Genomic DNA, 249,052 nt, shown 5'->3' on the forward strand with positions numbered 1-249,052 from the left:
ATTCAGAGACTGTGCACATCGCTGCCACGCTGCAAAATTAGAAACATTAACAATATAATGTTGGATGCTAAAAGAGAGAAAGGGAAGATAATGTTGATAAATGCAGAGTTATTACAATCATGACATGTTAGAACAAGAATAAAACATAGTTTTATTGTCCGCACGTGGTGGAAATGTGTGAGCTCACCAAGACAAAACAAAGCCCTGTTAAGACATAAAAGGCCGAGCAAACAGCATGAAGGATGATTAAGAGCCGTAAACTGAAATGGATAAGATCTACTAGAGATTTTAGAGCTTAGAATGCGAATTACACTTGGAATAAATGACTTTAAAAACATTCCTGGTTGCCAAGGACACCGTGTAACACCGCCCAGAGCGAAGGGTCTCAGACTGAGAGAATAAAGGATGGGAGGATTCTGTCAGAACACTCTGGGTTTGGGTCCTGGACCGTACAGTGTTGACACAGATCAGCATTGTTGTGGCTTCCTAATAATTCTGCTGGCCAAACTCATCGTCTTGCTATGGAGAAGGTGGAAACTAAAGGTCACAGTCACACATTCATATCCGACACAGAGGTCACTCATATTTAAAGTGTGTGTTGATGAATTGATTCACCTTTGTTCTCTGTGACTAAATAGAATTTTCGCTGAACAATGGATGTGAGTCATATGCAGGGTGGAAAAGGAAGGGAAAAAACAATGCTACTAATAAATGAATGAGTACATGATGTGTTTGCGTCTCTATTAGTGCGTTGAGACAGATGTGGATTTGTAAGGATCACTATGCAAACAAGTTGTTACCAACGCAAGATGAACAACAAACTGTCTGGTTGTGTTGTGGTCAATGTGGAGTTTGCATATCTCCAAATGTGCTCCATATGTCTGGCAGCTCCACTGACCCCTCTTACTAAAACATACCAGGGGTGGATGTGTTCCACGATCGGGCCAAAGTGCTGCGGTGTTGTTGTTTTACTTTACACGAGTATCATAGCAGTAAAATTCCACCCAAGCTTGACAAGGAGAGATAGACGCACTACTGTTGCACGTCTAAATTTGGAGCAGGAAGTTTGCAGCTGATTCTGATGTTATTGCCGGCAGAAGTACGTTTAAAAAGCCGGCAGAGTGATGTGAAAGAGAGCGTTATAACCGCATGTTATAGCTGTTTATTTGTGTCCGTTCAGCTCGATGGCAGCGTGTCACTTCTGTTTCCCAGAGCTGTCAGCGCACGAATGATTCATCTGGACAGGACCGCAGATTGAGCCGGCGATTACCCAAAATAGCCCGTCATTGTATGTGGATAAATGTTGGTTCACGTACGCATGTGTACATCGTATGTGTGTGTGTGTGTTCGTGTGTGCACATTCCTGCCTTCATGCACATATCGTCTGGGATCTGGCAACTTTCTTTCCACCCATGGTGGGCCTCTCTCAGCCAGATGGATGGTCTCAGCCAGTGTCAGAGAGGTGACAGCTGGCTGGCCCGGCCTCTCCTGGCCGAGGCTCTGGATCCTGTCCTCTGACAGCTCCTGACAGCTCCTGATGGGTGACACCTCTCCCACTCCCCCACCCACACCAGCTTGCATCATGGAAACTCCTGGTTTGCTTTAAAAAAAAAAATCAATCATCTCTCACAGCGAGCTTTAATGAAATGTAAATGATCTGAGCCACGCCCGCCTACATGACGCCCGTACGCTTAAGTGTTCTGAAGAGGAAGTAGCCACCCTGCTGACGATTGAATAATTAGGCCTCTTCAATTGCTACATATGTTTTACAAGGAGTAAAAACAGTTAAACCACTGCAGTCTGACTGCAGTGGAGATAATTGACATGCCACAAATAAAAAGAGTTGTGGAAGTTTTAAAAATAGTTTTGAAGCATAAAAGGACACTTATATCTCTATTTAGATTAAGGCAAAAATGCAGAGTTAGACGTTTACATGGATATGATTGATCAATATGACTAAAGCTTAATTCAGTACACCAGGGGAGCAAATGGCTGATTAGAATGCTGAGGCCTGCTGGGGAAAGTTGTATAATCTGATAATCCAGGGTCGATTTATGGTGATGGTGTTTACCTGACAGAGAAATAAGAGATTTTATTGCTTTAATAGGATTAAAACCTGAGTTGTGGTCTGCATGTAAATGTATTGAATGCCACAAACCCTCTTGATTCAGAGTGGGCTGGTGCCACTTCACCCACTTCACCCTCTTCACCTAACACCCCTCTCTTCCTCTGGCCTCCTTCCTCTAAGTGCCTCCCACATATCGGCGCTCTCATTAAAGGGCCCGGGCGGCAAACTCGGGGTGGGGGGGCGAGGCCCTTCAAACCGCCGGCCCGAGCAGCGGAGGCACCGTTTAATACAGAAGTCATTATTTTTCGGCGTCCGTGCAGCGGGACCGAGACGGAGACAGAGACGGGGCCCGCGCTAGAACCCGGGGCCCGCTGGGTTCTTCGTTAATGAGACGGCTCTGCGGGGACGAGGGAGAACACACACAGAGCAACTTTCGGGAGACGTCTGCTGGCCTCCCCATAGGTAATTCCCCTTAAATGAAAAGCAGACCGCATGCTAGTCATTGTTGCGTCAAGGGGGTGAGGATGAATGGTGACGGGGTTGTGTTTCAACACACCTCCCCACGCTCTTATTATAGAGCCGAGATGAATGGAGGCAGGGGCACCTTGTTCAGACGCTCCCCGCCGATGCTCTTTCTTACCCAATTATCCTTGACTAGCATGACTTGTGTAACACAGGCTGTGTCACGCGGCTTTAAAATGGAGCCTTTCGCCTATCAAGGCCTTTCACTTCTCCGGGATTTTCTCCTAACTTCCAACCAAGGACGCCCCAGATGACTGAAGGACTCGACATCTGGGAGACATTAGGACACATGGAAGAGGCTCATTTAAAGCCTTTGTTAGCTCACCTGTCTCTTTAAGTTGGACCGTTAATATTGAGCTACTTAATATGTGAATAACCCGCTTCGCGCATTTCTGTTGGATGAGAGAGAAACCGCAGATTTTCCCTCAGTGTCCTCGCCGCCGCGTCCTTTCTCTGTGCTATCACACCGGGCCCGAGCTGTGAATTGCGGCTAATCAGCTTTCCAGATGTTCTCCCTTTGTATTTCATTGAATCCAACACCTCCTCCGGCCACCGTCCAGCCATAAATCACAGCCGGCGTGCCGCGCGGGAAGAGTGCTGGGATGTGGCCCTAATGCACAAGTCACATGCTTGATTCATGAGCTCACCGCGCATATCTTCAGGACACAAGTGAAACAATTAGCTGTTACCGTAACCCCGAGGCCACAGAGTCTCTTAAAGGGGGTTTTGGAATCCCCTTTATAAGGTCTGAAGCCCTGACTCAAAGCCACGGGGACGGCGGGACTTTATAAGAACGCTTTGGGTTTATGTGGTATTCTTGGATGACAGTGGACTTGCAGTGTGAGAGGCAGTTCACGGCTTTATGTGATGCAGGCGGCGCTTTAATTCCATCTGTCTGAAATCAGTGGGGCTGAACCGCACGTCTGATAAAATGTTACGCTCTCGTCCTCCTGATCTGGACGCACCGTGAGACCGATGGTGTTTGTTAATTTCTCGGCAGCGTCTCCTCAGGCGCCTTTTTTTCCCCGAGGAACAAGTCCTGGGAAGAGTTACTGTGCGTCGGCGTCGTCATACATCACACGTGGGATACATGTTGACGTTTCAGGCTCTGGAAGACTCAAAGTAAACCAGCGTCTTAACCTTCATCTTTTGTTCTGTAGCGCCCAGAACAAATCACGCAAACCAACCGTTGTATCTCATCACGACTTCGCTTTCCAACTGTCTCTCCCTTCCTGAGGCCTCTGGGAAATCACGCCATTTTAAATCTTTCACCTTCCTAACGGGATGTCACCCCAATTCCGCTTCTGAGTTTTTATATACGGCCATTGGCGAGAGTGAAATCCTTTAATGTGCAATCCATCTGCTTCCTTGGCTTAAACAGAGGAAATGAGCAGATCCATAATCTATACCTGCGCTGGCACGAAACATCTGACACAAGTCTGTCGAGTCCAGGTTTATCTTTCCAGAAGTTTTATTGTTTGGTTTAGATGTGTCGGCGTGGCGACGGGGGTGAAATATACGCGTGAAGCCGTTTTCATTTTAGTACTTCGCCTCTCCAATAGTGTGAATCATCAACCGTCACGAAAGACGAAGAAGAAGGGAAAAATGCGAAACGTTTACGATCCGTTACTCGCACGCTGTCAGACATTTCCCCAATCGTTCTGCCCCCTTCCACATGTGACCGAGTGTGGATGTGAAGCCACGTGTGAGTATTTTGACGTCCGGGCTTCACCTTTTAAACGTTAAATGACCTTTGACGGCCATCTTTACTTCTTTTCCCGACTTTATCTTCTGTCTATTTCTGAACAAGGCTCATGCTAAAAAAGTGAGAAAACGGCAATAATTTTTCCGACCTTGGGACACGTTGATCCATTGGTCGGGTCGTTCTGTTCTGTTCCCGCCCGGAGACCCTGATGCTGGACGCTTGGCACTGTCGCCTCCAGAGACCTGGCTTCTCCTGAGCCAACAACAAAAGAGTCCAGAGCAGCTGCACCGACTGTCAGAAGATCATCCTGTTATTTATTCCGTACAAATTACTCGCACATGTTTGGCGCTGCCCGGGACCCTCAAGGTTACGGCACTGCCCCGCTCGCATCCATGCCTGAGGAAAGAGAGAGAGAGAGAGGGAGAGAGAGAGAGAGAGAGAGAGGGAGAGGGAGAGAGAGAGAGAGGGAGGACAGTCGGCGGAGTGATATATACATCTAATCTCAGTTGTGGTCGTGATAGAGGCGGATCTCATTTCCCAATCCGCGCCTCCTGCTCAGATTCATGCGTGCGGACAAATGAGTTCCAGAAGCACGTGTGTATGTGTGTGTGCGCGGCGCTCTATCGATTCTCGGGCCTGTTTGTGATCACACCTTTAGATTCATATTAAAGTCAAATCAGGAGTAACGCGAGGGAGCACCTTCACATGGCGAACAATTATAATCAATGTCATTTGTCCCAGGCGGAGGCGCCGGGCGCGGTGGGAAGCTGAGAAGGTGATGAATTGCGTTTCCATATCAAAGGTAGAGGCGGTTGGCAAAAGGTCTAACTGATAAATGAGGAAACTAATTAGAGGAAGTGGTCCTGCGGTGCTACAAGGCGGCTGGAGCTTGAGATGCGTTGACAGGCCGCGGAGCCTTGTCACCGTGGACGCGTACGGACGCTCTGCAGCGGGCGCAGACGGCAGACAGGCTGACATTTCGCCCCCGCGCGGCAGCCTGCATGTGAGATGATGAACCTGCAGCCGTCCACATTCATCACCGGCCTTGTAAATGTCATCACAGGAACCGCCGCAGACAGAAACGGCGAGTGAAGTTGAATCCAAACAAAAATAGGTCATAACCTGGACTCCATCACGCCGCCGCTGCCTGGGCTCCTGCGACCGGGAAACCAAAATGCTAGATTGCTCCCAACGCATTCTAACCTTTTAAGAGCAGATCAGCATAATTAGCCAGAGATGAATCGTAACCTTAACGCCGCTTTCACAAAGGCGCAAACCGATACAGTAACAAACTATTAAAAACACGCTTTTATATCACTTCCGAGTTCAGTCCCTGAGACGTTTTTATGGTTTTTCAGGTTGCTGGCTCCGTTTATTTACAACTTATTGGCCTTTTTTTTCACATTAAATAAAACACACTGATCTCAAACGGCCCTTTCCTGAGACGTTGGAAAAGCCATTTGAGCTCATTTCTGCGTTAAACTCTGGGACGTTCCTGGGGGGAATGTTATATCTACACGTTCCTCTCGCTGACATTCTGCTGTTTTAATGCGCTCGCAGAGGCTCATAAAGCCTCCGAGAGAGAGAGAGAGAGAGAGGGTGATGCAACTCCTTTAAAGCAGCCACTCAGGGGAGTTCCTCTGCTCCAAACGCAACACAAGACTGCTAGGAGATAAATGGTTCTAATAGATGCATAAATAAATCATAGCCTTTAGATCCTGGCCACATTTCAGCTATATGGTCGTCTATAATGGCGTAGATATGTTGGAATATAACAATTAAGAGAGACCTGGTGTCGTCTTGCTCTTGTTCTGCAATATGTATCTTATATAAATGGCTGTCTGTCACACAAACACATGTCTGTCCTCTCCAGACGTCCTCACAACGTCCCGAAGCTTAGACACAAACAATGGCGCGGCAATCACAAAAGGGGGAAACGGCAAATCCTCTGCACGTCACACGCTCACGCTCTCGCTCTCGCTATATCCTTCAGCATGAAAGAGCTGCTTTCAATCTACACATATCCCTGGATTTGATGGAATTATTCGAACCTCCACTGGGACGTAAATCCATCACATCCTAATCCTGTGGCGACTTGTAAACAAACAAGCCTACAGCTCCGATGACATTCTCTCCGTATACTCGCTCAGATATTGTTTCATCATCTTCCCTCGCTTCTCTCTCAGTACATAAGGCCTCTAAAATGGTCTTCCAAAGAAATCAGATGTAAAGTCAGTGAACTGGTTTTCCCTCTGCGCTGTCTCTGGCTCCGTCCCCTCATGAAAACACGTGTTCAGCGCTGCTTTCAGAGGTGATTGCACGCTGTGTGCTGTCCAGTCTCCTTGGCCCCGGCCTTGGGTTCACTCATTTGAATAAGAAAGAGCCTCTCTCGCTGGACGCTGCCTCGACTCACAGAAGGTGCTGGACTCAACTCTCCTCTCTGTTTCCTTGGAATTAAAAATCCCTCTGCGTCAAGGGACAAATATTCTTCCTTCCTTTTTTTTTGTGTTACTTATATAAGCTTGTGCAAGGATAAGTGGCTTTCTAGCAAGAGGTTAAGATGGCGGAGACGTTGATGATTCCATCTGAATCACATGTGGAGAGCATCTACAGTTATGAAGGCGTAGAGGAATTTTCTCTCTGCATACAATAGATCTTCCCTCTCTCACATGTTTACATACACACCACATACATGCTGAGTACAGATGACTCGCGTGTAAGCCAATTGAATGTTCACACGCTTGAACAAATTGTTGTTTAATCACGTAATCCAGGGTTTTTGTGTCAATTAATGCCAATAAATTGCAATTATGCCGTTTACATGACATTTGGAATGAGCTTTGATTAGGTTCCAGTTAACACGCATGTAACCTGTTTGTGAAGGTTCATCTGGGGAGCTGATGTCAGATATTAGGGAGAATTCTTCTTCTACCTCATGCGGGGGAAGAGGTAGCAGCCTTTATTCCCACGTGGCGTTCAGGCGGTGAAAACTCTTCCATCCATTCCTCATATTTCAATCCGTAACATGCGCTTTAACTTTGCAGGGATTCATATGAACACACAGAGTGACGATGAATTCATTTAGCAGTTGGCTCTGGTGAATTTCACACCCACCGCCTCGTTTTGTAAATGACGAAATCAAGATGTCACTTCAGGCTCGCTCGCTTCGCCATATTTAGTCCAAAGCTCAGATCAGCTGCGTCGTGAGCTTCTTTCCCCAATGTTACACAGGCGTCACAGCCGCGGCCCCTCTGCCCTCATAAACACATCCAGAAGGGAGTGATTATTTCTCAAGATGTGGAAATGGAGGACTTGCCAGTTCATGCCTCTTTATGAGTGTTTTGGCAAGGCGGCTGTTCTGCCTCACAATGCTTTTGTTCCTCTTGTTAGAGGAGATGCTTATCCCAACAGTGCAGCCGACCATGTGTCTTTGTCACCTTGAGCCCAGGCACCGGGCTGACAGAAACTCCACTGCGGCTTTCCAATGTTTGTATCTCCTCTAATGAAATACGCCATATCAAGTGTCCCCAAATTAGTAACAGTATTGCAGGTCGTAAAACACGGCATCTGCTTAATCCACACTGACACGGCCGTGCCCGCATTCGCTCATGTTGCAACATCGGGAATTCATTTTCATCTAATGTGGGGGCTTCTTAGCAATGTTCATGCATTTTTGAGGAGACCAATTTGTCCCCAGATTGTGAAATTTGAAGATGTAATAAATCAAGACGTTTTGCAGAGATATTATGGGGTGGTTGAAGTGTGGGATTTGGAAAAAAAGATAAAACCATGTGTCGGGTTAAAAGAAAAGATTTTTATTTTCCCTTTTCTTGGAAGGGTCCTCTGAAACGCTGCCAAGGGGCACGTTTGTTATTAAAAAGGCGAAGATAATCTCAATGAGCTCTGTCACTTCTTTCCCCTCACACATTCATAGAAAATCCCAAAAAATCTAAAAGCCCAACTGTGATTTTCTTTACTTGATCCAATTGTTTTGACAGCCTCTTTACATCTTCTTTTGGAGTTTCAGACATGGAATATCCCGCATTTACTTTCAAAGATGGCAGAAAACAATACACCACAAAGCTGTATATAAATAATTATAGACACGATTGTTCTTTAAAGGTCTGCAGTGACATATTTTGACGTGGAAAAGAAGGATTAGAGCACTTGCAGGAAGGCCCCGCTGCTACAGTACTCCTATAAGGGAAAAAGCAGCGTCGTGTAAAACTATCTATTGTGTTGCTTTGCTTTGCTCTGCGGGACTCAAAGGCGGCGTGCAAGGATACAAGTGTGTAACATTTTATGACACGCAGGTCAGGATTGGAAGATATCTGTTACACATCACGTTTATTTCCACATATGGAAGCGGCCCAATTCGGATCTGAGGCGATCCAATTCCTCTTTGCTTTGTTTCTGTTGTTCACAAACGCATAAACGATATGTGTGACCAGAAAAAAACCTCTGTCCTCATGTTCCCTACTAAAACAACTGAAACAGCTCTGTTTTTTTCCCTGATTTATTTCTGATTATTCTTCCAAACGTCTCTAAATCAAATTCTACCTGACTGTGGAATAACAAGAGGGAATACAACAACCTCTGTTCTGAAACTGAGAACAGCTTCCAGTCTCCATTCATGAAACAGAAGAAAAACATTAAAATGTACGAAATCCATCACCTGACATTATCTGGTGAGCAGCCCAGTGTTTAATTTGACTTTTTTTTTCTCTTTCCCTCTTCCATTTTTCTTCTTTTTTTCTGTCTTTAATTTCCTTTCTTTTTTTAAGAATCCGGCACTAGTGTATAATTGCAGTTGTTCCTCTGTGCTGTTGTAGCGTCCGTATCAAATACATAACCCTGGACTCCGCTCTGCAGTAAATGCTGAGCTTTGCACGCCATCGCCTTTGTGCTCTGTGGAGTCACCAGCGCCGGCAAAGTGCTTCCAGAAAGTGACTAATCAGAGGGAATTATAAAAGCAACACTAACACCAGAAGGGCAGCTCGTTCCTGATTACTGATCAATTTAATTACACTGTAGAAAAAAAAGCCAAAGCCTGGCATTTTCCCCAGAGCTACAGTAGGAATACACAGAACCAGTCTCACAAGATCAGGCTTGGCAAATGTTTATTTTCCCCAATGCTACACTGCAGCCTGTGGGTATTACGCTTCATTCCACTTTGTCACTTCAAAGCTTCTGCAGGGAATTGACTGACATGTTTGATTCAGGAACACGGCTCACACTTTTTTTCCTGAGAACACATCGCCCGGTGAAGTCGACACAATGGTTCAACCTTCTCACGAGTTCACAAACTGAGCTAATAATCCAAATAACACAACAAATTCTCTCTTTTTTCCATTTCTGCTGAGGGATCATTGGTAAAGGATTATCACTTCCCATCAGCACCAGGAAGGAATGTGTTGGCTCCACACCAGCACAGCTCATAAATTAAAGAATTGTCGACAAATTATCTGTGACGGTAAAAAGTTATACAACAGAAATGTGAGCTGAGTGTTTAACTGTGACTCCTTAGCTTTGTAACAGAGCTTTTTACTGCTGAGCTGCTTCTTCCCAGTCCTTCCCAAACAAACTCTTGCACTCTCTCTCTCTCTCTCTGTATTAAATCCTCAAATGAGAATGAGTTTGTGGAAAGAAAGGCGATATTCCCTAACACCATCCCGGACAATTTGCTCTGCCCCTAAAGACAAAGTGACTCCCTGCGCTTCAGATCCTGTGTGGATGGAGGTGAAGTTATTTTCAGTCGAGAGAATCTTACAACACTGTGATGGCTTTGCTTTACTGCTCAGTGGAGCAAATAAAATACTAATGGCATCCAGAATGACACAACGTACTCGATATTGCGTTGGGAATTTCTGACACTGAGGCATCTTCCTCTTATTGTCACAAGGTGTTTTCCATCAAAAACGCCACATGCTTTGTTTGCACTCGTCTTTGTTTCGTCTTTGTTTTGTTTCCTAATGATGATGGATGTTGTGCCTGTAACGGGACAAAGTCGCTATTTATACAGCCAGTGTTATTTACGGAATTATTTTGGGATGATGAACTTGTATTAGATGTCCTCATGAGTTTCTCAGTGAGGAGACCCTGCTGAACGTTACTCAGGGTCTTTGCATGCTTGTTAAAATTTTAATTATACTCGGATTAAGCCAATAAATTAGTTTTACAAATTACAGTTTGGCTTGCAGTATGTAAGCCTGAATGGAAATGGTACTGGGTAGTTAAAGGGTCTAAAACATGATGAAGGGGACTTCCAGGTTCCATGAAATAAAGACCCCAACCATGACTGTCCAGTGAGTGGCACTGTAGCCCCGGGCAACAGGAAGCGATAGGACGGCCAGAGATTCGACAACAAGAATGTGATTGGTCGCTCACGTGAGACTGACATGTTGGACTTCTGTCTCAGTTTTGTATGAATATGGAGTTATATAGTTCTAAGTTCAGGCTACATAACCCCATATCTGAACTCTGACCCCCAACCTTGACCCTTCACCTCCCCATTACAACCACTCTAAAATGGATAAACAGAAGTTTTGTTCACTCTCCGCCATGTTCTTAAATCTCAAGTGGGGGGGAAACAATCCGGTGTTGCTGTCCTTACACAGACAAAGTCCCTCCCCTGGGGCCTGGAAGCTGGAGGTCGCTTCCCAAAGCCTTTACAGAAGGAGCAAATAACGCTTCACCGCCCACATGGACAGAGCAGAAGAGTAAACACTGCTGGAGGTCCGCTCTAAACTGGACAAGGCTGCTAGAAACGACGGAATTTAGACAAGAAAATGTACGTCAACGAATAAACTGAGTGGTTGTGACAAGAGTTTATTGAATTTGAAGTTATGACGCATTTCGTTTAGCATTACTTTCAGTTTCCGTCTCAGTTTCTGCCTGATACGTCACTGCATAATCTTTGCTGTTAATATATAATACGCCATGAATGTATTATATGCGATGCTGACTGACAGATTGAGCTTCATCGAATGAGAAATATGCGATCGGTGTAAAAAGCAGCACTTTCCCCTCCAGGCTTAAGCAGTTATACGTCTCTCTGCTCCACTCACATCTCCTGAAGTACAGTGGAGATTTGTTACAAGCCCACAGACACCCGAGCGTCCACAACTACAACAACCTGGGCTTCAGCGGCCAGGCGGTGAGGTGATGTGATTGACAGATTTCAAGTGGGATTTGCTGCGATTGAAAGATCATGAGTGGATTAGGACTGAAGACACGGTGCCAAAGGCAACACCTGTAACACGAGTTGAATGTTTCAAATGACATGGCATTACAGTCACTTTCAATCTGGGCCGCGCAACAAGACGCAGCCGGCAAACTACGCCGTAACATGACTCCACTTATGCTTCCACATGCCTTGACACTGTCAATCATGTCTCAGGTGATGTTTTATTTACCAAAACAGTGTGGAGTAAGTGGAAATTCTCTCTTTTGATTCCATACGCAGGGATTCCGTGTCTTTGGAGGGTATTTGGCCTGCAGCGGAGGGGAGCCGGTGGAATGCGGAGAGAGAGAGGGAGAGCAGCTCTGAGAATGTACTTACTGTAATGAGAAGCAGACAGGAGGAACTCTGGGCTGCTATTGTTGTCCTGCAGGTTTGCTTTGGATTCTGGTCTCACCCCTGCGGGCTACAGAGGCATGAATATTTAAATAGGAGAGGGACTTCCTCAAAACATCAATCAAATCCCCATTTATTCAATTACTGCCTTCAGATCTGAAATGTACAAGCAACAGCAGCTTCTGATGAGTAGGAATACTGCTCGTGGCGATGCCCATGTATATTCCAACCATGTGGACAACGACTCAATTAAAAACAGCCCCTAAATGGCTGGCAGGCCTTGAACAGAGCAAAGCTGTGTCACTGGATACATATTCAGTGACACAGAGCTTGGAAGACATTCATGAGAAGTTTTTAGTCGATTGAAAGAGGATTAGAATTCAACGGCGTAATCAGAGTAGAGAAATATAATCTATTTTCTCCAGAGATGAAAAATACACCCAATATGAAAATGTAACTCAATTTAATGTTTTCTCATAAAGTACATCAAATAGGTTCACATTCAAAGACGCTCCGTCTCTCTGAACAGATTTCATCTCCGACATATGCCAGAGGCTTATGCTGTTTATCCTGCACGGAGAGAGAGAGAGAGGGAGGGAGAGAGAGAGGGAGAGAGAGGGAGAGAGGTAGAGAGAGAGAGAGAGAGAGCAAGGGAAAGAGCTAGGGAGAGAGTGAGCGAGAGAGCGAGAGAGAGAGAGAGAGAGAGAGAGAGAGAGAGAGAGAGAGAGAGAGAGAGAGAGAGAGAGAGAGAGAGAGAGAGAGAGAGAGAGAGAGAGAGAGAGAGGGGAGGAGGTCTATACTATGTTATATTTGGGGACATAGGGTGCGTTTGTGCGTGTGTGTGTGTGTGTGTGTGTGTGTGTGTGTGTGTGTGCGTGCGTGTGTGTGCGCGTTTGTGTGTGCGTGTGGCTAAATCATAAACAGAGCTACGAGAGGATTTACAAACAGTTGCGAAAAGCCGATGATGAGATTGGAGCGTCGAGGAAGAAAAACAAGAGCTTGACACCTGTTCAAAGGCTTTGAGTCTGGCCCGGGCGGTGAGAGAGGGGATGACGCACTCTGGCAGAGCATCAGTTGATTGGAGGTGTGTCATTTAGCAGAACAGACATGCCTGTCAGTGAGCAATCGCACACAAACAGGCCCGCCATCTTTTTCAAACCACAACAACACACACACAGAGACACGCACGCAATGCAACGCAAGCCGACACAAAGCCATCCTCTGCTAACAAGAGCCAGACACGTCGGCCCAAGTGCTATTCTTGGCAGCCGCTGGTGGTCTATGAGAGACAGATCATAGAGCAACAATAGAGGGACCACCATCAGGATTTTATAGCGACCACTAATACAAAGTTTACTTTTTCTATCATCCTCACATGAGACGCCACTGTTTCTGATTTGCCCACTAATTCAGTTAATTACAACGAATCCCAGAAGCAAATGCGTGTGTTAATGACATAACGCCACCGTAGAGGAATTAAGGGCACACGACGAGGGCGTGGGCGGGGAGTGACAGCGCTGAGTCATGACCGGCGATGAGTTTGACTCTCGCTGCTGATTTTGATGGCACTGAATTAGCGGTTCTCAAACAGTGTCACATCCGAGCAAACCGAAGCGTCCAAAGGCTTTCAACCCAGCCCGGGCCATTACTGCGATTTTACAAGCGCATGTCACATTGTGTGTGTGTGTGTGTGTGTGTGTGTATGTGTGTGAGTATCTCTGTGTCTGTCAGACTGTGTCAAGTCAGATTTAGTGGTGAGTTGTTGCGTGATTACACTGTGTGTGCCGGTTTGTAGATGTGGGCCAAAGGACTTGTGAGATTTCGTCAGATTGTTGCCGCAGGCGGTTGTGGGTCACCGTGTGTTACAGACGGGAATGGAGGAAAAGGACCAAAATGTTGGATTGACGACCAAAGATTTCACAACTGTAGTCGTTAACCTTCCTCTCTGACAGCCCGCCATCGCACAAACTGTAGAGCCCCGTGAGAAAAACACAACAAGATAAAGTTTGTAGCATGACGTGACTTATACTGGGAGTTACATAGTGTGCAGACAAGAGAAGTCTGACTATCTTCAACAACAACAAAGCCTTAATTCTTCATTAAAATTGAATAACAATTAAACTTTAAGAAAATGAATTGTCAAATTGTTTTGATTCTCAGCAGACATCCATCTATCGGTCCAGTCAGGCGCCATCACTGGTACACGAACCTCAGTTTGAAAACCACTGCAGTAGATGAGTCATATCAGCTCTGAGATCATTCAACAGCATCACTGTCTGTTCTGTATCATAGCATTACAGCTTCACATGTGAGCCATACAACAAGGATGTGTACAGAATTTAGCAAATTCTTTATCAATACTTCACATAAATCTCCCATAAAGTCTTCAAACTGGCCTGTGTGTGTGTGTGTGTGTGTGTGTGTCATTCGCAGTCAAAAACAAGTCTGACCTGATTTGAAACGCAGTGTAGTAACCTTGCTTTTAAGTATTATCAAGATTAATTGGAATGTCATGCAGAAAACCACTAAAATGATCACGGTAAAATATTGTTGTCAGAGCTGAAAAGAGTCTGCAACGCATTAAGCGGCTCGCTCGCTCGGAGGAGCACATGAAAGGCGTGCTGCCCTCGTGTTAGAGGAGCTGCTGGGGAGGTGAAGGATTCTCCTCAGGAGAAATCAGAAACACTCTTCCCACCGCCGCACTGACAGTAACTCACCGGGCTGTCAATCCATTTTAATCAGATTACCATGATATTTTCAAACGCTCTATTTTAAAGCTGAATGACACAAGACTGAGAGATCTCCAGTACCACATTAGCAAAGCTGTTTTCAATCAGGCCTGCACAAACCGCGCCGTATTTCATTGTCTTTGAGAGTATTGCTTTAAAGGACAGCGAATATGAGCTTTAGATGAGCGTGGAGATGAGATGAGCCGAGACAGACCTTCCAAAAAACATCACATCATCACAACAACAGATACTTATGAGCGTTGTAATAATATTGCGGCCCTAAAGAGAATGAAACGACCACAATAAACATATTGTTTACGTATCCTTTATCTGTAACTATGGATGCTGCGTCAAGACAATTTGACACCGGTCGTCTCATATTGCACATTAGCTGCATTTGGAGGCTCTATTTGTTATCGTGCTGCAATTCCCTCAATATCATTAAGGACCAGATTGCACCGATTGTTGTCTATCAGGACATTTTTCATTACTTTTATAGAGAGAGATTGAAGATTATTTTAGTAATTGCGCAATCTTAGGAAATCTGTCATTGTGTCCTGATACACACCAACAGTGTGTATCTGCTCTTTGCAGCCACATGCATCCAAATTGGTTCCTAACTTAACTCTGATAATAAAAACTTTTCTCCAGCTTTTCTACACTGATAAGGACCGGGACTGGGAATGTTTTGTAAATAGACTGCAAGTGTGTTATTCTGTATACAATTTGAACGTGCATTGCTGCTTTTCGAGGCTGACCATTGCTACGCCGTCATAAATCTGCAGCTGAGCCCTTTAAGTTGTTGATAATGTCATTTATTCCAAAGGTGGGACGTGTTTAACAGTCACTTATCATCAAAGCGTGGAAAAAGAGAGATGATTTCCCCTCTGGTTGTGCTGTGTTAACCCTCCTAACATATATCCCATATGTTTGGTTCCCCCTGTGTGTCATAAACGTGTTACAGGCTGCCCGGACACAGTGGCCCGTCCTGACGCTGGATCACAGAGCTCCCTCAGCTCGCCTAAATCTCGCCTGCACTCAACACCTCAACGCAAACGGAACTGTTTATGTTGCAAACAGGCTCCAGAAAGGCATACCTGCAACGCCGCATTAAAACAAAGGATTTATGTTCTGTGCTCTTCTCTCCCTGTTAGACTCGTATAGAAGGGTCGCTCAGTCCAACGCCGTCACACATATTCACGCACGTGTTGTGTTTTTCACCTGCGTCTGTTGCCGGGTTGGTTGATTTTAACAGGATCGCGCGAGAAGAACCAATTTTGATCTCTGAGTCTTGGTGGAAAGTTGGAGCCTGGCCCAGGGAGGAACCCATTAAATGTTGGTGCAGATCCAGATTCAATCTCTCACAGATTCGGGCCTATTTATCCCATGATACTGTTTCTTAAGACAAATAAATCAATGTACGCTGTTATTACAATCATTTTACGCCAGTATATTATGACTAGAACACGATTCATCTCGTCTCAGCTTGTTCAGCCCTTGGCACTCTTGGGTTTTTTGCCCGCGTTTGTAAGTTTGTTTTTGATCCAGGGAAGATTTTAATTCACTTTCTTCCTCACCGACAGGGCGTTTTCCGACATTTTGGCTCATTTCTCACAAGCAAGTGAAGAAATCTGGATTAAAAAACATTCCGTGCGTGCATTCCCCGAGGTGATCTTTCAGAAGCCTAACTGGTGGACTTAAATATGTTTTCAGACGGGGATCCCAAACATGAGAATCAGTGTGAAGCACCGAGTAGGAATAGAAAAATAGAAACAAGCTGCAATTTGGACCCGTCTTCAAAGGTTATGGATCGGGCACCAGAAGATTTTAACCATAATATGTGATTGATCTTCACACCGTTGGTCTAGAAAGTATTAATTTGTCAATCAGAGAGACTAAAGCCAGAATCTCCTCTAATATGGAGGCACTGTTTCTCCCTGGTAGCTTATCGACTCAATAACCTGTTAAATTTCATCATTGAGAGGTGGCACCAGAATTGGAAGATTTTGGCCGAAGCTTTAAGATCTCGTTCGTACCCTCTCAGTAATTTTGGGGTGAAGAGCTATCGACAAAAGCTTTGGTTGTGTGACTGTGAGTTATAGCGGTGCAGTCTGCTCTCCATCTGAGACAAACAACACCTCCAAACTCTGCCTCCAGGCACTGCTGAGGCACAGGAAATGCTGCTCTTCACCCCTACATCTCCCCCAGCAGTGATGTGATAAATTCAAATCCTGGAAGTTTCGGATGTTGCTTGTGCCGTGCAAGATTTCTCTAGTAGGGCTGACGTGTGTAAATCATACACGGGAGACAACCGGGGTGCTTGTGCAGATGTTGTCTTTTCAATAAGTTGCTGACCGAAGCCGGAGTCCACCAGGCCGACGCACGCAGCGGTCTGACGCAGAGACGCCGGCGACCAGTGAGAGCGGTTGACTTTCACCAGCCAGGCCCTCCGTTTGACATCGTGTTTTCTTAATGAGAGCCAGCTGCCCGCAACATCAGCATTCAGCCTCATACCAGCATAAAAAACATGAAAGTTAGTGCCTTAAACATGTCCAGATTCCTTTGTGCGCCACAGGCACAACCAGCCTGCTCGTCAGCATTACAATCAATGGTGCCTATGATCATGAGGGTGGAAATGAGCTCTTAGCCTTGGAGCACACACACACACACACACACACACACACACAAATACTACGTCTTCATTTGGTAAACATTGCGGTTTGCAGAGCCATGTGCTTTTGTTGCTCGTTACGTATTTTGATCCGGTGTCTTCACACAAGGCCATCTCCGCCGCCATGGCAACGACGGACATTTAAATTGCGCATCTATGTAATCAATTTCACGTTTGCCTATCAGCTCATGCGTCATTATGATTTTCTCGGGCCAACAAGCGAATTAAACTGCTGCATCTACTCTGATGGCATCTCACTGCATGTAAACAAATAAGTCAGTGTATTATTTGAGGGCATGAACCAGATGTTGATCCAGATATGCATATGGATTTGCCTTGTTGAAGGATACACTTTGTTAATCTGCAACAGTCACGATTGAGAGCAAACAGGCTCAAATGTATTTCTTTGTATACATTAATCTAACGGTTGGCTAACTGATACGAGCTAGACGCATTTTAATCTCTAATAAAAGCCTTTGACACACTTCTCTCCTGCTCATAATAGTTGGGAGCAGATGCATCAAAGCGTGTTTGACATGAAAACATGTTTGTCATAAGTCTCTCTTTTAATAGCCACCCTGGATGGCAGATGTGTCACCCTATTAACACCTTTGAATTAGTGTGTGCGCTTGATTTCTTTCTCGATTTGTGATTCTGTGCAGAGCCGCGTAAAACTAGCCTTCCAACGTGTCTCAGAGCCGGCGGAGTGAGAGCGGAGGAAAGCCCAACCTCCCTCCACAATATCTCTTTCAACATCCTCTGTGTGGATTCCATCTGAACTCGACCCCCCTGACCCCTTTCCTTGTCCCTGAGCCCAGGTCCCTGCCCTCGCACCGCCGCCACCGTCCGTCCTCTGGGTGCGTGGTGACCTGTGAACTCTGGCCCGCCTCTGAGGCTCGGCTACCGTCCAGCCTCCCCCCGCCCCCCCCTCCCCTGACCCTGCACGCTGACTTCACAGGAGAGAAGAACACAAGACGGAAAGTTGCTCCTTGTCACATCAGGTTGTGAAGATTGACACCAGCCAATAATGACAAAAAAAATTATCACGTCTGCTGCTGTATTGTGATTGATTACTTATCAAATTAAAGACCTTTCATAAGTTAACTTAGTCGTCTACTGTAACATTGGCCAAACCCCCCCTTGAACTGATGGTTGTGGACCTTCCTAACTTCATTAATTAGGACGAGGTCACTTGGGTCAACATTTGTTTTTTCTCAGGAAGGAGCATTAAAGGGATTAACAGTGATCAGAAGGGATTATATGAAGCCATTACACAGCTGGATGGTACTTGTGTGTGTGACCAATCTGCTGACTTTGTGCGCCTGTGGAGGAGGATGTTTGGTTAGGAAAGAGGGGATCTGGATAATGATTCCACTGGGGACCTCCTCTTTGTAAACACAAACACGCTGGACCCTTTGTTTACCTTTGACCCAACCCCAAAGAATGGACCCTTCCCTTTTAAGTGTTCCAGCTCTGCGTTAAGGGAAAATATGTGGAAGTAAATGATCATTTAGGTACATTGGGATTTTATATCAAAAACATTCTATCCATGGCTGCATTACATACAACCTGATATGGTTTATTTCTATTTATGCTCAAGCAAAGAGAGCTTTCCAGACACAGCCGCTTAGAGACCAGGCTCCCCATGGTGCTGCAGAGGCCAGAGGAATGGAAGCTAAATGAAAGACAGTCAATCAAAAAAAAAAGACATTATCTGTCCATGTACATGGGATGTTTCCACTTTTAACGCTGTCTCTTAAATCAGGACACACACGTGTGCTTATCGGCCTCTCCACCTTTGAAGCACAATAGATGAATGCTAACCTTGTCCACGGGCTTGTAGCTGTGGCGCTGGCGTAATGTGTGCCATGCATGTTCTCAGGTCTGTCCGCGTGTTCTGGTCTTCATTAGACTTCCACTGAACATCTTTTTGCGGCCTGACAGAGGGAGCCTTTCATGTGTCCCCTGCCTGGTCCCACTCACCAGAGCCTAACCAGAAACACGCCACAGCCCAGGGCAAGGTCACATTTCTCACCACAGCGCTGCATTAGAGCAACATTGCCGCTCCTAATGGAGGGGGGAACACCCTGCTTATTTCTCATCAATCTCACAGACAATATATTCCGTCTCATCAAATCGAAAGAGCAGCGCCGCAAATGGACTTCAGTTCCATCTGGTAATAATCTAACCAGAATGTTTGGCTCTCCTTGATGATCTCACTGACCCGAAACTCACATGAGAGTGAAATTTTGAGGCTTTCAAATTGTTCAGGTTACGATGTGTGTCAACTGCCCATGGAAACGAAAAGTAAAGTCCATCCATTTTATTTTCTGCTTCATACATCAAAGTCCAACTAGGATTGTCCCAATCATCAAAACTTAAAATTCCAACCCTCCTTAAAGGAGTAATGTTACAGTTATTCTTTCAACTATTGTCGGATGGCCGGCAAACGTGGCTCGCAAGATTTGATAAATTGTGATGTATGGCTCATTGCAATGTTAATCTGCAGAACGGGTGCTAGGAGGTCAGAGGAAATGTGTGGGAGAAACAGCCTTGTCCTTGTTGCTCTGCGCTGAAAGGACTCAGTGTGTTATTCTCTCCTAATAAAATAAGGCCTAATGTCAACCAGGAGACGGGTAAATATTTAACTGACTAGGATTATGCAGAGAGCCGAATGAATAATATTGTTTTCTGAAATATCTGTTTAAATTTGAAAGCAATATCCCCTGCCTGATTTCCACAATAGGGATGTGATGTCAGGCAAAGTGAATAAGCCCTCTCTGGGCTTGTACCATCACAGACAAAGCTTTTGTATCGGCGACTGGCCTATTATTTAGTTGTTGCATTTTTTTTCCCTTTCTTTTATGTCCTCGGAGACTTGGACGTCTTGCGACATGCCTCAAAGGAGGCTGGAGGCCCTTTGTTTTGAGGCTTTCACACTTGAGGGCCATGGTATTTGGTGTGTGTGGAGAGGCACTGTGACAGCGTGAAAGGGAGAGGGGCTGGGCTGGCGCGCACAGAAAGAAGCCTTGGCTAAACACTGGACGGGCTCCTAGAAAAGAGAGCGGGATTAGCGTGCACAGGCCGAGGGGAACTAATCTCCAGTGACATAATAGAACTGTACATAAACAACATCTCTGAGGAGCGAGCGGAGAAGCATTGACTGACTGGAGAGGCCGAGTGTGTGAACAACCAGGGCGCAGAATCATTTATCTCTCGCTGTGGAAAATGGAGCTGAGAGCAGATTTCACTCATTTAGAAATCATACACTACGCACACACACACACACACATACCTAACACACAATAAATGCCACAGCAACATGCAAACAGCTCCCCCAGCCACATACACTCGTACAGTACAGCACAGGATTTCTACACAGTAAATGAACGCACAAGTCTTCACCACAACAACAGGGACATAATATCTACAGACAAACTTACTGTCTCAACCCTAAGAAGATAGATACATAGATATGGAGGACTGAATTCAGAAAAATGCATTTAAAGTCAGCCAGCCTCTGTATGCCTGAGCGCATAGTTTGTCACTCCATCCATCCATCCATCCATTTCCCCCCTGTTTACTGAGCAGAGCAGCCCAGACGTCCCCTCTCTCTGTCCTCGTGCTCTGGGGGATCCCAAGATGTTCCCGGACAGATAGGTAATAATCCCTCCAGTGTATTCTGGGTCTGCTCTGTGGTCTCGACCCAGCTGGATGTGTGCCCAACGCCTCCCTTGGCAGGCAGCCAGGAGGCATTCAGATTAGAACCACCTCAGCTGATTCTTTTCAACGCAACAGTGCCACTCCAAACCCCCTCCCCTCCCCTCTCCATGTCCAAACTCCTGGTCCTGTCCTTAATGGTGAGACCTTGTGCACTGCTGAACAAAACAGCCATTTTCATCCTAACCTCATTGTTTTGGTCCCTCTCTGGAGCTCATACAGACTATAGGTGAGAACATTGCTTCAGGCTCTGCTCACTGTAGCACAGCAGTCCCATATGTAGCAGTGTGTGTGTATCACTGTAGATACCACTTGCAAAAAACGAAAACATCTCTAACAAGCAGGTAAATCATCTTGGGGCTTTAAATACACCAGTCAATGACTCTGTATATATTCTTAACTCTCCTGCTGTTACTCTCAGCACAGCAGCCATTATTTTCTTGTAAACATTTCCACATTTCCTTTTACGAGGCTGAGAGTCTGGGTGAACAGTGGAGGGATTTAAATGCAGAAGTGCTGTGAGAAACAGGGCATTATGTTGAGGGCTGCTCCAGCCTGAGCTCTGGTAGAGGCACTCTGGCTGTTGAGCTCTGTGACCTGTTTATTTGGTCTTGCAAAGAGCATGTCTCAGGCTCCCTGGACCCATCTGTGAATTTGCTGTACTTGCAGTCTGGCGTGATGGCGTTTTACGGCCAAAATAAGCAACGGCAACTGCCAAACAGTCCTATGCTGGCAGGAGAAGCATGTCTATTTACTGCTCACAGCGGAGTCAATTAAACAAACAGCAAAGGGAATAGGTTAAGGATTATTTTATTACTTAGCAGTTTGTACATATTCTACCATGGAAAAATAACATGTAACATAAGACTGTATTTACAATTCCATTTTTACAAAATGTCTTTACAAGATTTTTTGCTGGTTCGAAAAAAATCGGAGACTAAAACACACAAAACATACACATTCACACACATCCAAACCAAACTGTAATACACACATAAATAAATATAGACATTCACTGACTGTTCCACGACAAATATTTCTACAGCCAAAAACATATACATTTCATCATTTCCACGCAAGTTATAATTTCATTAATAAACATTACATATTACTCCCAATATAATTCTTTGTTAATCTGTTAATGAAATATTGCTAACATATTCAAAAGAGGGAACACAGACGTCATTTCATGCCGACAGAATGCGAATGGTTGTCATGCAAAACCATTACGGCTTTCAATTTGAAGCAAGTAATTCATTTACAGGCCAAAAATCAAATGGACTTTTACATGCAACATACTATGTGAAATATTCCGGGGGTTAGTCGACGATGAATCTTGTTACATTATCCGTCAGCACTGCAGCCAAAGCGCCTCTTCACTGGGTAACGCAAAATAAATAGATGAAGTTCTACTTTTCTGTCTTTTTTACAATTCCGTTCCAATGCCTTCCATTAAGTCGTCGAAGGGGGATTAAACTCATTCCTGAATCTAATCTCAGATCTCTCAGACGAGTTGATGCACTATATACTAACCAAACGCAGAGTGTGAGACATACAGTATAAATGTGACTGTACACAACGACGACGCCCATCCGCCTAAAATATCAGCCAGGAGAAGGGAAAGGAGGGAAAAGCCTGCGTGTTGAGGAGCACTGGAGGAGGAGAGGAAGAAGAGGAACACATATTTTGAGGGGGAGGAAGGAGGTCAGTTCATGGTCTGGCGCGCCGTGTTTCTGTTCGGTTTCCACGTGTTCCTTTCCCTGACAGACGGGAGCAGAGAGCATTCAGGACATCTCCCTGTTGGGTTCGCCTGGCGCGGCAGCTCAGTGTCTCTCTACCGACGGCTTCTGGTGGTTCGAGTGGAGTTGTCGGAGTCTGGGCCCTGCAGGAAATGTTACAAACCCTGCATGTTATCGCTGAACTCGTTAAAAAAAAAAAAGGTTAATCCGCGACCATTCGATAACAAAGTTGTACTCACGGTGTTGGATGACTGGTAAGATGTTGGGGGTGAGGAAGGTCTTCACGGTGGCAGGACCCTCCCCTGCGTTTGTTATAACCTGCACCTCCAGTCTGTAGTAGGTAGTCGGCTGCAGGTTGGACACTACGAGCAAGTTATGATCCTACAAACAAAACAGGAAGAGAACACGGAATCAGCCCGAGCGCAACAGAACTGAGAGGACTTGAAACGGAAAGAGATGGTGGGTAAACCTCGGGAGCATCAGCCTCACAGCTCTCTTTGCATAAGCCACAGACAAAAACAAAGACTGTGTCTGCTTTCTCTCTTTTTGTGTGCCCTGCCAGCTTGGATAAAGCGTGCGGTGGGTGGTTTTATTTATAGATAAGCTTGGCAAGGCTGGGGAGGTGCAGACAGGCGGAACGTGTTGTTGATGGAGCAGATTATGTAGAATCGCCGGGGTTTTCGGAGCTCTCACGGAGGATGAAAGAGGAAGGGAGGGAAGGTAGATGAAAAGGTAGAGAGAGAGGAGGAGATCTTGCACCGGTGGGCACAGCGCTTCCTCAGATCTGCTCCCGCTGTCTGTTATCTACACGCCGCCACTTATCACGAGATTCATGCAAAGCGGCCGCAGCGGCTTTAGCCTTAGAGCTCCATCAACACTGCCTGATTCCGAAACATGAAACGCTGAGGAGAGCATTTCTCTAGCTACAGGGCGGGGCGATATCATTAGTTACACTTCAGATGATACAGGCCGACTGTGCCGTTACTCTACCATGCTATAATTTCAAAACAGACTTACCGGAGGAAGGATCTGGGACTGTGAGATGATGCTGTTGGGGAGGCTGTTTTGCCGGCTCTCTGTGGTGACCTCGGCCCAGGTGACCTGGAAGCCTGTGATCCTCTGATGGGGAGCCACCCTGGACACACGCCACAGGAAGTTACCGGTGATATTTCCATCGTTGATCGAGAAGGAAGCAGTCAGGTTCTCGGGCTTGGCCAACACCTTCGGAAGCCCGGGAGCGGCTGTGGGGAAAATAGATATACCCAAACTCAGCATCAACACTAACTTTAAAATGCCTTTTATGTGTGAAGCGGCCGGATACTCACCTCCCTCTCCGGGGCAGGGGATGTGTTTGTGAGTCTTGCTGCGTATGGTGGCGCAGGATGGGGTGAGGAAGGTGGTGCTCTCGTCCTTGGAGCGTCTCTTGGACTTCAGCATGTGAACGGTGACTTTGTACTTGCATGAAAACAGCAGGCCCGGGAGGTTGATGTAGTTCTCCTGAGCCAAGAAACACATTATTCAGCCCTGATGACTTTGACATGTCACCCGGGTCAGGTCCCATGGAGCTTCAGAGATAATTAAATACACGGAGCCAAAGCAGGATCACATTCCCACTCAGGCCTAAGGAACATGCCCCATATTACAGGACGGCTTTGAACGCTCACATGTTAGGGGTTAAGCCTTTACAATCCCATTCAAACTGCAATATAAATGATTTCGCTTTTACAGCTTCCAAATGTAGCACAAACACGGGCCGGAGCGTAATGAAGATGCAGGGAAAACCAAAGTGGATTCATATGGAATTTTGACAAAGTATTGCCTGTAAAACCATCTTAATGAATTCTGTGCAACACTAACACTTAAAACTATTTTCGAGCTTTAATCGCGTATTGATCTTAACAAAGAAAAAAAAACGCCTCCCTCATCTCTTTTTACGAAGGAAACAAAAAAAAATTCCTGCTGACTAGTGGATTTAAATCTCGCATTGGTAATAAAGCGGCTGCACATTAATAGGCGCTCCCCAGAGAAAGGGTGTGTGTGTATATTCTCTCTGATATGAAACAGCTTTGATTAAATGTGAATGAGGCGCTGCGCTCACACACTGAACTAAAAAACACAGGCTGGAATCCTTCCCAGTGATCTATAGAAAAAGGATGTATATTTCCTAGCAACGAGGGAGCCGGTCCCCAAAGAATGTGTTGATTGCCAGGCCTCTGCCATCCTGTATCAGCCTGAGCCCAAACAGCCTACCCCCCTCCGAGCTCGCCCAACCCCCACCCAAGCTCCACTGCGCCCTACAAGAAGCCTCGCGCAAGAAACATGGCTGGGGCCGTCGGAGGTGAATGGTCCCCCCCCCTATTCCGGGAAACATTGTTTAAGTAAATGCGTTTTATAGGCCAACACGCCACATGCCTGACCACACGACTGACTCATAACATTCAAAACAACAGCCAGTTGATTTGCCCAGTGCAAATCCATCACAACAGGGCTTCGGACCGAGCTCGGCGGAGTTGTTTTCTTTAGACGAGCGGCCAGACAAAAGTGGAGGCACGTGCTTTGCATAGCACAGAGCTGCTGATGAAGCCGCGGCTCTGCGGACTGTTCGTGTCTCCCGGTAGCTGATGGAGACTGACCTGCGTGACAGATTTCTCTGGTCCTCTTGTCTCGTTGTGGCTGCAGTATTCTGGCATCCACTGAACATGGTAGCGGCTCACTGTGGGGTCTGGAGAGAGATGGAGAAGGAGAACAGAGCGTGTCAACCAAGAGCAACTACATCCTGTAACTTCCTACAAACACACTTAGTCAGATAGAACAGATCTGTATGGATGAAAAGATGAGTGGCTGAGATCTGATAATGTGATCGCTTTGATCCAGAGGAGTGATATATGATTAATGATCTGTCTTTTAACAAACTTAAAAGCACTTTCTTCTTATCCAGCATCAGCTATAAACCAATGACTTCCTCTTCCTCAAAGCTTTACCATGTGTTCACTGAAGACAAAAGTCCAAAGAATCACAACTCAGCACGTTTACATTCTGTCATGACCCGTTGCAAGTTAGACACACCAGGTGAGGAGGGAACAAATGCTGGGACCAGTTGGAAACAATGGATCGTCAAGTCACAAGTCGAGTCCTAAGATGACAGACAAGTCAAAATCTTGAATGTCAAGTCTCAGGTTTTTACACCAATTATACAATTGTGTATTCCAGATCAACTACAAGCATATAATTGGATTCAAATACAGATAAATATGACAATAAAAAGAACATTTACAGTAGCATGCTTTATCTTTGGGTTGGGAAGTTGTCATGTCTTTGAGTCCACGGGTTACTAAGTGCTTCAAGATAATGTCAAGTCTCAAGTCAGCACATTTGTGATTGAGTCCAGCTCTGCTTTATTCACAGCACAATAGTTCTAGTACCATGCATGTAGTGGAGTAGCAGCCATGCTCGTGGGCTCATCAGCAGAACGTATCCTCCCATCACCCTCGTCTTATTTTACCAGATTTATTATTCTTTCAGCTGTGTCGCTCAGATATGTGAAATACTTCTCCAATTAATAATTGAGTTATGCTACGCTCGCCCCTCGGCGGGGGCCAGGCTTGTTGTGGAGAGATAAAAGAGGCCCTTTGAAGACTTAGACACAGATCTGGCACCCGGAGCCCCTGAGCTCTTTGGAAGCAGAAGAGAGGAATTACAGGGAGCAGGAAATTGGGAAAAAATAAACAAGATATGCTTAGCTGAGTCTGACAGAGAGGGGAAGTGGTATGTAAAACAAGAAAGGGGACATGGAAATCAGGTAGAGAACAGAGCCTGGCCGGTGTTCGATAAATCACAACTGGAAGCAAAGCAAAGCGCCTCAGAAGCGCCGCCGCCACCGCCACCGGACCGGACTGCTGTCTGTTGTCTGGGTGTCGGGCAGACAGCGATATATTATCTGATTTGGTGTACAGTAAAGTTCTCTTTGGTCGGCTGGAGACAACGCAGAGACCAGGCTGCTTTGGATCACAGAGACAACGAGCGAGAGTTTAATCGTGGTTCAGTTAACCTGTCCCCTTTCCCCCGTCACACAAACCAGATGTCCAGAGACTCCATCTCTGCGGGCCATCTGTGTCTGTGTGTGCGTGTGTGTGTGAGTGTTTACAGTGCTGTAACGCAAGTTGTCAGAGTCCGAGCCGGGGTCATCCCTCATCCTAATGAGTGACAGTAGCCACGCTGCAGAGAGAAAAAGGGGAGCTGGACCAGGATTAAGTCCACTCCATAACGCAGAGATTCTGAAGTCATGCTTGATCCCCGTCAGCATCACTCAGCCAGCGTTGCTAACATCTCTCTCTCTCTCTCCATCCCTCCCTCCCTTTCTTTCTTTCCCTCACTCTGATTCAGCAGTTGGTCTCTCACCAAGCCTCTCCTTTCGCCAGCCTTTCGCATTCTTGACTAAGATGTGGAGTTTGGCCTGGGCGATGACATATATTAGTAACATAACATAGACCAGCCGATGGGACTTGACAGGTTACCCTGAGAGCGCCGCTTTCAAGGTTTCCATATTTCCACTCCGGTATTAACAGAAGGTTTAGGAGAACGGACGCCGCTGGGACGCTCGGCGTTCTTATACGCTTTAACCCCTCGCAGTGCTGCAACCCGCGACTGTTTGTGTTCCCTATGACATCAGGTCTTGTAAAACCAAATGGGCCGCCTGGACTCTAACACCAGGCCGAGGACCTATTAAATACAGCTGTCAATAAATCCCATCCCACGGCTCCAGCTCGGCTCGCCGTGTTTATTGTTCTTTACTAAACAGTGGCTCCACTTTGCCACTCAGTGTGCAGGTTACACCAACGGGCCACGCGCTCACATTACCAAGCTCCCACAAAGAGGCATTGTTTGATTGCTTTCATTTACACCAACTGACACAAAATGCAATATCCAACAGTTTGAGTAACCGAGAATCAATCGTAAAACTTTTATGACGCTGTAGATAAGTCAAAGTGATTGATGTGCTTAATGTGGGGTAATGAGAGTTTAATACAGCGATAAATTCACACGGTGGAGCCCATACCTCCTCGGTTCTTCCAGTAAACGCGGACCTGCAGTTGGCCATCCTGGTAAAAAGGCGTGCCGACCTCCAGAGGGCCAGAAGGGCGTTTGGCCAGGGTGGACCCGACGGGGGACATCTCCTCCTTCTTTGACTTCAGCACGGACTTGACTGGGAAGAGAAAGGAGGAACGTTTACTGGTGTGGCCAAGACACAGCAAGGACTGTGTTGTGGTTAAAGTCTCCATCATGGTAACAGAAACACACACAGTCATGTCTTTGTGCGCTCGCAGCAGTTACAACTCGTTCTTTATGCATCAGCGTGGCACTTTAGCTCAATGGGTACAGCGCAGCACTGACTGCCAAGGTTAGAGGTTCAATTCCCTCTGGAGCCACACGTGCATAAAATATACACATTCATAGGTCTAAAACTTGATTTGTGCTCTTTAAACATGCAGAAATTTCCAATGAATGCAGATGTGCTGTTTGTGTAACTTAGCATTCATGTTTTCTTAAGCGTCCGATTATCGTTTGCCTAAAAACTTTAAATTTTTTGCATTTACCTAAAACAAATGTAAGCAAATGCAGGTGGCCAAAGCTCAACAAGTTCATTTCTTGGTTCAGTACAAAGTCAGACTAAGTGTACACACATACAATAGTCGGACAATGCTAAGCTAAGCTGCTTCAACTAGCAAAGGCGGTCCAGGTTGATATTAGCCACGACATATAAACGCATATATCCCCCCGTTAATCGCAATTGGACATTTTACAACATTCTGTGGGACATCCTGATACAATGCGGTCGATAATGTCTGACATATGTATTTATCTTTGCCATTACATGGATATGTGTGTAAACTTCAACTTCAGTGTAAATCAACTTTTAGCTAGCTTGCGAGGAAGCAAGATCTTGGAAGAAATATATTGTGAAATATACTGCACAGATGGTCGCAAACGGCAAAAGAATACAGACGGAGGAATATGAGCATTGCAGGGGCTGACAGGCTACATGAGGAATGTTGCGATCTTACACCTAAACGAGACTATAAATGGACGACAACTGAACACAGCTCATGTAAACATCGTGGCTCACTTAGCGTCTTTCTGACTTTAGCCAGACTCTTGCGTGTGTGTAAGCGAAGCTGATGCCGGTTGCTTTATGGTGACATAGGTTTATACAGTGAAGGAACAAACATCATAGCACAAAGCGTCCCCTCTTCACCTGCATCATTATTCTGGCCGGTGCTGAACTGCATGGAGGCCTTGGAGCTCTTCAGACGTACTTGACCCCAGTACGTGACGGCCTGCAGCTCCACAGTGTAGCTGCAGTTTGCCTGTAGTCCGTCCAGATCCACCCAGGTCTGAGCCTGCAAAGACAGGAAACACTTTACTGAAAACGCTGCACGTCAGCCAGACCGCTGGGGTCGGCTGCAGCCATCATCCTGCACAGGCCTGAACGGGATGACACCACGTCGTCCCTGACAGCCTTCTCACAAAGCCCTGTCGCCCGTCGCAGCTTCAGGTCTGTGGGAAAGCCTTGTTATTGGGAGCACATGTGGCGCTGATGAAGGGATGCTGGTGAGGAGATAGCTGTCAGGGCACGGCGAGGGAGCCATGTTATCAGAGCCTCCCAGGGCTTCCTCGCCGTCGCTTGACTCACAGCATTCCACCGTCAGCGTGAGCTTGATGAGTTCATGTTATTGACTCGCGCATGTTTTGACATTCCTCTCCCAGCAGGCTTCATTCAAAGCCCCCGAGGTGCCAAAGTGGAAACCAGTAGTACATGTGTCAATAGGTGTCTGGTGTCTCCCACCTCTATCTCCTCCGTGCCACATATGCTACGCATTTCAACTCCGAATTCGGCAGAAGACTCTACAGAGCGCAGGTGGGCTGTCTAGACAAACCTTCTTTCTGCTGGAGCGTCTAATGAAATGTCCTTCTCAGATACGGAGCCATGGGGGGCTACGGGTTATCAGATCACATGTTACTGGATGTATTGTGTCTATGCTTCACTATACTGTTTATATTCATTTTACCAGACTTTATGAAGAAAGCCAAACGTATGAAGTCACTCTGTGATTTATGGGATCCAATCACAATATTTATCAGGGCAATTCAACTTTTCAAAGTGGATTTAGGCACAGCTGCTCCATTCACAAGTCATTACTCTGTCATAGTCCAATCAATATTTGGGAAATTTATTATCTAAAAGTTATTACCTAAAAGTGAACAGGAAAAAGGATTTTGATTTGTGAGAAATGGGTAACGGGTTGCCAGTTGCTGCAATATAATTAAGTAAATTAATTAAGTGAAGTTATCTCTCTGCCAGTGTGTGTGTGTGTGTGTGTGGGGGGGGGGGGGGGGGGGGGGGGGGGGTGACGTAATCTACAAGGTGCAATTAGGGAGCTCAAAAGTTCACCATTCACTTTAGAGAACAAAAATAAAAATGCCCTACTTCTTATAACGTCCAATACATGGGATGACGTACCGTTAACGCATCGTTCGACAAGTAAACAGCATTTGTGCCCCACATCACGCAGCCTGGACCGTGTCGACTTGGTAGACCCTCAACTTGCCTGTTTGTTTAAGCTTTTATAACCAAATGGTATTTTTCTTTTCTAGACGATTGCGAGCGAGGCTTGTTGCATGTGTGATATCCCAGGCAAGTTGCCACCAAATCTCTTTAGTTTCTGGCAGGAAGATATAGTTGAAAGTGTTCCAGCATGAATAGTGAAGCGTTCCAAGGCGTAACAAGGGCACGGACAATAATGATGCTGTTTTACCTTAAACATGATATTTCTCTCGTTAAAGGTGAATTCATCCAAAACAAGATCTTACAATCATTCATAACCATTGGAGTTCCTATCCTCCGTGTTCAGTGGACTGGTATCCATGTTCTATAATTACATAAATAAGCCACTTTGCCAATGGCTGAATTATACAATCAAAACCTGAGAGCAGGAAAGAATCCTTCCTCCGTACATGTTTAACATTTTGAGTGACGCAAAATCAACATATTTAAGAAAAATGAAGGCCTGGAATTCTGATTTATGACTGAATAAGAATATTTAGAAACGTCTTTTCTTCCAAAGGTTCAATGTGCGGTAAAGGATACCTCCATCTGTGTAACGTGTTAACACGATGACTGGGGCATTGTGTCAATCTGTGTGTGATTGATAGCCTTGCAAGTGAGCGTAATCAAATTCAACTGCCGCTCCGTGTTTATCCTTCCTTCCTCTGAGGGCCTGTGGGTGGATATTTACACAGTATATTGAGGCGGGAGGAGGAGATGAAATGATCTTGGACAAGACTCCATATAGCAGAACAGAAAGAACATTTCAGCATAAAAAGGAGAAGAAGAAGAAGAAGTTGAAGATTACCCCGTTGGTGGTCTTTCTCCTCTTCTTCTTAGAGGGCACCATGGACTTGGAGGGCACCGTCCAGCTCCAGAACACTTTGTAGTGATGGATGGGAATGTCTGGCTCCTCCAGCACGGTCCAGTTGAGGCGGACGGTCACCAGACCCTCGTCTGTCAGCGTGGTGTTGGTGACACGCAGGCTGGTTGGACTGGGCGGAGCGGCCGGATCTGAAATCGTAGCAATAACAAGAAAATAATCAGATGTGAAAATGTATGTACGGATGCAAAAGGCAGACCATTTGTGGAGACTGACTGGCCACACGTCACCGCCACAGTCAAGAATGGGACCAGTGTGACGGTGTGTAAAGTAATTAGTTCTCCATTGACGATCTGCGGTGAGATGTTATGACAGGTGTCACATCAGGGCTATGACAGCATTCAGCAGGACCGACAGTGAAGGTCAGGGGTTAACAAACACATGCTGCTCACTTTGGCTTCACACTCGCATTCCATCATCCTCTAGCACCCTAACTAGCCTGTGTGTGTGTGTGTGTGTGTCTGTCCAAATCACAGCCGGTTCTGAACCTATCAGTACGCGTGGCGACCCAGCCTGCTGCCAGCTGCTGCGTACAGTGCTGAAGTCAGCCTGGTGCGCGGTGGGAGAACGGAGGAGAGGAGAGACGAGGCTCCAGATGCCAAATGCAGCAGATGGGGAAAGTCCTGTCATGAGAGAATGATTCGTGCCACAGCCCAGTTGCCTCCCCCTCCTCCCCCCACCCGCCCTCTCCCACCTGAAACACATTTCACCCCGTCCAAGAAGCACAATCGGACGCGTCGGCTCACTGTACCATCTGATTCTGGGCCGTGCAAGACAAATAAGCGGTCGGCTCTTACAAATTGCTCTAACAAAGTACACTGGTGCAAAATTGCAATCAGATGATACAGCCGTGCTACGAAAATAACAATGGCATGACAGGAGGGCCGGCGGCTCGTCAAACCCGTGACAGCTCCCATCAATCTATCAACGATCTGCTGCTGATTGGCCTGATTGGGGATCAGTTTGCACGCCTGCAGCACAATCCTTCCCCCCCCCCCACCTGTGTGTGTGTGTCTGGCTCTGTCAGGCAGCCATCCCAAATGCTCTGAGGAGCAAATGTTGGATTGACAGTCCGGGTTGATACACACACAAGTTTTTGGCACAATGGGGTGAATTCTTTGCCAATATTCCACACGTAAACACTATGATTTATCTATATGAATAACAGAGATATTGTATGTTATGGTGAAGTATGTTGATGTTCACTTCGTATTGAATGGCTGGAAAAGTTACATACAACAAAAACAGACTGGATCTCTGCCATTTCATCTCATTATCGCTGCAGTGTCTGGCACAGGGCCTCTGCCTCTCTACACGTCAAACAACACATGCTATCTGATCTGGATCAGCAGGGAGCTGGACGCGATATTGCATTCGGCAACCTGCAATCCTCAGCGAGCCTCACAACAAATTGCCGTGGCTTTAAAAAGAAAAAACGCAGCACTATACGGCTATTTAGTGTCATTCACCAACTGAGAGGCAACACGGGACGCCTATCGCAGCTTGTTCGCTTATCTGTGGCAAAGATCTGAAGTGCGCCCAGGTGACCTCATCCCCCTCTGGAGGAAACACAGCACTTACAGTGATTGGAGGCCGACAATATGCACACTAATTCAGACACATTACATTTTAAATGACTGTAAAGAGGGGAAAGCCTTTCATTTGAAGACATAAACCAAGAGAAAAGGTCCTGCACACCTCCTGCTTTGTGTAGGGTTACACAGGATAATGGCACACATCTAAAGCCGTCTGAAGATCATTATTAATTCATGTGTATATTTAGATTTATGACTCCATTGAGCAAAGTATGTGCATGAGGGTAAATGAAACCGTTTAATTATTTAAAACATTTCTGTACAGTAAAATAGGTTTTTGATTAATGCACCGTGTGTAATCGTTTGTATACGTTTGGAAATAAGCAGTTCTGAGTTGAATCAGCTTTTGTTCAAACTCCACCTGTTCCAAAGGACTTAACCGTAACAAATGGAGGGCAGAGTAGGTGTCAAACAGGAACTTGCACACAATGTAAGGGCCACACACACACACACACACACACACACACACACACACACACAAACAGACCTCTGGAGGAGCGGAAGTGTTTGCTGGGAGCAGTGAAGCCGCGGGTCCCGTGCACGTTGACTGCAGCCACTCTGAACTGGTACCATCTGCTGGCTCTGATGTCGGCCAGTTGGATGCGCTCCTCTGCAGTCTGAGAGGACAGATGGGAGGGAGAGCAAACCGCAGGGGTCAGGGTTCACGCGGGGTCAAAGCCCCATGTGAGTTTCGCTGCCACATCAGTCATCTGCGTGTTTCTCTTTGCCAAACTTTCAAAGACACTGCGACTGTGAGGAATGTGCAACCGTGCGCACAAGTCTGTCAGCACGCCGCAGCACTTTCACAGCTGTAGCGAGCATGCTGCGACATGTGACGCTGAAGGTTCAAACAGTGCCTGCTACACAAACATTAAGTGATGTGAAATTCTATCAGATTGCCTGAGATCTTTGCATGTATGGAGTGTTAGATGAAGCCCCCCTACCTGTGCCACAGTCTGCCACTCGGTGGCATCGTCCTCGCTGGGATGGATGCCATAGTTCCAACGGCGCTGCACCACATAGAGGACGGGCTCCACGGAGATGTTGAACTTGGAGGACCAGCGGATCTCCAGCTGACCCGACGGCTGCTCCAAAAACACCAGATCTTTCCTGGGCTTCAGTGGGACTCCTGGAAGTGTGAGAGAGGAAGCTGTGGTCAAAAATGTGATATCACTACTGTGAGGAACATCGTAGGGGAACTTTGGGGAGGAATTGTGTATTTTCCTTGCAGCCTTTTGGTGAAATCCACTTGCAGACACCATCAGAGTGATAGAGTTACAGATATGACATCACATTTGATTTAAAATCATTCTGAGGGTGAACAGCATCAACTTTCTCCACTGACACATCATGAGGTTTTTGTGTTTCAGTAGCTGTGCCTCTTTGTCGTGAAATAGACTGTTGGAGTTCAGGAATGTGAGATGGTGCACATAATGTCTTTCCGTCTTCCTAACACAAACAACACACACACACGCATGTGCATCACTGCACCTCACGTTTCTGCTGGTGCAGACTGTCGATGTGGCCATGTGCAATAAATTAGAGATTTATTAAGTGCAGGACAGAACCAAATGTGCAGCCAAGACAGAGTGACTCTCTCTGGTGGATTTATTACCGTTGAGATGTAGTGAGTTGTTGATTGAGCAGCAGGCACGGCGATAATGAGATGGAGATTGGAAAAGCAAGTTTGGAAGTACAGGGAAGGCTGAATATGTCTCACGGCCCTCAATAAATCACAGAGCACTTCAGACCATTATGTTGGACCCCTGTCACCGTGGAGTGGCCCGCCGACGCTCCACGTTATAAACAACATCAACACACGCTCAAGGCTACCGCAAGGCTCCACGCTAAACAACATCATCAAGATTGTGTTTTGTGTGCAGCACATTTGATCTACTTATATCACCATTCACTCCTCATACAGCGGATGTTAACTTGATTGATTGGCGCACATAAAGCCCTGGAAAGATGGAGGAGGGGCGCTCAGCCGCATGCATATGGAGTCAGGACTTCGTTTTGTCCCACAGATAACAGCTTTCTGCACACCAACAGCTGTGGGTTATTGTGCTGTGGTTTCACAGCTCCACGCAATGCAGTGTGTGTGAGTGTGCGTGTGCGAGTGTGTGCGCATCACGTTTCCTGTGCAATAAGAAGTACCATCAGTACCACAGCATTCCTCTTTTCCCTCCCTCTTAGCTCATCTTCCCACAAAGTCTCACAAATACTCCTGCAAAGCACAAACCGTACCATATCGTACCCCCACATGAGCGCGCACGCACACACACACACACACACACACACATATCTTTCTCTTCCGCAATGTGTGGGAGGGTAACCAATACACTCTTGCACAGCTTGCTCTTTCCAAGGAAAACTATTGGGTCAGATTTGGTCCAAGAATCATACAGTATTCATTCTTCAATGGCCGCACTCTTACTCCATCAACTCCAAATCATGATGTAACGCCTGCTGAGGCACGACCCAAAGTACAGCGTCCATTCATGTCTGACTCGTGCCAACAATTACACAGTTAAAATTATAATTATCAATACTCACGCACATATTATCATAACAACTGCTCTAATTACAGGTGGGGGTGGTGGTGTGTGTGTGTGTGTGTGTGTGTGTGTGTGTGTGTGTGTGTGTGTGTGTGTGTGTGTGTGTGTGTGTGTGTGTGTGTGTGTGTGTGTGTGTGTGTGTGTGTAACCCACATACTTTCACATCAATGCGGCACAGAAACTTCCCGTAAACTGAGGTTACTTAATGATCTGATTAACTGGCTGACGTGTTAAGTGACGGTGCCGATAAAAACGTTTAAACTTTAATTCACTTTTAATTTCCTCCTGTCATTCGCACTTCTCACATACTTCTCATAATCCTCCTGCCACGCCCACGGCACTGGAGGTTTGATCTGTGCACAGGCAGTACAACCTAAGTAAGCTCCACATGCAGTACTGCAGTATAGCGTACAGAATATGGCATCTCTTCCATCTGGCTGTTGTCGTCTTTATACACCGAGCTTTGAGCCATTCTGTCATTTTCAGGTCATTTACATCTGAAAAAGGTCACTTCTGTTGTTTTTGTGCGAGTTGCAGCATTCTGGAGCTATTTGCCTTTCACTTAGCAGGTCAGACCTTTTAGGGAAAACACTCTCCGAAGCAACGTGGAGATATTTGCATCCAACTCGGCGTATACCTTCGAGTACAGGAGCTTTTAGAGGGTTCCTTAGCGTGTTTGAAAATGCCAGATTATCACTTTAATTTTGTGTTTTATGCTTCGGCGCTTGGCTCGGCTCCCCCAAGTGGAAATATTATTTAATCCCTGCAGCGTGTGTGTGGTCGACTGAGGCTGAATACTAAATGTCAGGTATGAAATGAAATAGTGGAGCCTGGTGAGCAGCATGTGCGGATCTGAGGGACACCTTGGCGAGTTTGTCTCCAGGAAGACGTTAGAGACCAGTAGAGGAAGTTTAATATCACTGGACTCCATTAATGTAAGAGAAGAGGAGCTTTGTAAGCCATAGAATAAAGAGACCCAGAGGGGGTCGGCCAAGATCACGGAGACCACTGGCACACACACACACACACAGGCGAACATACACATCTGAGAATGATCTCCGTGGGGGAAACGCTCCATTTCACCCTGCTTGTGTTTGCTAATGGCTTCCAGCATTGTGGATGATCATTGTAAAGACTACATAGACACTTGTGCACACACAGAAACAATTACACTCTTCAGACCAAGAGCAACTAATTAGACCTTTAACACTGCCGACCCAGACGGGAATTCCATCAGGGACTTCTTACCCGACTGGAATCTTACACTGAAATCAGGCAGGAGCTCTGATTCTGAAATGAGTCAAAGGTTTAGATGTTGGATTAAAGAGTTTCATCCTTTCTGTGTTTTCACTGAGTACATTTCCTCTCCTTCCAGCACTTTTAGGGCGAAAACACACAGATGGAATTAGGATTCTGTCATCCAGTAATGTATATACGATTGGTTGCTTGATCGTCTTATGAGGGGGAAACACGGCCGGGGAGGAAATCCACACGCAGAATCGAATGGAAACTCAATTGGATTGGCTCACGCGTCTGAGTAACTCCTTCCTCAGAGTGCAGCGGCCTCCATTCACGCCAATAACACCGGTGCGTACATGTCTTTAAAAGAAATCCTTTACTGTAGTAGAATCTTATCTTTGGACAATTACATACGTGGAGAATCGAGATCAAGATCGAGATCACGCATACGAACACGTGTACATACATAAACCGTGCTGCGGTGTGTGTGTGTGTGTGTGTGTGTGGAAGCGTACAGCTCTGTAACTGCATTGGCTCAAAGCTGGATATGGACTCATCTTACACTGAGCTCATTTCAACATCTCCTCAACTTTGTTATGGCCTCTGGCTGCCAACAGTTCAACGCTGATATATAGCATATATAACACAGTTGAAGCTCTTTCCTCCAAGTCTCTAAGTCTTCTGACACGACGGCTCGGCGCCCTGGGAGCTTTCGGCAAAGTTTCCTGAAACCCTGAGGATAAAATGTATAATGCCTAACTATAAAATGTATTTCACACAATCCACAGTCGGCACATTTGTTTTTATAGAATGTAACCAGATCAGCACGCTCGATTGGATTGGATGTTCTAACTGGAGATCAGCCGCTCTGATTGGCCGGTCTGGGGTCTACATGAAACCCAGAAGAAGAGGAGGCCTTGGGTGCGTAGGCGGCCCGTTGGCTTTCATTACCTTTGTAGAGGTTCTTGGGCAGCTGGCAGGTGTGGCCGCAGCCGTTGGAGCAGCACTTCTTGACGGCGGAACACTCCCCGTCCTCCTCGCAGCTCTCCACGCACGCCGCCGCAAAGCCGCTGGCCTTCTCTGGAGCCGGACAGTCGCCCTGCTTCACCCCCTCCACTGACTTCAGGAACTCGCAGCTGGTGAGACACTCGTAGTGCTTCTTGGGAAACAGCGGCTGTGGAGGGGTTTTTGGGGGGAGGGGGGGTGTAAGATGGAGGGGGGAGGGGGAGAGGAAAAATGTATGTCAGATTACTTTTAACAGGCACCTCTGTGGGCAGAAAGGGCTTGCTCTGTTTACACTTCAAATAATGACTCACTGGAGCTGTAAGTAAATCAAAGAAGCTTTGATTTAAGCTTGCAGCGCCGTTTAGAAAGAGTTACTTCACACTCCTCCCAAACTTTCCTCTTATTGAATTTTCCCCTCAAACACTCCGGTCTGACTCAGCCACGAGTATTTGCAGCGGTGACATACCTCACATAAATCCTGGCACTGGTTTTCCTTCAGGTCCCAGGATTCCTTGCAGGGCTCCAGGCACTGTGAAAAGGAGAAGGGTGTCAATTCTTCAAAGAGGACGCCACATCAAAGAGCCGCCGCTGCCGTGGAGATGCTGCTCCCCGCGTGCTAACACTGGCGGCCTGACACTCAACCACTTCCCCTGCGAACGCACAATAAGCAGTCACACCTTTTGTCACAGATGACCCGCATACCTTCAAAGGATATAAACAATCCCCTTACAAAAGCAGACGTGGGCTGAACGCGGCCTCGCCCCTCTCTCTAGAAATCTCCCAATGCTGGAATTTGGTCTTTGTATGAGCCCTGACAGATTCCTTCTTCACTATTTACCTCCCGCAATGTCTCCGCCTCGCTCGCTCGCTCGCTCACTTCCCGCCACTTCTCCTCCTCCCTCGGCTCGTGTCTAGACCTGATACACACTGGTACTGGCACCAAACTCCCCTCTCTCTACCACAATGAATCGGGAGTGCTTAATAAATGATACACTCGCTTTAATGTTCTTGGGATTCCCTTTTTAAAAAACACGTGGAACAGATTTGCTGGATGTTTGGCATCGGCACGAGATGAAAGAGAAGCTTCAGCGCGAGTGTAGCTCAAAGTCACTTTGCCCGACATAATGGGATGGTAAAAATTGAAAACGAAAAATTCACCAATCCGGTCAAATTCATCTCGCTGTAAATACAAGAACCCGCCCTCGACGGATCAGATTCAATAAGAGCGAATTCAATCTAACACAAAAAGGTTCATGCATGTCCAATAGAATCTGAAGGCCGCCTCGGGGGCAGGGCGCTCGCTCAGATGAGCTGCTGATGCTGCCGAGGGAGCCAACGTGAAAGGAGAGAGGAGCTCGCAGAGTCAAACCACCGCCGGGGCCCTGCTTCTGTGCAGCGCTGGGAGTTGCCCAAACCACACCGACCCGAGACCTGCCAAAGTCACTCATTCAACTCCATTCAATTGAGTCTCCTGCACCAGCTTACGGTCCTGCAGCGAGGCGAGGCACAGTGCAGTCTCAGCAACACTCACACTGCACATTTTTCATCCGGCAGAGTCCAACATGTCGGTCAGTGAGGTCAGAGAGGGGAAGTATCTATCATAGTAAATACTGAGAGCTGTGCGAGCGTGTAAGAGGTCACTTCTGGGCCAAAACCCAAAAACGTATCTTCTGAGGACGGATCACCGCAGCCACACTGAGCGATGTTACGGAGGATCTGTGTATTAGAGTTAACAGAGCGGTTAAACGAGGCCGCGTCCAGGATGCATTAAACGCAATGTTGATGTAAGAATATTCACATCTCGGCCTGCGAGCCAGATTTGTATTTATGAGTCTTTAATTCTCTCATTAGCCAGCTCTGTCGTTATTATGCCATTGCCTGTGAAACGTTTATTTGCTTTTAATGGCGTGCGGTGGACGGGCACACGATGAAACATAAACCTCGCTCCTGCAGGAATACGCTGCAATCAAGGGCCCGTACGCTCGCTCGCCTGCCAGCCCCCCGATTACACACCAAGCTGAGCCTCGTCTCCGCTCCTGGACAAACCCTGTCAGGACACACGGGCGTTAAACCCTTCAACGCTGTTAAACTTGGGCGGGGAGGGGGAGGAGGGGGAGTTTTCTTAATTACTTCATATAGGGATATATCTCTCTCTCTCCGGCGATACAAAGTGAAGTTCCAGAGTGAGCGTTGGAAGGCGCGCGGGGGAAAAAAAGGGAGACGGTTTGTGTTATGACAGCCGGGCGCTCCAAAACAAACTGCGGTTGCTTCAGGTAGGAAACCTGCTTCAATGCTTCAGAGAGGTTCAAGATGACATATGAGAACAGACGCCACGCCGTCCGCAGAGCCTCGGCATTTGTATATTACCACTATTAATAATCCGGTGACCTTAAGATGTCATTACTTCTGCTCTCGATTGCGTCCTCTGAGAGACGCGCCTGCTGCGTGGACGGCCAGTAGCAGCACGCTCAGCATCCCGGCGCCTCGTGAGCTCGGCGTTGGAACAATGAGGCGTCAGGGCAACGACTCGGGCTGCGATCATGCCAGGAGACGCACATGCTAAAGCCCCCAAATCCCTTCTACAAATCACAGAACACACAGGCATAAGCCGGGGGGATCCAGATCATTTTACTCAGTGAAAGATCTTGTGTACATGGCAAACGAACGCATTCCGACGGCTTTTCTTGAGGATGTGTCATTTTATGGTTCACCGCTTTCACAGCGACACGGAAAGTGAAAACAGAACCGCGGCTACCTCCGAGACGCGCAGGTTGGCGTGCCAAGCGAAAGAATGAATTAAGACGGCACATTGTGTACCAGATTGCAACACGGATCAGAATGTTGGCCGTGTGTGTTTAGGAGATGTGTAATGTGTAACCCCCCCACCCCCGTGTGTGTGTGTGTGTGTTTTTATTAACTCTTGAGCACAATGGATCCCTGCTGAATGCTAACAGGAAGGCGATATCTGAAGAATGTCTTTAGCGGGACAGTGGTTTCTGCCGAATGAGTGGATATGTCATAAGAGCCCACGATCAGAAAAGATAAGCGTTTGTGTCTCTGCAGGTGTGCTGAAAGCCGACACTCTGTCAGCGTTCCTCCCCCGGCCACACCCACAACCTGACATCCAAGCAGGGGAGGGGCGGGGCCGACGACAGATGTCTCGCCAAAGCAAATAGGACGGCTGTGTATGATTACAAAGGTGCTCTCATCAATCAAAGCGCCCCGTTCCTATTTACACAGTTTGCCGCCGAATCCCAAAACATATCAGCTGCTGCCAGTTCCTCAAGGAAACACACACACACGTCACAATATTGATGTTGTGGTGAGTTTGAGTCAAGACAACACTACTGCATGAATACAAATTCCTAGATTACTCTACGACTTAAACATGACGTAAATTCACATAAAAATGACAAAAATGTTGAAAAACGTCCAATGTCTCGTTATTAAGACCTGATTTTATCTTTTGATTACATTCTCATTATCTTGGATCTGTGCCTGGACCTAATGGTTTGCTCCTTGGATGGATTTTGTCAAAATTGCTTCGGAACGTTTTCAGTAATTCTGCTAACAAACTTTGCATTTAATGATGGTTTTTGTATAAATATGGATGTATAACTGCAGGTTCAGATGACATAATGCCTCCCTCCATGCCATGTAGTTCTAGGTTTCTTGTATGTTCTATGTTAGCTGGAACGCTGCACACCTGGAGCCCTAATGCCAACACACACATATACGTTACGGCTTCATTCTGCAATCATCTGTGGAAACGCAGCACAGAAACAGAAACATAGAACATAATTGAACCGGACACACTGCGACCGCTCGACTTGGGCGCTAACTTACCAGTCTCCCTTTCAAAGCTGGCAACAGGGCAACCATCTGTTCGACAGGATGAAGGACGTTGTTAACATATATCTGTGCAAATTTCCTCCCCAAAAAGATGTCAAATTGTTTGGCTCTCAGATGTAAACAAGAGCATGGGTTGTGTCTACGGACCGGAGTCTGAACAAAAAAAGCGTTTGGAGCGGCTGATTTCCCCTTTGTGCTCTTATCGTCCTACCCAACAGTGACACATTCTGCATGGCTAAGTAGGAACATCCATAGGGGTCTTTCACTCCCCATTTCACGCTGTAATAAAACGCAGCAGTTGTTACTCTGGGGGACCCTGAAAGGCATTCTGTGGGGCCGATGAGAGAGTCGGGGCTGAATGGCGGCCAATGCCACAGCCCGTCTTCACTTTGTCACGGCTAAAGGCGAAGCAGAGGGAAGGTGGGTGGGAGTGCGGAGGATGGTGGGGGAGGAGAGAGGAGAGAGAGAGAGAGAAGGCCAAGAACTCTTTCTCCATCCTCAGGGCTCTGTTATCTCCACCCATCGGATACAATCTTTTCTTCTTCTTTTTTTAAATATTGTTAAAAACATTACTCACTTCCCCAAGGGAGCAAACTGGAATCACTATTAAAACAGCGCATGTTTCAAATGTCACAGAAGTGTTTTGTTTTAGTTAATGAAGCGTGAACTCCTACAAGTCAGCAAGATCAGCCCCGGGCCATCACAATACACAGGCCTAGACAAAATAAAGAGATTTACCATAATTCATACGGATACAAATGACATTTCCAGATACAGCCTGAGCATATTTGTTCAATCATGCCGAGATGTGCGAGTGATTTGTCCGACATCCTGTTATTTTGTAAATGTTAAGAATTGGCACACACACACACAGAAGGAGCATGTGGGCAAAGCGTGCTTCCTTGCATCCACTCCGCCCCTCCACCCGGTAAGTTTTCCCCCTCCGTTCTCCTATCAGATCCGGGGGCAGCTGAGCGTATCGATCCCTGAAGTTCAGTGTCAGACTCTCGCGGTGCCTGGCGGATATTTACAAGGTGCCTTTGTGGGCCTCTGGGATGTAAGCCGCAGCACCCTGCTCGTCTGGAAGACTCTGATACAGGGAGGAATCTCTGCAGCCCATCGCCCCGGCACAGTAAATCTCACCTCCAATCTCACTGAGTTACGGCTATTTTCTGCTGCCCGGGCGCTTTTCACACGCCTGATGACCAGACTCAATTACTCCGGCGGCTACAGGGGCTTTCCGCTCGTATCTATCGAACGCAGCCAGGAGCGGAGTGGACCGGGCCGCGCTCCCTCTCCTCGATTGAAACAGGCACTTACTGCACGTTCTCGCTCACTTCTCACTCTATTTCAATTTTATTTGGCTGTCGTCTGCCCTCTACCTCCGCAGTCCCTTCCCAATTATTTCCTCTCTCCTCTCAGTTCTTCTTTTCCCGGCTCCCATGCTCTTTTTGCTCCCTGCTAATGTGGGTAAATGTGAAGAGTCATGTTTTTTCTGTTGCGACACACACACACACACACACACACACACACACACACACACACACACACACACACACACACACACACACACACACACACACACACACACACACACACACACACACACACACACACACACACACACACACACACACACACACACACACACACACACACACACACACACACACACACACACACACACACACCGGGAGCCTTCTCTAAAGTAGACCCATTTGAAAAGCATTAGATGTGTGAGTCAGAGGTGACCAGCTCCATCATTTCACTCAATCCCTCGTCTTCCTCAGTCCACTCACTTATTCGCTTTCTTCTCCTGACCCTTCAGAATAAAGTTCCTCTCAGCCTTGATGTTTTTCATGTCTTCTTCTTTATTCTCTTTCGTATCACAGGCCCTCAAGCTTCCTTCAAGAATTCAAAGTCGTGATTTATATCCGTACAAAACTCTAGTCTTTCATTTTCTGTTAATATCTTCTGGGAAAGTCTGAAGAAATCACACACACAACATGCCAGAAATTGATTAAAAGGAAAAAAAAGCTGCTTCTTCTTCTTCTTCTTCTTCGTTGTCTCCCAGCTGATGCCCGGTGGGACTATCACTATTAGCTGAACAGGCAGAATCGGGTTTCAAGAGCTGGAGCTGTGATCTAAACGTGTAAATCATACCCCATCAGTCCTTTCCAATATGTATCTGACTCGTCATTAAGTTTCATTGGCCTGTAAAAATGTAGCAAATAAATCAGGAAGCAGATACCCCCCCATCTCCAGCTGTTAGAACGTCTAGACACACACACACACACATTCCCCTCAGCCTTGCTTGACCTGATTGTGTTTAAAGTCCGAGAGATGGACGATATCATTTATCCTGCGCTGCTGTAAATCAGCACAGGTGTGTGTGGGGTGGATCAGGTAGATGAAAAAGATTAACGGTCTACCGTCTTGAGATGCGAGCCTGCAACTCTATAGCCAACATGCACACACACACACCGAGTATGAGATAAGGTCAACCAATGAGCAACAGCAGACTGAAAAGAATGAATGAATGTTATAACTGTAAAACGGAGTAACGTTTAAAAATGTGGTAAAAATGCATCTTTTCTGTATTCCATTCTATTCCTACTTCCACCTGTAGACCCACAAGGTCACCTGATGCTTCCACTGCTAGTCTGATCTCTGTTTACACTGTAGCTGCTATGGCATTCATACTTAATTATCATTTTCCTTCTTACTTTATTCATGGTGACTTTGCTTCCGCGGTGGTAATCATGACGACTACTATGCATGGCAGCAACTATGTCAGGAATTTCTCTTTTTGAGATAATACTGTTGTATCTCGTGTGAGATGCCATAACTGAGACAAAGAGAGGGAGGGGTCACAAGGTTTCCATTTGGTTGGCTCATTATTAAGCTTTATGTCTGAACTATTACCGTGATAAGACATCTTCCATTATACAAGCAGGAATTAAGCCTGCCAGAACAAGCCGTCACTTGTCTACACTGGTGACCAGACGAGTCCTCACCAGTGACTCGCCTGGTTGGTATGGATGATGTATCAGAGTGCTGAGAGCGCTGGGGCAGAAGGGATCGCATCAAAGATTCAGTGTGAAGTTGGTTCACATCTTCCCTTCCTAAATGTTTCAAAGTTTGCTATACGTCGAGTTACAAGCTGCAAATACATAAGGGATCAGGGAAGAATGTATGTTTAGTCTAGAGACAACCAACAAGAGAGCAATGTTCATGTTTTAACAGGACCTGGTAGTGTGGGATTGAAGTGAGTGAATAAATGCAAGAGGATGTTTCATATTCCAAGAAAAACAAACTTTAGTCTGACATTTCCGTGCCCTGAATGTTTCATTCCTGGTGAATCACCATTATGGGGTCACAGATGAAATGATACTGCAGAGAGACTTGTAGGGGTTCTTACCACAGAGCATAAGGGCCACTGTTGAAAGAGACTTATAAAAGAGTGAGATTTTGAGGATATCGTTGTAGAATTTCAAGAAAAAGTCACATTTTTGAAAATAAAGTTGTAATATTTTGAGAAAATACCTCAAAATGTTGGAAGAAACTTTTTGTTTTGTTTTAATGTGAGAGTCTAAGCAAACAGGAGAGAGCAATCTGCCTAATGAAGGATGTAGAGGCTCTGCTGCAGTTATGCTCTAGCAGGGGGCCTCGAATAAGGAAACACTTAACAGAAGATTAGTTTAAGTCCCTAAATCTCTCTTTTTTCCCCCAACAGGGGCCCTAAAACTCTCTGTTAGTCAGTTTCCTTCACTGCAATTACATAAGCATCTGCAAACTAGCAGCACGCCCACACGGTTCATCACCGCCGCCGTCTCAGCCTTGGAACTGGCTGCACCGGGGGTGAGGGATTAGATGAAAGTTACAGCATGTTAGTGCATCTGTGCTCCGTTCGCTCGCAGCGCTGCGTCGGGGTAATACCGAAATCGATCTTCGTCACTGTCGGGGCTCGTCTGAGGAGGGACAAGCTGTCAGCTGCCAGCGTGACATCATCAGCATATTGCAGCACCCGACCAAAAAGTTCAATCCCAAATTCATGTTCTATGTTCTATGTACTTTTGATTGAGTCAGCCGGCAATTAGTGTCAAAACTAAGATAACATGCTCTACTGCTGCTATTACTGCAACCAGCTGAACTGAACGCGCCAGGAACTAAACTAAGTACAAACTAAAACCAATGTAATGATATGACGGTCACAACTTCTATTTAATTTGAGACTCAGATTGAAACACGCATCCAATTTCCCCTGCTATAATTTCACATTTTCCCACATTTTAACGTGTTTTACAGCCCAGAGAGGGATGAGTGCAGTGGATGTTGCCAATATCATCACTCATCCGTGTTTACAACCGACTAAAACAGCCTCCTACCGCAACTCGAGATTGTTTGAGACTTTCTATTTTGCTTCTCCAATCAGTCTGGGAGACAACCTAAGTAACTGAGCAGGTGGCGTCGCAGACATTTTCTTTTGAGCATCGCTTTAATTATTTATTTCGACGCAACCGAGGGCGCAGACAGCAAAGAGATGAGGAGGAATAGCTCGGCAGAAAGTGAGAAGAGAAAAGGAGGAGGAGCGGGAGGGGCGAGGGGCATGAATTATACATGCACCCCCACAATCAGAGATGCCTGCCTTATTTATGAGCAAAAAGCCCACACAGCTTAGCCATAATTGAGCTTTGTCTGCTGTGGAATGCAATAGCAATTCACTTAATAGTTAATGGCTCTGAAGTTTCACCCAGACACACACACACACAGCATTGCCCCCTCCCCTGTGCGGGCTCCTTCTCTTACAGGTCTGCTGCCATCTCACGTGGTTCTGTTCCGCAGTGACAAGAGTCAAAATTACAGTGGCTGTAAGCAGAGCTGCAGTTATCACCTTCCATGGGGCTCGGTTTACATTTCGTGACAATTAGACTCAACAGGATACATCCATCACGTGGGGTCAGATTGGTGATAAAGAGGCCGTTCGCCGTCACGCAGCCTGGGAAAGCCAAAGCTTCTCCGCCGCTCCCTGACAACCGTGTCATTCAGCTCGACATGGCCTCTGATTTACTGTAGTCACTGCCATCGTCGGTCTCAACCTCAGTGATAACATGAACTGGGATAATGTGGTGATGACAGATCCGCAGACAGCGTGGATGACAATAGGATCGCACGATAACAAGCTTCCCGGGCCGTTTCTTTTAACTTTCTATCCATTGATTTGAAGCGCCGACGCTCGCATTTCCCGTACATAAACTTCGAAACGCACCGCTGTTATTGTATCGTTGTTTATGACGGATAGAGGAGATGATAAACAAGTAAAGTTGCAGCTCTGCTCACCACTCAAAGCGCCTCAATCCCTCTTTATCTCAAACGAAACGGGGCTGAGCTGAGACCTGGTGAGTCCGTCTCAATGTAGGCCAACAACACGTAGAACATGACTGGGCTGTGAGAGAAGGCAAGCCGCCCTAATCCTTCGCTCTGCAGACACATTCCACCACTATCTCCTCTTGTTTATTTGGGTCTCAGAAAGACTAAATCCACTGTAATCCCACTCACTTCTCACTAACAGCACAAGTGGTGCCTTCAATGTCTTTCAATAGTAACACCTCCATCTTGAGAGAGCTAAACACACATTCCCCTTTGCTTAAAAAACTAAAAAGAACAGAAAGATGATGGATCTCTCACAAGGGACAAAAGCCTTTAATTGACGTGGCCGTAAAATTAAAGACAAAAAAAAGGGATTTTTAAAAGCAGACGGCTGAAGGTTTTCTTCAACGCTGTCACATTTACAGCCATTTGGAACGCCGCACCGTAAATCACTTGGCTGAAATAGCGAGATGCGGGTCAAAGGTTGAGGAGAGCAGTTCGATCACTGGGACTGTTTGAGACACATTCCAGTGATCCGTCCTTTCCAAAACTGCCACACATAATCTGCTTGGATTTAACTGCAGGATACAGCAGCTTTGAGTGAAGCTGGAATAAATTGACAAAGCCACATCTACTAAGCGCAGCAGCTGTAAGACTCTTAACGTTCTAATCTTCCTCTTTCCCATGTAACCGTTGGCAAGATTGGTAATAACAAAGACCACAAATAAATCCTTTTATTTGTGGACATGGCAGTCTTCGCAAGCATTACGACGACTTCTTCGTCTTGCTTTAGCTCATGGAGAAATATTCCAATTTAATATGAGATCTTTGTAGGGAGAAGTCAGGAATATCACAGTATGGGGATGTTTTCAGCTCGTCTGGACAAGTCGTTTGCACAAAACACCTACAAGACTGCGAATAAAGAGGCGAGCGGCTTGCGGATTGTCTCTGTGTGACTGGTCATTATTGCCGAAACAAGAGGATTGCACGGCGGCTTCGATTACAGCAATCCTTCAAGAGAATTAAAGCCCATCTGACAGCGAGAACACGTGAAATCAGGCAGTCTCTGAGAGGTTGATTATCTTAGAAGACGAATAGCCGCTATTTCAAAAAAGGCAGCCGGGGCTCTGAGGGATCAATAAAAACATTGGTCCTTGTGAAATAAGTGAACATATTTCTGGAGACCTGGCCGCGCAGGTATTAAAGCGCCGCGCCGCAGCAGACAGCGGCTCCAGATGCTTCAGGCTTCCATAACTGATGAAGTCTAAACTGCACTTCCACACAGCGCTCTCTCGCCTTCCTCTCCTGTGGCCGCCGTCTTTGGGTTTTCTTGCTGTGGGGGGTTCTCATTCTCTGCCACCCACCATGTGAATAATGAGCTCCACAGATAGCAGCCAATGAAGCAACCCCCCCCCAACCCCCAACCCCACCACCACCCCCCCTTTAGCCAATGAAACTTAACAACCATGTCCAGATCAGGTCCTTCCTGCTGGGACTGACCAGCCTTGCTTCACACTCCTCCGCCACCCACAGACACACAGTCACACACACAGCCTCAAACTAGATAGAGCAGACAAAGACGGAATGTATAGGGATGTATCTGTGGTCGATCATGTGGAGAGAGAGTACAGCCGTCTCAGCAGGGGGAACTTGATGCTCCATAAATATGTGAAATAAGGATAATAAAGTCAAAATAAATGTTGTGCTTACGCCGTTGCACTGACAGGCAGTCCAGATTCTGGCTGCTGCTAATGATGGTGTGAGCAGCACAGCACCAAAGCAGGAAGGCGAGATAAACGTCTGGCCTCAGCAACACCAAAAGGTGTCTTTGAAGTCTGAGCACCTAACAGTCTGAGCCGTGGTTGACCATAAACCTTCCCGACCAACACCCACTCCATCACAGCTTTTTTCCGAGCGCCTTCGAAAATATACTACCTTTACCGCCAAAGAAAGGATGACCCCCCCACAAAAAAAAGTGCTAGTAAAACAGCGCGGACACACACTTTCAGCTTTAAGTGAAAGTGAGTGCACGCTGATGGTTTGGAGATCCAGTGGACACAAACGCCAAGGAAGCGCAGGGCAGAACATTGAGCAATTTATTTTTTAGCCGTGAGAAAACGTGGGGGTTGGGCGAGGTTGTGACAGTCGGCTTTGAAAGACACTTTTGAATGAGACGTAGCAGCATTCCAATGGTTGTTATTCAGGCAAACCGGCTCGGAAAGCGCAGGACGTAAAGGCAGAACGGAGGCGTGTGTGTGATCCAGAAGAGCGAACGTGAAGTGGAGCACCTGTGACATCTACCAAAGAGAGAAGTCGCCATCAACAAATAGCAACCAAACTATGGACTTTACCATACAAAGTGCTTTAGTGGGCCGAGTTGTTCGATTCCACCTAAGAGACTTGAGATAAAATTAGCAAATTGCTGCCGCTGGTGCAATATGTCTTCTGTCAATAAATGATTACATGAAAAGAGAAGTAAATATTCTACAAGCAACGACAACACGGCCTGTTTTTCTTCTGTACGATGATAAATGTATCACACCTTCTGTCTCCCAGCTGTCTAACTCATGGGCACATTCCAGCGATTCACCACAGGCCAGTGTATCCCAGCAGAATGCACGCCCTTTCTCCTTTTCCATCCCTGAGAGAAGTTTGAATAATGAAGTGCACCGCTTTGTTGCAGGGCCGACATTTAGCCGCCTCGGGTCAATCCTAGCATTTGATTTGGAGCCTGGATCACACCCTCGGGGGGAGAAAGCAGCGCTGGTAATATCAGCCATGCTCTGAGATGTGGAAAGCTTCTTGGCTGATTTCGGACACTCTCCCATGCACACACACACACACACACACGCTTTCCATTTTCGTTGCACCAGCGGGAAGAGAGAACACCCTTTGTTGGGTTTCTTTTTTTCCTGACTTTCAGGGATGCATCCAGACTTCGCAAGTGGGGTGCACTTAACAGTAGATGGGCAAAATGACAAAAGCGCACAGAAATGCCTGCTGTCCCCCTTGCTGAATGACTTTGTCTGCTGGGTGGCTGTGCTGCTGCTCCACAGCGTTATGGCATTATAATTACTCCCCAGCACTCCAAATGTCACCTCGCTGCTCCAGAGAGAGGCCAGGCAGGTTAATTACCATGACAATGGGGACGCCGAGAGCAGGGCAGAGGCTGGACGCTGCATCTGAGATGGCCGGGATGACTTTCTCCTCTCCAATAGGGGAAACGGGAGGCTTTGATTTCCTAAAAATACGGACGACAGATGGACGAGGTCACCGCATCTTTGTCTGAATTATGAGGCGGCCCTTCCTGGCATTATCTTCACAGTCGGGGAGCTCTCAATGGCCCTTTAACAGAGCTCGGGGTGGACAGGCCTTCTGCCCTACCGCACTCCCTGGGAGCCGCTGCCTTTGTCTCTCTGTTTGACTGTGTGCTGTTCATGAAGTGAAGAGGCTAATCAGCCGCTGTAGAGCTTTTCACTGGGAGCCACTGTACAGCATGGGCTCATTCGGTACCTTTGTTAAAGTGGCCACAATAGCGCCGTGTTTTGACACACACACACACAGGCTCAGAGTGTGTACTTAAGCCAGTGATGTGGATGTGAAGTGTGGCGATGTTTGCTCCTAAAACATTGACATCTGGCCCCAAACTAAACTTCAGCACCATGTCTCGGCCTACAAAGGAGCTTAAGTTTGCCGGCGGAACAAAAACTGACTTATTTACTTGGCAGCAATAAAATTCACAGGGGATTTTCTTCAAACTTACATACTTACAACGCTGCCATTCTATGTAAAGCATGGGAATAATAAATCCAAGCCTCGATTAAATTACATTGCCTCCAAGCGGAGTGAAAGAAGTGCGAGCTGAAAAGAGGACAGAGAAGTCAATTAGATAAATTGTGACTTGATTTTGAAGCGATTTCAGCTTGTTGCTTATGAAAACAGTGCGCCGTGCTCGGAGTCGCAGCCAGCAAAAAGCCTTTTCAAACATAAAACTCAGACGAATGATTGTGGAACGACAAGCCAAGAGCGAGTGTTGGCCTTCACGGTGGAAAGCAGAGGAACATGTCTCGCTACATTATCGAGGGAAACAAGGAGGGTTCGCTGACCTTAGAGATGAAGCCAAACTGAATGATAACAAAATGAGACACTGGAGTTCAATGATGCTGATTAATAACTGCAACTTTAGAATATAAAAGACCAAATCTGCTGATGTGATATAGAATAACACGGCAGTCTTTGCAAAGCAGGATGAAGGGAGATTACGTATACATTACTGCCCCAGTATGAGAAAGCACAGAACAAAGCTTCTATGTTATCCTGACATTTGCATTCAATTAATTGGACCACGGAACGTATTTGAAATTCACAAAATTTAGAAATCAGACGGCCAGAGTAATTTTTTGCGAGGCACTTGATACCAGACACTGATTGTGATTAATATATACGCCAAATGCAGCAGCGCCACGTTTTCCTGTATTTCAGTTAATCAGGGCTGTAACGCAGTGATTGGCCTAAATTCTCTGCATGGAATTCCGAAAGGTGCATGATCCCTGTTGGAGTTTCAATTAATTGTTTGTTGTTATAACGGCACTAAATCCATACTTGTAAGAAGGATCGGATTCAGCTTTTCATCACTGTGACTTGAACACACTTCCTGTATGTTGTTTATACAAGTTTTTATGATTTTGTGAGGGAGAGAAAAGGAAAAGCAAGCAGCATGAAAGGAAAATGTTCCTTATATGAAAAAATGATGTCAACGTAAATATGTCCTATGTTGAGTCATAATAGCTCAGGAATCAAACTATTTAACCTTTGGGCCATAAATGGATTAAATGAGGCTTCAATCAGTGTGTGTAGTTTGGATGGTGGATTATGAAGAACGGCTCCGTTAAGACATTTACTTTGGATGAATTTAAGCTGTGATCCGTTCCTGCTGCGAATGTAACAAGACGCAAGAGTTTGACAATCTCACCCAACATCCAAAAGGTCTTTTTGTTTACAATAGCAAGTACTGACTCACAGCTACAGCCACAGAATAACACTCCGTTCCTCTCATTTGCCTTATATGACAAGGAGAGTTTATGTTCTGTGCTTCGCTGCAACGAGACCCTGGAAGTGAATCCCGCACCATAATCAGCAGGTTTCTTCAGTCTTTCAGAAAGGGAAAATACATTTTAACCATCAACACATTTCTTTTAGAGTTGCTTTTTGGTTCATTAAATGGATGGTTGTTTTAATTACATGGCTCTGCTTTTCTTTAGTCGATCACAGCTTACTAAGGCTTCATTTCAGTGCAGTGTAGAGTCAGTGGAACACTTGAGAGGCTCACAGAAAAAGGAACATGTCCAATAGTACTGGTACACCACATCCATTTTCTCTTCTAATTGGACAACATGATCCCTTTGTGCATTTGTCTCACCTAGCGCACTTTCCCCTCCCATGCTGATTAAAGCTAAGATATTGTCGAGTTTGCTGAAAACATTAATACATCCCGATAGGTAATCCTCGATAGAGAGCTCTTTAAAAAACTAAATATGTCTCTGCAGCGCCCCCTAATGATGGAATCTGATTTGCAGGGGGGGAAATACCACTTTTCACCCTAAGGGGCGTTGTTGTCTCTATTATCAATCACATCTCGTGTTCTCTGGTGGGAGGAGTTACGAGGGCGGAATCACAGAGAAAATGTGATCAAACTTCAGGTTTTTTTCTGCGGTTCTGCCCACGTCCCACTTTAACAGGCTGCCGCTTTAATCGCATTAGGGCCAGAAATCGGAGCGTCTGTGTGTAAGAAGATGAGAGCCTCGCAGCTACAGAGGAGCATTGCTCACATTTCTTTGTGGTCCAGGAGCTCCGAGCTCTCCTAGCGCATCGTCCCTCCTTATTTCATCTCCACAGTGTTCTACGTCTACGGCGCAACTCCGGGGCACTTGTCAACAGCTCGGCGAGAGGCTGATAGAATATGTCAGTGCCATCTTTTCAGAGGAGCTTTCAACAGCAGCTTTGTATCAACCGTCTTTGGGACTGAGCACGAAACACAAACAAGCCCCGCGGGAGACACACCGCAAGGCATCCTATTGACACGCCAAACAAGGAAAGTAGAAGGGGGAGAAAGAAAACAATCACGGTTCCATGAATCAGCTGACATGTATCTTGTTTATGTTATACCGTATAATTATACCTCATTTATAAGAGCAAATGAGTATCAAGGAATGGAGGCGTGATTTGGAGAAAAGAGAGAAATATCAAAGTGTTCGCCTGTCAGCGGTTGGCCAAGCGATACTCGTAGACATGACACGACTCGTCCTGTCTCGACTCGTACGCTTTATGCCGTCTAATCCTCTGATAATGGGCCGTGTAGGAGAGATGGCTGCTGTGGGTGAAGGTTTTACCTTAGAGCACTGCTTGTGATTCTGGCACCACACCAAGGATCCGTTATTCTGTGGGGGGGGAAGAAAAGAAGGTTAGTCATTAGTCTGGAGTCATTGAGATGTTGTTGAAGAGATGTTAACAACACACCAGTATTGTAGATTTGACCTTTATACCTATTTGATAAACAAATGCCAGAATGCTGACAAGGAGCAGATTTTAAAGGCTGCATTTGTGTGCGTGTGTGCGTGTGTGTGTGTGTGTGTCGCATAAGCAGGGAAGTGGGGTCGTATCACCGGGGGCCGGGGGGCAAACCTCTGGTCAGTTTCAGCAGAGCGCGGTGACCTCAGCTTTTCAGAGGACCTCTTTTGATCTCTCAACACAAGTCCCTGAGGTCACTGCGGCGGGAGCTGATGTCAGCACTCCCGCGTACGCTGCAGATATCAGGCCAATTTCCTCTAATTGCCGCGGAAGTGCCACCTTCTGCGTTCCAAACCAGGCAAAACATTTGGTCCTAATTGTGTTGAGTATTCGCAACGGCTTTATGTGTAAATATGAAGGTTTTGGAGTGAAGGAGCGGTGGAGGTAAATGGCCTGCGCAAGTGGCTATTTCCTGGATTCCATCAGGGCAGAGAATTATACTGTCATTTTCTGCAAACATAATTGCGCTTGGAGAGGATTGTGCTGCAGAATAAATGAGAGGGAGAGATTAAAGCCCAGAATGTGCTTTGTCTCACTAAACAGGACCCTGAGATGCTGGATTCATGTCTCATGTCTCTTGCCCCTCACCCATTAATAACTAATAAAAGAGTTTCTCCATTTATTTGCAAGGAAATATCTTAATTCTTCTTAGTTTTCTTCTCTTCTTCCTTCGCTTCCACCTTGATTTTCCAAGATTGCGATTACCATTTCCAAGTCCCGTCCAAAATTTGGAGGATTTGTTTCCAAAACATTTCAAGGTCCGGAAAGGACAATTTCCATGAATCATGACTTTTCCCCGTTTTTCATGACCTTAGAAACCCTGTAACTATGTTTGAGTGTGGAGCGGTAAGTCATTTGAACAAAAGACCTGGAGCCCAGTTGTAAACTTGGATGTTCTTTGAGTTTCTATATTAAGACAACAAAGTTGTAGGAAGGAGCCAAACTTTAGGGGTCTGCAGGCAAAATGTCTGCTTAAGTTCAATGTCAAGTTCAAAGCCTTCTCCAACAATGTAATCCAGAAGAAATTTCCCATGAGACCTTAGGAGAGAACTTATCATTAAAGGGTTTAATTTGACATCCAGTACCAGTAAGTGCTGTGCTTTTAGTGTCAAGGATAATGGTCAGACGACTTCAAAGGAATTCATGATCGTCTACAGAGAGTCTCTTCCACAAAAATTACAGATAATGATGAAAAATATATCAAGTCTGAGGGCTAAAGATGTGAGAAGTAGTTGATTTATTTTGTTACCAAAGGAAGGACGGTAATGAGCACCAACTTGGCTGAGGAGTTTACTGTGCGTTAGCTGGTACATGAGGATATTCACTGTGATTGGCTGAAGGTTCATTATTGCTGGTGAGGATGTAATGAATGGATTTTGAAGTAAAAAATCTTGTGCTTACACGATTAAAATCCTTGTTGCGTGCACTAAAGCATGAGAAATGTTCAATCAGAGCCGAGCCAAATCTGTGTCGGTGGCACTCCGTAAATAAAGCCTTGACATTTACACCGGCGAACCATCCCTCAGTTTAATTTATACAGATTGTCACGCGCCTCAGCCTGTGTCCCAAATCATCAATCCTGTTTTTGACACCTTTCTTCACCCATCCATCAGCGGCGACAGGGCCAGATCCGCTGAGGAGCTAATTTTTGCTATGTGACAGCATCCGTGTAGCAGGGAAGCTCAGCAGGATGTTGCCCCAGCTGTCCAGGCCTGACCCCTCCATGTCAGGGACCAATGGGGAATAATTATAGGTCAGGACTTCATCCCTTTGACTCACCATGACATTCCTCAGCAGAGCATGAACATTATGCAGTCCTCGGCACTGTCAAGGACTCGTCGGTGAGTGAATGCTTTCCAGACAGGCTGCTATGCGGCCCGGTGTGGAAGCGGAGCGGGGCCCGGGACAGGATCGGTGTGTGTGTGTGTGTGTGTGGATGAGGTGAGCTCACAGCTTTTTGGAGCGTCACCCGTGAAGCCGTGTAAACAGGAGATATATCGCAGAGATATATCACGGCTGTTGTCAGCTGAGGAGTGGGAGCAGGTGGCCAGCAGGGGCGTGTTGTATTGTCTAGACAACTGAGGGGGAACATAGACTAAACCTCTTTTTATCTTTGACGGCAGCATCCTACCTTTTGAACGCAGAAACCTTTTGTCTGCCGACCGGCTCCGATGCGGATTAAACAGATCTCTGTTCACTTTGGTGACGTGTTTCTGATACGTTTTCCTTCTCAAAGCGCTCTGGACTGTGATGCCTTGTACGTTTACGGCTAAGTTGAGAGACAGGACTTCAAAGCACAGACAAGTGTCTCTGTGTGTCCTTTGTACAGCCCAGGGGTCCTCAGCCGGCACCAAAATAACCCATCCTTAAGGGCATGTACTGTATCTCACACTCAAATAAAACTCCTCAAGATTTAGGCCGAGTCGAATTGGTGTAAGGGCTGTGGTCACTCCATTCATCAATTATTCAATTTCTAAGAATGATTTGACAGGGGCCGTTAAAGTGAGTTAATACATCCGAGCACACATCCAACGCCAACATAAGAGGGTGTTTCAGAGATTTTCAAACAACGCGTGTGTAAAGTTGTCTCCGGCGTGGAATGCAGGCTGTTTGTCAGATGAGGTAGCTGAGGGTGTAGCAGCACTGGGGGCTGGAGATTTACAGACAGGACTGTCATGCTTTAAAAGCATTTACAGTGAGGTGAGGCCAAGCTACATAGACCCCTATTCATCCGCTGTCTTCACTAATGAAAAACTCCACACATGAGACGAGCGCTGGCCGCAGTTTGATTCCACTGCTGGTTATTTAATATCAAAAAGGCGGAAAAAAACAAGGGGGACGCTTAAAAAACTACTTTCCCCGCACTAAAAAACACAACATTTGTTAAGTGCGACGCTTCGACGCTTCATTGCTCCGCAGCTTAGAAATGAAGGAGTGAATTTAAAACCTTATATTTTTATTACTGAAATGCAATAACACAACCTAATGGACACACCTTGTTTTTGGCTTTCGCAGGTCCCAATATAAATAATCCACTATAAGGCCGATGCTTTCAGGATACATTATTGCACAGGGCTCCCAGCTGGCTCCTAATATTTTAAAGTGTCCCCAGCTAATATTTATGGCCGGGTGTTCCCCCTCTGTCTATTGTACCGGGGTGACAAGTTCCCCAAAAAGTGGAGCAAAACGCCAATACATCTCTATTTGGGAATACTAGCATGTGAATAAATCTAAAGTCACTATAAATCTTGACTGCTTGTGGGCTTTTCTAACTCTGAGGCTGTTTCCATTTCTTGCAAATTCATGCAACAATTAAAGCAAAAGTCTCAGATTCTTCCTCTGATTCAGCCACATTAAAAAAAAAAAGAGCAGACATGTGGATGTTTATTGTATCTGCAAGTGCAAAATCATTCCAGCATTCACAGAAAGCTTAAATGAAAAACAGACTCTTAAAGTCAAGCTGCTAAACGTGTCTGGAGAGCATATTGGCACTTGGTACCATAATAGTCCATATAGATTACTCCATATTAAGTCTACGCAGTTAAATATTAAAAAGGCCATCGGTAACAGTAAGCAAACAGCCCAGGCATTTCATTTCCATTAAAATGGAAAGTGTTGTATGTCTTGGTTCTCTTATTGAGTATTAAATGACCCCTCAAGGATGAATGCTGTCCAGGCTGAATTAAGAGCTCTGGCTTCTTGACCACTGGAGTGAAGCGCCGAGCTGCCTGATGGCCCGGCGCCGTAATAAGATCTGTCAGAGGAAGCAGATCCACCTGTAGTGCTGTGCTGACTGAGCATGCACCCGTGTTGTGGCAACAGTACGTTACAGCTTATCACGTTTAGCACCGCCGGGGGTCCTCTGTGTTTGAGCAGGAAAGGTGACCTCGGCGACGCAGCAGCCAGCAGCAGCAGCAGCATCGGCTCAGTCTGCAGCTCTTCCACATGGCTGAGAGGTGCGATGCTGGCATTTATTGGCAGGGCCGGCGGAGGGGGGGGAGGACGAAGGGGAGGAGGGAGGGAGGGAGGAGGGGCAGTGTGTTTTTGCAGCTGACCAGACCCCCCATTTTCACATGAAAGGCCAGTTAAGAACACAGTGAGTGAGACAGTCCTCACAGAGCATCAACAATTGCTTTTCTATTCTGGGACCGACAAGCTTGCTCAAGCAAACCCTGCTTATCACCAACCACAAAAATGCCCCCCCCCTCTTTAGACAAATACCGCCTCATTTTCTCCTGGGCGACTACACCTACTCGGCCCCAGACACAGAGGCTCTGCAGTCAATTATCTAGACTATTAACTCTTCATTAGAGGTGAGACTTCATCAATTACTCCTCAGTCTCCTTCCACTTCTCGGCGAGCCCGACGGCTGATTGTTGGCCTCGGCGTTTGCAACACACATCCAAGAGGAATTAATCTGTACTAAGTCAACTGCACAACACCGCTTTGCCAAGTTACATCGTTAGACTGAGGTTTTCGCTCAAGGTCCTTTAGGATGCAGAGGGCTGATAGTTTCCTGTTACATTCCATCTAAGGCAGTCCATGTTTAAGTCCAGGTGTATATCAATCATTGATTAAATAGCTGAAATTAACCCGAACAGGAGGAGGACTGTGGAACACTGCACCAATTCATTAGTGCCCCCAAAGTGAAGTTAATAGATGACAAAGGAGAGGGCACTCTGTAGATCCATTCATTGCCTAATTACAATTTTACCTTGCTGCACAATGTATCCTAACAATTAGGATTTCATTAAAGCACATTATGCCCACAATGAAAGGAGAAGCTTTGCAAATGCAAATGGGCCGAGCAGAGAGACAGAAGCCGATGGGTAGCCGGTGAAAAGGAGCAGATCAGTGACCAGTCCTTTCTTTAGAGTCCTGGGAGAGAACAGTGTGTCCAGTGGAGGGTGAAAAACAACTTCTGACACCACACACCACCAATTCGCCCACAGGACTCGGCTAATTTATAACAGTGAAGAAGGAGAAACAGCAGTGTGTGAGGAAAAGATACGAGCTGAAAATAGATATCAGACGCCTTCAAAACTAAAGAAAAGTTCAGTGATCAGCACTGCGAGTCATCACAGGAGTGAAGTCCATCACATTACAGCAACACGGATCATTCTGATTTCTTAGTCTATGAATGAAGGCAAGCTGGCTGCACTAATGGAATCTGAAAAAAAGGGAGAGAAAAAAAAGCTTCCATCTGTCTCAATAACCCTGAGATGTATTAAAGATATATTTAATCTTCCAGCTCTGCACATGGACGTGTGTTGCCAGTTATGTGTCAACTTTGATGGAAGTCACAGCACCTCACAGATGTGCAGATCTGGAGCTGTGTTACAGTCTGGAGGGATGATTCATTATCATAATAACGATGGCAGAGATCGATGCAAACTGATCAAGAATATCAGCACCATGAGAGACCTGCTGCTGTCTGCTCAACACGGGGCGCAGGAGAATCACACACACTCACTCACTGATGGAATCGAACGCAGAATTGATTGATTGATTGGTTGATTGATTGACTGATTGATTGATTGGTGGTTTTAAACAGATTCCATGGTGTCTGGCGGTGTTCCTACCTGCGAGTGCTTGAAGAAAGCAGAGATGCGAGTGATGTGCAGGCTGAGGCATCTCGAAGCGCATCTCGCTCGGTAAATACTGGCAGTGAAGAAAGAGTCGTCCTGCTTCCTCGCACACACACTTCCCGGCGCTGTTAGGGCTACAATCCACAGACACAGGCTCACACACGCGTTTGCGCTCCTGGGGAACATGGTCCGGCGTCTGTGCGTTTAATCCCCGTACGGATCGGACAGTGCTGCGTGCGGACTCCGCCGGAGAAACTAAAGAAACTTCAATTATACGCTGGGGGCGGAGTCAGAGGCTCCTGCGCGCTGTGATTGGACGGTGCCGGGCTGAGTGACAGGCGCGCGGGGCGTAAAGCAGGTAGACTACTGCAGAGTCCACAGCACGCGCCGGTCAGTCCGCAGCGGAACACGGGCAGAGACGCCAGATCAGTGTGTTTAAAGTACTTCAATAAGGAAATACGTCATCCATACATACATTGAAAACTAGACTTCCAGAATTACTATTGCATATTCTTACATGTCATCCCTATTACTTCCACTATTTATGTGATTTGTTTGTTTGTCTGTTTATTTGTTTGTTTGTTTGTTTGTTTGCCCAGATTGCTCAAAAAGTTCATCTTCACTGATTTTCACAGAACTTGGGGGAGGTATGAAACATGCACCAGGGGAGAAACCATTATGTTTTGATGTGAGATGAATGAACAGATTTAGTAATACAGGGATTTCTTGATATTTTTCAAATTTCAAAACTATCAATAGGCGCAAATTGATCTGGATCTGAATAAGAATCTGGTTTGGACTGACAAGCCCGGGCAGGTTAAGGGAATTGCTGTCCAGTTACAAATGGGGAAGACACATGATTCAATCACTAATGAGTAACTGAGATTATTCTAATTCATTAGCATGTAATAAAGTCAGTTTAACTCTCTCTGTTATTCATTCATCCAGTTTACTAAAGGAAAAAGGCTGAAGCATTGTAGTCAAACGTCCTGTACGTGCTGCTGTTGTGCTCCATTGTAAGCACAAGTGTTCGACCTGCTGCCATCTACTGATGACACAACTCATCAGAAAAGAGGGGTAGGCAGGTTGTTTGTATCAACCCTTCACATATGGCTGCATTGGAGCTTGCCAGCAGCCCAGGAAAGCCCTTCCCTTTGGCTAAAGCCAAACAGTTTAACAGTAGCTTGGAAAAATCTACGTGGAAAACAATTAAAACCATTGTAAGCAAATTCCTGAAGAAGGACTCCCAACTTCTGACATCAGTCCTTCGCCTAAGGTATGGAGAAAATATGACATGTAGGAAAAGCTTGAAATCCTTGCAATTTATTGGTGTTATAGAGTGAACACTTAATTAGAAAGTTCCCTCAAGGGTTTACAAGACTTGTATGTTTTTTTTGCTTCTCTCAGCTTATGGAGTATTTCCCTGAACACCAGGAGAGCAGAAGCATAATGAAGTTTTATAGGCATTGCCCTTAAACAGTATCAGAATGGAAGTGAAACACACTTACACACCATCATTAGATTTTGGCACAAGTCGGCATTTTGCCTTGGGCCTATTCCACACGGTTGCCAAATCTGCGGTTCAGCTCATTCCTCTCCTGCGAAACGCTAATATGGCCATATGGGCGCATCCTGGAAAACAAACAAAATGATGGGGATCACCTTCTCTGAACTTCCCGTCGGCCGCCAATTCCCATCTCCTGCTTGAATCTGGACGTTCCTGCACGGTAACAGGAGCACTCGCCTGTTGCAGTTTTGTGAAAATACGGCCATTAATCATGCAAATAGTGCTGTGGAGTGATGGAGCAGTGATAGGATGGATGGGTGTTCATTTCCCTGGTGGTCTCACACATACAGTATAAGTTGCGGTGAGAGATCCCTTGCCACTCTTAAAATATTTAAACACGGATGTCTGTGTACCTTAAAAACGGTGTAATGGCTTAATTTGTTGGCTTATTACAGCCATGTGTGGTGAGGGGTTTTATGGTGTGCGGTGAAGGAAACACTGCTTGTGTGCGGTCCCGGTGTCTCCTGCAGCCTGTGGGACACACATCCCTTCGACGCCATTCCTTCGCTGACTAAGAGGAGCTCCGGCCAACTATGAATTCAGGCTGTAGTGCGGTTTAGAGGGGATTTGTTTACCTGACCAGAGGAGGCAACAGATTTCAGTAAAACTGGGTATCGTCACCGTCTTAATCCACACCCACGCTTACAATGCGTTTCCACCAGCAACGTGTGTGTACCTAAGCAAATAAACAGACCCGTATATCCTGTACCATCCTTGGCACGCCATCCAGTAACATGTTTACATCCTGTATATAACGTTTGCTCAGGATAGAATACTCAGATTGTTCCAAGGGTTCTCTGCTGTTGCTAAGAAATGAACTTCCACCATCATCTACCAACATTCACCACCAGCGCCGGGTAATCTGCCCCACACATTCCCACCAAGATCACCCAAGATCCAAAGAGTTTCACTGATACTCAGGATACTGGTGGATTCTTTCAATAATTATATGTTTGTTCTTTGTTTAGGCGGAGAAGCTGTGTTGAGGAAGACAACAATGCAGCCTCTAAGCTTTCTCTTTCTGTGGTATTCTGAAAGACCACTGGATATGCTGGTGTGGCGTTGACCCGCCGCAGTCCGAGGGCCGCAAATATGTGGGTTTCTGTCACACGATCTGACAAACGGCAACCAGAAAGATAACAATCCCAGCATCGGTTTTCAGCCTGCATGCTCTGGAGAAAGAAGTTGCACCGGCCATCAAACGCTTTGGCATCTTTGATCCTTAGAGGCGCAGGTGCTCATTGTTCACACCTTTGATGAGAGGCTACGTCGATCTGACGAGACAGACGGCTTTTGTTGTGAAGACAAGCAAACAAAATACAAGAAAGAGACTGGTTCAGATGGGGGTAAAATTCCAACCTTGAAAGCTTTAGGTATTGAGAAGCAGCCAAGCAGTGGTAATGTTGTTGTTCATAGACATTTAGGCAACCTGTGACCTGTGGAGACTAGATATTCCATTTATAACATATTGAGAGGTAACTAGTAAGGTGACTGAGGTTTTATCATCAATGTGTCACTGTTGAATCTATGCAGCCTGGGATTTTATATCAATTATATTTCCACTAACCTCTGAGAAAATGACCTCAGGCAGATGAGCACTGATCAACATTTATATCTCGGAACAAACCAGAGCAATGACATCACACCAGATATCATCTATAGCACCATCAAACGTTAAAGGCGTAACACAGTAACACTTTGTCCTCACACGGTGACGTATTATAAACAATTCACCAGGCGTCTGTCACATTCTCGCCATCTGATCTGAGACAGCTGGAGCAAGTTTATCTAAACAGCAAAGTAAAATTATCGGGAATAAACGGCCAATAAACGGGAAGTAAAATTATCCAATCCCCTTTTTTGCAGTTTTCCTCTCAGTGTATACATTTCTTCCGTTGTTTTGTTTTTTTCAGCGAGTATTGACGTTTGTTTGCCACCAAGGGAGCCGATCTGTGAGGAATAAATATGCTGTGGATGCATTTCTTACAAATGAGAAATGCTGATATTGATCCACAGTGCACTTCATAATGTGGATCTGAACATCCAATCTATACTTTGTCTCTTTATTGTTTGGTCCATTCACCTTCATGTCACGAGCTGGGTGTTTGTGCTGTGATCCATTTCACATGTACTTAATGAGTAAGATATCATGAGAGCGTTAAAGATATAAGGAAAAGAAAATTCACTCACTAATAAAAAAGGCTCATAACCTTACAGCCACTCTTTTGTTTATTCACCATTTAAAATCCATTCCCTCCTGGTGTGTTATCAAGAATTTCTAACATCCACCAGTGAAAATATTTGTCTTGTCTGTGAGGTTGGAAAAATCATTCTAAAAAGATGCCTGCGTGGAATATTTTCCTTCTTTCGCCACCCACCCCAAAACAATGCAGCGTTGTGCAATGGTAGGGGAATAAAAGTCCAGCACAAGCAGTTATTCACTTCGAAACCACACACTCACAGCTCAGATAGTTATATTTTGGTTCCTGTTGAGATGGCTGACTGACACCTGAGTATCCCTCTGTGGATATTATCAGGCCAGACCGAGACAATTGCACCTTTTTTTCCGGTGGGTTACTGTTTATTTTTAGGTTGGGTATGTTTAATGGGCACTAAACTATGAGGATAGAAGGAGAGGGCTGTGTAATTCCACAGATTTCCGCCCATCTAGTCACACCGTTTAAACAGATACTATATATTGTGAGAGAGAATTCAATGCTTGTTAATGTTAGGCTACCGTTTTGTACCACTAGATGGCAATGTTGTCCCATACAAATTAGAGGCTCCTCCTCTCTCACTTCCCCGCTCTTTCTATCACACACGCACACACATAAACACACATGCAGAGAATATTTTCCAGGAGATGATCCAGCATTAATACCCAACAATGGAGAATTTTACCAGAAGGATTTTATTCTCATGTCTGAGGCAAACGATTATCAGATATGATGGGAAATATAACACATTTTCTCATTTCATTCAACATAATCTCTCTTTCTCTGTCTCAGTCACACACACACACACACATACAGTACATGCACATGCACTCACATTTTGAATGCTTGGAAACAGACAGACACACACGTCCCTCTCTGTTTCGTTTCCTTTCTCTTTTTCTCCCTCTCTCACACCACACACACACACCCACACAAACACACACACATACTGCAGCTGGGTTTGTTTATGATTTATAACCAGATTTGACATGGAAATGCTAACACATCTTATTCCACCCTCAATCATTGGATTTACATATCAGATCATGAGGGGCTTTGCATCGCCATATGAATGACCTTTATCAGGACTTATGATAAGACAGTTTGTTCTTTCGTGTGTGTTATACAATCCCCTCCTTCTCTGCCACATGTAAATCCCCCTGCTTCTCTCTGTGGTTCACATCCCCCTCACTGAGTGGCTTTGAGAGGACAACAACTGCTATGACTGCCATGTTTATGTTAGGATTCTTCAACCTGGAGGTCAAGCGAGTGATTGTGGGGAGCCCTGCGCCACTATGCAGAGTGGAACGGCCATTATACAGCATTTTGTTGCTATGACAAAGCAGTAGGCTGGAATCACTGATCCACTGCACAGCAGTCATGCCCATCCCCCACCCAGCCTCTGAACTAACAATACAATGTCACTCAGAGATCACAGTTCCAGGGAGAATTTCCTGGCGGGAGACACTACAGTGGAAAACAGTTGTAAGCTCAATGCTCAGAGAACGCCACTCTATATTTGCTGCATTCTGCTCACTGTGTGTTGACCTATTTTGAGCTAAAGCAATGATACAAATGCTGAAACTAAGCCATGAAATCAAACAAATTTCAGTCAGATTGTATTATAGACATATTTTGGAATGGACATTGCACTGTGCTCTACTACATCTGAATAGTGATTATTAAGTAAAACAATAAATACATAATTTGGCATAAAAAAGGATTTGGACATACAGGTTTTGTAGCACAATTGTCACGGCAACAACAAGGAGGTTATGTTTGGCTGTTGTTGGTTTGTCTCAAAAAGCTATTGACCGATTTTGACAACACTCGGTGGATAGGTTGGACGTGATCAGGGGAACAATCCATTCCATTTTGGTATTGGTTGACCTGAGGGGGCGCTGTGATGTGAGTGTGTGACGTTACCTTGGGTGTACTCACCAAGAGGCAACACCCGATTGTGTCTAACTATATTTTCTGCCATTTTAATGATTTTCCAAAATTGTGTCTTAATCTATTCTTAATAGTCAACAATTTAAACGTTAAATATGTGTGTGTGTTTTTTGATATTCCATATATCATTTTGTTTAGCTTGGCTGCCAGAGTTGATTGGGCGTGGCTCATAATCTTGTAAGTAATGTGTCTATTGTAACCAAACTAAGTGAACATGTATACACACTACTTACGCATAGAAAGAAACATCAACTATAACAACTACAATATTATTTCAGTCATTTCTCTATTTCTAGGGCAGTATATTATTGGAACAAGACTAAATTTGCTCATGCTTGTTCAGCCTTGAAGGAGGAATGCTATCCCTTACATGCCCTTCTAGCTTAATATAACTGTTGCCTGTTATTCTAAACCATCTCCTTCATTTGGAAAAAGCAACATTTCACAAAATAACATTGTAGCTTCTCAGCAGCTTGGGTGGAAAACATTTCCAAACCATCTAACTGGAACAACTGAATGCAACTGTAAGTAAGCATTGTAAAGTCATTGATTGCCATTGTGCTGGAGGGGGAGGAAAGGGCTGTTGGATGCCCAGGTCGCCAACCCTTGACCTCTGTCCTCAACCCTTGAATCTCTGACATCTGTCTGCTTTTCCCGCCTTCTCCCTCTCCCTGTGTTCTGGTAGAGGAATTTGATTATGGCTGGGGGAGGAATGTGGCTTCTCAAAGTAAGGCACATGTGTCTAAATACTCAAAGGAACACGGCACGGCACAGTGAGGCGTCAGCAGTGTTTGCAGTGGGTCATAATTTGTAGTTTCCTATATCATCTTGCTTTATCCTGACGACTAACCAAAAGAAGTGTACGCAGAGATATATATACAGTATCTTTCTATTCTGCTTTGTTTGAGAAATGGGTCCGTAGGCTATGACATAACAGTGTACCATAGAAACCCTTCTGCGTCTCCAGCAAGCACAGACGGCTGCAGAGGGGGAGGGGAGGACGAGAGTGGGGGATGGGAAGTACAGTGAACACAAGGCTCTCTCTTTCTCTTTCAAACACCACGAGCTGACATGCGCACACACACGCACGCACACAGACAGACAGACACAGAAAGCCTGTGGTCCTATTCTTTTTACAGTGTAAATAAAGGAGCAGGGCTTAGGGAACTAAATCCAGTACGTCAATGGACACCACAGCAAAGTGAGGAATGGAGACCCAAGTGGATATTCCCCTGCTACAGGCTGAGCTTTCCCCACGCTTCCCTGGCCTAATAACGACACAACAAGAGTCGTGTGACTCGCAGCACCCTTCCCCCACCCTTACATATTGCCATCCCTCCTCGGTGGTGTCTAGAAAGGTCATGTGACCCTCATCAGCTTCCCGGGTTGGGGGAGGGGAGGCAGATTGAACCTGTTCTTTGTTAGGAGGTCAGCCCCAGCTCCATGGCAGGAAGCACTCCTACCATACATCATGTAATAGAAGAGCAGAAGGGACAGAAGGCAGTGTGGAGAGATTAGTGGGAAGTGCACCAGTTTGCAAACGTTATTATAGCAGAAAGCTTGTAAAGCTGAGAAGGCTAAGATATGCTTAAGGCAGTTATTAAGAATTTGTGCTCAAGGTTTAGTTGATACAGCTCCTTTTTGAACTGAATGAGGCCAAAGTAATATGAACTAAAATAAACTGCCTTGCATAAAGCACACAAGCATTCAGGGCTGCTGTTGGCCCACAGCTTAAGAAAACTAAATGTCAATTGGGTAATTCACTAAGACAAAGACTATCTTAAATCTTAAGAAAATACATTCCTCTCATCATAAGTCCTTTAGAAAGAGTAGCATTTAGCTCTTCAATTCCTCGTCTCCAAAATATTTCTACTGCAGAGGTCTTGAGTCTTTCATTCTCAGTCTTTAAGTTATGATTTAAGCATTACGTATGTGTGGAGTGTTAGTATCAACACTACCCTTTAGATTAGGACTCCAGACATACTGCCCCTTCGATCAGACTGTGAGGTAGTTAACACCATGCAATAGTTGTCTGACCAGATAAGCAACCAAGGCACATGTTATTATCTGAGCAGAGAGTGGAGTGCTACAATCCAAAAATTTATCGCCTGTAATGAATATTTGTTAATTCAAACATTTGCACCGTGATATCCTATAAAAGAACAACACAACCAGGTGATAGGTGACGAGGTAAACGATGGTCACAATACAAAACCTGCGTATTTACTTGGCATTATATCAAGAATACAAACACGGCGCCATTGTTCTGGGTCTCCAGAGTACAACTGTCTCTGAGCGGCAAATAAAAGCAAAGAGTAAAGAAGAAGCAACCGTGCTGAATGTTAAACAGGAGCAGTGTTTTGATTTTTAGGCTGTGACTGACGTTGCCTCAGTAGGTGCCATTTCAATACACTGGTGAGTAATGTCTACAGAACTGCCTCTGGCTCAACACAAACAATACTATGGAGAGAAGTGGATGTTTGTCTAGTATTGTAGTTATGATTCCATCGGAGTTTGCTTTTGTAAGTCAGGTTTCCAGTAGAAGAAGGGAACCATTTCCATTAGAAACATAGTAGCCCAGACGACCCAGTGAAGCATCTCACAGCTAAAGAGCTCAATATTTTTGTAAGGAATAAATGGAGACCAAACACAGAGTATGGGGAGTGAATATTGGCTTTATATCATGGCTTGGACAGAAACACGACGCCAATGGGTTAGTCACGTTGCTCTGTGTCTACTGAAGATATAAGCAGGCAGTTGGTTGCGTGTATGGCTCTGTAGTGACTCTGGCCATCTGTCGGGGCAGTGGAATCTCAGCTGTGGACAGACACAGAGTGAACAAACCGATCAGGGTGGCTTCGTACTGGTGTGCTCATTGGACTCTCTGGAGGAGGTGTTTTGGAGAGAATGATGACCAAGTGAACAGTCATCCTGGACCTTACTCATCCACACACGTCATCTATACACCAGAATGCAATTGAATCATAGTGGGCTTTCTCCAAGTAACTCCCACTCAAAGAGACAGACCTAGATTGTTCGATTGGGAATCAAATTACTCTTCATGTAGTAGACATCATAGTGAGAGTAAACCAACTCTGGATGCATTTCCTCAACAGGCAGATGGCATCATGTACAGGTTTCTGCTATCCAAGTTTGTAGTAGTAGTAGTTCCAATTGTGAGACATGAGGCAATCCTTCAAAAAAGTGTTTCATATCAACTTGAACTTTGATCGACATAATGTATATAGAAATAGGACTAGGATTACTAAGAACCAAGCTTTGTTTGGTAAGGGTGTGGACTCAAGTTGGTAGCCAGGCTTTTAAAAAAAATCAACAACACAATGCTAATTTTGTCTAAGGTAGTTTGGCCTTGGTGGAGGTATGTGCTATAATGGCTCCTATTGTAATTATTATCATTAAATCGTTTTGTGAGAATGAACATGAAATATGCCTGTATAGACGTTTGAACATTTCATGGATATAACATTACATATTCCAAACCATACCTGACCTACACTTGTGAAACATAGAGCACATTGCCTTTAACAGAAGATACCTTGTGCGCACATACTGGCGTGTGTACGGTAACCAAAGGAATGTGTCACACCAGTGTAGAGCCGTAATGATGTCAACTTGTTATTTACTTTCCAAATCTGAATGACTGAGCAAGGCGAAAGGAGAATTAATCAACCACTGTGTGACCAGGCAGGCGAAAAAGAGAGCGGTGTGGGGGAGGGGAACCGGCTCTGAGGCCAGAGATAGGCAACATGCAAGGATTGCAGCCTGACACTCTGGAACTGGAACATAGTGCGAGACTAATAACACGCATTAGAACGGCTTTTCGAGAGTGTAATACAAAATATAATTACATTTATAAACATATCTCAATTATATCTGCGTCACACTCCTGCTCACCGCTTCGAACACCGTGTAAATAGCGAAAATACACAACGTATCGAGGGCAAACAAACCCATTAAATAGACGTGGCCCAGCAGCATAATGCGTATGTGTGTTTGTTGTTGTACAATATTCAGCACGTATTGAAATGTTTAGCACACCAGCTAACCAATTAGGGCAATTAGATAGAAAAGACAAAAAAAATAGTTAATTAATTAGCTCGTTTGCTTGGTCATGTTTCGAATATTCAGGTTTAAGGTCACTACGTCTCTCTTTATCTCTCTCTCTCTTCCCCTCTCTCTGTGTGTGTATGTCTCTCTACCCCCCCTCTCTCGCGCTCTCTCTCTCTCTCCTCATTCTCTGTCTACGTCTCTCTCCCGCCTGCCGGTCAGCTTTTGCTGCTGTCTCTTTACGTTCCTTTTCCTCAGAACGCTGAAACTCGCACAGAGTAGCCCCGCAGCCTCAGCCACACAAACTCGGCGTTACACCAAACTTTGCACCCAGATGTGTGTGTAAATACGCTCTGTTGGCACCGCAAGATCAGCCGACAGTGAGTCATATACCTGCGGTCGGAACTTGAAATATGATAACAAGCAAAAATGGGAGGAAAGTCGTCGCTAGCTGAGTGAAGTTGCATGGTTCTCCTTGTGGAAGAGGAAGAGGTGGCGGACACCACGAGTTCACTCACATACTGAAAGGTAAGCGTGTAAAAGTCTTATTGACAGAGCTAAAGCTGCCCTGTGTTCATTCTTCCTCCATGTTTGCGTGTTTATTTGCCGTTGACTTCCAGAAATTAGCCGGTTGTGGCGCTTATAAGGTTTGTTACCGGCACATAGATACTGTAAGTCACTCCCTCACTCCGCACGTGTGTTCAAATTCCTGCTTGTGTCTTGAATTTCCGGTTATTGAACATTAGTTTTGAACCTACAAACAACTCTTTTAGCTGCTTGTGCACATGTATGTTGTGGCAGATGAGCCGAGGATTACTTCACAAAAATAAAAAAAACAAGTTTCACAGGATGTGGAATATCACCGTTTTCGATCAGTTATCTGTTTATTTATTGCGTTTTAAAACTCTGTCAGTTAACCTGCACCGTGTTGCATTACAACCAATGCAGTTTCAGTCATTTTGAGTCAATGAGACACATTTATTATGCCATTCAGATGTAGGAAGTGTGTGAGTGGGGGAGGGGAAGGCATTTAACTGTACTAGACAGTGCTACTAGTTTCAAATGTGGTAGCTGGATGTTTATCCTGGATGTGGTGTAGCTGGGCTGTGGACTACTTCACAACGGTAAAAAAACAAGTTTAACAGCATGTACATTTCTTAATTTTAAAGAGTTATTTACTCGCATTTGCTTGTTAAATAGTGTGGTAACCTATTTGCACCATGTTCCTTTCCCATCAGTCTCTTTTCTATCATTTCTGTATGAAGTTGTCGTCAGTTTATGTCTATATGAAAGTTAACCGTGCTTATTATGATTCACTATACTTTACTATGTAGCCATTGAGCTGTAGAATGTGTCTGGGTGGGGGAGGGGAAGACGTTTAACTGTAAGAGACGTTGCTACTAGTTTTCAAAGGAGGTCATAGCTGGTTGTGTTATGTGCTTGTTGTGGTAGTTGAGCTGTGCTACTTCACAGAAATACACTACATTTACACCATTTCTGGGATTTTAATTTACATATTTGCTCTGCTCGTAGTAGAACGTTCAATAACTTGTATCACATTACTTCACACCAAGTCATTTTACATATTTATTATGCTTTTCAGATTTATGAACACAGTTTTCATACATCCTACAAGATAGCAAATTGACTGTGAAATCCCATCATTAACGTCTTTGATGAATCAGCCAGTGTTTAAACATTGTGATGTGTAGAGCATGAACCAATCACAATCCTGGCTGGGGTCAGGCCACCAAAATAGGGACCATTTCCTAAAAACAGGGACATATGGCCAACCCAATGCTTGTCTGTACAATACTGTCTTATGTCCTCACTACTTAGTTACCTATTTCCACAGATTTAGCTTGAAAATGAATAACTTGGTGTGCTTGTATAGATAACATTGGCTATTTCACAACAGGTAGTCAACGTTCTTGTAGTGCAGTGCATCATACAATTGACAGTGTTTCTCAACTTTGTGTACATATCCTTTGTCCATAGCAGTATCTGTTGTCATCATTTGTTGCAGGATGTAAGCATGGTTTGGTTTGCTTATGGCAGGACTTTGGAGATAGGCACAGTTTCGAAATTAGTCAGGATGACTCCATAGAGATTCATATTGTGTTTTTTTTTTTTTTTTTGCATCGCTCAGTCTTTCACTCTGTTGCATCACTTCCTGTGTGGAACCGTGTAAGAGGGTGGGAGGGGAAGACATTAAACTGTATTCAGCCCACTAAATATGAAGCTAGAGGCTGTGGTGATATAAAGGAGTGTACTTGTAACGTGTGTAAATGCTTTATAGTGTCTTGTAGGTAGCCCTGGCTGTTCTCTGTAGGTAAGCCAGTGATGGGATACAGCATGTACAGCCACATGGAGCATATAAACCCACAGCTTTGAGGATCAAAGTGTCCATGATCTCTCTGTTAAAGCACTGGATTCAACCATAATAACAGGGCAAACATATGACTCCCAGATGGAATAATGCATTAACTAGCTTCCACTTGTAAAGTCAGCTCCAGCAATGATAGATGGCTAAAAAGATTCACCCATTTTGTTGATCTATTCGTTGTTGTTTGTTCTCAACCCTAGTCTGTGTTGTGAGGCTGCCGAAATCAGTTAAAGGCATTTTAATGAGGCTGTTAAATTTCAGACAACCAGAAGGCGCTGACTGGACGTGGTTGGGGTGTTTGGCCTGCTGCTGCTGCTGCTATTACATTTTTTTGGTTTCAGTTTTGGGCCTATGGTATAGTTGGGTTTATTGGATGACACCCTGTAGGCTGTCCACACTACTGAGACGGCACAGCTGTTACACCTCAGACATTGACTTTTATCTTCAATGGATTTGTATATGGAAAAAGAATAAACAAGAATATGAGCTCGTTCTGCCAATAGACGACACAAGCCAACATCCAACAAACGAGCCCAATTACAATCTTAAGAATAGAAAATGTGTTTAGTGCAATCTATGAAGACCGTAATCCAGATGCCATGGTGTGTCGGTTGTTCAGTGACTAGCGTACCTCTGAATGTGTCCTATTGTATGTGTATATTGCTACCCGCCCACTTTGAGCTCTGAAAGATGGTTTTATATTAACAGAGCAATTACTTAGCTTACACAATGCCACATAGACTTTGTATGTTTCTTAGTGAACATTTTGTTCTTTTGATTGGCTGCCTCTAAAGCTGGACGCAGTTAAGATCTGACCTGCATCCTTATAAGGCCATCTAAATATGATCTTTGTTTGATTCTCTCTTTTTCCAGTAATGACTCTTGTTCTCATGGTGTAATCTTTGTGGTTGAGTGCAGGAATCAGACGACACCCAATAGTTTGTAAAATTCACAATTCCCTCCTCTGATTCATGGAACATTGTATAGACGGTGTGCGTTCAAACCAGTTACGTCTTCCCCCGCTCACCAGTGTGTTAAGGAAGTCCCAGAGAAAGCCCGTGTCAGCTCATGCAGCTTTGTATCTGGCTGTCCAAATATTTCTGTAGCAGTATTTATTTATGATTGGCCATGGGGGGAGGTGAGCCATTCTCTCCCTCCAAAAGAGACATGCAGTGTGCATGGGCTACCAGCCAGCTGGCAGACTAATGGTTACTCTGAAACCACTGCAGTAGCCTTGAATTAGCCAAGTACTGGCTAGTAGTTTGAGGCCAGAGTATTATTTGAACTTATTTTGGATGTTGTGTTGCTTGTTGAGTCTGTTGTGCCTTGACTGTGTCGTTATGTGTATTTAAGTGAAAGCTAGTGGGAGGAAGCCACAAGCCAACAAGGGTGTTTATCTTCCAACTGTTTCAGTGTCTAGCAGCTAATCGGTTTCTATTTGCATTGTGACTGTAGCTATGATGCCATAGTTCATTTATTTAGCCACATTCTGTTAAGATATCTGTCTGGGCGAGATTATGTTCATTAGCTAAAATGAAGCATGAGACACTTTCTCAAGGTCAGTATGTAATTGCCAACAGGCAATTCTCCTCTGTGATGATTTTATTATGCACTCTAGTTCCAGGTTAAGTTGCATATTTTGATCAGTCCAGTGTAATTATTTTAATATTAAACCAAGCCTTTCACTTAAACCTTGGTTTTGAGAAGGAACATATTTGGAGTCACTGTTGCTGTGTGTGTGTGACTGTTCAGGAAGTTGTGCAAGCAGATTTTTTTTTCTACTGAAGGGAATATTGTTTTTCAATTAGTCCATCTCTCACCACTCCCCACCAGCTACTCTGTGCACTGTGTAACTTTGAAAATGGTGAAGAAATATGTAGTGTCATTGTGTGTACTTGATGTCATTATACAACTATTTTCTGCTGTTTGTAATATGACTCTGTGAAACCAGCAACAGCCAAATGAAGAAATGTGTTTGCCATAAGTGAACTCAGCAAATGGATACATGCGTGTATACACTCCACGATAGCTCCATTCAGTCACACATGGGGCACCATTTAACAAACACTGAGCTTAGTGTCAACCACACATTTGTTCAGTCTAGTGTCTAGTTCATAGAAGTGGTTCCAGAACAAGCAGTGGGGCGACATGTTGCTATTTAGCTTTGCTGTCACCACAATGACGAAAGAGTCTGGTCATTGAGGTTGGCTTCCTCTTAGTTGAAAATTATATTGATTTTCACATCAGTCAGGTTTACAAGAATGGGTCAATTGTGCTGCTATAAGATCAAATAAAAAGTTAATTATTAATAATGGTGTCATAGTGAAGGCTATCTGTCTCAAGGCTTGGCCTGGCAGACAGTGGAAGGGGTTTTGCGCAATGTCTCTAATATGAAACCCTGGGTAGAATGCCAGTGGAAGCTTCTCGTTGGTCGCCTGCTGTATGGTTTGTTGTTTCTGACTCTCTTGTCATTGTCACACCACAGTTGGCTGTACCCATGGTGAAGTTATGACTAAACACAGTTTGTGTGTATTGATGTTTGTTTAATGTTCATTCAGTGTGACAAAAACAAAACACTGGCGTTTTTGTGCCACATCCAGATAGTATATGGGCGGGGCTAACGTCCTGTACACACACACAGTATACACTGATGATACCAAATAATTACAGCTGAATCAGATTTATAATTTCTTTATAGAGTGGAAGATTCCAAATATGTATAATGCATTTAAAATGATGCTTTAAACTAGATATGTAACCTTTTGGTTGCCATTGCCCACAGCCTGGGTCTTCATCAGTATTCTGTGAAATCTTACAAGGTCAGGTTTTATTCGGTGAGTAATGATTCATTATAGCTTTGTGAAATAAAGAAACCAAAGCATCGGTGGGACTCCATGCTTATTGAATTGGCACTGTGTAGAGGACACACACACACACACGCACACTGAAAGGAAGTCTTGTGTGTAGCTGTAGTGTCATACTCTGTAAGTGCAGAGAAACAGTGGAGGGGTGGCTCAGAATGAAGATCAGTATTTCAGCACACTTGTCCGCCTTGTTTGACCCTGATGTCAGGTGGAAGGAAAGCTCAAGGAGAGTGGGGGGTATTTCGGGTGGCATGAGCAGCTGTTGACGGAGGAGCAGGATCTTTTGGTCACCATAGCAACACTTGTATTTCCCACATTGGTGTGTCGCCGTGTTTACAGGTTATTTGTACAATCCTCACCGTGCCTCGCTGAGGCTTCTGTGCTGACAAATACTGTATGTTCTGCAGCACGCTTTGCTCTCGCTTATGTGGACATTTTGCCGTTTTAGATTTGACAGTTTAGGGTCCTATTTGTGGTCAAGACAATGGCTGTATCTGTTTTTTGTCAAAACCCATAGTCTACTTTTGTCTGCAGTGTAATGGATCGCTTAGTCTCTGTTACAGATGCGGCACTCAGGAAAGTATGACTCTTATGCAACGCAAAGGAACAGAATATGCGAAGCCTGTGGCATTGTCTTGCATTGGCCTAGATTTGAGAGTGCTTCATTTTGCAACCGGTGAATCTGTGGTACAGCGCTAAATTAAATATTTAACAAGGAAGGATTTCAGCAGTTTCAGTAGGTCATTGTCCTTGATGGGTTGAAACAAGGTAGTAAACTGTTTTATAACCTCAACACTTGCTAATGCAGCATATCAAACCTGTATGTTTGCACGCAGTGGTATGAATGCATTTGATGTATTTAGGTGTCCGGTGGTCTAAGGCTGAAGTAATAAAGGATAGGAGCTGTTTTTGTGCTTTGTCTCTTTGAAGAGCATTTACAGAGCTGCTTTGATGGCTATTTGTACACTGAACATCAAATAAGCCTTCTGTGTTCCACCATATCAAGTATTTACATTTTTACTCCACCCACACACACACAAAGTAAATGACATGTTTGAGTGACAATAGAATGAATTATTACTTGAGCCTCGGCTTGCCTCGGTGTGAATATCACTGGGAATACAGGAAAGATGAGAAATACTGCATTTTTCCATTGGATGGTAGGTATAATCAAACTGCCTTTTATAGTCGGGCTGGAAAACGTGCCTCTGTCTCCAAAATGAAGAACAGTGACTCTAGGTGTGGTTGTTAATAACATAACGATTTAAAGACACAACACACATTACTCAGTTCTCATTCGTGCAGAAGCAGATGCAGGTTTATACTTCACAATAAAACCTCAAGGACTAAATACTAAATATCCTCCAGGAGTCTATGTGAGAGCCAGACATCAATCGTGATCATAAATACGCTCATGTAAAGTATAAACCTGGCTCATAGTGTCACTGTTGGGAGAGGAGGTCCACTGATTAAGACCCGGCTTGTCCAACAGTCGGTCGGCTTGCATGAACGCTGCACGCCGAGCATTTGTCTGCACTGCGGTTTAGGCACAATGCGTTGCGTGAGATTAGAAGGATAGGATTCACACCTCGCTCAAACACAGAATCAGGAGAGTCCACCAGTTCAGGTCTTTACTAAACTGTGACATTACCACGCTTTATTGAATTTACAGCTGAGGAAGCACACTAAAAGTAGTTGGGTTGAAGAAAACGCCTCAAATTCATTGGTAAGCGGCACAGATGACTGGAAGAAATACCATTCTCCTAGTTTGTCAGTAACCCCCTACCATTTTTTTGAAGCAAGATTGGCACATTTCAAGCGTGTTCAAATCTAATCGTATAGCAAGAGAGTACACACTAATTCCTTTGGGCGTGTCTTTCAAATTTTTATTGTGCTTATGCTCATGCAAACACAGACAGATTCAAATGCAAAAAGATTTTATATGATTTTGAATACAGAATATATAACTGCGGGCTATGATCTCTGAAGCCATCACATTACAGTCTCATACACACTTCTCATCTGTGGCTTTGTCATGTATACAGTGTGTGTGCTTGTATAAACTGCCTTAGAAACCACATTTACCTTGACTAACTCTGTGTCTACAGACACATGTAGACGTGTAAATAAATCGATTGTGAGGCATTTGGTTTTTGGCTTTAGTTTTTGACAGAATACCCAAAGATGCCATTAGACAGTTGTCATTTGTATCAGACGCTAATGTGTTCAGCATGTGGGGGATCATAAGTCCTGACGCTCCAGATTAGAAGCCGCAGTGATGAATCCGCTCATTGATCTTGGCTGTCTGTCACCAGCCTCATATCTATTGCCCTAGGACAAAAAACAAGCACATACACGACGTTGGTGCATGTGTATGTACATGATACTACTGTGGGAGGAAAATGGTTATTGTATTTGAGATGTTTTCAATAGTACGTGCCCCATTTGCATGTAAACAGGGCGAGCAAACCATTTTTCCTCACACTGTGGATTGTTGCAAATCTCATTATTTAAATAAGCCTACTACAGATGATGCAATCACTTCAAAGTGTGATTTGTGCGTGTAGAGTATATCAAGGATTTGGCTCATTGTAATCCTTGTCAGGATCAAAGGATCTGTTTTGGGATGCAGTATCACTGCTTGAAGTCATGCCATATACCCCCTCTCACCTTAATCCTACGATGTGGCGATGGAATTTCTTACCCCAATGACCCTTTTCATTGTTCACCACTGAAAGAACCAGTAGGCCTAAACGCTGAAAGTGTTGCCACCCATAGCAGGCGTGGGAGAAGTGTTTCCCCTAGAGACTGTAGGCTACCATCCCCCACAGCTCTGCCGACCTACATTGGCTGTCACTAAGTGACTCATTGAGAAAGGCAAAGAATAATGCACAAATGGTTGTTGTGACTACCTGTGTGGGGGATCATTATTTATCACCCCGCTTCCATTTCCCATCCCCCACACCATCCAATCCCAGATTTCCCTCCCCCACTCTCTCTCTCCCACTCCCCCTCCCCCTCAGGACTGCAGCCCAACCAAAAGCTTCAAAGGCGGGTTTTACTCAGCAGAGCAGTTCAAGAGAAAATGGCTGCTGTTTCCAGGTCTTGTTTGCACATCTGTCAGGAGGTGACCGTGCAGGAGAAAATGGGGTCCCTGGTATGCTGTTTTTCGACATCATTCTTTTCAAACCCTACATGTGCAGGAGATGGCTGCTTGTGTAGCTCTTGCCGCTCTATTATTCTTGCACTGAATTGTTCAAAAATGTCTATGACTCTGACAAAGGAATGATTCGACATCCGCTGAATGCTGTCCAAAAATTTGATATTTATGTTTTTTTAGCTGAAAGAAATGTATAAACAAGCGAGTGCATACAGTAGAGTGTGTGGGTGTGTGTGGAAGACTTGCACATGCAGTACAGAGAATGATTTGGGGTTAATTTTGTTCAACGTTATTATAGACGGGCTGTACTACCTTTTCAATATGAATCTAAACCCTCATAAAACAACAGCTGTATCAAAGTATAACAGACATATTTTCACTCTGCTTTGACAACAGCACCAGGCCAAGTCACACCCAGGTGTAAATATGGGTGAAGGGGTGGTAAACTGCTGGTGTAGTTAACAGTGTCAAGTAATTGCCATTAGAGTGCAGTAAATATGCTAAAGGTAACCCCAATGAGCCTGATGAGCACAGCAGGGGTTCTCATTGTCCCATTAAGGGTGTTTGTTTTCCTTCTTTTTGACCAAATGGTCTCAGTAGTTAAAGGCCCTTGAAACTAGATTCTGCCCGACGTAAGACATGCACAGCATCTTGTTAAATGTGCCATGTGCCTGGTACAGAGGTCTCCTTTGAATGATAACCTGCACTAACAAGCCTCTTTGTCAAAATGGTGGAAAATGTTTTTATGTTTTCCGCAGCAGGAGGAGCAAACAAGGAAATATTGCGTGGCCTTGGTTGTTGCTGGAGACAAACACATAACAACAAACAAGATTCCTCCGTTACGGCAGGTTTTCTCCTGGTACTCTAATTAAGATACTTTCTGTTTACAAGGCAGGATTTTAACCTCTACAACATCAGATACACAATAGTGGGCTGACAGAAGTGGGATATGTGGATGGATCGCTTACAATTGCCGTTGCAACAGTGTTGCTGCAGTCTGTCGGTACAAAGCTCTACAGATTCTGCACTCAGCCACTTGTAAAGTGCTGGTGAGCCTTCAGAGATTTATAGTGTTTGAGCCGTTCAGCTGTGTCTGCACTCACACCAAACAGAGGCTAATTTGCTAAGATCATGTAGGCGATTAATAGCAGCAAACCTGGATCTGGATGAAGTTTTTGCTCATAATCACGCTGTTGTCGCTGGTAGCTAATATGGATTGACGCTGTTGATGGTGACTAACTCAGTGGAACGGCATTCTTTTGCACCTTAGCAGAGTCTGTTGAACTGCATTATTCATTTCAACATGATCTTTTCTTTCTTATTCTTAACACTGGTGTGTGTGTGTTAGTAGTTTTATCATTTGCATCATGCATGCAAATGATAGTAGTGGGAGACATGAATGGAACGACCCTAGCACCCCCATGAGGCCATCATGAATGATGTCACAGTGGACATGAATGTAACCGCACTAGCAACATCAATCTTGAACATCGGACTTGCACAATGATAAATGTGCTACTTTCTCTCCAGTGCACACTTGCCCAAAGCATTTGCTGAAGGTCCAGCAATTGCATAGGCCGTTTTTTTACTGCTTTTTTTTAAACACATTTTATTTTTCTTTGCATTCCAAAAAAGTTGACGCTCATGGAACTACAGTAAAACCTCCCATGATGACATCGCAAATGATGTCACAGTTGACATGAATGTAACCACCCTAGCAACTCCCCATGACGACATCATGAATGAAATGAAAAACCATTAAAATTCAAAAAACCATTAGCACCATGCTGGAGAAGCAATCGTTAGTAAGAAGCAGCAATGCAAAGCACAAGAGATTGGCTCGAGCAAATGAATCTCCAGAAATATCTGGTAAGAATTTGCCAACACCAGCGCTACTTCATTCAAACAGGGCCCAACATGGGTTGTGTTTAGGGGCAGGGTGATGGGTTGGGCTAGGGTGACGGGTGTATCCAGGGCAAGATAACGGAAGGGTCGGTAAGGATTTCACTGACCGCTTTCCTTCTCTCGCCAGTATTTTGGTTTCGCTTTGGTTTGTTTGCCTGAGCTTCAAAATGGTGGCAGCCTGACGCCTCACACTGTGAACACCCCAACTCCAAAACACAGATGTGCACACAAACATACTGACCGACTGTATGGACTCCCATCGACTAAAATGCAAACACACACGCTTTGCAATGTTTGAAATAGCTGAAAGCGTCCAAGTACAATAGGATAGTTATTCTCCTTTTCTATGCGGTGTCGGATTTACCAAACTGCTTTTAACTGATTCAAATTCAGACACGGCCTTGCTGCTAAAGCCTCTGCAGCATCTGGAAACTTTATATCTAAAGTCACATTGCCTTTGGTAATGTTTAAAAATTAGCAAGTCTTTTAAAGCTTTAAAATCCTTATTAGTATTCTTAGCGACACCCTCCAATGCTTTGCTATTACAGTCTTGTTAAGCTTGCATGGGCTCCTCTCTCTTTGTTGCTCATCAAATCTCTCACGCAGTTTATTTTGCTCTCTGGCTACATAAATCTCGTTTAAATGGGAACAGCGTTAATGTGAACTGTAATCCCCGCACAAATAAGCACCGTGACAAGTCTTGCCTTTGACCAGTCAGCAGTGTTCAGTGTTTCAAACTCCACCTCTACAGTTACTCAGACAGGAAGCAAAACTAAAAGTAGATCCCTGGAGTTGAAATGGAGATGTACACAGGCCTGGTTATGAATTCTTGAAAAGCCTCCCTGGAAAAAGTTCCTGCGGTTTTCCTCCAGCCAAGGCTTTCTCTTCTCTCCTCTCCTCTCCACTCGTGTGCGTTTTGAATCTGAAAATCTCAACACAACCGGAGTTAAAGTGATTAATGGATTTGTCATGCAGCAGAAAATAACCCAAAAATCATTCCAGTCTCAGTCGCTCCAGTAAAATGTCCAAACATGAAGGATTTACTGCTTTTTCTGTTTGATTTTTAAATGGATCTGTTTGGGCTTGGGTAATGTCGGTCAGGCTTAAGCAGCACTTTGAAGACACCACCTTGGGGTTGGGAGCTTGTGATGGAACTGTTTTTAACATTACGCAATAGATTATATATTTGATTGCTTGTGTTTTTACAAAACATGAGATAACGTAATACTGCAGTATTGACATCATATCCATATCCCACATTATGGGTTGTTTTTGGTAAAGGAAATAAAGGTTCAGTGCTTCCATTATGTCTCATTATGCCTAATTTGATGTTGATATCTTCAGACTTCGACTCAGCTTTTGTGCCGAGCTTGGCGTTTTGTTCTCTGGAAGAGACAATGTTTAGTCAAAGGGAGTCTCAAATGAAGGCCTGTCACAATGGATTGTTCTGATGAATTATTAATCTGCTGATTACTAATCGAGTAATCAATACACTGCATGTGTCCACCAGAGTCTCAGTGTCAACGCTTTCCTCCTGTAGGAGAGGCGAGCAGCAGAAATGCAAATTGCAAACCCCCCAATCCCAAATAATCATTTTCATAAATTATCCGGCCAATTGTTATGTGGATGAGGTAGAATAATCCATTGGGCCAAACAAACTGTAGGTAGGCCAGGCAAAGGAACATTTGCACGTGTATTCTAAAGTTATTATGCGTTTGTCACTTAAAGCACAGCTAGACGAGTCATGACCTCATAGTGCTGAAAGAGAAGAAGTGTATTGTGTTCACAAAGCTGGTTGCTTATGCACTTAAACCCCAGGGAGAATAAAGTTGCCAAATGGAGGCAAAGCTGTTGTCATGCTTCAGGTGAGCAGTGTAACATTACTATTTCTGCCTGGTTATGTTCCGTCAACGTGAAGAGGACTGAATATTTTAGGTTTTTCTGCTTTTGGTCTTTTGCTGCTCTGACCCACTTTCATTATGCCTTCACTTGCTGCCATATTACTTTATCTCCTTTGTTGAGTAACAGTTGGCAAGCCAACTTCATGGCACATTGCTGCCACCAACTGGACCTGAGTGTCGTATGACCGAACAATCAATAATGTGCATTTTTAATCGATTATTGTGTGTAACAGAGTAGTCTGTTATAATCAATTAATCATGACAGCCGTACTTGGATGCCCAGGGACTGGTGTAATGGTGTAATGGTGGCATCATGAGCCCATCTGATAGAGGGATTGTTCCTGCTGCCTCTCTCTATTGGGATTTGATCCCCTCTGGGCTGCCTGTTAATTATGTTTTCAGTTGTTTGGTTTGTAGTGGCAGTGGCCTTGAGAGCTGCTACTAAACCGACTCGTGAAGAGAAGGTGGGCGGCAGTGGGCACAGGCAGTACGCTTACACATTAATGCGACTGGGATTGCCGCAGATCGAAGTACGCCAGCTCCCAATAACACACGTACATTATGTGATTGCAAATTGAATTATTCAGGCATGTAAACATCGTACTCGGAGTACGACATCTCTCCGTGTGCTTTTCCTCAATAAAACTCTGCGATGAGGTAACGTAACATGTATATATGGCGAACGGCTGAGTCCTATTGAATCCATCCATGAATACGACCACATCTCATCGCAGCTACAACCACAAATGTGTAGCTGACACCGTCCTGATTAAGGAGCACGCAAATGCCTCCGCTGCGTGTTAAATATCTACAAAGGAAATCCCACTAAAATGTAATCTTTATTGCTATGATGGTCATAATCGGCGTGCAGCAGGACCGGCTCCAGTTCAGACCCGGAGCATGGCTGCTGCGCTACAACAAAGGCAGTGTCCATCTGAAAGAATATCCTAAGGTGAAGCAGTGAATAATTCATGTTGAGTAACACGTTCAACCCCTCTGGCTGGGTGCCTGTTGGTAATTGGGACAACACCATTCTCCGTCTATTTTGCTCGATCTCTCTGTTGCTACGCTACCAAAGGGGAACATGAGTGGGCCCTGGAAATATTTGGAATGAAAGTTAGACAAGCATGCAGTCTTCATACCTGACACCACCCGCCTGTACTTCTCTCTGTAGTCTCGACAAAATGTCTGTCCCACAGTCTCAATGAGGAGAGCAGGAAATAGTTGCGATGCGTCGTCATGACTCACTCTCAGGTCGCAGCGTGTTTCGGTCGTTAAGCATTTCTTTCCTGTCAAACCTTATTCTGTTTCTGAAAGCCAATCTCTGCTCGGGAACTCCAGGTGTAGTTTCGGGTTTGAAGACTTTTGCGTGCGTGCGTGCGTGCGTGCGTGCGTGCGTGTGTGTGTGTGTGTGGGTGGAGTTCCAGCGTAATGCAGGCAAAAGCAAAGCATGGGCCTCTGGGAAATGAACTGTTCAGCCATCAGCAGCCTGAGGACAAAGGCTTGATGGCATAAATACAAATAAAACAAACTGTCCTGTCTGTTCCACTCCTTCCAGTTTTGAGGCAATCTCAGTTGAAATGTTCACACAAAGGCCTTGAAAAGAATTGGAGTTGCTGAAAAAGAATTCCAAAGGGGGGGTAGCTATGCTGGCTGTTATGAAAAATTAAGTCTCACGTTCTCTTGTGTAATTTACTGGATGTGCAGCAGACTGGCACTTAATATCTCCACTGCTGTGTGTGTGTGTGTGCTGTCTCCGTCCTGATGGCCGGCCAGGTCACTAACACCGAGCCCCATTCACGTCTCGGTGGAAGCAAAATGGATGGAGGCGCTCGTGTCGGGTTAGAGGAAAGTGGCGGTGAATTCTTACCCCCAGCGCTAGACGAGGATTCACAGGGTTAAGTGAACCAGTCTGGGACATTATTAATGGCAGGGTTTACACGGCGACGGGCAAGACGAACGCGAGCACACACTAGCTGCGGCTGGGAGTCAGGGGTGTGTGGGTGTGTGTTAAATGTGTCGGCACATTACCGCAGCTCTAGCCATGTATCAAGACAGACTGGTGTGTTCAGTGTGTGTTCCCATGGAGGCACGAGCAGAACGTTAGTGCCCCTGCCGAATAATGCGCTTTTATGCAATTGTGTCATACGCTGAATATTAACCTGAATCTCCCATCTTTGGTTTTGTTTTCAGAGTGAGCCAGGCCTTCCTACGTACCTCCCCCGTCTTTTCTGGGCTAAGATGAGTATTACCAGTGACGAAGTGAACTTCTTGGTCTACAGATACCTCCAAGAATCAGGTTGGTTTGACAAAGATTCCATCGCACTTCCTCCAACACACACACACACACACACACACACACACACACACACACACACACACACACACACACACACACACACACACACACACACACACACACACTCTGTTGGGTTAACCATCATATCTAGTGCGACCGCTGCCGTGTCCTACAGATGATTTATAAAGGAAAAGAGTCTTAATTCTGCGGCTCTGTGGCTTCAATTGATACATTTTATTTAGTACGGCGTAGGATTGGCAGTCTCGGTGGATGGAGCTCACCACCCTCTCCGTCCCCTCTGATCTGAAAGCCTTTGTGTGCACGACATCCTGCCTTCATGCTTTACGTTAAGGTGTCAAACGTAGTAATGGCAGAAGCTATTTTCAGGACGTATATGAATTATTGAAAGCGTAGCTGCGGTGTTGTGTTCTCCTTTACCGAGGCGCTTTTTCTGAAGTCGGTTGGCAGAACACAACCCCAGTCTGAGGTGTCAAACATTGACACTGGCTCGCTTTGTTATGCTTTCGAATGTCATACTCGGCATTCCATTTGGTATGTGTTTACAGTCGCCCTGTGAGCATTGTTTGGATCAGACGAGGCTTTGTGCTGTGTTTGTGTTTGTGTACACGTTGGCACCGGCGCTCTCCCCTTTAATGAATGTGATTATGTTTTCTTTTTTTCTGTTTTGTTTTCAGGTTTCTCCCACTCAGCGTTCACCTTTGGCATTGAAAGCCACATTAGCCAGTCCAACATCAATGGAACACTAGTGCCCCCTGCAGCCCTGATCTCCATCCTGCAGAAAGGGCTTCAGTATGTGGAGGCAGAAATCAGCATCAATGAGGTGAGAGGAGGGAACTTCTCTCTCCGGCTCTTCATCCCACAAAGACGGTTGCTGTCAGAGAGTTCATATTGTAGATTTTTATTTTTATTTTTAAGAGCTAAGAACATTAAAATCCCAGACAAACTCATGACTTAATCGGTGGCTTGCTGCTCTGGCAGGACGGCACGGTCTTCGACGGCCGCCCGATCGAGTCGCTGTCGCTCATCGACGCGGTGATGCCCGACGTGGTGCAGACGCGGCAGCAGGCGTTCCGCGACAAGCTGGCGCAGCAGCAGGCCGCCTGTGGCATGGGCCCGTCCGTCTCCAGCAACCAGTCCTGCGCACCAAAGAACGGAGAGACCACCTTGAACGGCGAAGAGAACGGCACGCACAATATGAGTAAGAGGAATTGGACTGTTCATCTCTAATCAAGACGGATTAGATAACTTGTGTTGTATCGTCACAGACAGTAGGTTTTTGGTTATACACAACATCAGGCAATTGTACTACAGTGTCTACACAATAACAATAATTCTGTACAAATGCTGTCGTGAGGCCTCTCAGGGAAATAGCGAGGCTTTTCCCAGAGCGTGACATCATTAGCTGCTGCTTAGCTTATTCAGTTCAGCGAGTGAAACCAGAGAGGCGTGGATCAGATGAAGGCCCAGACGAGGGGAAAGGGAGCGGATGTTTGTGTCAGCATATCCCTTAGGAAATGAATTTGAAGGTGTGGATGGCAACAGGAAGAGCTCGGTGTGAGTAAGGTTTCAATGTCACCTCCATGTGGATGCAGGGAATGCGTGTAGTTTGAAAAATCTAACTTATCGAGGTCGCATATATTCATTGTCAGTTTCCTCCCTGTGGGTTTGCTCGTTATGCTCGGTGTGTTTTCAGCTCTCAGGCCGTCAAGTGAAGATAACACTGACATATAGCAGCAAGAACACATTATTGTCTTTCTCTGAGGACATCCCCTCATTAAAATCTGTAATAAATGTCCATACTTCTTCCAAGCTGCTCTGTAAAGTGTGGGCGCTCGCCTGAATCCCTCCCACATGTGTCGGCTAACATCTGTGTCCCCGTCAGATAACCACAACGAGCCGATGGAGATGGACATGGACGTGGAGATACCAGCCAGTAAAGCCACGGTGCTGCGAGGCCACGAGTCCGAAGTGTTCATCTGTGCCTGGAACCCCGTCAGCGACCTGCTGGCCTCGGGGTGAGTGTGTGTGTGCCTGTGTGTGTGCTGGACAGGATCAATCATGCAATAACTCGCGCCCGCTTTGGGTTTAATTAACAAAGACACGTGCTATCATAACATCTCAGCTCAGGGGACTCCACCGCCAGGATCTGGAACCTTAACGAGAACCATAACTCCAACTCTACCCAGCTGGTGCTGCGCCACTGCATCCGAGAAGGGGGCCAAGATGTCCCCAGCAACAAAGACGTCACCTCACTCGACTGGAATGTAAGGTTCCCCCATCACATCCATCCCCGTCTGTCCTCTTCACTCTCGCCATGTGGCGAACTGTGCAGCTAGAGGTTGAGTAACGCTTCTATTCCTTTTCCATCCATCAGAGCGACGGGACTCTGCTGGCGACGGGCTCCTATGATGGATTTGCCAGGATATGGACAAAAGACGGTATGTCCTCGGTTACCGTGGCATTGTATCACGACCTGAATCATTAGTTTTATGTGCTCCTGCTGTGAATAAGGCCGTGATAACTTTTGATGGATGGTTTCTAAACGCAGTGTGTGTGTGGTTGTTATCCCCTAGGAAATCTGGCCAGCACCTTGGGGCAGCACAAAGGGCCCATATTTGCACTGAAGTGGAACAAGAAGGGGAACTCGATTCTCAGTGCCGGTGTAGATAAGGTAGTTCATAAAGCCATAAGAGACGAGAGTGGTGTGTGTGTGTGTGTCAATAACTGCTTTGTCGCAGTATCTTTGCTGCTTTTGTTTTCACATTACAGTTTATATTTAAATCCATTTCTCTTGTTTATAACCGGTGAATATGTGCGTCTTAATGTGTAATTTCATCTCCTAGACGACAATCATTTGGGACGCACACACAGGAGAGGCCAAGCAGCAGTTCCCCTTTCACTCAGGTACAGCCAAGTGCACAAGTGTGTCATTACGGATTCCTCCTCTGCTCCGGTGTTTCTTTGTTACGAGGAATCTCCCGAATGAACAAATATTAAAAACACATTTGAATATCCCACAGCCCCAGCACTGGATGTTGATTGGCAGAACAACACAACCTTTGCATCCTGCAGCACAGACATGTGCATCCATGTATGTCGCCTCGGCAGCGACCGGCCTCTCAAGACCTTCCAGGGCCACACGGTAAAAAGGCCTTTGTGATGTTTAGAGACGCCGTCTGTGAGTCGTGAGACAAGTCACGCTAATGGGTTTTGTAATTTGCAGAATGAAGTTAATGCCATTAAATGGGATCCGTCAGGAATGCTGCTTGCCTCCTGCTCGGACGACATGACTTTAAAGGTACGACACGCCTTCATTCTTTCAAGACGAGAAGCGTGGTGGAAGTTCAGTCATAACTTCTCAGTTCCTTTTGTTTCCTCCTCCAGATCTGGAGCATGAAGCAGGACTCCTGTGTGCACGACCTGCAGGCGCACAGTAAGGAGATCTACACCATCAAGTGGAGCCCAACAGGCCCCGGCACCAGCAACCCCAACTCCAACATCATGCTCGCCAGGTGACAAATCGCTCTCGCACAGATCTGTCTACTTACAGAGCGCAACCTGAAGTGTTTCGGTCGTGAGACAAATGCTACAGGTCAGGAGCTCAGAACAAACTGTGTGTGTGGACCCACATGTGTCCACCTGCCGCTGCACCTCAGTATTCTGAGCGAGGGCCTGTCTGTCACGCTCTGGCATTCAAAAGAAACCACGTTCCACACAAGTCCCGCTGCTAATAATTACCAGTGGCCCATAGCTGTACACACTGACTCAGACGTGCATGCATGCGTAATGTTCAAGTTCAAATACCGCAAGAATTTACAACCCTGGCTGACAGCAGATGTGCTCATATTTCAAACGGGTTATAAATCTGCTATTATCAGTACACTGTTTAAAGAAGTTGGTTAAGCTTGAATGAACGTTTTGTGTGTGTGTGTGTGTGTGTGTGTGTGTGTGTGTGTGTGTGTGTGTGTGTGTGTGTGTGTGTGTGTGTGTGTGTGTGTGAGAGACTCTGATGTTGATTCTTCCATCCTTCCTTTGGAGTTTGTTTTCATTTATTGCTTAAGAGATTTGAGATGAGCATCATTCATTAATGCCCTGGTGTCTTAATATAAATGCCAGATGCTCACAGTCTGACACCTTCACACATCATTCTGACAATGGATGACTTGGACTGTTAAATCAACGACATGCTTTGTGTTTGAATGTAGCTGTAAGGCAACAGAGTGAAGTTCTTTAGTGAGGAACGCTGCCACAAAGGCAAACAGTGGTGACAAACTGTGATGTAGTTTCAGCTTCCTTTGTTTCAGTTTGTGAGCTTTGCACTTGAATTATTTCTGCTTTTTTAAATATCTGTCCCTGAGACCTGCAGAGTTCTGCATCAAAAGTTGGGGGGAAATCATTAGAGAGGAGCCAAACAGACGAGAACTGAAAACCATCTTTTGTCATCAGAGAGCGGAATGATCAGAGCCACCCGGTGCTGCTGTGATACCTCTACTTATTCATCTTCTCTTCTCCCACCCACAGTGCCTCGTTCGACTCGACAGTGCGACTGTGGGACGTGGAGCGGGGCGTGTGTATTCACACACTCACCAGGCACCAGGAGCCCGTCTACAGCGTGGCGTTCAGCCCCGATGGCAAACACCTGGCCAGCGGCTCCTTCGACAAGTGTGTCCACATTTGGAACACCACTGTAAGTGAACCGCTGTGATGGACGGGGTCGTGCTCCGTAGGGGAGAGTGTGTCACGGGGTCATTGATTGGCTGTGCTTGTGTTTCAGACTGGAGCCTTGGTGCACAGCTACAGGGGAACCGGTGGCATTTTCGAGGTGTGCTGGAACAGCACAGGGGACAAAGTTGGAGCGAGTGCATCAGATGGCTCGGTAAGGGATGAAGAAGCTTATATAAATGTTGTTATTTTCATGTGCGACTCCTTTATGAGTTAGCTTCTTCAGTCGCAGTCCTTTGATTTAGTGCCTTAGAGTAAAGAAAAGTGAGGAGAAACACCCACACACAGAACATAGTTGAAAAGTGGATGCATCATTAATCCCACCTTTACCCTGCAGGTATGCGTTCTTGATCTCCGAAAATAGCTGACTTGTGACTTTGAAGATGAATCCTGGAATGTGCAGCAAATTGCCTTCTTCCGACATCAGCAAACACTCTCAACGCCCCAGACGGGCTTTGAGCCGGAGTGAAACTAACCCTCGTAGGATTAAAACCAGGTGACCGCAGCAGCTTCCAAGAAACCAACACCACCTAAACCCTCAGCGCACCTTACAGTTTCCACCCCACGTGCAGCTTCAGGGTCCATCCACCTATTTGAGACCGCAACGGAAGCCGGGCAGAGAAATCCCCAAGACTGGAGAGAGTCCAGCTCCCTCGGCGCACCCACGTCTTTAAAAGGCTTCTAATGAGGAAGCGCTGCGATTCCTCCGGGCCACTGGTCCAGCTGTTATCTGGGTAAGGGTGGAAACACGGATGAGTTTAATGTAGAGAGAGGTGTTGATGAGACCCATGTGTTTGGCTGTGAAAAGGCAACAGATTAAGAAAAAAGGTTGCGGTTTGTAGACTTCCTCTGAGAAAAAAAAATGTTACTTCATGTCCAAATGAATGAACGGGTGACGATGATAACAGTAACACTTTACTGAAGCGCCCGTGTTGTGTGTGTGTGTGCTCCACTCCTCCGCGGTGGTGGAGAATGGTTTGTTTGGAGAGAACTTTCTTGCTTCTTTTGTCTATTTTCCACAGATGGACTTTTGAAAAACCATAAATAAAAAAAAAAAAAAATGTGCCGCTATGAGGTAGCTCTCTCTGCTCGTGTCTACCCAACAGGTCAACCAAGGAAAAGCCTGCCAAGAAATAAGTCCTACCTGTTCAGTGAGATAAGAAAAATGTCATTTTGTGGACAAGATGTGAAAAAGTGTGGTTTACACAGAGAATTTCCTCCCTTTTGGATGTAAATTTAAAGAATGTAAAGATGTAAATTAGATGAACACACAGACTTATATACTGTGTATATATGTTTATATACAGTACACTTTATTGCCATCATGTAGGTGCTCAATAATGGCTCGAGCTGTCACATTGTTGCTGATATTAATTGATTCTAAACCTCTTTTTAAATGACGTTCATATTAGACCGGTTGGTTTCTTTCTACCACTTGGCCAATTGTTTTTTTTTTCTTTTTCTATATCTAATTTCATTGTTCAATGAGTCAGAGATGGTTTAGTGCCAGGTGAGTTCAGTGACTTCTCTTCCCTGCTCCACTGAGATCCACACAAAGGGCTTCATTAGTCTGCATTCAGGGAATTATCCGGTCCACAGTCGTAGCGTTCTACTGCTTACACTCTCTGTTGTCGGGTCACGTTTGAGGTGTGACAGTCATCACAGAATAGAGACCAAACACGGAACCATCTCTGAGGCAATGCAAACCCGAGCAGGGAAGAACCATGACTGCACCTGACTGCGCGTCATCACAGTCTCTCTTTGGCACATTCCCGCCCCCCCCCCCCCCCCCCCCCCCCCTCCCCGATATGTCTTGTGAAGAGTCGGCACACATTTTGAACAAATGGCAGAAGAAAAAAAAAGTCTCTGAACCTTCAGTTTGAGTCCCCCTAAGTTTGCCAGCTGATCAGTCCTCGTCTGATTTGAGATACCTTGTTTGTAGGCTGAGCGTTAACAGTGTGCAGTATGTCTGTCTGTTTCTGCTTACTGGGGTCTAATAAAAAAAACAAAAACAATAGAATTGTCTAATCTAACATGCCGCCACTTTTTTTCCGGTCCCTCTCCCTTTCAGTGGAACCCTGCTAGAGCAATGTGAAGTGCACTTTCATCATGGTGGCTTCAGCAAATCTCTGGATTGAGCTGAAAGTGAAGGGCCTAGGTTTTTGTTTTTGTCCTTTTTTTGTTTTTTACATCACAATTGGATGTTGATGTGTGGTTCACTGTCATATGACTTTTTCATTTGCTCAGAGTCATTATTGTCTGTGTCAGACTGAGAATTGGGCTGTGGGTGGTGGCCATCGTGATGCGCTTAAGAGCCTAGAAGGGAGTTAAGTGCTATGATGGCTACTATCTCTGTCACACCCTAGTCTAGGGTGTGGTCACCTGTTTCCAAGACTAAATGATGAAGTCATCCAATGTCTCAAATAAATCACTCTATTTTGATATCAGAAAACGACGTCTCTGTGTCTTTTGTGTGTTGAAGTGAATTGGTGCGTTAACGCTCCTGTATATTAAATGTATAGAACAACTTAAAGGAAAAAATCTGTGCTCGTGATCTGGGGATTCTACCTCTTCAGATATCAAGACAAAGACCTGCAGTCTGCTGATCAGATCCATAAATGAGCCAAAGCCAGTCACTCTTGGTCTGTGTGTTTTGCTAACACAGGGCATTACAGCTCTGGGTTGGCTTTGGGGTGCATTAGTTCCCATCTGCACATGAATCTACACATTTAGAATCTTTGCATTGGAGTTAGAGCTGATAACAGCCTTCAAGTCTGAATAGTGACGATAGTGGCTGACTTACTGTGTCTCATAACTCCCCATAGCAAAATGTGTTTCCTACAACACGACTATGGAATGATGGAAGATCAACACAAGGAAAGCTCCAGCAAAAACAACTTTTAAATATTTAATATGAACAAAATAGATATGAATAAAAATAGGAGATGACAGGTAGAACTGTAAAATGACAATACAAGAGTCATTGTGTCTTGTGATGTGTTGTGCTTGGGGACTTAAACATTGGAGTGCATATCACAAAATCATTTCACATCCAGCTGAACTATAACAAATGTTTCCTCAACCAATTTAAAGGTCGGCCTTCGTGTTATTTAAGATATCTTCTGTTTCCTGTGACTGTGACAATGTATTGTATTCTGATAAAGTAACACTACACATCTGCAGACTGACTGAAGGATCTTGAGAATCAACTTAGAAGACTTACAGTAGCAGGATGATAAAGTTGGTGAAATCCTTTGGAATTACCCGGATTTTGGCATTAATTAGTCATTAAATGTGGGTCTGATGTTGATCGTCCAAATCCTAATAATGAATGCATTCTGCCAAAACTAATAAGGACTAATGATTGTGCAGATGCGTCTTTATTAACTGCTTTGGCAAATGATTCACTGACCCGGCTGATTAAAGTCTGTGAACTGTAGAAAGTCATTTAGCAACAATTAAACACCATCAAATGTTCTTGGTAGCTGCTGCTACTGATGCTTATACAACAAAACTACTTCAGTTCACCAATAGATGAGATTTTTGTGTTTTGGGGGCATTTCTTAGTTATGTAGACGACATTCCAAAGTCATGGGGCTGCGAAGGGTAAAGCTCTCTCCCTTAAGAGTCTCATTTGATGGAGAGCACATAGCACAGTGTCTTAGTGAGGATAATACCTTGGCTATTCCAAAGCTCTAATTCCCTTCTTTTCAGGCCTTCTCCTGCAAAATGTCATGACCCCAGTGTGAATTGATTTGGTCCTCAGTGAAGCTCTCATGGTCTAAAGGCAGCAAAGCAGCCCTGAACCATCATGATCACAGCTATGATCATGTTAGTTTGCCCCAAAAACTGCAATTGAGGTTCATCAGTTGACAGAACATTGTTCCAGAACATCGGTTGAACATCCAGGTACTTGATACTTCAGATTGCATTTGATTTTGGCTTGACGTGAAGATGGGACCACATTTGACAGGGTGTTACAGTAGAAATCCAGGTAATTCCAAATGATATATAACCATTTTCTTCACATTATCTACTTACAAACTCTTACAACCTGATAACCAGCCTATTGTAAAAGTCTCAACAGAGCGATAAAAGCTAAAGTAGATGGTCTAAAGCAAAAGGAGAACAATCATCCCACAGCAAAGTAGAGGGAGGTGAGCCGTCGCTGACCCCCGTCAGTCCCTCACAGAGCTCTCCACGGATTCTCCCTCAGTGTCTGCGTCCTCACAATCTCGCACCTCGCTGGAAATGTGGATTTCGACTGTGCTAGATTCTGAACCTAGCGAGACAAAATAGGGGAAGATAACTGGATGAAGACTACAATTCACGTGTAAGTCACAATAACAGGCTAACACATTCTGCCTAAACTTTAGCAGCAGTGACCTCCGGCAAAACGTTTCCGCTAACCTGATCAGTTGGAGCAGCCGGAAATGTATTTGGATCAGACAATGGTTCATTTACCTTTTAAATATGGAACTTAGAGAATTCTGTTAATGGTATAGTGATAGTCAGTATTGACAAGAACAAGTCCCGTGTTGTTCATCATTCATTTAAGGAGGATGTGTTTATTATTGTGACTTATTGTGAATAAGGTTTCAGTAACTTTCTTGGCACCGTAATCGCTTCAGTATACTGCACATTTCCTGGCACATAATTTCACAGCTTTGCCATTTGTTTCATGCTCGACGTCAAGAGGCTTCACTCTGGCTTCAAACGACACTGAGAGTAACGTGTCAGCGTTCACCAGCCCTGATATACTGGACCCCTGTTACTGTCAAAGTCACTGTGAACCCCATCACCTTCTGACAGAACACTGATGGCGTCGGAGTGGTGCTGCCCGTTGCTCATCATGTTCTTCTTGACTTGCTGGACGTGACTCTGGTAGAGCAGAGTGGTTCCCACCATTGGGTTGTGGCCTGAGTTAGGCATTGAGGTAGACATGGAGTCCCAGGGCAGCTCCCTCCTCCGCTGCAGACTGAAGTCAACATCAAACCCGGTCCAACCGTGAAAAGCCAGTGTGTTGAGGAAAGCCTGCATGGGGTTCAGGATGCCCTGAAAGAGCAAAACAAATGTTTGGAAAGGCAACACACTGGCAATCCTGCTGTGTTCTCTATGTAGTGTGTTGTGCGGTGTAACCCACCATGATAAACCACGTGATGAGGACAGCGTTCCTGATATTCCTGAATCTGTCTTCGGTGATGTCCGTCTGCATCTCCAGGAAGAAGAGGAGGACCTCGTTGATTATGTTAGGAACCCAGCTGAAACATCGGGGGAATATTTCATCACACACTTTAACACAACAGGAGGTACAAACAGCAAGGAGGCCACAGACGCAGTTACACACCACATAGAGAACACCAGCATTATTTTAAAGAAGCGTATTTTGATCTCCGTTGCCAGGCGCCTCTCATTTTCCGTGTAGATTCCCTGCCGTCCTTTCAGTAAAGACGTCACTAAACGCAAAAAAGACAAGAGAAGTGATTAATCGAGCCAGTGTGTGTGTGCTTGTGTGTGTGTGTGTGTGGGCGTGTGACACTAGCAGCGGATTGACCTGCAGACGTGGTCCACTTGAAGAACACAGGGTTGGCTATGAGGACCAGCAGCATGGGTGTGTATGTGGTGACGTAGTGAGGTATGGCGTGCTGGAGTCCTTTCTCACAACTGCGCAGGAATAGACACAAGAGGAAAGAACAAGCCACTGAAGTCACACATGTACAGCAGCGTGGGAATGACACAGCACATAGTCTGACGGGAATATTCAATATTCCTATGTGTTATTATCATCTGAGTGTGAGAGTGTGAAAGAGTTTATTGTAACAGAGCTCATTAACACCCTGGGCTTCCTGTCCCGCCCCCCTGCTGGCTCTGATTTCATTAAGACATTATTCTGCTCCGGCTACTTAACAAATAAAGTTCACACAGTATATTAATTTAAGATGAATTTATAGCTCGTTTTAGCACTGAAAAATAGTCCCATTGTGTGTTTGAGAGAGGAGAGGAGGAGGTGTGTGCTTCATTAACTGCAAACTTTGTTTTGCCTTCATGGATTTGCACAAAAATACCACAAGGGGGCGTCGGGTGGCGTCAAAGCACAGATGGTGGCCTGATTGTGGCAAATTTGGCGTTGTGTTATCAACTTTTATCATCAGTAACCAACCTGAATGCCACAGTTCCCCATCAGAATCAAACTAAACAGAGATATAATTGAAAATTGAATGAACAAATGATGAAAGTAGTGCATGAAAGACAACACGGGCTTACTCAGAGATGGACGGGTAGTAGAGCATGGCTACACCTTCGGCACAAAGCAGCACAGCCAGACCCCATGTAATCATGTGGTAGAGGACAATGGTGCTGATGGGGAGAGAAACAAGTCATGAGACCAAGGAGGCTCTGTGCACATGCCTTTTATCTGCAGTCTTGTTTCATTTCAAATGTCCCATGTGATGTATTTGGTCATCTTTTTCACTGCAGGGGTGTGTGAGGGTGTCGTGCACAAAGACAAAAGGTAGAAATAATCTGAGGGGAACCTGATGCCGGCGGAGGTTTTCACCACCAGAAAGACGTCCACCGCGTAAATAAAGGTCCACCAAAAAGAGGCGCTGAAGAACAACTGGATCCACATCTGCAACACACACACACACACACACACACACACACACACACACACACACACACACACACACACACACACACACACACACACACACACACACACACACACACACACACACACACACACACACACACACACACACACACAGTACACACAACACAATGGGTGATAGAACATCGATTGGCTTCTGTAGCGAGACCGGAAACAAAGACACAGACGCTTTAGATCTGGGACATTGTCGTTCAATGAAACATGACAACTTGTGATCTGAAGTCCATGTTTATCCGTGAAATCAGGATTTAATGGTGAATAAAATGGGGGAAAACAGTGTCATCAGTTTCTTTTGTTCCCACAGGGGTCTTAACCCTAGGGGGGGGGGGGATAAACACATACCGAGCTGCCGATACAGAAGACCTCCGGCCACATATCAGTGCTGTTGCCCGCCGAGATGCTGTCGATGACATTGGGCAGGCCCACCCAGATAGACGACCTCACGATAATACCTGGAAGAAACACGCAGGCACATCGGCTCAAAGTGGAACCCGTCAGCTCATCAGACAGATTCATGACCTCAGTGGAAGATCCTGTTAAGGTATTAAGCTCAAAATATGCCCAGAAACTTTGTGAGTGAGTGGCAATGCTTCAAAGAAAGACACGTATCTCAAAACTAATTCACTAAGGTCTGGAATTGTTGCTTCACTACAGCAACTCAGTGATTCAGAGAAGCCGTGTATCCAGGAGCAAACACAAACAAAAAAGGGATCAACGTTTGCAGAAAACAAGCCAACAGATTTGCTCTGAGAAAACAATGGAAAAGTGCACACAACATTTTCTTTCTCACTCTTATCTTATTAAGTGTTTTAATTAATTAGATTCAGTCATGGAACCCTTTTAATTGCAGTGGTGCGTAATGGAAATTGGGGAAACGTATCCATGTGTGTTTTATAGGGGTGTTTCCATTTCCTGCGCCGCCTCAACATGGAGGCGAGGCTCAGAAACGTGGGAGCTCTGTGCGAAATTTCACTTTAAACTGCATCCTGGGTATTTTTAAAGCCAATCGCTTGCAGTGGTGAATGAGTCTCACCGGGCTTTAAGTACATAGAAACACACACATTCATTCACACACACACACACACACACACACACACACACTCTCTCACAGCTTAATTTGCCTCCTCATTCACACACACACACACACACACACACAGTGCAAAGCAGTTGTAATGTTGCACTGGTTCTGATCGATGCAACAACGTTCAAATAAAAACTCACAAATTCAGTTTGACGTTAACAGGTTTGGAATGCAGCCGGATTTAAATTAACACTTTAAAACAAAACACCAATTTTTCTTGGTTCAAGTTTTCATCTTGTCTACTCGCATGTGAGGTTGATTACAATGTTTCTGTTGTTTTGACATCAGAATTGGATCTAAACTACAAACACATGTCACCATGACTCACCTTTTATATGGAGCTCTGGGTGTGTAAACAAACTTGGTAGTATAGCAACACTACTAACAACTGTAAGTAACAGTGTTGAGCTCCTGGACAGAGCTTTAAAATATAGTATTAAATATTTACGACAGCAGGTATGTTCCAGGGCCTCCGTCCAGCTGTGGGGCCCCCCTGACTCATCCAGGGGTCCCCCTCCTCTACGGCCCTGCAAGTCATAATGACTGACTAACTATCTCCATTACCGTTTATTCCTGCCAAAATGCAAAACAAATGAGGGTGGAAAAAAGCTTTATAGGCTGGTGTGTGTGTGTGTTTGTTTACCTGTGCATCCCAGCAGGTCACACACACTGATGATGAAGAGTATGCGTGAGGAGGAGGCAGGTTTGGGGAGAGGATACGGTCCCAGTCTCCGGTAACCTTTGCGCTTAGGCAGGATCTGGATGACGGTGAAGATGAGGCTGACGGCGGCGCTGCACACGCTCAGAGCCCCAAAGAGAAGCGGCTGGAAGGAGACCACGAAGTCGGTTGCCGCGTCCCGGTTCGCGCAGCAGAAAGTTTCCAACCGGGGAGAAGCCATGATGAATGGAGAAGAGAGGGAAAGAGAGATAGAGAAGCTAGCAGGGTGAGCGTGGAGGAAGAGGAAGAGAGAGAGGGAGGAAGGAGGGGAGCGGGCCCGAGTCTGTGATCCAGACTCGCCGACACATCACGGGGTTGAATCATCATGTGCTTCCATTTAATCCCTCCAGAGCCTCAAACGCTGCTGCAGACGGACAAAAGCCTGTTGTTCCACACGCCAATAAGTGACATTTGGGCTTTTTAATTAGGCTACTTCAGTCAGCTAATGAGTTCTTTAGGATATCTGAACGTATTTGACTTACATAACTAAATGGGTAATATTTAGTAAGAGTATAATTCAAACCGAATGCTCTGTTAGTGCCTAGGTATTATTATTACTATGGTGATGCGTGATGAAAGGAGTCGTGAAATGAAAGTAGAAGGTTTTTGGATGAAAAGCAGATATATGACCTCAACTCAACTTCATCAAAGTAGCTGAGTGGTTCTCAAACTGTGGTTTTTATACCAATGGTGGTACTTGATGACTCTGGTTGCAATGACACCAGAAAAGTCCTTTTAAAGTTGAATTATTTGTCTATTTTAATTCAGATGGACTAGATTTGTTGTCATTGTTGGAAGCAGTCCAACATGTCAACATTATACTTCCATTATTGAAGCCAGAGCAAGTAACTTTCATTTCAGTGCCGCACTTGTGATCGTTTGGATATTATGTCTTGTTTGGTTCGTACTCTAAGGAAATAAAAAGCTCTTTATACCCTCATTTGTTTTGTGAAATTATACTGTTTAGGCATTTCAGAGCTGTTTGTGCGCCAAATACCTCTCAACCCTGTTCCATTAGATTAGATGGCTGTGATTGGTGCAGCCTGTTGTCCTTCATCATCACCACCACTCGTGCCCTTTGTGTTCGTATAGATTCCAGATGAATTTGCGTCTCAGAGGATTTATGCCTCAGAGCCCCGTGGAGATAAATGCAGCCAAATGAGCTGAACGATGGAAGAAACAGATGTAAATGTCATAGTATTGATTGACTGCGCTCGAAATCCCAGGAGTATACACAACATCTGGAGACGTTGGGAACAATCCCATTTAGTAATTGATTTACACATGATCACAAAATCAAATCTTCATCGTCAAAACAAGGGAATTAACAAATTTCCTTGCGTCCTTGTTAAAAATAATCATGTGCTACCACGATTAGAAAATTAAATATCTTTGTGCTTACATCAGGATCAGGCTCAGCCCTCCTCTTACTGTATAATGAGATATTATGCTGCGCTTTGTTTGTTTTGCAGTGAGTTTCACCATGATTCAGAGCCAATCATGATGTCATTATGTCTCCACCGCTCTGCAGGGCACGTTCTGCACTTCCAGATACAGGAACTTCTGCTTGATATGCAATCAGCCGCGACACATTTAAGCATCAAGTGCATTTATTATTCAGTACACAGAGGGCATTCATTGACAGTGTCCCATCTAATCCATATGCATCTGCACTGACAAGGCACAAAGTCAATCGTATGGGAAGCTTGTAGCCGTCTGTCCCGCACTAACAACTCCCAAAGGAATACAATGGGAATATGGACTTCCTGCTCGCTGCTCCTCTTTCTATATCTGCTTTCTTTTGCTGCCATCTGCTGGTCAGATCATCTCCTTCCAAACGTTCTCCATGGCTCACAGAGGAATGTATCTCGGGATGTGAGAGATATGCAGGAACTTGATTGTATATGAAAGAGTTGCATCTGTAACGATTAAGGCACAACTAATAGGCAGAATGACTAATGACGGATCTATCTGTGTACAATGTTGCCTATTGATCCCAGTTAGGAGATACTGTAGATCCTTCAGACTGTGTCGGTCAGGGAGGTCAGAGGTCAGACCAGCGACAGATCATTATCGCCGCGTCTAGAGTCACTGTTTTACTCCGGGAGCTTGAAGCAGGGGATTTATGCTGACATGGACACTTGAACTCAAGGTCTCTCAGTTCAAGGAGGTCGCTACGGTCATTAAGGCACCCAGGAACAAACACAAAGGAAGTAGCAAGACGTTTCAGAAGCTGCACTATTGTCCAAAGACTAGACTTAATAAAAACAAATATTAAACATCTATCTATCATGTTGTTACTCTTCTATTTAGACTATAACACAGAACAGTAGGAGAACATATTAAAACTTGCCAATTAAACTGGCAAATTAATCTGATGCCAGTGCCACCAATCATAAAAGCAACACAAATGACAGCTTTCACCATTAACTATATTTCATTATAGTTGTTAATTGTAAATGGTGATGAATATGAAGCAGTTTTGGGTTCTGCTCACATTTTTCCAATTCATTTATTTGTTTCCCAGTAAACGCCAATTGTTGTTGTTCATTTGTCATTCCAGTGCCTTTTCCTTTGTCATCCATGTGACATCCATACGACCTTGTGATAACTTGATTGTTTCCAATTACCTCTGCCTGTTTGAAGCCTGTTTAAAGTGTGACCAGCAGCCACAGTGGGCCAACCCCTCTCTCTCATGCATGATAACTTAATATCGCTTCATTCTTCTCAGACTTTGACCACTTCCATCCCTCAACCCCGCCCATCTTTGTACCGGCTGGAAGGGATGGGTGGGCATGGAAAGAGTCAAGTTACAAACAAATTACTCACTTTTTCAAAAGGCACCTCTCTCTCTCTCTCTCTCTCTCTCTCTCTCTCTCTCTCTCTCTCTCTCTCTCTCTCTCTCTCTCTCTCTCTCTCTCTCTCTCTCTCTCTCTCTCTCTCCCCCCGTCTCTCCCTCTCTCTTCCTGCATGGCAAACACTTTGTCAAAACGGAAATGACATCACAGTGGTAAAACCTGATTTCCATACTAACTGCAGACAGTCGTACGTCAAATGTGTTTTTGTTTTGACACATTCCCGTACATTTGCGTTTGAAACCTATGGAGCAGAGCAGTTGGGCCATAACACACAGTGGAGCTGCAGTGTGAAGTATGTCTGCTGAGCACAGAGAGGCTGCAGCAGACAGCTCAGGAGGTCAAACTGGAGCTGTTTTTTTCTCAAACCCTTTGATGAGCGGTGAGTAGCAGCTTCGGCTCCGGCTGGATTGTTTGTTGTTTGGATTAACTCATCCACTGTGACGCTGCTGTGAAGAGCTTCAGGTTATAGTATGACTGACTGTTTGCTGTAATATCTGGGGGGGTGGGGGCAGTAGCTCAGTTCATAGAGACTCTTGACTTAGGAACTGGAGGGTTGCAGTTTTCCTCTAGGGCACTGCCGAGGTGCCCTGGAGCAAGGCACAGAACCCCCCAAAAACTGGGGTCAGATGGACGTGTTCGCATGCGATTTGACCCAATAAAGTTTCTTCTGCTTCTTCTTCTTCTTCTTCTTCCTCAAGATGTAGAATCAGACTGGTCTCCAATCCATGATGCAGCCTTTAATGGCCGTGTCCTCCCTCTGCAGCGTCTCATTGCTCAGGTAAAGCCTCATGAAAACGTGAAGACACCTTTTACAACTTAATGTAACCATTTCAGAATCACCAAATGGTTGTTACAAAGTAGAAATCTTTAAACCAAACAGAACCTCTGAATAAAGTCATAATGTGTGTTTATGTGTGTGTCCTTTGTTCACAGGGTGCACACGTGAATCTGAACACTATGGACCAGGTCTCTCCTCTGCATGGGGCGTGTATGCAGGGTCACACAGCTTGTGCCAAGCTTCTGATGGAAAAGGGGGCAAATGTCAGTAAGACAGCATCATACAGGGGGAACAGCTTTGGTTTGAGCCAAGTCAGCGTCAGTTCATGTGTTCACGCCCACAATAGATCTTCCTGAACGTTCTCTCCAGTGTAGTTGGAAGCTGATCAATTATTGTTGGATTTAACAGCGTCCATGTGAGAGATTAACCAAACGCTTAGTCAGACAGGAACAGCATGAACACACGATAACAAACACACAAGCTTGATATGCTGACATAACACAACACATTTACCTCTCTTTTAAATGCTGTTTTTTTTATTACCACAGTTTTTTAGCGCGATTGTTTTATTTATTGAATATTTTATCATTTTAATAGTTTGATATTTAAATGTATGAATGATGATTGTACATGTGCTCTGGTCCACATTAGGTTAACTCTTCCACGGTGGACGGACAGACTCCCCTGTCAGAGGCTTGTGCCGGCGGTCATGTGACCTGCGTGTCTCTGCTCCTCCAGCACGGCGCCGCCCCCAAAGGAACCAGCTATTCCAGTTCTCCAATGCACAGAGCTGCAGCAAAAGGTGAAAGGTCACATTCCTCTGTATTTCCACGTGTAACCTATACTGAACAAGCTTAGTTATTATAACATGTACTTGGAAATGGAGTGATCTCGGGTTCATCGCTGAGGAAACCTGAGGATTGTGCTGCCTCTTCTTCTAGGCCACCCAGAATGCATTGAGACTCTTGTGCAACACGGTGCAGATGTGGATCAACACGTTGACCAATCAGGGTCGCCTCTCCATGTTGCTTGCACCAATCAGAGTCTGAGTACTGCCAAGAAATTGCTTCAGCTTGGTAAGAATACTTTTATTGAATTCTTTGTTCTTTTAAGCTGAATAGGAAGTTTATAGTCTCTGCCTCTGCTTCTTAATATGAATATTTATGACCCAATTCAAGGCAACGACCACATACACTTTATGCATTAAAGAGGCTGAAATGATGCTCTGAAGAAGAATAGTGTTGAATTAAAACTTCACTCCGGCAATAAAAGAAAAGCTTTTACTGAACATTCACACAAACTCATCACTTTTTAAATAATTTAAGGTCATCATGCCTCATTAGTCGTTATGTTGTATTTTGCTGGGTTCTGCACCCTTTAGGCGCCAGTGTGAATAGCTGCACGTCTGGTGATTCACCCCTGCACATCGCGGCCCGTCTGTCCAGCCCGGAGTTGGTGTCCGTCCTTCTGGACCACGGGGCAGATTCCAAACTCAGGAACACCGAAGGCAAACAGCCGCTGGACCTCGTGGCTCCCAGCAGCCTGGTGGAGACCCTGCTGAGACAAGCAGGAGGTATTCACTAAGTAGCCTGACTGCAGCTTTCTCAACGGACCTATAGTCTCTAATAATCCAAACATCTCTCCATTTGTGGCTCCTGCTTCCTCCCCGATGCCCAGGAGTGTCTCGTCTCGTGCAGTTGTGCCGGATATACATCAGGAAAACTGTGGGCAAAAAGGAGATGGGTCGGATTCCTGACCTTCATCTACCCACAGAACTGAAACTGTATCTTCTCTACCAATCAAACCCTCGGGGGATCAAAGCCGCAGACACGCGTTTCATCTCTGACTGATGCCTTTACGTTCTGGGCCAACAGGGGATGCACTTGTACAGGCAGATATGTGATCATAGTTCCCCCTTGACTAGGCCTCTCCATGCCTGGTAGATATTGTCCCTCCATGGATAGTTACTCTCTCGGAATTACATAAAAATACATCTTCAATTCTTTGTTTATTTAAAATGAGAATAGTAGATTAGATTTCTGATTCCTCTGGGTTTGGTCAGGCAGCACGTTAGAGTCTCTGGAACGTAAATCTGGCTCACACAGAACTGCTTGGCACAGGCTAGTTTTTCCAACTTCATTTCAAACACTTGGTGGTTGCCGGGTGGAAATCATCCCAGATAACCAGCAATTATACGGGCCAGCCTCCAGTGCACACAAGCCACCTCTCTCAGTGGAATGTTACACCAGGGGAGAGTCTCACCAGGGAACCACTTACTTTTTCCTCTAAGAAAGAATGTTTTCAGTTTGTTTTGCTCTGATATTGAATTAGTATTCAGTTATGCTGCTGCGTGCACGGCGCAACAACAAAGTGACTACCAGGTGAATCAAAATGGAACTGGAGCCTCTTAGATCTTGAACAGCGGCTCCGGTGGAGACCGTGCGGGCGTTCGGCTTGAGTGATCTATTGATTGGCTTGTCTAATTTTCGTGCGGTTCCTTACAACCCGAGGTTGGAGGGAGGGAATTACCACCAGTGTGCAGCGGCGACTCACCCGCCCGTCTTTTGATCATCATCCCATTAGGGCTCTGATTTAGACCTCCGCACCTCTCCAACCCCCACCGGCTTTTACGAAGTGCCGGCTGATTGCGCGATTATTTGCTTATCCGTCGCCTGCAGCAGCACCGCAGTAATGCAATACAGATCGATCTCTTTGATGCTCTTATTAGATTTGACTGCACGACGCCCATGAATATCTGTGATGAGTGCGATCTATGACCTCTCTGTACTGGGGGAGGGCTGGGTGCAGATGGAAACGCAGGGGAAAAAATGTGTTGTGTATTAAAAATAAACCTTTTCTATGCGATCTGCACTTATTGGCTTTGTGTCATATTGTGTTACTGCACAGCTACGACGTCTGAGTAATGATCACCTCTAGATTACTCCCCTTCATATCGAAACAATCATTTATAGGGGAAGATGATGAAAAGGGCGGGCGGCGGGAACCATCAAGCTCCTCTTCATCGCAAAACCAAAGCAACAGTTGCTCAAGTCGGCGCGCAGCTTCCTTACATTCTACACTCATTAACTCTCCATTGATCCCTCGTCCCAATTTACCACTTCAACTTAATCATTGTCCCTTCAAACCTTACATGAGTATCTGGGGCCCCCTGCCTCCCCCGCCTGCCACCGGCTCAACCTAGTTTCGATTTACTGGTGTTTAATGTTAAATCAATACAGCGAAGGAGCCTCCGACTCCTGAGAGTGCGAGTGAAGACCCTGCCAGTGATTGTATTGAGTAACATGTATATAAGTAGGAGAAGGAGTCTATCTGGGAAACAATGTCACTCCAGCTGCTGCAGCCTCATATTTCCATGTAACCATCAGGCCTTTTCTACATGTTCCTATACTTCACGTAGAGCGGCTGAGTGTTCTTTAGAGTCGTTTGCACTTTCCAGGGTTCGTCCGGGGCGACGGATGCACTCACAGTCAACCCAACTACTTCTGATCACAAAGCTTTTACTTCTATTCTCCAGAGAGGCAAGTACTCCATTAACCCTGGCTCCTTTAAAAAAAGCACACACACGCACTCTCATACCCAAATAGCTGCAAATGCATCACAGGTCAGGACTCATGTGAAACACACAATGCAAATTTTTTGTTACATAGAGTGCAGGAGCTCCCCTCAAACTACCCCCAATCCTTTTTCGCAAAAACAGTTCTAAAAGGAGAGAAGGAGAGGTTTCCTCTTGCCGGGCACAAAAAGGGGAAGAGGAAACCACAACCACAAATAGCTACAGAAAGAGCAGCACAATGTCATCTCCGGGGGGAATACAACTTTGTAAACATTTCGTGATGCTGGAGCAAACCCAGCGTTTAAGATCAAAACTCAAGATTGTTGACTTTGTTTGCTTCTCGCCGCCTTGAATGACTTTAATCATCAACCCTAATGCTGCAGACACACTCTTACTTGAACATCTAATAACCAGATTGTGAAGTCTTACCCTACACAGTGACTTCTATCCTGATTGCTCTGAGCGTGATCTTGTTACAGATATCAGGGCTTCCTATTGAACTATAAGTGGGCTTGTGTCTCGTCCTCACACTCACCAATAATTACTTTGGTATTTTTAGTTTGCCGATGTGGAGGTAATTAAAACAAACAGAGACGATAGGCGACGCCGAGACTGGAGAGCTCCCCCGGCTCCCTGGGATACGTGTGCAGAGGTGTGGTGAGGTCATCCACCGCTGTGTGTTCAATTAGACACCTCGGCGCTGATTAGAGGGTTTATTACAGAGATGCATGAGCTCAGTGTGAGACACCGAAGTGCTGCGGCGGCTGCTGCTAAAACAGCCGAGGGAAGAAGTTGGCAAACACTTCGCAATTTCACGGATTTCTGCATTAATTGCTCAACACACAGGTCTGATCATTAAAGTGACTGAACACATTTCCACCTCAACTAATGGCACACAAACGATGACACTTTCCTTTATATTTGGTTCACATATTTTATTCAATTATGCACAGACCAGACTGGAAAGCATGAATGTGGATGTTGCTTTTAAAAACTTTGGAGAGCCTCATTAAGCTGCAATAACCTCCAACCAAAGGCTTCCTGTAGCTCCTGATCAGACATGCACAATAAGGAGGAGGGGTTTCTAGACTCTTAGACTCCCTATAAAACTCTTTAGGTTCTTTAACGTATCATCACTTTCATACACTGGACTGATGAAGCTTCACGTTTTGGCATGTTGTTTGTCTCTTCTTCTTCTTGTGACTCAGACGAATCAGGCCACATTTGATCAATAGATAATGCTGAAAACTTCATTTCCTTCCTCTGTAACAGATTCATATCTCTGGTTGAACATGGACGTGCACCCGAGCTAAAAGAGTAAAAACATTGTACGGTTTTAACAAAAAGAGTGAAGCTGAAAATGTGTTTATTTTCATATCGATACATATATTTTAAAAAATGTGCATTATTATCACAAAAATAACAACAGTTCCTACATCTGATTTTTTACAATAGACATTTATTGTTCCACCAGTCATAAAAAATACAATGATTTGATTCCATACTGTTAGAAGAGTCGCTGCTACATTACTTCTCAAGTGCCTGAAAATGTAAAGTCCTCATATTGACTCCAGCTGGTCCTTCATAACAACGCTCCTCTCCTGCTGCCTGTGAGGGAGAGGAAGAGGGGCCGAGGGAGGTCTTTGTCTTTGTCGCTTCACCTGTGAGCTCATGATCATCGTCCATCCAAGCAGTCAACTCACGGCGGAGGCGCGTCACGACGGCGGGGTCGTCGGCGTCGGCTGCTGCTGCACGTTGGACAGCACCATCATGTTGAAAAACACCAGGATCAACACCAGACCGACCAGAACCTTTTGGACCCAGAGGCACCGGTCCAGCTTCTGCTCCAACCTCGAGTTACAGGCCATCACTCGCATGAGCTGCAGTGAGGGGGGGAAAGACCTCGATCATCAATACAACATGGAAAATAAGCTCGTCCATAAATGAACAATGGAACGTCTAAACAGGAGGAGGATTCACGACTGAGCTGGATCCTAGACTTCAACAGAGACACTACAGGATAAAGCTACAGGTGTCCTACTCTGTTTACTCACTGTGATGGGAATAAAGTTATCATCCACTTCCTGAGGTGAACACGTGTTTGTGCAGAGCGTAATGAAATCACAAAAATGCTCCGTCAGTTACTCCTAATTGCTTAAAGCTGAGTGAGCTTTGAATATGGCAACGCTTCGGCAATGCAACATGGAATTTGGGAATCATTGATCACTTTCGTGTAGGGGCCGCTTACCGCCATGTTTAGCTCTTGATTCCCGTTGGCTCCTCCCTCCACTGGCGCGTCTTTGAGAGCGCTCATCAGCGGTTTGGTGCTCTCCAGAACGTGACAACGCAATCTGTGGAAGCAACAGTCAAACGTGTTGGAAGGAGACCTTGGATGAAGAAGCTGGGGCGGGGGGGGGTGGGGGGGTTGCTTACCTGTGTTCCATGACTTTAGCTTTTGGTACTTCCTTCCAGAACTGTGCAAGTTCTTGAGATCCGGCATTCTCCATCTCAGCAGCCATCACCAGAAATCGGTCCTGCAGAGAAGCTTGATAACCTGCACAAACACATGCCAGGACAGTTCGTAAATACTCTGTGTGTGTCTGTGTGAGTACAATTATGACAAAAACGTTAAATCACATGAAAATGGAGCCGATTCCTTTGAACAACAGCACACAGGTGACATCGTAGGAGATTTTAACTCACAGAAACACACTCAGTCGTCTGCATGCTTATGTTTCTGTGAGATAAAAGATGATACTTTCACCCGTCTTGAAATATGTATGTCAGGCAGAGAAAGCGGCCCGGGGCACTTTGTGAAAGTAACAGACTGGAGCATTTGTTTTATTCTAAACTTCCCCATTCTGTGAGCGAAAGCAGAGTGCAGAGCTAAAGTGCAGTACCTCCGTGTAAGGACACAACGATGTCCACTGAAGCTCCTGGTTCACAGCAGCTGCTACTGGGCTTCACCCTGTACTTCTCTGGCGCTGTTGTTCGCACCTGTGGGCACACCAGAGGACCACACACACACACACACACACAATCACACACATTATTGAAAAGGTCTCGTGTTGAAGCCAGATGCATGTGAACATATTTACACGCGCACCTTGAAGGCCACTTGATTCTTGGTCACATTATTCAGGATAATGAGGCTTTTCTTCTCCGTCTCTTTAGAACCGAAGCTGAGCTCCTCCGCAGGGCTGGGGGAAGAGAAAAAAACACACACACACACACACATCTTAGAGCAGGAGCCACATTAGGGAGCAATTCTGAGGCAGAGAGTCAGCTCTCAATAAATAATTCTGTGCTCTAAAGCGTCCACTCGGGTGCTCTAACACAGCTCTAACTGCTACCTGCAGACAGGAGTTCCCTTTGCTTTACATCATGCTCTGCTGTTCCGCTCTTAAATATCTGGGCTGAGGCTCAGATGGAGACCTTGCAGCCTGTGTGTGTGAGATGATTACCCAGAGACTCACACATCATCTTAATCGGTCTCCTCAAGCGGGAGTTCCAACAGGAATGACATTGTTTGTAAGAAATGTGTTGCTCTGGTTTGTGTGTGTGTGTGCACCTCCAACAGAATACAGAGTGTTCCTGTAAGTGTGTTATGTACGTACAGGCAAGACAGAACCTGCAGCAGCTTCGTCCCCTCCTTAGTTTCAGGAGTGACTGTTAGGAGAATCGCATTCCTTCTCAGTTCAACTTCACTCACATTCTCCTTCTTCCCACATTCAGACGCTGCTGTCAGGCCCCGCGGTGCCTTAGACAGTCAATACTGTATCTGAACCTCTTTACAGGGAACATGAAGAATTACCTCCAGCTATCATCACGCCAGGCAGGGAGGATCTGTGATCATACATCAAAGCTGTGAAATCTCAATCCTAAGCAAATCTGTGGCCTAGAATCCAGAGATGAGACACTTTGAGTCACACTCCCCACGCTGCGGCTCTGCTTATCCAATACTTCCTTCCGACAAACCCCTGTCTCTCTCACCTCCACCTGGTTTTTGCGCTTTGATAAATCCTGCTCACACACACACACATCTCTGTCACATTGATGCAGACAGGTTACACTCTCTGGGACTTCTCAAACTCGTTCTCGTCCTCACTTGACCCGGTACCAGCCGTGGAGCCTGGCAGTCCTGTAAACTAAGAAACACCCTGACGTTCTCTAAACCTTTGACAAACAGGAGATCAAAGTGCCCCGCCCCTTTCCCGAAACCCCCCGGTCTTGCTCGCGGAGCGTAAACCCGACTGCGTGTGAATCTGTTTATCGCTGTAATTCATAGCCTGGAGCCGTCACAGATGCTCACATCAAAGCTCTCTCCTCTGTATAAACTTGACAAACATTATTTATGAAAATGAGCAATGACTAATATCATCCAGAGTGTGTGTGTGAGAGAGCCAATGTGAACCCCGGTGTATTAACCACAGATCCAGCTGGTGTGTGTGAGGTATAAACCTGTTTACTGCACGGCTTAAACTCTTTGCAACTCAATCGTTCGTGTGACATCACAGGTAGAAAGTCACATGAGGGCCCCTTGGTTAAAGATGAACCGACTTCACCCATTGGCTCCTCAATGCTCCTCATTGATTAATGCAGCAAACTAATAATTAACACCAAAAACTGCTTTAGACTGGATGAAGGAATCGATTAGCTCTCTTTGTTTCCCCAAATGTGACAGGATCAGTTGAGCTGTGAAGGCACAAACATGTCAATAAACGGCTTTGCTCTCCGTCTCGGGTTCCTACACATATAGATTTAATTATCGGGTTAAAAGGGCAAAGCAGCAGCTAGAAGAGGTCCCTGTGGTTCAAGTGCCTTGCTCAAGGGGTCTTTGAGAAGTGTTAGTTACGGGGGAGATCCATCAGTTCAGGCTCCAAACACAACTGGCTTCAAATCAAAGGGGCCAGATGGAGAACAGGTAAGCAGGGTGAATACCTGACGTGTAGCAGAGGACCTTTGAAGGTGGTGAGAGGCTTCCTGGCTCCTTTAGTCCGACTGGGTGTGTCGGCTTTATCGTTGTCCTCTGCCCTCGCGCCGTCATCCTGGAAATTCACCTGAAACAAACAAAAGAGCGCTTAATTAGAAAGAGACTCTGAACTCTGATAACTTCCGCACCGAGCCGTTATCTGAAAACGCAACGGTTGACCTTTGCTCCCGCTGCAGAGAAAGCTATCAGTCATTGAAGGTCAGGACGGGTCGTCGGTAATGATTAATCAATGTGAAATCACAGCGAGGCGTGAACTGGTATCAAAGCGGAACATTGGTCTCACTAAAGGAACCCCCGGGGACGATGTCACCGCCCTCAGTCCCGATGTCCTCAGAGGAGGACGAAAAGCAAAAACAGCAAAACCCACAGGGTCCTACCATATTTGGCTTAACGAGGCCAGAAGCTATGACAGAGTCTCCTTTCACATCATCAAAAACATTCATAACCTTTCCTCTAAAGCCAAAATATCCACATGCTTCACACCACAAGACCTCACAGCAGCTGACAGAAGGGAAATGATGCAACGTTTGCAGAATGGTGGGAGATAACAGATGAAGGACTGTAAGGGAAATGGATCTTTCCCACTGTTGTTGTTGTGTTTGTGGACGAGAAAGGAGAATGACCACGTCAGGAGGGCGAGGAAGCATGGGGGCAAAGGTGACTCATATGTTATGATGAGCAACAAAACGCGTCGTGTTCTTCAACGACTTCCCACAATGAATAAAGAGATAATCAGCTGCTTCTGAAATGTTTGAGTTTATTCGTTATCAAAATAACACAAGATTAATACAATCAGGTTAAAAAAGTGAAATATTAAACAAGATCAAAATGCGATTAAAATATGAGAATTTTGATTTCTTAGAGTACAATGAATGACTACATGATTGATCAGCATATTAGTGAGAATAGAACCGGCAAACAATGTCGGCAATCGAGTTTAGGATAAAAATGAAAATAAAATGGACCACAAAAAATAACTTTAACAAGGTTTATACACAAACTGTGTACGATGTGAAATGATAAGGACAGAGAGAATCAAAGGTTTAGAGTTTTAAATCAACTGTATGATTGAGTGCTTCTTTATATTCTTCATACTGTGGAGTGTCTCTTGATTATACAGTACAGGTAGATTAGCGTTCTCCAACGTCTCCGAGGTAAAAGGCAGGAAGAAAGAAATATTTACTTTCTTCCAAAAAGCAGTTAGAGTTAATAGTTTTAGTTGCTCAGTGTTAAATCTCTTCTTCTACTGTGATATAACAGTAGATCAGCGTTCAGTCAGAGGTTAGACGTTAGTATTTGTTGAAAGTGAAACGGCGGTCGAACCGGTTTTCTCTGTTGAACCAAACACACTGCAAAGATTCATCAGGTTCCCTCATTGTTTACATAACATGGTGAAAAGGTTAGACCAGCGGCTTTTGAGCCTTAACAATGCGTAATCCCTTCATAACAAAGTTTAAAAAGTCGATTGTGTTAGGTGCAATACTGCAAAGGAGGTTAAATTTAAAACGTGCGGTCCGGGGCAGGACGAGGGACGGACAAGTCCAGGGCGGTGAAGGCATCAGTCGGCGGTGAGGCAGGCGCACTCACAGTAACACACAGTAAAACTACACGTGTGTGTGTGTGTACGCCTGTAAGTCCAGCCCGCAGAAATCCTCCGGACTTAGAGCTCCGAGTGTGGGTGTGATCCTATACCCTGTCTTACCACCTCCAACCCTTGTTTCAAAACAGAGAGAAAGGTAATTAGCTCCCCAAAGCCACCAGTTAGCACCGACGCTGGAACCCAGAAGCACTCAGGTCAGGAGGAGGAGGAGGAGGAGGAAGAGGAGGAGAGAGCTGAAGGTTGTGGAACTCGAGGGCCCGGCGGAAACATGCTGGAATCCATCAACACTGATCAGATCGCATTCCACAGTCTGAGATATGAAGACGCACCCGGACGCAGCAGCGATTTCACTAAACTCTCACACAGACAAACGTTCTCTGACGGATCTGTGGGCTTCATCCATTTCAACTCTCTAAACTGTCAGCGTCAAACCTCTTTAATAGATTAATTTACTTTTAGAATACTCTTGATTTGTATAAGAGTGAGTGTTTAGTGTGATAAGTACGGCTGAGGTGTGTTTGATGTGCAGGCGTTCTTATCTACAAACCGACACAGAGAGAACACTCAAAGCTCAGAGAGAACAACAGGTTCAGGCTCAGGTACTGAAGTGCCGCTTGACCTCAGTGTCACAAACACAGATGGGAGTGTTTCCATGTTTGTGCGCTCAACATCAGCACACTCCAGAAACTTCTATCAGTGGATTATTGGTACTGCTAACAGCCCCATTTGCATATCTCCCCTTTGTGAATCTAAATCTGTTGTGCATGACTAATGGGTTTAATCGTTCCCAATGGAAGCACTGTTTGTTTGTTCAGGCTCAGGAGGCTCATGGGAGCAGCTTTGGGTGACAAAGCACTGCTGGGGAATTAGGAGGCAGGTAACAGAGAGAGTTTGCGTGGAATACATCTATACACGTATGTCCCGGCTTTCACCTGATTCTGCTACACTTTAGAAAAGAGAGAAGACATCAATAATAAAATAGCTGCAACATGAAATAACAAAACAAACGCAGACAATCACACACTGCTTTTGAAAGTTGTTTCAGTCAAGAAGGAGCATCTGCTGGCTCCAGGTATCTCCTGAGATGACACCCTTAATACCCTCCGTCTATTTACATGCAGGCCTGCTTTGCATGCTGCCCGCTAGGAAAGAGGCTAAATAGATTAAGAGGGCGGGATTGAACTGCAGGGGAGGAAGAAGAAGAAGGTGGAACAAACACCAGGAAGCCCTGACTGCAGCCGGGAGCCACGCCACAGTGAGAGGGAGGATGGCGGTCACTGCATGGACGGAGTGTGTATGTGTGTTTGTGTGTGTGTGTGCCTAAACCCAGGAGGTGTCTTGGTCTTGCCGCTGATGTTTGGGTCAAAGCCGGCGACAGCAGGGAGCTTAAGGAGCCGACCCGACAAACCTCTGTGTGACATATGAGCGGCTCACAGGGCGAAAGGGCGGCTGCTATTCACAGGCTTTGGGTTTATGTGCCGAGGACATTAAGAGTCACCTTCATGCAGACAAGTGAGCCAGAGATTAACGTTTGCCAAATCAGGACATAACTCACCATTTTAATTCACAGCTGTCCTCAAAGCAGCCTAATTACACGCTGTAATCTCACACTGTTAAACATTAACACCAGGGTGTCGTGTAGGGAGAGAGAGCGGTGACTCCATCTTACACTCATGTCGCAAAAAAGGCTTTTAATTGAACTAGAGACCCTGCTAATAACCTTACTGTCAAAATAAACATTATTAAAATCAGATTAATGTAGAATCTCTGACAAAAAACTGTTACTTATTCATATTCAGACAAATATAGGGGCAAACAAAAAAGAAGTGTGACGAAACTCGGTGTGCAGGCCTGAAGATGAGTCCTGCTTTGTCCCGCTGTCTTTTAAAGCGACTCCACCGATAATAACTTAAGATACAAGACCGAAAGAAACGTTGTACCTTTTTGGGTTTGGTGGCGACCTCGGAGCTGAAGCTGGACTCCAGGGTGTCTTTGCCTTCAGACTCACACTCTTTACTCTCCACGTCGTCCTCGCTCACAATGGGCCCGTTCTCACTGATGGGAGTTTGGAAGTCGTCGTCGGGCAGAGGAGGGTAGCTATACTTGAACGTGTCCTGGAATGGAGACAGATAAAGTAAATTCACTACAAGCTTGATTTGAATGCATGGACATATTTAATGTAAATGTCACTGGGTGTGTATCCTTGTGAAGAAGAGTCTCAGAATCCCAGATGAAGCCATCATGGGAGGCCAATATGGCTGAAATCAATGCTGTATGATAATCCTAAGGATGCCTATCAACATACATCACCATATGGCTTATGTTGGCATGGTAATTCAGTGTTGTTGTTGATATGGGGGGTGTAGTACCAAGTACCAAGTCATGTAAATGTGAATATTACAGATTGAAGCTTTAAGTGTTCATCCCTACATTGAGTCACACACATCTCACAAATATGACAACAAAATTGCACCAGAAGACAAAGAAAAGATTATTGTGCATTGTGAGTATTACAGCGTATAGAGAAGGTTGAACACATACTGTTCCGCCCATGTGAGTTGGCAGGTACTCAGGCCCGATGTACGTCTGGACCTCAGACCTGGAGGCGAACTTGAGCTTACTGATCGCTTCAGGGCCCAGCCAGGTTTTCACAATCCTCCATGCAGCTGAAGTTCAGAGGGAATGTATGTATATTATTATCAGCTCATAATGAAAGCGACATCATCATCCTCATCATTGTAGAGGAAGAGGCCGGCGGTCTCACCATTCATCATCCAGGGCATTTCCACGATGATCATTTTGGCTGAAATGGTAAAAAGAAAAAAAAGGAATTGGCACAGAATGGACTTTAAAGTAGTTGAATAATTATGAATGGCTGACTGGATACATATTTAAAGCATCTTTAACAGTTTTGTCTACTTACACAAAAACTTTGGGTAATACACTTTGAAGCAGTTGATGATGTACCTCACAAAGTCCATATCCTGAAACACACAAATCAGGAGAAAAACAAGACGTGAGCACAAAGAACAAAAGATTCTTTCTTCGCTAAAGTGCCTCTGGATCTAAAATGACCCACTTAACACATTCGAACATTAAAAAAAAACCTATCACAAGCTTCCTCCCAACCATTCTGACTCAATCCCTCCAAATGATCAAATGCTGGGACTGAAGCACTCTGAGGATCTTAACCCAGGCAGAGTGACTGACGCTTAAAGAGGCAATTATCCAGCTGCTCTTGTTACTTAGCGATTGAACTACTTCGCTCCGACAACCTTTACCATTTCAAATTGTTATCTTAAAAGAAAACATCTTTAAATCGCATCAACATTTTCTCCAGATCTTTTTAATACACTCTGTCGCTCTCATCTTCAGTCAGACGTTTGCTTCACTCTATACTCAAAAACCCTTGTAGGTAAAAGCTAATACATGCGTGCCATTGTAAGAGCTTCGTTCTAATTATCAGACACACAGATGAGTGGATGTATAGAGCCCCTATAGGCCGGTTGAGCCTCATGATTGGTCACAAGCCTCATTGCTATGCTGCAGCCTCTCCAGAGCATTAATGAGATCATCATAAAGGCCGGCTCCAGCTCACACTGTGGTTCAACAAGCCTAAATAAAGCTGCTTTCCAAATTGGTCTCCTAATCCACTAATTTCATATCTTTTTTTTTTGCCTTGTACGCGTCGGGGTAATTGCATTTAACTTGAGCCGCTTCTCCTCCAGAACGGAGCCGAGGAGAAGGAATCGTTCCCACTAACTGAGAGCTCCAACGGGGAGATAATGGGCGGGGGGGGGACAAAGTGAAGGGGATGGATTAGGAAGCGAGCTCGGATTGACCAAATGGATTTAAAGGTTACTTTAATCTCCAAACTGTTACGCCGCACAGAAGTTCCTTCCAAACCAAAGCTCAAAGGGGGAAAGAAATCAGTGACACTCACTTTAAAGGCGGGTTGACAGTTCAGAAGACAACTGAAATGATGAATTTTGTGAAGTTGTATATGCAAAACAACATCAACATGAACTTACTATGTTGCTGAGGCCAGACTCTGCCATGTCGAACACGACAGTGAGAGGCATCCCAGGCTCCTTCTTGGCGTAGCGCTCCAGCCAGAAGGCCACGTACTTCTTCTTGTCCAAGATGGTTTTTGCATCCTTCACATGCAGCTTCACTTTGAACCAGACTGAAACCATAAACACACTCCAAAATGACTCATGGCAGTTACAAAGTACAAAGTTTTTGTGAAAGCAAAACAAACCGAACCACAGATTTATTTTCCCCCAAATGTGCAATTTCCTTGGCGGATTCAATAAACAATTTAATCTTGCAGTTGAGCAGATTATTGGTGCAAAAACAGAAAGTGAAGAGGAAAAATGCACAATAAACACAAAGGAGCGGCTAATTATGTGCCCTACATACTGTATGTGTGTGTGTGGTGATTACATTTTCAAAATAAACAGTACTTATTTCTTTATTTCATATTTAAAAAGAAATAATGAGCCATACCAATTTTAGAAGTGGCATTACAGGGCTGGAATCGCAGCGCCATTGTTCCATTCATTAAGGAATGTGCTGCTTTTAAACATGAGCTACATAAAGAAGCTAAACCTTTACGTACACAGCTTGTTGCCCTCCGTGTCGTAGCCGTGGAGATACACAGCACCGGTCTCAAACATCCATTTTGGGACGGTACTCTCAGTGAGATCTGAAACGTACAAACAAACACATAGGAGACACATTTAAGACTGCATTAGCTTTAGCAAGTCTGTAAAATAATAATAATAATATGGGAGAGTGATCTTGGAAGCTCAAATTCATTCCTTCATTCCATTTCGAGTGGAATGCTTTGTTGTTCTTACTACGGCCTTTCTAAAATCTGCTTACAGTGTGTGAACTGCTAATGGCTGGTGCATTCATAACATTCCACTTTATCACCAACCTGACCCCATTCCATACAGCAAACACATACACACTTACTGTACAGCCTGGGAGTGTTAGATACTAATTACTTGGGTAAACAAGAATTTCAGAAGAAGAAACAAACTGCTTGATTGAATTTGCTGCCTTACAAACAAACAATCGTTCTGAAAACACAGAGGGGGGGACGTATTGTTCTGGGGACAAGACACAACGACACACTGTCTGCAGCTTTGATAGAGGAGGACAAAGACATCCAGTGATCTGACAGGACTGAGGCCAGCGACTGGGTTTTGAGCTTTAAAGGGATTTGAAACTGTTTATCACATGACCACCCCCCCCCCCCCCCCCCCCCCACACACACACACAGAGTTCAGAGTAACACCTTATTACCATTCAGGCCAAACTCTTTCCTCCACTGCAGACTCTCATCTATCATCTTTACCGCGTCGTCAACCACAAACTGTCTCCAGCTCAGGTATCCCTCCACCATGGCATCATCTTTTTGGAGTCGTTCCACATCTCGGGAGTCATATTTATCTGCTGAATCTACCAAGAACAAGAACATGTCTGATGAGTCATGCTTTCACTCTCTAACAGACCTCTTTGTAGTCATCTAACAAAATATATAAACAATAATATTAACGAGGCCATACAGATACAGGATGTGAGTCTAAATAATAAAAGAAATAACGAAATTAAGTATCGATCTGTTACTCAAACATGACTCAAATTTTAAATGTTCAATCGAGCACATGAACCATCAAAAGCGTTACCTTGGAGACACTCATTATTGAATCTCTGTCTCGTCTCCTCAATCTTCTTCTCGATGTCCTGTCACAAGAGTTCCTTCGGGTTAGCAGGTTGTTCGGTTACAACTAATCAATGTCATAAATGTACGAGTAAAGACTAGTCGGTTGAACATACCTGCTGATCGCCGTGGTGATCAACTTCAGCCATGTTCAGTCAGTCCGGTTTCCTCTTGTGTACTTCCTAGTTCAGCAGCTAACGTTAGCTTAAGGTGAATCAGTGCAAAGTGTGAAAGTGGCGTCCGGTCGCTCCGGCCATGGCCCCGCCCGCCTCCGCGTCCGATCTGCCCCCTTGATTAAGACTAATCAAGCGAACACTTATTGTCCCTCGCGCACAATCGACGACTTCTTGATGCGATTACGTAGCCATTCGCTCGCGCGTTACGTCGTCAACTGACTTTACTGTGTGTGTGTGTGTGTGTCTGTGTCAAACTCTTACCCACAATGCACCCGGGCCGGTATTACAGGAAGCGTTTGATTTCCGTTGGCGCGCGCGGCGGCTCAGCGCTGTGTAAACAAACTGCGCCGACTTTGAGTTCGTTATTTAAATGTGTTTTAACCAGTTTTCCCATCATAGTTCACACTTCTACTCGCCTAAACTGTCGCCGTCGGCGTTTATTCGACACATTCACGCACAGCGGAGGAACTGTCACGCAGAAACTGTTACTAACAAGCGAACTGAAGTTTTCAAAAGTAGGTTTTTACTGAATAAGGACTACCTTGGTCTAAACTCGGTCTGTTGTAACTGTTAAACTTCCTCTCTCAACCACTAACAGTTATATAAAATGGAGGTATTGGAGGAAGATGTGTGTCTCAGTCCCAAATGGCTGTCTCTTGGTGGGAAAGTGATGTTATTCAAAGTCCCTACTGAGAGAAGCCCGACAAATGTAACCTTCTGCTCCTTTTCATTCAAACGTGAAGACAGTGCGTTCCTGAAAACGGCGGATGGAGCCGCTGTCGTCGGCAGAAAAGGTTTATGTCCTGCGGTTGTCGTGATTTGTAAATCCGTCACAGACGTCCGACGGAGAGTTCGTGCTCCGTACGTGTTGGTCGCTAAAAGGATGCAGAAAGGAGCGAATGTTCAGTACAGCCTCCTCATGCTGAGCAGCTCCAACGAGCTGGAGACCTGCGTGGAGTTTAAACTCCCCTATGAGATGGGGGACAACGTGGCCATCCTCCAGGGTCCTACAGTGTTGTGGACCCATGAAGGTGATGTCTTCTACTCCACTCTGCATACTGGAGAGGTGAAACAAATATCCACCCAGTTCTCTCACATCATCTTTGGAGAACTTCCACTTCACAAAGGACAGATTTTTGCTTTAGGACTGCCGAAGGACAATTCAAGGGACCGGTCCAACACCTCAATACTGGGCTTAATTGTTGAAGAGGGCCACTTTTTCGATGGCGGTCTGATCATACCTCATGCCTATATGTGCATTACACAGTGCCTCTTGGTGCTCTCGGCCAAAAAAGTGGACAGTGTGCTGAAATGTGCTGCGGTTGCTGCTACTTCTAATAGGCAGTTGGTTTACTTTGAGGACGGGATTGTGAAAAATGTCTGCCAGCTGCCCTTTGAGGAACCCCAGCTCATTCAGGTGGTCCACACAGGGAGAAATGGGTCTCTGTTTGCCATAACCTTTGCCCATGATCACGTCTGTGCTGTATGGAAAGCAACATTTGAGGTAATGTAGAAGTAGTAGTAGTAGTAGTAGTAGTTTAGTTCCTTTTGCACCTTTCCAGTAGGTAACGTCGTTCCAGAATATAGATTAAGAATTGATATCTAACTTTCCTTCATTGCTGAGATGATTGTTCGCCCTCCCTCCTCCAGGTTGCCTCACAGTGGTCAGATGTCAGCACGGTCCTGGTGGATGATTTCCTGGGATGTGGAACAGACCAGATGCTGTTGGTCTTTAAGGACAGAGATATGGAAGAGAAGCGGTTGGATCATTTCCTCATCACTGACCTCTGTGGCATCTCATATTCTGTACGGAGTCCATCTTTCCTTCATAATGGCAACGCTGCTTGAAATCCACAAATCTGCCATCATGACTAACAGGAAATATGTTGTCACGTCACCAGGAGAAAGGCCACGAGCAGACATCCGGTTGTCCATCAGAGACCTTTCTCTCTACTTTGAATGCTTTGGAGGACAGACTACAGGTATTCAACATCATTGTTGTGATAATGTTCTAAAATATGGGATCTCATATCTTTAAATTAACAAGTCACTCACTCAGTCACTCAACATGTGCCCAATGTATTTACACGGTCAATTAATGATAGCCTGTCATGTGTCAATAGAGTGGGTCAATGGAACTGCAGGATCTTCAGGGAGAAGCGAGAGCGACGGGGCGAGTCCTGCTGCAGTCTGTCAAAGCTCTGACTGATGTGGGCTCAGCAAGACGGACCCACTTTACCCAATTTGAGCAGGTACTCGATATGCAAGGAAGTAAGAGCGTGACATTGTAATATAGTTTTATTGAAGAAAGCATTTGACCTGACAATGAGCATACAGATACTGTTATGGGACATTTTAGATTTTTTTTATACAGAGAGAAGGGTAAAATGGGAGAGAAGGAGAAAAAGGAAAGGAATATTGATTGGGACCTTGGTAATGTGACCCAGTAGGTTGGTAGGTTTAGGTCCTGGAGGTTAGGGGCTCTTATCAAAGGCTTCAAAGAGCTTGGTGCCATCAGTACCAGGTTTACTCTGCCAAATGGGTACGTTCAAAATCGGGAAAGGTAATGGAAATACAGTATGTGTGGATTTTTAAACATAAGAATAAGTACGAATAAGAATGCTGTCAATAAAACAGCTGTGTAGTGCTATACAATGATATATTTCAAGCTAATATTGTCGACCAATTATCTATTGATGGAGGTCTCAGAAACATGTAGTCATAGCTGCTATAATGAGTATTGTTTTTGGCATATTAAAGATAAGACAGATAGAAAGACACTTACACTTTAAAGCTTGTTTTGCTATATTTATGCTTTTTATATCAGCGCCATCCCACATGTGTCACAGCAGGTTGTTAACTGTGTGCCTCTTCTCCAGGAAAACCTCTTGCCTCTGTGGGACTATGACCAGGATGATGATGATGATGGTGAGTCGAGTCGTGTCTTGGATGACGAGATGCATGACGAGCCAGCAGTGCCATCAAAACCTCAGATTGACAGGCTGTGGCATCGCGTCATCGAGGACCGACTGGTTGTGGGAGTGAAGCTAACAACTGACAGCTCCATGTAAACACAGTTTGTTTTCCATTCAAATGTAATGTGTGTATTTCTTGGTTAAGCATTAGTGAGCTTAATCGACCGAGGCCTCATTCCACTCAAACACGGCCCAGTTAATGATGACGCATGTCTGTATTGATTCCTAACAATGATCATCCTCTAAATTCCTGACTGATGCCCAGTCGAGTGTTGGCTTCTCACAGAGGATCGTCCAGCTGTCAGATGCCGTTATTGCTGGCTCATTAGACTTTTCAGTGTCCAAATATGATAGATCTATTATTGGGCTGTTAACCCTGAGATCATGTGTAGTAACTCCCAGCTGGAACGTCAAATTCTGTCTCGAGCATTTCCTCTCCAAACACACTATGAGAGCCGTTTCCTGTGATTTACATTTAATTTTGCACACAAGCACTCATTGTTCTGCGGCAGTTAATCATGTTTATTTCTCAGTTTCAATGTTGGTGCCTCCCTCGTGGCCTAGGTCTCATGGTGATCTAGGTAGTCACCATGGCAGCAGCTCTTACTGTAACCCTCTGCTAATTGGTTGTGAGAGCAGAAAGCACTCTGATTCTTAGTAACACTTGTTTCTGTTTCTGTGTGTGCTCTTGTGCTTGTGGCAGAACTGCCACAGGGGCCTGGAAACGGCACTTGTTGCAGTGATGTATTTTATTAACTAGTTATCAGTGTTAATCATGTCTCATACACTCCCATCTCTGCATTCTCACATGTCTTCAGGTTTTATTCTTGATTACTCATGTGATTTTTTGAACATTCTTTTCACAAGTGACTTGTAGTGATTTGTTATTCTTGTTCCAGACAGCTGGACGCTTTGAGTTTATCCATCATGACAGAGCCTGGCCAGAGCTTGACGCCCGCAGTCATGGAGACCCAGAGCCAAGTGTTCTTGGTCCCCAACTCCAGCTCCTCTCCCTCCATGCTCGGAGAGCCTGCAGCCAAAAGAAACAAGCCGGACAACGTAGACGAGGCCGATGATCCTAACAGGTGCAGACTGGTTGTGACTGCTGTAACCAGGCTGACACCTCTGTTAAACTCTGGCTCTGTCAAATGCCCTGTCATGCTCCATTACGTCCAGAGACAACATCAAGCTTCCTCTCCACATGTGAGCACCTCAGCACCAGCAGTCCTGCATTGTGGTCAAGCTGCTTTCGACATTGGCAGTGTTTTCCAAACCCAACTGCTGAGCAACCCTAAACTCAGAACAGGTGAAGTGGGTGTAGAGAACCTAAAATCAGAAACAATTAAGAAAAAAACACGAGACACATTCAAGTCACTGACCAGTTAAGCTGTGTTGCTACATGTTTTGTATTTCTTCTGTCTAGATGAGGTTAGAGAAGATTTGTGGAGTCTTCTGGCGGTGCTGGATCATTGGGCTTTCATTATCGACTCTCCTGAGCACAGCTTAGGAGATGTAGATGGCTGGATCAAAAGAAAAGTGGGTTGTGAGATAGTGGAGGTGAACCCTCAGTATCTGCTCTTCAACTCATCAGCACCATCGGCTGTAATGCTGCTGCACTGGCACCAGAGAACCCCTTTCCACGGAGAACTGTCTGTCCACTCCAGGTAATTCAAAGTTATTCACAGACACCAGGTGATTGGTCTCTGGGTTGAAATTAAATGTAATGATCGTTTGCCTCTGTTATTCCCTTGCAGCCAAGTACGGATGCTCCAGTTCCTTCACTCCCTTATGTCCTACCTCCCTGCTTCCTGCTCCATCCAGCCTGTCAGATGTCCAGGACGGAAGGGTTCTTCTCAGACTTCAGCTTTCTCTCTGGCCTTGGAGAAAGAGCTAGTGTGCCTCAAGGACGGTCTGTTGTCACTGTTGTGCGTACAAGGGCAAGATGAGAGCACTGGACATGAACAAGGGCAAACCCCCGAGTCAAGCGCTTCCAGGTTGCCCCATAGAGAGGTATGGCAGGGGAGTGTCAAGAATAACGACCGGGTGGACATTGCAAGTTACCGCAAGCTGACCCAAAGCCTGACCAAAATCCAGCTGGATGTGGATATGGCAGCTTCTCTTCTCTTCCTCTAACACCCACAGAGTGTCAATGCCACTGCCCCAGTATGTGCTCTTCAATGGGAGACACGGCGACAGACAAGGCTTTCTATTTTCATCCAAGAGTTTTGGTTAAGAATAACAGTAAAGAAATGGTGATGGTAGAGGAAGAGGCTACTCAGCCGCTCACTGGCTGCGGGTGACTGAAGGCATTTAGCGATGCTGCTTTCTCATGGTTCACTTATTCTCCTGTGAAACCTTGTCAAAGAAAAGAAGTCCTTGCCGTTTCCCATGATGCTCGAAAGCTGTCAATTCTATTAAAGTGCCATTCCTCCCAAGTGAAAGGACCTTGTCCAAACCAGATTGCCCAGAAAGATTGTGGAGCCATTTTTTTCTCTCTCTGTACTGGAGAAAGGGGTTGTGCGTTTGATTTGTCAGCGATGTTGAAGCTGTATCTGTTTATAGCACATAGTCAGAGGAGTGTTAATGTCTCCCTCTCTTTCTCACCTTCAGTGCCTGTGCTTCATTTTGGACTCATTACAATGCTGCCAAACCCAGCTGAGAGATAATAGCTTCATACTTTCCCGGAGCGATTTCACCAGTGTCATTTGTTTTTATTCTAATGCTGCGCTGTGTAACGGCGTGAGCTGCCTCTTTTGACACTTTGCAGAATACAAGCTGTCTCCTGTCACATTCCTATTTAATTTGATGTCTGAACGCGTTATTTTCAGGCCTGGGTTATGATGAATGAAGCAGCTGAACCGTGTGTGTGTTGATGCTGCGCGACGAGGGCAGCGCTCTGGCCTGCTGTCGACATATTCACCACGGTAGGCCAGTTTCCTCTCCTCTTGACTCTGTGGGGCAACCAAACCAACTGGGAGGCTATTGATTATAACGCCGCTGTGGTAAACATCATGCACAGTGGTCAGCCCGCATATTTCTGTCCGCAGGAAGCTCATGTCATGTTTACACGTTGTTTAATGCTGAATCTAAATTGATTTGGGCGAAGTCGGCTACATTTAACCCAAGTTGCAGCTCTCTGATGTATTTGTTGAAGTTGTTCCTCGTCCCAAACTGAAGCTACACACTTCACAAACAGTTTACACCCAATTAATAAGAATTGTTTTTCAAACTCTTCAATAAATTGTCATGGTTATGTCATTCTTCATTCATTTAGAGAGCTTAGACTGTGAGAGAGAGAAGCAGAGGTGAATTATTACTACCAGACCACACACACATTAACCAACAGTCTGCCAGCTCTCTGCTGTACAATCAATTATCTTAACTCAATTTCCCCACTTTTTTCTCACTCGCTGGCCTTTTCAATAGCTGTGCAGTTGCTATGGCAACCCTCATTTCTTACTTTCCCTAGACCACACAGTGCTGCGTACTAAACCTTAATGAATTGAGGAAAGTTGTCTCACCCTTAAACACAGTCATGCGCTGGAAATCATTTTCCTTTCATAAGCTGTGGTAACAGACTTAATCTGCCGTGCCAAAAGGTAATTGCCTCCTTTGGTTATTAGAATAGAAATAATGACGGACTCTAACGTGAAGCTGTGACAGAGAATGGTTGTTATTTTTATCTAAGCATTATTAAATTTGATTAGTTTATAATCCCTGTGTTTCAGGCCTTGATAAGCCGTTGGATGAGTCACGTGTTGTCCCCAATAAACACGCTGCATTCCTCTCTAAACACAGATATGAGTGCTGGTGTTACTCACAGTGTGGCAGTGGTTTGCATTAGCAGGAGGCTGATGTCTGTTGCAGGATGTGAGTGTAGCTGCTACATTCTGAAACAGGTGGTCAAAGCATACAATCTGGTTTCCTCTTTAGCCTATATGTGTGACTATAACACCACAGAACCGCACCAGATGGGATCTCTGCACCACAGTGTGAGGTCCATTATCATGCATAAATGGAACCCCCCCCCCTGCCCTCCCCCTGTCGGATCATATCTGTGTCACCCCAGGCCACCTAGTGATCCATGGCATGTGTCATCACTCTGATGTATTGGCTTGGTGGGAAGAATAGACTTGCTGTGTTTCCTTTTGATTTTATCTGTAAGCGGGCGAAAACACAATAGAATGTCCATATATTGGAAGAAAGAGCGAGGTCTTTAAATACAGATATATTTATAGTCATCATTAAATGCACGGCAGTTGAGAGAGGCCAAATAATGGACGAGTGCAGAAAATATGGTGCACGCTCAATTTTATTGATGTACAGGCCAGTTATCCTTTTTTTTTCCTGGAGTAGCAGTGGAGAAATGAGTTGTTGAGCACAGTATGGCAGGAGTGCAAAGACCATTAGCTGCTCGGTACCACCAACGTTACGCAGGTCTCTCCAGTTCACAAACGCACAACATTCAGAACAAGCACGCCAAAGTGAAGGGATTCATGAAACAGACCACAGCAGAGAATGAAGAAGAAGAAATACAGACAGCATTTTATATATATATATATCTATCTATGTATATATGTATAAACCTAACTCTTCCCCCATAACAATAAATATTTAATCGAGCTAAATCTACAAAAACACTTTCATACTCTTCAAAGGTTTGCCTCAGATACCTGGGGAGTTCACCCGGAGTAGAAGCAACTTCACATGGGATATGAGCATATGACAAATAATGATATCACAGTTTCTATGTAGGCTTTACCTGTACATGGGCTCAACACTGGCCGGTATCGTTTATGCAACAACGCATGTAAACTGGGAAAGGACAATTTAAAAGGCTTTCAAAAAAAACCAAACGGAATTAACTTATCTCTTTTTTTTGTTTGAAGTGACAGAATTTCTCCATGAATGTGATTGAGAAGAAGCAACAAAGTACTTTTAGATGTCGGGCAGCCTTAGGTAGAAAAGCTCCAGAGAAAGGCTGCGTTCATTTCTGACAGAAATTAGAGACGCTTGAAAAAATAGAGAAGCCCGACACTTCATCTCCACAAATCTTTGATATCTAAGGCCTCAGGTTTTTCATTAAAATGCAGGATCCAATTGCAGATTCTCAGCTGCTCGCTTCATGCTCGTGCCTGAGTGTGTGAGACGTGTGTGCCGCTGCCTTGATGCAGAACGGATATCCGCTTGCACCGCTGCCTGTGTGTGTGTAGAAGGTTGTGTTTTGTAGAAACGCTGAGGATGAGACATGACAATAGTACAATATAAAACGCTTTGAAACGTCCTTCATAAGAAATACCCTTTTTATGCAATCAAAATTACTATTTTTTAGACATTTGTAGTATTGGTCCAACAATTCTACCAAACAGTTACAAATCCATGGAATGTACCTGTGTCCCTTGGTCGTATAGACGCCAAGACGTTAGCATTTGAGAAAATTTGGTCCCCCTGTCCTGCATGTAACTTAACCTTTGAGTTACAAGCATTGGTTTCTAGAATCATCAGGAGTTATGCAGCAATACAACAACCCAAAAAAAAAAAAAGCATTTGCGTCTCACAGAGCTTCTCTCTATGATGCACAAACACTAAACATTATCCCTGAAACAACACCACCGTCATCACTATGGCACCGCTCAACGCAAACACTCACAACTTGATCTCTCTGTGCGTTCCGTGCTCTTCTCAATCTGAGAAACCAGGAGGAAAAACGTTCTTCGTCTTCGTCTATAAGCCTCCAGTTGCTCTAGATGTCTTCGTGCCTGATGATCTTGTAGGTCACCCAGTAGAAGATGTTGAAGATGAGGAACGCCAGAGGAAAAGCTGCCCTGGAGATGGTGTCTATCCTCTTCGCTCGGTCCACAAACTTCTTCTTCATGGTGTCTATGTCTTTTGGCAGTGGTGGTTGAGGGTTTTGAGCCGGGACAGCGTTCTTAACTGCAGAGCCGTCCTTCGTTTGCAAACACTGGCTCATGCTGTAGCCGGCGAAATTGAAACGGCCTTCACGTATTTCATCATCCTGAGAAAACAAAAACAAATGTTGCCTTCTGAAAACACTGTAGCTCAAATAACAGTTGCAAGCTTTACTAGCGAGTGGCCCCGGGCTGATGATGAGAGTGAATACCTGAGAGATACAGCCCAGTACTCATTGTGTCACTTTAATTCCAGGTTCCATATCCAAGAAAGTTAAGATACGGTAAGCGAGCGGCACCCTTGTCAGCCTACCTTATGATTCCTCCGCTGTCTTCGCCTCAAGCGGAGGAACTCCTTCTGTTGCCTGGAGACAAAATTAACTCCCGCGTATTCCAGCAATGCAGCAAACACAAACAGCAGGCAGACAGCCATCCAGATATCAATGGCTTTCACGTAAGAGACCTGGGACAAAGAGAGGAAGGTAAAGAAACATTGCCAAACATTTCAGCTGCGGTATAGATTCTGATCTTCGGTTAATCTTTCTTCTTCTCCGTGTTAATAACTGTATTAATTAGTATTGCTATCAAAAGACAACAGCAGATGCGAGTTTGCACCTTCAGCATTGATTATTCTGTACCTTTTTTAAGATGTTGCCAAGAGCAGCCTGACGAAGCGTTACCGCTCATCAGAGTGACCTCGGCTATCGCTGCTTGTGGCGGCTGATTTGCATGCGAAGAAAACATCTCAGCTTTTTCGAGGGCACTTAAGGCATATTGAGTTTTTGTTTTGTTGAACGGAGGCTCTCGCAGGCTTCCTTTTAAATATTTATCAGTGCGCGTCTTTCATGTGAGACTGACGTGGCCAAGGCCTTCTGTGATTATATGCAAGCTCGGTGATTGATCTTCCGGAGCTGACTCACTCTGCCTGTAGTGCCCTTGTATACAGTACTTGTGATGTGTACATGCCAATTAAGCCCGATGCTAAGACACCTCATGCTTCCCCTGCTGCTGCTAACCTGCATTAGCTTAAAGCCTCTCGGTACAAATTTGTTGTGTATCCTTAATTTGACAAATGAGGTTCAAAGGGCCCTTTAATTACGTTGCCATGGTAAAAGCAACATTTCCCTCAGATCTGGAAAAGACTTAGCTTGTTTATGTCTGATCACTTTACTCTTAAAGCTTTCATCTGATGTGCAGAAATGGAGTTGTTACCTTTGGAAGTGAAGCTCTGGAGCCGGAGCTCTGGGTGGTCATGGTGAGCACGGTGGTGATGCCCAGTGCCACTCTGGCTGGTGCGGCGTCCATGTTAATCCAGAAAGACACCCAGGAGAGGATGACGATCAGGAGCGAAGGGATGTACATCTGGATCAGGTAGTAGCCCATCTGGCGCTCCAGATGGAATTTCACTTCAATACAGGTGAATTTACCTGTTTGACAGCAGGGAGCACAAAGGCAATGAAACTACTGCGCTGAGACAAAGGACATGCTGTGTAAACCTCAAACAGCACACAGTTGTCTTACCGGTGTTGTAGTGTTTGGTGCAGTAGCCCAGCTCCTTCTCCTCCGCCATAATGAACTGAGGCAGCGTGAGTCCATCAGACACCTGCACGGCTCCATTCTCCAGCCACTCAAAGATCAAGTCGTTCATCGTGTAGCCGACTGCAGATGGAGAAAACAACAAATGAGCGAATGGAAATCAGATTTTGAGGCAGAGTCAGAGAGAGTGTGGGACAGTTAGTACTCACAACTCTCAAGCTGCATTGTACAAGTCTGGACGTCCATTGGGAAGTTCTTCAGGTCCATGGGACAGGACAGGATGAGAGTCAGCCTGTGTTGTGAGACAAAGTCATACACAGTCAGACTTTTCCAATCAACATACCGCCCAATATTTGATTCTTATCGAACACTGAACCCTTGGATCGACACCAAGTGAAAATAATTTGGTACATTTCTCGTTATCTGGGGTTTGTGTCTCCTTCTCTCCGCCCCCCCCCCCTCACACACATCTTGTAAGATTCCCCTCAGCAGGTTTCTATCACACTTTCATTACTGAAACGTATTGTCTCTGTGATGCATTGTGGGCCGCACTTCGCTCTGGGTGCCATCTCTCTGGTGAATGGAGTGAGCGGCTAAACCACCTTTCATCTCTCCTCATTGACCCGGCCAGCCTCCACACCTGAGCACCGCTCGGCCCCCGGAGCTGCTCTCCAAATGGACTCGAAATTGATCTGCTTTGTACGCCGTCTATGCAGGGAGAATTGAATGTGTGTGTTATTGAGGTCGACCTGAAATGAAATGTAGCATATTTTCATATCTTGCCGTCCGTAGATTTGCTCAGATGCAGGCCTGATTTTGACGCCTTAGCCGTTAGGGTGTCATCCCCCCCGTGTGTGTGGGTGCTATGTCGGGGTGTCAAAATCTAAGTGCAGAAATATTGCGGTGTGCAGAATCGGATATAGGATTCATGTTCTTTGTTATATTTATCTTCGCCTCAGATCAAATGTGAATTCTCAGTAATACCTTTGAGATTAACTTCCTCTCTCTCGGGGTCATTGATCCTTTCTTATATTTTACTGCACATGGATCTCAGCGATATGAAATGTCGTTTCAAAGGAGCCATCGCCTTGCAAAAACCCCCGTTTAAAGACCTTTTGATGTTTGAGAGGAAATATGAAAAAGCAATGAGTTAACATGTCCCGGGGTGTGAGTGTGTGTCTCAAATTTTGATTGTCTTCATTATAATTTTTCTCTTTGTGCGTTTCAGTAGAGCAGGTTTCCTCCATTGTGTCAGGTTGCTCTACGTCGACTAATCTAGGGCGCCTACCTGATGCTGTAGAGGACCGTCCCGTCTTTAAAGATCCTCAGCAGCTTGTTGTCCGTGGTGACATCGTGGAAGTTGGCGCCCTTCTCGTTGGCGAAGAAAAGGTCCGGCTTCCAGATGGAGTCCAGCATGGACGGGTCCAGGTCCAGGGAGGAATCCGGGTATTTACTGTAAGCCAGCCGAGGGTCGTTCCACTTCTGCCGCAGGAAGATGTTCACTCTGTAATCCTGCAGCCATCACAAACACCTTCACATACTTTGCACTGGTTTAGATTTGGGAAAGCATGCTGTTGATGAAATGTCACTCATCTTCTTTTATGAACAAAGAATAAACACAGAAAACATGCAAGCATACATGAAATCTAAACTAATCATATATATAATAGTGTATAATAGTTTTCCTGTTGCATCCATGTTGTCACAGTCAGTTCTGACTGTAACAACATGGGATGATATCTTTAGAAAACCTGTAAGATAAACGATAGCTCATGAAAAATGAAGGATGAGTGGGAAATGAATTCCAGTCACGTGGCATCATCTGTATTACCGATCAATGACATCATCAAAGTACGTATACAATCTTTAATTACACAGAACCAAATTGAGGATTATACGATGGTGCAATTTGCTTTCTAATTTTCTAATCGTAATTCCATACGACGGGCTATTATGTGAGCTGAATGACTTTGACTGTAAGTGGAGCCCGGCAATGAACTCGGGGCTCAGTTGCGGCGGTGCAGTTAGAAGGTTACTAACTGTGTGTTTGCTCAGATTAGCTGACTTGTCATGACGATGAGAGACCTTTGATGTTATGCTCCCTATTTCATCGGCATATTGGCGGTTCCAAACCTGTGGGTCTAAAGTTGTGTAGCTCCTGTGATCTGTTGGAGCTCCTACAGAAACCATCCAATCATCAAATTTCTCACAATTATCATCATTTTGTTTTGATCACAGCTTGTTGAAGGAGTTCCATATTTCATATATTTTACCTCCTTGACAGTCTTATACATTTCAAAACAGCAGCCCTTCACCCACAGATGTAGGCTGCACTTATAAAGATTTACTACGTGGAGATCATGTGTAAAATGGGGCATCAATCAAGCAGAAAATCAATATATATCAAGGTAGCAAGAGCAACATCATTCTCACTTATAAAACAATGTCTGCTGATTGCAATGTGTGCCTCATGGACCCGCCAATAAACCCCTGGATGGCAAAAACACTTTTCGTTAATAGCGACAACAAACGATGATGATTTGTTATGTAAAAGCAGGATGAGTCAATCTTGACCCCCGGCAGCAGAGGCCAAGGCTGTCTGGGAATGACCAATGGCCGCAAAGCTCAACTCACCATTGTAGTTTCTGCTATAGAACCAAAGCTGTTGATAAATATGTTGCAGGTAACATTAACTGGTGGACCTGCAGGGTTGAGGGACAGACAACATAGCGGCACATCACACAGGACAGAGAATCAGGTCAGAATGCCAAAGGACTCACCATGGTCGTCTCTGTGACAGAGCCGAAACTGTTGATAAAAATATTGCATGTAACGTTTACGGGGGCACCTGCGAAATGGAATGACAATGACATGACAAGGAAAAAGAGGCCTTAATCCAGATTATCAAGGAGGTATTGGGTTTAGGATGGTTAAGACGTTTCCTCAGTGGGGGGGAAATGAGCTTTTGCTTGGCTGCATACATTAACATACATCAATAAGCAGGAAGAAGGAGATCATATAAAACATGAAAGGACTCATGTTTGACTTTTATCTCTCCATCCTGTCCTTTGTCTTTATGAAGACGAACCAGATGCATGCACACAGGCAAATGACAAGCAGATAAAATAATGGTGCCACTACCAGATTGGAGCACTTTCTGTCCAAGAGTGCCTCTGGTTGAGAAGTGTCTCCTGTGCTGTAATGAGTGGTGTCATCTCCACTCCACTGAGGGCTCTGAACTGGAGTCACTCGCTGAGGCTTTGCAGCTTTAAAGTCACAACAAATCTTCCTCTCCATCTGCTAAGTGAAGTGTCCTGCCCCCGTGCTTTCCTCATCAATATTTCATGGACGATGCTTGGATTAATATTTGTTGTCAGGTGGTCACATTAAACAGCATAGAAGCACAAACAAATAAAGCGTTTTGCTCCTCGCGACAAACTTGGCAAACAAAATCTAGGTCAGCCTTCAGACTCAGAGTTCAGCAGCCTCTTCAAAGTGTGACGAGCAGGTTCTCAACCCAAATATGTGTTTACTCTGCGGTGGGTTCATGCAGAACAAAGTGCTCCTTTACTAGACTAGGGTGAGGAGTGTGTTTGTGTGTGTGTGGTGGTGCTGTCTAAGCTTCTTCTTGCGCTGTAATGAAATGACATTGCATTCCAGTAGCAGTCACTTAAAGGTGTTTGTGTAGCCTTGCCATGACCTCACCCCTTCATCTTCCTCCCACCTCTAGTCGACCACTGCAATCTTATCAGCATCTTCCCCTGATTTGTGCCACTGATCCTCATCTGAGTCTCTCATACATCCCACCTGATCCCCCCGGCCCTGGTCCTGGGTCCCAGTGGACGACCCCCCCCGCCCTCACCCCTCCTCCTCCTCCTCCTCGTCTTCCTCCTCCTCCCCATTCCACATTGACAGATGCAGCGTCTATCCCCGGCATCACAAACACACAGAGGAAGTCAGTTGCCTGCAGCCTCACCACAGGGGCACCATCCATCACTGGGCCTGTCATGGTGGCATCCTCATCTACTGCCACTTACGTTCTGCTACCTCACACACTCTGACTGTCTTATTTACAAACCAATTCTCCTGTTTAAAAGATTTAAATTTAACAGCAACCTAGAGACTGATGAATCGTCCATATAGTGATATTCCTGCCTGAAGAAGAAGAGTAAACAGGTGCTGGTGAGCTTCTACTGTACACCATCATGGGAGGTGGCGTGGGTTTGTGAGGGTGGAATGGATTAAGGAAAGTGTCATCACAGGCAAACATAGCAACAAAACAAACAAACCTTTAAAATTGGGTCTGATTCGTGCGTCATACCCGGAGGTTCGACCCATGAGTGAGTCCAGAAAGTCTGATGGAGACATGTTGGAGGAGGACCTGGAATCGTACTCCTTGGCACCCACAACCCTAGGAAAAGCACACAGTGGAGGAAATCACATGATCGGTTATCGATCATCTCGCAAAGTTCGAGTAATGGAAATTTTATTTGAGACGGCTCGATGTGAAATGAGGCGATCCGAACGTGGATTGTTGCCGAGAGGTATCGTGTGTGTGTGTGTGTGTGTGTGTGTGTGTGTGTTGTGGCGTATGACAGGCACAGGTTGGAAAATTTTACAGCTTTGAAAAAAAATTATTTTCGTTGGTTAAAGCATAATTGGAGCGATCTTTCACAGAAAAAGCCGCTTTCTGATTCATTTGACCAATTTTATGCAACCGATACTTATTTGCAAGAATAATCGAATCGACCGAACTTTACAAAAGGCAAATACATAAACATTTTGTGAATAATTCGGCCTACCTGAAGTTGTTAGTCTCCATGAAATATGTAAATAAAGCTGTCAAGACTTTAAGAAAGGAGCGATTCATTCCTCTTGGTTTTCTCGTGTGCTCACTTTTCTATTTCTTCCATATGTTTACATTAGTCAGACACATAATCCAGATGGGCACGGCGCTTTCTTCCTGACCAAGTCGTTTGGCTGTTCTTGTGTCGTGCGAAAATACAGGAGACATTCCAGTGAGTAGCCACAGATCATAGTTTAGTTTCATGAAACTCTGATTTCCAAAAACCGATCTGTGGAGGCGAAGGTGCGCAGCAACATCAGAATGGCTGAAAGGCGTCGAGGCTCTGAAACTCCATAACGCATCGAATGGATCTTTCCGCTCTTTGGCCAGATTTAAAAAGGCTCCCGGTGAGATGAACCCGGCGGTCAGTGTTGTGAGTTGTGAAGTGGGATCTCACGCGCAGCTCCTCTGTTGAGGAATGGGAGTGGAACGCCTTTCCTCCGTTCAGCACTTGGACAGCTCCCGGTTCCGTTACGCGCAAGCGCAGGGCTTAAAACTGGAGGACGTGAGTTGATTTCCAATACGTCGAATAAACGAGAAAGGCAATCAGCTGCAACGTATTCAAATATTGTCTTCAATATCTGTTACATAAGCAAGCGGATCCATTTTAATATCGGAGCTTCAGTCTCACGAGATCGGCTTGATTCGGAAACTCGCGGTGCGCGCAGCTGCGCATCATGGAGCAACTGGCTTTGGGTATTTCCAAGCTGCTTTTTTTAGTGGGTAAGAAATGTAGAGAAAAGGTCAAAGATAGTACGAGTTTCTTTATGCTCGAGTGAACGTGATGACTTATGCACTCGCAATATTGTGACACAGTAATGTTAATGTCAGGATGGGAGCAAACATGAGGTTGACATGTGGACCATGGCACCGTGTCCACTGGCTTATTCTAACATGATTGGTCTCATCCTCATCTGTGTGTCTATATCCTCTCAGAGATGGGAAAGTGTAAACAAAGGCCACACCAGCGAGAAGCTGCCGGGTGAGTATTTGGTACCCTGGTTGCCCTGGAAACAGATTTCCGTGGCACATCACAGAAAACGCTGAAAGGTTGTCCCAGAGCGAGACTGAAGAGAGCTGACTGACTGACAGAAACACAGACGGAGCAATGACACAGAGGCTGAGGGTGGCTGAAGGAATTATCAATGTTAATATAACATGTAGAGCAAATATAAAGTCTCCTAATTTATGATCCATGTATTGATGTGTGATATTGATAGCAGGGCTGGAGCAGCAGCAGCGTGAGTGGGCTGTGAAGCTGCACGGACCACAGGCATGAATGACTCATTCCACATGAACACACAGGCATGTGCTGTGGAGGAAACAGAGTGAGAAACTGCCGTCTTTCCATTCACCTTAAATCCACCACAGGCATCGGGCTTTGTGCCAGGCATGCTTCAGTGCTGTGATGTGCTCGGGGCCGTATTACACTTTAGTCTGGCACTTGGTTACTGACCAGTTCCCCGGCTCATCTGAGAGACAGGTTTTCACGGCCCGAGGGGGTGAAACCATCATGTTCTCCTCCTCCCCCTTTAAAGCTTTGGTCCAAATTACATGTGTCATGTTGGATCTCACGGCTGGGATTGTACAGCTTGGGAGGTTTAATGGCTCACCAAAGCTCTTTTGCATGGTGTTTCTACAGCCTTAAATAGTGGAACATTGTCCAGCAAGCTTTACACAACATACACATGAGCATATTTTGTTTTTAATTCATAAGGTAAAGGTTAAGATGATGGAAATCTGCTTTTTCCTCCACTGAAGTGTGATGCAAGCAGCACACCGCCATAACCTCAGCTATCTGTGGATGACTGTAACGTCACTGTGCCTGATCCAGGACCAAACTAACATGTATAAATCCAGCTTTTGCTTTAATGAATACATCTTCAACTGGTAAGGCCCCAAATTCACTTTGCACCGAAGTCATTTACTTTCCATTTCTGAGACAGCTCCAATTGGCATCGTCACCGTTATGACAACCAACCGGGGCTCCAATTGCTCATTAGCTCCCATAAGGAAAGGCTTAGGGCCAGGTAGGTCGCATAATTAAAGGAGGGAAAGTCACGTCGGAGTGTCTTTACGGGGGAGAGAGAGAGGGAGATGTAGCTGATCCCCTCGCTGTGAAAGGAGGAGAATAAAAGTGAATCCTTCAGACAAGAACTGTCTGTCTCATTTATCCAGCCGTTTCCACAGCTATTACAATTAAAGGCTGGAGACAGGCAGAGGTGCTATTTTAAAGCTGCCCACACATGGTTGCTACTGCTGCTTGTTATTCTGGAGAGAATTAAGGCTTTTACATCATCTGGTTTATGGTGAAGTCCTTCAGGGGACTTATGTTGTCTAAATGGATTTGTGCTGCAATTAATGACACAATATGTAAGATTGTAAGACATTATACTTGTCAATATGTGTGTGTGTGTGAGAGGCAGGCACGTTGTATTTGTGCCTATATAAAATGAACCCGACGCTGTGGAAACTCCTCAGCAGGCCTCATGCAGTCAGGATGTGTTCTTCTCACTGAGCTCCTTCAGTAACAGAGGAGAGGAGCTCACCTGGAAACAAGCATGCAGGCTTTAGCCACCCTGATGCTCATGTGCGCTGGACTGGAGACAATTGAGAGGCACAGAGTATCCATTGCTCCATCGATTCCTTGTATCTTCATCCTGCTGTAATGATTTTTCTCCACCTTTAATTCGCCTCATGGATCTTATCCGTGGCAGGGATACGATGGAGCGACGCGGTGGTGTGAGGTGTTTCCATGCGCATCACCACACAGCATGCCCGGGTGAAGAATCCAAAGCATTTAATGAGTGCAAGTCTGAACAGAGGGGAGGATTTGTAAAATCTCCGGTGACAAAACATTCCAGGAGGCCAGGGCGCTCGCTTCGCTCGTCTTTACGGGGATGAAACTATTTGGGGCGTATGAGAGTGAGTGTGTACAGAGATCCCGGCTGCCGAGTGTGTTTGACAGGCCCTCCTCTATAGATCCTATAGGAGCCGTGTCTAAATGAGCAGCCATGAGGATATCACGCCGTGGATCATGTTTTCCCTGAGGCCAGGTGAAGAAAGGAGCAGTGGTATTTACTGAAACTCATATGTCACTCACAGCTCTCCTTCATCAGCGGGAGAAACCTGACACTCGCTGAGCCTTTCTTCATGACTGAGCACTGAAAACCCTCTGATCCCCGGTCTAGACCCTCACACACACACACGCAGGCACACACACACACACCCTAAGGTCTCTGTCTGTGCTCTTTTGAAAATAGCTAAGAGCACCACAAGGCATTTACAGTCTCGCTTCGACGTAATACTGAACACTAATGACTGCGCCCGGCTTGTTGATTAATTAATCTTCATGTGAGGAGGTGATTGCCGCTGCGAGGTTGTCACCGGTGTGGCTCTGCGTCTCTGGAGGCCTCAGCTGGGTCGCGCACCTGAACACCAGACGTGCCCCCCCCCCGTGTCGCCGCACCGGCACCACCGTCGCAATACTTGATCTATATTCCAGCTCGCAGGCTCGTCTCGCCGGAGCCACGCAGCTGTCACCAGGATGAATGAGGAGATCGGAGATTAAACACATTTTCAATTCACTTAACCTGTTTACATCAGGTTTTTGCTGTAAGTGGCACTGAGAGGAACCTTATGGGAACAATTACCCAGAGAGAGGCGACGCTTGGTCCCTGGCTTTTTTAGATATTTATGGGGGAAACTAATCTGGAGCGTGAAGCAGCTAGGTCGTGAATATTAATGCGTGTTGATATTCAAAACCTATAACGCATCAATTTTCAAAACTGGTGGTGGGAGAATGAAACAGGAAGTCTAATGGATTGCGGTTGCTCACATCTGACCAGATCTCCCAGGAGGCATTGGGGGAAACTCCCAGGTTACTTATTGTCAAACCATTAACAGTGAAACCAGGGATCCTATTGTTCACACACACACACACACACACACACACACACACACACACACACGGATACACACGCATGGTATCCAGTTTAACGCTCGCAGTAAAAAGAGAATCTGATGTGCTTGCACAAACAAGGCTTCATAAAAATGATTAGCACGCACTCTGTCAAATAGAAACAAGTATTAAAGATGACTGACTGTCACACTCACAGTAAACCCTGGCTGGTAGTGAAGTGAGGAGCACACACACACACACACACACACACACACACACTTGATCCACTCTGGTGTTTGTCGTCCCAATGGTGCATTTCAAACATAAACTCCACCTTCAAGTCGAGCGTTATATTTCAGCCTGATGTATTTTTAGCTCATAAGCTGCGGCGCTGTGAGTTCTGAAGGAACAAAGTGATGCTATAAGCGTCACTGTCCTCTCCTCTCGTCGCTCGCGTGTCTTTTCTCGCACTCCTTTTACATCGTCAAGGGACTCTGATGGTCAAAAAGTGTATTTTATTCCTCAAAACCATAGCAACTAATAGGGAAATGTGAATAATGAGATGTTTATATGTGCTAACATGTTGCTGATCTTCACTGTGAGACTGTCTGTCCTCTCAGTCACAGCTCAGTCCTCCTCTCACATACACTAAATCCCCTTTCTTTAACATATATTTGCACTTCCACGTCCATTGAGGCGCAGAATCACGTTGCTATAGTTACTGCGACTCACTGCAACATCCTAGAAATGAAAGGTTGTGACTTAGTGTAAAGCCAAATCTCAAAGTTGGAACAGACTCCAGTGAAGGCAGGAGGTGAGCTGGTGTGTTTCTCTTCTCCAGGCTGGAAGGTTCTCTGCTCTTATTCTCTTCATCTGGATTATGAAGAGTAAAACTGATATTTGGACGATGCTTCTCTGCCAGTAAAAGCATCGCAAACATTCCAGAGAGAGAAGAAGAAGAAACACATTCACCAAATCAGCTGGATTGACTTTTTAAAGGAGAGAAAACCGATGGATGCTCTGTACCAACTAATGTGTGTGTGTGTGTCTGTGTGTGTTTCTGTCACTCATTCATAAGCATTGATGACTTTGTCCAGATTCTCTCTCATATATTCAATGAGCAGAGGCAAACTGTCAGTCATTTGCTGTTGTGCTCCATGAGAAATAACCCGCTTATTATTCAGTGCTGTTGTTAGAAAATGATTGATTGTGATTAAGGAGCAGATAGTAACATACAGTATGTCACCATCACTCTCATCACACATCAGACTGAGGACACACACACACACACACACACACACACACACACACACACACACACAGACAGACAGACAGACAGACACAGATGCTCGAACGTTCAAATCCAAAGACAAAGAGCCTTGGTGCCGTTCACATCCCTGCGATCAAAGAAAGACTCTGAGCTCGACTCAAACACAACTTTCCCTAATGATGAGATCCCCGGTTTCACACTTGATGAATGCGAGGTTATTTCCTCTAAGCTGATCGCCATGGGAACAGAGTCGGCTGTCTGCTCCATCCACAGGCTGGCTTCATTATTGTCCCTTTCATGAGTCCTTGTACAGGCGTAACAAGAATGACTGTGATTAGCCGGCACAGAGAGAAACACAATAATAATAATATTATAATAAATGTGACAGATTGTAACATTTCTAACAAATGAATGATTAATCTGAGCCATCGAGCAGCTCTGACATCGACCTGCTGCAGGTTGAGGATCTGGGATTGGTAATAATTGATAAAGTAACTAAAAAGGAAGATTATTGGTACAGTAGATCTCATTAAACTTAAAAGCAGAGGATAATGAAACAGATTGAATGGAAAATTCTTCTCATCATAATCTGTAACCTGTGGGTTGAATATTCAGTCCTGAAGCACTAATGGGAAGCCACATAATTAGAGTCACTAGATCTTTTTGTTGAATCGCTGACAAAAGGAAGACTCCAGGTTTAGTTAATGTACCAAGTAACTCACATTATGAGAGAAGAAAGAGATAATGACATTAGTTAGCCTTTCTCAATTCCTCTGTTTGGACTTCACAGTTAAACTCGGTCACCGCAAGGTCGGCTTCTGTTTCTAATTCCTCTCTAATCTAAATTGCTCGGTTCAGCTCAAACATCCTGCACCTCTGCAGAGCTGCCAGGCAGAATCAGCAGGAAGGAACAGAAGCAGACGACAGAACAGGAGGCAGAGGACTTCAACCAATAACCAGGGTGAGAACTAGTCCAAAATAATGTAATATATTGGGAAATATGCTTTGTTTATACTTCTGGGATCATTTAAATGATTTTTTGGGTGGAAAATATCAAATGTTTTGCCTGTTTTAATTTTGATTCCACCTGTTACAAAGTCCCATCATTGCTCTGCTCTCACTATTCTGGCACCGTTATCACTTTGGAACCATTTTTAGAACACTGTGGGGCAGTAAACACAGTTTCCATGGAAACATCACTGAGACACACATTGATAAGCGGATTGGTGCAGCTGTATTTCTCTGATGACGAATGGAGCCACAAAAGCGGAGAGGGTTTCAGCTGGCGAATACAATTAAACGCTTCCAATATGTAGAAGAAGAGGGAGAGACACCAGCGGAGGAATCTGTCTAATTCCTCATCATGGTGAAGATAACAAACCACTCTTATCTGGTTTTGCCAAAGCAGCCAGTGAATCGCTGCCAGCTGCCAGGGTCTGAGAGCTCCCGCACATGCTGGGCACCAATTTCCAATTAGGTTTTACTTTTCAAATGGATATATTGATTTGTTGCAGCTGCTCTCATCAACTTGGAGGCAAACAATCAACTGCTGTTTAATTTGACATCATCTAAAACTGGAATGAAACGCACACACACACACACACACACACACACACACACACACACGCACGCACGCACGCACGCACGCACGCACGCACGCACGCACACGCACGCACGCACGCACACACACAAACACACACAATGCTTATACATATACAAGTATTTCACAAAAGAGGCATGAAGAAAAAATATTATTGTTGCAGAATATTATTATATAATTTAAAAAATATAGTATATTTCAGTTAATTAAAATGTGTTTAATTACATATTGTACAGGAATATTAATACAGTTTTAGTATAAGCTTGGTCCATGGGAAGTCAAATTCATAATAATCATAATAATAAGACATTTCCATTATTGTTACAAATTTCTGTTATTGTTGCACACTGCAGAATTATATCAATACATTTTTAAAATGAATAAATGTAATTATTTCATTTGATTAAAATGGGGGGAGATAATTAAACACAGTTACTGTAAGTTAGAGTTAGTTTAGAGTTTTGCCAGTGAAGAACCAAAGATGTGCAGAGATGCCACTGCTTCATCTGTGTGTAAGGAGAGCTGTGACACCATAACACAACAACCCGCCACAATAAGACTTACTGTAGTGAGTGTATCAACAACAATCTGCATCAACACACACACACACACACACACACACACACACACACACACACACACACACACACACACACACACAAACACACACCACTGGTACAGAACCCATACAAGTGTACATTTCTCATTCCACTGCTGTGCCGCTGAGTGTGATGTGTGATCAATGTCTGGGAGCCTCGGTGATGAACTCATTCCCCCGCTGGCAGGCTGATGGGTTTGTTTTCTAATGAGCCAAGACCCCGAGAGAAAACGATGACACGCTATTGGCCTCTGTCTCCGAGTTCAACCCAGCAGTCACACACACACTTCAGCCTGTAGAGAGGTGCAGGAGATATAGCACTACTCAACAACGTACAGGTGCATGTGAAGAGTCAGGAGGGACAGACAGGAAAGGAAACCCGGATTCGAATTCTGTGAGAGTGAAATCGGTGCCGCATTCCAGCAATCAGGAGTAATTGGTGTAATAAATGATAAAGATAATGGATGTTTTGTTATTAGCAGGCCAGGAAAAAGGAGGAGCTGCCATCAAATTAAGAGTTATTACGAAAACACAGGGTAATAACACACTGGCCCTGATGAGAACTAAACGATCATCAACATGACATTATCTCTGTAACTAATAGATGCATGCATGCTTCTGAATCAGCATCGTCTCAGCAACACAACTTTATAGCCTTCATTATTAATCTACAGCAACTCCATCCATGTTCTCCCTCTCCAGATGCATATTTCTCCAGATTATACCATATCGATCCACCTGAACACTAAAAATATGATCTGACGTATTGACTTGATGTGACAATGAAGAGGCTCCACTAAAGTGCTTTCTAATGCGGTGGGTTTGCTACATCCTGACGTTATTTATGGCACAGAGCTCCACGTCCCTGCATGCATTCAACTCCACATTTCTTCTTCTTCATCCAGGCAAAGAGAGCAGGATTATCTGCACAGGCACAGTGGAGATAAACTCCATTTGGCAGACGAAAGTGATCGCTTGCTCACAATCTGCAAAAGTGTGATAATTGGAATCTTACAAACTGCTTCTCTCACATTGGTGTCGTGTTGGAGTAAGTGCAAAACCACAATGCGTGACGCTCCATTTGGAATAGAGATCAACTAACCTGTGGATGAATAAAATATGAGAGGAGGCATTTATCTCTAATTAGTATTGACATTGTGTTTGGGGGAAGACACAGCAGAGAAATGAAGGCCAGGGCAGGCAGAGAGTGATCACCCTGCAAATGGAAGCTATGATGCATTACTTCAATATAAGACTTAAATGATGCTACTATTCAATTTGACATAATTGCCTTTGGGAATGGAGATGCAATAGTTTCAGAAATAACAAATGTTTACCAAGCAAAGGATGGAAGGTTAACCATAGGCGCAACTATTCAATACAATGACAGTGAACACGCCGGGTTTAGAACATTGATGTCATTGTTCTGGCTCGATGTTTCTCTCTCAGAGAAGAATCTGGAGGGATGTTTGCAGATATGAATAGACGATGGAATATTAAAGAAATGAGATGCGCTCCACAGCAGGTGGGCATTTTGAAATCAAAAGCCAAAAACAGCTTGTGCTAATTTCAGCACAGATAGGATTCAGGATGCTTTTATTTTATAGAGTAGGACCCCTGTTACTTGTTATGTAATCGTTCGACATAATCACATCCTAAAATGACATTTCGTATTAAATTACAGCTTTCTATCCTTTTGTAAGAGTAGGAGTAAACATTAACATGAGGTACCGTGTGTAGATGTTGATATATAGCTCAGGAAAGGTAATTAAGAGAGAGATTTCCTCTATTTGAACAGGCCGGTGTGACTTATCAGTCATAGGTGGGGAAGCAAACCACAGAGAGACTAAACAAAGATGTTTGATGTTTTAGATCCAGTTACAGGACGGGAAATTCTGAAAGATGTATTAAATCCATGTTTATGAACATCTGAGGCCCAGTGAGGAGTTCAACACACTCCAACACACTTCATTGCTGCATAAATGTTGTAAATTCCAAAAACAACAATAAAACTAAACCGCTTTACGTCCAGATCATCTTTCATGGTCTCTGCTCTAGTTTGGCTCTTACGTTTCACACAAGAGGAGAAACTTTTCAGTCACTTCTCCTGTTTTGTCTCATATCAATGTAGACGTTTACCTGATATTCTGTGTACTCTTCTGTGCAGCCTGAGGGCTTTGTCTCCACCTATCACTCACTTCTACTCTGATATAGAATATTTTCACAAATCTAATTTCTCACTGGAGCCTTTTTGTTCTAAGGGAATTACAGCTGTTACAATGAATCAATTCAAAGAGACCACTCGATAAAAAAACACCCCGATCACGGCACATTCACGTAATTGATTATTGGGGAACCTGACCCCGCACTCCAGCCCAGTAGGGGGCGGTATTGTGCCATGTGATGAATAAACAGGACAGCAATTGGATGACTGGTAGTGATTATGAAAACATGCACATTATCTCTAACTTGCAACATCACAGCCTGTATTTTACCCTTATGGGGCAATTTGAATTTCGTCTCTTGTCTCTTTTACACTGGGACACACACTCAGACAGACACATGCTCAGAGCATTTACAACCATATACAGATATTAAATACTTGATTATTAATTGAAATAACCAGTAGATCATAATAATAGTGATCTTAAAGGGAACACATACATACAGCTGCTTTGAATTCCCTGTTGCTGGGTGGGTTTGTGTTAATAATACGCAGCACTTAAACACAAAAAAACGCACACATGCATCACTTAAAATGAAATATGAAATTGGAAAGCAGCAAAATGCAAATCAACCTGAATTATGTTAAGACAAACACTGGCAAGCTTTCTACGCCTCTAACCTTCTCCTTATACCTGGGAATTAAATTCAGAAAATGGAAATCTAGAAGAAGGCGATGCACAGGAGTATGTTCACGCGCACACACACACACACACACCTGCACACATGTAGACAGCAGGGCGCACACAGGAGAACAGCTGCTCGGACGTGATACCATTCAAATAACATGTCGCCTGTCATCCACTAAGTTGATAATTTCCCTCAGGTAAAATTCAACTGCACTATTTTAATAATCTGCCAAACAACATAACAGGAGTCCTCTGGAGAAATGTGGCTTACAACACTTTGGATGGGAAGAGAAATCACACTAATGCCACACGTAAAATTGAAAATCCCCACTTATCTGCTGACAGCGTACGAGGCTGTGTGCCATTTGTACCTGCAGCTGTCTGCTCCAGTCCCAAAACACGGCGTGAGACTGAGACCACACTGGAAATATTTACAGCTGCACACCAGAATAAAGGACGTGTGGGTTTAATCATTCAGCTGACAGACCATCATCCCTCCTTCCTCCTACAGATTCCACACGGCTTTATGTTGTAGTGGAGCTGTGATTAGTGCTATTTTAGTCATGTTGTTGCTATTTTAGTGACGTTGTTATGATTATGATGGACAGAGATGTATGCAAAGTGGTGTAAGGAGGTGTAACAAAGCGTGTTATATCTAACACAACCACTAGATGGCAGCATAATCCAGTCTAATATTGACTATCTTTTTATTCTGCCAGCAAATGTTTATTCTTACTTCTCAGGAAAAGAATGTAATCATGATTGACCCAACTATGTATGTAAGCTGTGAAATGTAGTCAAACTCAACACTGAAATCAATTTGGACACGTCTGTCCTCCAACAAATGAAGGAGGGGAGAGGTGGAGGGATCCAGCAGGAGTTCACGTCAGGTTTACAGCACGTTTGACTGATTATGAGCCAACGTTCGATTCCAAAACGGCTTGAAATGTGCTTAATGAAATGTTTTGAGGGATTGTTACCTCTGATCATTCACCACACAGCTGATCATGTCGCTGTGATTCCTCCAGGGGGAGAACATTGTGCTGAACAGGAATCTTAACATTGCTTCTCCATGTTTTGTCTTTTACACGAGGCCTTGGAGAGATGAGATACATGTAGCTCCTATATAACTTCCTGCTCATCCTCCCCCAGCTTGTTTTGTGAGTGCCCCCTCTGCCTCGGGGCCATGGGAGCTATAAATTACAGGGCTCAGTGCTGCTTACATGTTCATCACTTCCCTCGACCTCCTGCAGTGGATCCCCATACCTCCACCAGTCTACGGTTTAACTCACAAACGCTGGTGTTTCCGTCCCACAGACAAACTCCCTTAACAAGGAGCCTGTTCTGAGGTTCATTAAAAGCTGGAATAAAGATTAAGGGCAGATACCATTAAGACAAAAACACCAACAACAGTCACAGCCAGCACAATGCATGTGTGTAACTTGTAAAGCAGCTTTGAGTCGTTCAGGCCGGGCTGAACAGCTTATAGTTTTGCGGTAAGTGGTAAACAATATGCAGCCTTTGACATGGCAGTGAAACATTCTTTTCCACTTCTCAAATGCTAAACCAGATGTTGGTTTCACACTCACATGTTGTTGACCAAAAAAAAAAAGAGAAACTAGGGCAAAGGTCTTATGATTTCATATCAGATTGTCTTCATTCCTCTGGATTTGATTGGATTAGACTTCATGTGGTGTTAAGTGCCAACATATTAATTGAAGTTGAATTTCCCATTATCATATCACTGTTGATGGGTTAACGTGACTGAAAGAATGAACCTTTGACATCATGGGGAGGAATGGGGGAGATTGACATATGTGACACATAAATATGACACATACAAAAGCTGATGACACAATGTTTTCACTCACAATGACTTGAAGGGATTATCCTAACAATTTGAATTGGTTGAACACAGAGCAAAACATTCAACATTCTCTTTGGCTATGAAGTGTTTAAATATTAATCAAAAGAATTAAAATGAGTCAAATTCAAACATTTTTAAATTCAAATTTAAAGTCTTCTCTTCACTCCTGCAGTATCTTTGCTCACATTCTTGCACCAATGATTTGCTGTTTGTGAGGTTTTGCATTGCTGAAACAGACACGTGTGGAATTTGATAGTGTCACTGCCAGTACAGTTAAAAAACAGAACGGCATGACAGAAGGAGCATCGTCTGGAAATCCATGCAGGCCGGACATGTCAGGCCGAGTCACGCCACTTTAGATTCGAGTCCATCTTCTGTGAGTGCCTCATGCTGCCTCTGCCTGTGTGTGTGTGTCTCTGTGCTCTCTGTGGCTTCGTCACCATGGTGGCTGCTGTGTTTGGTGCAGCATCCCAACAGATTGTCTTTATTTGCGGTTAAAAGCTGTAGGATTACTTCAGTTTCCCCGCTAATGCCTTCCATCGTTCCTCTTCCAGTTAGTCTTTCATTTAAAACAGAACGTGCATTAGAACAGAGAAACTGTTTCATTCAATGCTCACATGGGTTTGAAGGATTTGATGTTGACCAATTGGCCCCTCGGTGAATGAGAGGATGGAATTCCCAACAACTTGCTCCAAGATCTGACTGGGTGCTGGGAATGAAACATCCAGGAAAGAGTGATGATGCCATTTATGAAAAGAATGTATTAGAGGTAATGATATTGTATAATGAGATGTGTTTCCTCTGCTCAGTTTAAAGTTACAGGAATATTTATAATTAACATCCCAAGGAGAAATAACGGTTTCTCAACACGCACCAAACTGCCAGTAAGGTCAAAAGTCACAGCCTGATGCATCACTCAACATGTGAAACAACACGGAGGCACTGCGTGTGTGTGTGTGTGTGTGAGAGGGGAGTTTGCCTGACGTGTTTTCCTTCGCCATGGTCCACCCCACTAACAGTTGCATGACTGCTGTCTGCCAGCTGCCGTGTCTGCTGTAACAACCAGCACAGTGCAGGAATGTTCACACACAGACACGCAACGCATCCGCAACCAACCACCAGGAAGCTGTAAAGCACACACATGCTGATTCATCACATGTGGACCGTGATCAGCATCTTCTGTTAATACCGATGTGTCATGTTTGAGCTTTTAAAACCAAACTGATTAAAAATATGAAATCTATTACATTTGCCAGGCTAATTATAGGCTAATGTAAAGATGCTAAGATGGTTGTAGAGTATGTAAACATGCAGCATGTGTAGTGTTGACCATTCACAAAGTTAAAGACTAAAAGACACACAATGAAGAAAAGCCCTTCCTTTAATATTCCTCCTGCCCTCTAACGACCTCAGCTTGGATTTCTCTGATGATATTTTCTCTGTAAGTCTGATGTTGACCAGTTAAATATTTGCCCTTTGCAGGCTTTTGTGCTCTTCATGCTGGGCAGATTCCCTGTTTGACCATGAAACAGCCCCATTGAATGTTGCCTGCTTGGCGACCAATGAAAAGAGCAGGATTGAAGGGTGCACAGACCTCCTTGGATACCGGATGCCAGTTCACCAATTCATTTGGCGTCGTGTCAGTAATGCCCAACCACGCAAAGGGTTAACTCAGTTCAAACTAGAATGTCAAACACATGGAATACTTCAACTTAAACTACATCAAATATTTCTTACACTATTTTAACATCAAACCAAATGAGCTTTTAGACACTTTTAGGTTTTTACTTTCACTTCCCGCTCGTGGATCTTTACACACACACACTCAAATGAGACGAGCCGGATCAGTTTAGTCCTCAAGCTGCAGCGAGATATAACTGTTTTAAATAAAGCAAACACTTAGCAAGCTGCTCGGAATCATTACTGAACCTCGTGATTTAAATGCATGACTCAGCTCTGTGTGTGAGAGAGAGAGAGCGTCGGCGAGACAATAGCAGCATCTTATCAGCATTACTCAATCCAGATTCACATGTTCTTTGGAAAAACACCCCGTGGAACTGTCTGTTAGTGTGAATTCATTTTGTTCAGCTTTCATGTTGAAAGAGGGAAGAATACTCTCTATCATTCTTAGACAAAACTTAACTTTTGTTGCCTTTTCAAGCCTATCAGGAACGTCAGGCTGATTACAGTAACATTAACTGACTTTTGAAAAGGATATAAACTAACATATGTGACATTTCTTCTCTGCTCCTCCTCCTCCTCCAGTCCCTCTGCAGCTCATGTGTGTGTTGTTGGATTTGGCCCAGCTTGGGGTCCGTTCTGTACCCACTGGGCCATCTTCATTAGCACCATGGATTTGGGCTTTGGAATGTCTAAAGGTCAATAACAAATGACCTTTGCTACATGGGACTATTTGATGAATGTGTATGGATGTTGCTTTGGACCTCTTGTGAAACTGTCAGCACGTCGATTCCAGTCATGAACACCTTCTCTGCATGGCCCAGGATAGGATGAGATGTTTCTTTTCATCCCTTTTACTCTCCACCCTCTTGATTTCTTGTATTATTTGTGTTGTTGCTCTCTTGTGGAGGCCATAAATTGGGGTGATAACCAACCTCACTCCATACTAATCTTTCCCAGCAGCCATCTGTCTTCCCAGCATCCCTAATTTCCACCTGGTTGTCACTCGAGCCTTCTGCGGTTGACCTGATGTGTCCAGATGTCATCAGCCAGGTCACTCTTCCACTGGGTGCTTTAACTCCCCACCTGGAACGCCCTCAAGTCAGTGAATCCACAGCAATTGTCCAAATCATTGCTACAAGTTTGATGCAAAACCTTTCCACCAAATCCAGCATAACGCCTCTCTGTTTACGTTGCTAGATCATCGCCTGGCCTTCCCAGAAATGACAAGAGTTTTAATTAAGCCACGACAGTAAAATTCCACTGCAGACGCCCGAGCGCTCCACCTCTTCCCTTGGATCTCATCTGTCAGGCTTTCATTTTTTTCTCCCCCGACTCCTGCTGGCAGGGCTCACAAGCGTCACCGCTGACTTCTACCATCACCAGCCCTCTTCCAGTCCAGATGACCGCATGTGGGTGCAGCATGGTGACAGAAAGATGAGGAAGGGCAGCCGTGTGGAGTGTGGGACCTCTGTGACCATTTGTTGGGAGGGGACGAGGCCATGTTACACACAAGTTGGATCTGGGTTGCGGAGGGTTCCATCATCCACGCCCTCCTCCAAGACTAGACTCCTTTGGGACTCCTTGGGTAACAGTAACTAAGATTTATAATGAATTATTGCCCTGGAAGAGGTATTTATCTATGTCAAATATGTGTAAAGCCATGAAACGTCTGACTTAGACACTAGACTGACTTAACACTAGAACTATGATCATCCTAACTACTACTGGGACCTCCTGTTAGTTCCTTTAGAAGCTCACTTGAGACAACAGTCAGCACCGCACACGATGGTTGAACTAAAACACAACACAACTCTAACACAGCAGCTTGAACGCATAATAAAAGATTCCACAGAGGCAGATTTCAGATTATCACCAGGGACAATGTAACACACCGCCACACACCGTTTACACGCTGATTATTGTGATCATGTGACGCGCCATAGCCTTTCCACAAGCACGACACGTGACTCACTACAATCTAACCACACTACTACGGATACTCACAGCATGATTAGTAGCTTACAGTACAATATTTGTACTATAGACAGTCCCGTAGTATCGAGTTAGGACCTTGAACACAGAATCACATCTGTAATCATCACAGTAGCAGGGAGCTTTTGGAAGAGATCTGCTTCTGTGTGGCATGTTAGGGTTAAACACAGTAATCATTACTGCAATCAATATGCCTGGGAGCCACGTGAGTCAGATTGTTTTGCTCTCTGAAACAAACAAACCAAACATGCATCAATGTAAATAGGAAGAATTTAAGAGATTTGTAAGACTGTATGCTTTATGTTTCTGTCTGGGTTGACTTCTTTAACTAACTTCATTGTTTAAAAGAATAAGGAATACTTGTGAAATGTTTGCCTTAAACCTGATTGCATGTGTTACACTTACACACAGTCACAGTGAAGGGATTTGTGCGTGCAGGAATGTTCCAGAGATAAAGCGGCTCACCATGATTTGAGCGACTTTATGCCACCACCACCTCCCTCACCTCCTCCTCCTCTTCCTCCTCCTCCTCACCGTCCTGAGTGAGTGAGTGAGAGTTCAGGGGGCCAAAGGGAACTCTGTCCTCCCCATCAGTAATCCCTCTCCGTGGTGACGTCACTCAGAGCGTCTCCAAACAGGGGGGACGCACAGCATTGAGAGAGGAAGCAGCAGACCGAGCGGCACAGTGCGCATCCCGGGACGCAACATCACTGCAGCTGGGGCTCAACTTTACTCTCTGCTCGTTCGACTACAGACACACACTTTTGGAAAACTTGCTGAAACATGGGTAAGTTTGAGAAATCAACAACAACAACAACAACAACAACAACAACAACAATAATAACGCTAATCCGTCTCTGTTTCCAGCTTCGTACTTTTGCTCGCTTTTACTAAAGGGTGCGCCGTTTGTTTCTACATTTAAAACGCTGAAGTAGGTTGTTTGTTCTGACCCGGTTTCCATGTGATTAGTAAAGCAACTTGATGAGATTAGAAGGATTTCCCTCCAGTGTGTGTGTGTGTGTGTGTGTGTGTGTGTGTGCACGGCTGAGCACAAGCACAAGTCCCGTTAAGTCCTGATCAACATGTTGTGTCTCTGTTGTCTGTCTCACTGCTGCTTTAACTTCAACAACTGGGACACGTTCTCTCTGCAGAACTCCCCTTGAATCCAGTGTGATCGGTTGTTATTGATCCGCGCCGATCGATCACGTGTGTTTGATCGCTTTGTTCTTAGCCATGTAGGAATCTTGGTTTTTGGTAGAGAATGATTCGAAAAAGTTACTGGAAAAACTATTAGTCAGATGCTCCATAACTGTAGCCTCTGTGTGTGTATGTGTGTGTCATGCCAGAGCCTCTGATTTGCTGTGTGTGTGTGTTGTGAGGGGGGGAATCGCTCACTTGTCTATCCCAGTTGGCTTCTCCAAATCATTCCCAAGTGTTCCCCAGCTGTGTTTCCACCCTTGGGGATGCATATGGGAGGAGAGAGCCTCTCAATGCCGCGGATGTTTAGTAACTTCATGCGTTGAGACAGTAAATCGGCTCTCAGCCAGATGGGACAGCACACAGGAAAACACTCACAGCCTTCACTCCCAACTGTTCCCAGTCAGATCCCACAGTACAGCAGAGTTCTAAGTGACAAAAGTTCTAAGAGTTGCCTCATACTTTTGCGTTTTGCCGTTTTTGGTCAGGCTCCAGTGTGTTGTTGTGTTGTTTTGCACGGTGCAGCCGAGGCCATGGAGGAACACTATGTGAGAATGTGTATCAGCGCTCATTAATTCCCTGTGAAGCTCACACAGTGGCGTCTTTGTGCTCCTAATTTGGTGCTGCTCCCTTTGTACGACTTCAGCGGCTCTTAATGTAGAGAGAACTTCATTGATTTGCAAGTTTCAGAGGGGACATCCTGTGAACTAATTCCCCACATTCCCTCTAACCCTCCCCCCCCGTCTCATAGAGAATATCAGTCCAGCGTGGAAATGGACTATTGTGCTTTGTAACCTTCTGTCTTCTTCACATGTTGGCACTTTCAAAGCAACAAATGATCTTGACCTGTTCTGGAATCTAGCGCTCTGTGTTGCGAAGTGCTTTATGAATGATCGACCGATTGTAAAGAACCTTCTCTGCTTTTCCTTCACTTTATAACGACAACATTGACTTTAGAGATTGTAATCTGGTATCTGAACCGTAAGAGGATGACTGTTGCGTCGGATGATGACTAACTTTTTCCCCGACCTCTCGCCGTTGCCTTTGTGTCGGCGAGGCGGATGACATACCGCTGTGCTGTGATTTGTTGTGTTCCATGTGCAATAGCTCTAAAAACAGAAAATGGATTAAGTGGAACTGTGTGCGGGAAGAGTCGGGCCCAAGACAAACAGGAAGTCTCATAACTGCATAGTGTGGAAGTGAAAACAGAGAAGTGAAGATGTCCCTGAGTGCTTATATAACTTATCAGCTGTCTGATTTGATTTTACGCTGACCTTCACCTTGGATGGAGGCCACATTTTTTTCACCTAGAGATTCTTCTTTGTGCTTTTTCGGTTAACGATTTAACTCTGCGTTGGCCTGCAGTGCGGGGACGTGGGAGGGTGAATTGGCCGCAGGCCGCTGAACTCAGTGTAACTCTGGATTCAGAGAGACACAGCCAGTCATTTTCTACCAATCTCCTGTTCCTTTTCTCTTGGTGTTAGTCCTGTGACAATTACACACCCACTGGTATTTGGTTGCCATGGGTTTCCTTAATAACTCAACACTTGGGAGCACATTATGGTTTGAGTTCTGTTCAGACTTTGTATCACTGAGCCAAACAAGTTGAAGGAGAAATTGTTCTTTGGTGCATGTGATGATCATTTAAGCTCTGTTTCTGCTCAGCCTCTCGTCCTTACAGCAGATTGTAGCTGTGTAGAGCGAAGTATGTCGAACATAAACACAATTTGTTTAGCTGAACTTGCAGGCAGCGCTCGGGGCCCATTTTAACATTTATTGCAGTTTTATGGGGAAAATGGTCCATCTTCTCAAAGTATGTTTCTCTTCAGATATACAATTCAATTATATGCTGATTAACTGTTAAGACTGTCTTGTGACTGAGAGCTACAGCTAATCAAATACTGCAAATTATGGACATGACTTGAACAGTGCGTCTGTTCTTCTCCCAGCCAGAGCCTGATAGCCAAAAAAACGGAAAAAAGATTGCTTTTCCTTATGGAAACTCTCGAAGCTCGTACTGCAACTTTCCAGGCTCTCCTGTATTCAGCATGGTGGTCTTTGGAAAACAGTGATGGAGCCTGGATGCAGAGCGGAGACATGATTGAATTCATATTGTCAGTTTGAATGTGGAACGGATTAAAATATCTTTTTGTTGTTCCCAAATGCAGCTTTCAAAGTTTATTTCTGAGGCCTGGTTGCTTGGTGTGCACGGTGCACGGCTAAACCTGGTGTCCAAAAACATTATTCCCTTGTTTCACAACTCACTTCACCCTGTATGTATACATGCACACACACATATAGAGGCCAAAATGCAAGTAAGGCAAGGAAAATGTACCTAAAATTGCTTTATCAATGTAGATTTATGCTGATTTCCTCTGATTGTTGATGCTGGTTGTAGAATTGAATGTTTAACATGCATGTAACGTTGCTGTCTGATCTACACACACACACACACACACACACACACACACACACACACACACACACACACACACACACACACACACACACACACACACACACACACACACACACACACACACACAGTCCTCAAGAGCTGAGCAGCTTGTTGGTATCTATCCTTGATAATGATTCCTGCATCTGTGTCTGGGAAACATCTCAGATCTGTTGTGTGTCTTATGCTTTCCTTTTCTTTTTGTACAAATTCATGCCGTTTTGTGTTCCTGCCCCATCTGAACTCGGATGTCTGGAACATGTCTGATTGTGTAGCGCAACACTTTGTGCAGGAGGCCTGCAGTGACAGACGCGCTCAGTGTGTGCCGTATGTGCTGCGTGACCCTGCATCCTGAGTCCGCAGAGAGGAAAGACCCATGACGGCGGACGATACGCCTGGCGGAGGTGTTTTTCGCTCTTGAAATCATCGGCTTGTCAAGTGACAGAGCAGAGCAACAACAGAGTCGTGTTATGTCCTCACCCCCCCACCCTCCTCCCCTCCTGCTTGGAGTTGACTCAAGGCAACTGCTCTTACAGGCCATGTGGAGGTCACAGCTGTTCCCCGAGGACGGACAGAAGAACAAATCACATCAAAATCAAACTTTATTGTCTGTAAATAGATCCCTGGGTTGAATCTAGTGCTAGATCTCTGTCATTGACTTCCTTTAAAGTGGATCACCAGGCCAATTAAAGTGCCTTTAGTTTAACCGGTGCTGGTTTTTATGACTGATCCCACATTTTTACGCCACCATCAGTAATTCCTAAATTGCTGCTCCTCTTTAGTTTGTGATCATTAATTAAACTGAATATCCTGGATAATGAAGAAGAAGCCGCCTTAATTACATGAATCCTGGGACTTTCTCCATCTGGCTTAGGATGTGACTGAGCTTCTTTGGTGAATGTGGTAGATGAGACCCGTACAGAATGTTTTGCGTCTGTGCAGCTGCTTCATAGTTCCATCGAAACATTCCAGTGAATATTCCTTCTCTCTCTCTCTCCTCCCTCTCCGTCTGACGCCTCTCGTCTTCATCCATTGTTTTCTGTCCCGTTCTGCCTTCATCGTGACGGTCGATTGTCTGGAGCAGTCGTGTTAATTTGTTGAGCTTGACAACGTTGTCTAATTACAGCGACGTGTTATTGTGCGTTGTGACATGAAAGGAGAAGAAGAAAAGCTCTGGGAGTCGAGATGCTTTTTTGGAACATATGCCTTCTTGTGCGTCTTCATATTTACTAAGCGGCCTATTCACAGTCAGAAATGTGTGTATGTGTGTGTGTGTTCCTTCACCCTTTTCAGAGAGATGTCACATTGCCATATGATACAAACAGGATGACATTTAAATATGTGAAAATGCCCCTTATATGCATACGACCACAGCCTTTCAGAGAGGAGCAGGCAGCTGAACTCTGCTATAAAATATGCCGCTGACACAATCTGGCCTTTGTCTTATCTGCGAGCCTTCAGGATGATGCGTGCCATCGTGGAGGTTTATTTATCGCGCTGCCCCGACTTGGACTGTTGCGTTTTTTTTAGTTAGGCATTGTAGAGAGGATATGTGATATTTGTCCCTGCAACAACAAATCTCTGTCGATGGTTCAGATGATTGTTCCAGAAGGGATTTGGGTGAATAATAGATTAAAGCAAGCATAGAGGCATCATTCACTCAGTCATTCATCAGGATTTGCACAGTGTGGCTGTATTCTGTTCTTTGTAATTCAAAAGAAACACAGCATATGCTTTATATACTCACGCATGACTACAGGGCATTGATTAGATACTATCAATATCTTTTCCCTAGAATGACCCCATTTTCTATCGCCAGCCTGGTGTGAGCATGTAAGCATTGAACAGTGGCTGATTGGTGAGATGTGGCCATGGGGCTCATGCACGTTCCCCCTGTGGTGGTCAGAATGTGGGCCAAAGGATGAGACCCGGTGGCAAATTCAATTCAATTCCTATGATGGCCATTAGTTTCGAGCTTTTAAGTTAAGAGAAAGAAGTCTTTAAGGGTCCACTTGGTCCAATCAGGTCAGGCTCGGTCCATTATATGCATGGTTCTCTGGTGTGTGTTTCAATATGTCTGATACCTGAGTGGGATCCATGCAGACTCCCCGAACAGCTCGGCTCACGTTAATGCATCATCATCACCATCATCATCATCACAGCAGGAGAAACGGTGCTTCTTGACAGGAGTGGAGTAGAGATGCAGGAAACCCAGAGGTGCTCTTTTTTGATGTAAGGGACATTTAGAAATAAAATCTGGTTGCTAATTAGTGACACATCAGGCTGCCGGTGTTTACAGTCTGTATTTATTTGCATCTGTTTGGGTCGACTGCAGTTTGAATCGGGTCTCATTATCGTCTCGTCTATTTCGGATTGGGAGTTTTTCTCTCTGAGAGTCTGGTGAGGGTTTTCCATAGGCCCGTTTTGGATGGGGTCCAACACTTTGGACCCGTGAAGACCACAAATCGAAAACAATGCTTGATTTATCTCCTGAAGTACAAAGTCTGTAAAAAGTTTCCCCTGGAGGTTCACGTCTCAACGTCTCAAGCGCTGATCTAACCTATACTGTGTGTCTAATTAATGATAAATGGGTTTGACTGTCATAGTTCCAGGAGCTGTTTTGGTAGCTGCTCCTCTCCCCCACCTCAGCTCCAGACAGAACTCCTTTTCTTTCATGAGATTTAAGATTTTCTGGCTGTATTTATGGAGGCAATAATGGCAGGTGGAAACATTCCCAAAGTCCCCTCAGAAGCTTGAAATCACAGCTGCTGTGTCGATGAAGGAGGAATCTGAGTGGGGGGAGAGTTGATATTATAACTTAGATGTTGCTTCTAACTGCTTTCTTTCTCTTATGGGAGCAGTTGCATGAGTTCTTGGGTTTTAAGGTGGGTTATTCCTGTTAAATCACATCTTTAACTTCCATTTTGATCCAGATCAACCTAGTTCAGCGAGGTTCACAGAGGAGCAGAAGGAATATGATCCCGGCTCAGATTTGAAATTATTAAAGTGAAATGAGAAGAAATTATTGGAGCTCCAGTTAATTCCCTGAGAGATCATCTGCAGGGAGCGAGAGCGAGCTCTCAGCATGCATTAGTCTGCTTTTCAGCTGTGGGAGCCTTTAGGATTGAGCTGTTGGCTGTGCGCCCACCAAGTGTATTCAAGCCTCCACAGATACGTCTTTGTCCTCATCTCTTTTACACAGCTGCTAAACAACCGTAAGACAAAAGCATCTGGGGTACCCCAGCACACCAGTGAGAAATGCTCACCATATGAAGAGCCGTGCCAGAACATTTGCATGCAGGCAAACACTGGGCTTGCAATGCATTAAGCATATATTTAAAGAAAAATAGAACCTCTAATGAATTTGCCTGCCTTGATAGAATTATGAAGCAAAAAGAATCTTGTCGTCTTGTTGAGTTCAATCTACTTCTGCTTGTGTTTATGATTGCGCTTAACAAAAACCAAACAGAGACTTGACAGATGCAACCATTATTAATATTTAATCAAGTCAAAAAAAAAAAAAAAAAAAGTCCTTTTAACAACTTCTATTCATCAGGCCTGTATTTAATATGTTGCGTTCATGACCTATAAGTTACCAGAGCTGTTTGTTGCAGTATCCTCACAAAGACACAGATCACCTTGTGTTTGTTTGCTTGTTGTGTTGCTTATCAGACAGTTACATAAAATGCACATGACTCATCTGCGTGGATGTTGTGGTGACGGGGCTGCATGTGCCTCGGGGTCAAGTGTGTGAGAGGCCACGTCAGACACCTTGTGCATCCACGACTCCTCTTCCTGCACTAGGAAGTTGTACCAAGTGAGAGTTTCATTGTCTGGTTATTATCCACCGGAGAGTCGAGTCTGATAGACAGGAAGAAGCACATCTGCCAAGATGAGAAACTGCAAGTGCTGAACTTTTATAGCAGGGCAGCTGCAGGAAACTCAATAGTCAAGGTAGAGTGTGTTTTCCTCACACACAGCTTGTTTGGGAGACTTAGTAGATGGACTGGATTTGAATAAATAAAGCATTTATCTGTGTGTAACTGATTAAAATCTCTCTTATTCTATTGAAATGACACAGGGTACAGCAATGTGACATACACACATTATGTGCTCTCCTTTGGTGTACTTTGGATCTTTACAGAGGAAGGGAGATGAGGAATCCCAGCATCAGCAGCTTCAGCAGAGAGGAAATCCCAGATGTTTCTGTCCAAAAAACAGCTTAGCCACACACAGACCTGAGGAACAGTTTGCAATATAAGCAATATTATATCTCCACCACTAAGGGGTCTCAGAAGTCATCTTAGCCTTTGACCTCTGTACTATGGGAAAGTAATACTGAGACAATAGGGAAAGGCACATCTGGAATACACAGAAAAGTGGGGAGCAAGAGTGGGAGAGCAGTAAAGCCGAGTAACTGAATACATATGAGAGAAGTCTGATCCGGTGTTTCTGTTATTAGCATTAGACCTCTGCTACTTACAGAAAGAGCATGTAGAGTCACATGTGTGTGTGTGTGAAAGAATGTGTGTCAGCTGATGTATAAGTAATGCATCTTTTGTTTTTCAGATTTGACAGATTTGTTGTTTTCTGAAATGTCTCCCTTTACGAAGCAGAGAATGCAGAACTTAACGTTTTAACACCGTAACTGGATAATGGCATCCGATGTCAGGACTTGTGTTTATGTTACATTAAGAAGCTTTCTTCTTCTGCTGGATTCTGCCTGCGTTGTGATCAGATTTCAGTACTCCAGGTCTTGTGGTGTTGTTAAAGCCCAAGTTTCCTCCCTCATTAAATACAACCCCTCTTTCATGTGGGCTGTCGCTCTCCACATTCCAGGTATGTGTTTGTAGCAAGCTGCACCTTCCAATACAAAATAACTTTATTAACGAGAGCCAGCAGGAAGGCGAGGTGGGGCAACAATGAGTCCCAGCTGCATTGTTTGCAGCGACGCCTTTATATGTGGCTGCGATCCGATCACAATGCGAGCCAGACCACATCCATACGTGTTCTGGCACACTGGGTTACATTCTAAACAACATGTTTTCTGCACATACTTGCACTGTGAAGCACTTTAGTTTTTTTCCGTATATGGATACAGACCAAATGTTCAATCAAAGTTCAAATTGGACCCAAGTCTCTGAAGTTCAGTTAGATGTAGAAAACATATGATAACAATAACAGAAAGCACCTTAGTCTCACTTCTCTGCATGTTGTCCTTTTGATGACCTTTACAGCACAGATTAACCACTTTCTATTGAAAAGTGTTGTCAACTCCAACCAGTCTGAATTCCCATTTTTCCTATAATGAGTTGTGCACAGAATAGATCATTGAGAGTGTAAATGTTTGGACAGTGACTGTGTCAGAACAGATGGGACCATAAATGGGTTTATCCACTGCCTCACACAGAAGCGACTCTGCACAATATGAAAGGCTGGGAAGTTGTTGTCAGAATTGTCCATCGGTGCTTAAAGTAATAAAGTAATGGACTGAGCCGCTCTCTTACAGGTCAGCCAGTGTTGAGGATACAGTATGGCTATCAACCACTTGCAGGATTAGCTTCCATCCATGAATCTGAAGGACAAACCCTGCAGGGGCGGAAATATCAGGCTCAGGTTACGGCTGAGCCTCCGTCCTTCCAGGATCCAGCCCCCGGGTGCAGAACCTAGAGACACGGCAGGAGAGTCTGACGGAACAAAGGCATTAAAGTGATATGCAGCTGCCCTGTTGTCATAGCGCTGAATCCTGACACGGTGGAGTCTGACGGGCTGTTGAGAAGCAACGGCTGAGCCTAAATGGAGGAGGGTCCCCCCCTCCGCAGCACTGGAGGGTTAGACCAGGGTAAAGTCCTGGGTCAGGGGTGAGAGGTTGGCAGCATGAACACCCCCCTAGCATGACAATAGAACCGGCGGGAAAGACGCGGAGGAAGAGATCCCAGCAACTGAGGGGGCACAGAGGAGGGCGGGGGGATGTTCCAAGATTAGCTGGAGAGTCTGGACTACTGTGTCCACGTCCCTATGCTTCATTATGTCTCTATTGTGTGTGTGTGTGTGTGTGTGTGTGTGACCCTGTGTGTGTGTGTTCACATGCCTATACCCCTGTAGGACCAGTAAGGAAATGAAAATGAAAGTCTGTCTCCTCTCCTCTCCTCTGCTTAGTGTTGTTTGCCATCCCAGCAGCTGGAGCGTGAGAAATCAAAGAGTTGTAAAGGTCCCAGTCTGTGTAAGGGGACACCAGGGATCTCTTCAGGACTAAATTGTCCATTTCAAACTCTACTCCCTTTTTTAAAAATGATCGCCCTCATACAGAAGCGTTTCTCATCTCTCTTCATGCTCACTTCAACTTTAAACTGGTGACATTTCAGGATTTTCTTGAACTTCACAAACTAGATCCCTGACATTACATTTAAAGCAATCTCCTTAAATCAAATCAAACTTTGTGATATTGTTTGCCAGCAGCTAGTTCCCCTTAAAATCCCCATATTTGATGCTGTTCTCATGGCAACATAGTCTCCTGTCCTGTGCTTTGCGTCGCTCCCTTTCCAATAGAATATTAGATAATAAATGCATATGGACAGCACATATCAATAGTATAAATGTAACACCTGACCTGCTGCTTGTCACTGACCACCATCATTCATGTGACCTTAAACCCGCTCAGTGTTTGCTTGTGGCTGCAGGTGTTATATTTAAAGCATTAACTACGCTGCAGCCGCTGTCCTTTGGGATTTATTTGTCCTCGGTGTTGTGCAGCTTAATGGACCATCATGTGTTTCAAATGGCTGTGGTAGGAGCACTGTGTCAAATTGGTTGCATGGTGGCTGTAATTTCCAGCTAATGAGACAGAAAGAGAGTAAGTGAAGGGGACAGATAGAATGAGATTAGATTGATTATGGCCCGTGTTGAGAGGGCAGGTTTATGTGCTTCCTGCCTCACAAAAGGAGAGCCTTTTTCTAACCTTATTAAGGTGCTATGGTAGGGTGTCACCTTACACAGGGAGCGCAAGGCAATAGATTTAGCTTTTTCTATGGTGTTCCCCCTGTGTAATATAATGTTTTCAGTGTTTTTGTAATTGAAAATGGCTCTAATAGGATGTTTATTATTTCTTGGAAGCAAAAGGAAAGCTGCGTGTTTGGAACCCCTTAATGTATTAATGTAATGCATTCACTAGTTAATATAGGTATTTGATTATCCTTCCTTCAGTGGAGCCACAGGGCAGATCTAAAGGTTATTGTGTAACATTACGAGCTGTTGCCTTAAGCGTGGCTCCCCTCTAAGATAGTGAATCCCCTCTCAGACAGAGTGGTCTTCCACTCTGGGAGAACATCAAACAATTAAGCAAAGACATGGAGATCTTTTATTTAGTTATAAAATAGAGGAAGTTCACGGCCTTTGATAGAAATGTTGCCAAAAAGTAGTGGAGCACAACGACCATAAACGGCATTAAGCACCCTTCTCTCCCCCTCCCCTCTCTGTTTCCCATTCTCTACTGGGTTAATGTGTGTGTGTGTGTGTGTGTGTGTGTGTGTGTGCGCGTGTATATGTGTGTGTGTGTGTTATCCTGGCAGAGTTGCGTTGTTTAGACTCCAGCATGAAATTCAGAGTATTTAGGATTTGGTATTACATCGGTTTTCGGCCCAGCCAAGACATCATGGCAGTTTCCAAGGTCTATCAGGAAGCCTGGATAATATGAAGCATCTGTGTCTGCAACACACTGCGGCCAAAGCCACAAGGGCTGCGGGGGTGCCAGAGAGTCAAGGCTGTGAAGTCACTTTTAAAGGGGGAAAACATGGCTGCCATGCTTCCCTGAGTGTTGCTCTGTTTCCAGGCCTAACACGATATGGTAAAGCAAACATGTCATTAGGGGGCTGAGTCAGATATCCTGGGTATTGTTTGGTCAAACACTAGCAATTACACTTGGAGACAAATGTTCGATCTGGAAACTGAACATAGAAAGACGAGCCAAAAGAAAAGCTCTGTCATGCAACACGTTCCATGTGATTGAGGAGCTTTCTTGTTGTGGTTGAAGGTTTCGTGCAGGATGTGTGTGCACCACAAACTGAAGCAGTGGGTAAGTTTGAAGATTGTGTTGTTGATGCCTGTTGATGGATGGCTGTAGGGTTTTGAAGTCTACTCCTGAATGGTATCTGTTCTCTGAGTGAGGGGTTTCTTTATGTGTACACCATCCTGCCAGGAAAAAGGAGTTTTCCTTTTTTGTTTTACAGCTTTCTGGCTTGCACGGCCAAAATAAAGCTCCAGGCTCGTTATGTAAGTTATACGTTACCCCATTGTGGCTTTTCCTCTTGCTGTCAGCTTATCCTGCTTTAATGAAGGAGGGAAATGCTCATATTCAGATTTTTCCATGACATAAAGAGAACTTTTCCCCCCTGTAGGATTATAATTCAAAGCCTTCATACACTGTACTTGGTCATATGGTATCAGTTTGTGTAATCACAAGACAGCATTAACTTTATTATTGGGATCAAGTGTAGGCTGGCATGGCAAACAGAAGGTCTAATGAATGTGTACAACACTTAGGATTCTTACGCTAATTCAATTACTCACCAAAAGCTACACCGAATCTATCTGTGATACCTTTATCCTTCATTCAGCTCAGACAGGAAATGGGTCAGCAATCAATTGAATGGATGTCTGTACTCGGCTCGTAGTCTGTAAAGAAATCAATCACTTGAATTCGGATCCGCAAACATGAATATGGCAATGTAGAGCACATTGATCTGTGAAGTGGACCTGCATTTAAAAGTGGGTCACTAGTACAGCAGTGTAGGCACGACAGCCAGGGATCGCAGAAAGTCACCGAAAGTCCATTGGTCTTAAGCTTCATCATCATTCAGGCTAAGCGTATAGAAATATCAAAAAGTTGTCGTGTGGTGTGATGCACTTAGAACAAGGAAGTGCGTTTTTGTAATAATATTAAATGTTGAAGTAGAGACTGGAGCCTGCGAGATGAGAAAAGTGGATCTGAGACAGCAGCGGGGAAAAACTGTCAGCTTGAATCTTTGCTACCGAGCAGTGAATCACATAAATACCTCAGAAATCATGTCAAAGGACTATTTTGGTTCTGGAGCAGCTCAGTATTGTTGGACTCCTTCCTCTTGGCAATGTGCGGCTTGGAGAAATGACCAGAAGTGACTGCTAGAGAAGTGATCACTGTTCAAATGTTTTAGAGTTGCACAATCATCCTAAAAGTGAAGCTGAGAAACTCATTTGAGTCACAGAAGAGACTCACTGATTTCTCTTTTGGGCGACATTTCTCACTTTCGGTTTGGATAAGTTTGGCCTCTTCATACTTCCCTCTAACACGCAACAACCTATTGCCAATTCTGAAGAAGAGACGGGCCTCTTATTCTAGCTATTGACATTTGAGCATTGTCCGCCTTTCTAGCTGTGATCTCCTGGACTTTGCGTTGGACTCTTCTCATTGTATTGTTTTGAAAGTAGGTTGATAAGTCAATCTGTCCCCCTGGATCTGAGATCTCTCTAACCAATCATCTTCACATCATCTATTATGTGTTCCAAAGCGGCCTCTTCTTCCAAACCTGTAGCCTGTGCAACAATTGCCACAGTAGAGGGTTCCAGTCTCATATTTGGAGGATTTTATAAATTGACTTCCACACTGCAGCTGTACAGGTTGGATTGATTGCGGTCCTCTCTTTCTCCTCTTCACTCTATCATTGATTTCTCGCTGGAAGTGACACTGCTGTGTTTGTGTATGTGTCTGCACTGAGTAAAGGGAAGGGGCGGGGTTGATAGGCAGAGAGTCATTTGGCATTTCAGCGTTAGTTAAATATACATGACACGTTGCACGATTCCAGTATGAGGAGACGCCGCCTAAGACATTTACATGCCTGAATAAATACTTTGTTTTAACTGTCAATTCCAGCTGCACTGTGGTTTGAAAGAAAAGTTTGAACCCGCATATAAACACACTGAATGTTGTGATCCTCTTCTTTCACTGGGTCGTGATCCTGGCAGGGTTCAGGTCCCTAACTGCCTTTACTAGAGTCTACATTAGAATTAGTCTACAAACCTGTTGGGATCCGTCCCTGATCACATGTTTCTCATTTCCTCTTACTTGTTTTAAACACGCGCTGTTTTGTTTTCCTCACTTCTAATTGGCTGCAGACGCACGACTGAGCTGAGCTGTTTTGCGTTAAGTTTGATCATTTGGAACCTATTTTTAGTCATGCAGATTCTTGAATTATATAAATGTGTTAACTTATTGGGTCTGGTGTGTATTTTCCACTTTTGTTTCAAGTATTTTCCACTTTTGTTTCAAACTTGGGCTGAGCTCTTTATATCATTGTAGTACAGTTAATGTGGAAAACGCAGCTACCACCAAATCAGCTGTACTTCAAGCAGAGTTCAAACAGCCATTGCTTGTACACGCTATGGCCCGGAGCCTCCGTTCGCCACTTCACAAAGATGATGTCAGTTCTCCCGGCGTTTTACAGGGCTGACTGTGAAAAAGCCTCCGCATTAGTGCAGCATTTGTTGTTGTGGGATCCCCGCTAAGTTCACTTCCCTGACCCCTGAGGCTCCCCCTTCCCTGCCGAACCCCCTCCTCCTCCTCCCCTTTTCTGAGGTCTGGTATCCGTGAGAAGAGTCCACTCCAGCAGAGCTCCCCCACCACTCAAAGGCCTCTTCCTCATTAGCATGCCCCCGAGGCTCCTCAGCCCCGATGCTGCCAAACAAACACAGCCAGGCTCCCTCACTGTTCCCGGCTCTGGTCATCTTACACCATCCATCTTTCTCTTGTCTCGCTTGTCTCTTACAAGTTCTTCCTCGCTGTATCACCATCTTTGTTCTTCTAGCATCCTCTCATTTTTTCTGTATTTTATCACTTTGCTGTCGCTTTTCTTAAATTTCACCCCTGCAGCCCCCCCCAGCCCTCCCCTTGTTTACTCATTCTCCCTTTTCCGATGCAGTTTCCTCTGTGTGTATCGTCCCAGTGGACTGTCTTTCTCCCTTGTAGGCCCATGGTGTTCTGTTCTTATTTCCTGTGTTCTTTCTATGTGAGTCAGAAGCCAGCAGATGGAGGGAAGGCGGCGGTCAGAGGTTGCTAATGTATGCTGGAGGTGCAAGAGGGCATATGGTGCAGATCAGAAGATGAAGGCTTGCCCTTATACCCAGCCAGCCACCCCCCCGCAACCCCCCCTCCTTTGCTCTGTGGTCAGATGGGAAATAGAGGAAGGTGATTGTGCGCTGACATGCATTCTGCTCAGCCAACAGATAGCACAGAGTGGGGCTTTCACCCACTGCATCCTAACTAAAGAAGAAAGGGGGGGGGCTCTAGTCTCACACCCACCACCCTCTTTTTTTCTGATGTAACAAGTCCCTTCTGAAGAGACAGCTTGCCTTGGATTGCTATTCATGGTGCCTCTCCGTTCCACTGTGGCACACAGACAGGGACGACTAAAGGGAGGGAGTGTATTTGGGGGGCTGGGGAAGGACTTGTTTGTGTGTTTTGTCAAGAGAAAATTCATCTGACACCGAATTCAGAAAAGGAGCAGTTGCAAATGAATCTTGTGAAGCTGGTGTCAATGTGACAAATAGGTTTGGGGCGCTGGGGTTATCTGGAAGCAGCCACTAAACTCAATCAAAGCCCACCTGACCCACAAGACCTTGCATCCTGGAAAGCAACGGTCATGCAGCGCCTTCATTAGTCCAACGAGAAAGTGCGAGTGTGGAGGAGAGAGAGCGAGAGTGAGAGAGGGGAGAGAGAGAGAGGGGAGAGAGAGAGAGAGAGAGAGAGAGAGAGAGAGAGAGAGAGAGAGAGAGAGAGCTTTGGATGGTGCTGGAGAGAAAGAGAGTGAGTGAATGAGTGAGTGAGCGTAAGAGGGGGATAGGAAGAGAGAAATAGCTGAAAGGAAGCATTTTTGTTGGATGGGAGAAAAACAACCATGGAAACTACACCAGAAGAAAACCAAGAGCAGAGGCAGGACAAAAGAGGTACCAACGAGCACTCACAAAGAGCCAGTTCACTTCTATTCACCGCTGTGTTTACTGGGGCTTTAACCTACTCCAGCCTGCTTGGTTTCACACCACGCAATAGTCGAGGGGATTCTGCTCAGCGGGGATCAATCAAAATAGTCACTGTGCTATAGATCCATTCAGAGAAATTCAACTTTTTCATGCATCCTCCTTGTGTTTGGAGCAGATAATGATGTCTGTGCACATAACTGTTGATATTCAGGTTGCCTATGTGTTGAGGTCATGCTGTGTGTGTGCGCGTGCGTTCGGTCCGTATCATGATGTAATTAGCTCATGTCTGTGGGATGTTTACAGCAGTCTGTTCTCCGGCGGTGAAGGATGATGCGTTTGCTGCTTATCGTCATCAGGCTAGTGGGGACTGTTAGGGACAATGACCCTGTCGGAGTATCAACAGCAGATCAATCAAACCTCAGGGTGCGTTGGAATTGTTATGTCAGGAGGAGTGATGATTAATGAGGTGGACAAGAGGCTGGCAAGGACAGAGATAAATGGAGCAGACATTACCAAGAGGCTCATGTGGAGAGAGAGAGAGAGAGAGAGAGAGAGAGGGGAGAGAGACGACGAGGTTTAGGTTGTAATCCTGCCCAGATCCTTGTGAAATCAGTGGGAATATTCATTTTGCCCCATTGCTCCTCGTCTCGACCACTTATTCCAATATTCAGTTAAAAATGGTGCTTTCAAACAGGCGCATAATCATAAGGAACAATGCTGTGGTATTTGCTTTATCTCCGCTCGCTGTCAATCATAAATCTGCACGTACAAAGTTGATGGGTATTTTCAAAAGTCTGCCGTCAGAGAAGGAAAGGGGGGGTCATTACCAGGAACAGGAATTTCATAGGAGAATGGTGAACATATACACTTCTCCCACTGAAGATTGAACTATTCATTGCGTTGCACAGAGATGGACACACCGACAAATACCATGAAAAGGATTGAGTTGTTCTCATTTCAGAATTTCGGAATAAAACATTTACCGCACATATTTTAGAAGGGAAAGTAATATAAGTAATATTTCTTTCTAACCTTTTTTTTAAATTGGTCAATGAAGGATATGAAAACCAAAACCAATTGAATCAAGGTCTTTTTGCATTCCAGGCCAGTAAATCATTTGTACTCGTATTATAATACATGGAGCCTCAGTTGATAGTGTGGTTGGTTAAACATTTCAACTTTTCCTTCGAGTCTTTGACGTTGGCGTGCAAATCTAAGAGAGAAAGATTTGATTCTGATTATTTATGGAATAATGTGATGCTTTGGAATTCATTGTTTTCCACCAAGATTGGATTTGATTTGATTCCTCACAAATCTTCCTCCCATTCCTCACAATTTACTGATTTCACGCTGGTTTTAAGATTATGAAAACAATCTAAGAGCGTCTAAGCATCATAATGCATGGATGCATCTTCACACGTCTAGTTTAAAGTGTGGCGCTGTCACATGACTGTTGGTAATCAGCTGTTTATCAATGTATTTTATAGGTCACACACAATATTAGGCTGTTGAGTACTGTATGTAGCCGATAGTTACGCAATAATACCCTCCCATCATTTCTATGTGAAACATTACACCACACACACACACTTACACTCCCTGTCTCCAAACACACATATCATTTACGAGCCATTACAGCTGTCATTGCCCCCTTTTGATTAAATATGTGCACGTGTCTCACTGTCTCTCTTTCACACACAGCCATGGGTGAGATGTAGTCACCGGCTGACAGAGTGTATTTTTTGTTCTTGTTAGATAAGTAAACAGTGAGACCACTTTAGATGAATTTGCTCGCTCAGATCTCCGTCCCCGGGGGATGGCCATTACAGTCATTATTGCATTTTTAAAGTGTTGTTCCTCTCACTGAGAAGATTGTGGAAAATGGGACTGAGTCTCTTATAAATGGTGTTTTGGCAGCTTGCCCCAGTCAAGCAACAAACAACAATATTCAGCATCAGCAGCAAACAGACACATCTGTTTGCAATGAGACCAAATGTTAGATTAGAAATGCACTTGGGCGTGGAACTCTTTTTCTTTCAGGAATAAAATGGATGAGTTGTGGGTATATACAGTATGTGTGTGTGTGTGTGTGTGTGGACCTGCTGATTTTTGACTGACTTTTATTTTCATTTGTCACATTAATCACTGGAAAACACAAAGGTCTTTGCTTCAGAGTTTCTGAGTCTCTGATGTAAGGGGGTGTAAGTAAGAGAAGATGTAAACTGGAGCCAGTGGGACGAGAGTGTGTATGCACGCCTGACACGGCTGATCAACAACAGCCCAAAGTTGTGTCCTAAAATAAATAAAAAATAGAAAAAAAAATACATTTTTTGGCTATTTGGAAAGTTAAAAGTAAGTGAATATACTGAGGGAAATTCAAAACGTGGCCCACCCCAGCATGAAAGCTTCGCCTGTAGTCACAGAGAACTATCACCCTATTCTTAGTATTTCTCTTCTCTCCGTGTTGATCTGCTCTCATCAGTCCTGTTTGCAGCAGTAGACACAGCTGTTTCCATTCACAAAGCTGCGATGAGACAACTGTACACGACCTGTCCATAACCACGTTATCAAGCCAAAGACCCCAATTTCTTCAACAGTTGGTGAAGCCTCAAATGTAACAAAGAGAGTGGACAGAAAAGGACTGCAGTGGGTTGTTAATGTGGCTCCATGTCTGCTGGAGCATCTATGAAACAGCTTCATACCATCACAACATGTCAGGACTGTGTGAAAATCAGCTTGTTTACAAAATGTAAGACTAAACACTAAATGTAAACACATTTATTCCCGATGACATCATACCCGTATCTCTCTGCCCAGCTACTTAAACAAAAGGAGGCTTGAGACGTGTTTTCCACTCTCCCGCAAGGCTTCCAGCTGTTGGGAGATTTCACGGGTCGGGATGCTTTGAGGTGTTGACAGGGCCCGCTCATGTTGATGAAGGACAGAGAGGTGATGAAGCTGGACCAGCTGTAGAGATTAATGCGATGTGGAAGAATCTGGCCGATGAGACAAAGGGTCAGGATGGACCCGCACTTTCAGTCTCTCTGTCTCATTGTGTCTCCGATTGTTCACAAGATCTCTCTCTCTCTCTCTCTCTCTCTCTCTCTCTCTCTCTCTCTCTCTCTCTCTCTCTCTCTCTCTCTCTCTCTCTCTCTCTCTCTCTCTCTCTCTCTCTCTCTCTCTCTCTCTCTCTCTCTCTCTCTCTCTCTCTCTCTCTCTCTCTCTCTCTCTCTCTCTCTCTCTCTCTCTCTCTCTCTCTCTCTCTCTCTCTCTCTCTCTGTTTGTTTTAATGATCCGTCTCATTCACACTTTGGTTGATGATGAGACGCTTTGACAAACAGGATCCTCCAGCAGTGTGAAGTTGCTGCCCATCCCGCACCCCTCTGCCCTCCCCTCCCCTCCCCTCCCCTACCCTCCCCTCCCACATCCACTGGAGGTCATTGTAGCTGTGTTTGTGTGCTGTGCTGGAGGGGCACGCAGGATGGAGCTCAGCGGCGGGCTTGTCCCGGGCCTCAGCCGGTGGGCCGGAAGAGCAGGACCGCGGTCCAGTGCCGTTCTCAATGGCCCCTGAGAGCCCACTGTGATGGAAAGTCTCGGGCTGCAGACAGTGGCTCTTTGTATCAGGCTCTTTTTGGACTCTCTCTTTCTTTCTTTCTGTGTGCCGTTCTCTTTTTTTCTCCCTCTCTCACTCACACACTGTCACACACACTCACTCCCACACAAATGTCTTTTTTTCCACCCCTTCTCTCCCCTTGTGATCCTGTCCCTGCAAACCGAGCCTCTGCAGCGGCGCCGCAACATTGGCCATCATTGTACGCGCAATTGTTAAATTGTCTCTATTCCTATCTCTCCCTTCTGTCTTTCCCTCTCTTCTGTCCCACCTCCTCTCTCATTGATGTGGCAACGAGATGACAAATGGAGAGCGTGGAGGTGGCAGAGGGACTTGCAGAGATAATATTCAGAGATGGAAGCATGTGAAAGGCATCAGAGGGGGAAAAGATCCAACGTGACTTTTGTTTGTGGCACTCAACAGGATGCATTTAGTGCCTGCTTGTTGTTCAGAGCGTCACGGGCTCATACTGTTATCCCCAGAGGAGGAGGAGGATTTTAGCCAATATCCTGTACACTTTGAGATCCCCAGAGACTGCACTCTTATCGTCCTGAGTGTTTGGTTTACTGAGCCGATCTCTGCAGCCTGACAGAGATTAGAAGATTTAGGATGAAGCAATGTCCTAAAAAAAGACATATTTGACTTTTTTGTTTCCGTATATTCATGAATTTCCATCCCACCGTGTTGATTATGAAGCAGGCAGCCTTCCGTAAAGTAGGTAGCTGGTATGATCCAAATTGTGTGTGTCTGTGTGTGTGCATATATCTAATAGAAGATTACTTTAAAATCCCAAGTCGGCTTTGAATCAGCGAGTGCAAGCTTCTCGTTTTACTTGGGCCCAGACTAGCGGCCCAGTGGTACCGGACAGTTGATGCTTTCATGTTGCCTTTGTCTCCCCTGATGTCACATATCTCCTAACTGAAGATTTCACAGAGGCTCTTTGTGAGCGCAGGAGTATTCTTAAGGTTGCTAACGGTTAAACCACCACATCGAGCCTTGTGCCAGTGTTGTGTTAGCCGGGCCAAAGCAGAATTATACTAACCAGGCAAAGTGTTCCAGTCCAGCTGTGAAAATACCACCTCGAATTTATTGAGTTATTAAGCATAACACACACTCACTTCTACATAGAGAGAAATGTTTACCAAAGAAATGTGTGGTTTTACACTTTTCTGTGAAAAATGTTTTTTTTCTAAATAAATGGATAAACTATATATATATATAATTAGATCTTGTCATGTTCATTTAAAATCTGGATCGCACTAACCTTTAATTCAATTCTCCCCTGCCCATCCCCCACACTGCTTCCACATCTGAAATTGGAGTAATCGTGCTAATAAACGAACCATCAATCATGTGTAAAAGGTATAGACGGCGGGGCGATACTATCCAAATACTTTAGTTAAACCTATTTTCACAAAATGCAGTGACGGTTGCCTGAAACAGCGTTGCAATACTTTGGAATGGAAACAAATCAAACGGATTGGCTTATTGATTGGATTGGTGGCTTTTGAACATGACGTGCGTTTTCTCTCTCTAAGTGGATCATATGTCATCATCATATTATTTGTCAAGCTGACCTTCACTGTGCCTTACTCCGGGGTAACGGGAGTCAAGGTGGTGTCTCGTAGCGATTGCATATCCATATGATTAAGCCTGTTCTTAATCAATATTGTTTCTGAGCGTCAGATTGAGTCAGAGTCGAGCGGTGGAGGCACACCGGCTGTCACCACGATTGTCATCCTGCAGCGTTCTCAGCCTTTGGACAGCTGACCTAATGGGATGTGTGATGCTTTTCAAGGCGACTATGATGCGTTGGCTGCATGTCTGAAATCAAACAGACACTTAATGGTTTTGGCAGTCACCCTGGTTTTACCCTGACATGTCACATCTAATGCTGCTCAACTGAATCCACAACAAACAAGTGTGGCTGCTGTTATTGCCTCTGCCAATCATTTCATACCAGAGATCTGACTACAGAGATAAAACTTTGAAAACACAAGGCGGTGACCAAAGCGGCCTCTTTCTTTAGACGAGCTGTATTTACTTTGCAGCTGGGCTCAATATCCTGCGGCTCTATGTGCTCCGACTCCCAGCCCACTTACCCTTCCCGACATGTTGATCAGAGAAATGTGTGCTGTGGTCAAAGTTAGGCCCTCACGCTGTGGGCACACACTCATCGAATTGTGGCTGGCTAACACGCTGCCATGGCAACTTATCCACCCTGGGACAAAAATGTTTTCAGCCCCGGGTTTGGACAAAATGGATGTCCCTCAGCGGTTTTATCAGTTTTAATTTCCTTTGTCACAGCAAATGGCCCAATGACAAGCCAATCGTCATGATTCTCACCTTATTGAAGATGCGATTAAAGAGATGCGTGATGAAGTAAAAGCAATTTACAGCTTTTTATGAGATCATCTGTAGACTTGTTTCCTCTTCCTACTATTTAAAAAAGCAGATATGGAATTTTCTTTGAACGTGATTGATTCAAGAGCAATTTAGTGCTATAGAGCTTTTAGCCTCTGACTATTCTATCATAGGGAAATGACAATTGTAGTTTAAGGATACGAGTGGTGCATAAACCACAGTCCAGAGGTTGTTTCTCATGTTGTAAGCGCACCATCTTCTCCCTCTTACCCTTTGACATGGGTTTTACATCACAGGCACAGGCACAACATCATGGCATCATGGATGACATCAGTCACACCCATGATGTGCCACTCTCACTCTAGTATAAATTGGAGATAATTGAGCTTCAAAGGCAGAAACATCAATCGAATCAGAGAACCATGGCAGAGAATCAAGAGGAAGAGGAAGATGGTACTACAGAGGCGGCTAATAAAGGTAGAAATGCACAAAGGGGCGCTTTACTCCAGTAAGCTTAACTTACAAAGGAGACAAGCTCAGGTACTCTGACATCAGGTGAGAAGGTTGACAGTGTCTAGAATCCGTGTCTTTAAACAACAAGGTGCAACACACATGACAACCTGAGAGCAGATAGCGGTTTGTTTGCGTGTGTCCTCAGACAGTGTATTGTAGTGACTTATACCATATCACAAAGGGAAAGAAGGAACATGTTGGGTTTGACACATCCGTCTGGGTCACTTCATTCTGTGAGTTGTCATTGATTTCCATTCCAGCTTGGTACGCCCCCATTAGTGCCCTTTAAGTGTAATGATGGATCACCCCATGGAGGCAGTACAGTCCTGCACACAGCACGCAGGACTGTCTTTGAAAGGTAGCAGGCTGCCTGATGACAGGAAGAATTCCCTCCACTTCTCTTTTCTGGAGCATAATGAAACAACCCAGTGTGTAATTAGTTACAAAGCAAAGTCAAGATAAATGTTACCTATCTTACCCTCGGTTTCCTTGAGATCCCGTCTGTCCCTAGAAGTGTTCCAAGTATCAGGCCCAGTTAAACAGTCCCTTATATGGGCTCGGGGCTGATGTTGACACAGGACTGACTAATATGGCCCTGTGGAGTTGAGAGATCTGGTATGCCGTGGAGTAAAACCATGTTTCACCATATCAAATGACCTGACACTCCGCTGTCCCCTTTCACCCCTTTTGCAGGTTGCTTCGAGTGCTGCATCAAATGTCTGGGCGGCGTGCCTTACGCCTCGCTGGTGGCCACCATCCTGTGCTTCTCCGGCGTGGCCCTCTTCTGCGGCTGTAGCCACGTGGCTCTCTCCGGCACACTGACCATCCTGCAAAGCCACTTCTCCAAGAAGGCCACCGACCACGACACGCTCGCTGAAATGTGAGTGACTCCTCGCTCCTCTTGACCTCACAGATTACGCACAACATGAACTAATGCGTCCAAGCGACACAGACAGATTTTAAACGAGTTCTTAGATAACCGTGGCGAAGATAAGTCGGATGAAATATACACTTTTAATGAGGTTGACTTAATGCAAGCTATTTTTATCCGACAGCGTCTCCGGACTTTTATCATTGAAGTAAGACCAAATATGGAGGCTTTTATTACCCTGCATGCATTAGTCCAGACAATATAAGTGATGAGAAGAGACAGGACACACATGTTTTATGTTGGACTGTTTAATTTGAAGATGTCTACAGAGGGAGTGTGTCTCTCGGCCCGTTCTTTCCCCGCTGACACACATCACCTGTTATCTCTACATTTGGAAACAGGAGGTTTAGTTTCTTGTCTTCGCTCTTTGGGGGGAGCTTGGCCACTTTATCTCAGGCATAACCATCTGCTCATGATTCATCAGTGCAGGTTGCCCCCCCCCTTTGTTTTTCAACATTCCATGCAGGAAATAAATAATTCAACGCAGCTATTCTCCACCTTTTTAGCGCATCTTTAAGTGGCGACGTTGAAAGCCGAGCATATGTAAGCCGTTCGTTGTATCCTTCTCACCCGGTGACACTGTTGTTCCTCAACAGAATACAGCTGATGCATTATGCGATCTACGGCATCGCCTCCTTTTTCCTTCTGTACGGGATCATTCTGCTGGCCGAGGGATTCTACACCACCAGCGCAGTCAAGGAGCTGCACAGCGAGTTCAAGACCACCGTCTGTGGACGCTGCATCAGTGGATTGGTATGTCACTATGACCACCCTGCTATGTAAACCCAAGACTTTAAACAGTCCATACAATGAGAAGGAAAGTGCTTCAAAGGTGTGTGTCTAATAGAAACAATGCAAACAAAGATGGGGGGGATGCTCATGGTGGGAAAGAGGGAAGTTCACACACACACAATACCACAAAGAAAAAAGGAAAAAGTCCTCGTCTAACTTAAGCAAAGGTCAATATGCTTAAGTTAGATGTTGAAGTTGCTGTCTAGATTCCATCCTTTTGAAATCTCTTAAGATGACTGCAATGTCTGGTCCCGCTCTTCTAAAGCAGTGATGGCCGAAGTGAATGAACACGTGGTTACCTCTGTCAAACGTCTCTGTGTGTGGATCCTCCTCCTCAGTTTGTCTTCCTCACCTACATCCTGGGTGTGGTCTGGCTGGGCGTGTTCGGCGCCTCCACCGTGCCGGTCTTCCTCTTCTACAACATTTGGTCCGCGTGTGCCGCCGTTAAGCCTGCCGGTGCCGACGCCGACACCATCTGCGTGGATGTGCGTCAGTATGGTGAGAACATTTGCACAGTGTCAAACAATATCTTGAAAATGGAACATTTCTAATCGCCGTGTTTGCGAACAACACTGTGAGCGATGTTGTGCAAAACTTATGTGTGTTTTCTAACCAGTTTATTAGGTACACATTTAAAATCTAATGCAATCCAATGCTAAAGCCCTGAAGAAAATCCCTTTTTAAATTTAGGGCTGCTGTACAGTAAGGGAGTGAAATCTATTGATTTGTTGGCTCATGTATCAGCCTACCTGATGGTTTTTATGAAGACATGATGCTGACTTTGAGGGCTGTTGTAAATGGGGGAAACCTTTATTGGTTCCAGGCATCGTCCCGTGGGACAAAGGCCTGACCAGCGTTTGTGGAACGAAGCTAAGCGACGTCTGCAACTCCTCTGAAGTAAGCGGCTTTCTGCTATCCAGACACATTCATACAAATAATACACACACGCAGAAGAGTTGAGTGGAGTTCTTGTCTTTTTCCAGTTCTACCTGTCTTATCACCTGTACATCGTAGCCTGTGCCGGAGCAGGAGCCACCGTGATCGCTCTGGTAAGCCTCACCTCTGTTACTCCATCCTGTCCCTTTAGTCCCATCTTTGCACGGTTTGTATCAGCAAATCATGCGTCAAGTGCTCCTCTCCTCATCTCCCATATGGTTTATGTAAGCGCTCAGAGGACGATTACTCATAGGCTTTTGCTCAGCTCCGCTTCCATTTGCTGTTACCATCTGCTTAGATGCCCCTGGCTCCGTTTTATTTGAGGACAAATGGAAATGATTGCAGCGTGTCCTGGAATCAGACGTGCTTTTTTTGTGGTTGATTATACAGTGTCTAACATTTCTAGACATCAAAGTCAAGTCTGATCCAAAACACTATGACAACCAGAAGTCGGATAGGAAACAATTTTTAACCTTTCAAGTCACGAAATACTGTAGCTGACACGTAGATGATGACAGGAAATGGCAGATGACTTTACTAACATGTTAATAAGTACAGAAGAAAAAGACGAAGAAATCACTTGCATGTTCTCTTACTACCTGTTCTGTTCTCTTCCACCAGCTGATCTACATGATGGCTACCACTTATAACTTTGCTGTTTTGAAGTTTAAGAGTCGAGAAGACTGCTGCACTAAGTTTTAAACTGTTTTCAAGTGCACAGTGCAGCATTTGACACTGTGCTGAGTAGAGACAGTTACCACTGACAACAGAAAAAAACTAAAAATCTGAGAATAGAATACCGACCATCTCTCCATTAGTAATCACACAAAGTGTAAATAGCTGATTGGTTGCTTCTTTTAGCACTTGATATCCAGGGATGTGTTTGTCTGAGGACGCCTGATGAAATCTGTACGGCTCGGCTTGGTGTATAGTTAAATAGTTTGTTCTGCTTTCCTGAGCACTCATTTATAGAAATACGCCACAATCCCATTTTATAGAAACGTGCACAGCCTTGAAATCCACACCAGTGTTGTTTTTTTTAGAAAAGTATGTGAAAAGGTTGCTTGGAGATATTCCAGCGACTGATCTGAACCTGCATAGAACAAATACCTCTGCCAAGGCCGATGAAGCCTACACAACATTTGTTCTAAACCCTGTAGAAACTAAGTGCCTGTAATAATTATAATTATTATAATAACAGTAGGTTTTAAAATGTATTTGGATCCAGACTAAACTATTACTTTTGAAGAAATTGATCAAATATAGACATATATATATTTAGCCCAATATCATAATGTTAAGAATTAAAAAAAGAAATACTGGTTCCAAATTGCTGGAATTTTCCTCTCCAACATTTGTAGCCATTTTCCCAAAAACAAACAGAAGCAGGTGAGGTAATACATCGCAAATGTGTTTCAAATTCCAAAAGCCTCCAGTAGTCTGATATCTGATGTAGAGTAAATGAGCAAGTATACACAGAATAAAAAAGGAAAAACTTCATATTTGAAATTAAAATAAAGCTGGAGGTTTGGATGTAAAAAGAGACAAATATGGAAGGTGTCCTCAGGCTTTGGAACGTTTTTCTGATGTTTGTAAAAAAAAAAGCCTTTACTCAGCCTGCACATTTTGGCACATCCCCAAAAACCGTTCAGTGTTACAGAACAAATGAGCAGTATTGAGAAACATTCAGTATTTGTCACAAGTTAGAATCCAAACCCAATGAACCGCAGTCTGATGACGAGGAGCGTCACAGTGACCGGCTGAGTATCGTAGGAGTCAGAGTAACTGCACAGACGTAGCACAGCACCATGAAGGCTTAGGCCAGTAGCAGGAGGCCCTAAGCCTCAGTTTTAATTCTCATCTTTCATATTTTATGAACCAATAAAATCGCCTATTTTAGAGTAAATGTATTTTTTTCTATACGAGCTGACGTTGTTTTAACCTCAGCTATGAGGTCGTTGTTTTGTTTCATACGTTTTCCTTTATTCATTCTGAAAGTGCCCTTAAAGAGCCGTTTGTTTTTAACACTGAGCCTGCATGCTTTACTTTGATCTGTTTCATAGTTACTTATACTCCATGTTTCATATATTTAATTCTCTTAAAAGTTTTTCAAAGACTGTAGCTTTTTTTCCTTTCTATACAAAATAAACAATCTTTGTTTACAAAATATCCCTACATGGTCTATTTCTTATGAAGACTATAGCGAGTGTTTCAGGGGAAACGTGAAGCGCGGTCGGATTCCTTAAAGCCGGAAATTCATGCTTTATACACTAACCTGCCGTTGTCATCCGAGCTTGCCTGTGAAATCTCCAGCTCTTCCTCCTCTCCTCATCCTCACCCCTTGAATTCCCTAGTTTGACGCGTAGCCGTAGCGAGTGTAATGTTAATAGTAATGGTAACCGTAATGTCTTTTGTCGTGCTTGTGTGTGATGTGTCCTTTGACAAGCTTAACATTGTGTACGTGTGTGTAAAGACTTGCGTACGTACGTGTCTGACTCCTGTAGCTTGCTTTGCATCTTTGACATGCTCACCGGCCATCCACCTCACCCTTCTCTTCCAGATCCACTTCCTCATGATTCTCTCTGCAAACTGGGCCTACCTTAAGGACGCCAGTCACATGCATGCCTACCAAGACATCAAATTGAAGGAAGAGCGGGAGCTGCAGGACATCACCTCACGCTCAAAGGAATGCCTCAATTCCTACACATAAGGATTAAACACACACACACACACACACACACACATACACACCTGCACACACATACAGTACGCAAACACACACCCACACACACACACACAAAAAGGCCAACCGCTGCAGCCCGTTTGGACCATGTGGACGCTCTGCTTCATTAACCTGCCAGCTGCCTCACACTGTGCAGTACTAACCAGGCTCTTAACAAACTAATGCATCAGTGTTGCTTTCTGCACTAACACACCGACAAAAGTGTTTCAGTTTTTGTTTACTGTTGCTAGTAAGAGGAAAGCAGGTTTGATTTTTTTTGTTTCCCCCCCTCTCGACCTTTTAAAAGCTTGTTTCTGCTGGTGGAGCTTGAGACGTCGCACTTTTCTTACACCAACATGACACAAGTTTGTTATTCCGTCTCACTCTGTCACTCATCTTGACCCGTGACGGCCAGTTTTAATGTATGGGAATGTATAACATCTTCATCTTTAATGAAATCTCACACGTTATACTCGCTCCACTTGCATACAAAGCCGCATCTGACTCAGCATGTCATCCATTTAAAGGGGCGGCTCCACCGATTCCACAAATCATGTTCATTGGTCACGGGCGCTCTTATTCATCATCAAAGTGAGAACAACTGTATGCAACAGGCTTTTGCGACTGTAGAGGGCGCTGTGACTCACCTCTAAGATAAAGCGAAATACTGCAAAGACTAAAGAACTAACAGAATAATGGATAACGGTATATAGACTTTCACCTTCTCTTCTCTGCTCGATGGCGCTGGTTGTGTAAGCATGGACAGTCGAGGGAGAAATTAATCATTGCATGGAGTGGACGTGTGTGTCAGATTGCTCAAATGTACAGACTGTATTGGGACCGTCACCACCGTCACCTCCACTCAATCTGACCCCCTATACATCGACCCGACAGGCACTGAGAGATAATGCACTCTTACTTCACAAAAGCTTTGCTGCAGTTGTTTCCGCACGCTGAATTGCGCTCACAGCGACCAGCACAGCCACCAACGTTATTAATTCTATTCAAGTAAGCTACAACATGTCACAAGATGTTTCATTTCAACTTAGGTAAGGAAACAGAGGTAGAATGTGTAACGTGCTCTACATTCTGTTGTAAACAAAAAGGGGGTAACACTCCTGTTTATCCATAATGCTGTCTCAATTTTCATGACCACTTTAGTATTATCTATGGGCTTTAGAGAAATCATCATTGTACAGCATCGTAGAGATCTGTCATGGCCTGTATTAACACTACCTCAGGTGTACACTAGAGTCTATAAAGAACACTTAGCTGGAAACAACAACCATTATTCCCCCGTGTGAAAGCCATTTGAAATGAAACAATTGAGTCTCCTTGTTTGCATTCACGCCATAGTAAACCACAAGCACACACACTGGGAGCTCCATTGTGTTTCAGTATTTCATTGAGGCCATAAGAAGACATAAGACAGCTGCCCATGATTACACTGGTCACTGAATGTTAGGAACACACATACACACACACCTCCATTGACATTTGTAATGAATATCGTTTAAATCATGACTGATTATAACATCTGTACAATATAAATGTACTTGATTTCAAACCACCATGTGATGTCACCTATAAAAAGCTGTGGAATGATGTCAGTGCTTTGGTACCTTTGTGACAGATCTAAGGAGGAATCTTTAGATGTGAGCAATGTAAACGTGTTACAAGTCATTTTCTGTGATGTTTTTGTTTATGACTGAAGAGAAAACCACTTACAATGTAATTTTTTCCACCCCCCACTTAATTTTCTACATCTATTTTCGATGTGAACGTGTCATAATGCTGACGTCATTATTCATGTAATCTTTTGTTCCGTTAGAGTTACAGGGATATGGTAAATGTTTCTTTATTGCATGAAGACAAGTGTTTCTGCAGTGACGGTGATGTACAGTTCTGTGCTGTTTACTGGCAGTAGTAGGCAGTGTTTGCCTGTTTTCCTTTCTTTTCTAACTCCATACGAATTAATCCTTTCTAAGATTATAGCGGACTTGTAGTGATTTCCTTTTATTCAAGTCAAAAGTATATGACTCATTGTATTTTATTGCCTGATAGTGTACTTGTGTGTTTTCTATGAATGTCAAGGGCTTCCTCATTGATCCTTATTCCGTCAGAACAGAAGTGTTTTCCTCAAAATCATATTGGCAATCTAAATGGTAATATCAGCCAAAGTACGGATGCCACTGTACCACCCACACACACATTTTGTGCTACGTGGTGTGGAAATTCATTTCCGGAGCAGTAAGATGTGAAGCGTGCATGGACCCGCGCATGTCACCGTCCCTGTTCTGTGTCGAATGAACCAAAAATGATAATTAAAGGCTACCTATCAATCAACCAGGAGGACGATCATCCAGTATCCTGTCTGACTGGAATCCCTTTTATGACATCGCTCAATTAGCCTGTTGACTGTTTTTATAAAAATCCCTAAAATAAAGAAAACATCAACTTCAACTCCCCTCTGTTGTGGCGTTCTTCTTCCATCTGTCTGCGTTCCCACACTCCGGTTCCACACTCATGGAGAAAGTGGTTTTGACCCAGATAACGTGGTGCCCCGGGTTTTAGGGTTCTGGTGAAACCATTAAATGTTACTTTACTGGGAAAATATAAAACATGGAGGCCGGTGGGGGAGTGGTTTGGAGCCACATGATCTAGTTAACCACAACGCAAACACCATTAAACGCACGTCTTCTTAGAATTGATGGTCTTCACTTCACTTAGCTGGAACTTTCCCCACAGGACTCCATTAGAACAATTACCATTTTGCTTCTTCTGCTGCCATATTTATGAAGTCAGAATCAGGTTAGTGGTGTAGTCATGGATCACAGCCGTTAAAAAGAAAACAATTTATTCACTATTTATTTATGTATGTGCAACTGAAGACGTGTCAATAAAACAGTAAAAAGTTAAAAGGATTGGAAAAATCCAGAATCCAAGCTATAAATATAAGCAGTGGTTTCACACATAAGTACAAGATGGCAGCAGCCTGTGGAAGTCATTGGTCGCAGCACCTGGAGCGCCGAGGTCACCAGAAGTCATCATCCGCTGCCTCCTGTGAAAATGCTGCAATGCTGCAGAGAAGAAGACACAAACATCAAATCATTCCTCATCTTATCCTTGGGCGATAATGGCAAAGGTTTCAGAGTTGTGCTTTCAAATGAGGGCTGCTCCAAACACACACACACACTTCATGAAAAAGGTTTATGCATCCATACACTAGGAACTGCATTAAACATACATGATAGACTCAAAGGTGTGAACCCTTGAGTGTCTGTTTCTTATGAATAACATTTGTTTACCTGTCGTCTTTCTCAGACGGACTCTTGGACGCTGGACTTGTGTTCTCTGGTTCTTCTCTTCCAAGACTCTGACAAAACAACAAATCACACACACTCTGTTAGATACACTTCATACTGTACGTCGCTGCTCCAGGACCGACCTAGAACGCCAACGAACTCGCGTCTCACCTGTGAATGCGGCTTCTCTTTCGCCTCCATCACCATTTTCATGTATTTATCCAACGGGTTTGCACCTGCGGACGTCTCCCCCTCTTCCTCCACCTCCTCCTCCTCATCTCCTCCCGTCTTGATCTCTTCCTCTTCCTGTTGAGGCCTCTCCGCCTCTCGCGCAATCTGCTTAGACACAGACGTCGATCAGTTCATGGCTCGCCTTTTCTCAGTCGACACAGCGAGCAGAACGTTCTGACCTTGTTGATGCTAATTATTACCGTCTCCTCCTCCTCCAGTCGCTGGAGCTCTAGCAGCTCCCTCTGTCTGGCGTCCTCCAGCTCCCTTTGTCTTTGTTCTTCTCTGTCTCTTCTCTCTCCTTCCCACCTCTGCTTTTCGTCTTCTTTGTCTCCTCCGCTTGCAGACTCATGAGCTGTTTCTCGCGCTTCTAGAACACATGCATGCATCGACAATATTGAAGTCTAGTATCAGTGATTTGTCATGTTCCCTCCATCGGGTCTTGGGTTCAAATCCTACTGGGCCTAAGCAGAGATTTTTACTGTGTATTTTGCATGTAATTGTTCTTATTCTGAGCCTCAGAAACACATAGAAATAGACTATTTTCCTAATAACTAACCCGTCTGGCCCTGGACGTGTGTGTGGGCATCTAGGAGGTCCTGTGGAGCCGGTGGGCGTTGTTGAGCGGGGCGGTCGGGGGCCTCCTCAGAGAGAGGGACAGCAGTGTCCAGGAGAAGCTCTGGAATGTGGCTGCGCTCTGGAGGGAGACACGCACAAAGAAATCTTTTATGCTCCACCATAATACAGCCGGGCCGGAGGACCAGCGCCGAATACATAATCAGCTGCCCTTCATCTTCACCATTGTGCAGAGCCACTGAAAGGACACTTTGGAGGCCGGTCACACACTCATTAAAAAACACCCGTCCTAAAATCCAAAAACCTCCTCAACTGATTTTACTCCACCGTGTTACTGCGCTTTTAAAAGAATCAAAAGGTGAGACAATCTGCAAATGGACACGCTATGCAACTCCATCACTCACACACACTAAGGCTGACATAATTAGAATCACTCATGTTGCATGCTAAGACTTCCTGAGACGTAATTAAGTTTTAAATCAGAGTTTGTTTCCAAGGTTGCAATCAAATGATGTCAGTTTTGAGGTGGAACCTTCAGGCGCTGAACGCTGAGGAGACACAACCTGTTGGATCCCCAGAGTGCTCATCATCTCTGCTCCACGTCTCACACAGAGACCTGTGGGGCCGCGCTGCATGCAGCTCTGAGTATTCCTTTACAGGCCAGTGGATTAAAAAGTCCCTTTCAACAGGATTGTGGTGGAGAAACACTTGACACATGACAGAAGACAGAAGCACACGGCTTCGCCAGGATGTCAATCATACTCCCACATTGTGCTCCACGGGGCAGATTGGAGAAGATCCAGACGGGGGCTTTTCTACTGAATCTCATTACGTCTAAAAGGAGGAAGAGGAGGAGGAGGAGGCCACAGGTGCTACAGGTCCATAACAACTTGGATCGGGGAGGAAGAAGTCAAAGCACAATCTCCAATTGCAACACAATTATGTTCTATTTGCTTGTTGTTCCTAGTTTTTGTCTTTGATTTGTTGTACCTTGTGTCGTCCATGTGAGGTCCTCCATGGTTATCTTCTCAGGCTGAGGAGACGACTCTGAGCTCGAGAGCTGCTGAACCTGTGGCGCACTGACACACACACACACACACACACACACACACACACACACACACACACACACACACACACACACACACACACACACACACACACACACACACACACACACACACACACACACACACACACACACACACACACACACACACACACACACACACACACACACACACACCGGGGCACAAATGCAGGCGTTAGCATTCACCAAATCATCTCACAGCAACAGTGCATGTATGTGAAGCTACCTTAACTGTTCCTCTCTCGCTGTGCTGGAGAGCTTCGGGCTGCGAGGTGGGCTGAGGTCGGAGGAGAAGCCGCCCGAGGACGCCACCTCGTCTTGGGGGGAGCGAGGCAGCGGTCTGTCAAAGGACAACGCCGGCATTGAGGCAGGAACAGCAACTTCTAATAGGAGCAAAGAGCTTATATGAGGTACGGTTCCAGGAGAGGGATTGTTGTGAATGTCAACAGTGTAACAGGATACAGTATCTTCTAAATGTACCTTCTGCGCTTCCTGTTTGAGGATTCCTTGTGGATTTTGGGGAGGAGGGTCGTAGTGTGGGAGGAAGAGAGCATCCATCCTCAGTGTCTCCATCTCTAAGAAACAGAGGCTCACCTAATGAGTGGACACTGTGGACACTAAAGGGGACAGGGGACAGGAGCTGATTCTGGTCTTCTGAGAAGGTCACTTTTGGCTGCGGATGTGGGAAGGAGCTCCTGGTGTCAAAGGCCGGTGAAGGAGTTCTGTTGATTTGGGCCGTTTGCTGGGAAAGTGATCTGTGTGACAGCTTGGGTCTGTCGGGTGAGCTGGGTTGACAGCGTTGATAGGCGTGTCTCCTCAGGGGAGAGCCTGGGCGATGTGAGGGACGTGCTTGTTGGGAGGAGAGCATGTGTGAGATGGTGGAGTGCACTGCCCTCTGCTGGTAGTTCCTGTAAGCTTCTTCCAAAGTCTCCGCCTCCTTCTGCAGCTCCTGGATCCGGGCTTTGGCTCCGGCCACCAGCTCAGAGTCAGAGTCTGGGGACTCGCTCCGGGCCCACCTGAGCCCGAGCGCGGCGCCACCTGCTTCACAAACATCATCATATCCCACCCTGGCCCTCAGCACGGCTCTGTCCACGTACACGTCAGGGAGAACCAGCTTGTCACTGCCGAGCTCCAGCACTGAGCGATCGACCAGGGAGGGCTTGGGATTGAGCAGCACCTCGTTTTCGAGAGCTGCCATCGCCACACGGGATCACACGTATGCAAAGGGAAGGAAGGAATGAGAGAAACGGGAAAAGCAAAGTAGACGAGAGTTTGAGATCTAATACAAAAGACCAACCACCATATAAGAGCAACCGGTGTTAAACAGAGGTTTCCCTACATGCAACTAAACGCATTTAATCCTCTGAGGTCTCTTTATGAATTAAATGCTCTGTAGAAAACTAAGAACTATTGAAGAAAGCGAGGCAGTTATTAAAAAGTATCTAATGAGGGTAAACACGTTAGAGAAGCATGACTGGCTCTCGTTTACATACAGCTGATGTGGAATGAAACTATCAAGGTTCAAGGTGACTGATCAGTCTAGCACATGGCAGACATGCAGGCTGGGGTCACCTTGGTGAGTTTGTCGAAGCTGCACCTTGATCTCCTCGATGTGATTTGTCATCCAGTGACACTTCTCCTCACACTCCATCAGCTGGGCTTTGACCTGAGCACAATGCTGCGTCTGTGGAGAACAATGACACACTGAGACATCAAACAACCAGCCAGACCGTCCACATACACAGAGCGCTAGCACGTCTGGGGAGCCATACATCCAAAAGACAACACAGAGAAAATCCAAGCAATTCTTCAAGACAGACGTACGCACGCAAGAAACGCTGAGTGCGGCGTTTCCCATGCTGCGTGACGGCACTGACCTCAGTCTGGAGCTGTGCCTGCAGCACCTGTTTCTGGTTCTCAAACTCTTCCTCGTCCAGCCTGCGAGCGTTCTGCAGCCTCTGCAGCTCCATCTGCAAGGCCAGCTGCTCTTTGGATGGCTTCCTCAAGTCTGCCAGGGAGGTCACCAGAGATGTCAGAAACATGATGGAAGCCTAGAGCCCCGCCGTCTTACAGCTTCTGCTGTACATCGAGCGGGGAAACTACCGAGTGTAAACACATTCCAAGATCATCTGACAGTAAACAGATGCTTGCAGGGTCTTTGGCTGTACTGAGTCTGCTTGATGTGCTGTGATTGATGGGTTTGGCCGACACGCTGAGTCTTTTGCTGCACGTTGGGTTTCCTATTGTCAGTTATGAAGTCTCCCTCCAAACACAGAGGTAAGATATTGGTCCTGTGCCAGGCGTTGAAGGAGCCCTCTGCCCTTCCTCACTGTGCTGCCTTTTGCCTTCCAACTGCCTATTCAGCTCCTCCCCCCTCCCCTCTGTGGCTTCTCCCCCTCACAGTTGTATACAAAGCTACAAACAAAAGCACTGAGGCCCTGCATCTACAGGCAACACACACACAAGCGCTTTGAATTCCCTGTACGACACTGGACGGGGGAAAACGCTACAATATGGTGACACTGACTTGTAAAGACTACTATGTGTTCTTGTAGTCACTCCTCACCTGCACGGAGGATCTGGTTCTCCACCTGGGCCTCCTCCAGCTGCGTCCTTAGCTGTCGCAGCTCCCCGTGCGCTTCTGTTCTATCCCTCATCAGGCTGGAGTAGTCACTCACCGCCTCCAGTCTCTCCCTCAGCAGCTCCTTCTGTTGGCTCAGCAGCGACACCTGCTGCTCTGACGTCTCCAGCTCCGCCTACAAAGACGCGTTTCAACATTATTACACCACCAGCTTAGACTGAATGATCAGAGATGTGAGGGGGGGCGTTTATAATGACGTCTTATTTACCTGCAGCCGCCTCAGCTCAGAGCGAGCTCTACTGTGCTCCTCTAATTCGGCGTCGATTGCCGCTGACTCCTTTTGTATTCGAGTAGTTTCCACTGAGAGTAAACAACACAACAACAACTTAATACCTGTGGACAAACACGGTGCAGGGATAGTGTGTTAGTGCTCCATAGATGAAAACACTCACCTTTGTTTCTGTGCTCACTCTCAGTTAGCTTTTCTGTTCTCCTGATGAATTCTTCCTTCAACTCAAGCTGATACCTGATAAATAGAAAGAAAACGCGTATCGCTTGTTTCAGATGATGATTGTAGATCTACTGTACGATGAACAGCTGCGACATCTGCTGGTCAAAATAAGCACAGCCTTAAAAATGATCCAACAACCTGAGAAGTCAAGCGAGTGGCTGATTGTTTTCATCCAGTAAGAACATTAAAAACACACACACATTAAACATTATTTGTCCCAATGTCCCAATACCTGGAGACTTCATGGCTCAGCCTTTGGTCATACGTGTCCTCCAACGTCTTCACTGCCCCTTCTCGCCTCCTCAGCAGGTCTTCAGTCACCCGGATCTTCTCCTCGTGGATTTTACAAGTCCTGCAGCGAAGACACTTTAAATAAGTGGGATGATCTGTGTGAAAAGGCCAAGACGGTGTGTTTGTGTGTGTGTGTGTGTGTGTGAAGGCTCTTACTCCTCAAAGGCCTCCGTTCTCAGCTTCAGCTCTTTCTCTCGGCTCCGCACCGTTTCTATCTCTTTCAGCACTCCTTGTCTCTGCATGTAGGAGTTCTTTTCTTCAATCTAAAACAAAGAGAACTCCAGGTGAATGCACATCCTATATACATCTGTGCTGTTGCCAGTGGTAACCATTAGCAGTCACCGACCTCTTGTTGTTTTTGTAATCGATCGATGGCGTTTTTCTCCCGCTCCATCAGCGCCTTGGCCTTCAGCTCATAAGCTCTCTGCAGATCTTGTTTCAGCTTTTCAAACTCTTTCTGGGATTTTGCATTTTCTTCCATCTTCACTTTGGCAACTTCCACCTCTTTAAAATGTTCCATCTGCAGAAACAACAGAAGCAACTCTGCATAAGCAACACACTCTTTCTACATTTCATAGAAAATGTAAACACAATCACACCTTCGTCTTCATTTCTGCTTGCATCTGCGCTTCAGTCTCCTTCCTGTACGCCTCCAGTTTGGATTGGTACGAAAACAATTGGTCTCCCCTGGAATCCAGGCTCTCGTATTCCCTATCGATCATTTTCATCTTCTCAACTGTTAACAAAACAAGCAAGAGTTCACATCGGCCGTTAAACGTGGAATCAAAGGGCTCCGTGTGACATCATACCAAGCGAGTCTCCATAGCTTCTGCAGGTCTGAGTGGCTGCGTCAGAGCTCAGGTCACAGGTGGAGCGGTGTGTTAGGTGTGTGAGGAGGCTCATCAGAAACCCTGAAGGGACAAGAACAGAATGATTCAATCAAGGACAGATCTTAGACAATGTTGTGATGTAAACAGAGAGCTGCACGTACCTTTAATGTCTCCCTCATGGCTCGAAGCCTTTAAAGAAGAACCACAAACATGATGTTACATCACTACACAGCTTTTTTTCTCTTTTCTATATATTTTCAGATATATAAGAAGTGCTAATTACCAGAGTTATGCACAGTGATGATTCTGCAGGAAGGTTAAGAAGCTGGATGAGATCTCCCTTTGTGAGAACCTGCCCAGATGTGTTAGAGAAGGTGTCAGTGTTCTGATGTGTGACTCGTTCCACTTTAGGATGAATCAGCCAAAGCTCACCTTGTCCTTAGCCAGTCCGCTCTCAGGGTGGAACACAGACAGGGTGTACTCGTACCCTGACGTCTGAAGGTACTCAGCCACGATGCTGTTACAGGCCAAGACCAAAATCGAGTCTGATTTCCCATGGATCGTCCTGGGAACGGATTCTCCTCCACTCAGATCAGGATGCTTCAGCTCCTTGATGAGCTGATTACGGAGCTGGACCTGCATCAGAAGAAGTAGAAACTTTATTTGGTCAGGTTACCACTGGGAGCTACTGCCGCCCCCCGAAGGCGCTACATTGTATACAGCGACACCAAGGTTCTTACTTTGAGGGCATCGAGCACTCCTTTGCTTTTGAAAGTCTGATAGAGTCTCTTCCTCAGCTCCTCCGGGCTCAGCGTCTCCTCCTTAGCAAACGACATAACTGAGAAGCGATAAAAGAAGTTCAGCTTTAGCGACACAGCGAGTTGGGAACAAGAACCTGTAACCATGACATCAAGCAGCTGAGTGGTCACAGCCGTCATACATAGTATGGCGTTGAACAAGTAAACAAATAATGGCCAAGTGCTTACCTGATGTTAACTTGATATGAGCTTGTTCTGCTAAACTGTAGACATCCGTGTCAAAGACAAATAATGTTTGTACTTAGTTAAAGCAGTCTAGCGACATGAAAGCGTCTCGCCCCTCCAGAGAGGCGTTACGTTACTACGGGAGTTTAAATCCGTCAACCGAAAGTTCTTCTTCCGGACAGACCCACAATGATGACGTATGTGTAAATATATTAAAACAAAACCAGATTTTTGTATCAGTAGTAGGAGAAAATATGTTTTTGGATCAATTCATGTATGTTTTGAAAATATTTAAATAACTATACAAATGCAAAATTTTAACTTCGCAACCGATGACGTCATATTTTTGCGACTGTAACTGCCGTCCTCCAGGAAGCTAAATTTGCAGGTAAACAAAAACGGACTCTGTCAAATATAATTATTTATGATTATTTGCAATACGTTTTTATAAAATGTACGCTATTACAATCTGTGTATTTTCCTTTCGTTCTGATGTCATTCACACTTAACTCCATTTGAAGGCGCAAAGCTTCGGCGGAGAGCTGCAGCTAGCTTACCAGCTAACACAGGCATTGGGGCAGGATTTGTATTAACTTATTGTATTTATCTATTTATATTTGATCTTACTGCAGTTTCCTTTGCTGAGGAGGAAAAAAGACGATGTCTGGAACGTTTTATCTTGTTATGGTTGGTCATCATGACAATCCGGTGTTTGAGATGGAGTTTTTGCCAGCTGGGAAGACAGAAGCAAAGGTACAGTGCTGTTAATCACAACAATAGGAGGGATATATGTTGTTGTTCTGTTAAATCCTACTGATCGCTTCTGTGGAATGTAATGATAGCTGTAAAGACAAACCAAATATGTGAAAATTTCCCAAACACAACCACTATAATTAAAGTTTAAACCCAAACTACTCAACACTTTACTGTGATTCCTGATCAGAGCAACAACAGAAGAGATGTTAAATATATCAGATCAGATTAATGTACTCTCAAGTGATACATTTCCTATTTAATTTTTAATTTGATTGTTTTGATGTCACAACCTTTTCTCTCCTTTACGTCAGGACGACCATCGCCACCTGAACCAGTTCATCGCCCACGCAGCTCTGGATCTGGTGGACGAAAACATGTGGCTGTCCAACAACATGTACCTGAAAACTGTGGACAAGTTCAACGAGTGGTTTGTCTCGGCCTTCGTCACCGCAGGACATATCCTTCATCGCTATATAACGCCTCAGATTCTTACTCAGTCATGTTTAAAGACTTTCAAAGTGTTTGTTTTCTTTAATTCTCCCTCGCACATATCAGACTCATAATGCTGCACGACGTCCGACAAGAAGACGGGATCAGGAACTTTTTTAATGACGTGTATGATTTATACATTAAGGTAAGTTTGACCCCCGTGTTGTCGTGATTAGAGCCATTTAAACATTCCTGTGTGAGTTTAAATCATCTCGGATTTCTCCCCAGTTTGCCATGAATCCCTTCTATGACATCAACGCGCCGATCCGCTCCACAGCGTTTGAGAGGAAAGTCCAGTTTCTCGGCAAGAAGCACCTCATGGGTTAATCACTCTGCACACGTTCATGTACATATGTATGTTTATTATTATTATCTGGTTGATTCTTTACAACACTTTGTCTTTATGTTGTTCTTTACTCGTGTCTGTTCTATAAACTATTTTTCTTGTCTCACCACTGCAAAGTTCCCGTGTTCTTTAACCACTTCTGTACATCTGTAATCACGATGTGCAGAAAAACTTTGAATACAATCTAAATCTGTTTTGCTGTTTATTAGCAAACGAATCAAATACTTTCTTTTCTGAACCGGCTGCAATGTTTACAGTGCGTTAACATCTTATTAAAAACCATAAACCTGGCAATTAAAAACCTTTTTAATCTGAAAAGATGCCCACAATTTAATTACAATCGCTTCCAATAGAGTATTTCTTCACACACACTCGCACACGCAGACACACACTGTTGAAGGATTCTTAACTGGTATAAACAGTTGGCAAATTAAAAAAACAAGTTTCCAGTGATTTACATACATTTATACTCCATGCATGTTTAATTGAGCTGTAATGTTTAATCAGCCGATCCCTAAAGTCAAAGCTCATCGATTTAATACACAGAATAAACAGGAGCAAGGCCAAACATGTGCAATAATAATCCTAAGCTTTTACTTCATACTGTTACATAAAATACCGGCTCGTCTACTTCATGTTACTTCTCGGGGATAAAGTTTAATTCATTAAGTGTTAATATAAATATAGAAGTTTATCTGCAGGAATGAAGCTTCTTTCTTCTTAACAGGTTTGAGCAGTCACAGGATAAAATGACTGGCAACAAAAAAAGGGAAGGTTTCACCCTTTAAAAAGGAAGTGAAACAGCAAATATGTGAGTCTCGGAAAACACAAAATGCTTGAATGCATCGTGATGATTACAGGATCAATGTAGTGTTTCATTTCTTCTCTTTAAATAGAAACATGTCACATTATCCAGTCATTGAACCCCTCATCATAAAGCCAAGTAAGCATGATCAGCTGTAGAACAGGCCTCAGGGCCCGTGTGTGTTATGAGCAGCACGTGGCGGTGGAGCGAGGCTTCCTGTGCAGGTTGACCGTGTCCGTGGGGATGAGGTGATCTGTTCTTTCGTCCATCGCCAACACTCGACGAACCGCCTCCTCGAAGGCCACCGCCACGTTGGTGGCATCCTTGGCGCTGGTCTCGTAGTACGGGTAGTCCCCGTTCTCCCGACACCACCGCTGAGCGTCCTCGGCCGACACCTGCCTCTCTGTCACGTCCACCTTGTTGCCCAGCACCACGAATGGGAACGTCTCCGGCTCCTTGACGTCGGCGTAGTAGATGAACTCCTTCCTCCAGTTGCCTAAGTTGATGAAACTCTGGCTGTCATCGACGCTGAAGGTGAGCAGGCAGCAGTCGGAGCCGCGGTAGAACGGCGTCCTCAGGCTGCGGAAACGCTCCTGACCAGCCGTGTCCCAGATCTGGAGGGTCACCTGGTGGTTGTCCACCTCCAGGTCCTTGTTGAGGAACTCCACGCCGATGGTGTGGAAGAGATGGGCGTCAAACTTGTTGGTGACGTAGCGATTCATGAGGGAACTCTTCCCCACGCCGCCATCGCCCAGCAGAATGACTTTGAGCAGGGATGTCTTTGTTGTCATGGCTACTCACCCCCAACTGCTGCCCTTTGCAACGAACAACCTGAGAACAGAAAAGGGAACACACGTTACGTCATTCTAAGCACAACAGCAGCGGCCTCACACAGGTTCTCAGTGGGTGCTTGTCCGCTTGGTCTCACCCCGTGTCCGGTGTCTCGTCTCTTGCGTCCTCTGGTCCGGATCAAGCTGCTATTAGACCCTGTAGTCCTCCAGTCACATGCTCGGGTGGTTCACGTCGATCTCAGCGGCCATAGAGATAAAGTTTAACCAGCTGCGATCCAGTGACAGGCAGCCGTTTCCTGCAATATCAGCCAAGAAACACCTTTAGTCAAGCACAATCAGCTGACATTATTGAATGCGGATGTCCTCAATGCTGATCCTAAACCGGAAACACGTTAGCTTAGCAGAATATGACAAGTGACAAGTGGCATACAGTTAGCTAAAGAGAGCTATGTTCCCCAAGCGAGCACACACACATTGTGCCTCGTTTCAGTACCTTTGTTGTGAGTAGAAAATGTTGTTGCTGCGTCCACGAGAGATTGATCAAGAACTCTCTGAAATTACGTAATCCCTTCGCGTTTGGAGTCGCGCCGCTCCACGACCGAACACAAAAAGCCTGAATGCTAACGCTGCTAGCGAGCTAACTAACAACACAGTCGGTTTCGGGTCATGTGATCCAGGCGGACACACACAAACATACGGAGTTGTTCCAGGTCGACGCTGCCACCCGCCGCCCTTCCACCGGTAATACTGTCCGCGGTTTGTTCAGACGTCAGGTGTTGGTACAAGAGCCTCCACTCAGCACGCCATGTTGAGTTAAAGTCTACGCTTGAACGAGTAGATGGAAGCTAGCCTCTGTTAGCTGTTTCCGTGTAGCCACTGAGTCTCTGCCCAGTGCGCTTCGTCTGTACGGCCACGAGAGGGCGGTATTTGTCCGTCAGCGTCCCTGCAAACTTGAGCCACTTCGAAATTATTATTATTATTATGTTATGTTATGTTATGTTATGTTATGTTATGTTATGTTATGTTATGTTATGTTTTATTTTATTTTATTTTTTTTAATTATATTTGCTTTAAGGCAGGAGTGTGACATTTGTGACATTATGGGTAGGTCCCAAAACCTAGTGGGACAATTTGGCAATATAGGGCCCAAAAAGCTGTTTAAGGATACACCATGTTGACTACTGACTATGTTTGCAGCTCATGTATGTCTGTGGTTGATGATGATAGATGGGGCCCTTTAAGCGTCCAGCCATAAAAGCGTGCAATGTATGGAAAGATGAGACAGCACACTAGATTAGAAAAAAAACATTGAAATGTAATAACATAATATGAAAGCAATTTACAGCAGTTATCACTAACATTTGCACTCATTTCAACTAACCAACCTTCAAAAAAACTATCAATCTGAGGTTGAATTTCAGATATAATTCACCTAAGAATTCACATTACATGTCATAGATAATTTTCAGTTAACTTCAGTCACATACACAGCAAAGGACTGCGCCCTTTAAACATTAATAGCGGAAAAATTATGGAAATTCCACCTAAACCTGAGATCCGATTTAGAAACTTGAAAATTACGCCAGAGGATCTTGATGTAGCAGCATGTGATGGAGCAAATGTGCATGTACAAATTCCTTTGAGACTGTTTTTATATTCGGTGTGCCACAAGACACTAACAGAAACATTACAAAGTATTTCTTGACAATAATATGCGTAAGGAAAACAGTAATTTCTGACAAGTGTGACTTAGAAGAGATTCTCCACTTGTAAATCAGGGGTGGCGACTCTTAAAAGATGGACCCGTCATCTTGGCATGACCCAGAGGTCAGCACAACATTGTCCAGCCCAATCTCTCCTCCAACACCTCTCCCACGTTCTGCTTCAAAGATAATCTGCAAGACATTCAGAGGTACCATATCATTGCATTTGCAAGGGGTAAACTTCTGTTCTGTATTAAGTGAATCATTTGAATTGTGGACCTCATGACTTTCACATTCTATAACAAAATTCAGTATAAATTGTCATCATTTGACGACTACAACTGTTTATTGTTTTGATATGAATTGATGATAGATGGGCGTCCAACTCACAGATTCTGGGGCCTCCTCTTTCCAAGCCACAGTGAGGACCTCAATGTGCCAAGCCTGGTCTTTGCTTTGACGCTGCTCCCATATAGGGTAGGCTGTGTTATCCAGCAGAACCCTGAGTGTGCCTATGTCACGGCCCACCATGCGGTAGTCAAAGGTGATGCAGAAGCTGCCCTGCTGGGCCCGATCACTAAGAAGCAGCTTCAGCTTGGCCACCTCTGCCTGCTCTCCTAGGAGTCCATTCATGATCATGTAGTACTCGGCACCTGAAAGAGTTTGTACAGCTCAGTGATACAACCAAACAGACTGCAGCAAGAATCATTGGAGAAGGACTGTTGCAGAGCATGAATCATTTTGGTACCATCTTCATGATAGGCTACACTCCAGTCCATGTCGTCCTCCTTGTCTTGAACCCACTCACACGCCCCCTGGTCAAAGTTGCAATCCATGATAAACTCTGAGGGATAAAAGATTATCAACAAATCAGCAAATTACTGAGCTAAGCAGCGATAACATCATGCAAATATATAACTGATATTTGTTTACCTTCCTGAACTGGAGCTATGTCGATTTCTTTGATTTCAGTAGCCGGACCAAATACTGATTCAAAGTCCTCTGATACTGTGTTGAGAGAATAAAAGAGAAATCTTAGTGTGAGCCATATAAATGCCATTAACAACATCGATGTGACGTGTATGTGATAAATATGTGATCTGAAAAACAAAACCCCCAAATTATGCAGTGGAGAGATTTCCCCGAGTCAGTGGGGCTTTTAACCAACAGGTGCAGACCTGCCCTGGTGTCAGGCATCCTGAGGTGGAACATTGCAACCTTAGGATAAAGTAACCCAAGCATTTTAATGCCCTTGCAGCAAACCTCCCCCTAGTAAGAAGCTCTCCACAGTGTGACAGCTGGGGTTATTGAACCTGCAGAGTTAGAGTGGGGAAGTGTTAGACGGGGCCCGAGTGCTGATGACAGACTTTCCTGCTGAGAGTCAAATCTGTTTGCACAACAGCTGTTTGGGGGAAAACATAATAAAAGGCCTGGAGACTTTGTACCCTCCCTCCCTTCCTCACCCTCCGCTCAGGAGATGGGAAGCAGGCCCAGGATGAGTTGTATCCCCTGGGCTCTCGTATGCCGAAAGAGTAAAATTCCTCCCTGGAGGTGATGGATGGCTTAGGGCCTGTCTCCTCTTGCTGACTGAGTTCTTACACAGACTCGGTTGTTTGACTGGTGGTGAAAGGCAGCTTCATTTATGGGTTTTCTCAGAGAGACATACCACTGCATGACCACATCGCCCACTTCTCTTTTTATATGCTGATAGAGTCTTCAAATTGGCCAAAAGTTTGGGTATAATGTAGAGTTAGACGGGTTAGAATGACACTTTGTTGGCAGCGATTATGTCTCTGCCCTGACTCAGATGCAGTGATTGTCATATTTCACATAGTTGGTTGGCTTCTGGGCATCTTTATACTTCTCAATCATTATATAATGTGCACTCCAGCCAGTTTGAGCTTGAGGAGGTATTCTGAAAATGTTTCTTAACCTTTAGCCCCAGAGGTGAAAGGTGGTCACTGTTTTACTGTGTCAGGCCTTTCTTCCTCCTTTTGCACATATATAACCCATATATCTGTATAATGGTTACAGCTCTTGGAATGGTGTCAGAGGATCACATCAGGACTTGAAGCAACATGCCCATGCTCTTCTCTCTGGTCAGGGTCTCGCTGACCTGCTCACTTCTCAGGCTGACTCTGTTGACAGACCTGTACTTTCTGCTGGGTTAGCACCTTAAACATGCTTAACTAGGAACTCTGCTTGGGCTCATATCTTCCAAACCAAAGCCTCGTGCTTAGTTGCGACACGTTTGTGGCTAATCACATTTAATCAGTGGAATTTAAAACCTTTGCATACAGGGTTTGGCCTTCCTTAAAGTAAAGCCAAGAAGCTCGAAACCATAGAAATGTGCTCGATTTGATTGTGTCTATAATCATAGCAGCCGGTCATTATAAATTATCTTCAACAACGAAGGTGAGGAGAACGGTTGTGTGTGACGAGACAGGATGTGTTACAGATGCTAAAGGTTAATAGAGAGTGAACAAGAGGTCCAGGCTCCCCTCGGTTACTTTAATTACATTTGGTCAGATTGAAGGGGGTTTTAACAGCCAACTAAACATTTACTAATTGTGTTCAGATGCTGCAAAGGCACAAGAATAATATGGGGTTTCAAAGGTAAACACTCAACGTGATTAGTCGTTAGTCATTGCAGGGCTTCATTAATTAATTGGGGTCTAAGAGAAAGGAGGCTTACTGAAAACATCTCCTCTTGGATTGAGCTGGTTATCCTCGGGCTCTTCCTCTTCCTCCTCCTCCTCTACCGCAGGAAATTCATCCACTGGTCCTGGTCGCCCCTCGGTTGGACTGCCAACGTAGACCTCTCCTTCATAGTCAAAGGGCTGCTGGCGGATGTGGGGAGGCGGCGTCACGACCGGTTCGGGAATAAAGTTTTTGATGTGTTCATTGTCCAGTTTACCTCCCAAAAGCTCGGGCTTCACTGGGGAGTCTGGGAGGGCTGCAGGGCAGGAAGAGGGATCAGGTTAGACCCTCTGGAACTGCAATCACCAGCGGGAACTATATTACCAGAGTTTAAACATGTATGTCTCCTTTAATGCATTTCTAATCTGCAGTCATGTATTTTGCAGCTGCCAGTATGTCAGAATGTCACAGCAGTTACTTACCAGTGCATGGACAAAAGTTAAATACAGTAGTTCACTTCACTGGAACAGGAATTAGGAAAGGACCGAAGTGGACAGGAGGACAGACAGATCTTACTTCATGCATGTGAAGCGTAACAGCGACACGGATTGTGCATTACATAAATAAGTGTCCTAAACGTTCAAGCATGGTATCGTACAGCTCTATAAGAAAAAGGGCCATGCTGAGAATTCCATTCGTCATATCAAGCTGTGATGTTTACTGCGGGTGTACAAGATTTCCAGCCATGAGCAAAGGGGGGCAGTTGGGGGGGAGAGGGAAGGGAGGGGGGGGGTTCTTGATGGTAGGCAAATGCAGGGGACGGATGGGGGTGCAGGGTGGAGGCGGGGAGTAAACAGCAGAAGCTCAGATTCCACACAGTCTCACCGTTGAGGAAATCATCTGCACTGCCTTTGTCTCCATCCCACGAGCTCTGATAAAACGGCTTGACTACAACACATAAAGGCATCTTCATTCACACTGAGATCCCCGGCCCGGTGCTCCTTATGTCATCCGGCTACACAAAGTATCACCTGTTATATTATCTGGGGTTTGGTTCAAGGAGTCCAACCGGACCTGCTCCCGCCTCCCACAACCCCTCCCCCCCTCTTCATCTTCTTCTTCAGATGACTTGGCTTGAGCGCAATGACAGATATTGACACAGGTGGGCTTTCAATCTATGGCTCTCTCTTGCCAACATCTGCGAAGAGGTGAGGGGTCTGGAAGCAGGAAACAGGCCTTGGCAGGACTCTGAGTCCGAATGAAATGTGTGGACGTTAAACTGTTTCTAAACTATACTCTACTATCTTGACTTCTCTCCTTTTGAAGTTTATGATGAGACTTTATAATTTATGAACAGTTTTACGAGTCAAGTTTGAGGACAAATCAAAAGGCCTCCCCCCTAAAACTCATCTCATAACTATGTAGCAGATCTCGGATCTCACCAGAGCATTCAAAGCCATTGCCTCTGAAGCCAGACTTGCACCTGCACCTGTAGGATCCTTGAGTGTTCAGACAGACAGCGTGGTGGCTGCACTTGTGGGTGCCGGCTGCACACTCATCAAGGTCTGGAATTGGAAGAAGCCTATTTGTACCTCTAGCAGAAGGATTCATCACAACATTTCCCCCCCCTCCCCCGTTAGATCAACATGTATACCTTACCTACACAGTCATATTTGCCGTCAACATATTTCAGATCGTAGCCGTTTTGGCACTTGCAGAAGTAGCTGCCAAAGGTGTTGACACATTGTTTGTTGAACGGGCAAAGGTTCTTTCCAGTGACGCATTCATCGATATCTAAATGGAAACAAAGGAGGATAAAATGAATGAATTATGAGTTCAGTGTGATTCATTTTTGTCAGCTCGTCTCTCTTGCAGCTTTCTGTATCTGTAACATTTCCAAAGCCAGGAATGCCAAAGCCACATCAGGGATATAAGAATCTTCATTTTGTGCTGACCACTTCCACTGTATTCAAAGATTTCCAAGACCACTAGATGGAAAAAGCCAAGTCTAGCACCATTCACCCCTTTAATGTTGCTTATATAGAAGTATTATCCCATCTTACTTTCCCATCATGTTCTCATTTTACCCTGAGTGAGCAAATAGCAGCGAGTTAAATAGAGTCAAGGGACATTTCAGCTGTTCCCCTTCTTTTTAAAGCTACATTAAAAGGATCGATTAAAGCCAAGTGTGCAGTGAGTGTTTAAGATGTGACATAAATCAAAGTTTGACGTTCTTATTGTCCGTAAAAACTGTCAAACTATGTCAATGCTAATCTGTGTTAGGTCTTTATTTTGGCTTTAAACTGTTATGGTGCACAAGGTTTGAACACAGGTGCAGTGAAGTGAATCATGGTCATAATTCAGAACACAAGACTCTAAAATGTCCTCAAATAAATAGGAATATTGTCAATAAAAACAGGCCCCAGCTGCACCTCACCTTTGACCTTTGACCTCTGTACATTGTATATTTGACCGTATTTACCTTATGTGGCACTTACCCACACAGGTCCTCTCATCATGTCCCAGCTGCAGCCCTGAGGACGGACACAGGCAGCGGATCTCCCCTTGTACTTCCTCACAACCGTACTGGCAGTGAGCAAGAGAGCAAGTCCTGGAGTCTACACGCACACACACACACACACACACACACACACACACACACACACACGAACACATTTGCAGATTTACGAGATGTAGCAAACCCAGTTGGTTCTTGTTCAGACAGTGGGCAGGTTGGACTCACTGGTACAGGACCCGTCAGGCATTACGGTGTATCCGTTGAGGCAGTAGCACTTGTAACTGCCGTAGGTGTTCATGCATCGGTGTTCGCAGGGACGGGGTTTCAGGCCGCACTCGTTCAGATCTAGAGGAAAGACGCACCTTCCTCACATGCAGTAATTTTGTTTCTGTTTCTAATCTAAAGGTTCAGGTGAAACAACAGGGAGACGAGGATTTTCCCAACAACCAAACACGGTGAGCAGCAGTCTAAGGGATGGTTCCAATGTTTTCTTGACCGACCCCAATTACTCACCTTGATTGCACGTTTTTCCAGCGTACCCTGGGACGCACTTGCATTTATTAGGTCCGACACACTCTCCGTGCTTGCAGCCGTGGTCACACTGAGCTGGTAAAGCATTTAGTGTGAGAAGAGAAGAACGAAAATATTAGCGGTCAGACTCGGTGAACCACATTTCTGTTACCCAGGGAAGGTTTTTCAATTTAGACCTGCATACTTCACATTTTATCACATAGGGAAACCACATTTTCCACAAAAGGAATAACAATTTATGGGACATTATTCCCCTGTCTATAAGTTGAGTTCATTTAAAAAGTGTGTGAGTTGGAATATTCACCCACAAGTTCCCATTCAGCCAATCAACAACCAATCAGATCATTTTGGACGCTTCTTACCTTCACATTGCCCTTTGCTGTTTTTCTTCCAGCCATAGCAGCACTCCAGCCTCCTGCCATAGCGACACACACCTGGTTGGTTTCCAGTAGGGACTTGTCTGTAGTGCCTTTGGAGCAGAAGAGGGGGAATCCAAGGTAACGTGTGTGTAATTCCACTGTCTTACACATTATTTACAGCTTGCCCCAGTTAATGCACACAGACACAGATAGCAAATTCTCTCTGTTGATTCTGGATGGTAAACTGATCCATAGGAAGCCATTTACAGTTACACTTCTAATAGTAGTGGTTAGAAAAACAAACCGCTCTCAAACAGGATCATCTTACCGAGTCCCTCAGGGAGAAAAGTGCAGCTCCCTGTGGAGCAACAGCCAGCAGGCAGGATGTCGACTCCAGATGGAGAAAACCACACCGATCATCCTGCGCTGCACGCTGATAACCTCACACATGACCCCGTTTCCTCTTTGTTTACCGTGATCCTTATCCCATCCCTCATACTCACCGCTCACGGCAACTGGGAATAACTTAAACCATAGAGCCTTAAGAGCTGCCTTTAAAATAACCTACACACTGATTATGTTGCATGTGTGTATTTTTAAACTGTATTCGATGAAGATCTGGAGATATCACTTCTGAGTCCAGTCGTGTGGAAACGTCTCATATCTCTGAGAGCCACCTCAGCGTGACACATCCAGCTCATTTATCCAGCTGTACTCTCACACATTAGGGTCCCAGATGTTTAGATTTGAAGGGGGGCCGCATCCCTTAAAAAACAGCCGAGGCTCCAGTGGGACTGAGGGGAACATGAGATAGAAATCCACCAGAATAGCCCGCAGGAGAGAGGTTTCCTGTGTGTGACAGGTGCTCCTCGGTTATTAACAGTTGCCGGGCCACATTTAGAGGACAGAGTCATAGCTCTCGTCTAGCAGGGGGATAGAGATAGTGAAGGCACGCCATCAAAACAACAGATTTAAACCACATAGTTCAGTGCAAAATACGAGCATTCATGTCACTCATTAAGCTCCAATAACAGCGTATAGATGCTCTAACTGCTTGTAGTTAATTTGACCAGTTTTAGTGTAAACCAGGTTATGTTTGGTATTCATCATATGTTCCACCACATTTCACATTTGTTGCATTATGCAGGGCTATCTTTTTGACCTTTGACCGCAATAACATCATGCAATATTAAAAACGATCTCCCATATTAACACCCTGCATCTCTGTGCTCTGCATGATGGACTTACCTTTGGGCTTCTGCACTGCCAGAGGAGAAGTGGAACAGGAGGAAAAGAGCACCGATCAAGGTGAACGGCTGCATGTCTATGAGTTTGAGCAGCCAAAGTTCTCCCACCAGGCTGTGTGTGTGTTCTGATCTGATTATTCCTCCTGGAGGCTGAATATCATTAAAGGAAAAATTTCAGTTCAGACTTCACTCAAGGCACGCTGGAGTTCATGTGTTTCCTCAACTCTGAAGTCGAACTCCCCTCCTGGGAAGTCTCTCTCTCTCTCTCTCTCTCTATCCCTCCCTCTCACTCTTTCTCTCTCTCTCTCTCTCTCTCTCTCTCTCTCTCTCTCTCTCCCTCTCCCTCTTTCTCTCTCTCTCTCTCTCTCTCTCTCTCTCTCTCTCTCTCTCTCTCTCTCTCTCTCTCTCTCTCTCTCTCTCTCTCTCTCTCTCTCTCTCTCTCTACTCTACCCTCTGAATTTGCTCCGCTGCTTCCTCTCTGAAATTCCAGAGGTGGGGTAAACGCTGTGAAATGACAATGTGAGTGGGGATAAAGTTGTGACCGCCTGTGGTTTGTGAAGGTGTGAGGATTTTGTTGATATTCGCTTCACTGAACCCCCCTTACACAGCAACACACACACGGAGCTCTTTCATGTGCACACACAAACAACCAGCAGGGGAAACTCACACTGCTGTGCAAACGCAGGGCATCCTATTCCCAAATGTGTGTCTTGGTTTCCTGGGATAACCTGAGCTTTACATGAATTTGCTTCTGGATTCCGTACGCGCCCACGTTGCCTTTTGTCCTCCAGGATCATTTGTAAATTGTGGAAGTCAGACATGCAGAGGCCTGTCATTAGCAGCTCCACAGCTCTTTGATGTCTTCCTCACAGGCAGCACGTAAAAAAAAGCCTCAGTGTCTCACACATGCTAATTCCAAGTTCAGTCATAAAAGTGCTTAATGAGGTTTCAAGCTTTCAAAGTCGACTCCGACATCTGCTCCCACTCTTCTCTTCCTTTAGAACTGGACAGGTGACGTTGCTGTGGGAACTCCAGGCTTTACTTTGTATTTTTAAACAGTTTTCAGATGATAATGGTAATTTTTTTCTCCACAGAATTCAAAATCTGTTTTATTCATGCAGTCCATTGCTCACATGGACTTCCTTCCTCTTGTGTTCTGCTTTGATTCCATCAGTGACTGTGGAACAGTTAAGCCTGGCTCATGTTATCCTGCCCTCCCTTTGTACATTCACTAATGTCCCATCAAAGGTGAGCAGCATGAAATCCTTTATGCAGGGTTCATACGCAGAGCCACACACACACAGTGAAAATGAGTTTTCAGCGCCTCAATCCCAACACGATGATATGGAAATTGCTTTCAGATGAGAGGGAAGTCTGCAGTTAAACACTGTATCTGAGGTGAATAAAACTCTGTGATTGGTTTGCCAGACATCCAGGACGTGAGTGAACCACATGTGTCAGGAAGCAGACGAGTCTCTGCACTCATGAGACAAACAGGCTGAATTATCTCAAAGAAAGGAGGAAGATCATTGTCACAAACAGCAAAACTGACTTACATGCCCAACAGCAACAAACGTCAGTCCAAGTGTTTCTTAGTTCTTAGTTAGAATGTTAACGTTCAGTCCTTTGTAGTTAATGTGATGGATGTGAATGTGATTGCTTTGAGGCGAAACAGTGTCTCTGCAGTACGAACATTAGAGAGGAGAACAGATGTGTTGATTCTCATGACAGACACACAATCTGCTACATAATTACGCGCACACACACACACACACACACACACACACACACACACACACACACACACACACGCAGACTCACACACGCCACTCATTTCCCTGTATGCTCCACTTCTGGCCTCATGCAACTTGACTCTGCTGTGTATGAATGACATTTGGAGCATGTGGGTCATGCCAGCAGTAAGCGCCGGTGCTGTTCTCCTGCTGCTGTGCTGTGCTGTCAGTGTGTGATGGAGTCTCATCTGCACACAGGCACACACACACACACAGACACACACAGCTGTTCCTGGTCAAGCTTTTATTTTGAAGGACAACAGCGCCCCCATCTGTCCAACAGAACATCTTGCTTTTCTCTCTCTTTTTTCCTCATTCTCTCACTCTATTGTCTGTTCTCTCTTCTTTTCTGTCAATAGGGGGCGCTGTAAGTCTGTGTTTAATTTGAACTCGTACCCTGAATGATATTGCAAATTGAGGCCTTTTGGAAAGAGAGGCGGTAACTGATCGTGTATGCATCAGTTAAGCTGTTTCCTATGGCGAAGCTCTGAGGAGAAATGCAGTTTTAATGAGCTGTGAGTGTGTGTGTTGCATCCAAACTTAACTGTTAACCATGTATTGGAATAAAAGCACACTCATTTACCAGTGGCCTACAAAAACCAACCAACCAAAACAACAATCATACATGAAACGTATCATTTTTCATGATATAATGTAGAATATAAGGATGTATTTCAAGATTCTGTTGTTGATTCACTGGATTGCACAGAGGAACCAGATAAACCAGCCTTCATCACCGTTTCTCTGTTCCTTTTGTCATTGTTGTTTCTCCTCCTGAAAGTGGAACTCTAACAAAAAAGGCTGCAACTTAGCTGATGCATTGTGAACGTCTTTCAGGAAGTGTGCCCAACCGCTTCCTGCAATAGATTAAAACCAATACTCCGACTTTACTTTAGCATCTTCATCTGCACAGGCGGGTCGATTAAGGCACGGTTTGATGATGACGACGCAGTAAAAATCGGCCGCAGCAAACTCAAGTCAGTGCCCAAGTTTGAGGAAATAGGTAACCTGTGACAGACGTACAGACATACAGACAACAGCTGAGCCCCTCGCCACGGCCCTTGGCACAATGCACAAGAATTTGACTATAAAAGGAGAGAGGGCGCTGCTCTAGAGATATTTTGAAAGCGTTGTGTCTCCGCAACCACATCCTGCCCTGAGTGGGCGACGACGTGAGCAACGTACGCGCTGCAGTAGATGCTGATAATCATCGCTGCGTATTAAAGACATTGCTGTGCATCGTGGGTTTAGTGGAAAGATATTAGAACCCACATGCATACAACATAAAAAGAAGCTGTGTGTAACAATCCCTGCTTAATACTTCTTTATGATCAGGCTGAACTCTTTGCAGCACCTTGAATCCCTTAAAGTAGAGGTGCTCCATTTAAGGTGCATTCTATTATACTGCAGCAAATACATTCTAAAAAACCCGATCGTCTCATTTCTTATGCAAGGTAAAAATGCTCTCAAGTCACAGAGTGGTGCCAGGATGTGGAAGTGAGCGGAGGCGAGCAGCGGTGAGGCGTAGGCGGCGCCGTGTCCGACCCCTGTAGGGAAATATTTGGACTCTGACTGAATGATTTTGGAAAAGGTCACGCAAACTCCGACTGGGGTTCACAGCAGGTTTAACTCATCCGGTGACAAATTGTAAACTCCCATTTGGCATTTGGTTGGAATATTAGTTTAGTGAGTGATGGATGCTTTGTGTTCTTATTGGAGTGTTTCAAATTTAAGGGTTTAAGAAATCTGAAGTTTGGCAGCAAAACTTTAAAGCCTTGTACATCAAAACAAATCCAGAGGTCACTACCTGGTTATGAGGTTAGCAAAGCACATCAGATCTCTCAAGATGTAATCATGGTCGGCCTCTACATGATCCAGTACGTATAGGACAGAGACAGGTGTAGGTGTAGGACAGCTTTCTTATAGATGTATTTCATGCATTGTGAAGCCTTTCCTGTTTTATGTCTTTGTCCTGAGTGTGACCCATCTGAACGCCCCGGGACTTCACACAAAGTACACCGTGTATGTCCAGGTGCTCCTCCTGGAACATCTGCTGCCCATGGTTTACAATAATGACAGGCTGCTGCTAAGTGGGTCTGAGAGCCCGGCACAACCACGGAGCCGAACCATTTTGGGAGCGGGGAGGGCAGGGGGGGGGGGGGGGGGTTTCGGGTCGGGGCTGATGTCACACAGACACTTTCGCTCGTCAACAGCAGCGAGTGTGGCAGCGTAAATGCAGCGTGTCGCCCTCCCGCTCATTAATAATCCAGCAGCAGACACAGTTGTGCCTTGTTGGGGATGGTGGCCTGATGGGGAAGCTCCAGCTCTCTTAAGAGGGTCGATGGACGTGTCACAATTACTTATTAATGTGCTCGCCGAGTCGTAAACGCAGCTGTCTCTGACTGACCTATTAAATCTGTAACAGTCAGACTGAGTTCTAATGTTGTCCAGACTCTGCTTTTCCAGGTGGTTTCCTTCATATTATTCACCTGTCAGTTTAACAACTGGAGGCACAGGGCTTTCAAACCTGGTAACCAAGACGCTGGACCCATCTATCTGCTTTACCAGTTTTGTAGACTTTTACAGTATTAGAGCTCTTGCCTAAGCTAAGATACAAATGTCTTGCATCATGGTCATGCCACAATAAGCAAAGGCCCAAATATAGGCATATGTATGACAATGATAGTGTCTGTTGTCACGGTGATCCACATTTATACAGTGGTCTCAGTTTGCATTGTCCTTTTAAGCTCTGCCCTTTATTCTTCTCTTGGCTGATCTTCTCCATCCTGTTCTGCACATCTCTCTATGTCTCTCTCTCTCTCTCTCTCTCTCTCTCTCTCTCTCTCTCTCTCTCTCTCTCTCTCTCTCTCTCTCTCTCTCTCACTCTCTTTCTCTCTCTCTCTCTCTCTCTCTCTCATCAGTCTTGTGGTCTTGTTCTGCTTTTGACAGTATATTTAAAAATGACTTTTGTTATTAAAGACTTGTGCGTTTCTCAGTAAAGGTCATCGGAAATGAAAGCAACTAAATTACATTTCCTGTTTCTTGTTAGACCAAGATTATAGAAAAATGCAGAAAGTACACAGATATCTACTGAATCAGGAATACATGATGTTAAAACATGAAGTGCTTGTTGACAATACACGTCTTAATACAAACAGTCTTGCTTTAGTTTCGAGAAGTTAGCAATTTTCGCCTGATTGATACTTTCCAAACAGGAGAGGCTTGTGTGTTGTACATGTTCCTCTGTGCGGCGTGCAGCCTGTAGAGGAAACGGCCTGCAACAAAAGAAAATGTCAAACAACAGAGGAAGACAAAGGTTACTTGAAAAAACTTTCAATCAGTCTTTGCCCTGACCACTTCCAACAGACTCGGTTTGAGCTGTAACACACACACACACACACACGCACACGCGCACACACGCGCACACACACACACACACACACACACACACACACACACACACACACACACACACACACACACACACACACACACACACCTCAAAGTAATTATCCACATTAATTACAGGGGGATTAAAGTGTTTTCAGACCGAACCTGAACAGCTTTAGTGCAGTGTGACATTACATGTAAGGAGTTTGCGTGAGCTTCTGCCATGCCGTAACAAACATAAACATTCCCGTAAGCCGAACGGACCAATAGATCTGAAGCGGGAGTTCTGGATAAATCCTTCCATTTGGGACAATATACATCCAGCTGAGACACGGAGAGGAGAGGAGTGATGCCTAAGCACATTCCTCACATGGCTTTCATCAAGCTGTCTGCATCCACCAACAGGTTTAGTGAGCTCTGAAGGAGAGCGGCTGCCCTGAGAGGATAAATGTATGTAATCACTGCATCCCCGCTGGGGCTTTTCTGTCTTATGGGAAAAGATTTACTAGCTTCCTTTGGTAATGTCTATTTGACCCGCAGCTTTGCAGGCATAAGTGAATGCCAAGCAAGTTAATTCAAGTCTAAATATTAATCTGCTATTTTCCTTTCCTTCTTTGTACTGTATGGGACTGCAGCTCTCTAACCACTTCCTGTTACATGCCTTGGCAACCAATTACAAAAAACAACATCCTGTATCAAATCTTGTACCTTGCGTAAAGACGGATGCAGCAGTTGGAGCATGATGACATCTGTGTGACAACGCTTGTGTAAGCAGCTTTAAAACACAACCGATTCAGTATCAAAATGAAGACAAGAAGAGTTCAAAATGTTCTGCGGATGCTCAGAGAAAGTTTATAAAGTGCTCAAACGTGATGCTTTCTTTGGTTCCAGACGTCTTGGTTACATCACAGCTCAAAACATTCGTCTGGGAATCAAGACAGATTTAGGCACTTTGTCTTCTCTCAAGAGGAAGCTGCTTCTTTCATTTCCTGCATTGCAGAAGACCTTCACATCTCTCTGACTAAACTTGCAACTGCGACAGAGCAGCAACGAGATACAAGCAATAAAATATGTCCTCGTCCTCGTCCTCGTCTCTGCGTTGATTTTCCCCGCTGGCCTGATAAATGGCCGTGCTCTCCGTCTGCGTCACAGGGACGAACCTTGAGGTTGCCTAAAGCTCAATTCTACGCTGCTGCTTATTTGCTTGCTGTTCCACATTTCAAGATTCCATTGCCTACAGCACAAAATAAATGCTTCACACTCATGTATGAAATGGAACCAAATGTGGACCAGTGATTTTACACACACGAACACTAATCTCTCACTTCATGTGTGCTCCTTTCACTTCCTGTCTCTCTTCACACATGAGCACTTCCTTGCGTAATGCCCCTTGAGTCACCCTCTGCCTGGTCTCAGTTTGCTGTGTCTGTGCATCATACAGCAGCAGTCAGTGGTTATGTTATAGCTTGAAGTGACGCTAAGGTTTCATGCTGAGTGCATTGCTGATGTGGAAACAACCAGGTGATTTTCCTGCTCTGAACCTGTCTGATCTTGTTGCCATATGGGATGTGTAGGTGCAGTGTATTGGCTGAGCAGCTCCACATTCTGCAGTTCAAAGGTTGCATTGAATCGCAATTATCATTCTTTCTCTGTACGGCAGCATGCTGAGACTGTGTTTACCCTCTAAATACATGTTGATACTCCTTCACTATAGGCTGTACACCTATAGAGAGGGCCCCCCTTCTTCTCCTAGGAGTTAGCACAGTCTAACTTTAATCCAGGCTTTTTTCTGGCCTTGGTGGAGGTATGTGCCCTACGAGTCCCCTTGTGGCTCTACAGTGCCTTCCTTCAGGGTAAAATCAAATTGTGTGGATAACTAACTTTATCTTGCATGTAACTAAGTCAACATTGCGAATGCACACTGCAAGTCAGCAAAGGTCAACCTCTTACCAACTTACCAACTTGTGACCGCCGTTCCTCTTTTTCTGTTGCCAGTATTTGAAATATGTTGTTGTTGTTGTTGTATGATTTTGGCGAGTGCAGTAATATCATTTTGCTGATCAGTGGGGTTTGAACACAGAGGACTTGACCTCTTCAGATGTGTTCTCACGCTCCTCTAAACCCTCACAGAGCCCATCGCCAGAAATCTTTTATAGCCAAGAAACCACATTCAGCCCAACATGACCTGTGTGTGTGTGTGTGTGTGTGTGATCATGATTGAGTTACTTCAGGGTTTCAGTCGTTCCTCTACCACTTATGTGTTCCTATTCTATACATTCAAGGTGTTTGTATCACGTTACCTTAAAGGAAACACCTTACAAATGCGTTTATTTGTCTGCATATATTTTTGTTTCCTCCCTTATTCTTTATTCTATCCACCTGGGCCCATAAACGCAAGGGGGCGTTGTCAATAGTTGTTTTTGGATAACCTGGAAACTAAATATATATGCAGACCTGTGGGGAATGTCATGTGCTTCATATGGTGAATGTTTGTTTTGTGTAAATACCAAGTTGCAAAGTGAGAGTGTGTGAGAAAACATCCTTATAATTAGGGGATTGCTGCTCGTCACTGCTGCAGGCATGAAACAAAAAGGTCACGCAACTTCTGCCTTTGTCACAACGTTCCAAACTGTTGGAATAGATCTTAAAAAAAGAACCTCTGTTTCTCTCTAAAAAAATCTCCTTTGTTTGTGTCTGCCAACTAATGATTTTTGCTCTGTTTATGTGTCAGCAGCACACGGCGGCTCCTTTTCCTCCGCAGCGAGCAGAGCACAAGGCACCGGGAAGTTTCTGGGAATATCTTTGTCACGCATAGCAACTATGGTGGGGTGTGAGTGGATTGGCCGGCCCACACCCTCAGCCTTTATTTCTACCTATCACACAATAGCGCCAGGGCTTTTTCCCACCACGGGTGTTATAATGAGGACAAAGACGGATGGCCGTCGCCTTTGTGTACTGTGAAACACGAACATAAAGAAGCTGAACACACCAAGATGGTTGAATGAACACTTTTTTCTGTGTCTGCTCTTTGTCATACATATATATTATATGTCACAGAGGGGAAACGATGTCATCCTTTCTCGAAATGATTTCAAGATCATCAATATAATGAATTATCACTTAAGAAAGTAACATTTTCTGTTTGACAGAGTCGCTCTTCCTCCTTGGAGCCATTAACATCTTATCTATATTGATTGTTAAATAACCTCCTAAATTATTCATCTTTATTCTGTTTATCCATCTGGATGGAAAAAGCTCTGAATTCAAGATAAATGAGTGTTTGAGCACATGAAGGACAGTGATTTTCTTTATTTTAACATCACTAATAACAGCACATGCGTCCCTCTGATGGAAAGCTCTGTTTACATCATCAATGCAGACGGTAAAGAAACAAATGAGTCCTGTTACCTTCATGGAAGTATGATTGTGCACATGATGGTTATGTCCTGAGGGATTTAAATAAAGCTTCTGCCTGCTGAAGAGGAAACAACATTCATAACCGTCATTATTATTATTATAACCGACGCAGAACGTTAGGGGACAAAGATGCTTATTAGATGGGCCGTAGATAAATATGTGTTTGTCCTTCACAATGCACAGCCTGTTGTCTGTCTGTGTATTCAAATGAGAGTTGTTGACAGCAGAATGCTATGAGCTGCTCCCTCCCATCCCTGCCTGAATAGGAGCAGTCTGCTCAGGCAGGTAGTACATCGTCTTTTTGTTTCTTCCCAGAGGGCAGGTCTCAAGTATCCATCAAGATCCTCCACTCAGTCTGCATGGAAAAGCTCCGTGGAATTTAGGCGGGGGGAGTTTCTCTAGTTTTACGTTTCTAATCTGCTTCTTTCATTGTTTTTCACACTTTTCAGAAGCGTGGAACATTATAGGTTGTTAGTTTTGTTCTTAACTCTGCTTGCTTCCCTTTGAATGTGTGTATGAAACAATCTAACACTGTGGGGAAAGAATCCTCACCCTACAATAGTGTAGAGTTACACTACATTACAAAAAAGAAAACGATGATAAACTCAAATTAGCTGAAATGAAGGGGCTGCATGGATTGATGGTTACTTATACAGAGCAAGTACAGGTACAGATACATGTTGTCCTTTGGGAGCGTTTTAATGATTTGTTTTGATTACTCTGTGGAATAAACAGTTCGTACACGGCCAGAACACCACAGAATGTCAGGCCAAGAGATATCCAAGTGTCAAGCAGTATCATGTGGTTAGAATGAAAACAGTGTTGGACTATTACAGAAGCACAAACGCAAGTCCATGTATTAGAATCACTCTTATGTTCAGTTAAGTTATTTAATATAAGTAATTGCATTGAGTTTTCTCATATTGAAGCTACGAAACCACAACAACAACAAAACTTCAGTCTCATATGAAAATGTGCAGAAAGCTCCTGTCTGCTGCCATGGAAACAGCTACAGACTTCACGTTCAACTTTAAAGCTGAACACACAAAAGCAGAAATCAGTTTCGGCCTGCTTCTGCTGTCGTTGCTGCTCGCAGATGTTAGAACAGGCCACTTCCTCTTACAGGCAATAATAATAACGTGTGGGAACTTCCTCCTTTTTTAGCCCTGCAGAGTTTCCTCTCGTGTATACTAAGACAAGAATGCTGTATGAATGTGCTGCTAACAACACAAGCTGCAATCAAAGTGTAACATTATACTGTGAGCTTGTTGATTTATCATAGTTTCACCATTTTCATGCTCTCCCCAGCTTTCCAGAGATATGGTATGAATCCGTTAAAGTTTTAGCTACACTTCACCATGTCAAAACACACACACACACACACACACACACACACACACACACACACATACACACACACACACATACACACACACACACACACACACACACACACACACACACACACACACACACATACACACACAGGCGTAATTTGCTATAGGAGTCACACTCAGTCACACTCCACTTTTCTAAAGCATCTAAAGCCTCAGTATTTGTATAAAACAGAGCAGTGATATGAGTCAGTTTGAATAACAATGAACAAATATACAATTCTAATTCAATGCCTCCCACATGACATATGGCTTCACTTAACAGTACAAAATCCTTGTTGTTTGGTTGATACTAGATATCACAATCCCAGTGTGGATTGATTTCCAGAGCACATTACGTGGCAGACAGTGACTCACAGGCATCTGTGTTGCTGCACAGTGAGCTGCACTCAGTCCCAGTCACAGTCCGTCACAACACTGGCAGATGGCCTGATGGTGCCACAGTCGCTCCTCAGTGCCATTTCACTGCCATTTGCTCGCCTTTTCATGGACACTTAGCCTTTCCAGACGAGGTCATAATAGCACTAGATACAATGAAGCCACACAAGCAACATTTATGGTCATAGAGTGGATATTTACCATCGGATTTTGACCTTTTAACATTGGCTTACACGTCAGCTAACCCTAACCTTACCATAACCTGTCTGGTCTGTCTTGGTGTGTTGTTTAAGAGGACTTGAAAGAGGATAGCTGATGCAATACCTGATGACCCAAATGCTCTCATGCTATGTCATACGGCACAGAAAGATCTGAAGGGGGTGGGGCAGAGGGGTTGTTGTGTCTTACATGTGTAGTTCAGGCCCACTCTGCTCCCCCAAGCACACATTGTTACAGGACACTGAGGAGGCCTTGATGGACAGATGGACATAAGGATGAGAGGGGATTGGCACCGCAGTGTCGTCATTTAGACAATACAGAGGATTAATGACGGCCAATAATATGAGAGTATTATCAAATCTTTTTTCTCTTTTTTTTCAAATCAAATCTACTTTTGTAATATGTCAACTTCATAGTGGAATCGTGTGGGAAAAGGATGAATGTGAACTTGTGCTCAGGCTTCAGCAGAGCCCATTGTTGTTTCTGCACAGATGTTATGTTCTGTGGACACACTGCAGACCAGGAAGTCAGTTACATAATCTCCCCCACACACACGTAGACTCACACACAGACACACACACACACAGACCCCTCTCTCTCTCCTTCTCCCTCTCTGTCTTTGTGTGTAGACACAGTTGGCGTGTCTGTGCAGCAGAATGAGGCAGAGCAGGTTGTCCTTTGTGACGCTGTACAAAACAGGTGATCGCTGTTTCAGACTCTGAGGCAACAGGCCGTGTTAACATCTCTACACGGTGTGAAGGAGCAGCCTCAGCCTTACTGTGGTGCACACACTATGGTGAGGTCACCAACATCTAGTCCATAGTGAACTCTATGCACTCGCTGCAGTGTGAATAAGCAAATCCTTTGTGTGCCATCGCAGATACTACTCATCCTGTCACACCCGTGTGTTTTGATGAGCAAAAACTGTTTCTCAACAGATACAAAGCAATGCTACCTCCATCTTATATGCACCTAAGAATACACAACCTCCTCCTTAGCAGGTTCAGCAACATACAGACTACAAATCTGTCACTTCTGATTACTGTTAATGGCAAGACACTAATCACAGCTGCAGTTTTGTGCAGGTAATTATGTTTTCTGTCCAATTAATAAATGAAATCTAAATGATATCCCAATGCTGGTATTTGAAAGCAGAGCAGAACAAATTACTGATAAAAACTCAGATTTTATCTCTCTGGCACCCTGTAGAGTGGAGACAGGCAGTGTCTGACTCCGCCGCCTTGACTCAACATGTAAAGGTGCTTTAGGGTTGATAAGTTCAGTTTGATCTGACTGAGGATCCTCAGACGAGCTGCTGTAGCTACAGCTGGAGGCAGAGCGAGGAAAGCACCTGCTCTGGGTCAGCTGAACACACCGCCTAAACGCAGCTGCAGTGAAGGAAGTTTTGTTCTTAACAGGACGGCTTGAGGCTGGCGTGGGAAATGGGTTTCCTCCAAGAAAGGCGAGGAGAGGAGGCAAAGGTTAGTTTGACTTCCGGGGTCGGCTGAAATAACCTTCACTCTGCACAAACATGTTTTGGCAGGTTTCAGTTGTACTCGTGGCCTGTTTGAGGAGCTGATAGAGGCGCTGGATGTTACCAGGCTACAAAAAGGCTCCCTGATTTGGTAATTCATTTGATTAACTTCTAATCTTATCAGAAGACTTCTAGTATCTGAACATTCAGAATGCCTGTGTTTGAAGTTGCATTCCTCCAATTTTGTTTCCCCTTGGTAATACAGCAGTCTGGATGCAAACAGGGCTTGGGCATGTCTGCTACACTGCCAGCAATTGTGTACAAAAAGCAGCCATTGAGCCCTGATAGTACCATTTAAATCACTTCAAACCTGGTCCTCACACACCATCAAATGCTATTCATTCATGCAACACTTACACCCGGTCTAGGAGACAGTGTGAGAAAGACCACTTAATTCAATTAAGTGTTGAAAAAGAGCAAACCACAAGAATAGTGTACATTTTTTTTATTTGCATATCTAACAAGCTTTGAGAAATTGGATTCAGCTTTGCAAAAACACCGATGGCCAGAGTAGAATCACAGATGGATGTAGGTTCATCAGCTCCTGCACAACACTCCTGCTCTCCACCCACAGGACAGATGACCAGGAAACCTTGCAGACGTCAACCACATTTCCTTAAACACTGGGAAGTTAAATTTTTGCTGTACAAAATGGGGCTGCAGGCGAGTGGGTGGGTCATTCACAGGCATGTTAAGCGATAGTACTGCAAATTCGTTGGGAAGATAAGGGGAAAGCTTGTGGAGTGCACAGTGCATAGGTGTGGCCTTCATGACTGAGACTTCTCCTCCGCGATCACTGCAAAAGAGGAAGGCAAAAGGTTGTTGGTTCTCATTTCTGCACAGCCTTTTTGCAACCGAGGTCTGAAATGCTTTGCAAAGAAGCTCACTTACTTTCTTTGGTCGGTAGGTTATTTTTCTCTGCCGTCTCAGTCTTCTTCAGCTTGGACTTGTCGAAGGTTGTGACTTCAGCGACATCGGGTTTCACATCGGGCATGTTTGCAGGTTCTAGACAGACACAAAAATTAAACTTCATTAAGAAACTCAAGCGTGCAGGAAGCTGAGTGACATTATACAAAAACCGTCATGTGCTGACAACAGTGACCAGCATGCAAAAATAATGCGCCTGTGGACGTGTTGGACTAACTGCTTTGTGTCGGTTTGTGTAGCGGGACCGCCGCCCTCGAGCCAAGATCTTACAACCCTCCAGTTAGCTGGCCAAGTTCACGCAACAAAATACGCAACAGCAACGGTATGATGCGAAGATGTTGAATCATTTGAGCTAAAACAATGAAGACTCCCACTGACCATCTAATGTGCGACTCAGACCAAAGCAGCATAGACATAAAGGAGGGCGCCACACTCACCAGAGTTCTGCGGGTGCAATTGTGCGTAGAAGGTCCTTGAGTGTGAGCGGAATGCCTATGCGCGCCTCAGCCACACATTAAATACTGCGCAGTATGCAAATCAGCCCCTGACGTCACGACCTGTCCGGATTTGTGCAACACATGATAGCGCTAATAGTAGAAAAAACTATTAAGAATACAAAGCAAATGACCAAACATTGTGTTAAACTAAATATGATTTAATTTATCATTTGTTTGATAATAAAGAACAGGTAACAATAGATCAGCTGAATCAGATTAAAATCAGGAGACGTCTTCCCGGTAGATTTGGCTAAAACTGTATATTTGGCGACACCTTGTGGGCAAATGAAGTAATACAACAGAGAGGCGTCAGGCTGTGTCAGGCTGTATTTAACCGTAAGAGAAAACAAAGGAGGTAAAGACTGAAAGATGAATAACTGAAAGGTACTAATAACGGTGGGAAAATTGGAAGTAGGAACAAATAATGTTTAAATTGAACATTTCTGGCTTTTTCTGGCACTTATTTTAATTAGTTGACTCTGCTTTTGATTTGTTCACTACTTTTAATTCTTTATTGCACTTTATCTCTACATCTGAGGCAAGCTTGTGTCTTTTTTATTGTCTTACTGTTGTTCTTACAGTCGTGCTGCGGATGTTGTGTATCTGATGTGGTCATTTGAACTACTTGTATATTTATTTAACTTGAACTTGAACTATGTTGGCCATCTGAGGAATGTGGTAATGATACAATATTTATCTCTGAAACTATAAAAATACAATGTAAATAATCAGTTCCTGTAACAAACTACAGTCCATCAGTAAACTTATTTAGTTACTTAATGAGTGAAATGAATGCATGAATAAATAAACCAACTTCGAGTGAAATGCAGTTGACACTATTTAATGAAAGGAGCAGACAGTTACATGAAATATAAGTTGAGACCTGCAGTTTATATCATGTAGCCCTATAAAAAAAACAAGTATTTGAAATGAGTTGCTTTATTTACATACTGTGACATTCCTATAGAATGAAGTTATTTCCTGTGAAGTCCTACACAGCATTGTGAAGTTATAAGACAAACTAATGTTTTCATTGTCCACACCATTGTCCACACTGGAAGCCATTTCCATCTAGAATTCATCTTAACTTGTTGGTAAAGTACTTTATATAGGTCTTGTTGTACATGACCTGGTTGTCAACTCTGACAACAGTCCTCAGGTTTTGCCAAAACCACGGCTCTGCGGCCGCCGTCCTCGGCCACTCCACAACGCTTTTCCCACACAGTCTCTGTCTCAGCCTCAGGAAGTGAGACTGCTGCAGGACAGGCTCCAGCATGAGCAACACGATCACGTCCTCATTATCATCCAGCAGTCTCTGGTGAGCCAGGTACATGGCCATCTTGAACGCTCCCGTCTTAACGTAGGCCTCGGTTAGGACAAATAGTGTCTTGCGACTGTATCGAATGCTCTGACTGAGGTTGTCTATCAGAGGGACGCCAGGGGTCCAGTCCCTCTCCTCCAGGCACAGAGGCAAGTGCTTCTCTCCTTCCTCCTCCTCCAGTTTCACCCGCAGGCTCCCCATCACCCACTCAGAGACGTGGGGGTCTGTGATGTCGTAAGTCACAAAGACATCGTAAACACAGTCGAGCGAGGTTAACGGATGGTAGCCCTTCAATTTAGCTTTCAGGTAGTGCAGCACGTACGAAGCATCCCAGTAAAATAAATGAGCGGTTGTCGCTGCAAACATAGAAATAATAATTAAGGAGTTTAAGAAAATGCTGATAAGGAAGGCCATGTTGTCATTTACACACCGAGAAATGTCAAACATTATCAAGACTTCATGCTTTCTGGTTGATTGCATCTCACACATCACATCTCTGGCCAGTCGAGGAATCTTAACGTCACTGTCTTCAATCCACAGAATAAAATCTAATAAATCACAGGTACACGGGAATGGGTTTCTATCCAAGAACAGAGTTTCAAGATGATTTTCAGGTCCTGACAAGAAGGTTGATTGATTGATAATAGCCAGTTGGTTGTAGCTCAGGTTCAGCGTCTTAAGGCTTTTTGCCCCCCTCAGAAATCCATCAGACAAGTGTGAAATCTTATTATTACTCAAGTCAAGCAGACGCAGCGTGTGTGTGACGTTTGAGATCCTTTCTGGGATGTGAGATATATAATTGTTGCTGAGGTCTAAGATCTCTAGTTGGTGGAAACCCTTCAGTTGTGCCCAATTTAAGTCATCAAGTCTATTATGACTCAGGCGCAGAAGAATGAGGCTGCGTGGCAAATTTTCAAAAACACTGATCGGGATCTTATCAATGAAGTTGTAAGATATGTCTAAAATCGTCAAATTAGTGAGGTTAGAGAAGAGTCTGTCGTACGATTTGTACTTTTCTTTCCAAAGTTTCCCAAGTTCATTGTGGTGAAACTGGAGCTCGTTTAACGATTTGCTGCGCAAACGTTTTGTAGTTAATTTGGAAATGGAGTTGTAGCTCATATTCAACACTCTCAAGGATGGAAGGTTCTGTAAAAACTGTAAATTATGTGTAATCCCGTATGCTTTAAAGTAGTGTTCATTGTAACTAAGATCTAGTACTTCTAGTTGCTTCAGTTCTGCGAAGGCGTTGCTGTAGGCCAGGTCGATCTTGTTGTACGACAGGTCCAGGTAGGTCAGATTAGGCAGTGTGGTGAACTCCGTACCATTGAGCGCCGCTGAAAATCCATTTCTTGATAGGTTGAGACACGCGATGTCACTGTATCCTTCAAACTGCTTTGGGGAAATGAAGAACAAGTTATTTGAGCTGAGGACGAGCACGCGTCCGGTGTTCCAGCACTCTGGCTTGACGAAGTGGCGCGACACTTCGAAATAGAAATCCTTGCCATGGGGAATTTGTGCGAGTCTTGGAATATAGATGTCTGACTTCCAGTTGTATTCGTTCTTCAATCCGTCATGTTGGGGAGCTGGTGGACTGTTCACAACTGGATACAACCTGTTTTCTTTCAGGTAGATCAACTTAATGTTTGCGAAATTCCTGAATACGGAGGAATTACAGTGAACAATGAAGTTGGTCCCCAAATTCAACACAGAGAGATTTTGGAGCTCATACAGAGGCTTCAATGTATCGGGGCCGATATCCTGAAAGACCAAAGCCTCTAAATGCAACGTTCTGAGGGAAACCAGCTTTGAGAAGTTCTTAGAAAGATTGATGGTGGTGGGGTAGGCCTGCAAGCCGAAATTGAAGGAGAGATCCAGTTTTACTAGATTGGTAAGGAAGCTCAAAAATGGAACATCCCCGACCACAGCTTGTTGTAAAAGGTTAAATGAGAGGTACAACTCCTGAAGATTAGTCAAACTCTCAAACCAAGACGTCTCCAGGCTCTTCAGCGAGTTACCTCCCAAGTGCAACGTGGTGAGATTTCTGAGGTTTGCAAACGCACGAGGATGGATACTAATGGACGTGTTTACGCAGGGAACACACGGGAAAGGAGCATTCCCACATCTTGGACAGTTCCCTTGTAGTTTCAGGACCCTTAGATTTGGAAGCCCAATGAAATCTTCCTTGAATATGTTCTGTATCCTGTTAGAAGCCAGCATCAATACCTTTAACGATGGGGGTAATCCTTTTGGAACCCTGGTTATGTTGTTGTAGGATAACTCCAGATATTTCAGCTTGGTCACACGTTTGAAGCTGTCGTCCTTAATGGTAACAGGAATCCCACAAGGATTCCAGAAGTAGCAGTTTTTGACCATGATAAATTTTTCCACGTTCTTGATTCCATTAAGGCTGCTGTTGTCCAAAAACGTAATTTTATTATAGCCTAGCTGAAGTGATATCAAAGTGCTAGGGAGATTGCTGGGAATCTTGGTCAGTCGATTGCCGGTCAGACCCAGAAAACGCAGCTTTGTCAGATTCCGGAAAGCCATGGCATCAATGGATGTTCCATTTCTTCCGTTCAGCCAGTTCAGATTGAGATTATCCAGCCTGGACAGAGAAGCAAACTGATGTGTTATACTTTGGATGTGATTTTCCTCTAAATTCAGTCCAGTTGCATTACTAGGGATCCCTTGTGGGACTTTTTTCAGATTTCGCTGGTAGCAGTTAAAACTGATCTTGGAAGTATTAGTCGTTCTGACGTCGCATGGGAACTTGGGTGACATCCATATTGGACGATACGCAGCTGGCTGGATTCCGTGAAGGCAACACAGAGAGAACAGCACCACGTGCACCCAACAGATGGCAGTCTGTAGATAAACAATACACAAAGAATAAATGACAGTGTATATCATTTTTATGTCATGTAATCAGAGTTTAGTGTTGCATGAGGCACTGGAAGGATTTCAGAATACTGCCATCTGCTTCCAGTAGGTGGCAGTGGTGTGTAAAGAAGTCTGGCGTTATATCAGTATTGCTGTTCTCAAACCTTTTGGATTAAGTGAAACCTTGGAGTAAACCACGGGTGGGTGATTATTTAAATGAAAATAGAATATAATTAAAAATATATTAGAGATTAATTTGACACAATATTAGACCTTTCAGCCAGGAGAGATTAAAATTAAAGATGCACCGCAGTTTGAGAACCACTGATGCATTATGGTTATGGTTCCATATCAACAGAACAGTGTCGTCTGTGCTTTCATGTTTATGCTTTGGCCTCACTATAACTTTCTGTTTCACTGCTATGTTTTATAATGGTCACGATCCTGTAACTCGACCTTGGGTGTGAGAAAGGCGCTAAAGAAATTTGATTTCCCCACAATCTAAAATGTTCATGTAGTACATTTATAGTGAAAATCTTTTCAGAAACAATATGATCAATATATTATGGGACTGATTACACATAGTGACCACAAAATACAAATTAATCTTACAGTCTTTGCTTTTTGTGTAGATGTTGATTCAACTCTGATGGTCATTGTTGACGTAGTGGTCAATTATGTATCTGATTTCTTACACAGTGTTTGTGTGTACGTGAATGTGTCTGATATAACTTCCTTCATCTGAATCTTATCTGAGTCATGTCAACATAACTGTCAGTGTTACTTTGTTTCCTTTTTTATCTAACTCACATGTGTATCACATATCCTTGTTCTCATTATTGTTTCATTTATCTCTGTTTTTCTCCGCCTCTCCATGTATAATCTCCAAAACGTTTCATAACCACATGCTCACTGTTATGTCAGATGTTTTATTTGATTAAAAACAATTAACAAAACAAAACAAACACCCATCGTGCTGCAGCGATCCGTTAACTATGACCTCAGAAACGAACGTACAGAGTTCAACTTACACATCATAAATTATGGGAAATACTCAACTGCACAATCGATGTGCAGTTGTCCTATTTTACGTTCATATCACATAAACATCTGAATTGATAAACACACTTTTCATATCCAGAAATCAAAATGCTTGATGCAGTATTCAGTAGATAATATACAGTTTTTTGCTTTGGTATACAAAAAGCAAAGCATCAAAAAGTCAAACTCACCATGTTGCCTGTATTGACTCCTCACAGTTCTTGAAAGACTACATTGATAAAAACAGAAGTAGAAGCACGTAGCGGATGTAAAGCTGTTGCGTGTGTCCGTTTTAAGTGACACTCACTCAGTTTTCTGCGCTCTATACATACACACACTACACAAAATCCCCCTGCAGCTCACATCAAACACAAAAGTAATGAATTGACTAGTTCCGTCAAAATGGGTCCTCGCAAAGACGCAGTGCGTCAAATGAAGAAGTACGGGTGCTTCACTTCCCCTTTTCAAAGAAACTTCTCATGCTTGTTGCTTTGTCACATTAAATGCTCAAATGCTTCTGTTGTAATGGGGAAGATACTATTAAACAGATTAACAGTAAACACACAATTAATGTTTCATATTCTCATAATTTTCAAGTCTTTGTACATTCATATGGTGAGACATTTGAAGTGTGCGATTCTCAAATATACAGCATACAAAGTTCATGCCACCATCAAATCACATCACAGCGTCTCTTTGAAGAGATTGCTGTATTGTTTGTGACTTTCCGTTGCTAAGACACTTCTCAAGTTGAACCAAAAGTACGGCTGGGCCTGAGGATTTGTCGGCCACTCCAGCACGGAACGTTTATACAGTCTCTTGCGTAATCTCAGGTACTTCGAATTGCAGGGCACTTTCTCTAAGAGGATCAGAATGATCACGTCGTTCTTCTCATCCATCAGCCTTTGGTGGGCCATGTAGAAGGCGGTCTTGAAATTGCCACTCTTGAGATATTTGTTGGTGAGTACGAACACGGTCCTCTTACTCTTGTGGATGCTCTGGCAGAGGTTGTCGATCAATGGACATCCAGGCATCCAGTCCCGTTCCTCCAGACACAGCGTGAGATGGCGGTCTCCGCGGTTCTCCAGGCGAACAGACATTTCCTTCATCACCCACTCGCACACCGCAGGGTCGCTCTTGTCGTACACCACAAAGGCATCGTAGACGTCGCTCAGGGAATGCAGGCGCCTGTAGCCTTTGAGCTTGGCCCGACAGAAGTGGTAGATATACCAGACATCCCACAGGAAAAGATGGCTGGAGATGCACAGGGTGAGGAAGGTGGTGACAAGGGACGTGGTGAGCATGTAGAGCAGGATTGACAGGTAACTGTGTTGACAGGCCAGCAAGTTGACCGAGATGACAGGGTGGTTTCTTTGTGCCCCTGGTGCAACACAAATAACCTCAGTGGCCAATCTGGGGATGGGAACTGTGGTCCTGTTGAGCCACGCAATGAACCACGAAGCGCTGCAGGTGCACAGGAATTTGTTTCTCTCCAAACGCAGCATGGTCATCCCGTTAACAACATCATCTGGCAAGCTGGAGTTTTCAATGTGCTGTATGCGATTGTAACTAATATCCAGATATTTTAAATTGTAAGCATCCGTCAGGAAATATGGAGTGAGAGCTAGGATTTGGTTTTTACGTAAAATCAGCTTCCGGAGAGATTTGGTACAGTTGGACAGCATTGGTGGAACTTTAGTTAACTGGTTTCCACTGAGATCTAAGACTTCCACAGAAGGTATAAGGTGCAGTTTATCCCAAGGAAACCACCCAAGTTTATTGTTTTTAAGGTAAAGCTCAGATAGTTTGTCCGGCAGACCTCTGAACACTTGTTCCGGAATGAAATTGAGGTTATTGTTGGAAATATCCAGCCAGGTCAAGTTGACTAATTTCTTAAAATAGTTGGTATATCTGATGTCACCATCTCTCCACATCATATCTAAGCGGTTGTCTTTAAACTCCAGTTTCTCTAAAGAATCACTTTTCATCTCTGTGTTAGTGGAAGTAGAGATCTTGTTGTGGTTCATCAGTAATATCTTTAGCTTTGGTAAATTTGCAGTGAAATTCAGCATGTGGGTCACACCCTCCGACTCAAAATAGTGGTTGTTGTTACTGATGTCCAAGATAACAAGATTTTTCAGTTCCTGAAATGCAGACGAATACAGCAGGTCCAGGCGATTTGATGAGAAATCCAAGTACTGTAATTTGCTGAGATTAGAAAATTCAGTGCCGTTCAGACTTTGGCTCATTGCATTTCCAGACAGGTTGAGGCATCGCAGCTCATCAAAATTCAGGAAGCTTGAGTCCAGGAAGAATATGTTGTTCCTACTTAGATCCAGAGTTTTGCCAAATTGACTGCACTGGCTGTTGACAAAGGATTTCACAACTCCAACTTCTTTATCTTTGTATTTACAGCTGCGGGCGTATTCATCATATCTAAAATAATGAACCTCTTGCACTTCTGTACCTTGGTACTCAGCAGAACTAGACATTGGAGACCAAAGCAAAGGGTAAATTCCTGACGATCCAAAAGCCTCTTGGTCCGCAGGGGGGGAGGATATTTTGTTGTCGGACAGATTGATGATTTTGAAGCTTTTTAATTCCATCAGAATATTAAGCTTGGTCATTTTGATGAAATTTGTTCCCAAATCTAAAACCTCCAGTTGGGGTAGAAGAGTCAAAGGTTGGATGCTGTCTGGTTTTAGCTGTTGAAACACAAAGCCCCTCAGTCTAAAGATTTTCAGGGACAGAAGGTGGGAAAAGCTGTGGTTCAGTTTTAGGCTTGCAGGATACTTCTGAAGCTCGTAGTTAAACGAAAGGTCCAGCTCTTCCAGTTTGGGCAGGGCCGTTGGGAATGAAGTGATCGCCAACTCGTTTGCCAAAAAGTTTGACGAGAGATCGAGCACCCTGAGGTCCTTGGAGCTTTCGAACCATTCGGGGAGCACAAACCTCAGAGAGTTACTGTGCAAGCGCAGCGTCTTCAGTTTCCTCAACATTTTAAAAGCTGCTCTGCTGATTTTAAGCGGAGAGTCATTTGGGCACGGGATGCATGGAAATGGGGCGTTGTAACATCTGGGACAGTTTCCGCTGATGTCTAGCACCTCCAGGTTGGTTAAGTTCTTGAAATGTTCCTCGGTGATCTCTTCAAAGTTATTGTTGTAGAGATATAATTCTTTCAGACTCGTGGGTAGCAGCGGTGGAATAAAGGATAAGTTATTTGACTTAATGGATAACAAAGTTAAATTGTGGAGTTGTAGAAATGCACCGTGTTCTATGTCATAGGAATTATTACAGGGGTTTCGAAAGTAGCAGTTCTGGCCAAGATAAAGGAACTGAACATTTCTAATCTCGGAGAGGTTTGATTTAGAAATGTAGTAGATGTGATTCACTTCCAAGCTCAGCAGGATCAGGTTAGCGGGCAGGCCTTTAGGGATGCTATACAGCTGATTCCCATCCAGATACAGCGCTCGCAGATTCGTCAGACTGGTGAAGACGTCTTCCTCAATTGTCAAACTCTTAGTGCACACACGGTTCTTTGGGCCAATTTTGATGGGCACACAGTTGCATCTCATGTCAATCTCCGTCAGGTTTTCCAGACCCTTAAAGGAGGTGGAGTTTAAGTTGGGAATGTGGTTGATGGTGAGCGTCAGGTTGGTGGTATTCCTCGGGATGCCATGTGGGATATCTGTGAGTTTCCTCTCAGTGCAGTCCACCTTCACTGCAGTTCCATTGCTCTCCTCGCTGACATCACATGGGAGGGTTTTTGGGTACCAGGTTGTCGCTGCTGACATGAAGAGGCACCACCACAGGCTCAACAGTGCCACACACACCTGTGCGGAAACACAGAAACTTCCCTGAGACAAGAATGTAGGTGGGGCGACTCTAGTTATCAGTTACATTACAAGTCACAATGCAAATACTTGCATAAGCGTTCAGTGGCGCATAAACGGGAATACACATCACATACTAAAATAACATTCTGGGTAAGACGCATACAGGATATCCTTCTTCCTTCTTCATCATACAAACTGTGAGCTTATGTATGAGATCAGTTCCATTCTCTATTTCTCCATTCTCTATACAGTAACACGTTGAAGTTACTTTTTTAAATCATACATCAGACATACATCACAATATAAACATGTTAATAAATGATAAATGAAAGTAATTGTTACTCACCAAACGGACGAACATGGTTCACGAGGGACCGTAAAGACTGTTGTCGTTGATGATGAGTTCCAAAGTGGCGCTGGCGTTTGATGATGATATGAAAGCAGCAGGTGTCTCCGCATGTGTATAATTAGCATAAGCACATTTCCCAGTGTCACCAACCAGAACCAGTTTAACTGTTGAATGATTGGTGATTATGCAGCTATTTGCATTTAGATTACTTTGTAAACATGAATAGGACACTCAAAAAAGGCTTCATTATTGAATATTAAGGAGAATTGTCCCATAATGGCTCATTTCTCTTACAGCTGAAGGCACTGTGAGGGAGTCAGCAGTCATCATTGCCTCTATTTCTTATCCGCCTGCAGGGGAAGTGAAACTCATCACATGGCGACCGTGTTGTTCTGAACTGTAGCTGTTGTGTGGTAACACGGCCGAGTAAAATTCACTGCTGAGAAATTCTGCCCATACTGTGTACACGCAGGGTTAATTTTAGAGTCAGATTGCAGGAACAGATACTAAAACTGAGAGAACAACAATTTGGCTCGATCACTGCCTCCACAGTGAAAAGGTAGCAGAGAGATTTGGCATGTTTTCAGAACCATTATGTAACATGCAACATGCAACATGCCTCGCTTCATCTCACACACACACACTGTACCATGCAAACAGCCAGCGAGAGATGTTGTGTAGTTTTAAGCCTCTGCGGTATAAAATGATTAAACAGTGATAATAAACAGGACGACACACAAGAGATTTGAGGTTGCAGTTTTAAAAACCTTTAATATATTTTTATAATGTTGACAAAAAATAACAGGAAATTACTTAGTGATCATGTGCAAAGTGTTATTTAAGTCCAGCAAATGAAAAAGAATCATAATGCATTCATTTGATGTGATCATGTCTCGCCCTGTGCAATAATTTGCTGAGAGCTTTATATATTATAGTCTTGAACATATGAACATAATGTTACAATTAATAATGAAGATCCTTAGGTATGTTTATAACAATCTATGCGTTAAATCCCTATTATAATAAATAAATCACAAAATAATCCCTATTATGTAATATTAGATAATATACAGTCTTCTTTGCAGAGGCCTTTATATAATCTATTTAAAACTTTATCAATTCATATAACTTTATTTTGACTTTACATAATAAAATACTGTATACACAAGGCAAAGTTTTTCACAGCAGTTCACATTGGTTCTTCAAACCTCTCATGTATGGCTTTGAAATCAATAATCAAGACGAAATAACAACAGTTAGTTGTTGAGCAGTGTTTTCAGTGAGTGAGTTAGTGTGTTTATAATAGCAGCCATGGTGGCAGAGTGATGTGTCAATGCATTCACACTTTGGTCACTCGGGGATCTTCCTGACGCCGCCTCAGCAGCTTTAAGCAGACACACGTACTTCACCACGACCGCGTCCACCTTGGCCACCACCTCCCTCTGCTGAGTCTCAGAGCTCAAACTTTCCACAAGTGACATGCAGGCTTGTGTCAGGCAGCAGAGTGTGTGGAAGCTTTGCGTCAAAGTGAGCAGCAACTCATCTGGATTGCTGTACTCTGTGGCCATCTGACTGCAGGCGCTGCCCAGTGCCCGGGCCTGAACGGAGAGCACTTGGTTGAGCTTCCCCACATTCTTCTCGCTGACATCGGGCTCCTCGCTCCTGGAGGACGGGCCCACGCTGGAACGAACCAAACTGATAATCTCTATGGCATCTTTACGGGCTGCTGCGAACCCTGTGAGGATGCTGTAGGTTTTCCCCTTCATTGAATTGACACGAGCTAGCCTGGTTTTAAGGCTCATGTCCTTCATCGCTGCCGCCTGTTGGCATTTACAGTCTGCTGGCCGGGCGGTGTTCCGTGAGAACAGAGGATGTGAGGCCCTCTCGCTGTCTTCATCATCAGCATCCACATTCATCCTTCTTCTTGGGAAGCAGTGACTAAATGGCACATGGCACCTCAAAGCACCCGTATCCAGCCTTTGCACTGATGATCCTGGCAGCAAAGGGGAAGTTCCTCTAGTGAGGCTTCTACCCGAGAAGTCAGAGGGAAGTGAGCCTTTGGACCAGCTTCTGGGTAATGTTTTGGCTGAGAATGTCCTCTCTTCTTTTGGGGGGTCTTGAGACTGAACACTCTGTCCTCCACTTTTCCCTGTAAGTGTGGTTTTGGTCTTCGCGATCAGTGCTTCAAAGCTCTTGGACCCTGGCATTAAGGTGCTCCAGCTCCTCCTCAGCATTCGAACCCCACGTGGCTTCCTGAGGCTGCCTGTTGTGGGGTTCCAGGAAGGTCCGCATGAGGGGAAAGCCAGGTCTTGTGGATGGGGTTCGGGGTAGCCCTGTGACTGCCTGCTGGGCTCTGTGCTACTTCTTAATGATGATGGTGATGTGGTTGTGCCGGTGGTACTGCTCTCATGACAGAGATCTAAGGATGAGTTGTTTCCCTCAACCTTCTTCAGCTGTGTGCAAGCTACACTAGGGGCAGGAAGACAAAGAGAATTATTAAGCATCTCCAGAATCAAAGCTCCCACCTTTCATTATTATAATTACAAGCACAAAGAAAATGCAAAATTCTAGTTAAATAGTTAAACACACTCTTGATGATTGACTCACTGTTGTTCTTGATTAGTTTTACCTGTGGTTTCTTTTATCTTGGGCATTCTGTGGTTGCCGTCCCGTTGAATCCCAAACCCAGGCTCAGCGCTGGTCGCTGCATGGATCTTCCTCAGGAGTGTGGGGTCCACGGGATGGCCGGCCTTGCCGTGGCAATGAGGCCCGTAAGCCTTCTCCTCAGCAGCTACGTGACTCGGGCCTTTGGGTGAAGGCTCGGACAGTCCGTGTATGTTCTCTGCAGCGCAATGGGGAGAATCCATGGGAGTGGCACAGCTGCTGCTTCCTGTGCTGCAGCCGGCATCAATGGAGGAACACTGCGAGCCCTGGAGAGAGTGAATGCCCTCGCTCTGCATCGATGACATTCGCTTATTCAGATGGTATTCATATAACCGTGTGACATCTTGCTCAGAGGGTGGAATCTTGATTTGCTGCTGCTCATTATCCCGGGATGTGGCATCCTCTGTGGGGGGTGGACCTTTACAGGCCGATCGGAGATGGGCATTTAACTGCTGGCTCCTTTCATTTGACTCCTGTTTATCTCTCTTCAGTGTCGACCCATCTGCCTGGGAAGCCTGTGAGTCACTCACACATTCTGGAGAACTTTCTCCCATTTTGTTTTTGGATGCTTGCTGCCGTTTTGGATGCCTGTCTTTAAAGTGTGTTCGCCCCAAATCAAGCTGATTCATGTAGTAAGAATCTCTCACAGTGAAAGCGTTATATTTACCCACCAGATGAGGGTCTTCCTCTTTATTCAAATCTTGAGGATTCACTTGGGGCCGATCTGATGAATCACTGGTGTCGGCTTGGATTCGACTTTCTGTCTCCCTTTGTTTTCCTCTCTGCCTGGTCATTACTGCACCCATTTGCATCTTGGTGAAGTATTCACTGACTGATTTTGTTTCCATGGTCTCTGGCTCCATTTCGCCTCCATCTGAATGAAAAAGCTGGGAGGAGGACACAGCAGATGATTTTGCCTCTTCATCATGATGCTCCTGGGGGTTGCACTGCACGGCTCCCTCTCTTCCATCACTACTCGGAGGGATCTCAGCTTTCTCTTCATTCAGGGCATGGTATCCTTCCGTCATGCTTAGATGGATCCTCAAGTGGTTCTCCGAGTGTCTCTGAGCGGTGGCCAGCTCTGAACTCTCGGTCATCTCAGAGGAGTTCGTCTCGTTGCCAGAATCTGAAGAATCGGGACTAAATGCTCGTGATATTTCTACACCTGTGTGCCACAGAAAGACAAAGACTTTATTAAGAATTGGGCTGGAATAGAACAGTGATGACAATGTAAGAATGTAAGTGAGGCTAATGTGACATTTGAAATAACATTAAAATGCAATCACATAAAAATGCAATAACACCTCACTTTAAATGACACTCTCTATATACAGAACAAAAATAGACTTTTGTAATGTTACCTCATGATGTTCACTGTGCCAATGTGCAATTGAGACAAACAAACAAAATGATCCACAAAACAAGAACAAATCTTGGCAAATGAATGATACAGGGATGAGCAACACGGTCACTTAGATGCTTAAAAGAATGAATAAAAAGTCACACAAATGGAAACATCGAACAAAATGGGCTTTATTGAAAAAAAGCAACAACTCAAAAATGAATGGCTGGAACATTGTGTGGTGTTAATGAATGAACGTTACAATAGAGTAAGGAGAACCTGTGCCACTCTCGGACTGTGCAGGACTCTGTTCCTCAGATGCAGCGAGGGCCTCCAGTGCCTGCAGGGTGGACACCACGGCATTGTCCAGGGGCTCTTCAGAGCCCTCGGCTCCATGCGTGGGCACTGAATCTATGAGGGACACCGGGATATCATTGCAGGGCCTCTGGGCCCGCGTCCCGGCCCCCTGCTGATGCTCCTCCTCATCAGAGCTGTCCCTGAAGCCGGGAGGAGGAGCAGCGATGGCCAAGTTAAGGGAATACAGCAGGACATCGTTGTCCTCCTCGTCATTTCCCTCTGGTGGTGGAGGGAGGGAAGTTAGGTCTATGATGTCATCGCTGGACCCTGAGAGCGAGAGCAACGTCGGTCTGTCAATGTCACTTATTACTATGTCCTCCTCACAGCTGATGTCATCCTCATCCTCTGCATCGTCTGTTGTATCTGCATAGCAGATATCCCGCAGCAGAGGCTCCTCAATGCATTCAGCAGCACCAAAGATTTTGGTGCTGTACTGATATCCATCACCATCTTCTATGGCATCCATCATCTTATAGTCCTCCTCCAGACGTCTGTACATGGGGCTTTGATTGTCTACGATCTCTGGGCTGTCGTCCATAAGTCTCTGATAGCCCAGGTTTTGGGGGTTTACACTATCTAAGTGATGATCTCCAAATATGAAGGAGACCTTTGCACTCCTGGGAGATTCCTGGGGTACGGATCTTGCGACATTGATCAACGGTTGGGTATGAGGGATTCTGCAGCACTCTGCTCTCTGAGCCACATGCATTGAGAACTGTGGCTGGTGGATCTCATTGGCGTAGACTGGAGGATATTCACTTTCACATCTGCCATGATGAAGGTATTGACACTCATGGTCAGAAAAGTCTTGGCCGCACATCTGGTTGCTTCCCTTATGGGGCGTACTGTAAGTACACTCGATGGCCTGGTAGTTCTGCTTCACTCTTGCCTCTTGATCTGTAAAGAGGAACCAAAAATAAAAGCCTTATATATAGACACCAAACTGAATCGACTCACTGCCTTGTTTTAATCGGTATCTTAGTACAATATCCAGCATCATGCGCACCCCATTATTGGACTTGATCTTGAGGATAATTAGTCTTAGAACTCTCTTAGTAAAGCATTCTATCTATTTTGTAGAGTCCAATTTTAAATGATAGAAAATACTACAGTTACTAGGTATTAGGTTTCACTGTTTTAATATTTAGCGTTATTGGTGAAATTATATTTTTTTCCATAAATTCAAATGATTTAATGTTCAACAGCGAGTGCATACTTTCCACGTAATGATTTCTGACCTCATGCATGCAAGATAATGTGCGATAATAAGAAAAAAAAATATAGGTAGTTTAGTCATCAGGCATCAGTTTTGGAGAGAAGAAACAAGATTGGATTTATAGTGTCAACCTTGGAAAGTCTCTCTCTCTCTCTCTCTCTCTCTCTCTCTGATAGATGGGTGACATGAGGTATATATGCATTGGCCTTGAGCAGTGAAAAGGTTTCCCAGTCCCCGTGCTAATGTGTCATCTTGAATGTGCTTTCGTACGTACTTGTCTCAAAGCTCTCTGTGTTTTTGGCCACATTGAAGATTGAGCGCCGAGAGTCCACCAATAATCTGTAGTAGCCAGCAGTCAAACACGCCAGATTCATTGCATCTACAGACTCCATTAAGAGAGTGATGGGCTGTGAAAAAGGCAGATAAGGAGACAACAATGAGCACAGGACAAATGAGAGAATGGGGCTGTAGAATGAGGCCATAATGATTCTGAACAGACCCTGGCTTTGGTAATAGTGGATTATTACTGCAACTGTTCAAAAAGAAGACTGTGGATAACAACAATCACAAAGCCAGTAATCGTGTTTTCATTATGAAAGTGAATTAGATTATTATTACCTTTACATCCAGAACATGCAGTTCCACTCTAACCATGCTTTCATCTTCTGTATACATCTCAATACGGTTCACGTGACTGAAATCCGCCAGTAGGGCCACCAGGTTTGTTTTGGGGTTAATCACATGGCTGATGCCGTATCTGGGCCCGACCAGCAAAGTCACTTCTGTATGCTTCTCACCTTGCTGTAAATAGAAGCAGAGTGTCAAGCAGACGCAGAGCCTTCTTTGCATGTGGTAATGAAAAATGTAAGCACAACATAACAAGGCAACACAACAAGATGGTTTCACTTACGATTAGAGTGGATTTGAACACGCGTCCACCGTACAGCCTCAGGTCGCTCAGATACTTCAAATAATGTACCTTTGCCTGTAAAGCAGTGAGCTGAAATGGGGAGGGAACAAGGAATGCAAGATCAGATACAAGCTGAAATTAAGTGTCTACAGCCAATATGAGCTTGCAGCCTTTTGTTGTAACAACATTCTTCGAGGTTGTGGTGAAAAGGCTTTTCAAATATGCAAGAGAAGACGAGGAAGGCATGAAGGAGAAAGAGAGAGGAAAGATAGTGTTCCAAAAAATATTGCTCCAAAATAAAATTCTCCTCTATTCATACCAAGAAGTGTGAGGGCAAGGTTGGGTGATGACAGGTGGGAGAGATACTCTGTGTGTTTTGTACCTTTTTGCCAGGTGGAACCAGGTTCTGGTTGGTTTTGAGGATGTGAGTGAGGGCCTTCTTGATGTTCTTCTCTTTCATGCTGGACAGGACAGCGGGAGGCAGGAACAAGGCCAGACCCCACTCCTTCCTGCAGAGTCACATTTCAGAATAGAAAGTGTCAGGCCACCATTCTTGACCGGTGATTGATTACTGAGCCCAGAGGTGAAGTGAGAATCATTTACTAACTGACAGGGAGGCTTCACGACAGCATTCTTTCTGTCCTTTCTATTCTAACGAGGGAAAGTAACAAACAAAATGACTCTACAGTGAGGAGACCTGCAGGTGAGTTGAGCTGGTGTTGACCTGCAGAGTGAACAGAGTGAAAGTCAATCTACTTACTCGATATACTTGAGGGAAACCTTCTGGGACTGCTTGGCATTGATGGTTAGAATATACATTTGCAGGGCAGCCAGACGGAGTGCCGTGTCGTATTTCAGCTCTGACCCGAATCTCTCCAATACCACATCATTACAGCTCTGGAGGAGGCGGGGAATGAGGAACAAGAGGAAATGTCACTTCAGTCACTGCTGTTATCGTGAAATGCCAAAGGACAGAACACTGTTTTGTATTATCGGCATGTTATGCTCTTCACCTGGACATAAAGGTACTCAAAGGCGATTGCATCTCTGCGGAGAAGTTCCACGGGGTCCTTCGGGACGAAAGCGATGCGAAAAAAGCATTTCATCTTGTGTGACCCTGGCCTCTGCGTCACCTAGAGCACAAACAAAAAAAGGAATGTTCCCATTACTCATGAGGAGCAGTGTCTCAGAAACAGCAACAAAGGTCAAATATTTACATTGATGGCATTTAAAAGTCTAAAAGTCAACAGCAACCGAGATCGAGCATCGGTAAGTGTGAGCGGCGTCTCACCTGAGTTAACATCTCCTGTTCATGCAGCAGCATTAGTTTGCTGGCAGAGCCCTCAGATCTTTGCTCCAGCACCAGAGAGAAGTGCTCGATGCTTTTAATGGACAGCTTTTCTTGCAGGGTCAAGATAACATCCTGACACATAGACGGAGTCACGATTAGAAATGATGCTCACCATGGAAACAAGACAGCCGCATGCTCGCCGCTGCCTCACAGCCGTAATTCATCTCCACCGTAATCATTGTAAACTGTCACACTTATTTGATAAAAGCGAAAAATATTAAATCTCATTGAATAGCTTGTCAAGTTCTCCTTCAAGCATTTAATTAGGTTAAGTTGCTTTTAATGAAACATAATTCAAGTTCAAATGTGTTAAATAGCTTGACAATAAAACTAAAAATCACTTTGGATTTAGCTGACACCCCTTAAAGCATTTCACAGGGATTTCCAGCTCTTACCTTAATGGATGTGTTACTGTCGAATTTAAATGATTTCGTCTGTCCGTTCTCCAGGTAGACTTTCAGAACATTTGGCATAAAAAGAAGGGAGTTGTCCTTTATGGTTTCCTGTAAACAGAGTGTGGATCAGACTCACATTTTTTGAGCAGTGCAGCACTGGATATTTGTATGTGAAATTCATTCCGTGATTAAATGATTCTTAGGAGAATCGTTGGAGTGTTGCAGCTGCTGTTCAGAGTATTATTCTCACTAGATGCGAAAGGTCTGACAGCCTCCCTGCTTTGAGTGGCTTTTTTCAAAACCTCTCTGCTGTGCCTCAGCCGACAAATCAGGGAGGCTCTCTGCAAGAGGGTCCCAATTTTCTGTCATTTATACCCACATGCTGCCATTTCCACAGAGGTAGAATGATGGGTAGAGAGAAGTGGAATGAAATGGCTCATTTCTTACTGTGGCGTGTCTCAATTTTACAGTGCGTGGTTCCTTTTAATCCTCTACATGCCAAGTTTAAAAATTCAAGTGAACAGCTCTCATCTCCTATTCATAACTCAGATGCGCACAAAACAAATCAGTTTCCTGTTGTGTTACTTACTGGGACCTGGCCGTTGACGATGACCTCTTCAGCAAAGCGGACTTTAACAGGATTAGACTTTAACTTGGCCTTTTTGGCTGCGCTGATGAATGCCGATTTGGGTGACTTAGGGAGATAGAAGAAGAAAACAAAAGGAAGAGCGTTAAAGGCCAAACTAATGAGGTGATTTGTGTACTTTTCAAGCTCCGCAAGGACAAGGACATGTTTTTCTCAGAAACTTCCATTTCTCCATTTTGTCATGATGCAATAAAAGTGTCTCTGAGTGAGAACATGAAAGGAAGTGGTTGTGTCATCAAGGCTACACAACAAAGCCCTGTAGGTAATAGGAGACTAGTTTTGATGTCTTGTTTGATCTGTTCCTTATTATTGGTTTGGATTAACACACAGAAGAAATCCCCTTTCAGGTTTAGTCATTTAGAAGCTAACGTTCCAATTAACTCTTCAAATACAGAGAGCACAAAAAGGGGAAGGATGTTAAACAGTTCATTTTTTTTAAAGCCTTGCAGGTTAGAAACAATTCTAAATGTCACACTGAATCGAGAATATTCATAAGATTTCTGCATCACAGCTGACACATCTTACATAATGTTCTGAGTTAATTTCAGGAGGATTCATACATAATTCCGTCTTCAATGATCGGATTCATGATCTGCAAACAAAGGCATAATGTATGTTGTTGGCACTCTCTTCACCACCATCTGGCGCTTCATGACTCCAGTAGATGTTGATGTGACAGGTTCATCTGAGGACTTGCAAGGATCGGAGGCTAGAACATGAGAAGGCTTGGAAAGACTACAGTGACTCCCGCTAACTGGCATGGAATTAGCCGGGCTCTACGGCGTCACTGACACTGTGCCAGCACCAACATATGGCGTGATTAATGACTCGCCTTCACAAACACAACAAAATAATCAGCAACAAACACGGCAATTATTAGGATGTTCTTTCATTCTTAAGAGTATGGAGGAACTCACTGGGTACGGCTGGACAACAGTCAACACTATGGATTCCTTGCAGCTCCTGTAAACACATGAGAATGTCTCAGTGATGTAATTGGAAATGTGATGGCAGAGACCAAAACCAAGGCACAGAATCAAGATGGAGTGGCTTCACTTTACAGTTTACAGAATGTCACACAGGTCATATGAGGTCAGCCAAACTGGGATGAATGGAGCAGTTGGGAGCAAAAACTAATCACAAATGGTTTGATAATATTCTAAATGATGTAAACAAAGCAGACAGCATGAGTGTAATTATCAACATCAGGTCTACCAGCAGGCAAACAGCACTTCATCGTCGTACCTGACGAGGTCAATCACCCGCTCTCTGGGCGCTGAACTGACTGGCTCATCATTAATCATATTGATTTCGTCCCCTGGGATCAGCCTGCCTTCCGACGGACCGCCTGACAACACACATCAAATAAGCCTGAAGAAGGAACAAACTGCAGAAGCCAAAATCATTTTTGTTTTCTCTGTGTTCCTGACCCAAGGCTGTAATGAATGCTTACTCACTGAGCACCATTACAATCAATGAATCATCCCTATGGGTTTCCCCTCTCCTCTTTCTAGCTACGCACATTCAGGAGGATTTCATTTCCTTTGGAGGGATCTGTTGATAATAGCCCCAGTTTGAATGACTCACCGGTGTATGAACGCTCAGTGTACATCTGGGTCAGTTTACCTGGTGTGACTGAGCGGACCACCACAGGTCTCTCGCTGCCTGCCACAAAGCCAAAGCCGAGCACTGGATCTCGTCTCATCTCCACCTTTCGGGGGGCTGGTGGGACAAACTTGTCCCCGTCCAGACGAACCTCCTCCAAGGAGCTGCTCGGAGAGAAGTAGCTGTGGGAATAATCAAGGGACAATCACAATCAATATTATGATCAGTATCAGGTATTACTTTATTTAATGAATAATTATACTTTATAGGCATTCCTTATGTTGCAAAATGAATTAATTTGAGATCATCCGAAAACAAATTCTACCAAACTTGTAATTTTAAAATAACATATAAATAGTATTGTAAAAATGATTAAATATAATAAAACACATGTAACATACAGTCTCAGTAAAACCCAAATGAAACATGAATTTTGATATTGTGAGTGTATTGAATCATTACACAGCCATAGAATATTGACAGAAAATAGAGGGATCAAGTGTGAGTACTGTGAGAAGCACCAACAGCTGCGGCCCAGAATGGATAAAGCTGTTTGATGTTTTGACTGAAGGGACAGCTGTAAATTTTACACTTTCAAATATTTGCAAATTAGTTGTTTTTGTGTTTGTGAATTCCACAAAGTGTGCAAATATGTAATGTCTCCGAAATAGAACGTGTGGGCGATTGCACTCCAGCTGTTGCATTATTTAATTGCAGATATCTTAACATGACATCGACCCTATTCTCTAATACTCAGACCCTAGTGGGTGTTTGTAACAGTTCCTTAGGTTGTGCGATAGTCAGAACCTTCTATACTGTATATACTATATGACCACTAATTTCCTGCATTTCCTCAATTCCCTGCAACTGAGTTATTGTTCCAAATTAACATATCTTCTTCTGAAACCGAAAGCCACAAATGTGATCTGCATGTTTCACAGCATCTCGAGAGAGACACACACACACACACACACACATTCTCTGGCATCAGCTCCCAATGGTGCCAGCAATGTTGGTTAATTAATGCCGTAGGCAGACAGTGTGTAATTTACAGCTATTCCTGACACATTCACCACCAAATACCAACAATTAATCTTTCAAAGCACAAGAAGAGAGAAATACAACATCTCATGCATGATAAAACTCAACTTAACCTGAAAGGAGCTATACAGCAATGAAGCTGTCATTATATGACAGTTAATAACAGTGTCTAAAGGGAATGGACAGATAAAATAATGCATTCGTTTACTAACGTATTAAAAATGCATTCTTTAGATTTTCATCAAATTTCCACCATCATTTAATAATGTCTCTTTTCCCATCACAGTTAATTTGTCTCCTGCTTTGTACATTTAATTGAAAACCTCTATTTTTAAAAGACAATCTGCTTTTGTTCCACACTAAACTCAAACTGCATTAGCAACTTTTGACCATGAGGGGGCAGAAAGACAAACGAGCTTAACTTAATGGAGTAACTTGCATGTTTCAGCTCTTAATGTACAGCAGTTTCACCAGTTTCACTTCACCAAATCCATAGCTATAGAACTCCTGTGATCCCGATTAACTGCTGTGCTTGTTGCTTTGGAACAAGAGACTCACAGTACGAGAGGGAAGTGTTTTTTCTATTTTAAACAATGTTACTTAACAGTCTGGGGGAAGAGACGTCCACCACATAATTACAGAACTCTGATTTGAGATCTAACAAGCATCAAAGACAGCTGGGTTGCTAGTTTACTTTATCATCTTAAAATAGAAGAAGATCAAAAAGGTTTAAGGTCTCCTAGAAGAAGAGGAAGACATAACACCAAGAAACACTGATTAAAGAACAGGCTGCAGGAAAATCCACAGGAACTTCTTCTCTTTCTTCTTCTAAAACCTCCGCCTGGTTTTAATTGGCCCGTATGCCACATGAACGGTTGCATCACTGTTGAGGGGACAATGGGCAGGTATCAGACACAAAAACCTATCCATTCCCGCACAAAGAACACTGAAAGAGCCTGGATAAGAACAAGATGAGTCCAAGTGGCCACGCTCCGATGCTATGTAATCCTACAGAAAATCACTAAATGGCTCTAATTGTTCTGGAATCCATCTTTGGTTCTGTTCCATCTCTCTCTATACTGTACATATGTCCACCCTGCTATATTCTGCCCCCTTGTACATCTCAAATACTGCTGTGTTTACACATTAGCCTCTTCTTCACAAGCCTCAGTCTGACAGTACTTTTAAAAGATTTTTCTGAAAAGCTGAAATGCGATACTGTGTGTTTTTGTCAATAAGATACTGCAACTATCACCGCACTGGAAATATGAGCATTAGAGAGAATATAAATCCATTTTAATTCGTTTGAAATCAAGTTATCTGTGTAGATTAGACGCCATTCCAACAATTTTATGATCACTGCAGGATAAAGCTGAAATGCTGTGTCCTGATGTATCTGTCCAATAACTCCATCCCATCCATCTATATCATCTTTAATTCTGTCATCCAGTTTGGATTTTTGCTGTCACTTGTATCTCTTATGTAACACATTCAACAGATTGTGTACAAAAAGAACCCCATATGGAACTTTGCGTTCAGGAAGCTTACAGTCTCCTCTCCAGCCATGACCACCTGCTAAAAGTGGCTCTCTTCCCATTGTGCTGACAACCCTGCATCTAATGGTCCCTAATGATACCTCTAGCTGCCTACAGTAGTTTAGGCAACAGAAAAGCTCCACAGAAGCTACGCTTGGCCTCTGCTGTCAGCGCATGAAGAACACTGCAACTTTCTCAAACTTTCTCATTTTGGACAATGAGGTGTTGAGCTCATTAAAAAAAAAGCATTATCCTCTTACACTTGTTCTGAGAGACAACTGTGACAAACTGTAGCTGGTGAGTTATGCCTTCGTTAAGTCATCAAATAGTGAGAATGGACACAGTCACCATGCACTTGAGCAACTGCAAACAGCCATCACTATTTTGCTCTTTGATACTTAGCAGTAGAAGGGTCATCAGTAGAATGACAAAACAAGACTGGACACAATTTGTTCTGTTCTTGGAATAATAATAATAATAATAATAGGTAACGGCTAAATTTGTTAGTGTTCTTAAAAAATCATCAGTATCCAGACCAAATTAAACCTATCGTAGAATAAATCTGCCGTATTTTTCTTTGTTGAGATCAATGTGCTGTTTTTGAAGAAATCAAGACAAATATAGAAAAATGCCCCCTGATAGTCAAGAAATCATTAAATAAAATCCAGGATCTGAAGGATCAAAACGACTGGATCTTTGTTCTTCCCTGAACACCGATCTGCCAAGTTTTATCAATATTAGTTCAGAGCTTATTCGTGCAAACAAACCAGCCAGCAGATACAGAAGAAAACACAACCTCCTTGTTTGAGGGAATTAGTTGATCAGACAAATTTAATACGACATCTTTGAACATCACCAGCCCTAATGTAACTTTGCTTCATCACGTTAAGTGCTGCGTGTCAAACTGTACATATAAAACGTCCTTCTGTCACACAGAGCAGACACGTGTTTCATTGAGAAATTCAACACTTGACTGGAATCAGAACACTGCAGTCTTGACAAACTCAGATTGCTACTGACAGTGACATAAACACACACTAGATTATTCATAGGAAGAAAAGCTAAAGCTGGAGCCAAATCAGCCTTCATAATGTGCTTCTTCCAGACACACTCAGCATCCAGCCCTCCTTCGTTCTTATATAACTCGCCCGACATCACATTTCTCATGCAATAACTCATGTGTGATAAGTGCTCTCCTCCTCTCCAGTACACTACTTAAATAATCATATTTTCAAGCATCCACTATACAGCACATTTGACTCTGAATAATATTAGAAAGAAAGAATAAATTTAAACAGGAACGTAAGGATTTCTCCTCGTTTGTGTAAGAAAATTACATTCACAAATATTTTTTACAATGTCATGCAGTGAACAAAGCAATAGGTGCACACTAGGACCTGAGTGTAAAAGGCAATAGAGGAATAGGAGGAAAGCCTGGCTATGCTCTCGTGCAGCAACAGAATAGCAAGCAAGCATTCACTTGTTACACACACACACACACACACACACACACACACACAGACACACACACACAGACAAACTCACACTGGAGCAATTGTTTCTCTTTACCTGCCTGAAAAGTTATTCAGAGGTGCCTAAGGATCAATTATGCTGATAACGCTACAATCCAGCATCCTTGCTGATACGCGCAGACTCTAAGAGCGTGACATTTCCCTGCACAGGTGAATTCTTCATCAGTAGAAGCACACACAAACACACACAGAGAGATCAGGATGGCAACTGCGTGCGGGGATATTTGGAGCATGTGTGTGAAAGAAAGGGGGAGAGAGAGAGAGAGAGAGAGAGAGAGAGAGAGAGAGAGAGAGAGAGAGATCAAGGGAGAGTAGGCAGGGGCAAAATGTGTGCACCAGTGGGAGGAGGCGAGAATCAGTATTCTCTATGCACAGATGGAGGCAGGGTTGGAGGCTGTGACGTGGCTGGAATAATCACAGGTTGGCAAAGAATCTGAAACATCTGGGCGAGAGAAAGCTCCTCTCCTTTAAACACTGTGAGGCACTTACTTGATGAAGCAGTCACGCCCCTCTCTATTGGCGCCCATGTCCCATCCATTGGGGGGTCCCTGTGAAGCAGTCCAGGTCCCTGAAGGGGGAGGCCAGCCCGAAGCTTTGGTCTTGTGGCTAAAGATGCAGAAAGGGAAAATAAATCATCTGTAGATTTGCTTCATATCTTCAATATTCGCGGTGTAGCTCAGCATTTCAAAATCAGCAACATTATCCTGTAAATACAGTATGAATCTGTGTCTAAGTCAGAATTTCCTCTGCACAATTCTCTGTGTGAATAATAATAATAGAAACAAATGAGTCATGACTTCATGTGAAGCAATTCAAAGCTAATGATGAGAAAATGCCTGATCCCAGTGTGATATACAATGTTATGTAACCTTGGTTCATTCAGTGAATACAAATCAAGTTAATTATGTAACCTCAGCATGCAGGCAGGGTTGTCATGCCTCACTCTTGAGCTTTTACAGGCATGAAATTGGTTTTGTGTCTAGATGTCAGCAGATTCTTTTCAAAAAAATAAAAGCCCAAGGGAATTCTGCTTTAAAGTAGTTATTCGATTCGCTCAGCGCCAAAGATGCGTTCATAAACTTGACTGTATCACTCAGGAAACTATTACTTACAACTGTGTGAAAAAGATAACAGCCATCTAAATCTACACTTCAGTTGATTTTATTTACATTTATGTGTTACAATCAAATGCTAACACGTAGCTGTAGATTCAATCTGTGACGAGTTGTTATGGCGCAGTTTGACATAGGAACTGCTGTTACGGGTTTAAAATGTTTCTGTCTCTTATTCCTTTTGCGTCTTATGTGCGTCTTTCTGTCCATCAGCGTCTCCCTCGCTCTCGGTCTTAGTGTCTGTGATGCTAATAAAGCACCGGCTCAGAGTTCTGTCACATCAAAGGCTCGCCTGCCATGTAACTGGGCCTCTTTGCGTTCATTATTCAAAGCCCCTCTTTCTTTCCCGCTAAATGCTTCCCCACTTACTGTACCGATGATAATATGATGATGCGAACGTGTGTGTAAGAGCAGGTGTGTGTAACGAGCATTCCTCTTAGCAGTACATATTAAAAAAACAAGGGGACATTCCTTCCCTCTTTCATTGAAGAGTCAAAACTAAGCTTTCAGGGCAGCTTCGGCTTGTTGGGTCTGTTTTCGGTGGCCTAACAGTTAGCCAACATGGAGTCTAATGTATAACCAAAGGAGCTAATGTTATCTTTGGATTGTCACTGTTTAGACGTTAGAGTTAGCTACATGTTAGGTGTGTGGCCAGTGAGATGAGTGACGCACAAATAGCTCACCGCAGCCTTAGGTGTCAACAAAATAATGCACCCACAGTTAAAACACAATTTAGGTCACCTCACGTAATCACAAACACACCTTAAGTGCTAAAGGATTCAATAAAACATAAATGATTAAAAAAGGCTAAAGCTAGTGCCGTATTTTGCTGCACATTGCTGTATGTATTTGCCCTCCGATCGACAGTCGAGTTCACCCCCCGTCCCTCGTCATGGATATGGATTTATTTGACCCACAGTACATTAGCTGGGCGATGGCCTTGGTGTTGTATACATAGAACATGTTTCCTCCAGGTCACATAATGCTCTATGTGTGACATCACTGGACTCTCTCTCACACTACATGTTCATGTTACGGATGAATCCTGTTTCTATCCTCCATTTCAGGCTCTCAGGCCAAGTAAAGAGCAATTCTAACACAAACAGGATGTGGTGCAGCTTTACAGATTTTAAATTAAACTACAAATCAACTCAGATGTATAAACAATTCTAGCATTTATGCAATACTTTTTATGAAATTCTTTGACTAAGTTTCCTCTGAAAAGTGATTCAATCTTCAGATGTCTGTAGGCTAGTTGAGCATTGTACTCACAGTTTCAAGTGATGTGCCTTCAAAATGCGTTTCCTAGTTGATTATAGCTCCTAAAAAAATCCATTTTCTTTTTGCTCAGCCTCATGTTTGCCAGTTGAGTTCTGGTGGCACGGTCATAGCTGCTCTGATCTTTGATTTCCTTTGTCTGTGGACAGAAGGTGCATTATGCCATTGAGCAAAGGTACTCCAGCTTACACAGACGCTGAAAAGGTTCACCCACTGGTGGACAGTGAAACCGATCTTCCTCAGCTAGCATTAATAAATGATGCCTGCACTGTCACATTGGACTGAGTAATCGAGCGCCAAGTGGGCAAGCAATGCTGCACAATTCATGAACAGGTTACCCAAGAGTCACAGCGAGGACAATTAGAGCAAGAGGTAATAGTAATTTTTCCAAGACAAATACATATAGGTACGCAAAGGACACTTTTAAAAGGGAAAATAGATCTGGATTTGCCTGATACTTTTAATAATTGTATTTAAATATCTTTTATGATAAAAACTATCTCTAGCGCATTACCAATAGCTTTCAATTTGACCAACTGCTTGATCAAAAGAACATGGAAAGGAAAAATGATGCAGGCACATATTATATATCAATATAATAATCAACCAGTTTTCAATCAAATGTATTTCAAGCCTTTGCTATCACAACAACAAGCATCAAAGCCTCCTCATTAGCACTGGATGATCTAACAAAAAATCCATTTAAAGAGTCCTTTCTATGGATTTGTCATCATATATCATCATTAAGATGAACAGCACCAAACAATACTCCTACTACCGCTTACAAATGTATCATCTATCTATAATTTGGGGTATATTAGTTTAATTGCACTGTATGGGAGATGGAAAAAAAGATCACTTTTCAGTCCTTGATAAAAGTTGCATGACCAATGTGATCCTTGCTTTATCACAGCTGCTCACTTTCACTTTCATCCCTCTCATATAAGTTAGTTAAAGAGAAAGAGACCATTTTAGTGTTACAAATTCCTTTTAATGAAAGAAGTAACTTCTGCTTCAAAGACAGGCCACAGGTAAAAAAGAGCATTCCAACACACACAGACACACACGCTCACGCTCAAGTCGTCTGAATAATTTACATCTGTAATCTTCATGGGTCGGCTATATGAAACCAGTCTCTACTAACACGTGGGAATTAAAATAAGAAAGAATGACAAGAATAAAACAGATGGAGCCTGTCCCAGCATGCACTAGATGCAGCTCATAACACCCCAAAGGCCATATGAATCTCATTCTCTTTGATTGGTGATATGCCATAATTTGTGTTTGTTTCAAAAGGTTATGAAACAATTTTGGAGCCTGTTGAATTCGGGTGCAGATCTGGCACAACAAACAGATCCAAGACCTTTCAAAATCTAATTATTTCTAACATTGACGGATATATTAAGTCAGATGAATACACCAATCTCAATGAAAGATTATTTACCCAATGATAGACTATCAATAGGTGCAATTTAGTCCAGCTCTGGATGAGGATTTGGATCTAACATTTATTGGATTTCTGCACAGTCACAAAAAGGGCAGAAACATTGAACAACCTCTAATTTGCAGCTGAGATGATGCTGACTGCAATTTCATGTGTCATCTTATAGTTAGGGAGATGTATTCAAAGACATATCGTTGGGCTTTGGTGGAGTTCTGAGCTATGTGAGTGCCATTGTATTTCTCAATTCAAACACTCACTTGACAAAAATGATAGAATGTCAGAAAATTCCTGGGTCGACACAATTTGCTCTATTCTTTTGTGTGTCCAGTGTTCAAGTCACCGCTCTCTCAGTGCTCTTTAATGAGACAGAGACATTTACGCAGCGAGCGAGCGGCTGCTAATGTAGGGACAGTGGTAGAGATGTCTCCTGGGAGGAGGCTCAGACAGACAGGAACCTCTCTGATTAAAGGTTTTACCCCTCTGCATCCTGCTGGGGGCAGAAACACTCTGCTTTCTGCCTCACACAGCATCTCTCTGCTTGACATATACGAGCACTGCCTTGTCTCTCCTCCTTTGGTCACTATAACAACACAAGATATACAATCCAATCTACTGTGTATGTGTATGTGTGCTACTGCTGATATTGCTGACGATGCGATTACACAAAATTACTCAATTTATACTCATAGTCTGTCCCATTTGTAGATGGTGAACATATTGCTGTGGTCAGCCAATTGCAGATCAGGCAATATAGGATTTGATTGTCTATCACACCAGCACATTCAAGTCTGCATTGCAAGACAGCTGCATCAAGCTCCACTGTAGCCCATATACTGTACTGTAGACCTCAGAGTAGCACAATTACATAAATATTTAATACTTTCACCATGACACTTTCTTCTGTGCCAGACTGTTGACTGTTCATTTTATTTTTTTGCCATTAGTCCAGCTGAGTATTACATTTCTGTATCCATTTCTGAAGCGCTGATATTGTTGCCATGGGCAACAGCACAATCCTGAGCAGCTCTCTGTCTCTACATGGAGCGTTTTTTTTTTTTTTTAGTTAGCTAATCTCCTCTGGGTGGAAATAAAACAGCAGCTGGGAGGCATCCCACCCACTATGATCCTCCTCCTATTCTATGATGAGTAAGAGAGCCTTTAGAGTCCCAAAGGCCTTGGGTACCTCACCTGCTAAATAGCTGAAGTCACCCTGTGGAATCCAAAAATGTGCAGTATATTTAGTACAAATACATACAGTATATTGTGATGTTGCAGAATTTGGAACAAACCCGATGTGATAATTTATTGCACTAATTGCACCATATATTTGGTATATACAATATGCATTACTTTTCTTATTGATTTGGAAAATGTGCTCAATAACCTGATGCAGTGTATCTCTCCCTTCTTTGTGCTATTTTTAGACTTAAACATATAGCCAGCTGTAATAAAGAGACTGACTCAAGTAAAGAATGTATATGTGTTCACAAGTCATATCGTTCATCATTATGTTTCCATTGCCCCAGGCGCCCTTTGCTCTGCAGTGCTTTATGAAAAACATTAACAGAACATAGTGATGAGCTTACCCTGTGGGCTCTGAGCTAGCCCTGAATACTGCTGTGCCTCATTGTGTTATTCATTGCTTTTATGCTAAAAGCTCTAAAGGACAGGGCTAAATAAATAGTTGGCTGAAACCTCTTTCAGCAGCCAGCTGGCTCCCATTAACAACCCTGAGCCATTTTTGTTCTACTCTTCCCTGAGAGGTTCTGATAAGTAAGACAAATCTTTTGGGCTTCATGTACTGTGGACATTCAGGTTAATCAATTTGCGTCCACTTCAGTGCATCCTGTTCCGAAAATCTGCAGTTTAAACACATCCATCATTGGCTGGGATAATAGATTGGCTGACTCTTTGTCAAAAACACAGCAAAGGATGAGCCAAACAAGCTGCAACTCACTTTGTCAGTTAACAAACACTGTTTAACATACGGGGGGAATTAATAAAAGAAAAGTCGCATAAATCCTTTGTGGTACAAACAATCTGCACCCTGCTCACACACACATATTTTATCAACTGCACTCTGCATTCAATCAGCATTCATTCTGTCACCATATGAATACAAATTTCACAATTGGAGTTGAGACAGAACATCTGTAGTCACGGCAGCATGTATTAACACAGCATTTCCTGACAGCTTGACCTACAGTTCAACACAGAGACAATGTCTCAAACAATGTTGCTCAAATGGTTCAACCTTGATTTCAGAGAGGCCTTTGCTATCTAACTGTCTCAGTTGGGAGTCTTTGCGCCCCCCTCCTTCTCCCCTGCTTCTGCTAGTGGACAGTTGTGCTTTTGACAGCAGAGTCATTTTTAGGCTGTAGGAATAGATGACGAGGTGAAATTATTCGTGTGCTGCTTCTCTCTGTAAAACTTTCAGTCACAGATAAATAACGACGGCTGACTTAAATTCTTTCTGGCAGAAGAGAGAAAAGATTGTGAAGCAGTGGTCACCGGTAATGAGAGATAGCATCTCTGTTTGTTTGGCATTATTAACAGTGACAGGATGCAGTGACGTTGGTGGCCCTCTTGGAGATGTATCATAAATGCTGCTAACTGGAAAACAGTCCTGTCATCTTAAAGTACAAGCTGTCTTACTGCAGGATTGTTTGGAAACAAAAAGCCACAATTTGCTCGAAAGGGTTAAAACACTGAATAGTAAAGCACAGCAATTATGTAATGCCATCCTTTTGTTTGACTAAATCAAACTAAAGAAAGCAAATCCCAGTTCTGTAAGCTGATGACTCATAAGTGGAATGAAATACGCTGCATAGGATTTTGGCAATATGTCTGGTGCTCACATGCCCCATTTATGCTCACCTACTCTTTACACTAGTGGTTTGTGCTGCTGCTGCTGCTGGAACCAAATCCTCTAGGAGGATTACTGTCCACTGGGGAAGATCAACAGAATCTAGCAGACCCATGGGTGCACAAGGTGAACTGGCATGGCATGGCATTACTGAGAGCTGTTTGTTCCTACTATTGCTTGTTAAAAGTGTTCCAAAATCTAACCCTTATAAGGAAATTTGCTTTTATGTGAAAAACAGGAAGCTGTATCAACCAAGGAAGTTATGAGTGTTGATGGCGAACTTGACAACTGACAGGTTACAATGAGCAATGTCCGTACAGACAGACACAAATGGCCTGACAGGTATATCGGTGGTAAAAAAATAAAATAAAATCGAATACGTAAACATTACAAAGAGACTTTTAACTGTTGACAAAATATCTGAAATATTTGATTTAGCAATGAATAATCCTAGAATAAAATAAAACAATAATGTCAAAATAGGCAGGTTTTCAAATGTAGACACAGATGGACTAAATGCTGAAGTTACACACACATGAACCATCAGCTTCAGCATCCACCCCCACTCACCATCCTCCTCACTTGCTCATTCATTTCACATAACATATATGACTGCACAACTTATTTCCACAAGCACTAGTAACTCAGCATTTTTCTATTTGTCCCCCCACATCAGCCCCCTTTATACATGTTCCTGTATGAATGCATCTCAATGTAAATCACTAATATATATCTCACCACCTACTGAGCACATGCCACACAGTGACAGACAGGCACATAGACATCAGCATCTATTCTGACTCACCCTGCCAGCTTTGGCATCTTCACAAAGCTGAACACATCCATGTGTGCTGGAGACTGCAGTCAGGGCTACAAATTTACCACCTACTTCACTCCGGCTCCATTGTCACTCTGTGTGTGTAGCGGCAGGGAATAAATAATTCAGAAAAAAAAAGTGGAGCTTCCATAAGTCAGGTAGAGCGATTAGTCCTGTTGTCTGAGCTTCTGCATGGCTGAGTGATTGCTGTGCCCTCGGCTCAGCAGCACAAATCCACAGTCCACGGGAAAAGGATCTGGCAGCGCAGCTTCCCCTGGTTACATCCTTCAAAGCATGCCTCTGTTAGCTGCGTTAAGCCACCTTCATTTAATTTCCATGGCGGTGGAATGATGTGCTGGAGCCGCACAGTAACAACGGCTTTGGAGAGAGGCTGAGAGAGCAAGCGTGAGGGGCAGAGGGAGGGAGGGATGGAGGGATGGAGGGATGGAGGGATGGACAGGGGGCGGTGGCAGTGGTGGTGGGAGATGACAGTGGTAAAGAGAGGAAGGAGGAATGCAAGAGGATGATGGGTGGGTGTGCGTGTGTGTGCGTGATTGCATGTGTGGGTGTCTGTGTGTGTGTGTGTGTGTGTGTGTGTGTGTGTGTGTGTGTGTGTGAGTGTGTGTGTGTGTGTGGGTGTGTGTGTGTGTTAGGGGGCACAAGAGCATCGCTGCTGAAAGATGCAGTTAGCTTCCAAGAATTCCCCGAAGCAATTCCTCATCAATCCCTCGTCATATAGTGTGTCTGCACAAAGCAGGAGAAATGGAGAAGAATCCAGGTGTTTTTGTCTAGAGAGCAGTGGGTGGTGGTGATGGGGGTTTGACTGGATGATTTGCATATTGTATGAACGCCAGAGCAAAGGAGGAGCAGTGACAGTATAATAATACCCCCCACCCCCCCTCCCCCTCCCCCCCTCAACTGCTGCAGCTGGGGTCTTGGCAACACATTAGGATGCCTGTACTGTACACTGCATCAGCTCTGACCTTTCATACCAGTTTGGCTGCTGCATGCTCAGACTCAGTGAGAGCATTCACCCGAGGCCTTTCAGTTTTAGCTGTTCATAAAGCGTCAGAGATGGACTCGCCTTTACTCATGTAAAGTTCTTAAGGACAGTTTTAAGGTACTTGAGGCACTCTGATCTTCTCCATTTCATATTTTGTACTTGATCTCCATTAAGGTTATACCGTGTGTTTTTATGCTTTGCAGGCAACCATTTTAAACGAGGATCTTAAAACCTCATATCTCCAATTTAGTTTCCTAGCCCCCTCCTGTACAACCCCATGGTAGAATAATGTGATGAACATTGACAAAGACACACCTGGTTAGACCCACAAGAGCGAAGCTCGTGAGAATGTGTTCCCCCATGTGACCAACGCATTCCTTGACTCGAATGGCCAATCAGAGCAGAGGAGCATTTTCAGGACGGGGCTTTAAAGAAAACAGTAGCTAAAAGGGTCTATTTTCATTCAGTGTGCACAGCAAGTATAGACCCATAAAAGACAATCGGAACTTCGAAATCAGTATCAAATATCAAATAAGAACATCTTGTCTGGATGAGTGTGACTACATTTACTTTGAATACTTAAGTACACTTACTTTTACTTATGTAGAGTAGATGACATTCAATACTTATTGTTTATGGAGTACTTTGCTGTTGTGGTATTGCTTGAGTTGAAGACTTGAGGCTGCTGGGTTGCACAGAGAATAATAACAGCAGCAGATGTGTGATTAATTAAAGTCCAGAGGGGAGAAGACGACGACTGTTGTGATTCATTGTGTGTGGAGCAGTCAGCTGCATGTTAGCGCCACGCTTCCAGCATCGTGTTTCCTCTGCGATATGTTTTTCAGAGCAAAATACATCTCCATAAATTTTCATATCATTCTCTGTAGAGTTTGCAGAGTCATAATGTTAGGATGGGATGGGCCTGTTGTAATTTCAATCATCTGGTCCTTGCACATTTGGAGATATTAGTGAATGAGCGCTGGATGTTTGGAGACAGCAGACATTATCAGCCCAATAGCTCCAGATGAGAAACGAGCACGTCTGATATGTCACGGAGGAAGAATCACCCTGTATAAATCAAGCAGTATAGATAAGACGCTTTTTGTCACAATCCCCTAAGAACCAATTAGCCTTGCCTTTGCCACGGTAATAAAGGCAATTCGTATAAAAGCCAGAAGAAAACTGACATCACTTCCGAAAAAAAACATTCAAGACTCAGCAGGAGTCAAAATGTTAATTCTTCTTAATACTCTTGTTAAACTGTGAAATTGAAAACGGCCACTTTCATCTACTCTCATTCATAAACATGGATTAAATGTCAGCTTTTACTGTATTTTGTGGAAATTGTAATTTATACTACAGTGCCGCCAAACTGATTGTAATCTCTCTATTGAAATGTGTTCAACCCATTGCTGCATACTTGGATCCCAGGGTGGGGTTTCACTGAGGGTTAGTACAGGGGGGAGAAAACACACGAAAACTCAGGCAGAGTTACGATTTGCATGGATTAACTTGAGGTTGAAGTAGAGGTAAGAGTATTACATATTACTGGCCCCTCGTGTGTAACTCTATTCCAACAACTCCCTCCATAAGTATGCTGCAATCATTTTAGAATTCCATCAGGACCAAAGACGTTCTCACACTCTAACAGTTAGCTGGTGATAAATCTAAAGCCGTCCCCCCTTTTACAAACAAAACTAATTAGTGAGTGAAACAAATTAGAAAATTAGCTTTCAAAAGGCAAAAGTCTGTGTCCTGTGGCTGCTGGAGGATTGTGACCAGCTCCATTTAGCCCATTTAGCCTTAGAGGCTGACGCGAGTGGCAGAGGATATTGGGGTCAGACAGAAAAGACAATGACCGGAGCTTTGACTGATAAAACGCTGCTGCCCTGCTGCTCCCTGATGTTCCCCTCTGAGCTGATTCCAGTCATTTCACTACACTTTGAACCTTTAACACCCCAACGCCACATAAATTTTGCAAGTCCAGCCGCTAGATCGTGTTCCCTACGCTAAAAGCTACAGTATCAGAACCCTAGACGGTCAATTCAGACAGTGTTATACTACTCACTACACTGCACAACATCAAAGATTAAGCCCTGGGGGACTTTGTAGTTATTTTATTCACCATCCTCTTATCCTAATTTAGCATTGGTGCCGGTGGACTTCAACCTACCATCCTCAAACTGCTATCTGACACTGCGCTGTCCCACCTGTGTGCAGTGTTTGGGTGTGCCCGTGTGTTTTTGGCGACAGCGATCTGCCTGAGAGCCACGCCAGCAACTCAACACTCCCAATCTGTAAGTGGCACATTAATTATGACTGTTCTGCAACTGATTTATTCAGTGAATTAAACAGCTTTTAGCAGAGACTTTAAGCATTTGAACACCGTTTTGCTCTGAATATTCAGCAGGTATGACTAATTGGTATGAGGCGTTAGGTGCTACTTTTGTGAATTATTCTACACTTTGGAGGGATTATGCAGGGAAAGTTCAAAGTAGTGCTCGGAGGCTGCAGCCTTTTCTGTACATTGATGAATAAAACAACATAATGGAGATACAGTGCTTTAATGAGCAGTCCATTAAATATGCTCACGTGTTCAGTGCATACTCATTATACTGTATATAACATCCTTATGTATTGTTAGGAACATGAATAATGCTCCTTATGGTAACTAGCTGTATATCCAACTAAACTATTCCATCTGCTAACTAAATGCATGCAGCAATATTGCAATGAAAACAGTTTATGTGCATTTGATTGCACCGCATGCAAAAATAATAATCTGCAGCAATAGATGGTGCTGTATTCTGAGTAACAGGCCTATGATTACGCAATTGCAAATCAGTTTATCCGGGCATTAACAATCTCCCCATGCATGTCCTCACCTGACTGATGTTATATCTCCGCAATGGTCAATGCGTCATTCTCATCAAAAACTATTAATTTGAGACTGAAAGGGTTAAAGTCCAAATTCTAGCAGAATAATCATCCATAACCCATAAGTGCCCCCATCTCTCACGGTGATATGACAGTGTAGGTGAACAGGTTTGACTGCATGAATACAATGACCAGGGTACAACAAAGAATTCCACGACGCTCTACTCACTGAATGACCGTGAAGACGCCAAGTTCATTGTCATCCGGATCCATGCTGGCGATAAGGCTTCAACGCAGTACTCAGGCCTTTTCAAGCCACTTTTACTTGACGTATCCTTTCTTCCTGTCCCAGTCTTTCCATAGGCAACTGAGCAAAACCTGACAAAGCCCGTTCAGTTTGATCACAGGCTGTGTGCCCCTGTGCAGGAGAGTAGCCGATGCCCTGAGGGAGGAGAGCGAGCTTGTCCCTTCTGCCTCAGTAATGAAATAACATCACATTCCGTGCCAGTGCGTCAGAAAACACTGAGGGATCAATGCTGAACAGCTGGACTCCAATGGGTGGCTGTGCTGGTTTAAGGATGCCTGGGAGAGCAGGGTGCTGACGAAAAAACACAGCCCATTTGGCTCAATTTCACCTGTGTTGTTTCCATTGGCAATGCCACATTTAGTCTTTCCACTAACATGTTATTTGGCTTGATAGTTTGTTTCATAACAGCACTCACTACACACAGCCAAAGCACCGGATCTGAATTATGACTCTGATCCCTGTAGGAGACGTTTGGCATGTGTTTTATCTAATATAAGAGCATAAAATTCATTTTAAACCATAATCCAAACTGTGTTACTGTCTGCCTGCCAACTGTCGTTTGAAACAAAGCTGAACCTCAATCCTATATAAACCGTACAATTAGATCTTAACCTACATGTTACACAGTAGCGTCAGATACCATTTCATTCTTCCTGTTTGTCCGCATTTATCTGCGGTGAAGTAATGCAGCTTGCGTTGCCATTAAAGGTCATTTTATGAATAGGATATCTTAAATCCAGATTATTGGATTTGCTGTGCATTATTCCATAAACCTTTACAGCATTACAGCAGCATGATAGTTCACTTTCAATTATTTCATGCAGGTTCCTTCGTGCATGAATAGCATACACAGTCCTCCATTAGTTATGAGACTGAGACATGTGTGCGTTCCTCTACAAGCAAATGGAGCTGATTGCATAACACATCTCATGCCGTGTATACACAGCAGTCTGTGGTGTGCCAGTGGAAGTTCGGCATCCTGTTTGATAAAGACAGCTGTCATATTTCCTTGTGGAGTCGGAACAATGAGCTTTTCATCAACTCTCTGAGCTATAAATATTATGCTACTGTGTGAGTAATTCCCCCCCATGTGTTAAACTACACAAACTGTGTCTCTCTCCATCTTCCTATAGCTGCATATGGCAATATGGTCAAAATGGAGTGGCGAATGAGGTTAAACCAGATAAAAGCAGATCCCTCTGTGAGATAAATACTGCACATGAATCCATCCAATCATGTGATCTACCACTCGCCCCTGGGCCGCACTGCACTGCATCAGTGGCCTGTTTACTGTGACACACAGGCCACACAGCTTAGAGCGGGGATAGGTGATGTTCACAGTGCAAATAACGGCTGCCCGGCGCTGACAAGCTAGATTCACTTGAGGTCACAGTCATGATAATTTAAGATGGTGTTGATAATCTCTGCGTGTTCTGAGCCTCAGCTGAACTTAATGTACTGAGCGGCATGCATGCATGGATGGATGCCTCCGTTGTTTCCTCACAACAAAGTGAAGCTGCATTTTGTTCTTTGCAAATTACTGTGCCTGTGATACAGAGATCCACGTTTCGGATTAATTTATAATCTTCCCTGGAGGGGATGATAAACAAAACGTCCCCATACAAAATAAATAAAGAAGAAACCCAAAAAGGTACAGAAACTCCTAAATGCAAAACTCTTGAAAATAGAGTATAGATGCTGAAGTTACAGTCCATCAAACTAAATTTGTGTGTCACATAATAATAAAGAACAAGATGAGAAGGTTTATGGAGCAGAACAAACAGAAGATGCAGTCATTTGCATAAAGTGATGAGAGTTGCGCCATGCATAACAGGAAAAGTCATATTAATACAATCAGAGCTACAGCAGAGGCTTCACTAAAGGTTACAGATCTGTCTCTAAAACACAGATTCCGTCCCATCATTGCAATGTTCTATTGATTACAAATGTAAATCATGTTTTGTGCCGTCACAAAAGATCATTAATTACAATTACTTAAGCCGTTAAAGGAGTTGAACAAAACTCTCATTAAGCTGTGAAACATTTAAGTGCACCATTTAAAGAAGCTGCCTTTATAGAATATCATTCATTATTATCTATTCCTGAGCAGAGTTAACTGCCAGAAAAGTTGAACAATAACAACCCCAAGCGGCACAAAGAATCTCTCCTGATAAGCTACAAAATCTACTCAAACCGTAGACAGGAAGTACAAAGAGGTCAATTGCAGTCAATGAGATTCCAGGCTATCATATTCCCTCAAATCAGATAGCCACTCTCATGTCAACACGCTGCAGAGGCTCCTCCCTGCTGCCCTGGGAGGATAGGATTCACAGCATCTAGCAATTATCTGTAATGTGGGAGAAAAATCAATGTGCCCATGGAAAGCTGCTAAGGTCACCAAGCCGACGCTGCTGC

At 44.5% G+C, this 249,052-nt stretch overlaps 15 protein-coding genes across 20 annotated transcripts; 5 read left to right on the forward strand and 10 right to left on the reverse strand.

Annotated features, from left to right (window-relative positions):
• Window positions 1-21,813: 21,813 nt before the first annotated feature.
• anos1 (anosmin 1) lies at window positions 21,814-59,222 on the reverse strand. The gene is made up of 14 exons (XM_076169940.1): window positions 58,985-59,222; window positions 53,225-53,272; window positions 38,080-38,142; window positions 37,560-37,782; window positions 33,756-33,940; window positions 33,299-33,428; window positions 31,142-31,347; window positions 28,984-29,128; window positions 27,787-27,933; window positions 25,364-25,452; window positions 24,056-24,227; window positions 23,748-23,971; window positions 22,970-23,111; window positions 21,814-22,873 (listed from the first exon to the last, which is right to left on the reverse strand). Exons 1-14 carry the CDS (start codon window positions 59,174-59,176, stop codon window positions 22,815-22,817), a joined length of 2,025 nt encoding a protein of 674 aa, XP_076026055.1. The 5' UTR covers window positions 59,177-59,222; the 3' UTR covers window positions 21,814-22,814.
• Window positions 59,223-68,927: 9,705 nt separating this feature from the next.
• Window positions 68,928-89,075, forward strand: tbl1x (transducin beta like 1 X-linked). 2 transcript variants are annotated; one of them, XM_076169895.1, is made up of 15 exons: window positions 68,928-69,322; window positions 83,204-83,309; window positions 84,005-84,150; window positions 84,309-84,528; window positions 85,213-85,345; window positions 85,453-85,594; window positions 85,705-85,768; window positions 85,904-86,001; window positions 86,174-86,234; window positions 86,351-86,472; window positions 86,554-86,628; window positions 86,715-86,842; window positions 87,852-88,017; window positions 88,105-88,206; window positions 88,390-89,075. In XM_076169895.1, exons 2-15 carry the CDS (start codon window positions 83,252-83,254, stop codon window positions 88,414-88,416), a joined length of 1,542 nt encoding a protein of 513 aa, XP_076026010.1. In that variant the 5' UTR covers window positions 68,928-69,322; window positions 83,204-83,251; the 3' UTR covers window positions 88,417-89,075. The 2 variants fall into 2 exon arrangements, with proteins under 2 accessions (XP_076026010.1, XP_076026009.1); XM_076169894.1 differs by lacking the exon at window positions 68,928-69,322 and adding an exon at window positions 69,781-69,918.
• A 1,937-nt stretch (window positions 89,076-91,012) lies between these two features.
• On the reverse strand, window positions 91,013-96,702 carry gpr143 (G protein-coupled receptor 143). Its single transcript, XM_076169970.1, has 9 exons — window positions 96,447-96,702; window positions 95,065-95,174; window positions 94,586-94,680; window positions 94,317-94,409; window positions 93,607-93,716; window positions 93,400-93,508; window positions 93,196-93,313; window positions 92,855-93,107; window positions 91,013-92,334 (listed from the first exon to the last, which is right to left on the reverse strand). The coding sequence occupies exons 1-9, from the start codon at window positions 96,700-96,702 to the stop codon at window positions 92,231-92,233; spliced, it is 1,248 nt and encodes a 415-aa protein (XP_076026085.1). The 3' UTR covers window positions 91,013-92,230.
• A 2,653-nt stretch (window positions 96,703-99,355) lies between these two features.
• LOC143015830 (ankyrin repeat and SOCS box protein 9-like) lies at window positions 99,356-103,019 on the forward strand. Its single transcript, XM_076169938.1, has 7 exons — window positions 99,356-99,758; window positions 100,078-100,157; window positions 100,313-100,420; window positions 100,809-100,959; window positions 101,099-101,233; window positions 101,539-101,730; window positions 102,067-103,019. Exons 1-7 carry the CDS (start codon window positions 99,674-99,676, stop codon window positions 102,075-102,077), a joined length of 762 nt encoding a protein of 253 aa, XP_076026053.1. The 5' UTR covers window positions 99,356-99,673; the 3' UTR covers window positions 102,078-103,019.
• Window positions 103,020-105,080: 2,061 nt separating this feature from the next.
• mospd2 (motile sperm domain containing 2) lies at window positions 105,081-116,480 on the reverse strand. Its single transcript, XM_076169848.1, has 15 exons — window positions 116,172-116,480; window positions 116,021-116,078; window positions 115,638-115,793; window positions 114,946-115,032; window positions 114,356-114,510; window positions 113,248-113,308; window positions 113,089-113,127; window positions 112,866-112,990; window positions 112,265-112,438; window positions 108,673-108,791; window positions 106,838-106,931; window positions 106,632-106,728; window positions 106,165-106,285; window positions 105,980-106,082; window positions 105,081-105,611 (listed from the first exon to the last, which is right to left on the reverse strand). The coding sequence occupies exons 1-15, from the start codon at window positions 116,202-116,204 to the stop codon at window positions 105,447-105,449; spliced, it is 1,587 nt and encodes a 528-aa protein (XP_076025963.1). The 5' UTR covers window positions 116,205-116,480; the 3' UTR covers window positions 105,081-105,446.
• A 53-nt stretch (window positions 116,481-116,533) lies between these two features.
• Window positions 116,534-122,473, forward strand: fancb (FA complementation group B). Its single transcript, XM_076169847.1, has 8 exons — window positions 116,534-117,735; window positions 117,882-118,037; window positions 118,133-118,213; window positions 118,355-118,483; window positions 119,111-119,298; window positions 120,106-120,512; window positions 120,630-120,870; window positions 120,961-122,473. The coding sequence occupies exons 1-8, from the start codon at window positions 116,839-116,841 to the stop codon at window positions 121,337-121,339; spliced, it is 2,478 nt and encodes an 825-aa protein (XP_076025962.1). The 5' UTR covers window positions 116,534-116,838; the 3' UTR covers window positions 121,340-122,473.
• A 2,476-nt stretch (window positions 122,474-124,949) lies between these two features.
• glra2 (glycine receptor, alpha 2) lies at window positions 124,950-131,521 on the reverse strand. The gene is made up of 9 exons (XM_076169958.1): window positions 131,454-131,521; window positions 130,941-131,062; window positions 129,286-129,353; window positions 127,940-128,163; window positions 126,861-126,943; window positions 126,637-126,774; window positions 126,328-126,542; window positions 125,429-125,578; window positions 124,950-125,222 (listed from the first exon to the last, which is right to left on the reverse strand). The coding sequence occupies exons 1-9, from the start codon at window positions 131,519-131,521 to the stop codon at window positions 124,950-124,952; spliced, it is 1,341 nt and encodes a 446-aa protein (XP_076026073.1).
• Window positions 131,522-147,800: 16,279 nt separating this feature from the next.
• Window positions 147,801-177,249, forward strand: gpm6bb (glycoprotein M6Bb). Of its 2 annotated transcripts, none has more exons than XM_076169916.1 (7): window positions 147,801-148,047; window positions 170,099-170,285; window positions 170,933-171,089; window positions 171,467-171,626; window positions 171,952-172,025; window positions 172,112-172,177; window positions 174,625-177,249. In XM_076169916.1, the coding sequence occupies exons 1-7, from the start codon at window positions 148,044-148,046 to the stop codon at window positions 174,772-174,774; spliced, it is 798 nt and encodes a 265-aa protein (XP_076026031.1). In that variant the 5' UTR covers window positions 147,801-148,043; the 3' UTR covers window positions 174,775-177,249. The 2 variants fall into 2 exon arrangements, with proteins under 2 accessions (XP_076026031.1, XP_076026032.1); XM_076169917.1 differs by lacking the exon at window positions 174,625-177,249 and adding an exon at window positions 172,686-173,552 and having other exon boundaries at window positions 147,805-148,047.
• A 401-nt stretch (window positions 177,250-177,650) lies between these two features.
• Window positions 177,651-185,371, reverse strand: ofd1 (OFD1 centriole and centriolar satellite protein). 2 transcript variants are annotated; one of them, XM_076169888.1, is made up of 23 exons: window positions 185,185-185,371; window positions 184,939-185,036; window positions 184,631-184,834; window positions 184,482-184,550; window positions 184,360-184,387; window positions 184,178-184,279; window positions 183,968-184,104; window positions 183,715-183,888; window positions 183,525-183,631; window positions 183,310-183,429; window positions 183,019-183,092; window positions 182,835-182,926; window positions 182,552-182,741; window positions 181,863-181,993; window positions 181,558-181,669; window positions 180,466-181,176; window positions 180,212-180,368; window positions 179,886-179,974; window positions 178,879-179,016; window positions 178,523-178,689; window positions 178,263-178,427; window positions 178,095-178,162; window positions 177,651-177,866 (listed from the first exon to the last, which is right to left on the reverse strand). In XM_076169888.1, exons 2-23 carry the CDS (start codon window positions 185,032-185,034, stop codon window positions 177,821-177,823), a joined length of 3,177 nt encoding a protein of 1,058 aa, XP_076026003.1. In that variant the 5' UTR covers window positions 185,035-185,036; window positions 185,185-185,371; the 3' UTR covers window positions 177,651-177,820. The 2 variants fall into 2 exon arrangements, with proteins under 2 accessions (XP_076026003.1, XP_076026002.1); XM_076169887.1 differs by having other exon boundaries at window positions 178,502-178,689.
• A 94-nt stretch (window positions 185,372-185,465) lies between these two features.
• trappc2 (trafficking protein particle complex subunit 2) lies at window positions 185,466-186,881 on the forward strand. Its single transcript, XM_076169892.1, has 5 exons — window positions 185,466-185,569; window positions 185,814-185,934; window positions 186,249-186,391; window positions 186,484-186,571; window positions 186,655-186,881. Exons 2-5 carry the CDS (start codon window positions 185,842-185,844, stop codon window positions 186,751-186,753), a joined length of 423 nt encoding a protein of 140 aa, XP_076026007.1. The 5' UTR covers window positions 185,466-185,569; window positions 185,814-185,841; the 3' UTR covers window positions 186,754-186,881.
• A 179-nt stretch (window positions 186,882-187,060) lies between these two features.
• rab9a (RAB9A, member RAS oncogene family) lies at window positions 187,061-189,275 on the reverse strand. Of its 2 annotated transcripts, none has more exons than XM_076169891.1 (3): window positions 189,066-189,275; window positions 188,506-188,664; window positions 187,061-188,408 (listed from the first exon to the last, which is right to left on the reverse strand). In XM_076169891.1, the coding sequence occupies exon 3, from the start codon at window positions 188,366-188,368 to the stop codon at window positions 187,760-187,762; it is 609 nt and encodes a 202-aa protein (XP_076026006.1). In that variant the 5' UTR covers window positions 188,369-188,408; window positions 188,506-188,664; window positions 189,066-189,275; the 3' UTR covers window positions 187,061-187,759. The 2 variants fall into 2 exon arrangements, with proteins under 2 accessions (XP_076026006.1, XP_076026004.1); XM_076169889.1 differs by having other exon boundaries at window positions 188,862-189,275.
• Window positions 189,276-189,662: 387 nt separating this feature from the next.
• On the reverse strand, window positions 189,663-197,869 carry egfl6 (EGF-like-domain, multiple 6). Of its 2 annotated transcripts, XM_076169838.1 has the most exons (13): window positions 197,368-197,869; window positions 196,123-196,229; window positions 195,743-195,835; window positions 195,455-195,574; window positions 195,210-195,329; window positions 194,371-194,505; window positions 194,154-194,276; window positions 193,597-193,659; window positions 192,767-193,027; window positions 191,005-191,079; window positions 190,820-190,915; window positions 190,462-190,724; window positions 189,663-190,263 (listed from the first exon to the last, which is right to left on the reverse strand). In XM_076169838.1, exons 1-13 carry the CDS (start codon window positions 197,439-197,441, stop codon window positions 190,159-190,161), a joined length of 1,635 nt encoding a protein of 544 aa, XP_076025953.1. In that variant the 5' UTR covers window positions 197,442-197,869; the 3' UTR covers window positions 189,663-190,158. The 2 variants fall into 2 exon arrangements, with proteins under 2 accessions (XP_076025953.1, XP_076025954.1); XM_076169839.1 differs by lacking the exons at window positions 193,597-193,659; window positions 194,154-194,276.
• A 13,876-nt stretch (window positions 197,870-211,745) lies between these two features.
• tlr8a (toll-like receptor 8a) lies at window positions 211,746-216,780 on the reverse strand. The gene is made up of 2 exons (XM_076169836.1): window positions 216,349-216,780; window positions 211,746-215,101 (listed from the first exon to the last, which is right to left on the reverse strand). The coding sequence occupies exons 1-2, from the start codon at window positions 216,349-216,351 to the stop codon at window positions 211,994-211,996; spliced, it is 3,111 nt and encodes a 1,036-aa protein (XP_076025951.1). The 5' UTR covers window positions 216,352-216,780; the 3' UTR covers window positions 211,746-211,993.
• A 56-nt stretch (window positions 216,781-216,836) lies between these two features.
• Window positions 216,837-220,656, reverse strand: LOC143015772 (toll-like receptor 7). The gene is made up of 2 exons (XM_076169835.1): window positions 220,337-220,656; window positions 216,837-219,987 (listed from the first exon to the last, which is right to left on the reverse strand). Exons 1-2 carry the CDS (start codon window positions 220,349-220,351, stop codon window positions 216,841-216,843), a joined length of 3,162 nt encoding a protein of 1,053 aa, XP_076025950.1. The 5' UTR covers window positions 220,352-220,656; the 3' UTR covers window positions 216,837-216,840.
• Window positions 220,657-221,595: 939 nt separating this feature from the next.
• Window positions 221,596-242,721, reverse strand: LOC143015739 (FERM and PDZ domain-containing protein 4-like). The gene is made up of 17 exons (XM_076169796.1): window positions 242,439-242,721; window positions 235,423-235,539; window positions 230,847-231,007; window positions 230,466-230,568; window positions 230,138-230,183; window positions 229,164-229,268; window positions 228,575-228,682; window positions 228,120-228,251; window positions 227,842-227,961; window positions 227,589-227,725; window positions 227,211-227,337; window positions 226,829-226,918; window positions 226,537-226,719; window positions 226,193-226,325; window positions 224,625-225,599; window positions 222,969-224,168; window positions 221,596-222,803 (listed from the first exon to the last, which is right to left on the reverse strand). The coding sequence occupies exons 1-17, from the start codon at window positions 242,477-242,479 to the stop codon at window positions 221,596-221,598; spliced, it is 4,986 nt and encodes a 1,661-aa protein (XP_076025911.1). The 5' UTR covers window positions 242,480-242,721.
• Between the last annotated feature and the right edge of the window lie 6,331 nt (window positions 242,722-249,052).

Source organism: Genypterus blacodes, unplaced genomic scaffold (genome assembly GCF_046128005.1).
Source record: "Genypterus blacodes isolate CSIRO-AG114 ecotype Tasmania unplaced genomic scaffold, CSIRO-AGI_Gbla_v1 ptg000214l_1, whole genome shotgun sequence".
NCBI classification, from domain to species: Eukaryota; Metazoa; Chordata; class Actinopteri; order Ophidiiformes; family Ophidiidae; genus Genypterus; species Genypterus blacodes.

Bases quoted from the DNA above. Each gene is read 5' to 3' on its own strand.
- anos1 (XM_076169940.1), bottom strand. From the start codon at position 59,176: ATGTTCCCCAGGAGCGCAAACGCGTGTGTGAGCCTGTGTCTGTGGATT. The intron at 29,129-31,141 runs GTAATCTTCAAC...CTGTCTTTGCAG, and splicing joins GGAGAAAGACCACCAACGGG to GCTCAGACCTGGGTGGATCT. The intron at 24,228-25,363 runs GTCAGTCTCCAT...TTCTTGGCTCAG, and splicing joins CAGAGAAATCTGTCACGCAG to GAGAACTACATCAACCTCCC.
- tbl1x (XM_076169894.1), top strand. From the start codon at position 69,883: ATGTGGTGTAGCTGGGCTGTGGACTACTTCACAACG. The intron at 83,310-84,004 runs GTTGGTTTGACA...TTTTGTTTTCAG, and splicing joins CAGATACCTCCAAGAATCAG to GTTTCTCCCACTCAGCGTTC. The intron at 86,235-86,350 runs GTACAGCCAAGT...AATATCCCACAG, and splicing joins GCAGTTCCCCTTTCACTCAG to CCCCAGCACTGGATGTTGAT.
- gpr143 (XM_076169970.1), bottom strand. From the start codon at position 96,702: ATGGCTTCTCCCCGGTTGGAAACTTTCTGCTGCGCGAACCGGGACGCG. The intron at 94,681-95,064 runs GTATGTGTTTAT...TGTGTGTTGCAG, and splicing joins TCTTCTGTATCGGCAGCTCG to ATGTGGATCCAGTTGTTCTT. The intron at 94,410-94,585 runs GTTCCCCTCAGA...TCTCCCCATCAG, and splicing joins AAAACCTCCGCCGGCATCAG to CACCATTGTCCTCTACCACA.
- LOC143015830 (XM_076169938.1), top strand. From the start codon at position 99,674: ATGTCTGCTGAGCACAGAGAGGCTGCAGCAGACAGCTCAGGAGGTCAA. The intron at 99,759-100,077 runs GTGAGTAGCAGC...TTCTTCCTCAAG, and splicing joins CTCAAACCCTTTGATGAGCG to ATGTAGAATCAGACTGGTCT. The intron at 101,234-101,538 runs GTAAGAATACTT...TGCACCCTTTAG, and splicing joins CAAGAAATTGCTTCAGCTTG to GCGCCAGTGTGAATAGCTGC.
- mospd2 (XM_076169848.1), bottom strand. From the start codon at position 116,204: ATGGCTGAAGTTGATCACCACGGCGATCAGCAG. The intron at 113,309-114,355 runs GTAAGTTCATGT...TGTGTGTTTCAG, and splicing joins AGTCTGGCCTCAGCAACATA to GATATGGACTTTGTGAGGTA. The intron at 106,083-106,164 runs GTAAGCAACCCC...TTGCTTCCACAG, and splicing joins GCTAAAGTCATGGAACACAG to ATTGCGTTGTCACGTTCTGG.
- fancb (XM_076169847.1), top strand. From the start codon at position 116,839: ATGGAGGTATTGGAGGAAGATGTGTGTCTCAGTCCCAAATGGCTGTCT. The intron at 118,214-118,354 runs GTATTCAACATC...ATGTGTCAATAG, and splicing joins CTTTGGAGGACAGACTACAG to AGTGGGTCAATGGAACTGCA. The intron at 120,513-120,629 runs GTGAAGTGGGTG...TCTTCTGTCTAG, and splicing joins CAACCCTAAACTCAGAACAG to ATGAGGTTAGAGAAGATTTG.
- glra2 (XM_076169958.1), bottom strand. From the start codon at position 131,521: ATGAATCGCTCCTTTCTTAAAGTCTTGACAGCTTTATTTACATATTTC. The intron at 129,354-130,940 runs GTTTGTTTGTTT...TCAACCCTGCAG, and splicing joins AATCAGACCCAATTTTAAAG to GTCCACCAGTTAATGTTACC. The intron at 126,543-126,636 runs GTAAGACAACTG...GCTGTCAAACAG, and splicing joins CACCAAACACTACAACACCG to GTAAATTCACCTGTATTGAA.
- gpm6bb (XM_076169916.1), top strand. The intron at 171,090-171,466 runs GTATGTCACTAT...CCTCCTCCTCAG, and splicing joins GACGCTGCATCAGTGGATTG to TTTGTCTTCCTCACCTACAT. The intron at 172,178-174,624 runs GTAAGCCTCACC...CTTCTCTTCCAG, and splicing joins GAGCCACCGTGATCGCTCTG to ATCCACTTCCTCATGATTCT.
- ofd1 (XM_076169887.1), bottom strand. From the start codon at position 185,034: ATGTCGTTTGCTAAGGAGGAGACGCTGAGCCCGGAGGAGCTGAGGAAG. The intron at 183,889-183,967 runs GTGTGATTGTGT...TTGTTTCTGCAG, and splicing joins AAGCAGAAATGAAGACGAAG to ATGGAACATTTTAAAGAGGT. The intron at 181,994-182,551 runs GTGAGGAGTGAC...CCTCCCTGGCAG, and splicing joins GAACCAGATCCTCCGTGCAG to ACTTGAGGAAGCCATCCAAA.
- trappc2 (XM_076169892.1), top strand. From the start codon at position 185,842: ATGTCTGGAACGTTTTATCTTGTTATGGTTGGTCATCATGACAATCCG. The intron at 185,935-186,248 runs GTACAGTGCTGT...CCTTTACGTCAG, and splicing joins CTGGGAAGACAGAAGCAAAG to GACGACCATCGCCACCTGAA. The intron at 186,572-186,654 runs GTAAGTTTGACC...ATTTCTCCCCAG, and splicing joins TGTATGATTTATACATTAAG to TTTGCCATGAATCCCTTCTA.
- rab9a (XM_076169891.1), bottom strand. From the start codon at position 188,368: ATGACAACAAAGACATCCCTGCTCAAAGTCATTCTGCTGGGCGATGGC.
- egfl6 (XM_076169838.1), bottom strand. From the start codon at position 197,441: ATGCAGCCGTTCACCTTGATCGGTGCTCTTTTCCTCCTGTTCCACTTC. The intron at 195,836-196,122 runs GTAAGAAGCGTC...ATGCTTTACCAG, and splicing joins CAGCAAAGGGCAATGTGAAG to CTCAGTGTGACCACGGCTGC. The intron at 193,028-193,596 runs GTGAGACTGTGT...CCTGCCCTGCAG, and splicing joins TGCAGATGATTTCCTCAACG to CCCTCCCAGACTCCCCAGTG.
- LOC143015739 (XM_076169796.1), bottom strand. From the start codon at position 242,479: ATGGATGTGTTCAGCTTTGTGAAGATGCCAAAGCTGGCAGG. The intron at 225,600-226,192 runs GTACGTACGAAA...TCCTCTTTACAG, and splicing joins CACAGAGAGCTTTGAGACAA to ATCAAGAGGCAAGAGTGAAG. The intron at 222,804-222,968 runs GTAAAACTAATC...CCCCTAGTGTAG, and splicing joins CAAGATAAAAGAAACCACAG to CTTGCACACAGCTGAAGAAG.